Below are 288,358 nucleotides of genomic sequence, written 5' to 3'. Positions count from 1 at the left end.
TGCAACAAACTGAACAGCTGCACGTTGAGCACCATGTTTACCTATTCAGGCCCGGGAAGGTTAGTGATTTGGGGGGGGGGGGCCTCCTCCCACTGCAAATGTCTAGCCACGGCATGCATGCGGGTTTCGCGGCGTTGAAGGGTCAAATCATGGCGGCACGCGCCCCCCTACGCCCCACCTCCTCGCTAACCGCTACCCGGCTGCAGAGGTCTGGACCTGCACCTGGAGGCCCGGGCGCCAAAGCTACTTAATTGTTGTTTATTGCATATTTATATAGCGCGAATTCGCCCGAGGATATTAGAGCGCCTTAAATAGCACCGTCTGTACATTTCCGATTCAGGCACGGGAGGATAATTGATTTGCCCAGAATCACAGGAGTGGACGCGACCACGAGGCTCGAAACCTGCAAATAAAGTCCTCGCGCCTACTGTGGGGATCGAACCCACGACGTTGAAATCGAACCCACGACGTTGAAATTAAGGGTTTCCCGTTCTACCAACTGAGCTAGCTGCAGAACTTTTCCCGCACCAAAGGCGGTAGCGCAGCCGACGGACCACACCACAGTCAAGGAGATTACGTGATTTTAAATTTTTTGCAAATTTTATGGAGAGTGCAGGCATCGATCCCGCTACTCGGCTGCCGAGAACCAGACCTGCGCCCGGAGGCACGGGGCCCCAAGACTATCTCAATTGATTTTGTTGCATATTATATATATAGCGCGAGTTCGCCCGAGGGTATTGGAGCGCCTTACATAGCACCGTATTTACCTTGACCATTCGGCTCGCAGTCCGCTGACCGCACCTATGGCGGCAGCGCAGCGGTCGGACCACACCCTTGTCGCGGCGAGTATGTAATATAAAGTTTAAAATTTTTTTTTTTTTAATTAAATGGAGAGTGTGGGCATCGATCCCACCACCTCCCGCGTGCCGAGCAAGTGCTCCGCCATAACGGAACTGCCTCCCCAGCGAAACCATGCACCTCTTCGAGTCTTATGTCTTTTAAAAGCCACTCAAAACTTTTTTGGGTGATTTGGCATAACTGACAGGGTTCCATTCCCCGTGATACCCATGCATGGGCCATTAAGTGTGGCCACAATAGACACATCGTACACTGTCTGGTACCTATACCGCATTACCTTCGTGGTATTGGTGGGTGTCTTGCCGTAGTACTGACCAATACTAAATCAGGACCATGCACTAAGACAGCAGCAGCAGAGCATGCAGCCCGTTCAAACCGGGAATATAACATGTATATATCACATGCAAATGCGGGAGAGCGCGCCCAGGGTTCCCACCTAGCTCCAAAGACATAGTTCAACTCCTGCCATTTTCTGTGACAAGATAAAGAGAAGGGTACTTATTTGCATATTTATATAGCGCGAGCTCGACCCGAGGTATTGGGGCACTTTACCTAGCACCGTATTTACATTACCAATTCAGGCACGGATAAAAAGAAGTGTTCTTGAGATTAAGTAATTTGCTCTGAATCACACACTGTGGACGCGACCCCGAGACTCGAACCCTGGTTTCCTGCACCAGAGGTGGCAGCGCAGCCGACGGACCACAACCTCTTCCCTTATTGCGAACAGGTGCCAGTCCGACCCGCCCCAAGAAGCACATTGGGCCGGCTACAAAACAACGTAAGCATTGTCGCTGTGAAGAGGGGTGCTCTAATAACATACATGAGAGGAACTGACCCGCTGCGCTACGGTTCAAAGTGACACAACCGGTAGCTCGGTACATGCAACGTTGGCGCAGCAGACGGCCCACCTCCTCGAGGCCCCACCCGGACAAGTAACGCAGCAGACGGCCCACCTACCGCCTCGAGGCCCCACCCGGACAAGTATCACACAGGGGGGGACCCAATTACAGGACGGCCCCGCCACCGCGTGGCCCGCAGCCTTCCCCCTATCCCTCGGCGGCAGCGCACCATTTGCCCCGGAACACGAGGCCTGCTGCCCACCCCCCCCCCCCCCGCACACACGGCGGCAGAGCAGCCAACGGGAAGGGGGGCCAGATGACTTCCCATAAACCAATAATGCACCACATGGGAATCAAACCTGTTAACCTACAAGCTTAAGTATGTGGGGGCGACCACGAGGCTCGGAATTCGCACTTGGCAACCCCAGGACGGCCGTGCAGCAACCGGCCCCCACCCGACAACCACTCAAGCATCGCTCCTTATCGAGGAAAGCAGGGACCATTGTAAGATGGATCCACCTGAACACAGTCACAGGAATTGAACCCGCAGGCTTGATAACCCGTGCTGCCACGAACCCCCCCCTCATGTCTAGTTCGAGGCGCGGGGAGGGTGCAAGAATCGAACCCCCCCTCGGACCCTAGCTCGATGCGCAAGGTGGGGATGATTAGCCCGGGATTGCCAGCTCGACGCACGGGGATAAGGAACAGACTCCTGGAGATGCCAGGGATTGAACCCGGGGCCTCATACATGCTTAGCATGCGTTCTATCACTGAACTACATCCCCACTTTTGAAAATCTGGGGGCGGTGCGGGCATTGATCCCGCTATGATTATAATTACGGGGATAAGGAACAGACTCCTGGAGATGCCAGGGATTGAACCCGGGGCCTCATACATGCTTAGCATGCATTCTACCACTGAGCTACATCCCCACTTTTGAAATTTGGGGGAGGTGCGGTCATTGATCCCACTACGATTATAATTAAAATCGGGGTCTTGCGGGCATTGATCCCGCTACACTTCCATCCTGCACTGCTCATAGCTGCCCACTCAAGACGCCAATCATGCCTGAATCTTGCGCCCCCTCCGCCCGTGGCCATCCAAACCACCGGGCCCCGTCAACCTGGTACTGCCCAGGGACAGGGCCGGGGCAGAGTGGGAGCAGCAAGACTCACCGTAGACCTAAACGAGACGACGACAGAAGCGGCGTGGATCCGGGGACACGGCGACGAGACACGACCGATGATGTGGCGTGGTGGGCGACAAAGAGGCCACCAGGAGGGTGGTGGAAGGCTAAATAGCCTCCCCTTCCCTACAGGGGCCGGGAAGTGACGCGCTTGCGCATCACTTCCGGCCAGCACGAGGAGGGAGACACTGGCCGGCATCCCCGCCCCCTCCCCTTGGGAGGGGGTGGGGAGGGGTGACCGGTGCCCCGGTGGCACTAGGGCGCCGACCGCTGTAGTGGCCCCCTGCGGGGGCCGTGGTCGGCGGCATGAACACTGGTGGACGGGAGGAACAACAGTCCTGGAAGACTGTGTCCATATCCAGCTCTGGGAGCATATCTGGCAGGACTGTTGAGGGGCTGTGGGCATGTTCCTAAGCTGACAAGAGAGACGGCTGCTAGATATAGCCCTGCCGCCCTGGCATCTTTTTCCAGAGCGCAGTGGGCATCGTCCGTCAGTCAATGAGAAATCTCTGGATCACTCATGGAGTGAATCTGGTCAATGTCTGAACCTGGCTGAGACTAGAATGTGTACAACAGAGCTCTGATCTAGTCTCAGGGGATGACATCCCTTCTCAGGGGCTCTGCTCTAGTCTCAGGGGATGGCATCCCTTCTCAGCAGAACTCTGCTCTAGTCCCAGGGGATGACATCCCTTCTCACCAGAGCTCTGCTCTAGTCTCAGGGGATAGCATCCCTTCTAAGCAGAGCTCAGCTCCAGTCTCAGGTGATGGCATCCCTTCTCAGGGGCTCTGCTCTAGTTTCAGGAGATGGCATCCCCTCTCAGCAGAGCTCTGATCCAGTCTCAGGGGATGGCATCCCTTCTTAGGGGTTCTGCTCTAGTCTCAGGGGATGGCATCCCTTCTCAGCAGAGCAGTGCTCTAGTCTAAGGGAATGACATCCCTTCTCAGCAGAGCTCTGCTCTAGTCTCAGGGGATGGCATCCCCTCTCAGCAGAGCTCTGATCCAGTCTCAGGGGATGGCATCCCTTCTCAGGGGCTCTGCTCTAGTTTCAGGAGATGGCATCCCCTCTCAGCAGAGCTCTGATCCAGTCTCAGGGGATGGCATCCCTTCTTAGGGGTTCTGCTCTAGTCTCAGGGGATGGCATCTCTTCTCAGCAGAGCTCTGCTCTAGTCTAAGGGAATGACATCCCTTCTCAGCAGAGCTCTGCTCTAGTCTCAGGGGATGGCGTCTCTTCTCAGCAGAACTCTGCTCTAGTATCAGGGGATGACATCCCTTCTCAGCAGAGCTCTGCTCTAGTCTCAGGGGATGGCATCCCTTCTCAGGGGATCTGCTCTAGTCTCAAGGGAAGACATCTCTTCTCAGCAGATCTCTGCTCTAGTCTCAGGGGATGGAATCCCTTCTCAGCAGAGCTCTGATCTAGTCTCAGGGGATGGCATTCCTTCTCAGCAGATGTCTGCTCTAGTCTACAGAGATGGCACCCCTTCTCAGCAGAGCTCTGCTCTAGTCTCAGGGGATGACATCCCTTCTCAGGGGCTCTGCTCTAGTCTCAGGGGATGGCATCCCTTTTCAGCAGAACTCTGCTCTAGTCCAAGGGGATGACATCCCTTCTCACCAGAGCTCTGCTCTAGTCTCAGGGGATGGCATCCCTTCTCAGCAGAGCTCAGCTCCAGTCTTAGGGGATGGCATCCCTTCTCAGCAGAGCAGTGCTCTAGTCTCAGGGGATGTCATCTCTTCTCAGCAGAGCTCTGCTATAGTCTCAGGGGATGTCATCCCTTCTCAGCAGAGCTCTGCTCTAGTCTCAGGAGATGGCATTCCTTCTCAGCAGAACTCTGCTCTAGTCTCAGGGGATGACATCCCTTCTCAGCAGAGCTCTGCTCTAGTCTCAGGGGATGGCATCCCCTCTCAGCAGATCTCTGATCCAGTCTCAGGGGATGGCATCCCTTCTCAGGGGTTCTGCACTAGTGTCAGGGGATGGCATCCCTTCTCAGCAGAGCAGTGCTCTAGTCTCAGGGGATGGAATCTCTACTCAGCAGAGCTCTGCGCTAGTCCCAGGGAATGACATCCCTTTTTAGCAGAGCTCTGCTCTAGTCTCAGGGGATGGCATCCCTTCTCAGCAGAACTCTGCTCTAGTCTCAGGGGATGACATCTCTTCTCAGCAGAGCTCAGCTCTAGTCTCAGGGGATGGCATCCCTTCTCAGGGGCTCTGCTCTAGTCTCAGGTGATGCCATCTCTTCTCAGCAGAGCTCTGCTCTAGTCTCAGGGGATGGCATCCCTTCTCAGCAGAGCTCTGCTCTAGTCTCACAGGATGACATCCATTCTCAGCAGAGCTCTGCTCTAGTCTCGGAGGATGGCATCCCTTCTCAGCAGAACTCTGTTCTAGTCTCAGGGGATGACATCCATTCTCAACAGAGCTCTGATCTAGTCTCAGGGGACGGCATCTCTTCTCAGCAGAGCTCAGCTCCAGTCTCAGGGGAAGACATCCCTTCTCAGCAGATCTCTGCTCTAGTCTCAGGGGATGGAATCCCTTCTCAGCAGAGCCCTGCTCCAGTCTCAGGGGATGGCATCCCTTCTCAGGGGCTCTGCTCTAGTCTCAGGGGATGGCATCTCTTCTCAGCAAGACTCTGCTCTAGTCTCAGGGGATGACATCTCTTCTCAGCAGAGCACTGCTCTAGTTTCAGGGGATGGCATCCCTTCTCAGCAGAGCTCAGCTCCAGTTTCAGCGGATGGCATGACTTTTCAGGGCTCTGCTGTAGTTTCAGGGGATGGCATCCCTTCTCAGCAGAGCTTTGCTCTAGTCTCAGGGGATGGCATCCCTTCTCAGCAGAGCACCGCTTAAGTCTCAGCGGATAGCATCCCTTCTCAGCATGGCTCTGCTCTAGTCTCAGGGGATGGCATCCCTTCTCAGCAGAGAGGTGTTCTAGTCTCAGGGGATGGCATCTCTTCTCAGCAGAGCCCTGCTCTAGTCTCACAGGATGACATCCCTTCTCAGCAGAACTCTGTTCTAGTCTCAGGGGATGACATCCATTCTCAACAGAGCTCTGCTCCAGTCTTAGGGGATGGCTACCCTTCTCAGCAGAAATCTGTTCTAGTCACAGGGGATGGCATCCCTTCTCAGGAGCTCTGCTCTTGTCTCAGGGGATGGCATCCCTTCTCAGCAGAGCAGTGCTCTAGTCTCAGGGCATGGCACCTTTTCTCAACAGAGCTCTGCTCTAGTCTCAGGGGATGGCATCCCTTCTCAGCAGAGCTCTGTTCAAGTGTCAGGGGATGGCATCTCTTCTCAGGTGCTCTGCTCTTGTCTCAGGGGATGTCATCCCTTCTCAGCAGAGCAGTGCTCTAGTCTCAGGGGATGGTATCTCTTCTCAGCAGAGCTCTGCTCTAGTCTCAGGTGATGCCATCTCTTCTCAGCAGAGCTCTGCTCTAGTCTCAGGGGATGTCACCCCTTCTCAGCAGAGCTCTGCTCTAGCCTCAGAAGATGGCATTCCTTCTCAGCAGAACTCTGCTCTAGTCTCAGGGGATGGCATTCCTCTTTCGGGGTTCTGTTCTCGTCTCAGGGGATGGCATCCCTTCTCAGCAGAGCAGTGCTCTAGTCTCAGGGGATGGCATCCCTTCTCAGCAGATCAGTGTTCTAGTCTCAGGGGATGACATCTCTTCTCAGCAGAGCTCTGCTCTAGTCTCAGGGGATGGCATCCCTTCTCAGGGGCTCTGCTCTAGTCTCAGGGGATGGCATCCCTTCTCAGCAGATCAGTGTTCTAGTCTCAGGGGATGACATCTCTTCTCAGCAGAGCTCTGCTCTAGTCTCAGGGAATGGCATCCCTTCTCAGCAGAGCTCAGCTCCAGTCTCAGGGGACGGCATCCCTTCTCAGGGGCTCTGCTCTAGTCTCAGGGGATGGCATCCCATCTCAGCAGAGCTCAGCTCTAGTCTCAGGGGATGACATCCATTCTTAATCAGAGCTCTGCTTTAATCTCAGGGGATGGCATCCCTTCTCAGCAGAGCTCTGCTCCAGTCTCCGGGGATGGCATCCCTTCTCAGGGGCTCTGCTCTAGTCTCAGGGGATGGCATCCCTTCTCAGCAGAGCAGTGCTCTAGTCTCAGGGGATGGCATTGCATCTCAGCAGAGCTCTGCTCTAGTCTCACAGGATGACATCCCTTCTCAGCAGAGCTATGCTCTAGTCTCGGGGGATGGCATCCCTTCTCAGCAGAACTCTGTTCTAGTCTCAGGGGATGACATCCATTCTCAACAGAGCTCTGATCTAGTCTCAGGGGATGACATCCCTTCTCAGCAGAGCTCAGCTCCAGTCTCAGGGGAAGACATCCCTTCTCAGCAGATCTCTGCTCCAGTCTCAGGGGATGGCATCCCTTCTCAGGGGCTCTGCTCTAGTCTCAGGGGATGGCATCTCTTCTCAGCAGAGCTCTGCTCTAGTCTCAGGGGATGACATCTCTTCTCAGCAGAGTTCTGCTCTAGTCTCAGGGGATGGCATCCCTTCTCAGCAGAGCTCAGCTCCAGTCTCAGCGGATGGCATCCCTTCTCAGCAGAGCTCTGCTCTAGTCTCAGGGGATGGCATCCCTTCTCAGCAGAGCTCAGCTCCAGTTTCAGCGGATGGCATGACTTTTCAGGGCTCTGCTGTAGTTTCAGGGGATGGCATCCCTTCTCAGCAGAGCTTTGCTCTAGTCTCAGGGGATGGCATCCCTTCTCAGAAGAGCGCCGCTTAAGTCTCAGGGGATAGCATCCCTTCTCAGCAGGGCTCTGCTCTAGTCTCAGGGGATGGCATCCCTTCTCAACAGAGCAGTGCTCTAGTCTCAGGGGATGGCATCTCTTCTCAGCAGAGCTCTGCTCTAGTCTCACAGGATGACATCCCTTCTCAGCAGAGCTCTGCTCTAGTCTCGGGGAATGGCATCCCTTCTCAGCAGAACTCTGTTCTAGTCTCAGGGGATGACATCCATTCTCAACAGAACTCTGCTCCAGTCTTATGGGATGGCTACCCTTCTCAGCAGAAATCTGCTCCAGTCACAGGGGGGGCATCCCTTCTCAGGAGTTCTGCTCTTGTCTCAGGAGATGGCATCCCTTCTCAGCAGAGCAGTGCTCTAGTCTCAGGGCATGGCACCTTTTCTCAACAGAGCTCTGCTCTAGTCTCAGGGGATGGCATCCCTTCTCAGCAGAGCTCTGTTCAAGTGTCAGGGGATGGCATCTCTTCTCAGGTGCTCTGCTCTTGTCTCAGGGGATGTCATCCCTTCTCAGCAGAGCAGTGCTCTAGTCTCAGGGGATGGTATCTCTTCTCAGCATTGCTCTGCTCTAGTCTCAGAGGATGACATCCCTTCTCAGCAGAGCTCTGCCCTAGTCTCAGGGGATGGCATCCCTTCTCAGCAGAACTCTGCTTCAGTCTCAGGGGATGACATCCCTTATCAGCAGAGCTCTGCTCTAGTCTCAGGGGATGGAATCCCTTCTCAGCAGATCTCTGCTCTAGTCTCAGGGGATGAAATCCCTTCTCAGCAGGACCCCTGCTCCAGTCTCAGGGGATGGCTTCCCTTCTCAGGGGCTCTGCTCTACTCTCAGGGGATGGCATCTCTTCTCAGCACAGCTCTGCTCTAGTCTCAGGGGATGGCATCCCTTCTCAGCAGAGCTCAGCTCCTGTCTCAGTGGATGGCATCCCTTCTCAGCAGAGCTCAGCTCCAGTCTCAGCAGTTGGCATGACTTTTCAGGGCTCTGCTCTAGTCTCAGGGGATGGCATCCCTTCTCAGCAGAGCTTTGCTCTAGTCTCACGGGATGGCATCCCTTCTCAGCAGAGCGCTGCTCAAGTCTCAGGGGATAGCATCCCTTCTCAGCAGGGCTCTGCTCTAGTCTCAGGGGATGGCATCCCTTCTCAGCAGATCAGTGCTCTAGTCTCAGGGGATGGCATCTCTTCTCAGCAGAGCTCTGCTCTAGTCTCACAGGATGACATCCCTTCTCAGCAGAGCTCTGCTCTAGTCTCGGGGGATGGCATCCCTTCTCAGGGGCTCAGCTCTCATCTCAGCGGATGGCATCCCTTCTCAGCAGAACTCTGCTCTAGACTCAGGGGATGATATCCATTCTCAACAGAGCTCAAAGAAATCCTGTTCTGATCTCCTGAACATTCACCAAATACCTCATGCTCAGTCCCCACCCAATGACCCTCCAGGGGAGAAAAATGTCCAAGGAATCCTGTCCTGATCTCCTGAACCTCCACCAAATACCTCACGCTCAGTCTCCACCCAATGACCCTCCAGGGGAGACCGATGTCCAAGGAATGCGGTCCTGATCTCCTGAACCTCCACCACACCTCACACTCAGGCTCCAACCAATGACCCTCCAGTGAAGACTGATGTCAAAGGAATGCTGCCCTGATCTCCTGTACCTCCATCAAATACCTCACACTCAGTACGACACCCAATGACCCTCCAGGGGAGACCGATGTCCAAGGAGTCCTGTCTTGATCTCTTGAATTTCCACTAAATACGTCACGCTCAGTCCCCACCCAATGGCCCTGCAGGGAAGACCGATGTCCTAGCAATCATGTCCTGATCTCCAGAACCTTCAGCAAATACCTCACGGTCAGTCCCCACTCAATGACCTTCTAGTGGAGAACAATGTCCACAGAATCCTGTCCTGAACTCCTGATCCTCCACCAAATACCTTACGCTCAGTCTCCACCCAATGACCCTCCAGGGGAGACCGATGTCCAAGGAATCCTGTCCTTATCTCCTGAACCTACACCAAATACCTCATGCTCAGTCTCCACCCAATGACCCTCCAGGGGAGACTGATGTCAAAGGAGTAATGCCCTGGTCTCCTGAACCTCCACCAAATACCTCCAGCTCAGTCCCCACCCAATGACCCTCCAGGGGAGACCAATTTCCAAGGAATCCTGTCCTGATCTCCTGAACCTCTGCCACACCTCACGCTCAGTCTCCACCCAATGATCCTCCAGGGACAGACCAATGTCCAAGGAATCCTGTCCTGATCTCCTGAACCTCCACCAAATACCTCATGCTCAGTCCCACCAATGACCCTCCAGGGGAGACTGATGTCCAAGGAATCCTGTCCTGATCTCCTGAACCTCCACCCAATACCTCAAGCTTAGTCCCCACCCACTGACAATTCAGGGACAGACCAATGTCCAAGGAATCTTGCCCTGATTTCCTGAAACTCTACCAAATATCAGTCTCCACCCAATGACCCTCCAGGGGAGACCAATATCCAAGGAATCCTGCCCTGATCTCTTGAACCTCCTCCAAATACCTCACGCCCAGTCTCCACCCACTGCCCCCCCAGGGGAGACCAATGTCAAAGGAATCCTGTTTTGATCTTCTGAACCTCCACCACACCTAACACTCAGTCCCCACCCGATGACCCTCCAGGGACAGACCGATGTCCAAGGAATCCTGTCCTGATCTCCTGAACCTCTACCACACTTCACACTTAGTCCCCTCACTTAGTCCCCACCCAATGACCCTCCAGGGACAGACTGTGGGTACCACGCGCGGTATCCAGCAATGATCAGCGCTGCGAAATAGGGCTGGGAACGTAGCGCCACCTCAGAAAACTAATAGCGCTTCACGGCAGGGCTTGCAATCATATCGTTACTCTGGGCATTACTAGTGCTTCGGAGCAGAACCTGCGAACACAGCGCTACTAACAGTCATAAGGCATTCCACACTTCGGAGCAGAACTGGAGAACACTGCGCTACTCGTAACCATAAAGCATTAATCACTTCTGAGCAGAACTTGAGACCACAGCGCTACTCGTAATCATAAATCATAAAGCATTAAGCACTGAGTTGGTGACTAGCTCCCTCCTAGTCAAGCTTGGCAGATGGCCCCTGGATTCTCCTATCGCTGGGCTAGATCAGGGGGCTGTACAGGATCCCTCACTCACTTAAAAGGCAGTACCTAAGTCATGTCACTTTCAGAGGCATAAGTCCCTGGCTAGGCCCTCCCGCCTACAACTCCGGCATGGATCCTCCAGGTCTGCTTTACTCCAACTGGCCAACTAACTAGAAAAAGTTCCCTCCCTCTGTTAAGTAGCCCTAGGTCAGGTGACCACTATCCAAGGCGGCAAAAAGTAAACCACACCTCCCTTCTAGAAGGTTCCAGCGCATTCCAGGAGCTTCCCCATTCTACCTCTGGGACAAAAAAGGCGGGCTGGTGTCGCAACATTGTTGTGGGGTTCCAGCCAGCTCCTGGCAGCTAGGGTGCTACTAGAAAGGCCGCTTTGCAGTAGCAGGGGCCTGTGGCAGCCATCTTGGGAGAAGGGAGCACCTGCACCTTAACATTGATTGGCAATGAAAAGGCGCCCGGAGACCTCAGTCCAACATAAAAATGAGGGTGGAAAAAATGAGGCACGATCAAAAATAGAGGGGGAGACCACCCTAGGGCTGACAGGTCTAACACGCGTCCCCCCAGCCGAAAGAGGGGAGAGCTACCCAACCTCTAGGGAGTTCTCATCGCTAAGGCGGAAAAACCTGGAGAGACCGTCAGCATTGGCGTGGTCAACTCCGGGCCGATGTTCCACCCGAAAGTCCATCCCCTGTAGGGAAATGGACCACCTCAACAACTTGGGGTTTTCGCCTCTCATCTGCATGAGCCAGCGAAGGGGGCGGTGGTCGGTCTGAATTAGGAAGTGAGTTCCAAAGAGGTATGGCCTCAACTTCTTCAGCGCCCAGACCACCGCGAAGGCTTCTCGCTCGATGGTGCTCCATCGCTGTTCCCGAGGGAGGAGTCTCCTGGAGATGAAGACCACAGGTTGATCTTGGCCCTCCGTCTTGAGTTGCGAGAGCACCGCACCTATGCCGTGCTCTGAGGCGTCCGTCTGTACAATTAATTCCTTACTGAAATCTGGTGTTGCGAGTACTGGAGGGGTATGTTTCAGTGTTTCAAATGCCTCCTGGCAAGCAGCTGTCCATATGACCTTGCGAGGTTGCTTCTTAGATGTCAATTCTGTCAAGGGGGTTATGATGGTACCATATCCCTTGACAAACCGGCGGTAATACCCAGTGAGGCCGAGGAAAGCTCGGACCTCTGTTTCGGTCTTGGGGGGCTCCCAAGCCAAGATGGTCTCTATTTTGGCCTGGAGGGGTTGCACCTTACCTCCGCCCACCAGGTGTCCCAGGTACACGACAGATCCCTGTCCAATCTGGCACTTGCTGGCTTTAATGGTTAGGCCAGCACGTTGCAGCACCTGCAATACCTCCTGGAGGTGCTGCAGATGGTCCTCCCAGGTGCTGCTGAAGACAGCTATGTCATCCAGGTAAACCACTGAGAAGGATTCCAGGCCAGATAGTACCTGCTTCACTAACCGCTGGAATGTGGCCGGAGCATTCTTGAGCCCAAAGGACATCACTCAGAACTGGAAGTGGCCCTCGGGGGTGGAGAATGCTGTCTTCTCCTTTGCTCCATCAGCCATGGCAATTTGCCAATATCCGGATGTTAGATCAATGGTGCTGAGGTACCGGGCTGCTCCCAGCCGGTCCACCAGCTCGTCTGCTCGTGGGATGGGGTGACCATCTGTCTTCGTGACAGAGTTCAACCCTCGGTAGTCCACACAGAACCGAAGTTCTGGTGTGGTGCCCAGTGGGGCCGCTTTCGGCACCAACACCACCGGACTAGCCCACGGGCTGCTGGAAGGTTCTATCACCCCCAGCTCCAACATCTTGGCTACCTCACGCTGGATGCTATCCTTCACTCGGTGAGAGAGCCGGTAAGACTTGTTCTTCCCCGGTGGGCTGTCCCCTGTGTCCACATCATGGGTACACAGATGAGTGATTCCAGGCGTGAGGGAGAACAACGAGGCGTACTGTCCCAGGACATGGCGGCAGTCCCTCAGTTGCTCTGGGGTCTATGATGGGGAAAGGACTACACCTTCCACTGACCCATCCTTCTCCTGTACCGCTAAAAGGTCAGGAAGAGCTTCACTCTCTTCCTCTTCGCTCCCATCTGTCACCATAAGGAGAGCAAGCTCTGATCGCTCATGGTGTTGCTTCAGGCGGTTGACGTGGAACACCCTGTGGGGCTGTTGGGGGGTCTTCAGATCAACAACGTATGTGGTCTGGCCTCGTCGCTCCACAATCTCGTACGGACCAGTCCACCAGTCCTGGAGGGCACAAAGCTCCCCAGGTTCCATGGTCCACACCTTCTGTCCAACGTCCAACTCTACCGTCCGAGCGTTGTGGTCATACAACTCCTTCATAACGGTCTGGCTAGCCTCTAGGTTCTCTGAGGCCGCCTTCCACAGCTTGGCCATCTGGCTGCGGAATGCTGGCATGTAGCTGACAATGTCACGGGGAAGCTTCTGCGAAGTCTTCTCCCATCCCTCCTTCACTAAGCTGAGGGGCCCCCTAACGGGATGGCCATAGAGCAACTCAAACGGGCTGAACCCGACTCCCTTCTGCGGTACCTCCCGGTAGGAGAACAACAAGCACGGGAGGAGGACGTCCCATTTACGCCTCAAGCCCTCTGGCAGGCTCCGGATCATTCCCTTCAAGGTTTTGTTGAAGCGCTCTACGAGCCCGTTAGTCTGGGGGTGGTAAGGAGTGGAGAACCGGTAGGTCACTCCACACTCCTTCCACATGGCCTGCATATAGGCCGACATGAAATTCGTGCCCCTGTCCGACACCACGACCTTGGGGAATCCCACTCGGGTAAAAATCCCCAACAGTGCCCATGCCACCACCGGTGCAGTGATGGTCCTTAGAGGAATAGCCTCTGGGTACCGAGTGGCATGGTCCACCAATACTAGAATGAACCGGTGTCCCGCAGAGGTCAGAGGGACCAATGGCCCAACAATGTCTATGCCGACCCTCTCAAAAGGGGTCCCGACCACTGGGAGCGGTTCCAACGGGACCTTCAATTTGGTCCCAGTCTTGCCACTTGCCTGGCAAGACTTACAGGTCTTACAAAAGGTGTCTGAGGCAATTCTCATCCTGGGCCAATAAAAATGTGGGACCAACCGCGCAAAGGTTTTGTCCTGACCCAGATGTCCGGCTAAGGGTATCTCGTGCACTAACTCCAGCAGGAAGGCCCGGTAGCATTGGGGGACCACTATGGCCCTCGAAGATCCATGCACCGGCACCTTAGGCTCACTGTACAGGAGGCCATCCTCCCAATACACATAATACCCGCCCGTCTCCTGACTGGCCACTTGGGCTTCGGCCTGTCGCCGCATGCCTTCAAGCGTGGGGCACGCCCTTTGTGCCTGACAAAATTCCTCCCGGGTAGGCCCTCCTTCCACATGCCAGTCAGCAAGAGTCAGCAAGTCCCCCACGGGAACAACATCCACCTCCGCAGACTCCGGGGGCACCTCTGCGGCCTCCCCATCCACCTCACAGGGCGTGTCCTCTACCACCTTGGCGTTGGGTTGGGCCATGATTCCAGGCTCCAACCCGGTTTGAGTTCCATGCCGGGCAGCCATGGACCGCGTGACTACGCAAGTCCACCCTGGTAACCCCAGCATCTCGGTATGAGCTCGAAACTCGACATCTTTCCACTTGGTGTGCTCCAGGTCGTTCCCTAGCAAGCACCCCACAGGCAAGGCAGGGCTCACCGCAACTCTCAGTAGGCCTTTGACTCCTCCCCACTCAAATGGAACACGAGCCACTGGATAGTGACTCACACTGCCGTCAGCCAATACGGCCGGATGGAACTCCTCTGGGACTACTTGGTCTGGGGACACCAGCCGCCTCACTACGGTGGTCATGCTGGCACCTGTGTCCCTCAGAGCCTCCACCTCCTCCCCGTTAACTCTCACCCTCTGCTGATATTTAGCAGTGTTCGGGGGCAGGGACACTACGGGGACCATCTCTCTATCCCCGAGTGAAACCAGGGTCAGGCCTGTCCACTCCCCTTCCCTATCTAAGGGCAGCTCCACCCCAAGCGCTACACTACTTACCCCGGGGCTCTTCCTGCCCGATGGGGCTGGGGGTCTCTTGCGACACTTGGGATCTCCTTTGTAGTGTCCAATTTCCCCACATTCATAGCACCTCACAATACTTGGCTGCTGACTCCTGTCAGGGTAAGTGGGCTTTGTGGAATTGGACGGGGGTGGGGTTCCTACTCCCTTCCAAAACTTATTTTGGGGGCCTTTCGAGAACTCCACCTTTTTATCTCCCCCTTCTTTCTTCTGGGGGAAACCCTGTCCGCCTTTTGAGCCATCTCCCCCGGGGCCCTTGTGAAACACCCGGGAGCTCACCCTAATATCCGCCTCCTCAGCAAGCTCACGGGGATCCGTTAACTTGCGGTCCACCAGATGTTGGCGCAGCTCCGGAAAGCACTTATCCAAGAGGTGCTCCTTTAAAAAAAGATTGTACAACCCTTGGTAGTCCTGCACCTCGCTGCCACACACCCAACCCTCTAGTGCCTTACGGGCATAGTCAAAAAAATCCACCCAATTCTGTGTGGACAGCTTATGGCTGCCACAAAACGTCTGCCTATACCTCTCGGGGTTGAGACCAAATTTCTTTAGTAAGGCCTCTTTCATGGGGGCATACCTGACCTAATCCGCCTTGGCTAAGTATAACAGGGTGTCCCTGACATTGGGAGGTATATAGCGATACAGGCCACCTCCCCAATTGCTCTCGGGTACCCCATGGGCTGTCAAGGCCACCTCGTATGCCTCCAACCACTTGGCAATATCATCCCCCACTGTGTAATTGGCAATGACTTCTTTGGGCAAATAAAATTTTGACTCTGGGGGATCTCTTGGTACGCTGTCACCATTGTCCTTATTGGACGCATTTAACTGGAGGGCGCGCAGCTCCAACTCCTTCAGCTGAAGCTCGTGTGCCAGCTTCTTTTCCTCCATTGCCCATCTCTTGTTTTCTCTCTCTTGTTCCAATTTGGCCAATTCCCTTTCTCTCTCTTGTTCCAACTTGGCCAGCTCCCACTTTAACTGACTCTCCTCCCTCCTGTCCTCATACTCCTCTGGAGACGCGCTCCTCCTAGACTCTGTCCTACTGCTGGCCCCAGAACGTCTCCCTGGGGGCACATTTTCAGACACATCTACATTTAGTATGTCTAGTACTTCCTGGGCGCTATCCTCCTGAGGTGCATCTGGCGCCTCCTGTCCCTCATCCTCTCTCCCCTCTGAGTGGGCCTCTACCCATGCCCTTAAGGCGGTACGGAGTTCCGGTCCTTTGGCCCTCCGCACCCCAGGCACCCCCATCCCCTGCCCGAATTCTCTCAGCTGCCTTACAGTGTACCCCTCGAGGTCGGCTAACCGGAACTCCATGGTGACAGGTGGGACCTAGATACCAAGAAAAAAAATTCTGGGATACGGGTGACAGTTGCAAGCTAACCAGGATTTTTACACCCTCAGTCTGGACAGTGGAATGTAATAAATGCAGCAATAAACAGTTGCAGAGTTTAAATACAATAGGCGTTTAATTGTGGCGCCCTCCGCTTCACGGAAGGGTGCTGTATGGTCACAGGTCCTAATCCCACCACTCGCCAACAATGTGGGACCTGGGGTTACCGGGCCCTAAGGGGGTAACGTGATTCGAGCGGCTGGGCACCCGAAGGCTTATGTGTGAAGCGACCATACAACACACACATCCTCTGAAGCAGGAAACACACACAATAAGGGACGCCACACAGTAGGATCAATGCAAATCAATCAAGTTTTATCTAATCAAATGATAGGCAAGCACAGTTCCTTAGATGGCAATGGGCATCACTTGAACACATTAGCAGTGGATTCACCAGCATTTCATTATGGTCACATAGGCAGTACCTGAATACCTTAGCGTCAGATTCACCAGTACTTCATTACTACGCAGTAGGCCACTCCTGTATACCTTAGCGTTAGATTCAAAAGCTCTTCACCACAGCTCCAGTGGCAATACCTGGCGAATCTGGGGGAGTGGTAAACACAGCGGTTAACCAGAGCGCTGCGCCCCTCCCACCACTAGCATTTCCCTCTGCCGTGGGTACCACGCGCGGTATACAGCAATGATCAGCGCTGCGAAATAGGGCTGGGAACGTAGCACCACCTCAGAAAACTAATAGGGCTTCAAGGCAGGGCTTGCAATCATATCGTTACCCTGAGCATTACTAGCACTTCGGAGCAGAACCTGCGAACACAGCGCTACTCGCAGTCATAAGGCATTCCACGCTTCGGAGCAGAACTGGAGAACACAGCGCTACTCGTAACCATAAAGTATTAATCACTTCTGAGCAGAACTTGAGAACACAGCGCTACTCGTAATCATAAAGCATTAAGCACTTCTGAGCAGAACTTGAGAACATAGCGATACTCGTAATCATAAAGCATTAATCACTTCTGAGCAGAACTTGAGAACACAGCGCTACTCGTAATCATAAAGCATTAATCACTTCTGAGCAGAACTTGAGAACACAGCGCTACTCGTAATCATAAAGCATTAACCACTTCTCAGCAGAACTTGAGAACACAGCGCTACTCGTAATCAACAGGCCCTCAGCAAGCGGTCCCCTTATACGCGGCAGTCTCAAGGCAAGGGGGCAATCCCACGGAGGGGAATCAGAGTCTCCGATGCAAGGGGGGAATCCCACGGAGGGGAACCAGAGTCTCGGAGTGCGGTGCTGCTCCCAATCGACAGGGGGTGCACCGGGTCCTCCACCAGCCTCCCGGGGAGCAGGGGGGTGAGTCCCAGGCCTCCGCAGCCCCCGGGGGTTACCTTGATCTCGGCGTCCTTGGGGTCGGGCAGTCGCTCGGCTGTTGTGGGGTTCCAGCCAGCTCCTGGCAGCTAGGGTGCTACTAGAAAGGCCGCTCTGCAGTAGCAGGGGCCTGTGGCAGCCATCTTGGGAGAAGGAAGCACCTGCACCTTAACATTGATTGGCAATGAAAAGGCGCGCGGAGACCTAAGTCCAACATAACAAGCATTTACAATGCAATGGTCTCGGCATTGGTAAAGTTAGAGCTATTGGCATTGCTCATGACATTATTTTTGTTAATGTTTTTGTTTTTAAAACATTTAAAGAAACGGCATTGTTATTTACAATGTCAATAGCTTAATCACTCTCAAATGCGAGACCTATTGCATTTGCACCCACACACAGATTAAGCTATTGACATTGTAAATAACAATGCCGTTTCTTTAAATGTTTTAAAAACAAAAACATAAACAAAAATAATGTCATGAGCAATGCCAATAGCCCTAACTTTACCAATGCCGAGACCATTGCATTGTAAATGCTTGTTTTAAAGGTATCTGCTACAACCCCAGCTATCTGCTCATGGCTTGCTTTCAACCCTTCCTTTGGCATCTGCTTCACGCTGTGCGCGTTGATAATCAGGAGAGATGAGCAGCATTACTTCTTAATTTGGGTTGGAATATAGAAGCAAGGTACAAGTGCGGAGGCATTGACTGCATGGCCGCTGCAAGCACAAGTGCATCATACACTGGCTCAGCTTTAGGGGAAGGGATCAACTACACACACAAACCTGTCTCAAACATCGGCTCGCACATTTGTACATTTATGTTTGGTGAGCTGAAGTCTGCAATTTTGTATAGCTCAAAGGTGAGATGATTGTTACTACATACAATATATCCGCCCTCTAAGATCCCCTTTTCTCCCCAGTTTATTTCTCTTGTCAGCAGCCATTAACCGTGCTGCCCTCTGACCCCTTTAACATATTGGCAGGAAGCGTTATGTATGAGAAAAATAGGCAAATTGTGTTCGCATTGCCTCAGAATAAAAACCAGAGGAAGTTTTACAAGTGCGTTTCTCTGCCTGTTTTCTAGTAGATTCCCAGCGTAAAAACGCAAATACAATAAACCCCTTTTCCAGTAGATTCCCACCAAACAAAACGCAAATACAATAAACCCATTTTTGAAGGTTGATATAATAAAACCTCCATAGAATGTCGTGTTTCCCTCCCCTCCCAGCACACACCTGATTACCCCATAAATGCACTAACTGGTTTCCTCTCAAATGGTTCACTTAGGTAAAAGCTTGCAGGAAACTGTCAGCTGCAGAGCACCAGCTCAAATTCTTTCAAGACCAGCTCAACCCTTACATTTTTATTAAGACGGTAAAACAGAAGTTTTTTTCAAGTGTTTACTGCAACAGCTCTCGACTATTTTGGGAATGTACAAACCATGACACCCAGTATAATTATTTTTTTCACGTAGTCAGAGTGTGGAAAGCAAGGTCGAAGGAAGGTAAAAATCACAAGGGAGTACAGCTGTGAGAAAAAGTCAGACGTTTGCAAACTTTGAAAGAATAGTATATTTCTGCTTAATTAAATCGCATGCCGTGACCCACTAGAAAATAGACTTTTAAAAAAAATTGTATCTACGTGACAGCTGCATGCAGAACACTATTCCGTGGCGTCACATAGGCATTGCTATTTATAAGCTGAAAGGTAATCATTTTAACTGGCCTCGGAATGAGGCAGAGCAAACTCAGCCAGACTGGAAGCAAACCTGTGACCCCCAGACTGCACAAGCGTCTAAAACATGTGCATTAACCAACTATTCTATCTTGCACATTAGCGCTATATTCAAACAGGTGAGCATGGGCTGAAGCAGGCAACGGAAGTGCAGATGCTTGGCAGTACTGAGCGGCTGTTGTTTCTTGCGAGGTGACCTTGCAGTGCCCGAAAAGAGGCGCAGCCAGTCCTGGGCGGGCTGGTGTCCCGAGATGGGTCCTACGCAAGCTCAGCCACGTTCCACCCCTTAAACTCGATGAACGTGTGGGCACACAGTCAGCATGTTCGCACCCTCATTTAATGCTCCAGGGTACTCTATGAGGAGGGCTCGAATAGGACAAAAGTGGTGAGTGTGCATTTCCATTCCAAGCATGTTTTCCTGCAGAATTATTATCTCTTGGCTATTATAGCGCTTGTATAGTGCCTTGTACCTTCTAAGGAGATAGAGCACTCCCAGTCAGTGGGGACGCGGCGCAGCACGTTGAGCTGAGTCAGAAAATGGTGGCGTCTCTTTAAATCGGAAGATGGCGGCAGGTTCTTTAAATCAGGGGCAGTCAGAATGTCCTTACCAGCCACAATAGTGCAGGATCAAAGTGCCTAACCAGGCTTGCACGGCACAGCTGATCCAGTGCCCTGTGGGACGGGACGGTGTCCTAGCCAGGGGAACAGGGGCTGGTGAAAGCCGTGGTCAACACCAGAACAAATCACTGGTTACGGTGCAGCGTAGCAGTGCAGGTTACAAAGGTGGACCGCAGCAAGCAATGAACGTCGGGCCGGAAGATGCAATGCGTGCCATATAGCGCTCTTACAGAGAAGTCACGTTCGGGCTGGAGATTTTTTCTGCCTCGAGATCTGTTTGTAGAGAAGGAGAGCACTCTTAAAGGAATAAACAAGTAAACAGGAACAAGCCGAGGGCACCGGAAGACACCACCGCCTTTCTCCGAGGCAGAGCAGAAATGCCTCGGAGAAAGGCAGCGTCCTTTTCGGATTCGGGGGCGTGTTTTGCTGTTGTCTCCACCCTGAGACTTTTCGCAAAAAACACGCCCCCCGATCCGAAAAGGACGGGGCCTAATCAGAGTGACTGACCTCTTCTCCAGTGGCTGGCCAGCATTTACGAGGCCAGCCAATGGAGAACAGGGGAGAAGAGAGGCGGGTTCAAGCCCCTCTTCTCCAAGTCATTAAATCTCGGAGCAAGACTGCGCAAGCGCAGCCTTCGCAGCCGGGACCTAAAAATGAGGGTGGAAAAAATTAGGCACGATCAAAAATAGAGGGGGAGACCACCCTAGGGCTGACAGATCTAACACTATGGGCCTAGAGGACCATAGGAATGAATGGGAAGCCATTGACTATTACCGATTCGGTAAATACCTGTAGTTGGTGGTAAATAACGAATCCTTGAAACAAAAAAGCACTCACTTGAGTGCTCCCTACATAGGATTTGAGGATTTGGTAATTTATCGAATCGGTATTTTACAGATTTCTTCAAATACCGATTCGGTAAATTACCGAATCCTTAAAACCTGCCTCTTACATAAGAAAGGGCTAAATACCGGTCAGTAACAGGAAAATTACCGATTTTCGGCCGTTACGACCGGTATTAGCCCACCTACATATGGCCCTCAGTCTCCACCCAATGACCTTCCAGGGAGACCGATGTCCAAGGAATCCTGTCCTGATCTCCTGAACCTCCACCAAATACCTCAGGCCCAGTCTCCACCCTATGACCCTCCAGGGACAGACCAATGTCCAAGGAATCCTGTCCTGATCTCCTGAACCTCCACCACACCACATGCTCAGTCCCCACCCAATGACCCTCGAGGAACAGACCAATGTCAAAGGAATCCTGTCCTGATCTCCTGAACCTCCACCAAATACCTCACGCTCAGTCTCCACCCAATGACCCTCCAGGGGAGATCGATGTCCAAGGAATCCTGTCCTGATCGTCTGAACCTCCACAAAATACCTCACGCTCAGTCCCCACCCAATGACCCTCCAGGGGAGACCTATGTCCAAGGAATCCTTTCCTGAACTCCTGAACCTCCACCAAATACCTCACGCTCAGTCTCCACCCATTGGCCCTCCAGGGAAGACCGATATCCAAGGAATCCTGTCCTGATCTCCTGGACCTCCACCAAATACCTCATGCTCAGTCTCCACCCAATGACCCTCCAGGGGAGATGGATGTCAAAGGAATCCTGCCCTGATCTCCTGATCCTCCACCAAATACCTCACGTTCAGTCCCCACCCAATGACCCTCCAGCGGAGACCGATGTCCAAGGAATCCTGTTCTGAACTCCTGAACCTCCATCAAATACCTCATGCTCAGTCTCCACCCAATGATCCTCCAGGGCAGACCAATGTCCAAGGAATCCTGTACTGATCTCCTGAACCTACGCCAAGTACCTAATGTACAGTCTCCACCCAATGACCCACCAGGGGAGACCGATGCCCAAGGAATCCTTCTTGATCTCCTGAACATCCACCAAATACCTCACTTCTCAGTCCCCACCCACTTACCCTCCAGGGACAGACCAATGTCCAAGGAATCCTGCCCTGATTTCCTGAACCTCTACCAAATACCTCACACTCAGTCTTCACCCAATTACCCTCCAGGGGAGACCAATGTCCAAGGAATCGTGCCCTGATCTCCTGAACCTCCTCCAAATACCTCACACCCAGTCTCCACCCACTGACCCTCCAGGAGAGACCAATGTAAAAGGAATCCTGTCCTGATCTCCTTAACCTCCACCACACATCATGCTCAGTCCCCACCCAATGACCCTCCAGGAGCAGACCAATGTCCAAGGAATCCTGTCCTGATCTGCTGAACCTCCACCAAATACCTCATGCTCAGTACCTACCAATGACCCTCCAGGGGAGACTGATGTCCAAGGAATCCTGTCCTGATCTCCTGAACCTCCACCAAATACCTCACGCTCAGTCCCCACTCAATGACCCTCCAGGGGAGACCTATGTCCAAGGAATCCTGTCCTGATCTCCTGAACCTCCACTAAATACATCATGCTCAGTCTCCACCCAATGACCCTCCAGGGGAGACCGCTGTCCAAGGAATCCTGTCATGATCTCCTGAACCTCCACCAAATACCTCACGCTCAGTCTCCACCCAATGACCCTCCAAGAGAGACTGATGTTAAACGAATCCTGCCCTGATCTCCTGTACCTCCATCAAATACCTCATAGCCAATCCCCACCCAATGACCCTCCAGGGGAGACCGATGTCCAAGGAATCCTGCCATGATCTCTTGAATTACCACGAAATACCTCACGCTCAGTCCCCACCCAATGACCCTCCAGGGGAGACCGATGTCCTAGGAATGCTGTCCTGATCTCCTGAACCTCCACCAAATACCTCACATTCAGTCCCCACCCAATGACCCTCCAGGGGAGACCAATGTCCAAGGAATCCTGTCCTGATCTCCTGAACCTCCACAAAATACCTCATGCTCAGTCCCCACCCAATGACCCTCCAGGGGAGACCAATGTCCAATGAATCCTGTCCTGATCTCCTGAACCTCCACCAAATACCTCGTGCTCAGTCTCCCACCAATGACCCTCCAGGGGAGACTGTTGTCCAAGGAATCCTGTCCTGATCTCCTGAACCTCCTCGACACCTCATGGTCAGTCCCTACCCAATGACCCTCCAGGAATAGACCAATGTCCAAGGAATCCCGTCTTGATCTCCTGAACCTCCACCAAATACCTCATGCTCAGTCCCCACCAATGACCTTCCAGGGGAGACTAGTGTCCAAGGAATCCTGTCCTGATCTCCTGAACCTCCACTAAATAACTCTCACTCAGTCCCCACTCAATGACCCTCCAGGGGAGACCAATGTCCAATGAATCCTCTCCTGATCTCCTGAACCTCCACCAAATACCTCATGCTCAGTCTCCACCCAATGACCCTCCAGGGGAGACTGTTGTCCAACGAATCCTGTCCTGATCTCCTGAATCTCCACCAAATACCTCATGCTCAGTCCCCACCAATGACCTTCCAGGGGAGACTAGTGTCCAAGGAATCCTGTCCTGATCTCTTGAACCTCCACTAAATACCTCACATTCAGTCCCCACCCAATGACCCTCCAGGGGAGACCGATGTCCAAGGTATCCTGTGCTCATCTCCTGAACCAACACCAAATACCTCATGCTCAGTCTCCACCCAATGACCCTCCAGGGGAGACCGATGCCCAAAGAATCCTGCCCTGATCTCCTGACCCTCCAGCAAATACCACACGCTCAGTCCCCACCCAATGACCCTACAGGGGACACCAATGTCCAATGAATCCTGTCCTGATCTCCTGAACCTCCACCACATACCTCATGCTCAGTCTCCATCCAATGACCCTCCAGGGGAGACTGTTGTCCAAGGAATCCTGTCCTGATCTCCTGAACCTCCTCCACACTTCATGGTCAGTCCCTACCCAATGACCATCCAGGGACAGACCAATGTCCAATGAATCCTGTCCTGATCTCCTGAACCTCCACCAAAATACCTCATGCTCAGTCCCCACCAATGACCCTCCAGGGGAGACTAGTGTCCAAGGAATTCTGTCCTGATCTCCTGAACCTCCACTAAATACCTCACGCTCAGTCTCCACCCAATGACCCACCAGGGGAGAGACCAATGTGCAAGAAACACGTCAGTGTAAGCCTCTGGCATCTTCAGTCCTTTTGGATATGATGCCCACCTCCCCTGCCTTCTCTACTGATGCCTGTGCCGTGTAACTCCTCCAGACACTTTACCAGGGACAAAGCTGTGGGCATAACTGCTAATTCTGATCATTGCTTCTATAGCACCGCCAAATCCTGCTTCATGTTGCATATTAATGATGCTCCCTAATAGGCAAACGATTGATCAAGATGAGATTCAGGGCTGCCACACGGACAGGTCAACCATCACCTGTATGGTACAGAATGCTGAGATTGTTCTGTCCCTCTACCTAGTGTAATGCTGTACTGGAATGTATGGGAACAGTGGATTAGAACATTAGCCTCAGTTGGTGAGGATCCTCTGGGCCCGTTAGACCTGTGTACTTATTACTGAAATAAAGACTCCTGTTTAACCTCTCCTGTGTTGGACATTGTTTTTACAATTGGGGCCTGACATGAGATCTGGACTTCCTCCGCCTGGAAAGTGGTTTCTGATCAAGTGCTACTTGTTCTACTCCATTAAGGTACTGTTTGTTTTTATTCCTCCAACGGGTCATTGAATTGTTTTTTTTCCCCTCCTCTACACTGTTCCTTTCACCGCATTTGAGGACTCCGTGCTACTTATTCTACCAATCTCATCATTTTTGGGACTTTCCTTTGTTTTTTTCTCTCGCCACTGCTTTCATTTAATTTAGCAAAGAGTCTTGCGAGCGCTTCAACACGTGCCAGTGTTATCTTTTACATTTCGCTGCATGCTACATCTCGAGCACTTACTCACGCGCTCTGCTTATTTGCTCCGACGGCACATATCCTGTTTGCCCGGATACCCAGCCTGACGCCATAAACACTGGTTTCATAGGATACTCTCTTACAGTATCTGTGTGCTCGCATTGATTCTTTCCCGTACGTCTAGACTGCTCCGGCTTTGACGCATCTTTGAACTGTGTGCCGACTCCTTCATCGTACGTCTAGCTGTGGGAGACCGCTCCGGCTCAGACGCACCTTTAAACTGTGTACCGCTTTCTTCATCGCTCCTGGTGCTCCCCGTTTTCTCCAGACTCACCTCAGAACAGCATGCCGCATTCTTCATCATTTCTGGCTTCTCTGACCGTGGGACATCGCTCCGGTCTCTTCCTTGACGTTGCTTCGTCACTTCCTGTGTATAGGGAAGTGCACTCAAAACTAGCATGCCTACCTCCATAACTCGTGGTTTCAGTGATCCACACACTTCCTGGTGTATGCATACACTGCTGGCTAACTGTGTACAGCTACACGTTCATTTTTATAATAACACCTGTAATTGCTACATTGTTTTCATCATGTGGATTCAGTGATCCACACGCTTTCTGTTGTATACGTGCACCTATGCTTACGTTCCACAGAATATTTTTCTCATAGCACTTGTTTTTACTACATTGTCTTCGCCTGTGTCTCCAGTGTGTGTGAATTCAGTAATTCACTCACTTACTTCTCTGCATGTTATTGCCTACTTTCTCATAATATCGCCATGATGCATATTTTGTGAACTCAGTGCTTCTCTAATTCTTTTTCTTTCTTTTTTCTCTTTCTTTTCTTTCTATTTTCATTCTTTTATATTTTTTCTTTCCTGTCCTTTGTCTCCCTGCGTTTTCCTTTTCTTTCTTCTCTTCCATTTTGTTTCCGCACCATGCAATCTTTTACTCCTCTGAGCTACTTTTTGCAGGATCCAGGTGAACCACCATTAAAGTAGCGGTTGTGGTTCAGATCATTTATTGCTTACTTGGGAGCCATTGATGGCTTGAAATTCAAACCTGATAGGAAACGCAGTCTTCTATACTATTACTTGGGTATAGAGGGGCAAAATGTTTTGTATCATTTACCTACTTCACTGGCCATGATAGTGGTGACATGGACGAATACCAATTAGCTCTTTAACAACTTAGTACCTACTTTGAGGGCAAAGTCAATTCGGTTGTGCACAGGCACAAATTTTTTACTCGTGTCCAAGCACCAAGTGAATCTATTGACACTTATGTCACAGCTTAAAAAGGTTTTAGCCAGTTATTGTGACTTTGATGATTTTACTTCTCAGTTGATAAGAGACCAAATTGTTTGCATGTGCTATTCTAAGAAGATCCAACAGAAATGACTTTCCTGCAAAAATCCTTCTTTGGATGAATCCATTGACATCGCTAAGAGCATCGAACGCTCAGAGTTGGATTCTAAACAGTTGGAGTCCAATACTTATTCCACGGTTGCTACCATTAGTACTTCTCCTAACATTCAACAGTCTCTCAGCGATGCCAAGCTAAACAAGCATTGGCATAGCCAATAGGTCTCGCTTTTGGGACCTTATCAGTATTTAGTTATAATGCACAATATCCTTGGTGCAACTGCTGGAGCAGGGTTTTCTGTTGAAAATTTATCGAGTTTTAAGCTCCGGTTTTGTGTATATGTCATAACTAAAATCATTAATCTGTAATCGATAATTATTGGTTTTGTGAGAAACTTTGGCTAACCAATATAACTAACAAGAGAAACTACACGTGGGAATACATATATGTTGCTTAATAACATGGACAGTTATTTAATACAAGTGTGCTATTTGTTTTGTGTTGATGTTGTTAAATAATAACGTGTGCTAATGCTTATTTATGTCGCAGATGGCTAGTTAATTACATACACATAAGGGTATTAGTGGGAATTAACATTGTTTAATCATTGCGTTGATGTAGTAACGTTGTTTGTGTTTCATTCAATTAAGATGGTCCGTTTTGGCCTAAATAAAGATGGCTGCCGTTTACAGCCTGCACTCGAGTGAATAGAATATGACGAGAGGCCTTGTTGAACATGTCACCTGACCATGGCTTCTGCTGGAGTTTTGAAAGTTTCCGTGATGACAGCGACTCCAGGCAAGCTTCCAATTGTCCTTGGAGGGGAAGAAAGCTACAATGAACTTTGTGATTTCAGCGGTGGCTTCGCTATGGTTCCGAGGAAATGTATTCATGAAAGTATCTTTTGCAAAACTCGAGTTTCCTTCTTCCGTCTTTTTATTTTTGTGTTTTTCCTGAGCGGGGGTTCTTACAAATGTTGTCAAAGTAGATGTGCCTTCTTGAAAAGATGGTGTAGAATGTGCTGCTGCTGTACTGGATTATTAATGCTATTATGGGGTGTATTAGCTTTATTAGTTACTTTTAGAGTTACAATAGGTACATTTGGAATACACACTGAGAATGTGACTAATGTAGAGAAGAGTTCGCAGAAAGTAGTTCCGACTAGAATTAGTAACATTTACATACATAAAGATAGGTCAATTAATGATTTTTCTAGCAATGTTTTTTCAAAGCTGTTATACGAATACGTAAAGACAATGGAAGTTAGGGATTGCTACGTATGTATGCAATTACCTGCATCCGTTTCAGAGGGTGTTACTTATCATCATTTACCAGCCACGTATGGAATTTCATGTAGTGTGTTGAGTAGTGTTTTTTATTTGCTAGGGAAAATAGATTATGTTATGTCTAACAAAGATAATATTTTTGGGCAATTGCCTATGAACAAAAAGCTGAATCCAGCTAAAGAAGCTAACATTTTTGGTGAAATTTTTATTGAGAAAGAAGAATTAACATTAGATTACATTTTTAAGAACAATTTAACTTGCAGTTTGAAAGAAGAGGAGAAGGCTTTCCTAAACATGGTAGAGGAAAGGAGAATGAACATGCATGAAAAGGCAGGGAAATATAAAGTGAGTGAGACAATTTGGGACATTGAGATGGGGAAGGAGTTGAGGAATGGGGCTAGTCCAACTTTAGCTTTAGATGCACCACAGAAGGGTAAACTATGTATTACTAGAAAGAAATCCCAATATGATACATATTTTGTTGGGACTGGTGAGTGTCATGATACATACTTCATTGCAACAGGATGGGGTTTCAAGGGAGGAGAAGATCCAGTTTTCCCAGGAGTGTATTATGTTTGTGGGAACAAGGCTTATTACCGGTTGCCTGACCATTGGTATGGCACGTGTTATGTGGGCCTGGTCTTTCCAAATTTTTTTCATATAGATAGAATAGAAGATGTAGAACATATTAATTTACTAACACGTTTTAAGAGAGAAACTTGGTCAGAAATAGTTGGTGATATATTTGGAGCTTTAATTCTGGCAGTGGGAATTTCTTTAAATGCATATGGGATTCGGAAACTGTCAACAGTGGTGGATCGCTTATCGACAAGTACCGCTGGAGGGTTTCTTTTGGTTAATACGGAGATGATTGCCGTACGTGCCATGTCTATGCAAAATCGACTTGCCCTTGATATTCGATTGGCATCACTCCGGAAGGTCTGTACCAATACAAACGCATGCCGTTTGGACTTGCTTCTGCATCTGCAGTCTTTCAAAGGATTGTAGAAAGCATGTTCAAGGACATACCCGGGGTGATGGTGTTCGAAGATGATGTGTTAGTCTACAGCTCTTGTCAAGATCAACACAATGAAAGGTTGCACAATGTCTTTTCCATTTTACAAGAAAAGGGTGTCACACTGAGCCTTGGGAAGTGTAAGTTAAATGTAACTTCTGTAGATTATTTGGGGTACAGAATATCTGCGAAAGGTGTTGAGCCCAAAGCCACTCTAGTTAAAGCTATCGAGGATTTCTGTGCACCTGGTGATAAAGATCAGTTGAGGTCTTTTATGGAACTCATCGAGTTCTATGCAAGGTTGGTACCCAATTGTTCAACTAAGACCTTTCATATGCGAAACCTCCTTATAAAGAATGTTGTTTTCAAATGGAGCACTGAATGTGCTGAGGAGTTCCAACTAATCAAAAAAGAAATTGCTCATGCCATTCCGCTCAAGCCCTTCGACATCAATGACCATACCATAATCATGACTGACGCCAGTTAGAAGGGTCTTGGCACTGTGCTAATGCAACATAGGAATCGTAGAGATGAAGTAGTAGCCTTTGCTTCTAGAGGTCTCAAGGGTGCTGAGGCTATGTACTCAGTAATAGAATGTGAAGCGTTAGCCTGTTGGTCGGGCATTGTACACTTTAAGCAATATTTATGGGGCTCCAAGTTCACAGTAAGAGTGGATTACAAACCCCTGGTCTGGCTTTTTACTACCAAAGGAGGAGACAAAGCCACGCCTCGGATTGCCAAATGGCAAAACAGGCTTTTAGAACACAATTTCGATGTTGAGTATATTCCAGGCATAAAAAACGTTTTGGCAGACTGTCTGTCCAGGTTGCCCAGTAATACGCATGAAGTGAGTGATGATGATGATAAGAATTTTGATTCTGGCATCTTCTGCTACGCTGTGTCTTACCTTAATAGGGCCATTTTAGAGAGCGAGTGGAGAAATGTGCATGATTCTGATTTAGACATTAAGAAACTTATGGATGTGGTCTACACAGGTTGGACAAGAGAATGTACCCACAATGATCTCAGTAAATTCAAGCAAATTTTTGATGAAATTGTAAATGGTCTTTTATATCGTTCTTCCATACTGGTAGTTCCTGTGAGCATGAGAGACAAAGTTCTTACCCTAGTTCATGAAGGCCACATTGGCATGTGTGCCATGAAGAGAAGAATTAGAGAGCACTTTTGTTGGCCTGGTTTAGACAAACAAGTTAAGCATTTTGTGAGAGACTGTGTGTCCTGCGCTGTAAGTGATTAGTCTCAAGTGGCAGTCCCAGTCCTGTTCAAGCTGTGAGCATCCCTTCCAAGTCTTGGTCCAAACTTGCAGTTGACATCATTGGCCCTTTGTCTCTGTCCGATAATAGTGATCCCGAATATGGTATAGTTCTAAGGGATTACCACAGTTGTTGGCCAGAGTTGAAATTTGTTAAAGCTCCCACCACTGTTTGTGTGGTAGAATTCCTTGAATTTCTATTAGCTAGGGAAGGGGTTTCGGATGAAATAGTCTCCAACAATGGCTGTCAATTTACTTCCACAGAATTTGAGAAGTTTTTAGACTTCTCAAATTAGACTCGTTGAGAGGTTCAACAGGGTGATCAAAGACAACATACAATTATCGAAAGTCAGTAGTTTAAATTGCAAAAATGAACTTTAAAAATTGCTGTGGCCCGTAGGCACCACCCCCAACTCTGACACTGAGGTTTCCCCGTTTATTTTACTAAGGGGCCGTCTTCCTTCTCCAAAGTTGTTAAGGAAGTTGATGGGTGCGTTTGAATTACTAGCTGCTAAGATAAAAGAAGTAAGCAAGAATAGGGCAAAAGCCCAAAACAAGTATGTCCAACATAGTTCTAGAGAGTTGAATGTGAAAGTGGGTGATCGAGTCAGTGTCAAATGTTCTCGGATTTTGCCCATGGGCGAATCCAAGTTCTCTGATCTCATGTCTGTTGTAAGAGTTAACAAGAGTGCTGTATAATTGAAGATGGTGGAACAAAAACGAGATATCTGTTCCCAAGTCATCCCATGTTTTGACACCTAATCGTTTTGGGTTTTGCTCTGATCAAGGTAGGATGTGTCATGATTTCAATAACCGTGTTCCTTCTTCCAGAACAACAAGATTACCCAACAAATTCCATGACTATGTTATGTACTAGCATGTTATGTACTATCATGTTTCGTGCTATATTTATCCTTGCCATTTTGTTATTCTGTTATGAATTCTTGTATTGTGTATTTTTTTTGTTCTTCCATTTTATTCATATAGGGAGAAGATGTGTTGGGTTGTACATGTTGTTTTTCTTGTGACCTCAAGGAACTCTCACCTCGTGAGGTTCCAAGAACTGGAGGCTCGGGGGAGAGGTCAGTTACTGCTGTGCTGCTGTGCCGTATGGTCCAGCGGTCCTTTGCTCTGTCTTGGTGGCAATAAAGAAACTTGGGCACTTACCTGAAGACTTCCAGTCGACTTTTTTTCACCGTGACAATGGCCAGTGGTGGAATATTTATCGCCTAGCCAAGGTCACACAGCGTGGTAATGTTTCTGGTTTGCAGCCTACGATTTCTTCTGATACTAATTTACGGAGAAGTTGTAGGGTAAGAAGAGTTCCAAGCAAACTTTGTGATTAGTCACTGTTTCCATTTTTGCATATTTAAAAAAAAAAATCTTTTTTTTTTCTTTTTGTTGCTTTCATTGTTGCTGGATTTTTTTAGGGGGAGATATGTGGTGTTCTATATTTGCATATAGCTGTCTATTGTATTTCCATGTTCTCTTTTATTATATTATTTATGGTATTCTACCTAGAGTAATGTTGTTCTGGAATGTATGGGAACAGTGTATTAGAACATTAGCCTCAGTTGGTGCTGATCCTCTGGGCCTGTTAGACCTGTGTACTTATTACTGAAATTCTGCTTAACTTCTCTTGTGGTGGACAACATTTTTACACCGTTCTATGCCCCGCCTGCAAGGAAAGTGGAGCTGGATGGAACTTGAAACCAAGGACATCTTGTTCTCTGCCGCACCTGTGATGTGAAAGTGTCATGACTTTACCCTGTGTGTTTCCGGATCAGCTGCAGCACCTGTTGCTAACCTCCAAAATGCATTAAAGCTGTTTGATGGGGGCATGGACACCAGGTAACCAGGTCTCATGGGACACATGAGATGGATGTGCGTTATTGATAAAGACGAGTGCGGAAGAGCAGTGGCGTAATGAACCTTGAGAGGGCCCCCCTGCAAGGCACGTGGAGGGGCTCCTCCGGACTCAATCATGAGCTCTCTGGCCAGAGTAATGTGCTGAGGGGGTCCACTGGAGTTTGCTGGTCCCCTGCACGGCAGGGGCTGCGGGGCCTGTGTTATGCCACTGGCTTCATGTTCCTCTCTAGCCTGTGTGCCTTTAATGCTTCCCCTCCATGTTATAGAAATACAAACCCTTCCCTCTTCTTTCCCTCCACTATCCTTTTTTAATCCAAATACCAAACTTACATGTCCACCGCTCAAATTCATTTCATATTTCCATATACTAATTCACCACTAATCCTCTTTGGGTTCCGGAATAGAGTGCTACTTGCCGAAAAGCGCTTTGACACCTCGTCAGGGGTAGTAAGCGCTATATAAATACAATACAATTTGTCCTCCCCCTTTCGCTGCCCTGCCAGCGCCTAACCTTCTCTTTAAAGGTTCCCTCTTTATGTTTTTCACACTTTGGGCATGGGAGTAGGGTGACCGAACCTTTTTCAGTCCTGACCTTTTAACCTACATATGACTATCATTGTTGGGCAAATTCGCGCAGTAGGATCAAACCAACACAATCGAAACACACGCTCACCCAGAGCGCCAGCGCTTCACAAGGTGAATGACAAGGGATTTATCCAATTCAGGTTTTGTTTCCTTTTCTCCTAGAGCTTGCAGGTGTGTGTGTACGTAGCGTAAATTCAGCGCTACAAGTAGCAGACCACAGCAAAGAACCTGTGGTTAAGTTTATTCTACGCATTTTAGGACCTGTAGAACTGTTGATGAAATTCAATTCAGGATTACAATTATGGAACACAGAAAAATAGAAGGAAAAATAACTCAACAGCACGAGGTGCTTGTGAATGGAATCTTGAAACTCTCTTCGTCACCAACATGTGCTTGTAGGCAGAGGCCTCAAGTCTTCAACTTCCACGAGTGAGCAGCTCATCAAGTCCAGGACTTTCCATTGAATTGTGGGACTTGTAGTCCAGGTTGTTTAACGGTTTGAACAGGACAGCAAATCCCAGTATGCATTGAAAGAATTTTGGCATGGATGACCTAATCACGGCCGGGCCGGAGTAACTTGAGAGCTCTGCTGTAACCATGTCCACTATCATTATTTAATTCTGTGTCTGCCGCATATTTTTCATAATTATGGATTTGCCGCTTTTGACACATAATTCACCACATGCATAATTTGCAGATTGTAACGAAAAAAATAGTTTTTAGCTCAAATGGCTCACTAGTATTAAAATGAGGCCACACGTGTTGCCGCCCAGGAGCAGGCCCTTCATAAAGGTTGAGTGGTCAACTTTCTTTTGGCTGTGGCTGTATTTGGGTATTAAGCCCGGTGGTAGAAGTGGGTGGCATCTGAGGGGCAGGACGTGCCCATGTTGCACACATGGTCCAGTATTCTCACTTGCCAAGTTTTCCAGATCCATGGGTGAGGACCTGCTCCAGTCCAGGTTTTTCCTCTGAATTTTGAAACTTGTAGCCCCGGTTTTAAAGTGGAATAGAGACTAAAGGAAGAAACCTGGACCGGAGCGGCTCATCCCACATGGAACTGGGAAACTAGGCAGGTGCGACTGCCCCAGAGTCACTAGAAGGAGGTCCATACATTGCCAAATGTATTCCAATCGCTCCTGGTCCGAATGCTTTTCCACTTACGGCTCATTCCAGAAAACAGTATAAATAAGTGTAGCCCATCACTGTCTCTAAAACCAATTTTAAGTGACTTGTGACTCAGGGTTAAGAAGCTGAACTCATACCCTGTGTGTAATGGATTCATAGCTGCAAGGTTTCAGATTGCTATGTGTGACATTTTCATCTTGTCAGCGTAATTATGAGTGACATTTCAATAATTATGAGTGACACTTTCTAGTGAGCAAAATCAAGCAATGAAGATGAGGGAAACAGATGAATATCAGAAATTACACCCATTGGAGCATTAAGAAACTGTAAGATCTAAAAACTTCAACAAATTACCAGAAATTAAAGGAAGTCCACTAACCGGAGATAGACTGTGTGACTGCAGTTCTCAGTGACAGAGACATTTTATCCCTTGAAATAAAACCAAGGGCTTAAGTCGATGGAAAAAGCAACATTTCCAAAACTATGCCATTTAAAACAATAATTAGTTTTGGAAAGACTTTCAAGATGCAGAAAAACCCCTGAATTGCAAAGTTACTAACCACTTGCCCTTTATACGGTGATTGTTACAGGAAGGGGATCTGAGAGGAACCATTTCATATTTCAGGCTAGCAACAGGCTTGTCTTTTAAAACTCCATTGAGGTAGAAATTGCAGAGAGATAACCAATCCTGGTAATTGAGAAATACATTTTAGAACCATTAACTGTGAACTGTAACTTAGTCCAAGTGTGATATTTTTTTTTTCAAGGGACCATTTCTCCCTTTTCCGTGTTCACACTGCTTTTCAAGAAGCGTTCGTGTCTTACAAGCAATGCTGTTTAGGCCGCACGTGGAGAGCAGGACACCACGGCGGATGGCAGCACTCTGACTCAGGGTCGGCTTTAGTGCTGGTGCGACAGTGTTTGTTGGCGCCCCCCCAATGACCACCTCCACCACGGATTCTCTCACTAGCACCCTTTAACAGTGACCAAGTCTCCATAACCACTCTCTCTCAGATGCATTGAATTAGTTATATAGCGCCACTCATACCAGTGTAGGGTGTCCGAGCACTTTGCATCACACACACATTACACAGAGACAGTCAATCATACGTGTGTAAATCAGTGTATAGGAAATGTTACATAAGCCAAAGGACTAAAAGTGTAGGAGTCACATGTCATCCATACTGGTAGGCAGTATAGTTCAAGAGTGCTTGGTGTGGAGAAGCACAAACTCGGAGTCGAAAAAGAAACAGCAAAGTTGGCAGTTCTCTTTAATAATAAGAATCGATTTCTAGCCAAATTAACCCTTTTTGCAACATTAATCAATGTTCTAATAATGTATACTTTGCAGTGTGTGCAGTCTAGGATGAAAGTTAATAGCTCGCTATCCTATATTAGGACTTTAAGTTATAAATTGCAAGTAACAAAAGGATGTCTCTTTTGAAAGCAGTAACCTGCTGATCTGTACATCATACGCACTCTGTAATCACTTGGTACACGTTCTTTGCAGCAGGCATATTAACCCTCTGCACTAACTTCACCTAAGTCAAAACTTCAACTTTACAAAATGCTGATCTCTCTCCAGGAAGATAATTAATCACACGTGTTTTCTTGACATTTATGTGAGGCCTGGTAATTGCTGGGGGAAAGAAACGCTGCAGCAGGTGCTTCAAAAGCACAATAAACTTTCAAACACGACGCCCCCAGGAAGCCAGCACCCGGTGCGGTGGCACCGGTCGCACCGCCCTAAAGCCGGCCCTGCTCTGACTCCAGAACTCCCAGCGCTTTTAGATGACCTCAAGGCGCCATAATGCACTAAAGAAACAGTCCGATGAAAATAAAATGTAATAGTTTAGACAAAAACGCAGGCATGGAGATCGGAAGCAGTCAGGGCATGAACATAACGAGAGGGGTTCGGATTTAAATATAGTCGTGTCACTGTGCTAAACAATACCAACGCAGGCCTCTGTATTACACTAACTTGCATAACATAATGTAATGTGAATGCAGAGCCGCACACTGCCCAGATGAACAGAGGATGGGGAGAGGATGTGGTCCGTGGGCTAAAACTGCCGATTTTGGTGCAAGAAACCAGGGTTTCGAGCCTCGAGGTCGCGTCCACATCCTGTGATTCTGGGTAAATCACTTAATCTCCCCGTGCCTGAATGTGTAATGTAAATACGGTGCTCATGTAAAGTGCTCCAATACCTTCGGGTCGAGTTCGCGCTGTATAAATATGCAACAACAAAAAACAGAGGGGCTCCTGCACACATTTGTTTTCAGATATGGGCTGTCACAGAACAGCTACAATGACACTCACTGGAAGCTGTGCTCTGAATTAAGGTCGCTGAAAGTATTATAGAATTGGCAGCACTGGTGATGAGCAAGCAGGTGCTTTTAAAGCTATTATTTAATTTGCAAATAACCAGCACCCTCCACCCCAATCTCAGCTTTAGGTGCGGCTGAACCACATGTAATAAAAGGATCTCTGCGACAAAAGCAGCAACCCACTGAGCTATCTGCATACAATACAGTTCAATACAATACAATATGGTGGTAGAGTTTCTTTGCAGTAGGCATATGAACCCTCTGCGCTACTTAATGGTGAGAGTGAAAACTGTCACTAGACAAAACTCTGACCGCTCTCCAGCGGGAACATTAATCACCCCACTTATCTATGACTTAGCAAGTCTCACTGTGTGCCGTTTAGCTACGTTCCTCAGCTTCACTTTTTCCTGTTGTGTGCACGTGATCTGCTGTCCGCTGCAGATTCAGTATCTCTACTGATTGGAGTCCGTGTACAAACACATAAAATCTTGTTTAATCATCGATCATTCTACGAGCTGTTAACTCTCTTGCAGCTCGTTAGCCTGTGCGACGGGGTGAAAGTGAAAGCCGTAGTTCATTACAACACAGACTCCTTGAGCTTGGGAGATCGCACAATAACTCACGTCCCACAATTCTTTTGCATAGCAGAAAAGGCCACTTTATTAAGACAGGTGCCAATCAATTTCTTTTCAACATTTTCAATAAATCGTTAATAAATTCTTCACTTTTATTTCAAACTATGTACAAAACAGCAAATCCCCATTGTAAATCCCAATCAGAGCCCGAATGACTGACCCCTGTAGATAGCATCCCCTCATTCTCATTTCCTGTCCCCTTGACTTAGTCCCCCCCCACCTCCCCCCGTAGGAGGATAGACAATCCCGCTCAAGGCTGCCCACCCCCCCAGCAAAATATCCGCCTACCAAAACAAACTAAAAAACTACATGACGACCTGTCTTAACGTGGCGAGAAAATAAAAAACGCACCCAGCTAACGAAAATGAAAAGAACATCCCAAGAGATGCAAAAACACCAAATGAAAACAAAGGGAAGGGTGGGTGGGACAAAATGCTCAGGGCCAAAACCCCTCCTCCCCGCTCCCTTGGGCACAGTGATTTTCCCGCCCCGCCTACCCCTATTTAACACCTCCCATCACACGCCTCCCGCCTCCCTGATCCCTCATCTGCCCCACCTGTGTGCCGCAACCATTGTGCGAACAACCCAGGGGGCGACCGGCTCACGCCACGCACCCCCTGGGTCCCCCCTTGTGACGCTGTCCGTTACCGACTTGACACAGGAGGGGAAAGCAACATCCTCTGCACCGTGCAGGGCTGCGGGAAAGTGCTGTCTGACCCGCCGGCTCCCAATAAGATTCACGGTGTTCAGGTGTGCTGTCTCTGTCTGATTGCTCCCTCATTATGGCTCGGAAGTGCACACTTGCGCCAGTCTTGCATTACCAAACTGCTGGCCCTCTTTTCTCTAGTGACCCTGTGTGAGCGATCTTCTTCAACTGTTTTATAGCCATTAACGATCTATTTACATTCATTAATGTGACTCTTCGTCTATGGAATTTTTAAGTTTTATGTAGCTGAAACTTGGACCAAAGGCATAAGATTCCACGGGGCATATCAACAAGGGCTTTATCTCTGCTTTTTTGGCTTTGAAAGCCAAAAAAGCAGAGATAAAACTAGCACCCTATCAACAACAGGGTGCTAACACGCAAATTTGCAAGTTAGCACCCTTTTACTCTACGCTTCCCTTTGCATCTCTAATGAGATGCAAAGGGGGCGTTCCAGAGTTAAATAATAGGAGAAATGTCGCTAAGCGACATTTCTCCTATTATCAAGAATGTCGCTAACCCTGTTAGAGACAAAAAAAGCAGCGCTAACCGCGGTTAACACTGCTTTTTTACGTCTGGTATTTTTCTGACTTAGCCATGATATCCTATGGAAGGAGGATATCATGGCTAAGTTTGCCTGTCCCTATCAACAAGGTAACGTGTGATTATCGCTGGGTTTCCAGCGATAATCTCACGTTAGCCTGTTAGCGTGAGAATTTTTATCGCTATTGAGATAAGCGTTGCTAATAGCACGCTATCTCAGCGATAAAAATTCACGCTAGCCGGCGATAATTATCCTCACGCTAAGAGCGCTGAGCGATAATTATCGCCGGTTGTTGTTGATATGCCCCCACATTCTTTAAACACGGGGAGATTTAGTGATTTGCCCAAGATCACAGGATGCTAAACCAAGGACTGGACTCGAACGCGATTAGTTCTAAAATCGTCAGCTCTGGCTGTTTGGCCAGATCGTTTCCCTCCTTCACGTCCAGGTCCACTTCCTTCTGTTTCGTGAACCCATGTCTAGATTCTTAACACTTCTTCCTGTCTACGTTTCCTTTTCTTCTGTCTTAACCACACTAACCGAATGATCACTCCGCTTTGTTACCACTGTTTTGCTAATTTTGTGACCTTGACGCCTTCCGTCTCCCTTCAGTAATAGCGTTACCTACACACTCTTATTTTCTATTTTGTATCTATGGTGTGGCCTGTCTGTAATTTGAAGAGAATAGGATGTTTCCACTTTCTGAGGATATTGACAATGCATATTTAAGACAAAAGTTCTACATTTCTAAAACTGCTTGAAAACGTACGTTTCTCTTTGTCATAGCTGCACTTTGAATAAGAGTTACCGAGTGGAGTGTGGCGGAATCTCCTTTGCTCCTGGATGTATACAAAGAGCCCCCTAGGAGGGTCACGCAAATTGCGCTCAGACCCTGGTTTAAGCAGGCACTATTACCTCCATGGACCAAATTGCAGTGGCAGAAGAGTGCAGTAAGAGCAAAACTGTGGGTATCAAAATACAGTTTTTGTTGTATATTCGTTACTGCACAGGGCAAATCTTGCAATCCGGCACAAAACCCAAACCTATGCTGAACACTAGCAGTATTTTCCCAGATGTTTTTGCATATGATTTAAGCAGACACTTGCAACGGGGACCGGCCATCAGGCCCCTTAACCCACCCTCTTGCTTTGCATTCATTGTTTTAATGCTCACCTGCTCAGACGCATGTTTGTGCGCAGTAGTAGTTTCATGAGACGAAAATCTACAATTTACGGCTGCAGTGTTTGTACATCAGGTTACCCAGGAGACATGCGGCGAATGAAATGAAGCATAACAGTTGTTCCCAACAATTACGTTTTTTTTTTTTTAGGTGTGTGTCGGGTACCCATAACAATTCTCGAGGTTGTTTAAGGCATAAGGGAAGGATTAAGGGACTACTCAAAATTCCCATTCCAGTGTTCCTTTGTGGAACTGAATCACGTCTGTTTATCAAGATAAATCATTTTTGCAGCCGCAGCACTTGTTAAATCCCCTAGTCGCTGTAAGGGCAGAGCACCTGCTTCAATGTTAGTCGTGTGTGTACAAGTGACAGGAAAAGCATTCCAGTTTTACCAGTGGGGACGATGTGAGGAGTAAACAGAAGAGAATCTCGCGCTGCCTGGTGTCTGAGACAAATTGACCTGAACTCTCCATGTGAAAATCTGCCCAAGATTGACATTTTCTTAAAATAAAGCACCACCCCTCCGACTGTACCTACTTAAACCCTTTTAACTGGCGAAGGCGTAATTCCAAACATATAGCGAGTGTCATTCTTGCAGTTACTAAAGCCCTGCCTTCTCCTGAAGTCGGAAGAAAGCACTCAAAACAGTATTCATCTTAACAGGCATAAACTCTAAAACACTTTACTTGACATGGTTCCCTAATATTCTTTGAAGTGTATATGTTTGCCCTAAGCCCTTTACAGACTTAACATTTAGGATATGTTGATTCTGTCAGATGCATTTGTACAACAAGTTATGACTTAATCAAAGGCAAATTATTAGTCATCATTATGCCCAATAAATTGAGGGGGGGGGTCAAAAATTGTGTACACTAAAGTTGCAAGAAAACAAACAATCCCAGAATCTGAGGATTATTGGGTATATTTATACCTTTACAGGTGTCCCTGTACTTTCATAGTACTGTCCTGCTAATATTAACACAGAATTGCACCAAACATGTAAATAAAATATCGCTGCACTGTTGGATTAGTAAGTGGTGATGGTGGTAGGGAAGTGACTTCAGCAGGAGAGACAGTTGGCCTAATGTTTTGTGGGAGATGCAGTGGTGAGGTGGACAATAGTAGAAAAAGTAGGCAATAGGTTGGCCTGACAGCCGGAGTTAGTGCTTAACAAGAAGGGGTATTTGATAGCAATGGGCTTTAACTAAAAAGTGAGTGCAGGTGGTCCCATGGATAATATGGTGCATAGCTAAATACTTATAAGGTCCCAAAGGCGAGACCATTGCATTGCAAATGCTTGTTTTCCTTGCTCTAACTGCTGCTACTAAAATGCTAGCAATACTGAAAGTTTCCCAAGGATTGCTCAGCAATTGCAGGTATAAAAGAGCTGGTCTCGCCTGCAAAAAACCTTTATTTTTTAAAACCGGAAGGATATAATGCCTGCGAATAGGTAAATAAAAGTCGCAGAATAAGACAAAATGCATAGTACCCTGCCTCGAAAAACAAACGCATGAGCAAGGACCCAGATCTTCTATCTTGGCGAAGCCTAAAGGATCAGCCAGAAAAAAATGTAAATAATTAAACCTAAATCTCGTCAAAAGAAAACGATGTTGGGACTAGGCAACAGTATCCAAGTAAGGCTCCATAAAATAGGACGTTTTTTGGAGCTGGTGAGCACGGACAGTGGGTTTCAATAATTCAAAGGCCTCTCTTTCTGATGATGCTATGCGCTGAAATGAGGTCTTGGCCCACACAAGATCTTTGTTACATATAATTTCTGGGCTGTCAAACAAGTTTGGTAGACCTAACCACTCCGCCGTGCTTTTCAAATGTCTCAACCATGGTATACTACGTGCCCTATCTAGAGCCATGCAATCTCGCATGATCTCTTTATTTAATACCAAATCAGGATTAGACCAGATCGAGAGCCATTTGAGAATGGGAGACATTCTAATCAGATCAGAAACATCGAACCCACCTCTTGATGAATTGCATACGAGAATGTGGATTGGGGGATGGAGAGCAGGCTTCTTAGAAACGTATTTTCAACAGTTTGGAGCTCTGTGCAGTTATTATAGCCCGAATTTCAGGGCCATACTTCACTATAGCAATGCTCTTGGCCTTATAAATATTCAACAAGGCCTGCATGGGCTTGGCACCCACCCTCTGGGTAAAGTCAAGAACCACCCCTGTTGATCTAGCCATAGCAATTCTCTTCTCCCTCCTTTGCGCAACCCATGAACACCTATCATCAAATAGGACGCCCAGGTACGGGAATGTGTGGACTCTAGTTAGTTCGGTCCCGCCACAGCAAAATGTTTTTGCTGCCTTTGACTTCCCTCCCAGGCTCATGATATGTGACTTTGACAGGTCAACATTTAAGTCTAATGAGCCCATAAAATTTGTGAAGGCGGACAATAAGTGCTGCAGCCCCATGGCTGTGCGTGCTAATAATGTCGCATCATCTGAATATCCTTAGCAGCTCCGGCTAAGGCTGGTTCAAGATGGTTAATATAAAGGGTAAATAACAAGGGCGCCAGGATGCAGCCTTGTCTAACTCCTCTAGTGATAGCTAAGTGCTGCGTAAGATTACCCCTTTGGTCAAACCTTACTGCTGCCGTGTGGTGCCTGTGCAGATCCGCCAAAAAATATAAAATATTCCTATCCATCCCCATTTCTAATAATAGATCCCAGAACTTGGACCTGTTCACCCGGTCAAACGCAGAGGAAAGGTACATTAAGGCGAGATGTAAGGTCCCTTTCTTGGCCACTGTATATTTCCCTATGAAAATGTGGAGGTTAAGACACTGATCCATGGTGCCTTTGCCTTTTCTAAAACCATATTGGAGGTCTGACAGGACACCCCGCTCGTCAATCCATCCTCTCAGTCTGCTGAGGACCACTCTCCCCAACGGATCACTGACATAATATCGACTACAAAAATATAGACTTACAAAAATATCGATGCCAAAATATAGAATGCCAAAATATCGAAGTCCTATCTCCAAACAGGAAAGTACAAAAATATCGAATCCAAAATATCGTTGTAAATAATATAGTTAGTCAAAATATCGAATTTTTTAAATGTTTTAAAAGTAATGTTAAATAAATGAAATAATACATATAATTAACTGACACATACTTATAAATACTTAAATAACAGTAAACTTAATGAATAATTAAAGTAAGTAAAAAAAAAAAATTAATACATATATCTTAACGTGATATTAATTAAAAATATTCAATATTTTCTGTGTAGGATAGCGGGCGCGTAAAATTTACTATTACCACTCCAGTGAGTGCAACAGTAGGGAAAGCGTTGGATAGCGTAGGGGTAAAAATGACTATTCCCACTCCAGAGAGTGCAACAGTAGGGAAAGCGTTGGATAGCGGGAGGGTAAAAATTACTATTCCCACTCCAGAGAGTGCAATAATAGGGAAAACATTGGATAGCGTAGGGGTAAAAATTACTATTCCCACTCCAGAGAGTGCAACAGTAGGGAAAGCGTTGGATAGCGGGAGGGTAACATTTACTATTCCCACTCCAGTGAGTGCAACAGTAGGGAAAGCGTTGGATAGCGTAGGGGTAAAAATTACTATTCCCACTCCAGAGAGTGCAACAGTAGGGAAAACGTTGGATAGCGGGAAGGTAACATTTACTATTCCCACTCCAGTGAGTGCAACAGTAGGGAAAGCGTTGGATAGCGTAGGGGTAAAAATTACTATTCCCACTCCAGAGAGTGCAACAGTAGGGAAAGCGTTGGATAGCGGGAGGGTAAAAATTACTATTCCCACTCCAGAGAGTGCAACAGTAGGGAAAACGTTGGATAGCGGGAGGGTAACATTTACTATTCCCACTCCAGTGAGTGCAACAGTAGGGAAAGCGTTGGATAGCGTAGGGGTAAAAATTACTATTCCCACTCCAGAGAGTGCAACAGTAGGGAAAGCGTTGGATAGCGGGAGGGTAAAAATTACTATTCCCACTCCAGTGAGTGCAACAGTAGGGAAAGCGTTGGATAGCGGGAGGGTAAAAATTACTATTCACACTCCAGAGAGTGCAATAATAGGGAAAGCATTGGATAGCGTAGGGGTAAAAATTACTATTCCCACTCAAGTAAGTGCAATAGTAGAGAAAATATTAAATGTATTTTTATTTTTAAATTAATTAATTATTAATACAAAAACAAGTATTACAATTAATTACCAATCACAAAAGAATTGATTATTTATAAATACCAATACATTTTTGTTTAATTAATTAACAATTAATAATTAATTAACAAACAATTGTTTTTCAATAACAAACATTAATAAATGCAAAGAATACCAATTAATAATTAATTTATAATATATTAATTAAGGATATACACAAATTATTTAAATAATTATTTTTTTCCAATTATATTACTTCCCACCATATTCCCGTATAAACACAATACCCGCTACAAATATTAATTGAATACAATTAACATAATTATCAATTTACCTATTAATACTAATTAATTACCAATTAATACTAATTATTTACAAATTAATAATTAATCAACACCCAATTAATTTGCAATACCAATTAATAATTAACTAATAACAATTAAATTACTTCCCACCCTATTCCCCTATAAACCCACAACCCGCTACAGAAGTAAAATGAAAAATTAAATTAAAGATATATTAATTAACAATATACACAAATAAATTAAATAATTATTTATTTACAATTATATTACTTGCCACCATATTCCCCTATAAACACACTGCCCGCTACAAATATTAAATGAATACAATTAACATAATTATCAATTAAACAATTAATACAAATTAATTACCAATTAATACTAATTATTTACCAATTAATAATTAATCAACAACCAATTAATTTGCAATACCAATTAATAATTAACTAATAACAATTAAATTACTTCCCACCCTATTCCCCTATAAACCCACAACCCGTTACAGAAGTAAAACGCAAAATTAAATTAAAAATAATTAATAATGCCTATAAATTATTATTTAATAATCTATAATTAAATTACTTCCCACCCTATTCCCCTATAAACCCACAACCCGCTACAGAAGTAAAACGCAAAATTAAATTAAAAATAATTAATAATTCCTATAAATTATTATTTAATCTACTATAATTAAATTACTTCCCACCCTACTCCCCTATAAACCCACAACCCGCTACGGAATTAAATTACAAAAAAATAAAAAAACATAAAATTCAATAATTTAAAAATATTCTAACATACATTCCAATATTAATACATACTTTTAACACATATACTAACACTTAAAACACTATAAAAAATTCGATATTTTTAACAACTATATTATGACTGTCGATATTACTTACTTCTATATTATTGCAATCGATATTTCTTACCTGTTTTTCGATATTCTTCACCACTATATTTTTGCAAGTCGATATTCTGTCCATTCGATATTAAAAACTCGATATTCTTGCTACTCGATATTTTTTTTTCGATATTATGTCTAGTTACCCTCCCCAACACCTTGATGGTGGAATCGATCATCGATATTGGCCTGTAGCACCTTGGATCCCCCCATCACCTTTTTTAAATACAGGGACAATAATAGATGTTGACCATGATTTTGGCAACCCGTTTACACATGCTATACTAAAAACATTTGCCAGTAATTTTGACCATAAATTAATATCTAACCTAAAAAGATCAGCTGGGACCCCAGCTGAACCCGGTGCCTTATTACAAGACATTTGGGCTATAGCCACAGGCATCTCTTGTGCAGAGAAAGTTATGCTATAAGCACCAATAGGGCAAGTAGGGCCTATATTTGCCTGATCAAGTTGGTCCCCGTAGATATGTTTAAAATGGGAGAACCAGAGCTCTTCAGGAATGTTTCACTCCACTAGGTTAGTCCCCAAGTCAGAAAAGAAGGGTCTGTTAATGATCTCCCAATATTTTGCACTATTCTTGAGTACATCCACAGACAATAGATCATCCCAAGCCTCTTGTTTAATTTCAGATTTGCGATTACGTAGTGCCCGCTTATACTCAGCCCTTAGCATAGCTATTCTATTTCTGTCCTGGGGTATTTGTTTCAGGGCGAGTAATAAGTTCTGGTGAGCAGTCGAGCAGTTACATTCAAACCACCTCTCTGCCTTTTGAACACCTATTTTTATAGGAAGGGGGAGGGCACTATTTACCTGTTTACAAATCTTCTCAAAAGCTACAACAGTTGCCTCTCCTCCTTGGGTGCTATCTAAACAGATAGCTATCTCGGTGCCTATAACATTTAACATGTCGGTCAAAAAGAGGTTGGGCACCACCTTGGCCCATTTCAATCTCCACCCTTGATCCCTGGTTCTCAATATGGGATCAGGGGCCCTAATCCCCCCCCCTCTGTGGTATTTACACAACCCCTTAGACTAATATAAATAGTGTTGTGATCACTAAAATGCGACCATTGTACCACATATTCCTTTACGTAGGGAGCAAGAATTGTGCTAGAAAATATATAATCAATAGTGGAGAACAGGCCCCTATTTAGTTATGCAGCAAAATATCTTTGGTGCAACAACATTAACTGTTGCATGGCTAAACACTTATAAGGTCCCTAGGCGAGACATATTGGCAATGCCAATGCTTGTTTATTAAAATGTCATACCGAGCGTGGCGCACGCTTCAGGGACACTGTGCTTTGCTCTTATTAAATGGGTGTGGCTTAGCAAGAGGCCTGTGCGGTAGTCTTGCTGAAGATGACTAGTCTGTTAATACTTTTAAGTATGGCTCCCTGCATGCGTTACCTTCTGCATGTCTTTACATATAATGGCAGGCAGCCCCACCTGGATTTTTTCTCACCGGACATACTCGGCACCCGAGGGGCTGCTGCCACGTCTCTCCATGACCCGCTCTTCCGGAGTGCGCCTGGTCTACCGGGCGATATGACGCTGCTTACTTCGGGGTGCTCCATCTAATCGCAAGCAAGTTCCGCTTAGGTAAATGGCTCACCCTCCAGTGGCGGCTGGTGACATTTGAAAGTGGTGAGGGCGTACAATGATTGTCATACTGCACCATCGCGAACAACCTAAGGGGGTTTCGGGAGGGTTCTCCCCCCGAGAAAAATGTGAAAAAAGAGTGGACAAATGGTGCATTTTCAAGCAAATTTGAGAAAGCAAGAAGGTTAATAAAGCAATTGTGAAAGTGCAGTTATTAGAGTAGAGATGTCATATAACATAGGTAGCTGCTCATTCAGTATAACTAGGAATGTTAATCTGAAAATGTGCGAGTAGAAAAAACGCATACAAATATGAAATACTTGAGATGAACTGCTTCTAAAACTGAACTATCCTGTTCCTCGGAACAGGAGTGTGACATGTTAATTACCGACGATGCAATTTAAGTCAGATGAACATTCTGCTTTGAAGAAATGAACATGCTTCCCGATGGTTTTCTGTTAGAATGCATCTACTGTAGTCACGCCGAGCTGGTTATCATATTTACAGCTTAAACTTTACATTTACAAGAATCACCATCCTCAAGCATTAGACTGAGAAATCAGTGCTGGGAATAAAAATGAAGTCCCCTTCTAAACATAATGCAAATATAATATAAAAATGTATCTCAATAATTATAAAAGCAAATGTACTGCGAGTGCGTTTACCTTTTTAACATGTGTGTCTGTGTGCATTAGCTGCCTCTAACTTAAATCCTTCCGGTACACTGCCATTTCCTCTATTTAACATAGCAGTACCCCCAAAAAATCTGGGTTCTTTTAAGGGACCATGCTGTTCTCTATACTCGGTGCCATCTCTGCTAAATGTAAAAGTAGACTGCGTGGTGGAAGGGAGGGGGATGTACGTCTGACCTCTCATAACCTTCAGAACCTACCCTTGATCTCAGCAAACAGAGCAGAGCAGAATGTTAATTATGGATTCATTTATCTTTTCATCAAGGGTGGCTTATGTGGTCTTTACTGACTTAACGCACCCGTTCTGGCCCAAGTCCTGATGAATAAAAATGAAGATCTTGCCAAATAATGAAGTGACAGGTTAATTCATTTGCAGCCTGGAATGGTGTGAACCGTGAAAGCACTCCTTTTCCAATCGGTGCCACGGCATGCGCCGGGCGAGGCCGGGGCTCAGGCGGGACACGAGGGGCCTCTGTCTGACACGGCTCCGTTTGAGTGATGGGCACTATGGCCGAGCCTACGCGCACCATGACATCCACTAGCCAAATCACTTCTGGTCGCGGCAGCGCCTTGAACTTCCCTGTCCACCCCCACTTCAAATGTGTGCCAGCATGTAGCAACTTGCACCGTCCCAGATTCGCTTCCCCTGCTGCCCCTATTGATCAAGCAAAACTACCGTGCGGAGGCAGCTCTCTGCAGATCAGCAGAAGGCCTCGGATACACCAATTCCTAAACCGGAGGAACACGGTGGGATGCTGCTCAGTTGTGTTAATATCGGAGGAATGGATTTGATGATAAAGGCAAAATGTGGGATTAAGGTTGTCCCAGGCCAGGCTGCTAACAGGCCCTGGTGCAGGCCGTGGCGGCTGCTTGCGCACTCTGGGTCAGGAAAGCGCTGAGAAAATCAACAGCAAACCTACAAGGTTTAAGCTTAACCGTTACATTAATGAAACACATCATATCATAGGCCAAACGTGCAATGACGCATTTACGGACGCATTTACGGATTTTTACTTTTTCAATATCTATCTGATAATCTGACTGATTCTCAACGATGATCAGGGGATCTTTCTTGAACCAACCAAGGCTGAGAGCGAGGTGTGATCCGGTCTGAAGTACACCACGAGCGGACTAGCCACGAGCAGCAGGCACTAACACGAGGTGCCATGTGGCGTGGTGATGGTCTGCTGCGACGACATCATGGCGTCACGTCACCACGAACAAAATGGCCAATTACTGCCTGCATGGCTTCACATAAGCCACAGTGATTGGCTATACGCTTCACCAAGTGAGGCAGTGCCGTGCCACCCACGCGTGGTACCCAATGATATTTGTGCCAGCCTCAGAAGACTAGCCTCACACTGCGCAGTGTCTCTCTTTCAGCCAATCCAGACTCTGCATTAGCAGCACCAGGATTGGCTAGAGCAGGGATACTCCCCTTCCAGTAGGAGACGAGGGGCTGCTGCATGAAGCAACACTCGCTCTCCTAAGGGGAAGGCTAGTGCGCATGTTTGGGCTGGTCGTAAAAATGACCAGCCCAAAACCGAACATGCGCACTATTGCTGCTGCAATGCACTCACAACAACAGTAGTCTGTCAGTCACCAAGTGGGCGTGGCACAGTGCCAGAATTAGCGCCAGTGAGCCGCAAGTTATTATTTATTATAGAACTAGAAGTAGAACGATGAATGGGCCCTGGGGCCATGTGGCATTAGTGGGGCAACGCCCCAGCACCCCAATGGACACACCGCCACTGCCACCCTTGCCACACAGGGGCTCATGTGAGATTTATGCATTGTTTTGTTCTTTTGTCTGTAAGAACTTTATTCACAGCTGGTTTCAAAAACTGCTACTCTTCGACCCTGATATGAAAGCTGTCCCACTCTTTGGTGCTTCCGTTTCAGCTTGCTTCTCTTTTCCACTCTTTTGACCAGAAGTAATATATCTGCAGACGCCGGTTCCAAAATGAATGTGCTTGTATGCTTTAATATGTTTCAAAGTATGCTGCACGTTTTTTTTTATTAGGGCATAGATGAAAAGAAATTGCATCTGTTGTGTTGTATGCCTTCAAAACAATATTATTTTAAAAGACTTTAGAATTTCACTTAATAGAGAGGGCCTGAAAATGGATCATTACTCGTAGCAAGAAGTGGGTTTGGAGGCCATCTACTTACAGCAGGAGCATCGTTCCCTTACAGGGAGCTTTGTACCAATATACTTGAGGTTGCGGAAATTACACAATCTACAGATAAACAGACATTCGCTGCTGCTATTTCCAAAAAGATCTTCTTGTTTGGGTGCAAGTATGGATTACAACAAATTAAAAGGAAGTGGTAGACATGTATACAAATTAACCAGGAGGTCACAGTGTCCATATTGAGACATGATTATAAATAGGACTTTTAATAACCCATTTAAAAATAATTTAGAAGGCATAAAGAAGACCATTTTGCTGCCTCATTTGCACAATTATGGAGTAGCTGATTATTTCTCTTTTGTGTCCTCCCAGGAGTAAGGCATACACTCTTGATTACTAGGAGTGAGCAAAATATCTGTCCTCCTAGATCACGGAGTAGCGTGCTCCTCACCGGAAATGCGCTTCGATGCCTTGTCAGGAGTAGTAAGCGCTATATAAATGCAATTACAATACAATAGGATACAACGCCGCTTCTGTCAATATTAAGATACTGCATCTAATGATCTGTATCATCTTTTTCTCCTTGGTTCCGACTGCATTGCTCCTAGGAAGTGATATTTAAATTAGTTTTGGACCACTGTAGTTGCATATTTATTTTTCTTTGCCCCAGGACCAACTTTAATTTATTTCAGTGTTCTACTCTTTCACCTTCCAGGCCTGCTTTGAGACGCTTCAGCCATCGTAACATTGTTGAAGTTGACTTGTGTACCATTCGTTGGATAGTTCTCTTTATCCACCACATCCTTAGTCCTTTGTTCATTGATTTGCTTTGGCAAAATGTACTTATTGTTCTGTCTGAACTACACAGAAGCCAAACGTTGTGTTTCTGCGCTGAGCCCATTACTGAGGGAACAAAAATGAAGTGCTCTGAGCCTCACTGAGCCTACGCAGTGAGGCAGTGTCTCAATAAGCTTTGACATGTGGTACTGTAAAAATCGGAACCGTGTAGGTGGCATGGTCCCACCATGCCAAGTTTGGTATCAGCGAACCGCAAATGAGCAACGCGGTATGTATGAGTGTTTTCATCATGTTCCACTGATGAATTCACCGTGTATACGATACTACATATTGTATCCATGGGTTCCATTTTACAGTAGTAGCCATTTTGTGGTTGCCCTCACATAGGCTGCGCACTAAGGCCATGCCTAGGCTTAAAGGACACGTACACCTTCTGTGACTTCTCTCTGACCTGTGCAAGCCGACTCCGCTGCCCGAGGTCGATCCTGTCCGGCCGGTTCCTTTCTCGCGGACTAGCGTGATTAGCATCAGGGCTCGACCCATCATAAAGCCCCTGTTTGCACACGATCCCTGACTAAGCTGCTTTCACACCTGACTCTGTTTCCTACTTTATGGCTTGTTTTACGAGCAGGACGTGCCCGTTTTATTGGGGTCTACTGTTATCTGATGATGGTTCTGAGCCTTGCTGGGTACAATAACTGCATGATTAATGAACTGAAATGTGGGATTGTCATTATGACTCTGCTGTTCCTTTGAAACTAAAATATGTGAATGACCACTTGTAAAACAGGGGTGGTGTTACCCCCAAAGCGTAATTTTGTGTATATAAGTAAAGACTGGTTTTTGGTTCGGGAGCAGTCTCCTGAGAACATACATCGTGTTGTACTTCTCGGATATCTGTGATTGGTCTGCAGCCAATAAAGACGTTCTTTGAATTCACCTAGAAGACTCTGTGTTTCTGTGGGTCTGAAACAGGAAGAATCCGAAGTCTTAGGGTGTGTTCCCCTGCACCGCTGGGTTCTAAAAACCCGGTACTTCAGACAGATGTTTAGGTCTACCAACACGCATGTGCAGATTGTCAGTTTCGGCGTCTCGCTTTCCTAGTTTTCACGCATGCTCTTGAAATTCTGAGCTTTATATACAGAGGCAGCTCACTGTCAATGTCCCAGTGCTAGTAAACAATCCTGAATATTAAGGAAGAGCTGTTTGAGTCTTTCCAGGCTCCTAGGGAGAGCTTTGTGTTGTAGTGGCATCTAAATGAAATGTACGAGCTGGACTCAGGGGAGGTAAGTAGTACTCTGTGGTGTTGCAAGCCCACTTGCTGCCCGTGTATAGAATATGATTGTAACGAAAACAAACGCACGCGCCTCGCGCTGAAGGGGAAAAAAAAAGACAAGGAGAGGAGGAGGCAGCAGGGAGAGAGGAGAGAGGAGGGGGCCTGCGCCTGTTTTCCTTGCAGGAGTGAGCAGGAACCATATGTTTGTAATTATCACATGGTTTGAAAGCTCACTCCCGCAAGGGAATTGCCAAATGTGCACGCGTTGCCATTCAAAGCAATACAATGCGTGCACGTTTTTGGCCGAAAAAGGGAATCAATTGCTAAAGGTCTTTGTCCTATGCAGCGCATGTGCACTGCGTAGGCGAGACCTAAAAAGCCAGTTTGGCACAAGTGTCAAGAGATTTTTGGCATAAGAAAGAAAGGCTTCAATGCAATAAATAACAGACCTGGTAATTATTGCATTTGGTAAATAGGTGCCTCTGCAGAGTGGAGCTGCAGCGTCTCCTCGATCCCTTGTCTGTGTTCAACCTTCCTGTAGGGAGAGAGAGGCTGTCACACCTGCCTTCGCCGGGAAGTTCAAAAAGTGTGTGAATGTGCCGCCCTTGCCGCCATTCTTATTATAAAAACCAATATGCTGCACTTTGCAGGAAGTGCTGCGCTTTAGAAATCAAACAAGCGCATTTACTATAGGCTTTCCTGAGGAGCAATTTTAACCCTGTCACTTTATTCTAACTGTAGACCCCCCAACAAGTTGTGCCGCAGCGTAATGAAAGTAATGTCATTAATCATGCTGCGCCTGCGATGCGTGTCGGGTGAATATTAAGAGGCCGGGCATGCGCACCATTTAATTCTTGATGAAGAGGCTTGCTGAGTGAGGGGGACCCTGGAGCATGGGGATGCGGGGGCCTGTGTTACTATGCCCCTGCGGAAGAGGAGCAGTAGGAAAACATCTCTTGCGGTGCACAGATAAAGAGAAAGGGCCCAGGTGTGCGACGGAGGAAGGGATAAGTGGGGGCGGAGGGTTGACACAAGGAACAGAGGGTGGGAGAGGGAGGAATGATTGTTAGAGGGAGAAGGATGATTAAGGAAGAGAGAGATGAAAAGGAGGAAAAAAAAAAAAGACTGGCGAAGTGGGCAGAAATTAAAACTAAAGATGAAGTAGATATAGATTTGCCGAAACCCAGGATCGAACCAGGAACCTTTAGTTCTTCATTCTAACGCTCTCCCAACTAAGTTATTTCAGCTACATTTCATAAGTGTGAGTGCACTACCACATTAGGTGCACCACCACATCAGGTGTATAGTGAATATGGTGGCAAAGGCCGGGGATAATAACTTAAAAGATATAATATCTATCCCTCTCTTCTACTTCCCCACCCGTAGATGCCACTCACCCACTCTCGGCCCACCCATTCTTACCATTTTAGAATCCCCTGGACGCCCTGCAAAAGTTGTTTATTGCCCCTCGTCAGGGGAGACAGAAGGGAGGCCGAAGCGCTCAAGGAGCTGGGAGCATGCAGGACGACACTCCCCAGTGTGCCCCGTGGCTTCCAGCACCGTCACGCAGCCGCCAATGTTCACCCAGCGCCTGGAGGCGCTTTTAAATCCCGCTGAGCCTCCCGCTGCGCGGAACGCCCTGCAAAAGTTGTTTGTTGCCCCTCGTTGGGGGAGACAGAAGGGAGGCAGAAGTGCTTGAGGAGCTGGGGGAGTGCAGGACCATACTCCCCAGCGTGCCCAGCACCTTCCAGCGCTGTCGAACAGCCACCAACGTTCGCCCAGCGCCCGAAGGTGCTTTTATATCCTGCTGAGCCTCCCGCTGTGCGGGAGGCCTGTGAAAGTTGTTTGTTACCCCTCGTCGGGGGAGACAGAAGGGAGCCAGAAGTGCTCGAGGAGCTGGGGAGTGCAGGACCAAAGTCCACAGAGTGCCCCACGGCTTCCGGCGCCGTCGCGCAGCCACCAACGTTCACCCAGCGCCAGGAGGCGCTTTTAGTTCCCGCTGAGCCTCCTGCTGCGCGGGCCGTGCCCGGGCCGTGTCCGGGCCATGGGCGGGCTCGTCTGCGCCTGTCAGCACCAGTAAGAGGCAGGGCAGGGCCACCCCATTTTGTTTGACCTTTCTGCTACTCCTGCATCGGGTAAGCCTCCTGATCCATTGGCTCTGCATTTGTGTAACACTCTAAACTGACACAAACGTAGTCATTTGGAAGGCCTGAGCACAGTTATCTGGACATAACGATACAGCCATAGACTTTACAGAAGAGCGGGCAAACTACTTTGAGTGGGATTAGTAGAGGGACTGATTGCAATTTGTTTTCTTTTCTAATCTATTTGTCTCCATCGCTCTTTCCATATTTTACTCTCCCCTATGTGCTCCTTGTGTGTAGAAGCTAAATTAACTGGGATGCGCTTTTTAAGAAGTAAAAAAAAAAAAATACAATAAAAAAACTATTTCTGATCTAGGGTCTGTTTGGGTGAATTAAGAAGCCTATGGCCATCAAAGTTTGAACAATTTGTAAGTGGACTACAACATACAGAGAACTGTAAAAATGTCTATGTGCACTGAGACCCTAATACAAGGGTGTTGATCTCTTGGTCGCCTCTAAACTCAGAGTTGTTGCGAACGCCTTATTTTTGATTTGAGTGTGGGTGTTGTAGTGGGACGGTTGGGCCCCTAGTTGAAACTTGTACTATGAGGAGGACGCGCAAGTGTTTTCAACAATCAAAAGCTACTAGCGCACCCCCATTTCCACCAACCTCGATTGACAAGATGCTGCAGAGGGCTATAGGGGTGGTTAGTACAGAAATTGAGCTTACAGAGAGACGTCTATCCATTATCCCAGAACTATGTATCTTAGCATCCGAATCACCAATCCAGCAAACAGTCCCTCATGTCCCTCTAGATCCAATAACGACACCACCATCCCTAGGAACACCACTAGTAAAAGTTCCACTTAGACCTAGAAATATTACCACCACTACAAAAATACGGGAAACGAAAACAAACAACAGAGGCATGCCCTAAAAGGAAGAAACAGTGTGAAGAATTAACATCCAGTACCGGGGAGAGTGAGAAGCAGGATCAAACACCCGATGACCAACCATCCACTAGTGCAGATATGAAACATCCTCCCTGGGCACTTAATCTCCTGACTGATCTAAGATCCCAACTTAGAGCCATTGTAAGAGAAGAACTGACCCCCCTCCTTAACCGCTTAGACAAATTGATATTACTTGGGGAAAGAAGACAATCAAATCCTGGCATAATCCTAACCCAGACAGAAGCAAGGAGGATCGTCTCTGGCTGCCAGTTGGATATTCTAAAACCAATATCTCCGGACGGGCTGGGTGTAGTGACCATTGACGGTCCCACCACAACTCAAGAGATAAGGGAATTGAATATTGAGAACCAGGCATACACGAATATAAATCAAGCACCTCCCTCTCTAAGGGGTAGGGACAGGAAAAGCTTTCCTCCACCTGAGTCTAGTAGGAATGTGAGTGAGCAGACAAGGCCAGTTCACACTGTGGAGGGCTCAGAACCAGTAACCTTTCTCCCCATATGGAATCATTCTGGCTGGAGTCCCTGGACTCAGAACAAATCAAAGGGAATCACAACTTGATCTTAGAAATAAATTCCTGTTTTGACTAGCAAGGCACAGGCAGTTTTACTGCGGTAGGGCAGGCGAAATTCTGATGGTTCGTAGAGTGGGCAGGGTGGGAAAACGTGAAAAGACAGTGCAATGGGATTGTATAATTATACATTATAAAAACCAGGCAACTGTGAGATATTTACTTGAACAGAATGTATCCCACCAAGACTCATCAACTGGAATAAGGCTCTACCCGTTGGACTTTTTCTATACCCATCATCAAATGCTGACCAGGGACCATACTATCCTTAACACTCCCAGATGGCTAGGAAATCCCCCACTTAATGGTAGATGGGATGCCCCCTTTAGGCCCCTATTGCCCAATATACCAGCAAACAACAGACCTGAAGATAGATGGGATGCCCCACCTAGGCCTTTACTGTATAACATACGAGTAAATAACAGATTTGCAACCCTGGAGGATATAGACTGACAAGAGGGGATTCCTAAGCCTGATGGGAAAATTGAAGGGCACAGGATGGAGAACAAGCAGGGCGAGTGCAGGGGGCATGGGGTAACGGGCAAAGACCACATACCAGAGGCACCGCATAATAAAAGTCTGGAAATCGCTGGGCCGAAAAAAGGGGACTCCCTGATTCCACACTATCGGCCCCTTTGAGCATAGCTTGCAGTACAGGGGTGGATGCGAGGGTACCAGACAGCAATCCCACGTTGCCATCGAGGGACACACAAGCCCCAGGGGTGAAGATAGCACAAGGCCATCCGCTCAGGGTGTTGTCCTGGAATCTTGCTCTGCTCAAAAGAAAACTCGCCAGCCCAGATTGGGGACTCTTCATGGATGGGCAGGATATCTGTATATTCCACGAAACCTGGGCTAGGGAAGACCATCAGAGGGTAGGCATTGTAACATTCAGCATTCCAGCTAGCTCAGGCGGGAGGGGTAGACCGTCTGGGGGTCTGTCTATCTGGTTAGCCATGCACCTGTACTGTAGAGCTGAACTGCTACCCACTGCTACGACCGATATCCAGTGTGTTGTACTTACGTTTCTCCTAAATAGGAAAATCAACTTTGTCAATGTTTACTCTCGACCTGTAGCTAACAGCCAAGAATCTGCCACTGTAGATCAATTGGCTCACTTTATTCCTACAATTGATCCAGCTACATGGTTGATTATAGGGGGCGACTTCAACTGTCAGTTCGAACCCCTTATTGACCCAAGTAATACCACTCCCTCTGAAGAAGACATGCAATGGCTAATCCAGACACACATATTCAACCAATTAGAGCCTGGACCCCACTGGCACTTCAGATAAACTCAATTACACTAGCCTACTCATTAAGAGCGTGCAACGGCCGAACAAAATCAGATACCCCGGGCCAACTGACATTCAATAGACCAGGCCAGGAATCTCTGCTGGATTACATTCTAGTGGAAACTAGACTCTGGCAAAGGGTGAACGACTTTTCTGTGGTAGTGAGGCAGGATAGCAACCATAATGCCCTGATCTTAGAATTGAGCCTGCCGAATTAGAGCACTGTTAATTCCAAATATACCACCACAACCCAGAATAGTGGCCTAATTCTCGCAAATAACAGAAGGAAAATTAAATGGGGTCAATTCCAACAGTCACTGAAAAAATTGGCTACAGTCTATCAGATTGTAATCCCAATACAATAAGGAGTCGCATCTGTTGAGGATTTCCCTCTTGATTTTAAAAAGGTAGCAGAAATACATTCAGAGCTAACCCTAAAACCTACAGATTTATTCTATCCAGTTATGATTTGCAGGGCAAAGGCAGAGGCCAAAAGTACATGGTTCAACACAGAATGCCGAAAGGCGAAGCAGGCCCTTCTGGATGCCGTTAAAATTAAGGACAAATAACAGAGTAGACAAAATAGGGTAGAGTGCAAGCAGACCATCCAAGCCGCCAAAAAAGACTGGAAACTGGCTAGATGGGAAACCCTCAAAACTGCATTAGCTAATAAAGATCTGAAGACGTTCTGGGCAATAGTGGCCTCTGGTGATAAGGGTGGGAAATCAGCCATTGAGGCAAATATAGCATCTGAAGTCTGGGAGAATCATTTCCAGTCTTTATACTCGGACAAGGAAGTTACAATTCCAAATGCCAAAACCTTAATAATAGACCCCGACCTTCCCCAAGAATTGGCTACAGGGCTCTAGGGCTCACCTTGCCCGAGGTGCTAAATGCCATTGAGAAGCTCACCTCTAACAAAGCGCCGGGCCTAGATAAATTACCAGGGCATCTCTTTCGGGAGGTGCCAAAAATTTGGGGACCATACTTGTGGGCCGTATTCAATGCCATTTTAAGTGGTATGGACCTCCCTGACACCTGGCTCTGGGCAGAAATTGTCCTAGGGGCATATATATCAACATCTCCATTTGCGATTCTCAAATAGCGATTTTTAAAGAATCGCTATTTGAGAATTGCAAAACGGGATGTATTTAAAAAATCGCAAAACTTTAGCGATTTCTTAAAATTCCTTAATTGCGATTAGCAAATTGCGAAATCGCAATTAAGGAATACCTTCCCATTCATTTCTATGGGCCAGGAGACCCATAGGAATGAATGGGAAGTAATTCTCAAATTGCGATTCGCAATTTGCGAATTGCAATATGAGAATAATTTCAAAGGTGCAAGGGTGTCATGATGACACCCTGATGCACCCCTGAAATGAGCATGTGTGTGCATATGGCGCACATACATGCCCTAAGGGCATGTATGTGCGCCACGTGGCACTTTGTAAAATTACAAAAAGTGCATTTTTAACAGAAATCGCAAATTACCACCAACTAGAAGTTGGTAGTAATTTGCGATTTCTTAAGGATAATTCGCAATGCTTTGGTGCGTGGTACATATCATTTAAGAAATCGCAATTTGCGATTTCTTAAATGCTTATGCAAACTTAAGAAATCGCTAAATTAGCGATTCCTTAAATTTGCGATGAGAATTTGCCTCATACATCCCGTTTTGCGAATTTTTAATCGCAAACGCTGTTTTTTGCGAATCGCAGCATTTGCGATTAAAAATTCGGTTGATACATTTGCCCCCTAGTCTTCAAAAAAGGCTGTCCCCTCCTGCCTACGAACTATAGGCTGATTAGTTTGATCGATGTCAGCCAGAAACTTTTTGCTCGGGAACTTCTTGATCGCCTCCAAAAATGGATCGATGAGGAAGAGATCCTGAGTCCCTACCAGGCCGGCTTCAGAAAAAACACCTCTACCATTGACCAGATTTTTAGACTCCAACTTCTTTTCTGGAAAACGGTTACAATAGAGGGTGGCAGCCTCTATTTAATATTTGTATATCTAAAGTCGGCCTTCGATCTTGTACGAAGGGACAAACTTTGGGAGGTACTTAGAGACCTGGGAATTCCACCTTACCTCCTTAATATCCTAGAGAGGCTACATGTAGATAATTTTGCCCAAGTGAGGTATGGGAAATATGGTTAACTAACCCCCGATTCCCTGTCAAGAAAGGGGTATGGCAGGGTTGCGCCCTTGCACCCACTTTATTCTGCTTATTCATACATGGACTCATAGAACAACTCAGAAAGGTAAAGGACAGTGATGCCCCTAGGCTCGCCTCTGGCAGGGTTCCCGAGATGATGTTCACCGATGATACCCTTTTACTCTCAAAGACGCCAATGGGAATTCAATGCATTCTTAACAGCTTTGAACCTTTTTGTAAGAACAGGGGCTTGGAGATCAACACAATGAAGACCAAATATATGGTCTTCAATCCCGCAACCAAGTCCCGCTCAAATCCATCCCTGAATGGCATCCCTCTTAAAAGAGTATCGGTCTTTGATTACTTGGGTGTCACCCTGTCAGAACATCTCGAATGGGGCCCGCAGATCACCAAGGCAAGTGTTAAGCTAGCTCAGTCAGTAGGAGGCCTCACAAAACTATATAGATTGTCCACATTTAAGCCAGCCGGCCCAAAACCTGAAATCTACAAAATCCAAGCTGGGGGGCTACATTGTATGGGGCAGAATTGTGGGGCACTGCCTGACCACTAGTTTGAGCAAAATTGAGAACAACTTTATGAGGTTCCCTGCCCCCCCAGCACCCACCTTACCCCATTAAATCTGAATCTGGGCATTAGGCCAATTAGTGAGGAGATCGCCCTCAGACCTGTAACTTTCTGGCAGTGGATGTGGGCAACCTCAGAGTTGATCACTGATTGAACAGAACTCAGATCTCCTGGATCTACCGGGCATTGTGAACATACCCTGGCTTAAGCATATCAGGGACCGCTGTATTGAGCTGGGCAAAACTGAAATGTGGACCTCCCCTGAGGTCGCATGTCCCCTGACTTTGCGGGTGGAATTGGTGAGATCCTACTGATCATACAAACTTTCTGTCACCCAGGAAAGTTCGTCCTGTGGCCGTTTGACAGCTGTGTTTTTTGCAGATTAAAGACAAGTATAGCCTGGAATCTTTCCTGGATGACATTCAACCAAACCTGGCCAGAAAACTGTATGTGCAGTTCAGACTGGGGACTCTACCACTGCATGTGTTTACAAACAACTGGTCTAATACCTGCTCTTATGGATGCTTGTAACTGCAAGGAAGAAACATGCATGTTCTTTTCTTTTGCCCCACATATAAAATATCCCGGCACCGCTGGCATATCCAGCTATGCAGGAATTTTGGCTTTGTCCACTGTGCGGAGGCATTAAGAACATTAAAGTATGATACCCATCCTCCCATTGTTTTCGCCGTATCCCGTTTTTTAAATTCAATGTGGCATGTACGCCGAACCTATTTAAGATAACGCTCATGTTTGCACTGTTTTTAATCTTGTTTTATCCTTTTCTACTGGTTTTATAATTTATTATGTGTACTGCTCTGTAAAGTGGATCCTGCCCTTTCACACACGAACATATTGTATTATATTTCCGGACTAGGACCAGGCCAGAGCTGACCAAGCAATACATTCTATTTTGGTCCGATGCTTTTTATACAGTTTTGTGTCAACATTCACAGCTGAATTGTTGTAAGATTATGTCCCAGTCTGTATTTAATTGTACATACTCTATGTGTTTTTATGACAATGCACTTGTATGGTCCTCGTGACCGAAATTAAGTTGTTTTTTTAATGGAATGGAATCCCCTAGGTGAGCTACTCACAGCTGCATGGCCCCAACCTTGTTCTCAGCGACAATACCATGCCAACTGTCCCCTCGCTCCAAGCTGACGATGCAGTGTGTGGTAGAGAAGGAGGTCCCTTCCCCATATATTGTACACAAGTCTGGCGGTAGCTGTCACTTGGTGTTGCTCCGGCCCATTTTAGTATCTCGCAATTACCCACTAGAACCCACTCTGGTCGGATGGAACTTTTTACTTGCCCAATAGCGTAGAGGGAATAAACACAATTATCAAAATTACTGTCCACCATTTGCCATAATCAAAGACGCGAGACTTAATCTCTTGGCTCTCTGGCTTTTATTATCAGCATAAAGATTTGAAGATACAGAGTCCTCAATACGAGGCACAACAAGTACATAGGCACTAACACAAATGCTACTCTACGAAGAATCCGCATACGGCTAAAAATAACTAAAAGCATAATTTCTAAAAGCATGAGGTAGAAAACTACCAAGCCAATGTCGATATTAGGGACACTGGACCATACCATCTCTGTCCCTACTCTGTACTAGATGACATCCCTACTTAGCAATCCCCAAGACCCTCAATCGAGTAAAAGGTGTCAAAGTGAAACTTCCTAAGAAGTCTTCACTAGAGAGCTTGATCTAAGTTGCCCCCTCTATCTCTTCGCCTAGCCTTCCTCTGCTCAGGGCCGCTCTGGTCTGCCTCCACCCTCGGGGCGCTGTCCCTAATACAGAACCCCAAATCTCAGAACACGCCCTTTGCGCCTCCTCTTCTGCGGGGTCGACTTTCAGTAATTTTCCACAGAGCGCTGTCCAGTTCCATGGTCCATCGCTTGGCCTTGAGTCCCAGACGCCATCCGCACTAGGAGTTACGATTGGCACATTCCAATGCACTCCCATGTCTGGCTTTTTCTACATAAGTCAATTTGTGAACAAAGAGCTTCTCTACTAACGAGCAACTGTCCTTGCACCTGGGGTGAGATCATGCAAGGCAGACATACTTCACATCTTTTAACTTGCAATTTACTACAGCCTAAAACCTCTACTGGAATAAATCCTTTTTGGCCTATTGCCCTTGGCTAACATAAGAAAATACCAGGCCTTTCGCCTCAACGATATATGCGAATTCTGGCCACTACTTCGGTTACACAAGCAGGTTTAAATCACAGTATTGACATTTACGTCTTTCTTTCATGTGTGGTCAAACTAAACAGTCTACAGACACGAATTCTAATCTACACGTTTTAACATCACATTGTCCAAAAGGACTAAGCTCTATGCATTGCTTCAATATATACATAAGATGCTTGTACATAGCTAACACTTCTATTGAAATCGACATAGGTTATACAATTCTTTAATACATTGCACACAAAATACCTGAGTACACATTTGATTATATGCGGGTGTCGACTAACAGTGAATATAACGCACCCCTACGATTTTCAACCTTCTAAGCGCTACATCAGTTCCCCCCTTTGATGACATCCGTCATCACACCACTACAATCCCCTCTTTCTGAACTGATTTAAACCGTACTAGTCATGGCTCCGCCATGTCGAATTCCCTCCATCCTTTTAAGACTCTCATATTGCTGCTCCTGGAGCTTCGCCATCCTCTTCTCGTTTGCCCTAAGAGCTCTCTCAAACTTGCCTCCTTGATACCACTTCCAAGCTTTCACGCATCCCCACAAACAAATCACGCAAACTACAGCAATGATAATTGGCTTCAGCACTGATCCAAGAAATCCTCTTCCCAAATTCGCAAACCACGTTCCCACTCTTCCAAATCCTTTTCCAATCTTCTCCCATACATTCTCCTCCGTCAAGTCCATAATCTCCTTGTGAATAGTTGTGATGTTATCTATGTACTTCCCTATCTCTTTCGTGTTGTCTGGAATATATGTGCAGCATTCTTGAACTTTCAATAATTTGCAGACTCCGCCTTCTTTGGCTAATAACACGTCTAACGCAAGGCGATTCTGCATAACCATATTTCGTATCGACAACATCTCTCCAGCCACCAACAACAAGGACCTCGCCGTGTTCATAGACAACTCATCAACTACAGTCGCCAACCTCCTGATCTTCACGTCATTCAACACCACACCCATACTAGGTATCATTGCTCCGTATATGTCCCCAATCACTGCACCTGCGTTTGCAGCCCTCCGTCTTCTAGAATGTCGCTTCGTCTCTAACAACTCCAAGTCCTCTGTGTGATAAATCTTCGGGAATATGATAGCCAAATAGCATATGCCATACCAATTCGCGGGTAGCCTGACATAAGCATTCTTCCCACAGACATAATACACTGTCGGAATCACTTCTACTGGACCTTGCATAAAACCCTTAACAGAAGCGTCCAGAGTGAAAGTCTGAGAACAGGTGCCATGTCCTACCGCAACCTTCTCTGTGGCCGATTGAGGCCGCCCAATGCACAAATTCCCTCTCTGCACTTCATCTAACGCTATTGGTCCATAACTTCCCTTTGACCTGTGAGCCCTCTCCTCCTCTGTCCAATCTACTGGACTATCTCCGGTGTCTCGTGTCTGGGTCAACTTTCTATACCTGTCTTCTACCTGATCAATGAATTTTTTCTCCGTCTCAGATAACGCACATGTCAGGTTATTCCTGTGAGCATGCGCCGTATCCAACTTCACAGTCGGTCTAAAATACTTCAGGAGTCTGTCCTCTTTCTTATAGTAATCGTATTTGTTCAAATGCTTTATTGCTGGTACTTCAGGAAGTACTGTGTCAAAATTTGAAAAGAAATACTCGAACTGCCTCCTGTCATAAAATAGACTGAGCAATAAACTACAAGAAATCCCATAGGTCAATGGGAGATGATGATACTTGATACCTTCATCCACTGAAGCAGGCAACTGCATACACACATAGCAATCCTTCACATCCATCGCATCAACATACTCATACAGCAGCTTTGCATACGCGTTAAGCTTAAAATCACCCCTCGACAAATCCATGTGGAGTCTGCGATCATCCCTCAACTTCGATATTCCCTGCTCTCTGATACTGACACCTCTCTGTTCTGGGGTAGTAGGTGTGGGTGCTCCCTGAACCTTTCCCTCTTGCCTGTGAGCCACCATGTACGAACGTATCACTACTGCAAATATGGTGACTATCACAACTCCTATCAATGTGCCTATTATCAATTTAGCCCTACGATGTGGGTTTGCAGGATCTGCCATCTTCGGAATATACTCAGTGTCCAATACAGTCTCTGGAAAGGTAAGTCTCTTTCTCATTAATGTCTCTTTCGTGAACTTTAGGCAAACCTCCCTAACCTCTCTTCGTTCTATAACGGAAAAAATCCCTAAATTTGTTCTTCTTCCGCTCGGGTCTAGGTTATCTTCTTCTCTGCTTGCAACCCTCTCAAATCAATCCAACATAACCGCTGGTCCCAACAGCTCCAGGACTCCCTGCAATATTTCGAGCTTAAGAATGATCAGTTCTTGTGGGTCTGGCACAGTAGTGAACGTCGGGAACTCCAAATTGTCCAAGATCATACCTCGAATGACACTCAGGAAAGGCGGACTCGGAATATGAATTGTCAGAATTCCTTCGATCTCCAATCCCGGAACTTTCAACAACACTTCCACTCTCTGGAGCGGGACACTGTTGACCAATGTCATCGACCTCAATCTTCCCGTGCTCGGTAACCCTGGCATCAGTCACTTGATATGCCCACTCTGGTGAAGCGTACTTCCGACTTGGCACTCTTGTTCTCTTTGATCTTCTCACACCTTGAGGATTCTCCTCGTCGCCTGATTCTTCTTCTGGCTCCTCCGAAACTGGTGCAAGATCTGTGTCCGGTACCAACCTCAGGTTTACCCGGTTCTGTCTTGCGGGCCAAACCCTTTCTGCTTCGGTGGCACCTCCGGTCTTCCCTTCAATACCCTGTGCACTGATCTCCTCCTCTTCGGCAGAACTCGATTCCGTACTACCCACTGCACCTCTTGCTCCTTCGCCTGTTTCTGGGTCAGTACTTCTTTCACGTCCTTCCCCCACTCGATTCAGTGCACCATCAGCCGCTTCAGCAACCCTTACAGCTTGACTGGCCCTCTCAGGTGATTCTATCGGCTCAGCTGGACTTTCGATCTCGAGAGGGGCTGTATCTTCTAAGGGTGCTGGGACTCGGCGGGTATGGGAAGCATGCACCCAGTTCGGTAAACCTCCACACTTAACTGCTGTGTTCGTGATGAGGATCACTTGAAATGGGCCGCGCCACCTTGCATCCAAGCAACTCTTCCTCACGTGCTTGCGAACTAGGACCCAGTCGCCTGGACACAGGTCGTGGCACAAGTCACTCGCAGCTGGAACCGTTGCTGTCTGCACCTGCTGAGACACAGAACGGACCACGTCAGCAAGGCCTTTACAATAGTCCAGGATCATATCATCAGGGATATTTATCAGAGCAGTGGCAGGTATTGCAGGCAAACGCATCACTCTTCCCATGAGGATTTCATGGGGAGACAACCCAGTTCTTCTATCAGGCACACTTCGGAGGCTCATAAGGACCAAGGGTAATGCATCAGGCCACTTCAGAGACGTAGACGAACATACTTTCGCCATCCGAGCCTTCAGAGTTCCATTCACCTGCTCCACAATCCCTGAAGCTTCTGGTCTATAGCTACAATGTAGTCTCTGATCTATATTCAGGGCAGCACAAAGCAACTTCATAACTTCGCTATGGAAATGAGTTCCTCTGTCCGATTCAAAGGACGTCGGGAACCCGTACCTTGGAATGAGTTCTCTCAATAGTAGTTTTGCTACCGTGAGCGTGTCACATCTACGTGTAGGGTATGCCTCCACCCACCTGGAAAAGACACATACTATGACTAATATGTACCTCAACCCATTACACTTTGGCATCTCAACAAAATCCAGCTGCATCCTATTGAAAGGTCCTCCTGACCTCCCTATGTGGCTCAACGTCACAGCTGTCCTCTTTCCTACATTCATTTGCTGACAGGCACACAGTTTCAGCCACTGCCCGAAACTTTGGGTTGTACCAGGTCTGACGAAACACTCTCATCATTGCGTCTCTCCCAAGATGCACAGCACCATGTATTAGCCTCGCCATGGGGTTCAACAAACTTTCCGGCAACACTGCTCGTCCATCATTCGAAACCCATATATCCACATCTCCTTTCTCACATCCAGCTCGTATCCAACTGTCTCGCTCCTGATCAGAAACCCCTTCCTGAAGCTGTTTCAGTTCCTCCCAAGAGTCTGCCATTGCTAACATTTGATCATACACCAACTCCTTCTCAGTTTCTTCAATGTGAGTCCCCGTAAAATTGCATCCCTGCTCTGCACAAAACCGAGCTACTTCATCAGCATAGTTGTTACCCAACGAAACAAAATCATTCCCCTTCGTATGTGCAGCACATTTAACAACGGCAATTTCATCAGGGCCTTGCAATGCCTCAAGCAATTTTCGTACATGGTCACCATTTCTTATGGGTGAACCTGACGACGTCATAAACCCTCTCTGGGACCATAGCTGTCCGAAGTCATGAACCACACCAAACCCATATTGGCTGTCCGTGTAAATCGTTACACGGATCTTCTCAGCTGCCAAACAGGCACGAGTCAAAGCAATGAGCTCGGCCACCTGCGCGGAGTGTACTCCTTCTAGACAAGCGGCTTCAACCACACCTGTGATGGTGCATACAGCAAACGCTGCTCTCAGTCGACCGACACTGTCTCTTAAACATGAACCGTCCACAAAGAAAATCTCATCTGAAACTGGGAGTGGTTCATCGACAATGTCAGGTCTCGGTTTGGTGCATAGTTCCGTAACGTCGAGACAATCATGGTCCTCACAATCTTCATTATCATCTACTTTGGGAACAGGTAACAATGTAGCAGGATTTAAAACAGCACACCTCTTCAATACCACATTATCGGCTGCAAGGATCACTTGCTCATACCGAGTCAGCCTATTATTCGTGAGGTGCTGTGTTTTAGTCCTAGTCATCAACAATTCAACAGAATGTGGCACATGTACAGTAAGAGGATGACCCATCACAATGCTCTCACATCTCTCGATGCTGACACCTGTTGCCGCAACGGATCTGAGACATCCGGGCAACGCAGAAGCTACTGGATCTAAAGTAGCTGAGAAATAGGCAACTGGTCTACGGACACCTCCATGATTCTGAGTTAACACTGCTAATGCGCAACCTTCTCTTTCGCAGCAGAACAATGCAAATGCCTTGTTGTAATCCGGCATTCCCAACGCAGGAGCGCTACATAAGGCTTCTCTCAGCCTCAGAAATGATTTCAAACAGTCGTCTTCCCATGGTACCGGATCACTTACATCCTTTTGCGTCAGCCGCTGTAAAGGCTTCGCTTCAAAGGAAAAGTTTGGGATCCACTGGCGGCAATAGCCCACCATTCCCAAAAACATTCTAACTTCCCTCTGGGTCGAGGGAACTGGCATTCTTAGAATCGCATCAATGCGATCTGGAGACACCTTTCTTTTACCCTTTTCGATTCTGTGCCCCAAATACTGTACCTCAGGTAAACAGTATTGCAACTTGCTTGGAGACACCTTGTGACCATTTTCTCCCAAGAAGTTCAGCAACGCAATTGTATCAGTCCTGCAAGCGTCTTCTGTTTCTGACGCAACAAGCAGGTCGTCAATGTATTGCACCAAAACAGAATTTCGCGGCAACACAAGACTTTCGAGATTCTTCTTTAGGAGCTGATTAAAAATCGATGGGCTCTCCGTATACCCCTGTGGGATACGACACCACGTTAATATCCGATTTTCTAGTCTAAATGCAAAAAGAAATCTGCTCTCTTCGTGTAGGGGAATCGAAAAAAATGCTTGACACAAGTCAATCACCGTGAACCATCCAGCTTCACATGGGATCTGAAACAGTATCACAGATGGATTCGGTACCACTGGACAACATGGAACGACTATGTCGTTTATTTTCCGCAGGTCTTGCACTATCCTGAACTTCCCACTTGGTTTCTGCAATCCCATAATGGGCGAATTACATGGACTACCCATAATCTCCACCAGTATTCCCTGCCTAATCATAGACTCGATCACAGGTTTGATCCCAGCAATCGTTTCAGGGGATAATTTATACTGAGGTGTCCTCGGGAATTCCGCGTTTGGCTTAACCTGAATCTTCACTGGTTCCACTCCCCTGACTAAGCCAATCTCCTCTCCACTTAGGTCCCACACATCAGCCGATACTGATTCCCTCAAATCCTGTGGAAGCTCTTCCACTGTCAAAGCTGGGTACACCTCCACGCACACCCGCTGATTTGCAACCTTGAAGGTCGCATCCTCATCTCTTGTCTGCACCTCTACTCCTTTCGGGGTACAGTAAATTGTGCAATTGAGCTTGCACAATAAGTCTCTCCCCAACAAACAAACAGGACTAGAATCGCACACCACGAACTGATGTCGATCCCTAAAGTTTCCTATCCTAACTGGAATCGGTTCTGTCAAGGGGCTAACTAGCCTTTTGTTCGCTACTCCAACCACTTGTATGCTTTCTCCAGAAAGGGCTACACCCGGAACTACTGCTGATCTTATAGTTGACCTGGTAGCCCCCGTATCAACCAAAAAGGTAGTAGGGTGTCCGTCGAGTTCTGCTTCCACGAAGGGTCCTCTCTGATCCACCTCTAGAATGGCCCTAAGTATGCAATCATCGTCCTGGCCTAAACTCAACTGGGCCAGCAAATCCACATCTTTCTCTTCGTTTACTTCAAACATGGGCATCTGTAAATAAGTTCGAGCTCCCTGCTGTATGTTCTGTATTCTGGGTGGCTGGGGAACCTGCACTTGCGAGATGCCGGTCCCCCCTTGCATCATTCTCGGTACAGTCACCGTCTGTACCTGTTCCGCCCCAGGGACCTGACCCATTCCTCCCTCTATCTGTGGCTGATTATAGGGGTTCAAGGGACACTCGCGCCTCCAGTGTCCCACCTGGTGACACTGGTGACAAGCTGTCGTCTTTTTCAGTATTGCTACATCTATGCCTGTCCTAGGGTCCACGGGCCTCGGCCTTCCCTGACCCTGCACGTTCTGATTCCCTGTCTGGTAGTTTCCCTGTCTCCTTACCACTGGACCCCCATTCGGCGGTCCCTGAGCAGCTTGCATCTGAATGAGCAATAGGTTATCCTTCATCTTCTTGTGTTTCGACTCAATCTCATCCGTGCAGTACCTGGCCTACCGCAAGATTTCATCTACGGGCTTATTCTGCCAACAAATTAAATGCTGCTGTATCATAAGACTAACCTCGGGCTTCAAACCCAGCACGAACTTAGACACAAACTGTCCCATATCCTTCGTTTCCAGCTCATCTAGGCCACTGTATTGCTTAAAAGCCTTCAAGAGTCTCTCATAAAACTCATGTACTGTCTCCTTAGGCTCCTGCACCGTCCTGTCTATTTTCACCCAATCAATGTCTTGGGGTGAAACCTTCGATTTCAACCAGGTAATTACTTTCTCATACAGCCTCATCACCGCAGGCGACGGACCATTTGTAATCATATTCCTCTCAGGCTCATAGTACGGCCAATCAACAGCAATTTTACATGCGTTCCACAGATCTCCTGGAACTACAATATCAAATAAGGTGTTCAGGTCTATCCACAATACCTTCGAAATCTTAACAAAACGCTCAACTTGCTTGTACCATTCTGCAGGCTTCTCCCTGAGCCTGGGAAAATCATTCGTAAATGATGCCAAATCCCCCCTGCTCCATGGTACATGCACATATCCTCCATTCGCCACTTCCCTCAGGGGAAAGGTCTTTGCTAGTAACAACCCTTGACCCGGGGTCCCTCCTTCCGCTCCCCTAGAGGTCTTTTTCTTTGACCATTTCTCTTCCCATTTATCCAGCGTCAGCCATGGCCGCATGGCTAGGACCAGTTCTCTGGCATGGGACCTCAACCCAACAACCCTCTTCTCCTCCAACTCTCGCTCAGTATAATGCATCCTATGGCTTCCTTGCAACACCCTAGTCCTGGATAAATCCACATCATATTCCTTCGCCAATCCCCTCAATTTCTCGTGTGCCATTCGTGCTTTCCGCGTCACGTCTTTCGCCACGAAAAACAGCTCATCTGGATTGTAAGATACTATCCTCTCAAGAGGTAGACTTCCATATATAATTTCATCTACCTCTGCCTTGAGCCTTACTATGTCTATCATCCCTGCCTTCAAGGCTCCTTTCAACACCTGACAACTTGCTCCACGTCCCTCATCATATTCGCATTCCGGTTCCTTCCCTCTCCTCTCTTCTGGTGTTTCTATGGGAGCAGAATAACTCTTAAAGTCATCTCGAGTTTTCTCTGCTTGACCCACATTTCTGTTCAGGTGCCTCTCCGACGGTACCCATGACCTTAAATCTGATCTCGACTCCATCAGAGTCCTCGGCCTCGCCAATCTCTGGTCCTCTTCGCCCCTAGATGTATCTGACACCGCTGCTAATGGTGTACTCCATTGGACAGGGCTTGGAGGTCGAGCCGTTGCCCCTTCCAACCCACTTTCCCCGCTTTCTCTCCTCGTTCTTTCTGCCACTCGTTCTGACCTCTCACTTTCTTCTGATTCCGGACTGTATATTGATACAATCGGTCCAATGGTGACCGGTACCCTCAATGCATCCGGTAACCTCATCTCTCTTTCGATCCTCCCACTAGCCTCTGACTGACTCCGTGAACTCTCTGTTCCAAACGAAACCAACCCTTCTACTCGGGTCTCGGGTTGGATCGTTACCCTTCTAGTTTCTCCCCTCTCACCCCACCTATCATCCTCTTCGTCCGGATTATAAGGAGGTGGTCTCTCGTCTAACAGTCTTTGCAATACCCCACCATCGGAGTCACTCTCCTCTTCCTGTGCTTTCACATGCCTTATCCCCGTCGAGTCTATCAGCACGGGATACAATTTCTCTTCCTCAATTGTCTGCACTCTCCATCTTTTTTCCGCTGCGTCCCACTTGGCATCCTGAAATGCCCAATCGACTTCCTCATCCTCTCCTGACTTCTTCCCTTTTTCTTATCATGCGCTGCTCTAATCCACGCATGTAATGCTTCGAACTGTGCTGGTCTTGGCAAGGGTCTTAAGGACCCCATCACCGTCTTCAGTTGGTACAGCACTGCTAGTCTAAATGAGCCATACCTCGGGAAAGCTAATTCCCCTTCACCTTGTGTAATCTTGTGCCAATTCTCAATCCAAACTATAGTATGTAACCCCACATTCTTCGCCATGTAATGTGCTGGGGTGTCCTCGGGAGGGGCTTCTTCTCCCTCTCGCACAACCACATGTTTATCGCCTCTACACAATTCTCGCAAAACCCTGAGACACTTCATGATACGCGAATTCGATCTCACGCTCTGTTTACTTCTTGTTCTTAAATCCTCCAATAACAGCGCGACTCACACCAACCGGCCTATCACAGCGCGACACCCTCTGACGTCACCTTCCTCCGTTCGCAGCAGTTCCCTTCTCCAAACACGTTTCACGCTTGCTCTCGTCCCATTCATACACTGAAATACCCAATTAAGTTACTTCTCTGGCTGTCCGTCCACAGCCTCTGACTGTTCGTCCACAGTCTCTCGACCTTGTTGACCTCATTTGGCGCCCGTCTGCCCCCGTCCGGCCAGACAGATCACCACTGATAGGTTACTAACACTCCGATCCACACACAACAACCCACGACCAGCGTTAAGTTGCCATACATACACACGTTCGCTCCCCCTATCTCGGTCCAGGTGATCGATGGTACCTCACGATCTCCTTTGGGTGGTCAACAAAATCTATCTCAGGTGTCTTCTACACCACAATTCCCGGGCTGCGCGCGCTCACAGCCTGATCTCACAATCACACGACATACACATCAACTCCGCAAGACATCACACAACAAATCAACACCGCAATCTACAACATCTCATTTTCATACTCACTCCTGGAACTGCTGCTTTCGGCCGCGCTGCTACTCGCCGTCGATGCTCATCTGCTGCTGTCTGCTGCTTGCCATCTGATGATTCAGCATCACTTATCGTCTCTTGGGCCTCGAGGATCACTTATCCTTATCTAATCTAATCGTCCCTCGCTATCGGAAGTAACCATCCGTTTCTGCTACCAACTGCTCCGGCCCATTTTAGTATCTCGCAATTACCTACTAGAACCCACTCTGGTCGGATGGAACTTTTTACTTGCCCAATAGCGTAGAGGGAATAAACACAATTATCAAAATTACTGTCCACCATTTGCCATAATCAAAGACGCGAGACTTAATCTCTTGGCTCTCTGGCTTTTATTATCAGCATAAAGATTTGAAGATACAGAGTCCTCAATACGAGGCACAACAAGTACATAGGCACTAACACAAATGCTACTCTACGAAGAATCCGCATACGGCTAAAAATAACTAAAAGCACAATTTCTAAAAGCATGAGGTAGAAAACTACCAAGCCAATGTCGATATTAGGGACACTGGACCATACCATCTCTGTCCCTACTCTGTACTAGATGACATCCCTACTTAGCAATCCCCAAGACCCTCTATCGAGTAAAAGGTGTCAAAGTGAAACTTCCTAAGAAGTCTTCACTAGAGAGCTTGATCTAAGTTGCCCCCTCTATCTCTTCGCCTAGCCTTCCTCTGCTCAGGGCCGCTCTGGTCTGCCTCCACCCTCGGGGCGCTGTCCCTAATACAGAACCCCAAATCTCAGAACACGCCCTTTGCGCCTCCTCTTCTGCGGGGTCGACTTTCAGTAATTTTCCACAGAGCGCTGTCCAGTTCCATCGTCCATCGCTTGGCCTTGAGTCCCAGACGCCATCCGCACTAGGAGTTACGATTGGCACATTCCAATGCACTCCCATGTCTGGCTTTTTCTACATAAGTCAATTTGTGAACAAAGAGCTTCTCTACTAACGAGCAACTGTCCTTGCACCTGGGGTGAGATCATGCAAGGCAGACATACTTCACATCTGTTAACTTGCAATTTACTACAGCCTAAAACCTCTACTGGAATAAATCCTTTTTGGCCTATTGCCCTTGGCTAACATAAGAAAATACCAGGCCTTTCGCCTCAACGATATATGCGAATTCTGGCCACTACTTCGGTTACACAAGCAGGTTTAAATCACAGTATTGACATTTACGTCTTTCTTTCATGTGTGGTCAAACTAAACAGTCTACAGACACGAATTCTAATCTACACGTTTTAACATCACATTGTCCAAAAGGACTAAGCTCTATGCATTGCTTCAATATATACATAAGATGCTTGTACATAGCTAACACTTCTATTGAAATCGACATAGGTTATACAATTATTTAATACATTGCACACAAAATACCTGAGTACACATTTGATTATATGCGGGTGTCGACTAACAGTGAATATAACGCACCCCTACGATTTTCAACCTTCTAAGCGCTACATCAGTGTCATCATGCACCCATGAGACACCGTGGGCAGGTGGCGGAGAGAACCTTCTCACCTGCAGGTTGGATATTTGTGGCCCCTGCGTTGGGTCCTGTCTGTGATCATGCTGTGGGGCCCGCGTGTTGGGCAGTCTTCACATGGGGTGGCACCTGGAGGTAGAGTAGGAGGGTCCCGGGAGGCCCCTGCCAGGATGTTGTTTCCCTCACAAATAAAACATCCGGCAGGGGACGGCCAGGGTGGTCTACGGCAGTTTTGCATCTTTTATTGGTGGCGGAAGTGTGTCCTGGCAGCAGCCACCACGGTGGACCCTTGGATAGGACACCCCACAGCCGACCACTGAGCATCCGGCAGCTGCCGTGGGGCCAGCCTGTGAGCGCCCCCTCCCTGAAGGACATGTGGTGAGAGAAGTCCCTTCATGGCAGCCTTCTCTCAGAAGCCCCAGTCTTTTTATCTACAAAGAAGGCCAATAAATAGAGCAGGTTTAAGTACCCTTTTGATGAATCGAGTCCAGAGTTTATTCATCGAGTCAACAGAAAGGTAGACTTTTTTTTGTACACTCTCTCCACGCTCAGGGCGTTGGTTTAGGAATAGCCATGTCTTAGTCAGAGGGGAGGTTTAGTGACAAAGCTCCCTACTGTGGGGTCCTATGGACCAGACTGGTTTAAAAATACATGTTTTGATGCTCAGACATTCAGACCAGGATTAAAATGTTGGATTTAATGGCAGCTATTGCACAAAGCGCCAGACCCCGTTTAGGACATACAATTTCATTTCTTTGGAAATAGTCTTCCGGTGGGAGCTGAAATGTAAGTGGGTGCAATACCTGATGGACACCCCAAGAGACAAAGTTTCCTCATACTTCTCATAGCTAGGATTGCATGTAAAAGGACTGCCCAAGATTGTTAGTTTGTGTGGAAAATGGTCCGGTACATATTGTGGTCTCAGATAAAAATGTTAATTGACAGAATCGTTTATTTACATATGTGTATAATTAGGTACACTGTCTGACAGAAAATCTGAGTTGTGAACGCGACTCAAGCACACTGCTGTTTAGGGCGCCACGTGGATCTGCAGGCAGTATGACTATTTAAGTGAAGATGAGGAGGGCAGATATCTGAAATGTTGAGAATTCTTTACAGTTTTTGATGGAGACCAATCATTCGCGAGATAAGAGCGTGATGTTGCAGCAGATTAAGTGCACACAAACCTTTTGAGTGAATGGGAACGAACAACATCGCTGTGACTAAGAGCTCTAGACATCTTCTCTGATCTGATTAAAAACATAGGGGCAGATTTACAAGCCCCTTGCGCCACTTAACATGGGAAAAGTGACGCAAAAGTGGCGCACGGGGCTTGTAAATAAGCCCCATAACCTTTATCTGAGACACAGAAATAAAGGGGCGCCACTTTTGCGTCACTTTTCCCATGTTAAAAGTGACGCAAAAGTGGCGCAAGGGGCCCATAAATCTGCCCCAAAGCACTTTGCGGCGGATTTACAAGACCCTTGCGCCAATTTTGCGTCACTTTTAACAGAGGAAAAGTGACGCAAAGTGTCGCAAGGGGCTTATAAATTTGCATCTTTACGTTTACGGCATGTTAGATACATTTAAACTGCAAAATAATGTACAAAAATACAGAAGCAAGCAGTCATCACACAAATACACAAATAATTAAATATTTAATTTAATTCACAAACACATATTAAAAAAAATCTACGTTTTGATTTTAATTGGAACGGTGAAGTTTTTCTAAATTCAATTAAGGTCACCCACCATCCATATATTCTTGCACTGACTGCTCTTGGGACTCAATATGATGACACCATCTTAAATGTCAGCCTTCAATTTCAAATACCTTCTCATTTATAGAACATTTTTACATTTTCAGTTTTACATTTTCTTCTTGTAATATACATCATATTAATCTATTCATTTTAATTACTTTTCTAAGCAGTGGTGGAAGCCCTGTGTAGCCGGGGCGATGAGACCCACTGACAGAGGCGGATAAACCTTACAGCGTTCACCTACCACTATTTTATATTCCTCTTAATATTATAATTGGTGTTTTAGGTACTGATGAATATTCATGGTTGTGTGTAGACAGAGGCGATTTTAAAGCATAATAAAGTAAAAATCCAGATTCGTTTTTTTTCCTTATTTTAAATAAGACCTGCTTTGTGAACACATACTTTTCCACGGTTTTGGCGTGCACAAGACTTGGTTTCAGCAGAAATTGCAAACAGGAACCTGCAAGTGGATCTGTGTGAAAAGACATATCTTGCACACAACTTCCACACAATCGGCCACCTCTTACCTCCCACAATCAGACGCACTTTATGTAAAAGACACATTTAACTGTGATTTGAACAGATTTTGACTGGTAAAAATCCAATTTAGCTAAGCTCTACTTTTGTAATTTATTTTCTTTTGATTTTGTTGTGTTTCTGAACATGTGATTGGATCTTTTGAGGTAACATATGTCTTTTATAATCCCTTTTTAGGTCTCGCCTGACCCAGCGCATGCGCTGGTCTGGCGAGACTTATTGAGAGGGCTCCAAAAAAGTGCTACCAGGCCAGCCTAGAGCTACAGTGCATGTGCGCGGGCGCGCGCACCGCGTTTTACCGCAATTACTTTCACTTTCGGCCGCACGGCCGCTTTGATGTTTGATCGTGATCGGATCCCTATCACTTTCACTTTAGCGGCCGCATGGCCGCTTTGCATAGCCAATAGGTCTTGCTTTTGGGACCTTATAAGTATTTAGTTACGCAGATGTTGCATGGCTAAACACTTATAAGGTCTCAAAGGCGAGACCTATTGGCTATGCCAATGCTTGTTTCCATTACTATCTTTTCACAGTTGTAAAAGCCTGTAGGGTTTGAACTCTGTCATGGTTGTGTTGAATCTTTAGAACCATTGAGTCATTCATTAGAACATTAAGAAAGGTTAATGTGAAGCAACTTATTGTAGTAGAGCTGCCAAATTGTTCTATTTTTTGTGGGACAGGACCATATACTCTATGGGGCATATTCACAAGGAGTTATCACCGAATTAACGGCATTTTAGCGCAGCCAAAGTCGTGATAAATTTACCTCCCATTCACAAGCCGGTGCAAACAATCCACACCACTACATTTCCTGCGTTAGCATCCGCAAAAAACATCGCCACAGAGGACCCTTCAACTATCGCTAATGAGATGCAGAGTAGGCGTTCCCGTGCCAAAAGCCGTGACAACATCACACCTGAACATTCTCAACGACCAGCCAGATCGGCGATAAGAACACAAAACAGGCGACAAGGCACGTTAGCAGCAGGAAATCTGACCTGGTGTAAAGTCGGACGGCAGCCTACACCACAAAAGGGATCACAGCCCAGGGCTATATTGGAAGGGCAACAGATGCCATGGAGCCACTCATCATGCAGCCCGGACACCCAAGAGGGCCACAACACCCACCCCAGGACCCCAGTCCACACCCGGAACACCCCCTGACCACCACAGAGGCAGCGCAGACAAAGACAGTGGACCCCCAGGAAACGCATCAGCCTCACAGACCCAACATCTGACAATGTCACCGTCCACTACAGGCTGAAAGGGACAACCATCCTACGCATCCTGACCATCATCGCCTAACAGGCCTATGGCACCAACACAGCGGACACCCAACATCCCACCAAACACCAAGCTGCTGGCTTGGCTGCACCTGTTGGCCCCTGGCACCCCCAACCAACACCCGCCAGAGTCGGAGGAGTCTCACAGCCAGCCACATCCAAGGGCCCCACACCTGTCCTGGACATCACCATCACCCTGGTACCCCAGTCCCCATACGTCCAACACAATGCGCAGGATCTGCTGGAGACCAAGCAAGGACCATACACCATAGCAGGATGCACACACGTGTTGGGGGCGATCCACAGCACACATGTCCTACCAGTGCCCCCTGGTGACACAGCACACAATCACCACAACAGGAAGCACATGTCTCACATCAATGTGCAGGCAACATCAGAACACCGTGGAACCTCCAACAATGTTGCATCCAAATACACAGCCAGTGTGCATGATTCCTTCACCCTCCGACAGTCCATCATCAGCCAGCATTCCCAGGATGGCAACAAGGGAAATGCACAGCCCCTTGGTAAGTTTAAAATGAACACCCCACTCACCTCCACTCCACAACCATGCAACTCCCAACTCTGGCAATGTACACGTCAGAAAATCACAACCAACATGCACAACAACATGCCTACCCACCAGACATGACAGAACAACTTACAATGGTAACCTGGGCAAGCCCTGAACATGAGCCATCAACGGCATGGCACCTCAGCCACACAACAGCCAAATGTGGGGAGAGGTGGCAACCAGGCATGTGTGAAGGATGCAGTAGAACCATGATTGGGAAAGTACACAATGCCAAGAGTGGCAGAGATGTGCTGGACAGACCGCAGTATGCAGAACACACCCATATCCATGGCGACATACACCTCTGGTGTATGGAGTGCAGTGGACAGTGGACGCAACCATGTCACCCCAGCCAGTGGGGGACCTCGCGGATATGTTGCCTGTTACGCCCCCCCTAAGCGTGACTGGAGTGGGATGGCCCAGCGTATGCCACGCCAGCGTAGGGGTGTGAATAAAAAGCATGTAGCCCTGGGCATGGTCCTCTTCCGGAAAGCACAATGTCTCTGCCAGGGCGGCGCCTCTCACCCTGCTACAAGGCCGACGCCATCCTCGTGAGAAGAGTTGCCTGCGATGCTGTGTGCCTGCCGGACGTCGGCATGCTGGACCACAAACCCGTCAGGCCCGCCCCTGCGCAGCCAGGCCACACTGATCACCTGACGACTCTGGCGTGTGTCAAGGAGGGCCCACCACGTGCCAGCGCAAGCTCGAAGCCCGAGGGCCGCAACCTTGGCAGCCTCCTCAGGCCATCACGGCCTCCACAACACAGGCCCGCTTTATTCCTTTTTCATTGATGTACTCTACTGACGCCTTCGGCCTACTCTTCAGCTCAGCAGGTCCCATATGTGAAACTGTGTCCTGAATCATGAATGGCAGTGACCCCAAATCCGTGCCAGCGGCCACAGCACCAGACCCCCCTGATCAGTGAGGCATAGTTCTATATGGGCATCTTCCGACACGTGGTGCCACTAACCCTGTTCAACGCCAGCCGACGACAAGTGGTGCCACTAACCCTGTTCAACGCCAGCCGGCAACACGTGGTGCCACTAACCCTGTTCAACACCAGCCGGCGACATGTGGTGCCACTAACCCTGTCCAACGCCAGCCGGCGACATGTGGTGCCACTGAACCTGAACTACGGAGGCCGGTGGGACCTCCAACCTATGCCGGTGACACTCAGTGAATGGCCGGTGCTGACCGCTGCCTCAGGCCTACACCACGGTCAAGTAGGTCACAGACTTGGAACTGAACACCGATTATTCAAAGGCAGAATACATTTCATCGCATGCACGGAGAGGCGTAAGAGGATGACGCGTTGCAGTCCGGAGGGAACAGGATCATCGTTACGGAAGTGATCAAACACTACCAACAACTGGCCTTGTGTCACTAACTCTGTGCCTCGCGAGCCAACGACAAGTGGCTGTGGAACACTGCTGACCGCTGCTTCCGGCCTACACTGCAGTCCAGTAGGTCATAGAGTCTTGATTTAGCAATGGTGGAGCTCATATCACTGTACCAACATCATCAGAGACTTCATCCCCTCACAGCACCTGTGCCACTAAGACTGTTCCCTGACATTTATGGACACTCACTGGTCGTACATTGGTGGCGTTTGAGTCTATGGACTAGGGGCTAGTTTTCAACCTCATGTAGCTGATACCGATTTGTTGGTGAAAACAAGGCTTGTGATTTCCAGTCCTCCATTTGCTGGTTCCTGATAACATCAGACCTTCCGCATCATGCCCTGGAGAACACCTTCCACTGTCCCCCGCAACCCTCCGCAACATACACCTCGGACATTGATGTGGACCCGCTCAGGTCTCATGGCCCATCTGACTGCACCGTAAGTCACCGTCCCGTGGCTGGGTGCCTGTGCTGGCCGCAGTGCGTCCGGGGCCACTAACTCTGTGCTGGTGTGGTCCGGGACCCCTCCTCCTGAGATATTGGATGGCCACTGAAGCAGTGGCCCTGCGCTGTACACAGCGTCCGGCCCCAAATGCGTCCCACCAGAGCTCATACATCAAATCGAGTCCTGACCGGCCCGGACGTTGCATCACCGCAGGAGGCACACGCCACCACCGCAAGGACCACCTCCAACCACCATCTGCCAGAGTTGAAACGGTTGTCCTGACAGACTTATGGAGTTGCTCAGACCTGTTGTGGATGCCATCATGGGCCTGATACCCTGCTCAGCACTCCAGGTGCCAGTGACTCAGTTCACTGCAAGCCATTGTCCGTTACTGATTGTGTTTTGTGCTGTGGAGAGGTTGTGCAGCAATGTCACCTCAAACAGTGTGGGAGCCCTGGGATGTTTATGGGGAAGATGATGCAGGTCTGACACACACCACTGCATATGCATCAGGAGTAAATATCGAAGGGACACAATCCGAGACTTTTTCTTCACATGAGCGCGCTCATCTCTAGTGCCCCAACACTAGTGCACTGCAACTCACGCACACATCTGATTGCATGTTGGCTGTCCTCTGGGCTTTCTCCGGCTCCCTCCATGTTGCTCAGCAGTTGACTCTGTTATCCATGTGTTTTCGGTTTCCGTTGCCCTGGTGTCCAATGTTCAAGTGGTTGCCAGCACCAAACATTCAGTGCAGACTGGCTTACTCTCACCCCACACACATCCAGCACAGGTGTCACTGTACATGTGGCCCTGCCAATAAAGAGGCCTGGGGCACGTGCCAGTAGCCAGTTCAACATGATATATGCGTGTGTCCCGTTGGTCTTGTTGTATGCATGAGGGCCCTGGGCCCTAGGACATTACATTGTGCGGTGTACATCGGATGCAGACATGTCACTGCCGGCAGCGGGTTGGAGCTTGGACATTTAGCTTTGTCATCACCCACTCGATTCGTAAGGGGAGTGTTCAGGGCCATCGTACGTCGAGCCAATATGGGTGTGTGATTGCTATGTGCACGCCCCTGGGCATGGTTCTGTACTGTGAATGTGCATCTGCATGTGTCTCTATGGCAGTGTGGGTCTCCTTTGTGGGGTGTGGGTGGTCCCTGAAGGGTGATAGACACCTACGTATGTGTTCTAGTTTGCATTCCATGTTTTCGGCCCCCACCCACATCTGTTGTGCCACCTCCTTTTAGCGTGCTGACACATGGCATTGGGGTGTCATGTGTGGGTGAAGTGTCGTGAGCCAGCTGTGCTTGTGGGTGCCTCCTTCTGTGTGGTCTGTTGCAGGCTCTGTGTTCTCCTCTGCGTAGCTTGGCTGCCAGGTCCTGGTGGTGTGTTTTGTGGGATATCCATTGGCTGTTGTTGGGCGTCGGTGTCGAGGGTGTGGTCGTCCTCTCAGGCATCACAGATATGTTGTCTTCTGTGCTCTGCTGGAGGTGTTGTGTGCCCCTCTGCAATGTGAATGGGAGATGCATGGTGACATTTTGTTGACATGTATGTTGTCGCATTGTTCTGGTTTACATGCAGACTGTATGGCAATGTACATTGACTGTTTGGGAGGTGCTTTATGCTTCTGTGGGACAGTGTACATTTGGACTACATGGCGGATGTGAGGTTGTACGCGTACATTTCCATTTCACAGTTTCTAGCTCTGTCAGATGTAGTAGACATATTTCTGTGCATGTACGGAGCCAGTTCTGCCCTCTGTTCTCCAGTGTTGGCTATGCGCATTGTACCAAGTTGTCGCAATGTGGGTGTGATGTTCTTGCTATGTGTGTGTGCTGCAGTGTGTCAAGGGGATCTGGGACATGATCCTGGGTAATTGTGGGTGTGCAGTGTGCTAAGCCTCGTTGTGCATGTGTGCCATTGTGCCCATCTCCCCCATGCCCCCAGTCCCTGTTTGTTACACTCCCCGTTGATGTTGTGTAAGGTCCTCTTGAGCTGTGTCCGTACTCCCTACTCCTTGCACCGTCTCCACAATGATGACTGTGACCTGAGTTTCCTCCGGCTCCTCCTGTGGCACTGGACTGCCACCTTCTGTCGCCGTTGCTGCCTTCCTGTTGGTAGCGGGTTTGTGCCTCGTTTAGGTTGTCACGTCCTGCCGGCACCTCTTGGCCTCCTCGATTGGCCTCCTCGGCACTCCGACTGCATTCCAGGTGGTCTGCTTGTAGGTCATTTGCTGGTAGTGTTCTGTCACCTCCGTGATGCTGGTCTTGATTTCCTGCGGTCTGCACCCAGTCTTCCTCTCGCTTTTCTCCTTGCCCTTCCTCGTTGTTCCTTGCTGGTGGTCTGTGGGGGTTGTGGGGTTCGCAGGGTGCATCCATATTCCTACGTGCTTTGACTTGTTTCTGGTGTGTTGTTTCTGTGTTTTTTATAGTGCTTTTTCCCGCCAGACGCGTGCGATTTGCAGGCCTGTGACTGGTTTTCGCTACTTTTTGTACCACAATTGGCCTCATCGCATGTTTTTTCACGTTCGTGGTTCGCATTTTTGCGGCATGGCGTTGATTTTCACGCTGACATTTGACGCGTTATCTGGTGACTATTGCATGCTACTGCCTTGTTGTGAATCCCACGTTGACACAGAGTTATTTTCTAGCGATAGGCTGCGATATTGAAAGTTGCATTACGCTACTCTTGCGGTAGTTATCACATGTTCTTGTGAATATACCCCTGAGTTGTATAGCCAACAGTCTTCTCTATTTTTGTAATATGAGTTCTCATTATAGCTTTGGCTCTATAGTACCTTAAAAATAAGTGCAATTAGCTAATAAAAAGGCAGGGCTGGTTGCACATACCAGAAGCCTGTCTGCGCTAGGATTGAAAAGCTGGGAAAAGGTGGCCAGTGATGGGCTGGGGTGAGATCAGAATAGGATATATGTTACATCTAGTTTCACTTGTGCTGCTTGACCTCTCTGTTGCATTCGATACGGTGAACCATCTAAAGTTACTGGAAGTTTTGAAGGGGATTGGGATTAAAGAGAAAGCGTTGGCTTTACATGCATCTTTTTTATCTGATCGGGAACAATTTGTGGCTCTTGGCGAGTTTAAGTCACCAAATTTTACATTCCAATGAGGAGTGCCTCAGGGGTCGTCGTTAAGCCCAACCCTCTTTAATATATACGTCGCACCACTGGCAAGGATAATTAGGTCGCAGGGTTTCTCGGCTATTTCTTATGCCGATGACACCCAGATTGTAGTGTCTGTGACTGGCTCCCCTGATGACACTGCTGTACAGTTTAACACCTGTCTTCGTCAGGTTGGGGATTGGATGGCCGCCAATTGCTTGAAACTGAACTCCAGTAAGACAGAAGTCCTACTTTTTGGCTGCCATACTAATTTCTGGTGCCTACTCTGTGGCCATCAGAATTGGGCCCATTACCAACGCCCACAAATAAGGTGAGAAACTTGGGAGTCATATTTGACTCTATGCTTTCGCTTGAAAACCATGTCAATCAGGTCACAACCCTTTCTTTTTGCACACTAAAATTACTGAGAAGGATTCTTCCATTCATCACGGTTGAGCTGCGAAAGTTAGTGGTTGCGGCTCTGGTGCTATCCAGAGCTGATTATTGTAATGGTTTATTTATCAACCTCCGGAAGAAATGCCTGTCCAAATTACAGATTTTGCAAAACGCCGCTGCACGTCTTCTGCTGAATATTCCAAGACATAAATCTGTCTTACCAGTGCTTAAGGAACTACACTGGTTGGCAGTGAGGAAGAGGATTGAGTTTAAGGCTCTCTGCATCGCGTTTAAGGCCATGCATGATACTCGGCCAGGCTTTTTTAAACATAATCTTCAGCCTTATATACCTGTTCGCAATCTTCGTTCTTCCCATTCCCACAACCTGATAACTCCCAGGTTTAAAAAATCCTCCTGGGGTAGAAGAAGTTTTCTGGTCGGTACGACCAGACTTTGGAACGCTCCTCCACTAAGGTTAAAACAAGAAACACACAGAAGGCCTTGAAGGCCTGGCTATTTAACCTCTAATGGGGCCATGAATCGTCCAGTTAATTTCAGTTGATAAGCTAGTGCCTTGACACCTTTGGGTTGAATGTTTGCGCTTTATAGGTTGGCTTTTCATTTCATTTCATTTCGTTTCATAAATGGACTATTTATTAGGATAGTACTTTTTTTTGGATATGTTTATTTATAGTAGTTGAGCAGGTAGAATTGAAATACATTTTAACGGTTTGTAGTGAGTGCATGCATAGTATGATATATTTTCGCTGTTATACTGTGCAAGTCTGGTTTTTTCCTACAATCTATGGGATTGTTTTTTCCCCTCTCTTCAACGATGAAACTTCATACAGGACATTGTTTAAAGTGTAACGTTATGAAACCCGAGAATGTCAAAGAAATAAAAATGAAATATTTAAGAGACATATTTATTACTTAGGGCCCGATTCTCAGAACAAACTTAAGAAAAAATCCTAAACTTACTACCATTTTTATATTCACAGAAGGCACTTACTCATTTTGGTATTCACAGAAGACACTTGCTCATTTCGGTATTCACAGAAGTTAGGAGTCCTATCTTTAGGACTCCTAACTTCTGTGTATACCGAAATGAGTAAGTGCCTTCTGTGAATACAAAAATGAGTAAGTGCCTTCTGTGAATACAAAAATAGTAGTAAGTTTAGAATTTTGTCTTAAGTTAGTTCTGTGAATCGGGCCCTAAGAGATTTTCTGCTCTGTAATGGTTCTTTATTAACAAAGCTATTTATATTGCAGAAAGTTCAAGTTTATTGTGTAACTCCATACTATGTAACATTAACTTATGTTTTCTCTCTTTTTCACAGATCCAAGAAATGATTTACTAAAGATATGTAGGTACCTAGGTATATGTTTATAGTAAGAAATAATAACAAAAAATAACAAAAGAGACTATTCTGCTTCTTCAACAAGAAATACATTTTTTCATATTTTCAAATGACATCTTGTGACAAGCATTATTTCAATGCTGGTTGATGAAATTAACATTTTCACAGATTGTTCACTGATGGCACATCTCCCTCCTTTTACACCACTAGATGACATTCCAGTGCTTTAAACAACAATAACGTAAGCACATATGCTTGTGCTTTTACAACAAACAAAAGAAACAAAAAGGAATTAAGAACTGGGGGCCACATGCATGAAGCTTTTTTCCCGTTGCATACGGGCCGATTCGCAGATTGGAAAAAGGCCTTTTCCAATGCCTCAAAGGCATTGAATTCGCACATTGCGAATGCAAATGCGATGCAAGTAGCATTTCAAAAATTAAACTGTGCATTTAGGAATCGCAAATTACTATCAATTTCGAGTTGATGGTAATTTGCAAATCCTTTGAACATGTGGCACACAAGGGCATGTGTGTGCGCCACATCTGCACATGTACCTTTTTGGGGGGTGCATCAGGGGGGCCTTAGGCCCCCTAGCACCCTTGGAATTGCATTTGCAATTTGCGTTTGCCAATTTGGTAATCTCAAATTGCTAATGCATTCCCATTCAGGCCTATAGGAATGAATGGGAATGTTTAGGAATCACAATTTATTTTGTGATTCCTATATGTATAAGGAATTACGATTCCTAAATAGCGATTCCTTAAAAATCTGAGGGGGTGTACCTTGGTGTGTTGCTGTCTTATTGACAGCTGGGAAAGGAGGTGATTCCGTTCCGTAGACACAGGGCTGTGGGGGGGGGGGCACAGGTAGGGGTAGGGGGGTGGGGTAGGGGTAGGGGGGGGTAAAAGTTGAAAAAAGCCAAAAGAGTGTTAAAAAGAGTGTTACAAGCTACAATGGATCTTTCGTTTTAGGACAAGATTGTGGATTGGAGGGGCTGTGTTTAAGTGTAATATTTGGAAGAAAATGTCTAGAGTTCGTATAATGTGTTGGAATGTGGCTGGTCTGAACTCTTCTATTAAACGACGATTAGTTTTGGAGGAACTAACAGCATATCAACCACAGATTATTGGTCTAACAGAGACTCATCTGGCTTTCAAGGATCGTAATTTTTTTAAGCAAATGGGATTTGAGCTGATAACATGCACCTCCCAGACTGTTTCAATACGTGGCGTTGCTCTTTTGCAAGCACGAACTACTAAATTTACGTTACTACGTTCACTTAGCGATAACAGGGGTAGATGGGTCATCGCTCAACTTTTGGTCTATGGGCATAGACTTACAATCTGTGTGGTTTATGGTCCGAATAGCGACTGTTCTAAGGACATTTCTGTTTTAAACTCAGAGCTGTTGGGCTGGGATGGTGAACTTATACTCATGGGAGACTTTAATTGCGTTTTAGATCAGAAATTAGATTCCTCAAATGTCTTGGGTCGGGTTAGAATGGTATCTACTAGGGCGGCTATTAAAGATCTATTGCGAATACACCAGTTGGTCGACCTATGGCGGGAGGTTTATCCATTAGTTAATGGTTTTACATATTTCTCGCAACCACATCGCCAATATTCTAGGATAGATATGGTGTTTGTCAACCAAGCTCGCTTAGCAGACTCTAATATCAAGGTTTGTCAAAAAATCACGTCGGACCACAACCCTTTATTGGTTTTAAAATTTCTTGGATTAACAATACTGCGGGCGGCGAGGGGTTTTACATTTCCCAAAACTCTGCTCAAAAATCACGACTATATTCAGCGTATGCAAGGACAATTAGTGGATTTTATTGACACTAATGCCCATACTGCTTCATGGTCTATGGTTTGGGGTATTCCCAGACGTGGGACCCATGCTCACTACGCCACTGGAGTCAAGCTATCCTGGCTGATGACGGCTGATAGCCAGAAACCGGTCCTAGGATGCTTGATTCCGGTCCAGGGAAGACATGGCTTGGCAGTTCGGGCTGGACTGTTCCCATGAGGCACAGGGTCAAGACTGATTTGCATATGGCCATGTCTGAACTGGGGTGGTGTAGTGGGCAAAAGAACGATGGATTTAACCCAGATCTCTTGACTGGGGGAGAATGTATGCATTGTCAGCATTCCGTCCATCATTTGTTTGTTGTAACGCTTTTCGCCCTAAGTGGGATGGGTATTCCCAGACGTGGGACCCGTGCTCACTACGCCACTGGAGTCAAGCTATCCTGGCTGATGACGGCTGATAGCCAGACACCGGTCCTAGGATGCTTGATTCCGGTCCAGGGAAGACATGGCTTGGCAGTTCAGGCTGGACTGTTCCCATGAGGCACAGGGTCAAGACTGATTTGCATATGGCCATGTCTGAACTGGGGTGGTGTAGTGGGCAAAAGAACGATGGATTTAACCCAGATCTCTTGACTGGGGGAGAATGTATGCAATGTCAGCATTCCGTCCATCATTTGTTTGTTGTAACGCTTTTCGCCCTAAGTGGGATGGGTATTCCCAGACGTGGGACCCGTGCTCACTACGTCACTGGAGTCAAGCTATCCTGGCTGATGACGGCTGATAGCCAGAAACCGGTCCTAGGATGCTTGATTCCGGTCCAGGGAAGACATGGCTTGGCAGTTCGGGCTGGACTGTTCCCATGAGGCACAGGGTCAAGACTGATTTGCATATGGCCATGTCTGAACTGGGGTGGTGTAGTGGGCAAAAGAACGATGGATTTAACCCAGATCTCTTGACTGGGGGAGAATGTATGCATTGTCAGCATTCCGTCCATCATTTGTTTGTTGTAACGCTTTTCGCCCTAAGTGGGATGGGTATTCCCAGACGTGGGACCCGTGCTCACTACGCCACTGGAGTCAAGCTATCCTGGCTGATGACGGCTGATAGCCAGAAACCGGTCCTGGGATGCTTGATTCCGGTCCAGGGAAGACATGGCTTGGCAGTTCGGGCTGGACTGTTCCCATGAGGCACAGGGTCAAGACTGATTTGCATATGGCCATGTCTGAACTGGGGTGGTGTAGTGGGCAAAAGAACGATGGATTTAACCCAGATCTCTTGACTGGGGGAGAATGTATGCATTAGGCCTGGGCGGTAAATTTCGTTCCGTTCGCGGAATTTGCGGAATTTGGGTAATTTTGCGTTCCGCGGAGAACGCGAAATTGCCAAAAAATCTGCGTTCCGCGACTTTGCGTAATTTTTTGCTTGTTCGCGTTCTCAATATGCGTGTTCGCGAGATATTTCACCCCGAGCACGCAAACAGCAATCGCGAACAGGCAAAAAGTATCGCGAACAAGCAATTCTGCGTGTTCGCGGAATTTCTGCGTGTTCGCGGAGATTTTTTACCGTTTCGCGGAGATTTGCGTAACGCGATTACGCAAATTCCGCCCACCCCTAGTATGCATTGTCAGCATTCCGTTCATCATTTGTTTGTTGTAACGCTTTTCGCCCTAAGTGGGATGGGTATTCCCAGACGTGGGACCCGTGCTCACTACGCCACTGGAGTCAAGCTATCCTGGCTGATGACGGCTGATAGCCAGAAACCGGTCCTAGGATGCTTGATTCCGGTCCAGGGAAGACATGGCTTGGCAGTTCGGGCTGGACTGTTCCCATGAGGCACAGGGTCAAGACTGATTTGCATATGGCCATGTCTGAACTGGGGTGGTGTAGTGGGCAAAAGAACGATGGATTTAACCCAGATCTCTTGACTGGGGGAGAATGTATGCATTGTCAGCATTCCGTCCATCATTTGTTTGTTGTAACGCTTTTCGCCCTAAGTGGGATGGGTATTCCCAGACGTGGGACCCGTGCTCACTACGCCACTGGAGTCAAGCTATCCTGGCTGATGACGGCTGATAGCCAGAAACCGGTCCTAGTATGCTTAATTCCGGTCCAGGGAAGACATGGCTTGGCAGTTCGGGCTGGACTGTTCCCATGAGGCACAGGGTCAAGACTGATTTGCATATGGCCATGTCTGAACTGGGGTGGTGTAGTGGGCAAAAGAACGATGGATTTAACCCAGATCTCTTGACTGGGGGAGAATGTATGCATTGTCAGCATTCCGTCCATCATTTGTTTGTTGTAACGCTTTTCGCCCTAAGTGGGATGGGTATTCCCAGACGTGGGACCCGTGCTCACTACGCCACTGGAGTCAAGCTATCCTGGCTGATGACGGCTGATAGCCAGACACCGGTCCTAGGATGCTTGATTCCGGTCCAGGGAAGACATGGCTTGGCAGTTCAGGCTGGACTGTTCCAATGAGGCACAGGGTCAAGACTGATTTGCATATGGCCATGTCTGAACTGGGGTGGTGTAGTGGGCAAAAGAACGATGGATTTAACCCAGATCTCTTGACTGGGGGAGAATGTATGCATTGTCAGCATACCGTCCATCATTTGTTTGTTGTAACGCTTTTCGCCCTAAGTGGGATGGGTATTCCCAGACGTGGGACCCGTGCTCACTACGTCACTGGAGTCAAGCTATCCTGGCTGATGACGGCTGATAGCCAGAAACCGGTCCTAGGATGCTTGATTCCGGTCCAGGGAAGACATGGCTTGGCAGTTCGGGCTGGACTGTTCCCATGAGGCACAGGGTCAAGACTGATTTGCATATGGCCATGTCTGAACTGGGGTGGTGTAGTGGGCAAAAGAACGATGGATTTAACCCAGATCTCTTGACTGGGGGAGAATGTATGCATTGTCAGCATTCCGTCCATCATTTGTTTGTTGTAACGCTTTTCGCCCTAAGTGGGATGGGTATTCCCAGACGTGGGACCCGTGCTCACTACGCCACTGGAGTCAAGCTATCCTGGCTGATGACGGCTGATAGCCAGAAACCGGTCCTAGGATGCTTGATTCCGGTCCAGGGAAGACATGGCTTGGCAGTTCGGGCTGGACTGTTCCCATGAGGCACAGGGTCAAGACTGATTTGCATATGGCCATGTCTGAACTGGGGTGGTGTAGTGGGCAAAAGAACGATGGATTTAACCCAGATCTCTTGACTGGGGGAGAATGTATGCATTGTCAGCATTCCGTCCATCATTTGTTTGTTGTAACGCTTTTCGCCCTAAGTGGGATGGGTATTCCCAGACGTGGGACCCGTGCTCACTACGCCACTGGAGTCAAGCTATCCTGGCTGATGACGGCTGATAGCCAGAAACCGGTCCTAGGATGCTTGATTCCGGTCCAGGGAAGACATGGCTTGGCAGTTTGGGCTGGACTGTTCCCATGAGGCACAGGGTCAAGACTGATTTGCATATGGCCATGTCTGAACTGGGGTGGTGTAGTGGGCAAAAGAACGATGGATTTAACCCAGATCTCTTGACTGGGGGAGAATGTATGCATTGTCAGCATTCCGTCCATCATTTGTTTGTTGTAACGCTTTTCGCCCTAAGTGGGATGGGTATTCCCAGACGTGGGACCCATGCTCACTACGCCACTGGAGTCAAGCTATCCTGGCTGATGACGGCTGATAGCCAGAAACCGGTCATAGGATGCTTGATTCCGGTCCAGGGAAGACATGGCTTGGCATTTCGGGCTGGACTGTTCCCATGAGGCACATGGTCAAGACTGATTTGCATATGGCCATGTCTGAACTGGGGTGGTGTAGTGGGCAAAAGAACGATGGATTTAACCCAGATCTCTTGACTGGGGGAGAATGTATGCATTGTCAGCATTCCGTCCATCATTTGTTTGTTGTAACGCTTTTGGGATAGTCTTAAGGCATACATCAGGGGCATTACCCAACAGTATTTATTTTGTCAAAACCAGGTTAGAGTACTGCTTGCAGCAGCCGGGCAAAGGGAGCGCTTGGAATTAGAACAGCGACACATTAAAGCAATATTAAATAGAGATCCTCGAGAAGTTGACATCCACAAGCAACTTGTAATAGCGAGAGCTAAGAGCATTCGTGAGCTAAGGGAGAAGGTGGCCAGTCAATATCATGAATCTAGATTAAGACAATATGAATATGGAGAGAGGATTGGACGGGTGTTAGCCTATCAGCTTGCAGATTCTAGGGCCCATACGCAAATTAAGAGTATCACCGGGGAGGATGGCCGAATATATCACCAAACTATAGAGATTTTGGAGCAATTTAGGCAATTTTATATAGATTTATTAAGGGACGATATGACATGCGATCATTTTGGGCTAGCAGCTTACTTACAGGAGAGCGGTTTGAATGCATTAAACTCTCTTACTACTCTATCAATGGACAGGGATGTGGACGGAGCTGAAATCTTGGAAGCAATTAAGGCTTTACCCTTAGGGAAAGCTGTTGGGGGGGATGCTTTACCGTTGGAGTTTTACAGAACTTTCTTAAGTATTCTGGGTCCGGTTTTTTTAAAGATGGTGAACGATATTCTGAACGGCAGAGATGCTCCCCCGTCTTGGAAACAGACTAATATAATTGTGTTTCTTAAAAAAGGGAAGCCTCAAGATGAGAGAGGCTCTTATCGTCCAATCTCACTCATTAATCACGACGTAAAAATCTTTTCCAAGATCTTGTCCTCCCGACTCGCCCCATTTATAAAGCTAGTAGTGTCGGATCAACAGCACGGTTTCGTCCCAGGGCGGGATACTACAATCCACATTAATACTGCCATAGCTGTGTTTGATGCTGCCCAATGCTTGGGTGGCAAAGTAGCGATGCTAATGTTGGATGCCGAGAAGGCTTTCGACCGAGTTACTTGGGGGGCAATTTGGGCCATAATGTTGGAAGTAGGGATCGGTCGCAAGTTTGTTTCGGCTATCCAGAAAATTTATGCAAACTCGCAGGCTGTTATTAGGCTTAACGGTCTGACCTCGGATCCATTTTCTATTCAGAGGGGCACCCGACAGGGGTGTCCCCTTTCTCCTTTACTTTTTGATTATATATCGAACCTTTCATCTGTCATTTGCTACGGAATCAGCGGATTAGCCCGGTCTCCTATAACCAAGTTCATATTAAAATAACCGCTTACGCGGACGATATAGCTGTTTTTACAACGGACCCGCTCCAAGCGATGGGGGAGATTGTTTCGGAAGCACAGTGTTTTGGATCAATCTCCGGGTATAAGCTCAATACTAGTAAAACTCAAACAATTACTAATATTGAACTTATCCCTTGTCCACCTATTCTGGGCGTTACCCAAAAGGCTACTTATCTAGGAGTTACCCTTAATAGTCATACGGAAGAGATAGTGAAGATTAATTACGAACCACTATTTAAGAAAGTGGCTACGGACCTGCGCAGGTGGCACCAACTGCCTCTAACTATTTGGGGGCGTTGTAATGTTATTAAGATGAATGTTCTTCCAAAGTTTTTGTATTTGTTTAGGAGTATTCCCCTGCGGGTTCCATTTTCATTTTTTAAAAGACTGGATGGCATTATAGGCAGCTTTATTTGGGGCTATAAAAGGGCCAGGCGGACTATTACATTTCTTAAACTCCCATACGAGAGGGGTGGTTTTGGATTACCGGATTTTAAACTATATTTTTGGGCTGCTTTTGCTACATGTTTGCAGAGCCTGATGGAAGGTTTTGGTACATCTCAAAAGTGGATTTCATATCAGTTAACATGCGGGTCGGAGTATAGGTTTGTACTTGCTCAGATGACAGACCCGAATTACTTCAAACGCGTTCGTTTCAAGATTTTGAGACACGCTGCTTGGATATGGCGGGACATCTCAAAGCAGTATAACATCCCCGATTTGCATGCTAGTACTTATTTAACCGGGAATCCTAGGTTGGGGGTCTTATTTGGTGATTCTGCTTGGAAGATCTGGCAACACTGCGGTGTACTACAGTTAGGGCAACTGTACGACCAGGATGGATTTAGGTCATTCTCTTCCCTTAGAGACGAATTTGGGGTTCCCAACCACTCTTTCTTTAAATTTTTGCAAATTAGAGATTTTTTTATTAATGGGGAAGGTTTAGTGAGTGTTAATACGTTGGGGGAATCTGTAAGCTCACTCTTATAATTCCGGGGCAGGGGCTGTATAGGAAACATTTATAAATATTTGACTATAGGTGCAGTAGACGACACTGTCCAGGCTGTAGAGAAATTAAATCGCTATTTTGGAATTAGCATTACTATAACTGATCTGTTTAGGTCATTATCGATCATTAACACCTCTGTTACGTCTATTAACTTAAAACTTCAGCAACATCGGATGTTATTCTTTTTGTAATATACGCCTGAAATCATTTCTAAATGGGCTACGCTCAATATGACACCTAAAACCTTCTGCCCTAAATGTTCATTGTATGCTGCTGATATTAGACATAAGTTCATTACCTGTCCATCACTCTCTGCCTTTTGGTCACGGATTGCTAAGTAGCTATGTAACCTTTCAGGAACTAATATTGTTATTTCGGAGAAAGAGATACTTTTGGGGCTTATAGATGAGCCAGGTTTAATATCAGCAGCTTTATTCTCTATTATTATGGCTTGTTGTCGATTATGCATTGCCAGGGTTTGGATCGAGCCTAAACCCCCAACGCTTGCGGAGTTTTGGCAGTTGGTAAGAGGGGTATATGAATTGGAGATTGCCTTAGCTAAGGCTAGGGGCCTCCCCTCTCAGATCAGAACAGAACGAATTTGGTACTGCCTTCAATGGGACTAAAGAGTTATCGATGATTTTGTTTTTATATTTTATATTTGCTTATCCAGTCTTGATTTTCTGATATGTACAGTAATTTGTTTTACTGTTTTTCTCTTTTAGCTAAAAAAAAAAAATTAAAAAAAAAAAAAATCGCTATTTAGTAATTGCAATTACTCAGGTTGATGCATGTGGCCCAGTGTCCCTTCATGTTCGACAATATTATGATAAGGTAATCATTTTCTTTTTTAAAAAGTTGCTAGCATTTAGAACAGTGAACAACCATTCCTTCAAACTCTGTACAAGTTGCTTTAATAGTGGTATTTCCAGAAGGTTGGTTGGGCATAGTTGACACTCCTCTTGTGTCAGTAGAAGATGTCACATTCTGCTTCAGGATTCTTAAATATTCGTGTTCATGGTTGCTGTTGATTTGATACCACATTGAGGATTCCTCTGGAAAGCTGTTCCCTAGCGAGGTTACATTCAATATATCTGGCAGTGGGTTTTTTGGCTCCTGAAGGTACAATTGAAGAGTTCCACAGGATGAAAGTGTCTGTTTTGGGTCTGTTTTTTCACAAAATTATGTGTGGTTAAAGAGAAAGCACTGAAAGTGAAGTTTTTAGTTTTATTATTGAGTTACATTTAAAAGGTTTGCAATATGTTATAATAGTTAGAGTTATAATAGTCGTAATATGTCTGTATATAGTTAAATATAATTCTAATAGTTGTATGTAAATTATAAATGTTGTTTAATTGTTTGGTTGAAATCTATTTATAATTATTGTTTATATTTTGTTATCATTGTTAGTTGTTTGTCATTTATTTTTCAATTTTATCTACTGGATTGCTTCATGGGTTTTCTATAATTGTTTCTAGTTTGACGTCATGTTTTTTGCACTATTTACAGCTTTATGAAATGTATTTTTCCAAAAATAAAACATTTTCTCATTTCTAGGCACACACTTACTTCTTCACAGAGACAAACAGTTAAACACTGATGCATACACTAACACACCCAAGTACTCATTGAAGCATACACTAACACACCCAGGCACACACTGATGCATTCACTCACATTATCAGCCACTCACTCATACACACACTGAGATACTCTGAGACTAACTGACATGTACAGTAGAACACCTAAAACACACCAAACCATTCAGTCACCTATTCACACACTCATTTATTCACACCCTGACACATCCTATCAGAACAATGGCTCACAAAAATGGAGGTTCTTCAGAATTCCTCGTATGAAACACAAGTTAAACGCTGTTCCACCCCAATGGCGGCATCAAACAGAATTTACCGCCCCCATACGCAACTCAACTATTTGACAGACAGTGAGATATTATCCATTTTGCCTACATATGACCCTACTCCCACTTCTCAAACTAAGATAGGTGAGAGCTATATCCAAACAATCCCAACAAATGCTGGTAGAACTTCTAAGTCTAACAATAGAAGGCTAAATGCTAGCAACCTAAAGAATGTGCCATTACTGCCTGGAAAGATTGTTTCGCCAATGATCAGTTCTCAAAAACACATTTGGTGCATACTACTCAACTGTCGTTCAGCGAATAAACACGATGCTGACATAGCCGACCTCATACTAAACCATGAAATTGACGTAACCATTTTAACAGACACATGGCTTTCTGACTCGTCCTCACCATGCTTAGACCTATTAGTCCCCCTGAACTACCGGATTATGAGACAGGACAGAAGACACAGAATGGGAGGAGGCATTGCCTGTATACACAGATCAGACATTACCATCACAAAAATACATTCTGACCCCTTAGAGTCTTGTGAATATCTGGGCATGTCACTAAGATCAGCAGATAACCAAAACTGTAAACTCCACGCACTCTACCACCCCTCTGGTACAAAGAACATGTTCATAGACCAGATGATAGAAATCATAACCACCAACTCTAATCTGCAATCTAACGATATTTTCTTAGGAGACTTCAATATTCACTGGGAGGACCATTCTGACAGTCAGATCACACTGTTTAAAGCATTCCTGGAAGAGCAATCATTAGTTCAAGGATGTCATCTCCCTACCCAGTCCAAAGGCTCCTCCTTAGATAGGATATTAGAAAAAGAGAAAGCGATCGAGAAAATCGTAATCACCCCCTGTGATTGGTCTGACCATCACATAATTTCTTTCGAAATTCCCTTCAGAAAAACCAAATCGACCGCACAATCTATTAAACCCAAAAAATGGACCCGGGACACTAGAGGAATCAACTTGGAAAACGTAGCAGCGCGCTGTGAAATAGATTTGCAGCCACCTAAGAGCATGGTTGACGTCAATAACCTCACGCTGCACTATAACTAGATAATGTCAAGCATTATCGAGGACATAGCCCCACTAAAGCTAAAAAGAATCTCTGACAAAGACAAAAACCCGTGGTTCAATGGCGCCCTTAACGAAGAAAGACCACTAAACCTAACAATCACTACAACGATCCCCTATCGGCAAAGTGCTGGTCTTCTATAAACCACCTGCTAATCCCATCATGGACAAAGGTCATAAATGCCTCATTGTCACAAGGCCAAATACCGGCCTGCCTTAAAACTGCTCAAGTCATTCCTCTCTTAAAAAAACCTACAGAGAACACCTCTGATCCTAACAACTTCAGACCAGTAACAAATATTCCCATGCTAGCCAAAGTACTGGAAAAATGTGTCCAACAACAACTGAGTCTTCATATTTCGGAATTCAATCTTTTAAATGATTTCCAATCTGGTTTCAGACCAAACCATAGTACAGAAACAGCAATTCTGCACATAGTAGATGATGCTTTACTGGCACTCGACCATAACAAAACATGTCTCCTAATCCTGTTGGACCTGTCGTCGGCTTTCGACACGGTAAACCATGCCAAAATAGTAGATCGGTTGAAAAACAGAATGGGGCTAGAGGGAACAGTCCTAAAATGGTTTAGTTCATTTCTTGAGAATAGATCGCAAAAATTCATAGTCAACCAAACCCTCTCAGGCCCAACCTAAAACACTATCTCCGCCGCTATTTAACCTATACCTAGAACCACTCATGGATATACTACAAAAAGCGAACATTTCTTTCCACATGTACGCAGATGACACTCAGCTGTACATCAAGGTCACATCAACAGAAGAGATGAAGACCATGAACCAGGCACTAACGAGAACCATCCAATGGTTAACCGTGAACCACCTGAAGCTAAACCCTCAGAAAACCGAATTCCTATTGATTACACCCCAGAAAAGCAAATCAAATATAGTAGAATGGACCAACATTATCACTGCTCTAAAGTGTACTCCGAAGATTGTCGACTCTACTAAATCTCTGGGAATTACTCTGGACAAAAACCTGAACATGTTAGCATATATTAACACAATGGCAAAAAACGCCCGTTTCCATTTAAGTTACCTGCGAAAACTAAAACCATTCCTAAATAAAACAGATCTCAAAACAGCAGTTCAGGCACTGGTCTTATCAAGGATTGAGTATGGTTGCACAACTCTGGCCGGGCTCCCCAAGATCTCAACAGCCCCACTGAAAGCTTGTCTGAATGCAGCCACAAGACTTATATCTGGATCCAAAAAATTCGACCATATCACCCCTCTCTTGAAAGTACTTAACTGGCTGCCCTTCGAAGCAAGAATTCAATTCAAGTTGGCATGCATCACGCACAAAGCATTACACCACAAAACTCCAGTTTACCTAGCACATAAACTCACGCTATCAGGTGGGTGCAGATTCTCCAGGAGCCACGCAGACCTACTATTGAAACCGGCTCATTTTTGTAAGAAAAGAACTTATGACTGAGCATTCTCCGGGGCAGCACCGAGAATCTGGAACGCTATCCCCCCTAACATTAGAAGAATTCCATCCATCACGGCATTCAAAAAGGAAGCAAAATCATTTCATATGAGGAAATTTCTCCCATAAGTCCATAGAGCAGAACCTCTGTCACTGTCTACAAACCTCTCATGACTGTTCCATGCTCCCGCTAGCCACTCACTAACCTTATATGTATATATGTTCAAAATGTAGCCAATTGCTTTAAACTACTCATGGTAATTCAACTGTTGACGAATATATATGTGTATATATTATCCTTGAAGACTAATGTTTTGTTATAATCTTGGTAAATATCGAATGACTTGTAACGTATAAGGTTTTGTTTCGCTGAAATGCTTCTGTAAAGCGCTCTGATACCCTACGCAGGGTCATGTTCGCGCTATAGAAAACACTAAATAAATAAAAAAATAAAAATCCTAGGACTGACTGATACATATACTGACTCACTCATGCACACACTCATGCATTCACTAGCTCATGTTAGTGGTTTCTCTTGATGTGCTTCCACATTGATGATGTGCCTTTACTGTACATTTTTATAGTACCTCTAGAAGCTTGTTTCCCACACAGCTGACACTCAACATATTTATGAGTGCTAATTTCTCTGCAGAAGGCAGAGAAAAACACTTCTGCAGATCACTCCATACACTTATGATTTATGATAGATATATATATATATATCTTCCCCCCCCAAAAAATCACCTTGCTTCGAGAACGCCAACACAGTTTGAGGTAAATCCCTTCTTTATTGTAGGTATGTCAAACAGCGCGTTACTCCTCCATGACAAAAAAGTGCCATATGCATTTCGGGCATCGGCCCTTGATCACTGGCATGCACACAGATCCCCACAGCGGCTCATACTTATACCATAGTCCCCGCCCTTAGTAGCCAGTGCATTGGGGGTTAGGGAGTTCATTACCATACTGGAATTTTCCGCCGAAGTGGACCTCAAACTCTACGAAACTCCAATGACGGGTCCGCGGCCAGCATGATGTGCGGGGGGTATTCTCGCGACGAGGAGCACCACATTTTAATTACCCCAAAAAAATCACCTTGCTTTGAGAACGGCAACACAGTTTCTGATAAATCCCTTCTTAATGAACTCCCTAACCCACAATGCACTGGCTAATAAGGGCGGATACTATGGTATAAGTATGAGCAGCTGTGGAGATCTGTGTGCATACCAGTGATCAAGGGCCGATGCCCGAAATGCGTATGGCGCTTTTTTGTCATGGAGGAGTAACGCGCCGTTTGGCATACCTGCAATAAAGAAGGGATTTAACTCAAACTGTGTTGGCGTTCTCAGAGCAAGGTGAATTTTTTTTTGGGGTATATATATGTATATATGTGTATATATATATATATATATATATATATATATATGCACCAAAGCCCCTTCAGTCAGGAAAAGGAGGAGGCCACACGAGGAGAAGATTCAGGAGCGTTTATTCCACACAGCTTAAAGGCATGATGCATTTCGGCTAATGAAGCCTTCTTCGGATGCCACTGTAGTGATCAGGATGCTGCCACACCCGCATTTTGAAATAGTCCTGCGCTCGCTGATTGGTGAGAGTACCAGCCAGCCCCTGTCACATGATCGCACATCTGAAGCAGTGTGAATACACTGCGACTCCCAGAAACCACCTTACCGGGAAGGATGCTGCGCAGGGATGGACATGATGGATTCTGTCCAAAGGAGGTAAGTTGCTGGGCAGGACTGGCGCAGGGTGTCCGAAATGAAATCCTGAGTGAAAGAATGTCCCAAAACGCTTCCTTGTCTCTCCTCACACGTCCAAGCCTTATAAAATGGGAATCCAGCAGGCCGTGAGCAGGAAAACAATGTGACCTGCTCTACGTGAAATCACGAACTGTAGTGCACAGCAGCCTTGTAAAATCTCACTTTGAAGGTGGGCTGAAGTAATCCGAATCCTCGGAAAAGTGAACAAACTGCAACAGCAGACTCCAGCAGTACTTCAGCCACTTCGTAGGACGGAGCCTCCCAAAACGCCACTGGACGGCGTGAAACATGCACCAAAGCCCCTTCAGTCAGGAAAAGGAGGAGGCCACACGAGGAGAAGATTCAGGAGCGTTTATTCCACACAGCTTAAAGGCATGATGCATTTCGGCTAATGAAGCCTTCTTCGGATGCCACTGTAGTGATCAGGATGCTGCCACACCCGCATTTTGAAATAGTCCTGCGCTCTCTGATTGGTGAGAGTACCAGCCAGCCCCTGTCACATGATCGCACATCTGAAGCAGTGTGAATACACTGCGACTCCCAGAAACCACCTTACCGGGAAGGATGCTGCGCAAGGATGGACATGATGGATTCTGTCCAAAGGAGGTAAGTTGCTGGGCAGGACTGGCGCAGGGTGTCCGAAATGAAATCCTGAGTGAAAGAATGTCCCAAAACGCTTCCTTGTCTCTCCTCACACGTCCAAGCCTTATAAAATGGGAATCCAGCAGGCCGTGAGCAGGAAAACAATGTGACCTGCTCTACGTGAAATCACGAACTGTAGTGCACAGCAGCCTTGTAAAATCTCACTTTGAAGGTGGGCTGAAGTAATCCGAATCCTCGGAAAAGTGAACAAACTGCAACAGCAGACTCCAGCAGTACTTCAGCCACTTCGTAGGACGGAGCCTCCCAAAACGCCACTGGACGGCGTGAAACATGCACCAAAGCCCCTTCAGTCAGGAAAAGGAGGAGGCCACACGAGGAGAAGATTCAGGAGCGTTTATTCCACACAGCTTAAAGGCATGATGCATTTCGGCTAATGAAGCCTTCTTCGGATGCCACTGTAGTGATCAGGATGCTGCCACACCCGCATTTTGAAATAGTCCTGCGCTCTCTGATTGGTGAGAGTACCAGCCAGCCCCTGTCACATGATCGCACATCTGAAGCAGTGTGAATACACTGCGACTCCCAGAAACCACCTTACCGGGAAGGATGCTGCGCAGGGATGGACATGATGGATTCTGTCCAAAGGAGGTAAGTTGCTGGGCAGGACTGGCGCAGGGTGTCCGAAATGAAATCCTGAGTGAAAGAATGTCCCAAAACGCTTCCTTGTCTCTCCTCACACGTCCAAGCCTTATAAAATGGGAATCCAGCAGGCCGTGAGCAGGAAAACAATGTGACCTGCTCTACGTGAAATCACGAACTGTAGTGCACAGCAGCCTTGTAAAATCTCACTTTGAAGGTGGGCTGAAGTAATCCGAATCCTCGGAAAAGTGAACAAACTGCAACAGAAGACTCCAGCAGTACTTCAGCCACTTCGTAGGACGGAGCCTCCCAAAACGCCACTGGACGGCGTGAAACATGCACCAAAGCCCCTTCAGTCAGGAAAAGGAGGAGGCCACACGAGGAGAAGATTCAGGAGCGTTTATTCCACACAGCTTAAAGGCATGATGCATTTCGGCTAATGAAGCCTTCTTCGGATGCCACTGTAGTGATCAGGATGCTGCCACACCCGCATTTTGAAATAGTCCTGCGCTCTCTGATTGGTGAGAGTACCAGCCAGCCCCTGTCACATGATCGCACATCTGAAGCAGTGTGAATACACTGCGACTCCCAGAAACCACCTTACCGGGAAGGATGCTGCGCAGGGATGGACATGATGGATTCTGTCCAAAGGAGGTAAGTTGCTGGGCAGGACTGGCGCAGGGTGTCCGAAATGAAATCCTGAGTGAAAGAATGTCCCAAAACGCTTCCTTGTCTCTCCTCACACGTCCAAGCCTTATAAAATGGGAATCCAGCAGGCCGTGAGCAGGAAAACAATGTGACCTGCTCTACGTGAAATCACGAACTGTAGTGCACAGCAGCCTTGTAAAATCTCACTTTGAAGGTGGGCTGAAGTAATCCGAATCCTCGGAAAAGTGAACAAACTGCAACAGCAGACTCCAGCAGTACTTCAGCCACTTCGTAGGACGGAGCCTCCCAAAACGCCACTGGACGGCGTGAAACATGCACCAAAGCCCCTTCAGTCAGGAAAAGGAGGAGGCCACACGAGGAGAAGATTCAGGAGCGTTTATTCCACACAGCTTAAAGGCATGATGCATTTCGGCTAATGAAGCCTTCTTCGGATGCCACTGTAGTGATCAGGATGCTGCCACACCCGCATTTTGAAATAGTCCTGCGCTCTCTGATTGGTGAGAGTACCAGCCAGCCCCTGTCACATGATCGCACATCTGAAGCAGTGTGAATACACTGCGACTCCCAGAAACCACCTTACCGGGAAGGATGCTGCGCAGGGATGGACATGATGGATTCTGTCCAAAGGAGGTAAGTTGCTGGGCAGGACTGGCGCAGGGTGTCCGAAATGAAATCCTGAGTGAAAGAATGTCCCAAAACGCTTCCTTGTCTCTCCTCACACGTCCAAGCCTTATAAAATGGGAATCCAGCAGGCCGTGAGCAGGAAAACAATGTGACCTGCTCTACGTGAAATCACGAACTGTAGTGCACAGCAGCCTTGTAAAATCTCACTTTGAAGGTGGGCTGAAGTAATCCGAATCCTCGGAAAAGTGAACAAACTGCAACAGAAGACTCCAGCAGTACTTCAGCCACTTCGTAGGACGGAGCCTCCCAAAACGCCACTGGACGGCGTGAAACATGCACCAAAGCCCCTTCAGTCAGGAAAAGGAGGAGGCCACACGAGGAGAAGATTCAGGAGCGTTTATTCCACACAGCTTAAAGGCATGATGCATTTCGGCTAATGAAGCCTTCTTCGGATGCCACTGTAGTGATCAGGATGCTGCCACACCCGCATTTTGAAATAGTCCTGCGCTCTCTGATTGGTGAGAGTACCAGCCAGCCCCTGTCACATGATCGCACATCTGAAGCAGTGTGAATACACTGCGACTCCCAGAAACCACCTTACCGGGAAGGATGCTGCGCAGGGATGGACATGATGGATTCTGTCCAAAGGAGGTAAGTTGCTGGGCAGGACTGGCGCAGGGTGTCCGAAATGAAATCCTGAGTGAAAGAATGTCCCAAAACGCTTCCTTGTCTCTCCTCACACGTCCAAGCCTTATAAAATGGGAATCCAGCAGGCCGTGAGCAGGAAAACAATGTGACCTGCTCTATGTGAAATCACGAACTGTAGTGCACAGCAGCCTTGTAAAATCTCACTTTGAAGGTGGGCTGAAGTAATCCGAATCCTCGGAAAAGTGAACAAACTGCAACAGCAGACTCCAGCAGTACTTCAGCCACTTCGTAGGACGGAGCCTCCCAAAACGCCACTGGACGGCGTGAAACATGCACCAAAGCCCCTTCAGTCAGGAAAAGGAGGAGGCCACACGAGGAGAAGATTCAGGAGCGTTTATTCCACACAGCTTAAAGGCATGATGCATTTCGGCTAATGAAGCCTTCTTCGGATGCCACTGTAGTGATCAGGATGCTGCCACACCCGCATTTTGAAATAGTCCTGCGCTCTCTGATTGGTGAGAGTACCAGCCAGCCCCTGTCACATGATCGCACATCTGAAGCAGTGTATATATATTCACTGATAAACCAAAGGTTTCAGGGGCGTTAAAGTTAGGAATTGGCATTTAAAAAACCTTAGAAATTCACTGAAAAAAACATAGGTTTCAGGGGCGTTATAGTTAGCTGGACATTTCCCTCATACAAAACCCTAGAAATTCCCTCGTTATAGTTAGTTCAGCTAACTGCCCCCTGCAATGCACTGCTGATGATGTCACATATTACATCACTCATGACATGGTCAGTGACATCACTGATGACATCACTGATGACATCTCAAATGACATCACTGATGACATCACTGATGACATCATCCATGTGATAAATTAGTGCATCTTCTCACACCCTAATATAACCTTTGATACACCGACTCAAAATTTCAGACGGCCATTTTGAAAACTATAGATACTCCAATACCAGGGTGCGCAGATCCCATGTGACCTGCAAAAAAAGAGATTTGATTGGTTCATTACACTTCCTGTTCTAACTATTGAAAGACCCCACCCAATTCAATCATTCTTCTTTGACCTTCTGTGGAGGAGCATCTCTTTGCAGAGAACAAGATTTTTTAGACTAAGTTTACACTTAGCTCTAACTTTTTTCAACTAAAAATGGCTTCAGGGCAGCAGGCATCACCTGCATCTCCTCATACATCTGAGGATGAGTTTTTGGAGGAGGCACCACGCAAAGAACTTTTTTTTTCAGTGGTGTGGAAATGTTTTACTTTTCCCGAGGGGCAGAAGAAGACCACTGCCACCTTGGTCACGTGCAATATTTGCAAAAGAGTGCTGTCGCGAGGGGATCCTAACAAGAAATACTCGTGCGGCACGGCTAGTATGATGAAGCACCTGAGGACCCTTCATCCGAACAATCTTGCACGACAAGAGTGCAAACAGATGAGAAACACTCCTGCTCCTGCGCCTTCCACCTCATCGCAGCCGAGCACTTCAAGAGTGCACCCATCAGCCAGAAATTTGGATATCCGTCCTCAATTTCAATATTTAAAAGTGCTCTGCACTAAGTGCAATGCGACTTTGTGCTATGGTGAGCAGTCGATCGATCTGATCTGCCGCCGGCAAAAAAGTCCCATTTGCTAGTTTATTTTATTTTATTTTTTTTATTGTTCCCTGAAGTTCATTGTTTGATTCTTGTAAGAACTAACTTTCCTGGAGCTAAATTTCTTTGTTAGTGTGTGAAAGTCCAGATGAATTTATGTGTAGTACGTAATTGAGTGAATGAATGCATTAGTAGCGTATGGTGAATGTATAAGTGCAGAACTATGAGGAAGTGCTGCAGCATCACACAGTAACCTCTTTAACTACAGTGTGCTGTAGTACTTCCGAAGCACAGGGATGCAACATATGTACATAAATATGTTGCAAATCTATGCTTCTCTCTGCACGGCTGCTTAAACTGCAGCCATGTGGTGACACAGGCACCCTTGCACCATAGTGCAAGGATATCTGTGTCATGTGCTGTTTGTCTTTGTGCAGGAAGACACACCTTCCTGCACAAAAACAATGAGAAAATGCATTTTTCTCCTTCAATGTATGCTGAACATTTCAGCATGCATTGAAGATATAAAAATGTGGAGAAATGAAAACAATTCTCCTTGTTGTGCTTTCCTACACCAATTTTAGAATGGTGCAGCATTCACACACATATCGAGATTCATGATTTCTGATAAATCTAGACATGTGTCTTGTTCTATAAGTATTCAGTGCAATCATGCACAACAACACTTATAGAACACCCTTTCAACGCAAAGTGGTGTGCATAATGAGGTTGTATTTACATGGAGTATAGAAAGTACACAGAGTGCCTTTTCCTCTCTTTGTAAATATGAAAGAGTGTTTTGCACAATAACTATGTTACAAAAAGTGACATATTTCCGGTTTTAAAATTCCTTGCGAATGATAGAAGGTAAGCACAGAGTCGTTGTCTGCAAAGATGTTCAAAGAAGAATGATTGAAATGATTGCGGTCCTTCAATAGCTACATTGGGAAATATTATGTACCCCTCAAATCTCTTTTTTTGCAGGTCACATGATATCTGATTTTGGTCAGATTTCAAAACTACATAGTTATAAACAGAGTGTTTTTAGAAACGTGTTTCAACTTTGTAGCTTCTTGCAGACCTCCTCATTCTGCATAATGAGACTTAGTTAAACTTACCTTCACAGTAATAGGAATAAAAAATTGTATACATTTTTTTCAGATTTTCATTGCAATCTAAATTCATTTAAATTGCATATTTTAAAAATTGGATCTGTGAAAGAAAAGGAAAAAAAAATTAATAATACATTTTTTACACAGCATAATTTCCACAAAGTACCTTTTTTGCTGTTCTCAGAATATATTAAATTTCACTAAAAATAGTGATTTCAATCGTACTCATCACTTAACAGAGGGCAAAAAAAACAATCAAAAATATTGTTAAAAAAACAACAACATGCTATTCTCAACAAAATACCACAAGATACAAATCACAGATATATAAAATGCTTACAGCTAACAAACTTTTATAAGTTTAACTTACAAAAACTGTAAATGTTGTCGCTTTAAAATATTCACCAAATCTAAGGATGAATTTTTGGAGGACGCACCACGCCCACAACGTTTTTCTTCAGTGGTGTGGAAATTTTTACTTTTCCCGATGGGCAAACAAAGATCAATGCCACCTTGGTCACGTGCAAAATTTGCAAAAGAGTTCTGTTGCAAGGGGATCCTAACAAGAAATACTCGTACGGCACGGCAAGTATGATGAAACACCGAAGGACCCTTCATCCAAACAATCTTGCACGAGAAGAGTGCAAACAGATGAGAAACACTCCTGTTCTGTATCTGTAAAAAAGAATCACAAATAAATGTATATTAATAACTTTCAAATGTATACTATTCCATTACTGTACAAACACATTTTATATAAAAACTGACTAAGAAACTATAGCCCTGAACCACAAGTGTGACGATCGTTAAAACACTACAGGCATAGTGCATACTACTTTGAAGCAGTTCATGCCCTAAAGCCTACCTCACTAAAAGACTACATGCTTACTGACTGAATGATTACAGTACTATAAGGAGACACACTGGGTGAGAAACAGGGTGTTTGCTAGAAGTGTATGAATACTGACTGGGGATTTGAAGGTGTGAAAGACAACTGTGTAGGTGGTTAGAGGCCTGCATGCATAGTGAATAGGCTTTTGAAGCAGTCTATGTTATAAGGCCTGGCTCACTGCATGAATACTTGGGTACTTTTCTGAATGATTAGAGTACAGCAAGGAGAGTGCCTGGGTGAATTTATAAGTGGTAGGCTTTTGGCGCAGGGAATGGATTAGTACTTGGTACTGAATGGGTCACTAGAGGAGTGCAAAGGGAGTGACAGGATGTTTGCTGGACTGTATGGATACTGACTAGGGAATTGAAGGTGTAAAAGACAAGTGTCTAGGTGATAAGACTGCATGCATAGTGGATAGGGGTTTGAAGAAGTCCATGTGCTAAGGCCTGGCTCACTGCATGAATACTTAGGCACTGACTAAATGATTAGAGTACTGCAAAGAGAGTGTCTTGGTGAATTTATAAGTGTTTGGGTTTTGGCATGGTGAATGGATTAGTACATGGTGCTGAATGGGTCACTAGAGGAGTACAAAAGGAGTGACAGGATGTTTGCTGGACTGTATGGATACTGACTAGGGAATTGAAGGTGTGAAAGACAAGTGTCTAGGTGGTTAGAAGACTGCATGTGTAGTGTGGGTTAACCACGCCCTATGTACAACGCTAAGTTAGCATAACCTCGATGGCTGTTAGAAAGCCAGCTTGCTGCTTCTGCTGCTTTTGCACGCGACACTGTTGTTACATGTTATTCATTTGAGAACTGCTGACTCGACTTTGCTTCACATGAGAACCGTCTGTTGTTTAACATCCTTAACAGCGAGCTATGACCTTGGTCTGTACACCGTGTAAGGAACGAGTCTGGGTCACTAGACGGGGCAGGTTGTTGTGTTCAGGTTGATCGTACCACTTCTTAGCCATAACATACATACAGCTGCCAATACCTGAAAGACGAGCCCTTTAATATTACAGAGCAGCATGTTTTCTGTGGCATTCGAAACGAAGAGCTGTTGCAGGAGAGAGCCTAGCTGATCCTGTGATGTGATTCCACTAAGCTGATCTATAAGGTATGGGGTCCCCCATGCAAGCCTAAGAGACCTTCTATTAGTCTAATAATACCTTATTAGTTGTTAGAGAAAGGAGGGTGGTTGCTTTCCACTGTCATTATTATTATGATTGCTCCTTTCATTTTCTATGGTATTGTAACAATGCTGATGGTGCTGATCCTAACCATTTGTCTGCTTGTGTTAGCCAAAGTACTGCATCTTAGGACGCGAGGTTTATAAAATAAACTCTTTAAACTTTTACCGTGTCTTTGTTATTCTGTTGTGGACTGATATATAGCTACCAACGAGTACTTCGGATTCCCACCACTCCTGAGAGTATCTAAGTCGCTTGTTCTGGGTTGTCTATACATTGGGACCGCCGAGCTAAATCTCGGATAACGAATGTGACACTAAGCTAGTCCGAGAGGGGTTCTTAGTTCTGAGGGTAGTTTCTGGTACACCACAATTCTCTGAGGTCCTGGTTTCCTGCGCATAGTTCTGTGCATAAGCAGAATCTCTGCAACACATGCATAGTGGATAGGGGTTTGAAGCAGTCTATCTGATAAGGCCTGGCTTACTGCATGACTACTTGGGCACTGACTGAATGATTAGAGTACTGCAAAGAGAGTGTCTTGGTGAATTTATAAGTGTTTGTGTTTTGGCACAGTGAATCGATTAGTACATGGTGCTGAATGGGTCACTAGAGGAGTGCAAAGGGAGTGACAGGGTGTTTGCTGGACTGTATGGATACTGACTAGGGAATTGAAGATGTGAAAGACAAGTGTATAGTATGTTAGAAGACTGCATGCATACTGCATAGACATTTGAAGCAGTCTATGTGGTAATGTATGGTTCACAACATGAGTACTTGGAAACTGACTAAATCATCAGACTACTGCTAGGATAGTGAGTGGCTGGGTTCAGTTCTGGCACAGTGAAGAGAATAGTACATGGTACTGCACTTTAGTGTCAAACCCTGACTCATTTTATCAATGCATAAGCAAAGAATAGCTTCTAAAGCTACTAAAACTTGACACCATGACTGATTTTAAAACAGTTATCTGTCACCAAATACACCATGTTACCAAATGCTTCTATCACAATCCTTACCCAAATGTACACAGACTCACAGTGTGATTTTAGACAAGCAACACTATCCCTAGCAGTTTACCAAAACTAATTCACAAGTCTAGAAGAGGTAAGGGTCCTGCACACAATCTACATATTTAAGTACAGCACATTAGTGTCAAAGCATGACTCATTTAATCAAAGCATAAGCAAGAACTTGCTTCTAATGCTACTAAAACTTGACAACATGACAGGTTTTAAAACAATTATCTGTCAGCAAATACACGATGTTACCAAATGCTTCTCTCACAGGGGTTCCCAAAAGAACACAGACTCACACTGTGATTCTAGACAAGCAACACTATCCCTATCAGCTTACCAAAACTCATTCACTACTGTGCAAGGGATAAGGAGACTACACACAATCTACATATTAAAGTACAGCACATTAGTGTCAAAGCATGAATCATTTTATCAATGCATAACCAAAGACTGGCTTCTAATGCTACTAAAACATGACAACATGACAGGTTTTAAAAGAGTTATCTGTCACCAAATACACAATGTTACCAAATGCTTCTCTCACAGTGGTTCCCAAATGCACACAGACTCACAGTGTGATTCTAGACAACAACCACTATACCTAGGAGTTTACCAAAAATCATTCACTACTGTGGAAGTGGTAAGGGAACTGCACACAATCTACATATTTCGGGACTGCACTTGTGTGTCAAAGCCTAACTCATTTAATCAACGCATAAGCAAAGACTGGCTTCTAATGCTACTAAAACTTGACAACATGACAGGTTTTTAAAAAGTTATCTGTCAGAAAATACACGATGTTACCAAATGCTTCTCTCACGGTGGTTCCCAAATACACACTAACTCACAGTGTGATTCTAGACAAGCACCACTATCCCTAGGAGTTTACCAAAACTCATTCACTAGAGTGGAAGTGGTAAGGGAACTGCACACAATCTACATATTTCAGGACTGCACTTTTGTGTCAAAGCCTGACTAATTTAATCAAAGCATAAGCAAAAACTGCCTTCTAATGCTACTAAAACTTGACAACAAGACAGGTTTTAAAACAGTTATCTGTCAGCAAATACACGATATGATTCTAGACAAACAACACTATCCCTTGCACTATACCAAAACACATTTCTTCATTTAGAAGGAGTACTACATTTTAATATAGAAACATAACTAATTTCACAAATTCATAAACAATGACTGGTTTCTAATTCTACCAAAATATAAAAACAGCACAGTTATCTGTCTGCAAACACATGAAAAACACAAATGCTTATCACAGAATGGTTTCAACATGCACACACACTGTCAATAAGATTGTAGAGAAAAAAAATACTCCCTACACTACAAAATAGTCTACATACATCCCCTCACAATTAAATAACTCACCTTTTTGTAGATTAAGAAGTATATCAGTCACACACCAGATTTTCTTCCACAGAATCTCTGCACTGTGCACCTCTCAGCAAAAACAAAGAATGGAAAAGTTTCCCTTTAATTTTCCACACATATACACGTAAACATCAAATCACAATTCTTCACACATAAATTCAAAAGCAAACACACATTTGTATTGGTTAAGCATTTCAACCCTTCCCAAATGAAATACATTTCAACCCTTCCCCCAATCTGCCTTCTACCTGTTACCATAGAAACAGGTCATGGAACACTGCACTGAGCACACAGGTCACAAGTTCTGCACACAATGTTGTTAAACAAGACAGCAAGTGTGCTTGACTTTTCAACATATCAGCTTATCATATATAATGTTCCTTACAATCTGTTTTTGTTAACCAATAAGAATCATGCCTTTAACCAACAGAAATATACACCCTACCTTTCAGTGTAGAAAGTTGTATTACAACCAAGGATTTTCTGTCTTTTTTCCCAAAACATTTCCTTGGATCCACGCACCCAACGCGAGAAAATCCGTGCACCCGAAGCGATAGGATGCGCGCACCGTGCGTGCATTTCGCCGTTTTTTTTTTTTAAAAAGGGGGCCCCAGGGGGTCCTTCTGTGACCCCCTAAGCACCTCTAGAGGGTCAGAGTATTTCCACTCTGCCCCCTTTGTATATTTTACACACTTATTCCCCTTGCTTCTTCAGCCTCGCTTCTACCGAGGCAGAAAATGGCTGCCAACAGTTCCTGGTTTCGAATGTAGACAGACACTCGATAGGCAATTAGCATTCAGGCACGATCGGGAGGGTGCGCGCTCAGTTCGGGGAGGGTGCGCTTACGGTGCGGGTAGGGTCCGCGGATCCTCCTCGGCCATAGATATATATGTATTTTTAACTCTAATTTTATCAGGAACTACTAAACGGATTCACACCATATATGCAAAAGGCACGAGTCTGAGCTGAGGACTACCTCTTTGCCAAATTTGGTGCCATTCCGTTCAGCGGTTCGGGCTGTAGCTGCGACAACAGATCCTATGGGAAATTGCATGGGGAAAACACGTTTTGGGACCCCCCTTTTTTCTCAGCCCCCGCTTTACGAATTACCACGAAACTTTCAGCGTAGGAGCGGAGCGGAGCTGGACAACTGTTTGGAAAATTTTGCGAGGATTCATCAACCGGCACCAGACTTATTGGGAATAGAATGTTTCAGATTTCCTATGGAAAGTAGGTCCTAACTATAACTACCTACTTGCGACCGCCAGTAGGTAATGTAATACATATATATATATATATATATATATATATATATATATATATATATATATATATATATATATATATATATATATATATATATCCCTTCTCGTCAACAGCTCCTTCCGGATTTGAAAAGACCTATGGAGAGTGGCATGCATGCCGGCGGAGAAACCGGCTCTTTAATCCACAAATTGCTTTCACATTCCGCGTGCTCTCAGAAATCAGGGACCCCAAGCTGATGAGTTAAACTGCTGTTTATTCACACACAACGCGTTTCGCCGAAGGGCTTGATCACGTGTATATGCCGTCACACTGATGCGCAGCGTTTTAAGTGGAAACTGTTATAAACATAGAAAGAGGATCGTAATAGAGCAGAATCACAAAATTGTGAATGTGTAACATAGATCAAATACATCAACTCAATAAAATGTATTATCTGAAAGACTGCAGAAAATTACATTACAAATTGTTCACATACAAAATATATATGCAAAATATGAACATGTATGTATAGCGTTTACCAGTGAATGTTAAATAACAAACAAACTGCAGACATGCTGAAATAAATCCTAGGGTCAAACAAAATATTAGATATACCCCAAAATGTGCCACACAATATTGCACTAAAGCAATGTCCAAACTCAATAAAAACTTTAAGCTAGTTAGCTAGCTGTTCTCCTCATTGTTACATCACGAAGATCTTTCACATGTGTCAGATGTCAAATGATCACAGTCCAAAATTTGCTAAAGTTCTGAATGCATCACAAATAACTCCATGAAGAGTAGAAGAACATATCATAAGTATAGCTCAACCGTATTCAATATGTTTCATAAGGCTTACAAAAATGACAAATAGAGTTGTACCTTTGAAAAAAAGTTCATATTCAAAATGAGGGGTGCATATGGTAAACAAGATCAAATGAAAGACATAAATAATCAAGATTATGATTTTGTTCTGGGAGACATTGATATACTCAATACTATTACTGAGTTAAGTTCAGTTGGAGGTGAGGAAGGAGTTAACAGTGGCGCTACACAATTACTTATTGAGTTAGATGTTACAACAGATGCTTCCGCAGATACAGAATTCAAACCAAAATCAAGTTTTTTACCGATGTTACCACATGATAGCCTAGACACATTTCATGAATGTGTTGGGAAGGCCTTAAATGCAGCCAGGCATAATAAGAACAAAAATGAATACAAATGTGGAGGGAACTCTAATCTTACTATTGAACAAAGGAAAGCTCTCAAGTCACTGATGGACAATGATAGTATTATCATCCGACCTTCAGATAAAGGGGGCAATATTGTCATTTTAGATCGTGAACAATATATACTGGAGGCAGATAGACAACTCACTGACACCACTTTTTACCAGAAAGTTGATTTTCAACAATATAATGCGAGCATTATCAACATCCGGGAATTATTGACTGATTGGAAAGATAGGGGGATCCTCACATGGGAGGAATTTTGTTATCTCAAGTGTGATTTCCCCGTTCTCCCTGTCAGGTATTTACTACCTAAGATCCACAAAGATCCCATTAGACCACCTGGGAGGCCCATAGTTTCATCTAAGGGCAGTGTTGCAGAACACGTTTCTAAATACATAGATCATTTCCTGAGGGACTATGTGATGTCACTTGATAGTTACATCAAAGATACCAAAGATTTTCTTAAAAAAATTGAAAATCTAGTATGGGACACAGACAGCATTTTTATTACCTTGGATGTACATAGTCTGTACACCATTATCAATCATAAACAAGGCTTAGAAGCTTGCAAACATTACCTCATGAACAGAGCAATAAGATTTCGAGAACATACACACATGCTCCTCACTATGTTGGAATACTGCTTAACAAACAATATTTTCTTGTTTAATGGTGTTCTCTATAAACAGGTAAACGGGACTGCGATGGGATCATGCTTCGCTCCCAGCTTTGCCAATCTCTTTATGGGGAGCTGGGAGGAAGGCATTCGATCCCATCCTTCCCTCCAACAAGATTGGAAACGGGTGTCGATGTGGCTACGCTACATCGACAACCTATTCATTGTGTGGAAAGGGTCATCAGAAGAGGCACATGAGTTTATAAAGAAATTGAATGACAATGACCTCAACATCATCCTTAGTGGTACCATCAGTAGGACTGAAGTAGTATACCTGGATGTTAAACTAGAAATAAAGGAGAATAAGGTACATACATTATTATACCGGAAGAGCACAGCAGGTAACAGTGTTTTGCATGCCCTCAGCAGCCATCCAGATACCCTGAAATGGAGTATCCCCTATGGGGAGCTGCTGAGGGCAAAAAGGAACTGCAACACGGAAGAGTCATATCAGTTGGAAAGTTACTGTATCATTGACAGGTTCAGGGAGAGGGGGTACCCGGATTGGGTACTCAGAAAAGCATAGCTGAGAGCAGCAGGTGTAGAAAGGTCTACTACCATCTCTGATTCCTCATTAGATTGCACCAAGGAAGATAACACCACTAGAGTTATTATGACATACGGATCAGACTCGAAAGCCATCAAGAGAATCATTTCCAAGAATTGGGACATTCTTTTTTTTTTTTTTTTTTGAAAAACCTTTATTGACGTTTCAATCATTTACACGTATGGGCCTACAACCCCCCGGGGCCGGCCGCTAAGCAATCAGAACAATAAAAGCACATGTAAACACAGGCGGCACCTCGGAGAGCAAAGTCTACAATACAGTATAGTCCGGCCAATAAGCCGCTCAGGTAGGACACCAGGAGAGAAAGGGTTTTTCATTTTATAATAAAACAAAACAGTAGGATCAGGTGCCAAACAGTTTCCCAACAGCGATAAGGGGCAAGGATAAGAGACGCAAGCAGCAAGCAGCAATACATTGAATCAATGGCGCAGACACGGGAAAGTACGGATGGGGAGAAATATCAAAGATAGTTGCGCCTACAGGTCCCCGTACCTAAAGCCCAGCGAACCCCCCGGAAACTGTGGCACACATTAAGAGCAAGCGATTCACAATAAGAGAGGTGCACCGCGCTGATCCCAGAAAAACAAGCAAAAAGAAACAGAGAAGAAAAAAGGAGGCCATGGAAAAAGAGATAAAGACTAGAGAGTCCCCTCCCCCATCCCCCCACCCTGCACCTCTGCGAATGAGTATGGCCCCACCCCCCAGCAGTGTGCCTGTCGCCCTGGAACTAGACCCGAAATATAGAAGAGACAGGGAAAAAAGGAGTAAGAAAGAGCCCCCCCAGACGGGGGGGCGGAAGGAATGTAATAAACTGGAGGAGGGCCTTCAAAACATACCCCCGGCTTCTCCCTCCCGCACAGTGAAGTCTCCCCACAGCAAACAATTAGCAGCACCAAGTTGATCATATCAAAAAAGGGAGGGGGGGAGTGGGGAGCATTATGCACCAACTATGCGAATAACCATGAGAGCACGCAACCATGAGTCCGCCTGTCTACTAGGTGACCACTCCCGAAGGATCAGCCTCAGCCTTGACCGCTCTTTGCGATTCTGCCCATGCCCGCCCCTCGACCCAGCACCATGTCCGATGTCCCAAGGTACAGGAGTGTCCAAAAACAGTCGGGAAGCGACGCACACAGGTGGGGTGGAAGTCTCTGAGCATCAGCACGGACCGCTTCATGGGGGGGCGTCTTTTCCAGTGCTACCCCAGGATCTACACTGCACACAAGGTCCAGACAGGCTGAAGCAGTCAAATGAGACACACGTTGCTGGAATCGTCCCTGGGCCGCCGGAGGCCGCGCACGGGACAAGGCCACCATCTTCCGCTCAGGTCCAATACCTCCGGAGCAGATCAAGCCCACAGTTAGCCGACCACACGGTAGCATACTGTCCGGAGTGTCCGGCTGTACACTAATCGCGGGGGGGGCCGCAACATCTTCCTCCTGTGTGCAGTGTGGAAAGCCACTGTGTACTTGTGGACCAGCATGCCGCCACTGTCCCAACGCTGATACCACACCATCTAGCTTCCTCCCCAGGACCCCGGCGCCATGAGCCAAGGAGTAATGAAGGGCACCAAGGGCCTCCCGGAGGTCGCCGTACCTCAGAGCAGCTCTCTCCGATCGCTCTGCCACACTCCCGACCGTCACACACCCCCAGTCCCGCTGCGTCCCAGCGGACAGGATGGTAGGCTGCATAGTGACAAAATGGCCGCTGGGAAGGCCCGACTCGTATTGGGGCCAGGACCCCGGGACCAACGCCTCAAGGTCCACGTCGCTGAAGACAGGGATCCCGGGGGAGGAACAGATTCAACCGTTGCGCGGTCACGGGCAATAGTCGTCTCCGCCACGGACCAGCTCCCGTTAAAATCCGGGAGCAGCCCGCAAGGATCAGGGCGAACCAGGGACGGCGTCCGGGCAGCTCACCGTCAAAGGCAGGGGCAAACACCACATAATCCGAGAATTGCACACCCGGGCATGTCCTCGGTCCGCAGCGCTCAGCAGGGGGGGAGCGACCACAGCAAAATGCAGGCCGAGGGGAGCACCACTCCGGCGGACCGACTCCACCCAGTCACCACAGGCCGCTGTTGTTAAACTGCCGCCCGGCCAAGGCGTCCACTCGAGGTCCCGGCTTCGGGACCGCACGGGCCGCAAAGTTCAATCGCTGATTTCTCCGGCGGTACTGCAGTCAGAAACCTCAGGGTCACACGATCGGTTGCCACTTTCGTTTACGAACACGATCTCGTAGCGCAGAATAAGGATCTCATGCAGGATATCCGTGCGGGATGCGGAGGTTCACGGAGCCGGGAATCTACGCTGCCGTCCCGGTCGCCATCTTGGCTCCTCCCCGGACATTCTTAAAAACGATAGTGTAATAGGTGCTAGTATTCCTGATAGACCTAGTATCACATATCAAAGAAATAGGAACATCAGAGATATGCTAGTGCATAGTGATGTAACCATGTACCCCCCCAATAACATCCAGGGACTTGAAGGCTTCTACCCATGTGGCCACTGCAAGGCCTGTCATAATAGCATATCTCAAAAGAAAGTGTCATACAATGGTATCAGTAAAAACATCACCCAGTTTTTGACGTGCAGCTCTGTATGTGTAATTTATATCATAGAGTGTACTTGCAAATTATGGTATATTGGGAGCACTACCTGTATGGCGAAAAAACGCATTTTAGAACATTGCAGGGCCATTACGAATCTTGACCAAAAATACCCTGTGGCACGTCATTTCAGTGATAAACACTTTTCCAATACCAAAGATTTGCGCTACATTCTATTAGAACAAATAGAGAGAAACCCCAGGGGTGGGAACAGAACCCTTAAACTAAGACAACGTGAATCTAAATACATCATAGATTTCCAGACTAAGACCCCTGGTGGGTTAAATCAGGAGGAAGAATTATCTGTACATTTAAGAGAATAAGATATAGCTATTTGTTGCTGATGTACTGTACAGTTTCACGTATTTGTTCATGGCTGTGCTTGATATTGTGTTGAAGAAATACCACTAATTGTTGGTTAATTCATGTATTTAATTTTTCAATGTATTTTAATACAAATCATTGTTCTATTTTATCACACAGGAAGAAAGTTATTGGGCTGATTTACCAGAATATTATCTACACGGGCAGCATACGAGTGCTATTTTCTTCCCTTTATTTCTATACTTGTGTTCACTTCACGTTTATTTTTCTGTTTTTTCTTACACTATTTTCATTCACACTTAATGAGAGAATATGCCTCTTACATGCAATATGCTGGGGTGGAAACGTTATATAAAAAAAGCTTTTTGCTATTTGGTTCTGCGTTCACAGTATGGCACTTGCTATTAGCTGTGAGTCCGTTGACACATCGGGTAACTTTATTAACAAATCCTAGGAACAGATTTACTTATGATAATGTGTCGGACAGATCGTAAATATTTTTGGTGCTCCATTTGGGGACTACACAAAGACAAAAATAGTGCTTTATATTCAATGTTGGGCTTCGCATTTTGCGTTCAATTTTTTCTTTTGAATATGAACTTTTTTTCAAAGGTACAACTTTATTTGTCATTTTTGTAAGCCTTATGAAACATATTGAATACGGTTGAGCTATACTTATGATGTGTTCTTCTACTCTTCATGGAGTTATTTGTGATGCATTCAGAACTTTAGCAAATTTTGGATTGTGATCATTTGACATCTGACACATGTGAAAGATCTTCGTGATGTAACAATGAGGAGAACGGCTAGCTAACTAGCTTACAGTTTTTATTGAGTTTGGACATTGCTTTAGTGCTGTATTGTGTGGCACATTTTGGGGTATATCTAATATTTTGTTTGACCCTAAGATTTATTTCAGCATGTCCGCAGTTTGTTTGTTATTTAACATTCACTGGTAAACGCTATACATACATGTTCATATTTTGCATATATATTTTGTATGTGAACAATTTGTAATGTAATTTTCTGCAGTCTTTCAGATAATACATTTTATTGAGTTGATGTATTTGATCTATGTTACACATTCACAATTTTGTGATTCTGCTCTATTACGATCCTCTTTCTATGTTTATAACAGTTTCCACTTAAAACGCTGCGCATCAGTGTGACGGCATATACACGTGATCAAGCCCTTCGGCGAAACGCGTTGTGTGTGAATAAACAGCAGTTTAACTCATCAGCTTGGGGTCCCTGATTTCTGAGAGCACGCGGAATGTGAAAGCAATTTGTGGATATATAAATATAACGGGGGAATTTCATTGGTTTTTTACGTGTGAAATGTCCAGCTAACTATAACATGTGTGAAACCTTTGGTTTTTTCATTGAATTTCTAAGGTTTTTTAAATGCTAATTCCTAACTATAACGTGTGTGAAACCCATGGTTTTTTCAGTGAATTTCAAAGGTTTTTTAAATGCTAATTCCTAACTATAACGTGTGTGAAACCCATGGTTTTTTCAGTGAATTTGCAAGGTTTTTTAAATGCTAATTTTTTTTTTTTTCTTCTTTTTTTTATTTACATATTTTTATTTTAATTTTCTATCCTTTTTTAAAGACTATGGTTAAATTTTTAAAATTCTACAATATGTTTTTATTTTACATTTTTTATAAAATAAACAGGTAAAATTTATTAGCAATACATTTTTTCCTTTTTTTTAAATTTTTTTTTAGTGCGCGTACGGTAAGCTTACGGTAAGCGTACGGTTTACGCAATGTCCATAATTTATCTACGCTGTTTGCGTATACTTACGCAATTTGCGTAGCCGCGCGTACTCCGCGTGGGTCGCGTACGCGTGTACGCTACACGCGCACGTTACGCGGAAGTGTCGGGGAGTGACTGTTATGCGCATGCGCGCGAGCGCGTGTCTTTTTTACGTGCATGCGTACTTTTGCCGTAAGCGCACCGTAAGCGTACGGTGGGTCATGTGATCATGAAACACAACTTTTGATTGGTTGAAACTACTTTCAGTTCTAGAACTCTCCTACACCACACCCATTCCCCTCATTTCTGCTTGTGATCCCTTAGGAGAAGGAGCTGGGTTGTCTTTGTGATATGATGGCAGAACAGCAGAGCTCTTCTGAGAGTGAGGCTAGCAGCACTACCTTGAGGCAGAGAGCGAGGAAACAAAAGACCTCTTATGTATGGATGTATTTTACTTTTCCAGAAGGCCAGCAAAAGGTAAATGCACCCTTAGTGACTTGCAAGCTGTGTAAGCGTGTACTTTCAAGAGGGAATCCTGACAGGAAGTATTCCTTTGGGAATCACACCATGATGAGACACCTTAAGGATGTACACAGAAGGACACATGCTCGACTTACTGAAGGTAACCCTTCAGTAAATCAACCAAGCACATCCACAGCAGCTCAGCCTGGACCATCATCTGCAGGGCCGAGTCCTTCTTCTGCAGGTCAGGTGAGCCCTTCATCTGTGGGGGGAGCATCTCCTTTTTCTGGTCCTCTGGAAATTAACCCTCGGTTTGCGAGGGTTGAAGTACGGTGCGCCACTTGTCACGATCTAATTACTTATAGGGAGACCAGTATTTCCCTAGTGAACTGTAAAATAGATCAGCACACTTGTCGTACCGTCTAATATTCCCAATCTTTCTTTCCTCTGTCCCTGCATGAACACAACGGCTCTTTTAAGAGCCAACCTTACCTTTCATCTATTTTTTATATATTTTTTAAAAAACTTTTTTAATATTTTTTTTACCGTACGCGTACGGTACGCGTAATTTTTTTTTTTTTTTTTAAAAACACTAAAAATCAATTATCACATTACAAGGTCCTTGAGAGACTACAATTAAAAACTGAAAATGTGATTGTAGAGAAGTGGAAAAAGGGACCATGACATTATTGACTTACCATACCCACTCAAAATTCCTATTTGCACACAGAGTCATGTTTTCACATTAGGCCCTTAAACGAAATTTCTTTGCCAATTTAAAAGCACACTTACTGCTCTTTTTTTTGGCAAGTGATAAACACTTTTACAGACTGACACATTATGAATCCACTTTTCAGATTTTTTAAAAAGCACATGTCCAAACTGCTTTTTCAGACCAGCACCATTTGTAACCTGGGTGACTGCCTACACTCCAGCAAGGGCAAACAGCCTTAGTGATGCTGAATGTGTTTGCATTACTGACTGAAACCTCAAACCCCACTCGCTTGTGAATACTGTGCATGATTCCACATGGTAAGCAGCTGGGTGTGTGCTAAGAGTCTGCTTCTGCACCAAAGAATTGCTCCCCCTTTCCATCTAATGCAACTGTGAAATCACCAAAGCAATACACAATAAATCTCTGCCTGTAATTCCTATTTGCACACAGAGTCATGTTTTCACATTAGTCACAAAACGAAATTTCTTTGCCAATTTGAAAGCACACTTACTGCTCTTTTTTTTGGCAAGTGATAAACACTTTTACAGACTGACACATTATGAATCCACTTTTCAGATTTTTTAAAAAGCACATGTCCAAACTGCTTTTTCAGACCAGCACCATTTGTAACCTGGGTGACTGCCTACACTCCAGCAAGGGCAACCAGCCTTAGTGATGCTGAATGTATTTGCATTACTGACTGAAACCTCAAACCCCACTCGCTTGTGAATACTGTGCATGATTCCACATGGTAAGCAGCTGGGTGTGTGCTAAGAGTCTGCTTCTGCACCAAAAAATGGCTCCCCCTTTCCTTCTAATGCAACTGTGAAATCACCAGAGCAATACGCAATAAATCTCTGCCTGTAATTCCTATTTGCACACAGAGTCATGTTTTCACATTAGTCACAAAACGAAATTTCTTTGCCAATTTGAAAGCACACTTACTGCTCTTTTTTTTTGCAAGTGATAAACATTTTTACAGACTGACACATTATGAATCCACTTTTCAGATTTTTAAAAAAGCACATGTCTAAACTGCTTTTTCAGACCAGCACCATTTGTAACCTGGGTGACTGCCTACACTCCAGCAAGGGCAACCAGCCTTAGTGATGCTGAATGTATTTGCATTACTGACTGAAACCTCAAACCCCACTCGCTTGTGAATACTGTGCATGATTCCACATGGTAAGCAGCTGGGTGTGTGCTAAGAGTCTGCTTCTGCACCAAAAAATGGCTCCCCCTTTCCATCTAATGCAACTGTGAAATCACCAGAGCAATACGCAATAAATCTCTGCCTGTAATTCCTATTTGCACACAGAGTCATGTTTTCACATTAGTCACAAAACGAAATTTCTTTGCCAATTTGAAAGCACACTTACTGCTCTTTTTTTTGGCAAGTGATAAACACTTTTACAGACTGACACATTATGAATCCACTTTTCAGATTTTTTAAAAAGCACATGTCCAAACTGCTTTTTCAGACCAGCACCATTTGTAACCTGGGTGACTGCCTACACTCCAGCAAGGGCAACCAGCCTTAGTGATGCTGAATGTATTTGCATTACTGACTGAAACCTCAAACCCCACTCGCTTGTGAATACTGTGCATGATTCCACATGGTAAGCAGCTGGGTGTGTGCTAAGAGTCTGCTTCTGCACCAAAAAATGGCTCCCCCTTTCCATCTAATGCAACTGTGAAATCACCAGAGCAATACGCAATAAATCTCTGCCTGTAATTCCTATTTGCACACAGAGTCATGTTTTCACATTAGTCACAAAACGAAATTTCTTTGCCAATTTGAAAGCACACTTACTGCTCTTTTTTTTTGCAAGTGATAAACATTTTTACAGACTGACACATTATGAATCTACTTTTCAGATTTTTTAAAAAGCACATGTCTAAACTGCTTTTTCAGACCAGCACCATTTGTAACCTGGGTGACTGCCTACACTCCAGCAAGGGCAACCAGCCTTAGTGATGCTGAATGTATTTGCATTACTGACTGAAACCTCAAACCCCACTCGCTTGTGAATACTGTGCATGATTTCACATGGTAAGCAGCTGGGTGTGTGCTAAGATTCTGCTTCTGCACCAAAAAATGGCTCCCCCTTTCCATCTAATGCAACTGTGAAATCACCAGAGCAATACGCAATAAATCTCTGCCTGTCATTCCTATTTGCACACAGAGTCATGTTTTCACATTAGTCACAAAACGAAATTTCTTTGCCAATTTGAAAGCACACTTACTGCTCTTTTTTTTGGCAAGTGATAAACACTTTTACAGACTGACACATTATGAATCCACTTTTCAGATTTTTTAAAAAGCACATGTCCAAACTGCTTTTTCAGACCAGCACCATTTGTAACCTGGGTGACTGCCTACACTCCAGCAAGGGCAACCAGCCTTAGTGATGCTGAATGTATTTGCATTACTGACTGAAACCTCAAACCCCACTCGCTTGTGAATACTGTGCATGATTCCACATGGTAAGCAGCTGGGTGTGTGCTAAGAGTCTGCTTCTGCACCAAAAAATGGCTCCCCCTTTCCATCTAATGCAACTGTGAAATCACCAGAGCAATACGCAATAAATCTCTGCCTGTAATTCCTCTTTGCACACAGAGTCATGTTTTCACCTTAGTCACAAAACGAAATTTCTTTGCCAATTTGAAAGCACACTTACTGCTCTTTTTTTTGGCAAGTGATAAACACTTTTACAGACTGACACATTATGAATCCACTTTTCAGATTTTTTAAAAAGCACATGTCCAAACTGCTTTTTCAGACCAGCACCATTTGTAACCTGGGTGACTGCCTACACTCCAGCAAGGGCAACCAGCCTTAGTGATGCTGAATGTATTTGCATTACTGAGTCCAACCTCAAACCCTTAAACTATTCTTTTTTTATACCAGTACACCTTAATTTATTGTGAAAACATAGTCCATATTATTTTACTTGTTCCTCACATTTAAATTTCTCCCAAAACAGAAAATAATAAACACAACTTCAACAAAAAGTATTGCATTTCTATTATTCATTTCTTAATTTACCATATACATCCCCTCTCAAACTCTAAACTCACCTTTAAAATTAGTTAGTTGTGAAAGAAATGTGGCACTCAAACAGCAGATTATCAGAGCCAGGATCTCTGTTCTTTACACCTCTCTCCTCTCAGCAGAACCAGATAATGGCAAACTTTCCCTCTCTTTTTCCACACATATACATGTTAGTTTCAAATCTCAGTGCTTGCCCCTTTTTTTCAAATGTAATCACACATTTCTATTGGTTGAAAACCAACCCTTTTCCAAAAGTACCCTTCCCCCAACTTGACTTCTGCCTAGTACCCTTCCCCCAACTTGACTTCTGCCTGCTACCATAGCAACAGCTCATGGAACACTGCTGTGTGGAGTTAGGTCAGAAGTTCACCAAACAATGTTTCAATTCCACAGAGCAAGAGTGCTTGACTTTTCAAACCTAACAGCAAATCCATAGTACTGTTCTTTGGTAACACATTTTTCTGTACCAATACAAAACATGCTTCTATTAATTTACACATACAGCCTAGTTTTTATTCTAGAATGGTATGAAACAGCCAATCAGTTCTTTTTTTTTTGAAAAAAATATGTATGCCTCCATTTCCAAACTGTCTTTCTTTTCATATTGCCATTCTACTGAAAGACACCTCCTGAGTGCATCCAGTTCTCCTTTGAAGATGTTCACAGTGTGGATTGTAGGGCACAGCTATGTCTTCTGGAGTGAAAAGTATGCAGAGAAAACAGATATGGTGAGAGACCTTGCTTTGCCAAATGTAGACATTAAATGGATTGGTCAGAGAGGGTTAAAGTGGCACTAATTGATGCCATTGGTGAAATCCTTCATGCACATCCAACACCCTGACCTCATAATAGTGCACTGTGGTGGCAATGACCTAGGCACTTTGACTGGGGTAGGTCTGGAAATGCTTATGAAGGACACCTTTGCACAACTGTTTTCACTTTTCACTAAAACTGCCTTTGTGTTTTCTAACATATGCCAAAGGCAAAAATTGAGCTGGTCCAATCATTTCTGTCCGCAGATTGACAAAGCAAGAAAGCACGTCAACAAATCTGTTTCTGCTTTCCTCCGTGACTATGGTATGGGTTCCATTTACCACAACAACTTGCGTTACGACATGCAAGACATTTATAGAGGAGATGGTGTGCACTTCAATGATGAAGGGAACAGAGTCTTCCTCTTGAACCTTAGACTCTGCATCGGTACTTACTTGTAGGTACCACTAAAAAATCACTTCATAAACACAACGGCTCTTTTTAGAGCCCCCTAATATCTAAACACTTAAATCTGATTTTCATTTCTTTTTTTTTTTTTTTTTTTTTACCGTACGCTTGCCGTACGCGTACCCCGCGATTTTTTTTTAAATCAATAAATGTTTTCTTTGTACTTTTCTGTCCTTCTTTGACCCCCTTACAAATGTTAGGGGGTCTGTAACTCTCCTCCTTGCCCCCTTTTCTTGTTATCACTCTTTTTTTCTGAGTGAAACACACAAAATGGCGGCCGCGCTTCCTGGTTTCGACCGATTCGAATGTTTACTAAGATCTAAGAGCCAATCAGAATCGCGCTCGCGCACGCCACCGTACGCGTACGGTAAGCGTACCGTAAGCGCACCGTAAGCTGGCTCAGATATATATATTGATTTAAAGGCTATTTTCTCAGAATCTACTGAACAGATTTACACCAAACCTACAAAAGGCACTTCCTTGACCTGAGGACTACCTCTCTGCCAAATTTCTAGTAATTCTGTTCAGCCGTTCGGGCTGTAGCCCTGTCTAAAGGTCCTATGGAAAAATGCATGGGAAAAACACGTTTTGGGACCCCCCTTTTATCTCAGCCCCCGCTTGATGAATCCCCCCGAGACTTTCAGGGAAGGAGCGGAGCGTAGCGCCCCACCTATTTTGAAAAATTCGCGAGGATTCGTCGACCGGCGCCAAAGTTATTCAAAATAGAATGTTTCGGATTTCCTATGGAAACGTGGTCCTAACTATAACTACCTACTGGCGACCGCCAGTAGGTAACATATATATATATATATATATATATATATATATATATATATATATATATATATATATATATATATATATATGTATATATGTATATATATATATCCTACTGGCAGTCGCCAGTAGGTAGTTTATTTAGGACCAAGTTTCCACAGGAAGAGCATTTTTTGTTTTGTTATAACTTTGGCGTCATTTGATGAATCTTCATGAAACTTTCCAAACTAATTCATTGTTCATATCAGCTCCTATGTTGAAAGTTTGGGAGTGATTCATCAAGGGGGGCCGAGAAAAAAGGGGGTCCCAAAACGTGTTTTCTCCATGTAATTTCCATAGGAAACTTTACACAAGGCTAAAGGTCGAACGGGTGAACAGTATTACCCCAAATTTGGCAGGGAGAAGGGTCTTGGTCTAGAAGGCACGCTTTTGTTTATTCGGTGTAAATCCGTTCAGTAGTTTTGGAGAAATATCAACATTTGCAGATATTGATATTTGGGAATTCTGCCATCTGATTGGCTGAGGTGTTACAAGCACGAGCTTGCTGCTTATTGGCTGCGAGCTGTTGCAACTAGGAAGTGTTGGCAGCGATTTTGTGATTCCGTTGAAATGAGTAAGGGGAAAAAAAGGGCGAAAAGACTCGACAATAGGAGGATAGGAGCACTGTAACCTCTGTGGAGGAGTGTGAAGCGAAGTAGACACTCCTACCGGTCTGAAAGTGCGGTGTTGCTCAGAATGACATGGTGCTGAGATGAGATGCTGCAACACTCGGGTATGAAACTGAGAGCCTAAACCGTGAACGTATTGCTGTAAAGTGATGTGCTCTGATCTCTGTAACATACCTGTGCAAGTAGTGTTAGTAGGCGTTTATACCATACAGGGAGTGGGAAGCGAACTACTGACCTCTAACGTGCGTTTATACTATACCGGAAGTGGGAAGCGAAGTACTCACGCCTACCGGTGTGAAGACTCGGGGATCAAACTGAGCTGATTGCTGTAAAGTAATGGGCTCTGGGCGCTGTAGCATACTGGCCACTGTAGTATAACTGTGTAAGTAGTGTTAGTATGCGTTTATACAATACAGGAAGTCGGACGCGAACTACTCACCCCTACCGGTCTCAAGACTCATGGATGAAACCATGGCTCATTGCTGTAAAGTCATGTGCTCTGTGTAGTATTCCAATGTAAGTCATAGTAGAATGTTAGTATGTAATGCTACTAGGATGTAAGTATGTAATGTTAGAATGTAGGGCTGTCATGAGGGGAATCTTGGGGAGTTTGTACACAGTGTTGGAGAAGACGGTTACGTTGCTGTCTGCTCCTGTTGGTGGCTGTTTAAGCTGTCTTCTTTTCCTGCAATAAATCTACTTATCGGATCCACTGCTGTCTTCCTCTTCACTACATAAATTTGGCGATGAGCGGGAAAAGATAAAAAGAAGGCAGCACTCACCAATATTTTGAGCTTCCTTGCGTTCTGCTGAAGACCCGTTTTCCTGGTGAAGCAGTTTCTACTCATCCCAGGGTCGTCGGCTCATGGGACTATTTCAATCCTACCTGGTAGGATGTAAATTTTGGGATTTTGGGCTTCCTCTGCCTCTTCACTGCACTCTGGTCGCTGTACAACACGTGTGCAAGTAGTAGTAATTCTTTTTAACCTGCCATTTTGCACTGAATTTTACCTTCAATACTTCATGATTCCTCATTCTTGGAGAGCCACGCTTTGAATACCAGACGTGGAAAGCCCGTTTCCCTGCTTGGTGACGACCGCCATCTTGGGTGAGTCAAGCAGGTAGCGGGCTAGCTGTCGGGCTTTCTCCACCATAAATGACCCAGCTTGAGTGCACGCGCGCAGTGGACGCGCGCAGCGGGCACGCCGCGGGCGCGCTGAAGGCACGCCCAAGGCAAGCCCGTCTGCGCCCGTCCGCGCCCTTACAAGCCCTAAGCCAGGAACGGCCACCCAAGTCATGACTACTTCCCGCAGCATGACTCAGATAACTTATTCCACCACAGATTTAATAGACATTAAGAATAGGAGAGTCTCCCAGCCAATGCCCATGCTTAGTTGCCCAAACACTTTTCCTTGCAACCTGGAAGGACCAGTAGCATGTAAAATCTGCTCTTTCTGCTGCAAGTTAGACGTATCGTCAAGGACCGGCCATGCCGAGTCAGTCCAGCATACTCCAAAATTCATTTTATGTAATGTTAGATCACTGGCAAAACACCCAATTGAAATCTGGGACATGATCGGCTCCCACACTTCAGATTTATGCTTTCTGACCGAAACCTGGTTAAATCCCACTAACCACCCTCAGATTAATCTTGCTATACCGGATGGGTACAATTTCATCCATCTGGATAGGCAGGGAAAACAGGGGTGGGATCGCTATTGCTTTCAAGAATTATCTAAATGTCCAATGGACTGTCACACATAGCACGGATGGCCTGGAATTAGGATTTTTTAAAGTCACCAGACCGCACTTGGATTGCTGGAATGGGGCCCTGATCTATCGCCCACCAGGACCCAGGACTCATTTTGCAAATTAATTAGTTGAACTGATTGCCATGCAGGCTCTAGCACCTAGCAACTTTATGCTGCTCGGAGATTTTAATTTCCATGGCGAAGATTCTATGAACCCTGAGGTGAATCACCTCCTAAGTAGTCTAACTCAAATCGGGCTCTCCCTACTGACAATGGCCCCTACCCATAAGGCAGGTCATGCCCTAGACCTGATCTTTACCAACATGGGGCATTTATTTGACCTTCCCCCCCTCCCCCTAACATGGTCGGACCACTTTATGGTCCCTTTTTCCACTCGACAGCAGTAGGCAATGGTACAACCACGAACTGGACCGTACCCTAAGCAACTCCGTAGACCTTGGAATAACTTATCTCTAGAGGCTTTTGAGGCCGCCTATCAGGTACACTCTCAGGCAGATACCCCGGCAGATCCACCGGCCCTGAGACTGCTGGAGAATTTCAACTCCAGACTAACTCAGGCTTTTGACTCGGTGATACCTGGGAAAAATCTTTCCCCTTTCAAACAACGACCATCAGCCCCATGGTACACAGGCGAACTCGGTTCGGAAAAAACAAGATGTAAGGTCCTGGAGAGACGCTGGAGATCCAGCAAGATACCTCATGATAGACATATTTTTAAAATGTCTCTATCAAAATACCATCAAAATATAAAAAAAGCAAGGAAACTGTTTATTCTAAATCAAATTGATCAGGCCACTAATTCCTCAAAAACACTATTCAATATAGTTAAAGACTTCGTCTCACCCCAAGCATGCAGACCACCTCAATTGGAATCACAGGATCTCTGCAACTCCCTAGCGACTCATTTCCAAGAGAAAATCTCCCTGATCTACGCTAATTTCCCTCCCTCAATAACCCAGTCCGAAACCCCCTGTAGGAGCCCCACAGAAATTAACCAGCAGTCTTCTGATAATCTTACACAATTTCAACCTCTTTCCATAACGGAAGTCTCTCAACTAATATCCTCGGCTAAATCAGGTTCTCCTAGCGACTTGTGTCCCCCCAGAATTATGGCCCTACTAGCCCTATGCTGCGCCTCGGAAATTCAAGAAATTTTCAACTGTTCTATCAGTTCGGGTATTATTCCTCCAGCATGGAAGGAAGCTTTTGTTCGACCCATCTTGAAGAAACCGGCCGCAGACCCTCTCATACTGGATAACTATCGACCTATATCTTTGCTACCATTGCTAGGCAAACTTCTTGAATCGGCTATTAATAAACAGTTAAGCTTCTACCTAGAATCTAACAACCACCTAGATCCTTCACAATCAGGGTTCCGGACAGGATTTAGTACCGAAACCGCGATCCTGGCAGTGACGGAATCATTGAGATTAGAAATGGATGCCGGAGGATCAGCTATTCTGGTCCTCCTGGATTTGTCCGCAGCATTTGACACTATCTCACATGCCAAGTTATTGGAGAGATTGCTATCGTGCGGTATTCAAGATCAGGCTTTAAAATGGATACAGAACTTCTTGACGGATAGAAGCCAGACGATTATGCTGGGACCTTACCGCTCAGACAAGTACTGCGTGGACAAAGGGGTTCCTCAGGGATCCTGCCTTAGTCCCACTTTGTTTAATCTATATATGGCCCCGTTAGCAAAGATAGCAGAATCAGCTGGATTTGAGATAATCTCCTACGCAGATGATACCCAGCTCATTTTTAAAATCAACCCAGAAGCAAAATTCGAACACCTTCGCTTTGCAGCCGGAATCCGCAACATTGCCGACTGGATGACTAAGAATTATCTTCAATTAAATCCCAGCAAAACAGAAATTATGCTAATTGGGAAAGCCTCTCTGTGCTGGGTCCAGGGCTGCTGGCCCGACGATCTGGGTACTCCCCCCACCGCTAAACACATGGTAAAGAACTTGGGTTTCAAACTTGATCAAGCTCTATCCATGAAGGACCATGTAGCAGCAACCTCCAGCTCCTGCTATTACAGCCTACGACTCCTACGGAAAATACTTCCCAATTTACCTACCAAGCATCATAAAACGCTGGTCCAGGCCATGGTGATCTCTCGCCTTGATTACGGTAACGCGTTATTGGCAGAATTAGGCCCGACACTGCTTAGAGAACTGCAGGTCATACAAAATACTGCCGCGCGAATGATTTTAAACCGCCCTCCGGGATCACCGTCAGCCCCTTTACTGCTAGATCTTCACTGGCTTCCAATAGGGAAACGAGAATATTTCAAGACCTGCTGTCTCACTTATAAGGCCTTAAATGGAAAAGGCCCTCAATATCTAGCGCGCAGACTCACCAAACAAATTTCAGTTCGTGACCTTAGGTCAAATACACTAGGGTTCCTGAAGACCCCACAAATTCACCTTACTCGCTCAGGTGGGAGATCCTTTTCATATCTCGCACCCCGCTATTGGAATAATCTTCCCATTTCCATGCGCTCCTGCCCTTCCCTCATCACTTTCAGGAAGAAATTGAAAGCCTTTCTGTTTTGATCACTTGCGAGCTACTTCTGTTTTTTATCCCGCTGGTCTTTTCTTTCTCCTTCACTTTCGCTTTAATTCTCTACCAGGTATAGCGCCAAGATGCCCCAGGGTGAGTCGCGCGCTCTAGAAATAACCATAACATAACATAACATAACATAACATAACAGTGTTATTATGCGTTTATACTAATTCTGTAATTATGCAGTAACCAATTCATCATGGCCCTATGGAGCGCCACCTCCCAGGCGCAGTTCATAATATGTCCCGGGGTGTGCATCCGCGGAACATTTATGTTTGCTATTACAGGACGGGAGCATGGCTTCCACCCTGTGATAGCAAATCCTTGTTTGCATCGTTGAAGCAAGAGGAAGAAAACCTTGTATCGCTTCAATAAAGCGGATGGTAAAAATGGAGAAAAAAAGGAAGCAGGGTCTCACCCGTTCATTTAAATGAGCCCCCTGGTGGGTAATGTTCCGGGGCCAATCCTATTATTATATTGCGGTGTCTCTGCAGCATTGGGGACCTTAATCTCACATGCATATTAGGCGCGGGAGGGCACAGACACATTTAGCAGCCTAGGGGATCGCCACCTCCCCAGGTATAGTTTAGTAATTGTTCAGGGGACTTCGAGGCAAACTCAAGTCCGGGGATCGCCACCATCCGGGACTTTATTTAAATATGCAGGGTGGGCATCACTAGTCCCTGAAGCCTCGGTGGCACTAGGCAGTGCCTTATTGGTTCTATAATCACGCGGGCAGTACTCATGGTCTTATAAAGTGATACACACATAGAAGCCTTGCAGTTGTAGAATTACCTAGGCTTCATTTATGTAATAGTCATTCACATACAAAGGAACAGAGCGCATGCTAGAAGCATAATGTGCGTGTGCAATGCAGTGGCGCAAGCCTGTGATGTCATGAGTGATGTCACTGACCATGCCATCAGTGATGTAATATGTGACATCATCACCAGTGCATTGTGGGTACGCGAGTTATAGTTAGCTCAACTAACTATAACGTGCAAATTTCTCTGGTTTTATATGAGTCAAATGTCCAACTAACTATAACGTCCCTGAAACCTATGGTTTTTTCAGTGAATTTCTAAGGTTTTTTAAATGCTAATTCCTAACTATAACGTGTGTAAAACCTATGTTTTTTTTCAGTGAATATATATATGTCTATATATATATATATATATATTCACCGAAAAAACCATAGGTTTCAGGCACGTTATAGTTGGAAATTCGCATTTAAAAAACCTCAGAAATTCACTGAAAAAACCATAGTTAGCTGGACTTTTCACTTGTACAAAACCATTGAAATTCCCCCGTTATAGTTAGTTCAGCTAACTATAACTCGCGCGCCCGCAATGCACTGCTGATGACGTCACATATTACATCACTCATGACATGGTCAGTGACATCACTCATGACATCACTGATGACATCTCAAATGACATCACTGATGACATCACTGATGACATCATCCAGTGAATGTCTGTTTTTCTGAAAATTAAATATGTTTTATATATGTATATCTCAAGGTCGATGGAAGAATAAATGGGTATATAAGTGTCTAAATGGATGATTTGTTTTTGAAAAATTGATTGTGTAACTGACTGATTAAGTCTATCATAGTGAATACATGGCTTATTGAGTAATGTTTAAATATGTAAATATCTGTATCAGTCTCTCACTTTGTGTATAAGTGGCTGCATGGGTTTGTGAGTAGCTACATGGGTGTCTATATAGGTTATTAGTTGGTTTTTTGAGTATCAGTCTGAGTGTCTGCATGGTTCGGTGGGGGGTATTACGTAGTGCATAGGTGCATGAATGAGTGACTCACTGTTTGTATGTGTTGAAGACAGCATGTGTGCAGGACTGTATGGGTGGATGAGTGTGTGTATGGGTGTGTTAGTGAGTGAATGACTGTCTCAATAGTGTCTTTATGAGTAACTACATATGTTTTAAACTAGTATATGTGACTATTGGTGTATATAAGTGAGTATATGTGAGAGTGAGAGATTGAAAGAGTTCCTGTGTTTCTATAAGTGATTGTTTAAAAGACTAAGTATGTGTAAGTTTCCGTAGAAGTAAGTGTGGTGGTGTGTGTATAACTGTATATGCAAGTAAATGTATGTTTGATTCTTTATTAGCATGAGTGACTATGTGTGTGAATAACTCTATGGATGAGTGGCATTGTGTAACAGGATGTATAGGTGTATGAGCACATATGATGAGTGAGTACATGTATGAGTGACTGTATAGGACTGTTGGTGAATTGTATGTGAATTGAGTGGATGTGTATGTGGATCTTAGAATTACTGAAGAGGTTGTTGTAACTGGTATTGGTATGTCCATTGTTTTGAAAATGTTAGTCTCTATTTTTGAATGTGTGTATCAAAGGTTATATTAGGGTGAGAGGAGGTCTGCCACTCTATCACAAGGATGATGTCATCAGTGATGCCATCAGTGATGTCATTTGAGATGTCATCAGTGATGTCATGAGTGATGTCACTGACCATGTCATGAGTGATGTAATATGTGACGTCATCAGCAGTGCATTGCGGGCGCGCGAGTTATAGTTAGCTGAACTAACTATAACGGGGGAATTTCAATGGTTTTGTACAAGTGAAAAGTCCAGCTAACTATGGTTTTTTCAGTGAATTTCTGAGGTTTTTTAAATATAATTCCTAACTATAACGTGCCTGAAACCTATGGTTTTTTCTGTGAATTTCAAAGGTTTTTTAAATGCTAATTTCTAACTATGCCTACAGAGATAGGATATGTGAAGAAAGAAGAAAAAATGCACAGAAAGAAAAAAAAGAAGTGCAGAAAGAAGCAACAGAAGTCCTCAAAGATGAAGAAAAGTGCAGGAAGAAGGATAACGTGCAGAAAGAACAAAAAGAAGAGCAGAAAGAAGCCTTGTTGCAAAATCATCCTGTACCCTCAACTTTTTCAGACGGATACTGGTGGTAACTGAGTCTGACTAACCAGTCCTAGAGCCAGTGCTATGTTAAAAGACACTTAGAATACAGTGAAAACACCTACATACACTAGGGAGCATGACCTCCTCTGTAAGCCCGTAGTATATAATAGGGCAGGGGGATTAAAACTACCTCTTAAAACAGGCCACAGGGCGTTTTTTGCACACGTTAACTCAGGCCCCATCCCCTCCCTTCACCACTTTTTAAACACACCCTGTGTCCGTTTTTAGTTGGGAGATTAAGTTCATTTGAATCCTGAGGGTCCCTACGGTCCAACTAGCCCACTAGGTACCTCCAGTAAGTGCCACAGAGCTGCGTTGCAGAGAGGTGTAAAAAGTGGCACGGCCTGGACCACTTCTCTGCAATGCAGCTCAGTGGCGCTTACTGGAAGCACTTGGTGGGCTAGTTAGCCCCCAGGGGCCCTCAGTATTGAAGGTAAATTATATCCCCAATTTAAAACGTGCCATAGTGCGTGTTTGCACACGTCACCTCAGGCCCCGTCCCCTCCTTTCACCACTGTGTAAACGCGCCCTGTGGCTGTTCTAAGTTGAGAGATTAAGTCCCCTTGAATCCTAAGGGTCCCTAGGGGCAAACTAGACCACTAGGTACCTCCAGTAAGCGCCACAGAGCTGCGTTGCAGAGAGGTGTAAAAAGGGGCATGGCCTCAGAACACCTGTCTGCAGCGCAGCTCCCTGGAGCATACTTTAGATGCCTGTTGGGCTAGTTGGCCATCAAGGACCCTCAGTATTGAAGAGGAATTAATTCCCCAACTTACAACTCACCAGGGGGCGCGTTTGCAGAGTGCTGCAAGGAGGGGGCGTGGCCTCCGGCACGATGCCAGTCTTTTATTTATTTTAATTTTTTAAGAAGGGGGGCTGTGTGGTTCCCCTTCTTATTTTAATTTGTTGACCCTGATGACCCCATCCCCCCGGTCCTGTCTCCTAATTATATTTTTTTGACCCCAATCCCCAGGGCCGGCCACTGATTTTTATTATTTTTAAAAAATATATATTTATAGACACACCTAGGACATGCTGGACAAACCGTACGTACCTATCACCATGACGATTTGCGTGATATTCATTAAAAGGCGACTATGCATAAAATGAATCCACGTGGAATGTATTTACACCACTAGTGAAGCTCTGACATGTCTGATGCCCTACCGTGCCTAATCCCGGTAGACACCCTTGTCGTTTATTGAGACAAACATGGGTAGCTATTGACGGTCACATTTAATAGACATGCACACCAAGCCATTCAAAGGGGATTCGACAAAAATTCGACCAAAACTATGCAAGAAACCTCCCTCACGGTTAATAAAACACACATCCACTGCCGGATGTGTAATACTTTTTATTTTACTCTCTGGAATGGGGACGAACATCACTTGAGAGTCACAGCGCGCTCCTGGCAGAGCCCAATGCTGTGTTACACCCACCATTGCCTGCTGAGTGCCACACACCTCTGTGTTGTATTCCACTAGCTAGTGCATATGCTATGACACTCTCTAGCCCATGTGCACTGTAACACCACCGGGTGAATATGTCATGCCACACTTGTCTTCGCACAGTTTATATTGCCCCATCTAACGTGCCTTCCTCGATGCCTATGTTATAACGCACAGTGCTATGCCATACATATTACAATCTGGGATCCATATCTTTGTCACAGTGCATATACAACGTTACACTCCCCAGCACATATTTTATATTACAACTTTAGAGACTAGTTAGGTTACACAACACTGCCCTGTGCATATTACACTGCAAGGCGCATATCGCATAGCACGCGCTAGTGCCATCTCGCGCTCTCCAATGAATCTGTCATTGCGCACAATGTTTTGCATATTATATTTCACACCCGGTTCATCTTATATCACACTTTTTGGTGCATAGTTTATACCATACACTATATCTAGTTTTCATTTTCAATCGTGCTCTCAGCACTATGTTCTATATAACACTGTGTTCACCTACCCTTTTCACGGGCATTACATTTTGCGATAGGGGGTGGAGGGTCAGGGGGTGTTTCTGCCAAGTGAGCCCGGAGTCACAGTCACAAACGTCCTCTTCTTCCTGAATAAAAGTGAGATTATGCTGCATACTTGTTCATATTTTAAGTAGTTCGCACAGACACACGTTTTAAAAACAATAAAGTTCCTAATACCCGCCTTCTCTGAACAGTTAGCTTGCTGCCCCATCCCCCTCCTCCCTATCCTCTGTTGTGTGAATCCATGGACTAGCCTCCTCCCTCCTGCCATGCATGGTCTGATGTGCTGCCACTGCCCTCAATTTAATATGATGTACCAGTCCACTCCTCCTGCCCTCCATTGCCCAATTCTATGTCCCATCATTGACCTCCTGCTTAAATTCTGTGCTTAGCTTGCTGCCCCTATTCTCCTTCCCCCTGCCATCCGATGTCTTTGTGCATGCCCCTGCTCCATCCTTTTTGCCCACCATGTTCCATGGACCTGCCCCTCCTATCTACTCTGAGTGTTCTGTTGAGCTGCCACTCCCCTCCCGCCTGCCTAGCATTGTCAGTTGACTGTAACCTGTCCCTGCCACCTCCACCCTGCCTGTCCACATGCCATGCCCCTATCCTCTTCCTCCTTTCCTACATGGTCCATTGTACTGCCACACCCTTCTGCCCTCCCTGGTCTGTTGTGCGGCAACTGCTCCTCCTGCCTGCCCCGTGCGGTCTGTTGTGAGGCCCCTTACCCTGAACTTTCTTGTCTGTGCACAGGTCCTGACCCTCCCTTCTATCCTCCATCCTCCTTTGTGCATGCCCCTGCACCCTCCTTCTTGCCCATCATAGCCATTGTGCTGCCACTAACCCTCCCGCTTGCCATGCATGGTCTTCTGTGCTGCCATGGCCCCTCCCACCTTCCCTGTGTGGTCCGCTAGCTGCCCCTGACCCCCTCCCACCTTCCCTCCATGGTCTGTGTGTATGCCATCACAGTCTCACTGTTGCTCTTCATGGTGTGTCTTGTTTCTAGTGCCCATCCTGCCTGACCTCCATGGCTATCTTGCTGCTCCTGCCCTGCCCCCTTGCCCCCAGCCCTCTGTTTACATGTGCAGAGCCCTACTCCCTCCCTCCCGGCTTGTCTGTTCCATTGTAATGCCCCTGATCCGTCCCTCCTGCCCTTTATGGTCTGTTATGCTGCAGCTTTCTCTCCTGTCTGTCCATTATGGTCAGTTAGCTACCATTGCCTCTTGCCCCTCTGTTCTCTGTTGTCCATGTGCATGGTCCTGTCCCCTCCCTCTTGCTTTCTATGGATTGTTGTGCTGCACTCCCGTCCCGCATGCGCTGTGTGGTGTATTGTGCTGCTGCAAACCCTGATGCCTGCCCTGCAGGGTCAGTTTGGTGCACCTCTCCATGTCCCTCCTGTCTTCTGTTATCCAGGTCCATGTCCCTACCCCAATTCCTCCTGCCTACCATGATCCAATGTACCATACATGTGAACATTTTGAACTTGGTAAGAGGGAGATTTTGAAAAAAACTGGGGTATTGATTTTCCCCTTTGAGTTACATTGAAAAAGAGGAGATTGTAGACAGGAGACAGATCAAATCAATCAATCAATCAATCATAGGCATTTGTATAGCACACTGCTCACCCGGAGGGTCTCAAGGAGCTGGGGGGGGGGGGAACGCTACTGCTCGAACAGCCAGGTCTTGAGTTGCTTCCTGAAGGCGAGATGGTCTTGTGTTGTCCGGAGGTGGATGGGGAGGGAGTTCCATGTCTTGGCTGCCAGGTAGGAGAAGGATCTTCCTCCGGCGGTGGCTCTGCGGATGCGGGGGACGGTGGCGAGAGTGAGGCTGGCAGAGCGGAGCTGGCGGGTGGGCTTGTGGAAGGTCAGGCGGCTGTTGAGGAACTTGGGGCCCAGGTCGTGGAGGGCCTTGTGTGCGTGGGTGAGGAGTCGGAACGTGATTCTTTTGTTGACGGGGAGCCAGTGCAGGTCTCTCAGGTGTCCGGAGATGTGGCTGTGTCGGGGGATGTCCAGGATGAGTCGTGCTGAGGCGTTCTGGATCCGTTGGAGTTTCTTCTGGAGTTTGGCGGCGGTGCCGGCGTAGAGGGTGTTCCCGTAGTCCAGCCGACTGGTGACGAGGGCCTGGGTGACTGGCTTCCTGGTCTCGGTGGGGATCCACCGGAAGATCTTTCGAAGCATGCGCAGGGTGTCGAAGCATGAAGACGAGACGGCGTTGACTTGTCTGGTCATCGAGAGGGAGGAGTCCAGGATGAAGCCTAGGTTGCGTGCGTTGTCCGTTGGCTTGGGGGTGGCTCCCAGGGCGGGGGGCCACCAGGAGTCGTCCCAGGCGGAGGGTGATGATCCCAGGATGAGGACCTCCGTCTTGTCTGAGTTCAGTTTCAGGTGGCTGTTCTTCATCCATTCGGCGACGTCTTTCATACCTTCGTGTAGGCTGGCTCTGGCGGCGTCCGGGTCACTGGTGAGGGAGAGGATCAGCTGGGTGTCGTCGGCGTAGGTGATGATCTTGAGGTTGTGTTGACATGCGATGGTTGCGAGGGGGCTCATGTAGACGTTGAAGAGGGTGGGGCTGAGCGATGACCCTTGTGGAACGCCGCAGATGACTTCGGTGGCCGCTGACCGGAACGGGGTGAGGCGGACTCTCTGGGTTCTTCCGGCGAGGAATGAGGTGATCCACTCCAGGGCCTTCTCCTGGATGCCGGTGTTGTTCAGGCACTGTACCAGGGTGCGGTGGCAGACAGTGTCCAATGCTGCGGAGAGGTCCAGGAGGATGAGGGCCGCAGTTTCCCCGTTGTCCATAAGGGATCTGATGTAATCTGTGGCTGCGATGAGGGCGGTCTCCGTGCTGTGGTTGGCTCGGAAGCCGGATTGCGAGTGGTCGAGGGATCCGTTGGTCTCGAGGAAGGCGGCTAGCTGTCTGTTGACGGTCTTCTCGATGACTTTGGCAGGAAATGGGAGGAGCGAGATGGGGCGGTAGTTCTTGAGGTCGGAGGGGTCTGTAGTTGGTTTCTTCAGCAGGGCACTGATCTCGGCGTGTTTCCAGCACTCCGGGAAGGTGGCGGTGTTGAAGGAGGCGTTGATGATGTCGTGGTCGGCCGTGTTGAAGATGTGGTGTGGGCAGGGGTCCGTAGGGGATCCGGAGTGGATGGTGTTCATTGTGCATGTTGTGTCTTCGGTGCTGACTGGGGTCCAGGTGCGGAGGGTGGCGGTGGGGGGCATCGGTTCAGTGGTGGGGTTTGTGGTTGGTGGGCCGAAGCTGTTGTGAATGTTGGCGATCTTGTCGTGGAAGAAGGCTGCGAGGGAGTCGCAGAGGTCTTGCGAGGGAGTGATGTCATTGTTTCCGGCGTCGGGGTTGGAGAGCTCTTTGACGATGCTGAAGAATTCCTTGCTGTTGTGGGTGTTGTTGTCCAGTCGTTCCTTGAAGGCTGTCTTCTTTGTGGCGCGGATCAGTTGGTGGTGTTTGCGGGTGGCGTGTTTGAGGGCCGTCATGTTGTCTGTGGTCTGGTTGGTGCACCAGGTGTACACCAGGGAGCGGCAGTTCTTCTTGGAGGTGATGAGCTCGTCGGTGAACCAGGAGGCTTTCTTGCTGCCGCGTCTGCTGGGGGGGTTCTTCTTCAGTGGTGCGAGGGCATCTGCGCAGTTGGTGATCCACTGTGTGAGGTTGTTGGCGGCTTCGTTGGGGTCCGTTGAGCTGGTGGGGGGGTTCTGGCTGAGGAAGGTGGTGAGCTGGTCGCCGGTGATCTTGTTCCAGCTCCTGCAGGGGGCTTGTTGAGGGTGGTGGTGGGTCGTCGTTTTACTGAAGCTGAAGTGGACGCAGCTGTGGTCAGTCCACTGGAGATTGGTGGAGTGGCTGAAGGTGACGTATTTGCTGGATGAGAAGACTGGGTCAAGCGTGTGGCCTGCGTGGTGGGTGGGGGTGGTTACCAGTTGCTTGAGTCCGAGGTTGTCCAGGTTGTCCAGCAGAGCAGTGGTGTTGCGGTCCTTGTTGTCCTCCAGGTGGAAGTTGAGGTCCCCCAGGAGGATGTAGTCGGTGGAATTGATGGCGTGCGGGCTGTCGAAGTCTGTGATGTCTTCGCTGAACTGTGTGCATGGTCCCGGTGGTCTGTAGACGAGGGTGCCTCTGAGCGTGGTCTTGGGGTCGGTGTGTATCTGGAAGTGGAGGTGTTCGGCGGAGGTGAAGGTGTCATCGGAGTTGGTCGTGATGCGGATGGTATTCTTGTGGATGATGGCGATGCCTCCTCCTGTCTGGTTGACACGGTCCTTCCTGGTGATTTTGTAGCCTTCTGGGACGGCGATGGCCACGTCGGGCCCTGAGGAGGCGTTCATCCAGGTTTCCGTGAGGAAGGCGATGTCTGGTGCTGTCGAGTCGGGGAGGTTCCAGAGTTCGACGGCATGCCTGTGAACGGAGCGGGTGTTGAGCAGGATGCACATCAGGTGTTTGTTGCTGGGGCTCGGTTTAGCAGGTGCGGTGTTGGGTCGGAGGCCGGTGAAGCGGCAGGTCAGGCAGGGGAAGGGTCTGTGGGTGCGTCTTGGGGTGGCTCGGTAGCAGGCGGTGTTTCGGCCGGCGTTGAGTGCGTGGAGGGTTTTGGCATCATAGATGTGCAGGGTGTGCTGGTGAGGGCGAAGACCAGGGGGTCTGGTGCTGGGCGTGGTCCAGTCGCGGACAGGCGCAGACGAGCTTACCTTTGGCGCACCTTCGGCGCTCAATCAGTGCTCCCGCTGCGCGCGTCTGCTGCGAGGTCGCTCTGGGGGCGTCATAAGTAAGGAGCCGGGAGGGAGGAGCAGCTGGGTGGCGGGAGCGGGGCGGCGAATGGAATCACAGGGGGGCGGGGCCGCAGGGAGGCAGCGGCGGGAAATTCCAAGAAGCAGCGGGCAGCGGGAAATTCCCAGGAGCAGCGGGAAATTCCCAGGAGCAGCGGGCAGCGAGCGAAGGAATCTGCAGGCAGGAGGCGGCAAAGGCAGGCAGGAGCGGCAGCAGTGAGTGGGGCGACCAAGCCCTGTGGAGGGCTAAGCGGTCAAATAAAGCCCATTTGAGCTTAAAAACATTGGACTTTTCCTGGCTGAAACAGGTCTGTTGGCATGTATGGTTGTACTACCACTGCCTCTTCCTTCTGCCCACAATGGTCTATTATATTGCCACACCTCTCTTGCCAGTCCTGTATTGTTGGTTTGTTGCCCCTGCCCCCCTTTCCACTGCCCTCCATAGTCTGTTGTGCTGCCACTGCCCTTCCTGCCTGCCCAGTGTGGTAACATTTTTGCCTCTGCACTCTCCTACCTGCCTTCAATTTTCAGAGTCCGTGCCCTTGCCCTTTCAGATTTTTTACTTTGATTCCATCAAGAAGGTATTCAAATATGTCACACATTTGCCATAAATTCTGAATGTTAGCACTCTAGTTGCTCATTAGATCACTGTAGTAAAGCTACTGCTCACCACGGAAGTCTGCTGCTGGTATTAAAAGTGCATGTTTCAGTCTGCATATCAGAATTTTTTCAGGAAATAGAAGAGGATTTGAGAAGTCAAAATGTGCCCTAATTTTTCTTTCTGCAGCACTAATCATAATTTCTATGGCAAAATGAACCCCTTCATTTTGTTCCTTTGTAAATTAAATGTTTTAAGTGTTACCACTTTATTCCAATCAAGATGGCTTTAGGTGTGCCATACTTTTGTCATAAGTAAGACTGTTAGCGCTCTAGTTGTTCGTTAGAACACTCTGGGACATTCTGTCATTGGGCTATACTTGGGCTACATCTGGGTGATATTTGGGCTACATTTGGGCTCTTTTGTCTCTGGTGGCCATTTTGGGAGACTTATTTGTTATGATGTTTCCTAATTTCCTCATTTACTACAGTCTCCTCAGTAGGAAATACTTTCAGTTTTTTACTTTGATTCCATCAAGAATGCATTCAGATGTGTCACACATTTGCCATAAATTCAGAATGTTAGCACTCTACTTGCTTATTAGATCACTGTAGTAAAGCTACTGCTCACCAGGGAAGTCTGCTGTTGGTATTGAAAGTGCATGTTTCAGTCTGCATGTCAGAATTTTTTAATGAAATAGAAGTGCCCTAATTTTTCTTTCTGCAGAACTAATCATACTTTCTATGGCAAAATGAACCCCTCATTTTGTTCCTTTTTAAATTAAATGTTTTAAGAGTTACCACTTTATTCCAACCAAGATGGCTTCAGGTGTGCCATACGTTTGTCATCAGTAGGACTGTTAGCGCTCTAGTTGTCCTTTAGAACACTCTGGGAAGCTGCAGTAGAACACAAAGTAATCAACTGACAGTCTCTGCCCTTGTTGCATGTGCATGTTTTACTGAGTATGTCAGACTTCATTCTCACATGACTGAGAAAGATAATGTGAATTTACAGAAAAAATGCTCTCAGTTTAGCTTATAGATCACCTTCCAATCCTCTGTGGGAAAAGCATGAGAAAATAGTTTTCTCTCAAACATGATTTATGATATCACAGCCAAAGGCTTTTTCACATGGTAAAATCACCTTAGAACACACCACAATTCCTAAAATGAGTATGGTACCATCAACAAATGATTTATAATGTAACTAAAGTCTTAAAACCTTCTATTAACTGCAATGCTTTTTAATGATGTTCTATCATGTATATCGGTGCCCAGATGGCTGCCAACACTTCTTGGATGAAGTGCTGACAGCCAATCAGATCTCACGATGAGATGTGTGGTTAGGCTCCGCCCAGATATATATGTGATTTTACTTTTGATTTTCTCAGGAACTACTGAACGGATTTACAACATTTAAGCAAAAGGCACGAGTCTGTACTGAGGACTACTTCTTTGCCAAATTTGGTGTAATTCCGTTCAGCACTTCGGGCTGTAGCTGCGTCAACAGATCCTAAGGTAAAATGCATGGGGAAAACGTGTTTTGGGACTCCCTTTTTTCTCGGCCCCCGCTTGACGAATCACCATGAAATTTTCAGGATAGGAGCGGACCAGAGCTGGCCAAAGGTTTGGAAACATTCGCGAAAATTCAACAATCGACTCCAACGTTATTCCAAATAGAATGTTGCGGATTTCCTATGGAAAATAGGTCCTAACTATAACTACCTACTGGCGACTGCCAGTAGGTAATATATATAACTATGGTTATTGAAGGACTACTTACCCCAGAAGGCTATTGGCTGAAAGAAGTCCCATTTGGGCGGGGACAGTGAGATAACAGTCCTCATAGCTGCCGGGACAGTGTTTGATTTCAGCCAGTGAACAAGGGCTTGGAGCCCGAAACATGTTTGGCATTTCACTTGTGGTGGGGATTACGTGCTGTGTCTGCTACCCACATTAAAGGAGGTTTTCATGCTCAACTGTGTTGGCGTTTCCATGCAGAGCGCAACAGGGTGAAACCTGGATTTTGGAATTTAATTGTGGCGTGCTCCGCCGCGGAGACGCCCCGCCGCAAATAAAAGCGGACCTGCGTGCCTTCAGTAATCGGCACGCACAGGAGTTGGACATGCCTAATTTTGTGGGGGTAAAGAAGTCAGCAGAGTATGTGACGTTTTTCCTGCCACAGGACCCACTTGGTTGTTAAATTTGTATGACAAAGTCTCGGCTGGCTTCCACTATGGTTATTGAAGGACTACTTACCCCAGAAGGCTATTGGCTGAAATAAGTCCCATTTGGGCGGGGACAGTGAGATAACAGTCCTCATAGCTGCCGGGACAGTGTTTGATTGCAGCCAGTGAACAAGGGCTTTGAGCCCGAAACATGTTTGGCATTTCACTTGTGGTGGGGATTACGTGCTGTGTCTGCTGCCCGCATTAAAGGAGGTTTTCATGCTCAACTGTGTTGGCGTTTCCATGCAGAGCGCAACAGGGTGAAACCTGGATTTTGGAATTTAATTGTGGTGTGCTCCGCCGCGGAGATGCCCCACCGCTAATAAAAGCGGACCTGCGTGCCTTCAGTCATCGGCACGCACAGGAGTTGGACATGCCTAATTTTGTGGGGGTAAAGAAGTCAGCAGAGTATGTGACGTTTTTCCTGCCACAGGACCCACTTGGTTTTTAAATTTGTATGACAAAGTCTCGGCTGGCTTCCACTATGGTTATTGAAGGACTACTTACCCCAGAAGGCTATTGGCTGAAAGAAGTCCCATTTGGGCGGGGACAGTGAGATAACAGTCCTCATAGCTGCCGGGACAGTGTTTGATTGCAGCCAGTGAACAAGGGCTTGGAGCCCGAAACATGTTTGGCATTTCACTTGTGGTGGGGATTACGTGCTGTGTCTGCTGCCCGCATTAAAGGAGGTTTTCATGCTCAACTGTGTTGGCGTTTCCATGCAGAGCGCAACAGGGTGAAACCTGGATTTTGGAATTTAATTGTGGCGTGCTCCGCCGCTGAGATGCCCCACCGCTAATAAAAGCGGACCTGCGTGCCTTCAGTCATCGGCACGCACAGGAGTTGGACATGCCTAATTTTGTGGGGGTAAAGAAGTCAGCAGAGTATGTGACGTTTTTCCTGCCACAGGACCCACTTGGTTTTTAAATTTGTATGACAAAGTCTCGGCTGGCTTCCACTATGGTTATTGAAGGACTACTTACCCCAGAAGGCTATTGGCTGAAAGAAGTCCCATTTGGGCGGGGACAGTGAGATAACAGTCCTCATAGCTGCCGGGACAGTGTTTGATTGCAGCCAGTGAACAAGGGCTTGGAGCCCGAAACATGTTTGGCATTTCACTTGTGGTGGGGATTACGTGCTGTGTCTGCTGCCCACATTAAAGGAGGTTTTCATGCTCAACTGTATTGGCGTTTCCATGCAGATCGCAACAGGGTGAAACCTGGATTTTGGAATTTAATTGCGGCGTGCTCCGCCGCGGAGACGCCCCGCCGCAAATAAAAGCGGACCTGCGTGCCTTCAGTCATCGGCACGCACAGGAGTTGGACATGCCTAATTTTATGGGGGTAAGGAAGTCAGCAGAGTATGTGACGTTTTTCCTGCCACAGGACCCACTTGGTTTTTAAATTTGTATGACAAAGTCTCGGCTGGCTTCCACTATGGTTATTGAAGGACTACTTACCCCAGAAGGCTATTGGCTGAAAGAAGTCCCATTTGGGTGGGGACAGTGAGATAACAGTCCTCATAGCTGCCGGGACAGTGTTTGATTGCAGCCAGTGAACAAGGGCTTGGAGCCCGAATCATGTTTGTCATTTCACTTGTGGTGGGGATTACGCGCCTTGTCTGCTGCCCACATTAAAGGAGGTTTTCATGCTCAACTGTGTTGGCGTTTCCATGCAGAACGCAACAGGGTGAAACCTGGATTTTGGAATTTAATTCCGGCGTGCTCCGCAGCGGAGACGCCCCGCCGCAAATAAAAGCGGATCTGCGTGCCTTCAGTCATCGGCACGCACAGGAGTTGGACATGCCTAATTTTGTGGGGGTAAAGAAGTCAGCAGAGTATGTGACGTTTTTCCTGCCACAGGACCCACTTGGTTTTTAAATTTGCATGACAAAGTCTCGGCTGGCTTCCACTATGGTTATTGAAGGACTACTTACCCCAGAAGGCTATTGGCTGAAAGAAGTCCCATTTGGGCAGGGACAGTGAGATAACAGTCCTCATAGCTGCCGGGACAGTGTTTGATTGCAGCCAGTGAACAAGGGCTTGGAGCCCGAAACATGTTTGGCATTTCACTTGTGGTGGGGATTACGTGCTGTGGCTGCTGCCCACATTAAAGGAGGTTTTCATGCTCAACTGTGTAGGCGTTTCCATGCAGAGAGCGCAACAGGGTGAAACCTGGATTTTGGAATTTAATTGCGGCGTGCTCCGCCACGGAGACGCCCCACCGCAAATAAAAGCGGACCTGCGTGCCTTCAGTCATCAGCATGCACAGGAGTTGGACATGCCTAATTTTGTGGGGGTAAAGAAGTCAGTAGAGTATGTGACGTTTTTCCTGCCACAGGACCCACTTGGTTTTTAAATTTGTATGACAAAGCCTCGGCTGGCTTCCACTATGGTTATTGAAGGACTACTTACCCCAGAAGGCTATTGGCTGTAAGAAGTCCCATTTGGGCGGGGACAGTGAGATAACAGTCCTCATAGCTGCCGGGACAGTGTTTGATTGCAGCCAGTGAACAAGGGCTTGGAGCCCGAAACATGTTTGGCATTTCACTTGTGGTGGGGATTACGTGCTGTGTCTGCTGCCCACATTAAAGGAGGTTTTCATGCTCATCTGTGTTGGCATTTCCATGGTGAAACCTGGATTTTGGAATATATATATATATATATATATATATATATATATATATATATATATATATATATATATATATATATATATATATATATATACATATACATATATATAGATGTAGATATTACCTACTGGCGGTCGCCAGTAGGTAGTTATAGTTAGGACCCTGTTTCCATAGGAAATCCGCAACATTCTATTTTGAATAACTTTGGCGCCGGTCGACGAATCCTCGCGAATTTTTTCAAAATAGGTGGGGCGCTACGCTCCGCTCCTACCCTGAAAGTCTCGGGGGGATTCGTCAAGCGGGGGCTGAGATAAAAGGGGGATCCCAAAACGCGTTTTTCCCATGCATTTTTCCATAGGACCTTTAGACACAGCTACAGCCCGAACGGCTGAACAGAATTACTTGAAATTTGGCAGAGAGGTAGTCCTCAGGTCAAGGAAGTGCCTTTTGTAGGTTTGGTGTAAATCTGTTCAGTAGATTCTGAGAAAAAAGCCTTTAAATCAATATATATATCTGTGACAGCTTACGGTGCGCTTACGGTGCGCTTACCGTAAGCTTACCGTATGCGTACGGTGGCGTGCGCGAGCGCGATTTTGATTGGCTCTTAGATCTTAGTAAACATTCGAATCGGTCTAAACCAGGAAGCGGCGGCCGCCATTTTCTCTCTCGCTCTCTGAGTAGGGCAACAAAAACGAAGCCAAAAAATGTCTAAAGAGGCAGTTTCTTGACATCCTAATCACCCAGCATTGATATAGGGGTCCCCAAACAACCCCCAAGCCCAAAAAAATATATATTTTTTTTTTTCGGAAAATCGCCGATTACGCTTACCATACGCGTACGGTAAAAATTAAAAAAAAAAAAAATTATCCACATTCTCCCCACCCCGAAGGGCACCATTTGTGCATAGCATATCACAGCTATGAAATTAACAAAGAATACATTTCACAAAGATGCGCATAATATGTCCCCCATGTGCGCACGGTGCGCGAAGCGCATCGTGCGTACATGGCCCATCCCGCATAACGTGGGCATGCGGTGCGCGCAGCGCACCGCGTGACCACCGTGCGTGCACGGCACTAACTGCGTAAAGTGGGCGCGTGGTGCGCGAAGCGCACCGCGTGCTCACTGTGCGCGCACGGTGCGCGAAGCGCACTGTGCACGCACAGAACGAACTGCGTTAACTGGGCGCGCACGCCACCAATGGCGTAAAGTAACTTAGCATTTAAAAAACCGTACAAATTCACTGAAAAAACCATAGGTTTCACACACGTTATAGTTAGGAATTAGCATTTAAAAAACCTTGCAAATTCACTGAAAAAACCATAGGTTTCACACATGTTATAGTTAGCTGTACATTTCACTCGTAAAAAACCAATGAAATTCCCCCGTTATAGTTAGTGCAGGCAACTATAACTCACGCGACCGCAATCTTCTGCTGATGACATATGTGTCTTTATGAAAAAAAAATATTTGTAATATATGTATAGCTAAAATTTAATGGAAGAAGACATGGGCAAATAAGTGTCTAAATACAGTATTAGCATCAGCAGAGGATTGCGGTCGCGTGAGTTATAGTTGCCTGCACTAACTATAACGGGGGAATTTCATTGGTTTTTTACGAGTGAAATGTACAGCTAACTATAACATGTGTGAAACCTATGGTTTTTTTCAGTGAATATATATGTAAATATATATATATTATATATATTCACATATTCGTTCCAGAACACTGTTGATGGACACCTCAATAGTATGCAAACCATCCGATAAAGGCGGCAATATTGTTCTACAAACAACAGAACAAGACAGTATAGAAGCTTCAAGACAGCTGTCAGACAATAGATGCTATGGAAAAACAACGAGGGAGAATTATAATGAAAGTGTCAACCAATACCATTCCTTGATTAAAAAATGGTATGAGCAATCAATGTTGCGAACAGATGAGTACATATTTCTTCGCAACTTAAATCCTACAACACCAACCTTCTACCATATTCCGAAAATCCATAAAAACAGTGAACATCCGCTGGGTAGGAATATTGTCTCATCACAGGGAATTCTGACATAACACCTTTCAATATTTATTGATCATTTTTTGTTTCAATCGGCCTTGCAATTAACCTCTTACTTAAAAGACACCAAGGACTTTTTAAACCACATGGAACAACTGACCTGGGATTCATCACATCAATTGGTTGTATTGGACATAACCAGTCTATATACGTGCATAGAGCACGAAGATGGACTTAATACGGTGAAAGTTTATTTAAACAAACAACCACTGAAATTCACAGACCACAATTCTATGCTTTTAGAATTCACCAAATTCTGTCTAACTAACAATATCTTTCTATTTCAGGAAGACTACTATATACAGATCTCTGGGGAGGCCATGGGCACCTGCTTCGCTCCCAGCTACGCAAATGTATTCATGGGCTTGTGGGAGGAGCAGGTGGCAAGGTCATCCAAAAACAAAATATGGGTGTATAGAGTTTTGTCTTGGTATAGATACATAGATGATCTATTTTTGGTCTGGAGGGGGCACTAAAATCTGCTCGGGATTTCATAGAGCATTTAAACAACAACAGTTTAAATTTACAATTCTCAGGTGAAGTAAGTTCTATGGCAGTGAGCTTCCTTGACCTGAGAGTTTTCATAGCTGAAGGGAAGCTAAATATATCACTATACAGAAAATCTTCGGTGGGCAGCTCTACACTCCATGCCACAAGTAGTCATCCACCAAAGTTAATTCAAAGTATGCCTTATGGCGAATTTCTCAGGCTCAAAAGAAACAGCTCAATGGATTGTGATTTTAAGGTTACAGCCAATGAATGTACAGCCAGATTCACTACAAGGGGATACAGTACACAATTGTTAGAAAGAACATTGTAAAAGGCCAAGAGTATGCCTAGTGAACAGTTACTACAAGGAAAAAATCAGATGGAAAAGAATACAAAAGAGGAGGGCAAATTCAGAATGATCACAGCCTATTCAGAGGATGCCAATGCTTTGAAAAAAATACTTCGTAGGAATCGGAATATCCTGAAAACAGACCTGATCATTGCAAATGATATACCAGCTTTTCCCCTAGTGACCTTTACAAAGACAAGATCTTTAAAGGATATGCTAGTCCACAGTCACCTAGACAAAGAGAAACAGAAAAGAGGTACCCTTAAAGAAATTAAGGGTTTTTGACATTGTGGAAAATGTAAAGCCTGTGCCAACAGCAGAAAGGTCTCAACATATGAGATACCTGACATAAAAAACATAGATTTATAACTAAATTCATAACCTGCCATACTGCTTATTCAGTGAACTGTTTGGTATGTCCGTGCGGACTAAAATATATAGATAGCACTATTCATCCGATAAAAATCTGCATACTAGAATATATGCAAGCTTTTACAAACAAGGATACATCCTATCCAGTGGCGAGGCATTTTGCCAGCAAACATCAGAGTAACAGGGATCTGTTACAATATTTTGGCATTGATCATGTACCCAGTAACATCAGGGGAGGAGACAGAATTTTAAAATTACGCAGACTCGGGTCTCGCTATATTATAGATCTACAAACAAAATCCCCCAAAGGGTTAATTAGCGTGGAAAAACTAGCAGTACATTTGGGTGTGTAATTGGTGTATGAGAATTAGAATGATATTATGAAAGGTATAAAAGATTAAGCCGATACATGGCATGATGAATGGAATGTAATTTCTGAGATGTGTTTCTTATTGTTTAATGTCTTGAAACAAAAAAAAAAAATGTTGACAGTGATAGAGGGTCAAGTCGATATACAGCGAGATAAACTTAATCATAATATGCTGATCTATCAGTATGAGTATGTGCCGATACATGGCATGATAAGAGCAATTCCAGTATTAAGCAAATTAATTCAAATGAAATATCGATGCTGTTATCATGGTTATGATATGAATTTAGCATTTAAGCTCGTTTTAAAAGGTATAAACTTATTGTGTGTGTGTAGATATATATATGCACATTATTATTGCACATACATGCACTATTTGCACTTTAAATTAATAGGATTAAAATATTTATATATATAACAAAAAAATATATAAAAAAAACAATAAAACGATAATATCGATCAAAAAAATAAAAAAATAATACATAGTTCAAATATTACAATACGCACCGATCTAATGTCACGCCATATACATTTACTGATTGGACATATTTAGAATTGCATCTATGATATGAGGTACTTGCAAACCGGATTTTATCCAGAAGACAATTTGTTTGTTTATTGTTTGAGGTATTGAATTGCAATGTGTTATTTAACACAATATGCTTTTTCAACTTGGTTCGTTTTGTCTTGGAGGAAATATGTAAATTGAGTATTCTCTCCACACGATCTAACTTAGGATCCATTTTCGTGTCATGTGTTTGAATTTTCAATCATGCACAGTATTTAGACTGGGGATTTAGCATATGACTCGAATTAGTTAGTTTGTCAACAATGTATTTACTATATTTATTTATTTTATTTTAAGTACATTTACGAACGCAATCATGTATTTACTGAACAAATTCGTTATGTTGTTGTTTTGCGCAAAGTACTGATTTTTGATGTGATAGTATTTCTTTCATTTCTGTCCATCATGTGATGTGGGTGTCAGCATTTTTAAACGCCGTCATACGCAAAGTTTGTTCATGTGATCAAGGCCGTTCGTCGGCCGAAACGCGTCATGACATAAGGGAGATTTGAAAACTGTAAAATAAAACAACAGTATCTACCGACGAAGAGGAGTTCGTGCATTCTTTCTTTTCCTGGAGAAAACCGATGAATGCTTTGAGTCCATATTCGTATCACCAGGAAGTGGGTCTGCTTCCGTTTACGAACCCCCTCCATGCAAGCAGGCAGCCGTTATCAGCCAACGAGTTCGAGTAACGGTCCGGGAGGACATTTTACAACGGCAGCCCCCTGTGACAAGATTTCCTCATCCGAATCGGCGAACACGGCAGCAGACGGGTCGGAGGACGTGCCGCAGCAGAGTTCGTCGGATGTAAGCGGTGAGCGGGATTAAGCATACTCACAGGTGGGGAGGTGTCGGTGCATACATATTTTCCCAGTGCCACCGGATTGTTTCTGCGCTGGGCTCCCACCAATAGTTTGAATATGTCAATGGACGCTTTGCGAGATCGTGAGGAAGCAGCTGACGCTCTCTTTAGCAACACACCCGGTACAGCGATACAAAATTCCAGCACAGTTACTACTGTAAATAATTCTGATGTTACATCTTTACTTAAACGTCTGGAGAAATGCATGAAAAATGAGATTACAAAGTGGTGGGAACATAAGTCATTACAAAAGTACGAGGAGGCGGGAAGAGTGCCCCGCGGCTTAAGAATCTTTGTAGCACCATCTTACGAGAATCCCAACCCTGAGATGTTAAAGGAATGGGCTGCGAACAATCTGGCAGCATCAATGAATATGGTCATCATTCTTATTAAATACGCCAAGATTGATCGAGAAAGTTTATTAAAAGAAATCGAAAGCATCAACGAGCAACTTAATAAACTGGAACAAACTGATTACATCATCAAAACAAAGCTAGAAATTGGCGAAAGAATGAAAAAGCACGAGGACAGAATCAAGACACGAAAGGCATTTAAATATGCTAGAGATAAAACCGACTACGAGTTGGGTCAGATATTCACGTTCTCGCGCAAATATGACCATGTCAAGAAAAACATATCAGGACGTACAGCGCACAAAAATGTGGTATCCAACACAGCAGCAGCAACAACCAGTAATGACAGAGGGGAATTGAGTTCTGAAACAGGCTCACTCACGAGCGTATACGAATCTGATGATGGCATGAATAGAGGGCAAATGGTGGGCGAACAGGTGAATATTCTCAGTCCAGCTGAAGAGCTTAATTTTTTAGCAGAGGACCGCCTGCAGACGCTGCGACCACGGAATCGGAACCAGCCTCCAGCAGCAGGCAACGAAAAAATCAACGTCGCCGGGAGAGGCGCAAATGCAGGAAAAGGCAGGCCAAGAAGACAGTGGCGCAGGAGATGATGACTAATAACAACACAGTTGTCAACCTATCACAACTTGTACTTACTAAAGCTGAGACACAGATTCTAGCACTCGGCTTTTCTTTTTGTCCGGAAAGCAGCTTCAACTACGGAAAAACACGTATTGATATTTTCAAATACATTAGGAAGCTGAAACTTCAAAAGTTCTTTACCATCAAAGAGGGTAACACAACATCTACCGCACCGGTCAATTCAAGTACTTCTAATCCCACCAATCAATCAAATCTTGCAGCATCTGATGCATCAATCATGCTCACCATTAGTGAACTCAATGATGAAAATTGCCTCACCAATGCTCCTAACATCAGCCAATTTTCTACTCAGGAAAGACTCGGCCTACATAATCTCACGGAGTCCAGTGCTGGGCTCAGTCCATTTAAGGTCAAATCTAAGTTTTACCCTATGATGCCCAAGGACGCCATAGACATTTTTCATGAACGTATAATTGATGATATCAAAAAATTATACTACAAGACTAACCACAACAAAGCTAGACTCAAACATCAGAACATACAATATGAGAATCTCATGCGTAAATTGAGAGACAGAAAAGACATTGTCATCAACATGTCAGATAAGGGTGGCAATGTGGTAATATGGCCTAAAGCAGAATACATTAAGGAGGCTCAGACACAATTGTCCAATACAGAATGCTACTCAAAAACCACAGTAACTGAATATCACAAAGCTAAGGATAACATTAAGAAAGAGCTTATGAGCTGGAAAAGACAGGGGCTGATTTCCAGCCAAGAATTGAACTTCATGCTCAATGATTATCCTATTATCCCAACCCTGTATCTCATTCCAAAAATACATAAAGGAATCAATCCTCCACCAGGCAGGCCTATAATTTCGGCAATTGGGGGAATGAGTGAGCACATCACCGAATACGTGGACCATTTCCTACAACCATTTGTACAAGGACTGCCATCCTATATTAGAGATACAGGGGATTTCTTAAATAGAATTCAAAATGTTAAATGGGAGAATGATTCTTTATTAGTGGTGATGGACATTGAGTCTCTTTATACCAGCATCGACCATCATGCTGGTCTAACAGCTGTTAAACATTACTTGGATAACAGACCCTTAGGCCTTTACAACCACAATATCATGCTTTTAGAGATGGTGAAATGGTGTCTTTTTAACAATTTTTTCATGTTTGAAAATTCAGTATATCGTCAATTGCGGGGTGTTGCCATGGGGGCTTGCTTCTCTCCCAGCTACGCGTGTTTGCATGTGGGCTGGTGGGAGGAGCAGACCCTCCATGGCACTCTGGCTAGGGTGGTTGACAAACACGTTTTACATTGGCATCGATATATAGACGATGTATTTTTTATTTGGAAGGGTGACCATGAGAGTGTTTTACTATTTATCGATGAACTTAATGATAATACCTGTAACCTTAAGTTTACTGCATCGATTAGCTCCTCTGAGGTCCCATTTCTGGATACTAAGATTTACATTCATGAGGGTCGTCTAGAATCAACCCTTTTCAGAAAGCCAACAGCAGGAAACGCCACCCTTCATGCGACCAGTGCTCACCCCCGCCACTTGATACGTAGTATCCCCTATGGGGAACTACTCCGGCTGAAACGAATCTGCAGTACAGAAGGGGAATTTATCAAATGTTCTGAACAGGCATTGTCCCGTTTCAAAGAAAGAGGATATAAAAATGATATCCTCCGACAAGCCAAGGCGAAGGTGGCTCTCAAATCCAGAGAGGACCTTTTATCCCCTAACAATGACACCACAATACCACTAATAAACAGTCATGATAATATCAATGCCCCCCGTCTTATTATCACATTTAATAAACAACATCATCAGCTCAGGAGGATAGTTAATCACAACTGGCCAATACTAAGAACAGATGCAGTATTGGCACCTAGATTGCCATCTACATCCACTATCACTTTTAGACGGGCAATTTCGATGAGAAATCAGCTAGTGTCTAAACACATAGAAACCTCTACTAAAACCAATTGGCTGCAGCCCATTAAAGGTTTCTTTAAATGCGCTTCTTGCAGGGCATGTAAATTTGGAGTGAATACTACACAGTATAATACACCCTTTAGTTCCACTCCAGTACAAATCAGGGGTCATTACACATGCCGTACTGAGTTCGCAGTATACGTTTTAACGTGCACTTGCGGTCTCAAGTATGTAGGAAGCACCAAACTGCAGGTGCATGCGCGCATTTTACAACATCTTAGGGCTATTGTAAATAATGACACAACTTATCCTGTGGCCCGTCACTTTAGAGCTGTTCATGATAATGATTTGACCTGCCTCTCATATTATGTAATAGATGCAATCCCCAAACTCAAATATGGGGGTAACAGAGAACGCTTGCTCAGGCAACTGGAGACTTGGTTAATTATTGAACTAGACAGTAAGACACCTCTTGGGCTCAATACAACCGAAGATATGCACAACTTTTTATAAAGTTTCATGATCATTCAATAGACAAGAATAGTCAAACATCATGCTTTGTTTGTGCACTTACTGCGTTCTATGCACTTATGTATGCTTGAAATAGGAATAACATGCTCATTTCTGTAAACCCGGTGTGTTTCATTGAGAGAATTCGGCAGCCTCACTATCTTGGCTAGTACTTGGAATAGATAATAACATGCTTTTTACGACTACCCACATATTGAGATTACTGGAGTATATTATTTACAGTGACATTAGGATTCAATCGGTTTGCATTATTTTAACATCTGCATTTTATCAATGTTTTATATTTAGTATATTCATTGCGTATTTGCACATAGGATTGATTTGCACCTTTGCACTATTTGCACATTATTATTGCACATACATGCACTATTTGCACTTTAAATTAATAGGATTAAAATATTTATATATATAACAAAAAAATATATAAAAAAAACAATAAAACGATAATATCGTTCAAAAAAATAAAAACATAATACATAGTTCAAATATTACAATACACACCGATCTAATGTCACGCCATATACATTTACTGATTGGACATATTTAGAATTGCATCTATGATATGAGGTACTTGCAAACCGGATTTTATCCAGAAGACAATTTGTTTGTTTATTGTTTGAGGTATTGAATTGCAATGTGTTATTTAACACAATATGCTTTTTCAACTTGGTTCGTTTTGTCTTGGAGGAAATATGTAAATTGAGTATTCTCTCCACACGATCTAACTTAGGATCCATTTTCATGTCATGTGTTTGAATTAGTTAGTTTGTCAACAATGTATTTACTATATTTATTTATTTTATTTTAAGTACATTTACGAACGCAATCATGTATTTACTGAACAAATTCGTTATGTTGTTGTTTTGCGCAAAGTACTGATTTTTGATGTTTTAGTATTTCTTTCATTTCTGTCCATCATGTGATGTGGGTGTCAGCATTTTTAAACGCCGTCATACGCAAAGTTTTTTCATGTGATCAAGGCCGTTCGTCGGCCGAAACGCGTCATGACATAAGGGAGATTTGAAAACTGTAAAATAAAACAACAGTATCTACCGACGAAGAGGAGTTCGTGCATTCTTTCTTTTCCTGGAGAAAACCGATGAATGCTTTGAGTCCATATCTATATATATATATATATATATATTTATTTATTTATTTTTTATTTATTTTTTAACGAGGACTATCAGAAGGAAGGCATGAGACAATTGAAAGATATAGAATGCTATGTTCCAATACAGAGAAAGGACTATGTCCAATGTATCAGTGAATATCACCAAAAATTGAAAGACTGGCGCGATGAGGGCATGTTGGGACAAAATTAATACTTGTTTTTATATTGTGAAACCCCCATTCTACCCACATTTTATCATTTGCCGAAAGTGCATAAAGACTCTAAACAGCCACCTGGAAGACCTATAGTGGCTTCAATTGGGAGTCTTTTAGAACATACGGCGATATACATTGACTCTTTTCTGGCACCTTTAGTCAAAGACCTGGCTTCCTATGTCCGGGACACACAGGACTTCTTGAGATTAATTGAAGGCATCACGTGGGACATAACTTTGGATATAACAAGCTAGTACACGTGTATCAGACATGATGATGGAGTCAAAGCTGTGGAGTGGTTTCTCAGAAAAAGAGAACTGAAATTTCGAAAACACAATGAGATGCTCCTCAATATGATTACTTTTTGCCTGAATAATAATATTTTTACTTTTGCAGGCCAATTGTATTGTCAACAACGCGGAACAGCTATGGGCACGTGCTTCGCTCCCAGCTTCGCAAATTTATTTGTGGGCTGGTGGGAGAAGCACGTGGCCTGGGGAGAGACCAGTGAATTGTGGATGGACAAGATAACGTTATGGGCAAGGTATATTGACGATCTTTTTGTTGTTTGGCGGGGCAGCCACTCCTCGGCTGAGGAGTACATGAGCCAAAAAAAATATATACCCTTCGGAGAGTTACTGCGGTTGAAACAGAACTGCACCACTCAGGCTAGTTATGAAATAGCCAAAGAAGAAGCTTTGCAGAGATTTAAAAGAAGGGGTTACACCAGGGGAGACCTGGTACAGGCTGAGACCAAGGTGGAGAAAATCAACGGATTAGATCTATTAGTAGCGAAAACTTCTAAAAAAACAACTCATAATGGACCAATAAGAATGATAACCAGCTACAATGAAAGGTCTAGCAACATCGTACAGATTTTCAGAAAAAAATGGCATATCCTGCAAACAGATAATATTTTAAGGACTAAACTTCCAGAATACCCATTAAAAACATATAAGAGGTGCCCCTTAGTGGGGGACCATCTCATCCACAGTCACTTCACAAATACCTCAAAAATCCAAAATCAAATGAATATTGCGGGATTTTTTCCATGTAAACGCTGCAAAGCCTGCAAATTCAGCAGTAAAATCAATACTTACCAGGGCAGACCAGGGAATACTAGGCCTGTCCGCAAAATACAGAGTTTCCTGAATTTAAATTCGGAATATACTGTGTATTGCTTGATATGCTCATGCCAAAAACGCTATATTGCTAGCACCATAAATGCAACAAAGAAACGCATCTTAGAGCACATGCGTGCAATTACAAACAAGGATGCGACCTAGCCTGTTGCACGCCACTTTGAGAAATACCACCAAAGCAACAGGGACCTCCTACAATTTTATTGTATAGATCAGATGGATAAACAAGAAAGATGAGGAGACAGGGTGCGCCAATTACGGGCCTTGGAATCAAAATATATTATAGATCTACAGACCAAGGCACCAACAGGCTTGCATAATGATGAAGAGCTATGGGTACATCTAGAGTAAAACAAGAATATAGAAATGGATAGCAGTTGTTGCTCAAGCTTTGCTCTAGAGGATGCTATATATCTCCCATACTGAATAGACTCGACATGCTAAGTAAGCCCATTCAGGGCTCAATAGCGCTAGCAAAACAAAGACACAGACACATTTGTGTGTACTTATCAGTTTACTTCATTGGCTTCCATTGGGATATCTTTCTTAAATTACGAAATACATTTAAGTTTTTCAGGAATTGAAAATAATTTATCCTATCATTGTTATATCTAATTGTGATTAGAAAAATACTGATTACATTGCCAATTTTGCACAGGGATTTAACCAAAAACGAGAGGAGTTTTGATATGGATTCATAAATATAAATATAAATGTTCATAACATAACATAACATGTCTAACCCAGATCCGTTAGTGTAAACAGTAAACTGTATGTCTATTTTTGCTACACAAAAAAATGGTAATAAGTTTAGCACTGAGCACTTTAATTTAAAGCACCTTATGAATATAATCTGTTTAAAGATGGCTCCAATGCATTTTAAAAGAATGAAATGTAAGTCCTATTTTTATTTGCATGAAATAATCACGTGATGTATGACGATTTTAAATACATGCACGAGAATGGACTAAACTGACAATGAGAAAGCCAATAGGTGAAACTCGTTTGTCAGAGGAGGGGGGAAGTTTGCACAATAAACACCAGCGAGTGAATTATCCGAGTGTGCTCTCTGTTTTTTACAGCCACGGAAAGGTGGCTGAGTTGTAGAATATATATATATATATCGTCAGTAGGTAGTTATAGTTAGGATCTATTATCCATAGGAAATCCGCAAAATTCTATTTGGAAGAACTTTGGCACCAGTTGACGAATCTTTGCGAAAGTTTCAAAATTTGCAGCCTGCTCCGGTCCGCTCCTATCCTGAAAGTCTCAGGGTGATTCGTCAAGTGGGGGACGAGAAAAAAGGGGGGTCCCAAAACGTGTTTTCCCCATGCAATTTTCCATGGGGACCTTTAGTCGCAGCTACAGCCCGAACTGCTGAACGGAATTACACCAAATTTTGCAGAGAGGTAGACCTTGGTTCAGAGTCATGCCTTTTGCTTAAATGGTATAAATTCGTTCAGTAGTTCCTGAGAAAATCAAAAGTAAAATCACATATATATCTGGGTGGAGCCTAACCAGACATCTCATTGTGAGATCTGATTGGCTGTCAGCACTTCATGCAAGAAGTGTTGGCAGCCATCTTGGGACCAAAATACATGATAGCACCTCATTAAAAAGCATTGCAGTTAATAGAAGGTTTTAAGACTTTAGTTACATTATAAATCATTTGTTCATGGTACCATACTCATTTTATGAATTGTGGTATGTTTTAAGGTGATTTTACCATGTGAAAAAGCCTTCTGCTGGGATTTCAAGAATCATGTTTGAGAGAAAACTATTTTCTCATGCTTTTCCCACAGAGGTTTGGAAGGTGATCTATAAGCTAAACTGAGAGCATATTTTCTGTAAATTTACATTATCTTTTTCAGTAATGCGAGAATGAAGTCTGACATTCTCAGTAAAACATGTACATCTAACAAGGGCAGAGACTGTCAGTTGATTCATTTGTTTTCTACTGCAGCTTCCCAGAGTGTTCCAAAGAACAACTAGAGCGCTAACAGTCCTACGTATGACAAACGTATGGCACACCTGAAGCCATCTTGAATGGAATAAAGTAGTAACTCTTAAAACATTTAATTTAAAAAGGAACACAATGAGGGGGCTCATTTTGCCATAGAAAGTATGATAAGTGCTGCAGAAAGAAAAATAAGGGCACATTTTGAGTGACTTCTCAAATCCTCTTCTATTTCATTAAAAAATTCTGAAATGCAGACTGAAACATGCACTTTGAATACCAGCAGCAGACTTCCCTGGTGAGCAGTAGCTTTACTACAGTGATCTAATGAGCAACTAGAGTGCTACCATTCAGAATTCATGGCAAATGTGTGACACATCTGAATGCCTTCTTGATGGAACCAAAGTAAACAAGCATTAAAAATGCAATAGGTCTTGCCCTCGTTTAAGTTAAAACAATTCTGTTTATAATTAGGTGGCTTTTTAGCTTTGCTTTTATTAGTGTTTTTCAAACTTTCATGTACATAACATGCGTATGTGTGCATATATGTATATGTATATGTATGCATGCATTTATATTTTTATTTATATAGATATGCAGATTATATATATGTTTATATATGTATGTATATATAGATACACATACATATATATAAATGCATATACATATATATGCATATATATATGTCCATATGTGTGCGTGTAGAGAGAGGTAGAGAGGTAGAGGTGTAGAGGTGGAGGTAGAGAGGTAGAGGTAGAGAGGTAGAGAGAGAAGTAGAGAGAGGTAGAGCGGTAGAGAGTAGAGGATGAGTAATAGAGAGTAGAGAGTGAGTAGTAGAGAGTAGTAGAGAGTAGTAGAGAGAGTAGTAGAGAGCAGTAGAGAGAGTAGCAGAGAGTGAGTAGTAGAGAGTAGTAGAGTGAGTAGTAGAGAGTGAGTAGAGAGTAGTAGAGAGAGAGTATCAGAGAGTAGTAGGGAGTAGTAGAGTAGTAGAGCGTGAGTAGTAGAGAGTTAGTAGTAGAGTGTAGTGGAGTAGTAGAGAGCAAGTAGTAGAGAGTGAGCAGTAGAGAGTGAGTAGTAGAGAGAGAAGTAGAATAGTAGAGAGTGAGTAGTACAGTGAGTAGTAGAGAGTGAGTATTGGAGAGTGAGTAGTAGAGAGTAGTAGAGAGTGAGTAGTAGAGTGTGAGTAGTAGAGAGTAGTAGAGAGTGAGTAGTAGAGAGAGAGTAGTAGAGAGTGAGTAGTAGAGAGTAGTAGAGTGAGTAGTAGAGAGTGAGTAGTAGAGACAGAGCAGTAGAGAGTGAGTAGTAGAGTGGTAGAGAGTAGTAAAGAGTAGTAGAGTGAGTAGTAAAGAGTAGTAGAGAGTGAGTTGTAGAGAGAGTAGTAGAGAGTAGTAGAGTAGTAGAGAGTGAGTAGTAGAGAATGAGTAGTAGAGAGAGTTGCTGAGAGTAGTAGAGTAGTAGAGAGTGAGTAGTAGAGAGTGAGTAGTAGAGTAGAAGAGAGCGAGTAGTAGAGAGTGAGTAGTGGAGAGTGAGTAGTAGAGTAGTAGAGAGCGAGTAGTAAAGAGTGAGTAGTAGAGAGTGAGTAGTAGAGAGTGAGTAGTAGAGAGGGAGTATTAGAGAGAGAGTAGTAGAGAGTAGTAGAGAGTGAGTAGTAGAGTAGAAGAGAGTGAGTGGTGGAGAGTAGTAGAGAGTAGTAGAGTGAGTAGTAGAGAGTAGTAGAGTGAGTAGTAGATAGTGAGTAGTAGAGTGTAGTAGAGAATGAGTAGTAGAGAGTGAGTAGTAGAGAGTAGTAGCGAGTGAGTAGTAGAGAGCGAGTAGTTTAATTTAAAAGGAACACAATGAGGGGGTTCATTTGCCTGAGAAATTATGATTAGTGCTGAAAAAAGAAAAATTAGGGCACATTTTGAGTGACTTCTCAAATACTCTTCTATTTCATTAAAAAAATCTGACATGCAGACTGAAACATGCACTTTCAAAACCAGCAGCAGACTTCCCTGGTGAGCAGTAGCTTTACTACAGTGATCTAATAAGCAACTAGAGTGCTAACATTCCTAATTTATGGCAAATGTGTGACACATCTGAATGCCTTCTTGATGGAATCAAGTTAAAAAACTGAAAGTATTTCCTACTGAAGAGACTGTAGTAAATGAGGAAATTAGGAAACTTCATAACAAATAAGTCTCCCAAGATGGCCACCAGAGACAAAAGAGCCCAAATGTAGCACAAATATCACCCAGATGTAGCCCAAGTATAGCCCAATGACAGAATGTCCCAGAGTGTTCTAATGAACAACTAGAGCGCTAACAAATCTTACTCATGACAAAAGTATGGCACACCTGAAGCCATCTTGGTTGGAATAGTGGTAACACTTAACACATTTAATTTGCAAAGGAACAAAATGAGGGGGTTCATTTTGCCATAGAAATTATGATTAGTGCTGCAGAAAGAAAAATTAGGGCACATTTTGACTTCTCAAATCCTCCCCTATGTCATTAAAAAATTCTGACATGCAGACTGAAACATGCACTTTGAATACCAGCAGCAGACATCCCTGGTGAGCAGTAGCTTTACTACAGTGATCTAATGAGCAACTAGAGTGCTACCATTCAGAATGTATGGCAAATGTGTGACACATCTGAATGCCTTCTTGATGGAACCAAAGTAAACAAGCATTGAAAATGTAATAGGTCTTGCCCTCGTTTAAGTTAAAGCAATTCTGTTTGTAATTAGGTGGCTTTTTAGCTTTGCTTGTATTAGTGTTTTCCAAACTTTTATTTGGACATAACATGTATATATATGCATATATGTTTATGTATACATATGCATGCATTTATATTTGTATTTATACAGATATACAGATTATATATATGTTTATATATGTATGTATATATATATATATTCACTAAAAAAAACCTTAGGTTTCACAGACGTTATAGTTAGAAACTAGCATTTAAAAAAGCATTGAAATGCACTGAAAAAACCATAGGTTTCCGAGACGTTATAGTTATAAATTAGCATTTAAAAAACCTTAGAAATTCACAGAAAAAAACATAGGTTTCAGGGGTGTTATATTTAGCTGCACATTTCACTCGTACAAAACCATAGAAATTCCTCCGTTATAGTTAGTTCTGCTATCTATCAATCAATCAATCAATCACATAATTTGTAAAGCGCACTACATACCCGGGAGGGTTTCAAGGTGCTGGGGGGGGGTTGCTGTTACTGGTCGAAGAGCCAGGTCTTGAGTTGTCTCCTGAAGGTCAGCAGGTCTTCGGTTTGTTGCAGGTAGAGGGGGAGGGTGTTCCAGGTCTTGGTGGCGCGATGGGAGAAGGATCTGCCACCGGAAGAAGTTCTCCGGATGCGTGGGACCGTGGCCAGGGCGTGGTCAGCGGAGCGGAGTTTCCTGTTGGGTACATAGAAGGAGAGTCGACTGTTGAGGTAGGCTGGGCCGGTTTTGTGGAGTGCCTTGTGTGCATGGATCAGGAGCTTGAAGGAGATTATTTGTCGACAGGGAGCCAGTGCAGGTTCCTCAGGTGGGGGGTGATGTGGTCGCGGCGCAGGACATCGAGGATCAGGTGTGCAGAGGCATTCTGGATTCTCTGTAGTCTGCTGATGAGCTCGGACGAGGCTCCGGCATAGAGGGCGTTTCCGTAGTCGAGTCTGCTGCTGACTAGGGCCTGGGTGACTGTTTTCCTCGTGTTTGTCGGGATCCATCTGTAGATCTTGCGCAGCATGCGGAGGGTGTTGAAACAGGTGGAGGAGACTTTGATGACTTGTTGGGTCATGGAAAGTTTCAAGTCGAGGATGACTCCCAGGTTGCGTGCGTGGTCGGTGGGGGCCGGGGGGGACCCCAGTGATGTGGGCCACCAAGAGTCATCCCATGCGGAGGGGTTGGACCCGAGGATGAGGATTTCCGTCTTGTCTGTATTCAGTTTGAGGCAGCTGTCCTCCATCCAGTCGGCGACGGCCTTCATTACCTGGTGGAGGTTGGATTTGGCAGTGAGGGGGTCCTTGGTGAGGGAGAGGATCAGCTGAGTGTCGTCGGCGTCGGAGATTATGTTGAGGTCGTGCTGTCGGGTGATGCGTGCTAGTGGTGCCATGTAGACGTTGAACAGCGTCAGCTGAGGGAAGATCCTTGAGGGACGCCACAGATGATCTCGGAGGCCTCGGATCGGAATGGGGGAGGCGGACTCTCTGAGTTCCCGCAGAGAGGAAGGAGGTTGTCCAGTCCAGGGACTTGTTTCGGATCCCTGCGTCGTGGAGGCGCGTGCGTAGTGTGCAGTGGCAGATGGTGTCGAAAGCGGCGGAGAGGTCCAGGAGGATGAGGGCTGCCATCTCTGTGTTGTCTAGCAGGATCCTGATGTCATCTGTGGCAGCGATGAGGGCGGTCTCGTTGCTGTGGTTGCTGCAGAATCCTGATTGGGATGGGTCTAGGATGTTGTTGTCTTCAAGGTGCCGGGTGAGCTGGGTGTTTACTATCTTCTCGATGACCTTTATGGGGAACGGAAGCAAGGAGATGGGCCGGAAATTCTTGATGTCGCTCGGGTCCGCCTTGGGTTTCTTCAGTAGGGCGTTGATCTCTACGTGCTTCCAGTTCTCAGGGAAGGTGGCAGTCTCGAAGGAGAGGTTGATGATTTTGTGCAGGTGGGGTGCGATGGACTTGCTGGCTTTGTTGAAGATGTGGTGCGGGAGAGGGTCGGATGGGGAACCGGAGTGGATTGTGCCCATGGTCTCGATTGTGTCCTTGATGCTCATGTTGGCCCAGGTTATCAGGGTGTCGTGGGTGGTGGGGTGCGATGGGTTTGGTGCGGTGTGGTTGGCAGGGGTCGTCCAGGGTCTGAAGCTGTCATGGATGTCGGTGATTTTCCAGTGAAAGATGGTGGCGAGGGAGTCTGTGGGATGTCGTTGGCATTGGAGCTGGGGTTGGAGAGTTCCTTCATGATGGTGAAGAGCTCCTTCCTGTTGTGCACATTGTTGTCAAGGCAGTCTGTGAAGGAGGTTCTTTTGGCGGTCCTGATTAGGTGGTGGTGGTTGCGGATGGTGTCTTTGTGGGCAGTGCGGCTGTCTGGCGTCTTGTTGCTGTGCCATATGTTTTCCAGTTTCCGGCAGGTGCGTTTGGAGTCGAGGAGTTCCGGGGTGAACCAGCTGACTCTTCTGCTGGCGTCTCTGTTGGTGGGGTTTTTCAGCGGAGTGACGGTGTTGGCGCAGTCGTTCATCCAGCGTTCGAGGGCGAGTGCACCTTCATCCGGGTTGGTGGGGTTCGCCGGAGGGTTGAGTGCGAGGCTTGTCTGGAGTTGTTCTTCAGTGATGTTTCCCCAGTGGCTGTGGGGGGTCTGTAGGGTGTGTTGGTGTGTGAGGGGTTTTCGGAAGGAGAAGTGGATGGAGTGGTGGTCTGTCCAGGTGAGTTCGGAGGCGTGGCTGAAGGTGACGTGGGGTCTTGAGGAGAAGATGGCATCAAGCGTGTGGCCGGCAATGTGGGTCGGCGTTGTGACGAGCTGTTTCAGTCCGAGGTTGGCGAGATTGTCGATCAGGGTGGAAGAGTTGCTGTTGTTGTTGTTCTCCAGATGATAGTTCAGGTCTCCGAGAAGGATGTAGTCGGTGGAGGTCAGCGTGTCCGTGCTGATGAGGTCGGCAATGGAGTCGCAGAATTGAGGCCGGGGTCCTGGCGGTCTGTAGATGAGGGTGCCTCTTAGGGTGGTCTTTGGGTCCGTGTGAATCTGGAAGTGCATGTGTTCGGCGGTGCTAAGGGTGTCATTGGTGTTTGTTGAGATCCTGATGGTGTTTTTGTGGACGATGGTAATTCCTCCTCTGGCCCTGTTCGAGCGGTCTCTGCGGGTGATCTTGTACCTGTCTGGGATGGCTATGGCGATGTCTGGTGAGGAGGCTTCGTTCATCCAGGTCTCGGTCAGGAAGGCGACATCCAGTGATGTGGTGCCGAGTAGGTCCCAGAGTTCGACGGTGTGTTTGTGTGCGGAGCGGGTGTTGATCAGGATGCATCTGAGCTGGTTGGGTTCCGTTGTGGTGGGTGTCTTGGCGCTTTTGTGGCAGGAGAAGTTGCGGTTCCGGCAGGTGAAGGGGCTGTGGGTGCGCTTCGGGGTGGCCTTGCAGCAGGTGTGGGTCCTTCCTGGGTTGAGAGCGACGAGGGTGCTGGCGTCGTAGCGGAGGCGGTCTTCGTGGCAGCTGCGGGGGCCAGGGGTTCTGGCGCTGGGCTCAGTCCAGGCGCGGACGGGCGCGGACGGGTGCAGACGGGCTTGCCTTAGGCACGCCTTTGGCGCGCCAGCGGCGCGGCTGCCATATATGGGGAGGTGGGGAGGGAGGAGCAGCTGGGAGGCGAGGGATGGGTGTGATAAATGGGCTTGGAGGGGGCGGGGCCACAGCAGATGCAGCGGTGGGGACAGGGGACAGGAGACCGGCGCGGGGCACAAAATCAGGGTCACAGGCACAAAGTAATCACAGGGGTACAGTGGGCGGAGAGGAGTACATAAATAAAAAGGGGGCACAGAAGCAGAGCGGAGAGCGGAGGGCAGGGGGCACAGACAGTCACAGGCACAGAATCAAGGGGCACAGAGGCACAAAGGCAGCAAGTGAGATGTACCTAAGGCCACCACTGGCCACCAGGGATGAGGCGCAGGTGGAAGCCTGCGGGTGGTGGAGGGCCTCGAATTCCACCAGTGGCAGCAGACAGCAGGGGTGCAGGTGGCGCTGCAGCGGGGGGAGAGTGACCTTTTCAGAAGGTCAAGGGTCGCTCTCCTCACCGTGCAGCGGCTGCCATATATGGGGAGGTGGGGAGGGAGGAGCAGCTGGGAGGCGGGAGGCGAGGGACGGGTGTGGTGACTGGGCGCGGAGGGGGCGGGCCGCAGGGGAGGCAGCAGCGGGGACGGGGGTCAGGAGACCGGCGCGGGGCACAGAAGAGAAAAGGGGTACAAAATGAGGGTCACAGGCACAAAATAAACACAGGGGTACAGTGGGCGGCGAGGGGTACAGAAATAAAAAAGGGGCACAGAAGCAGAGCGGCGAGCGGGGGCAGGGGGCACGGACAGTCACAGGCACAGAATCAAGGGGCACGGAGGCACAAAGGCAGCAAGTGAGACGTACCTAAGGCCACCACTGGCCGCCAGGAATGAGGCGCAGGTGGAAGCCTGCGGTGGTGGAGGGCCTCGAATTCCACCGGCGGCAGCAGACAGCGCGTCATTTGAGATGTCATCAGTGAAGTCATCAGTGATGTCACTGACCATGTCATGAATGATGTAATATGAGGTATCATCAGCAGTGCATTGTGGGCGCGCGAGTTATAGTTAGTAGAACTAACTATAACGGAGGAATTTCTATGGTTTTGTACAAGTGAAATGTCCAGCTAACTATAACACCCCTGAAACCTATGTTTTTTCTGTGAATATATATATATATATATATATATTTATATATATATATATATATAAAAGTTAAAAATAAATGTTCTCTTTGGAAATGCTCTACATAATATCACTTATTCACCACAAGCATTCACTATCGCACTATGTCCAGTTAATTCTCCACTCAGGATGCTAAAGCACTTATAAAGATATTTAATTAACAATACCACAATGATACATTAAAAATCAGTGCAAATGAACAGTTTTTCTTAAAAAACATACAAAACATGTTAAAACCCATATGTCACAATTGTACAAATTCATTACACTACCCACTCCTGGAAAGGAATATATTGAGACAGTTATATTTGTCTTGTCAATAAGGCTGCCTGCCTGTTGGACTTGGCCCTTTTTTTTTGGCAGGGTCACACCTAAACTTTTTGCCTGTCTCCTAGCCTTTTCCCTGTGTAGTGTTGGTGGTTTTAGGCCTCCAGGCACTTTAGCACTGCTGTCCAGTGTAAAGTGTGTGCGCTATGAGTTACATTTAGTGAGATTGGCCTGCCCTCCCATAGGAATGCATGGGGGATTCCCTGATGAATGTGTGTCAGTGGTAATTCCTGTTATGAGAGGAGCAGTGTGGTCAAGTCTGGTATGTATGAACTCGTGAGAATAATTGCTGTGCAATGGTGTGCGCAGATGTATGATGACTGGTGGAGAAATGCCACTTTTAGAAGTTGGCATTTCTGTGTGCTGTGTGTCTGCCTGCCTGATGTGAATTGCATGTCTGGCTTGTGAGTGACAGGGGCTGAGAGGTGTTGGTGGCTCCAGGAGGGGCAGGGTGAGTCAGCGCTAGGCTGAATGCGACACCTGGAGTAAGAGTAGTGGGAGGGGTAATCCCCTGACTCTGAATTGGAGGTGCCTACCCTAGTGAATGCTGGCTCCGCCCCCCCTGTGGTGTGTCTGAGCACCTAGCCCCCACCTAACAAAGGGTAAGAGGAGCTTGAAAAACAAAGTGCTCCAAATCTCCCCTGAACCAGTTGCATCTGGTTCTCCCATGCCGCAACCAGCTCGACCCGGAAGCCAGGCAGGGCTGCCTGTCTGTGGGCGGGGCGCTCCACGATGGAAGGAAGCAGACGGGAGCCTACCCCGCACCCCCGTGAACGCCGAGAAGCCAGGCGGGAGCCTACCCCGCTCTGACAACCGCCCAGAACCCGCGCAGTCAAAGAGGAAGTCTGGGCAAAGGATGGCTGGGCCCTCGTGTACCAGAGGGAGCCCCCCATGTGGTCCGACCCCGCGTCTGTTAGGGAGATCGGAGGAGCGTCCCAAGCAGTCTGGTGAGTAGGGGCTTCCCCACATGCATCATTGGTGCTGCCAGATCTCCAGAGAGCTCCCAGCAGGAAGGGGGCTATCGGGGCACATTGCCGGTGCCCGGAGATTGCCACAAGGAGTCCAGAGAGCCGGTGAGTGGGGCTCAGTCTTCCAGTGTTTGGGGAGGTGTCGGGGCACATTGCCAGGGCCCGCCCCTGGTGCCCGTGCTTATTTTGTTTTCTTACAGCTTCCCCACCTGAAAGCGGGCAGCTGCACCTATTGGGCAATTGTTTAACTCCTGAGTCCCCGAGGGGGACTCCAATGTGCACCTTGTTGGTGCTTACTTCTTTCCTAGCTGCCCTGCAAGAGTGCAGGTACCTGCAACGTTTGGGGGCATGTGGTTTTAATAAGGAGAGCTACACTCCTGCCCTGCCCCAGCACTTTGCACACTTTGCTTTTGCTGCTTTGCAGCCAGCCCTGACTCTGTGGGACATAGGGCATGTGAGCCCCTGTGAGAGGCCAGTTTCAGTGTGTTGCACCCCCCATTGGGGCACACTGTGGGTATGATAAGTATGACCCTATTGTGATTCATATGGTGTACAGGAAATGTGATCTATGCACCCTGACTTATGACTCTACTCTGGTTTATGAGTAGGAGGTCTATGGTAATGTGATTCATGCCTGATATGATTTAGGTGTCATATGTTTTATGTTACAGGATAATGCTGAGTACAGTCATTTGCCAGTACTTACTGGTTGTACGTTATATATGATTTACTTGTGCATTTCTGAAGGTTCTGATCGTGGCCCAATTAGCCCGGCCAGGTGTAAATAATCCCCTGTAAATACTACCTAGTGCCGGGTGGCACGGTGTACATTGTGTGATTATGATCTAAAGTATTTTTGATAATACAAAGGCTATTTTTTATATAACCTTGTGTGGAGTTCCTTTAGTGGTGTGCCTAGTGGGTTGCTACTGTGTGTGTGTTGTGCAAACTCTTGACACATTGCCTCCGGGATAAGCCTCACTGCTCATGCCAAGCTACCAAGGGGGTGAGCAGGGGTTATCGTTGGCATGTAACTCCCTTGCCCTGACTAGAGCGGTGGTCTCTGCCTGGCTTTGGCGCAAGTCTTAGCCAACCAGATATCCCATTTCTAACACTGCCACTGACAAATGCAGCTCACATCTAGGCCTGATGGAGCAAGGATTCAAGAAACGAAACTTGCTCTGAAGCAATCCTCGTTAACTGTTACTAACTGTTAAAATTGTGAGTGGAATGAAATTAACATGCACCAAACAGCAATATGGGGAGGAAAGCTTTATGTGTGCTCGAATTAATATGAAATGAAAACGCAACGTGACTAAAAATCGCTTTATGTGTGGAAAACGCTCTGCGCATGTGTAAACCAGCATTATGTAGTAAACAAGTGACTAACTCACTTTGAGAGGGAAAACCTCTCATGCATGTGCAAGAAACCCTAATCCGTGGTCTTGAGGAACCACATGCCCAGCACCTGCTTGCTTGAATTTAAAAGAAGGCTGCTATTATTACTGCTTCTAATAATACGGGACAGAGTAGAAGTGGGTGGTGAACAGTGAGGATCATGTGTTTAAGATACCAAATGTTTTTGATTCTTTTATCAATAGTGTACATTTGGGCCTATGCAATATGACAATAAGAAAGATGGTGTCTGGATGTCGATTGAGTCGCGCATGCCTAGTCTACTATGAATGTGACCTGATGATCGAAGAGTTGAATGGTGGCCAGAAGCCAAGGACAGGCAACGTGGGAACACAATGCCATGTATCCCTCATCTAAGTTGACTGTATTATGAAATTATAAGATTTTGCAACAATACGTGTATGGGAAAGGATGTTTTTAAATGAGCTAAATGATGCGGGTTGGTAGGATAATAAAATTATTAATAAAGGTGAAAACGTAAGCATGTATTGATGAAACTTCTTGTGTCCCGACCAATCATATGCAGTGATTCACTAGGATTTACAACTTTAGAGGGTGGGACATGTAGAATTAAGACTATAACTAGAGTAGCTTAAAGAAAGAGGGTGTCGACATGATTTGAAGAGATTGAAGAATCGAAGTGCTGAAGGGGTTCTCCTTAGCGCCAGCATTGATTGATGAGAGAGATGCAGAGAAACGATAGCTGCTAGAGGAAGAAGAGAGAGAACAGAGTGGGAAGATTCAGACCCAAGTAGTAGCCTGATCAGATTTGAAGATTCCGAAAGAATATCGAGGCGGGAGAGAGTGTGAGAGAGGGAAGCGTCCCGGTGCGTCGGGTTCTAAAAAGAGAATTGGTAAGTATCTGTTCTGTCCTGATCCTGTCCCTATAGTCTTTGACTCCTGATTCTATTCAGGAGACCTCCATCAATCCTTTGGCCAGGGGATTGATTTTCCAGATATCCGTATTAAGTAAATATAAGCCTGTCTTGAATTTGCATAAATCTTTGCAAATGTAATTTATCTTGAACCTGCTGTCTGTAAAACTCTTATGCAATATTATTGTCAAATGTGTTGGCGTTGATAACTGTATGCTAAATGAAACTTTCTCTCCTATGAATTGAATAAGGTTATTCACACTGAGAATCTGTATCTGTGAGCGTTTAATTTAGGACTGAGAATTTTAGATAAAACTTATGAATTTTACCCAGAGTCCGTGGTTATTTCACTGAGATCTATGAATTAGTTAGATAAAAGTTAATATCACCATCAACTACTCAACTAATGGTCCATCGACCATCGGAAAGAGTGTTGATCAGTGAAAGATTAGTTAGTTAAGAAATGTTGCTATACTTTGTTTATGTCTATGGAAAAGCTAACTAATCAGAACTGAGTGAATTATAAAACTTGACCCCCCAGCGGATTTGGCCAAGGAATGTGAATGAATGATCTAGTAAAAATGCATATGGGCCCGTTGAATGATTGACTGTAAGGTATTCACCCTTGGCTTTTCACACTGGATCAGGCCGACCTGCCCTTTGTTACCCTAAACAGTTTGGAGCTAGTCCCATGAAATGGGGAAGGTTAGACAAAAAGGTCATCCCCACCCACAGGCTGGCACTGGGTTTGAGAATGGCACTTTCAGAGCCTCTCATCAGACCACCCCTGGACCTGTGGAAGACTGAGAAGGATTGCCATCCGGTCTGAAAGAGGAAGACTGGACCTGCTTGCGTTGAACCCAGGATCACCAGAAGTGACTCCAAATGTCATTGACCGATCACGTGTTTGAGTTACAGTACACAGCAAGTTTCTAATGGCCTCACACACATATACCCAGTTGACCAGCACCAACTGGACATGACTGAGCCACGCTGGAGTCCCCAACACGGAACACCAGCAAAGACTGCTCCTCTTGCTAAACTAACAACGATCTACTCTCGTCCCCCCACAATGTGAATCTCAGAAGAGGCTCCTCAACTGGACTTGGACTCAGAGAAGGTAACTCTTCACTGAGAAAAACCTGGTCCTTGTAATTAACCCACATTCTATCGCAACCGGCCTTAACTTGTGACTTTGACCTAGAGCAGCATGATCAGATTCCCGCAAGTGACACTTTTTATTAGGCTTGGTATTAGCCAAGACCTTTTGGTTTAACTAAAATTATATGTGTATTATACCTACTTGAAGGGGCTTTCAGCCACCACTCTTTATACTTTCATCTGGTGTAGGGTCATTCACATTTTGCGTCTGCCCACTACAGCATACAGTATGGGGAAGTGGGTCAGCCTACTTAAGCCACTGATTAATTTCACTCTGAGTGACTGCATTTTGCATTTTCACAATGAGCACATTCTCAAGCAAGGTAGTTATCTTCAGGGCCAGTGTTTTTGTATTTACTTTATATTTACTTTAGTACTGCTCTTGTGTTTAGAGCCTGGTGTGATTGCGATACGTTCTGCCAGTTTATTTCCTGTCTCTTGCAAATGCTGTTCTAAATTCCTTTTGGAATGTCCTTATTTTTTCTGATTAATGGTATTTCACATAATAACAGATTGCCTGGCTTTCAAACTGTTGTGTATTAATTTGTCCTGTTTTTACTATGCATGCATTATACTATACAAAAGCTTCAATATCATAGATGTGAATTCTTCAGAACAAGTTAATTCTGGACTGATTTGCCAATTATTTCTTTCTTTCTTTCTTCCTTTTTTTTCTTCCTTTCTCTCCCTCTGTCTTGCATTATTTCTTGTCTTCTCTATCTGTTTCCTTATTTCCTTCCTCATTCCGTCTTTCTTTCCTTCCTTCTTTCCTTGTTTTTTTCTTCTATCCTACCTACCTTCTTTCTTTTTTGTTTGTTTCTTTGTTTCTTTCTCCTGTCTTTCTTTCTTGTGTTCTCTCTTTCTTGTCTTACTTTTCTTCTCTATATTTTTCCTTCCTCATTCATTCTTTCCTGCCTTTTTCCTTCTTTCCTTCCTTCCCTCCTTCTTTCCTACCTTCTTTCTTTTTTCTTTGTTTCTTTCTCAAAAGCAAAAGGCTGTCAGATCAATTGACTTTTTTAGGGTTGGGTTAACCAAGACAGATTGACTTTACTAAAATGATGTGTATAACATAGTTACTTATAGGGGGTATCAGCCACATGTTATCCATTTGTCTATCGTTGTGTCATACACCTTTTTCTTCCACCCCCTCAATCATGCATCAAGGGGCAATGTGCCAGCTCACTACAGCCATTGGATGACTTCACTTTGAATTAGAGCATGCTGCCATTTCACAAGGTGTACATTACCACACAAAGCAGTTTCATTCAGTGCCAGGAGTACTATGCAAACTTGTGCTTTTTGGAGACCCAAATTTTTTTTTGACTTTAGCCAATTGATTTTTTTTGTATTTGATGAACACCCGACAGCTCTTGAACAATAATTTTTTGAAAAATCACTACAAAACAAAGTATGAATTGCCAAAAGGCTGGTGGCCAACAATAGACTATTGGCATTGCCAATGCTTGTTGCTTTTTGGTTCTGTTTTCAGCTGAAATGTTAAATATCCATAACTCCAGTTGTATTTATTGGAAGGTTGTTCTTTTATTTATTAAAATATACTCTATTTATCTAAATTTGTTTGAGAATTTTCTTGTGCTGTTTTCACTTTATTACTGTTTGAAGTGCTGCATACACACATTACACATTGCCTCAGTTAAGCCTGACTGTTTTTGTGTGGGTTAAGCACAGGTTTATTTAATGATTTTTGTGGTTCACCCTGACAATGATTGCATTTATTTCTTGAGTGGGGCATGCACCCCTCTCAATTAATAACCCAATTTATATTGTTTAATTTTTGGAGGTTATAGGCACATCTGGCAGCGGCATTTGGGGTTATTTGTAGAGGACGAATACTTGTTACTTCCAAGATAGGCAGAGTTGCAACAGTCTAATCTAGAGTGAATAAAAGCAGTATCCCATGCTTCTGTGAGCAAATGACAGAAAAGGCAGAGCTTCTTGCTGAGAAAAGTTCTGACAAAAGTCCGGTCCCATTTTTTGAGGAGGAATGTAGGAACACTGAGCGGCAGGACTTTCATGGAACAACTCAGATACCAGAACAATCTCTCGCAGAAATGACAGGAACATCGTTTTCTAGTGAAAGTGTGATGTTTTCAAGGCATTCTGGGTATGAAATGTGGGGGGAGGCATTATCCATACCACTCTGGATTCCACTGCATTTTCTAGCTTTCAAAGATGTCAGCATTCACTCAGTATCCCTGGAGGCCAGCTGATACTGGGCCCTAATAACACATCTACCACATCCTGAGAAAGTTTGACATTCAAAGGAAAAATCTTAATGTATCCTTGTTGCATTTTGGAGTCTTTCCTGTCACTGGTGATAAACCCACCCACACAAGTAGGTTACCGTTTTTTGGAAGACTGAGGAAACACAGAATTGCAGCACATTTGCTATTATCCATTGATTTTCAATCAATTTTTGACTTCCAAATGCAAGAAAGAACACAGTTTGAAAAACACCCCCTGGGTAATCCCTAATTCAGAGTAATTTGGATAATCACTCTTCCTATACTCAGAATTGCAGGCACCCTTCATAAGTGCAAAGCTTACCTTCATTTGATACATTTTCCCTTGTAAATTGATGCACGGTCGGTAAACAGCGAAACATCATTGTATGCTGCAGCTTAATGTATGTTTCTGAGTATTTTGTCTTTCTCGACAACCTTCACACATAATATGTCCTTCAGCCAGAAGTAACGGTATTTTAACCATCAGGGCTAAAAATTACAGATAGAAACCTTTTTATCTATTTCAATATTTTTTATCCTACCTGATTCCATTAGTTTTTTACATTAATAACTACTTTCTTTGAGAAAACCATGAGTGATTTACACAAATGATACCTTGCTAAAATCTGAATTTTGTCTTCTTTTCGAACTGTACAGCTGTTATGTTTTGGGTATAGACCTCCCCCATGTTGAGATGCCACAGAGGGGTGCTTGTAACAAGTACCCCACAAACGTGAGTCCCGAAGGTAAAGGCTAAGACCCCATGGTCCGAGGTAATAAATGCGGCCAAGAGGTGACCGTGAGATCTTCCGAGTGGCCTGTAACACACTTCTACTGTGTCATGCCCATTCTTCCTTTCTGCCACGAGGCCTAGGCCACATGAGCCTCGCGACAACACAGCAACTGGCGATGAGTGGGAACTTGGCCCCACTCAATGCTTACCGTCCTGTGTGGAGTTCTCACCACACTCCTGCTAGCGGTCGTGGAGCGTCTCCTGCTGCAGCCTGCATTGTGTCGTGGAGCATCTCAGGCTGCCCCACCCATGTCTGCTGCAATCCCTCCTGCTGGCATGTCCGTTCCTGCACGCCATTACCTGGAGGTGCATGCGATCGTCCAAGATTCTGCAGGGACAAGGGAGGTAGGCTCGTCCTTGCTGTAATGTTTGCCGGGGGGGGGGTAGAGCTTCAGTCTACCCGCGGCCGGGACTTGCACACAAGCGCTGGCACGTGATGCCAGGCGCAACTATATAATAAAGAGGCGTGGCCCTGTATAAGGAGTCGGGACCGCGCCATAGACACCAACACACGTGTGGCGTGTTTAATTAACAGCCGCAGCGCGCCTCGCATCTAGCGCTTATCGGCACCATTACACTGGCGACGAGGAGGTCTCCTGAACTCACGCTGCTGAATTGCTCATCTCCACAGTACTGTGCATGAGTGATCAGCCTGCTGCCACCAGAGAGGGCCCTGAGACCCCGGTAAGAGCTCGACTGCTGCCACATGTGAGGTCCTTGCAGCCCCAGCCAGTGCCAGAGCCCACAATAACTAATACCCCTTGCCACCCTGGGCTGGAATTTCCCCAAAGCAGACTTTCCAGTGCTCCCTGGTGGGAGTTATCAGTTGAGGCAACCTGACACACTCTGTGCAAAGGATCCAAGCGTGACCTCGGCCAGGCGGCTGCCCTCAGGCCTAACAGAGAGACAGTGCACGTGCCACGAGGTACACCCACGTCCACGCCCAAATGGTGGCAATTCTGGCCATTGAGCCACTCATAGTAGATGGTGCCCCCACTGGACAGAATGTCTCCAATTCTACTTTGAAGGGGCGGGAATAGCCCGTGAGAGACGCTGTCGTACTTTAATATTCGGGACCGCGTAGGAAACAGGGCCCTACCTCTGTCTATCTTGGTATTAGCGAACCGCAAATGGTAAATGCGGCACGTACGAGTGCTTTATATATCGTTCTAGCTATGAATGCACTGCGTACACGTTATTTTGCTTCGCTACGCGGGTTCCATTTTGGAAGCAGTGGCCATCTTGTCATTGCCCTCACATAGGCTATAATGGAGCAAATACGGGCCTCACAGTACATGGGCTTCCTCTCTGACTTCTCTGTGACCTGGGCAGCTGGCTCTGCTGCCCCGGGTCAAACTGGTCTCACGAGCTCCCCTTCCTCTCTCCACCTGTGATTCGTATCAGGGCTTGGCCCGTCATAAAACCCTTTTCATCCTACACAAGCCCCTGGCTAATCTCTTTCGCACCTGGCTGTTCCTGCTTTATGACTTGCTTCCCAAAACAGGAGATGCTCATGTTTATTGGGGGGATCTGTAAATCTAATGTGGGATCTGAACCTTGTTGTGTAAATCATTGTGGGCTGGCCGAACTGGAATGTGGGATGGTCATCATGACTCTGCCTTTTCTTTGTAACATATCCTTGTATATTGCCGTTTCATAAAACTCAGGAATGTATGCTTGGGGCCAGAAAAGGCCTATTTAAGATGTAGCCTGTTCCTATGATTTTCAGCAGTCTCCTGAGAACATACACGCTGGTGTACTTCTAGGATACCTGTAATTGGTCTGCAGCCAATAAACGATTCTTTGACTTCACCCAGAAGACTCTGTGTTTCTGTAGGTCCGGAACAGGGTGAAACCCAGAAGTCATAGGGTGTGTGCCCCTGCACCGCTGGGACTAAAATACCCAGTACTTCAGTTTGGCGCCCAACTCGGGACGATTTCAGCGGTACCAGTCCAAGCCAGAGGTTCGTGAGGAGCTTCGTGTGGAAATTCCGGAGGAAGGCCGCCACTTCATCGACCCCTGCATGTCGACGTGGTCCGAAAGTCTTTTCTGCGAGGTTCTCCGCGTCCCGACGGCTACGAAGGACTGCTGCCCTGATTAATCGACCTGTTTTGGACCCTTGACGAGTTTGAGAGAGCGAAACAATCGAGAGAGTCTTCTGGTGACGTCATCGATCAGCAATATTCAGTTAAGTATAAGTGGAGCGTCTCCCATTTGTTTTGGTATCCTTCGGGATCGTTTGGTTTGATTTGGTAATTTGGTGATTTGGTGTTTGCAAACCCCAAAGCCAGAGGACTCGTGTATTCACGAGAATATCGTAATCGATAATCCTCTGACGTTTGGATCTAGACTAGTGAGCGAAGATGCCTGGTTCTGGACTATTTGGTAGATTATTCTGTTTGGGTTGTAGAAAAGGTTTCCAGCTGGAAGAATCATGTCCGGTTCCTCCGGTTGGAACTCCAACTTATGAGCTCTATGTAAAACATGGCGTAGGCCCAATTGCATATAATGAAGTGTGGATCCACTACACCAGGAAAGACGGTGTTTTAAAATGGCCCCAAAATGGTAGTTTTGATACCGATATTTTAGATAATTTGGAAATTAAATTGTTTAAGAAGAAAGCCCGGCCGGCGATGTTTGACTCTTTCCGCTTATGGCGAAAGGAAGCCAAACAGAAGGAAATTAAGCTAGCGAAGAAGAATAAAAGAGAGAGAGGTATGTCAGTAATGCAAGCAGCTGTACAATTTAAAGACAATGAGGAGGAGCAGATGAGCGAGCAAATGCACAGGCAGCGTAAGTTAGGGATTGACAAATGTTACCCAGCTTTACCACATTCTAAGCAGAATGAGTTAGAAGAAAAGGAAAAAGATCCCCTGATGTCACATTTGTTGAGTTCACCACCTCCGTATGCTCAAAATGCCACAGCACCTCCCCAGCTTGTGAATATGCCACCTCCAGTTGATATAATACAAGCCTTGCCGTTACCGCCAGCTGCTGTGCAGCCGGCTCCTATCCATGTAACGCAACCCTCTCAAGGGCTGCCAGTTGTGCTTCCAACTGCCCCCGCACTTCCTGCGACTTTGCCTAATCCAGCAGCTGCCTCCCCTAACACTCTTCCTTGCACCACTCCAGTACCCGTTTCTACATCCTCTTTTCTTCCCTCTGTTTTTCCCCCTGTTTCCGCTTCAGCTTCTCCTTCAGCGCGACAGCGTTTAGCTAATGTGGTTACTACGTTAATGTCGCCTCTCTTTGAGTCATCTGGTGCGACTCCTGGTTTACGGCGTAAGCAATTGCGTAGTCAGTTGCCTAACCCTGATGAGAAAAGGGTAATAGATAGCATGGCGCGTAGATGGATTGTTTTCCCTTCATTGTATGATGTGGAATCAGTTGTCAATGTCTTCCATCAGTGGGATGCCCCAAAACAGAGATATGTGTTTGAGAAAATGTGCGAATTTCTCTGTGAGGAATTGGAGGATAGTGGTAAAAATCCGAGCCCGCAGGAATTGTGTAGAGTGAGGTTTGATTTCGGAACTGGTGTAATTGTGGACCGCGATATAGATAAAGCAGTTGCGGTCGTATTTTCCTTTAGGAATGATGATTGTCATCAGTCATTGTTTGAGCAAGATGTCCTTGCGGGGAAAAAGGTAAAAGCGCGACAATATCCCATGAGAGAAGTTCCCCCGGTATGGAAGGAAGCAGTTGCAGCTGTCGGCAATAACCCCGCTGTGCCAGCGCATTTCCAACGTGTTTGGGTGCATGTTCCATGGAAGCGCTCTGAGGTGTTAGCACTTAAACAGACATTGCCTGATCCCCGTAAAAACCCAGCAGGTTATTATAAAGAGTTGTCACAGACGGCAGGGTCATGCGTTATGAACCTGGCCGATATAGACATGTTGTTTGGTAATGTTGTTCCACAGCCTCTATGGGGGTCAATTCGTAATGCAGATCACGATGCAGAACTAGGGGATACATGGGCTAACATTATTGCTGCTGATGCAAGACAAACTGGTGGCGCGAAACCTGAGCCTTTAGTAGCTGAATTGCCTGGTAGAATAATCACGTATATGAAGACACTAATGCCTGCGATGCGCGTAAATTGGGACAAGTTATCTGCATGTAAGCAGAAGAAAGATGAGACAGTGTCAGACTTCTTTACTAGGTTTGAGGAAACGTTTATTGACCACAGTGGGCAGGATATGAGTACTGAGGGTGGCCAACGGCTGTTTGTGGATAAGTTTGTGCAGAATTTACTTCCTGACCTGTGTAAAAAGTTGAAAGACTCAGAGAGTTCTTGGGCTGTTTCTTCTTCAGCGCAAATACTGGCTACTGCACAGTATTATGAAAACAGAGATAAAGACGAGAAAGATAGGACAGAAAAGAAAACGAAGGAATTAAAGACAAAGGTCCTTTTACAGCAGGCCTATCCACCACGTGGAGGTCAGAATAATTATAGGCAACCCCAAGGTGTTTATCACCAACCCCAACAGTTTCAGACTAATCAGCAAATGAATGGGTATTATCAACCACGTGTCCCTGTAGGTCCCAACCAATGTTCATACTGCAAAGAGGAAGGTCATTTTAAATATAGTTGCCCTAAATTAATGCAACGGAACGGTAATGCGTATGGCGCCAGAGGTAGAGGTGGTCAGCAAGCTCCTAGAGGCAGAGGGCGTGGAAGTGTTCCCCAAAACGCGCGTCCTCTTCCGCCCCAAAGCGCCATTAATAGTTTTGATCAGCAAGCTAACGCGACTAGTAATACGGCCCAGTATTACAATAATGATTATTATGTGGAGGATGGCGATGCAGAAAATAATGATTACTAGGACAGCCATAGACAGAGAGAGGGAGTTGTTTCAGTGCCAGTGGATCAGAGTGGACCGTATGTTGATGTGACTACAGCAAATGTAACGGAGCCTTTCCTGCTAGACACTGGTGCTGCAAAGAGTTCAATAATGCATTCCAAACTCCCTGGCGCACCTTTGTCTGGCGATATAAATGTTTCAGTAGGTTTTTCTGGCGCCCCAGTTAGGAACCCGATTTCTAGTCCCATGTCACTTTCTGTTGGACCTTGCGAACTGAAAGCACCCCTGATCCTAACAACAGGTTGTGGTGAGAATTTGCTGGGATTAGATTTGTTGAAAAGATTGCACGCTACACTGTATTGTTCTCCTTCAGGAGTACAACTTACATTAGGCAAAAAAGTGATTTCCCCTATGTACTTGTCTAAAAATACAATGCCACCTGAATTGTCATCCCTTCCGGATGCCCTTTGGGCTACTGGTCCCAATGATGTGGGCCTCTTGGAGATACCGCCATACGTGGTGACTTTAAAGGCTAATGTCAGACTGCCACGTATCCCCAGTACAAAATCTCTAATGAAGGCCAAAAAGCATTGTTAGACATTGTCAGCGACTTGATTAATAAGGGTGTGATTGAAGAGACAAGAGGCAACATTTGCAATAGTCCGATTTTACCTGTCTTAAAACGAACGGACCCTTCGCAGCCACCTGTTTACAGATTTGTGATTGATCTTAGAGAGGTTAATAAGATTGTTGTGCCACAGTTTCCGGTTGTCCCTGATATAACTGCCTTGTTAACGATGATTCCAGCTTCTGCTGCATGGTTCTCAGTGATAGATTTAAAGAATGCTTTCTTTAGCATCCCAATTGCAGAAGAGAGCAGAGACATTTTTGGTTTTAGTCTGGGAGGCCGAAGCTTCCGCTTCAAACGCGCTCCCCAGGGCTACTGCGAGAGTCCATCCATATACAGTCAAGCTTTGAAAGCGCAGCTTGATGCACTTGTTTTACCTAGTGGAGCTATCCTGATTCAGTACGTGGATGATTTACTAATCGCCGCGGATACTGAGAAGATCTGTAAGGAAGCCACATTGTCATTGTTGCGCCATTTATCCGCTTACCATCACAAAGTGTCTCTCTCTAAGCTGCAATATTGTCGACAAGAAGTGACCTACTTAGGTCATCTCTTATCGAAGGAGGGAAGGAGACTGACCCCAGAAAGAATTCAAGCCATCGCACAGTTGAGTGTGCCAAGAACACAGAGAGAAGTGCGTGCTTTCTTGGGCATTACTTCATACTGTAGGCATTGGATCCCAAGTTTTTCTTTGTTGGCAAAACCTTTATTAGCATTAACATGCAAAGACACACCGAATCTTATCCCATGGTCTGAAGAGTGCCAGAAAAGTTTTGTGGAATTGCGCAATGCGTTGTGTTCAGCACCTGTGTTGGGCACTCCTGACTATAGCAAGCCTTTTACATTGTATGTTCACGAGAAAGATGGATGTGCGTTGTCAGTGTTAACACAGCCTTTTGGCGACAGACCGCGCCCATGCGCATATTTTTCATCCACCTTGGACCCTGTAGCGAGGGCATTGCCAAGCTGTCTGAGAGCGACAGCTGCTGCAGCAATGTCTATCCGACAATCTGCTGGTCTGGTAATGGACAACACATTGATCGTTATGGTTCCACATGCTGTAGACACATTATTAAATAGGACCAAGACACAACACTTGACTAGTGCGCGATTATCAGGGTATGAACTCACACTGTTAGCGAATCATATACACATAAAAAGATGCAATACGCTGAATCCAGCCACGTTATTGCCGATTCCAGCAGACTCAGATGAGATTGAGCAGCATGACTGCCTGTTCAGAACGGAAGAAGAAACGAAAGGGAGAGTGGATCTGAAAGATACTCCCCTGACTGAGTGTGATGGTACTTTATGGGTGGATGGTTTATGCTTCAAACTCCCTAATGGTGACACGACTGCTGCATATGCTATCACGACTTTACACACGGTCGTGGAAACTGCACGAGTGCCACATAATTCGGCCCAAGCAGCAGAATTAATTGCCCTCACGAGAGCATGCGTGTTGTCTGAAGGAATGAGAGTGAATATATACACAGATAGCCAGTACGCCTTTGGCGTGGCTCATAATTTCGGGCGACTGTGGAAAGAGCGTGGGTTCCTGACGTCACATGGAGCTAAAATCCAGAATGGCAAGTTGGTGAATGATCTCCTTGAGTCACTGACCCTACCGTTGCAAGTTGCGATCATGAAATGCAGTGCGCACAGGAAAGTCACAGATGATGTTGGACGTGGGAATGCGTTTGCTGATGAGACCGCGAAAGAGACAGCACAGAATGTGAAGACTAGAATGTATGTTGCAGGCCCCGCAAGATGGGTTAATGATGTGGGAATGTGCGAGAACACAATAGAGAGTGTGAAGTCGCTTCAGGCTGAAGCTACAGAAGAAGAGTTAAGCAAGTGGAGAGAGAGTATGGGTAAGTTGGATGAGAATGGTTGTTGGATTGATCTGACAGAACATAAGCGATGGTTGTTGCCTGATGCATATGTGCTTCCAGTGGTTACTATGGCACATGGAATGGCACATATCAGTACGAAAGGTATCTGTAAGTTGTTGGCTCCAGTATGGCAGAATGCTGGGATTCCCAAGTGTGCAGAGAATGTGGTCAAGAATTGTATGGTATGCTTGAAGTACAACCCTGGTAGGGGAACCCCAACTCCAGCCGGTCACTTTGCACCCCCATCATGTCCATTCGAAGTTTTGCAGCTGGACTTTATTCACATGGACAGATGCAACAACCTAAAATATGTACTGGTGGTTGTTTGTGCTTTCTCCAAATGGGTAGAGGCTTATCCTCTGAAAGATAACACTGCCCTATCCACAGCCAAAGCCCTTGTGAAGGAATTTTTCCCCAGGTTTGGAATGCCGAGAATGGTATGGTGTGATAATGGAAGTGAGTTTGTGGGTAAAGTGATGAAGAATGTATGTGAAGGTTTAGGCATAAGGCAGAAATTCCACGCTGCAAATCACCCCCAATCAGCTGGACTAGTTGAACGCTACAATGGAGCCTTAAAGCTCAAGCTGGCCAAAATCCAGGCGAGCACCGGTCTTAAATGGCCTGACGCTCTGCCTTTAGCACTCCTGTCCACCAGAATGACGATACACTCACGAGTGGGACTTAGTCCTTATGAAGTAGTCTTTGGCCGCCCGGCCAACGTATGGGGTGTGCCAAGGCCTACGAAGTTCAGTGAAATAGAGCATCCAGTACTGCTCGATTACCTGTATGATTTGACTGTTAAACTGCGTGTTTTGCACCAACAGGTACATGATACTCTTCCCCAAGCTTCTGAACCTCCTGGACACCCTATCAACCCTGGCTCGTGGGTCCTGGTCCGGAATTTCCAGCGTAAGGGCAACGACGAACCTCGCTGGATCGGCCCTCATCTTGTGCTTCTGTCAACGAGATCAGCGGTGCGAGTAAAAGGGAGGAAGCACTGGATTCATGGTGCCCACTGCAAAATAGTCCCTTTGCCTCTGCCATATGACCAGTGGGTCAAAGAGGGTATCGCCGACACTGAGACAGACACTGTGCTTCGTTTTGTACCATTCAGTGACGCACGCCTAAAAGACACAGCTTCAGTCCAAGAGAGTGACAATATTCTGCAGGAAGCTGTGCCGCCATCGAATCGACTGGACACCACTGAGCCTGAACTTTTGTTTCAAGACCAAACGGCACCTGGCCGTCTCCGTTATAATTTGAGACCAAGGCCCATGGACAAATAAAGATTTTTTCCTTACTCTTTCCTTTTTGACATTTTTTGCTCTCCCATCTGAAGGACTTTCTTGATTTTTGTTTTTCGAACCACCATCCGGGTTCTGCCGCAGGGTCGCGGTGCCAAGACTTTGGGGTACAGGCCGAAGACGTTAGGTCAACGGTTCTGGTTGGTCTAGGGCGTTTCCCCGGACTGACAGGCGTACTCCTTAGCAGAAGAAACTCATCCGCCGCGAGCGGCCCGAGTAGAGGATGGAGTTGTTTAAGATGGAGAGACCGATTGAGGAAATGAACTTTCAAACAAGGATGTGTAGAATTGTGAAAAGTAAATGTTTTGTCTTTTTGTGCCTTTTTGCACTGTGTAGTATAATGATGTTTATTGTAGGATGTGTGTTTTTCTCTGCTCAAAAGCCCATTGCACCCACTGAACAGCCTATACCCCTTTCTACTGCCTCCTCTCACTCTTTTCACCCTTTGCCTGAACACGAACAGACCAGACGATCAGAGTTCGTAAATAACTCGTTCATCCAGCTCTTGCACCAGCACCAACTAGTAGTGAACACGACCAATTGCTGGGTGTGTGGGTTAATGCCACATACCATTAACAAGGGTATTCCCTACCTGGTGCTGCCATATAGTTACAATGGATCGTCATGGGCATTCCAGACCATGTTTCTCTATGCCCTAGATACGTACTCCCCTCGCCAACCGCGTTCCATCAGACCTGGTACAAATAATAAAGCCTTAGTGAGAGGAATTGCCGATATGAGTAGGGATATTGATGCATACTCATCCATTCCCAAAGAAGAGCTGAGACCTTATGTAGGATGGAACGCGACGGGGTATAGTATTAGTCTGGGTGAAAGACAGCGAAAAATCTCATCTCCAATCTGGGTCGTACCCCACATGGGTCGGTTCTGCTTACAGGGTAATGGTCAGAATCCTAGAGCTCAACTGGGAAGAAGTGACTGTACTGAAACGTACACTTTTCCGTCACAGTTTTCCCCTGCGTTTTTGACTGCCAAGGGTACATATTTCATCTGTAATGATCGAGCATATACATGGTTGCCCCCTGATTTCTCGGGCACATGTTATATTGCGAATCTGCTACCGCCTACATTTACTGCTGCCTCCGACTATCACAAGACCAGAGTTGTGAGAGGCGTGATTAGTAAGGAGGACACTGCCGGTCAGGAAGCAGGAGATTTCTTCTTGGGTTTCCTGCCGTTTTGGGGACCTATGGTCAATAGTAGGAACCTGAGACAGCTGACTCGTGTGGTTGAATCCACCGTCAATGTAACGGCTGGTGCCCTTGGTAATCTGACAGCTGAGCTCCAAGCGGATCGCCTTATGACTTTGCAGAACCGCATGGTCCTAGACGTTATTCTTGCAGACCGCGGTGGGGTATGCAGGGTTATCCAATCCAGTTGCTGCATTTTCATACCAGATAATGCTCCAACAGTGTATCAAGCCATCTCCAAACTCCATAAAATATCTGAATCCATACACGTGGATAAGGGAGATTGGTCACTGGTGGGGTGGTTCTGGGAATTGATATCTGCCTGGGGTTGGAAAGTTCTAATGGTCATTGGAATGATCTTAGCCATTCTTTTCCTGTTCTGTCTATGCATACAGTGTGCTCCTGCGATATGTGGCCTCTGTGCTACCTTATGTGTAAGGAAACCTGTATCGAGGGACGAGCTAAGTAATAGGATGATGCTACAGCAACATCTCCATGACTTTGTGAACATTGACCTAGACTCGGATTAAGATGAGTATAGTGATTGCCTATGTAAGGGCAAAAGGAGGGTCTGTCGTACTTTAATATTCGGGACCGCGTAGGAAACAGGGCCCTACCTCTGTCTATCTTGGTATTAGCGAACCGCAAATGGTAAATGCGGCACGTACGAGTGCTTTATATATCGTTCTAGCTATGAATGCACTGCGTACACGTTATTTTGCTTCGCTACGCGGGTTCCATTTTGGAAGCAGTGGCCATCTTGTCATTGCCCTCACATAGGCTATAATGGAGCAAATACGGGCCTCACAGTACATGGGCTTCCTCTCTGACTTCTCTGTGACCTGGGCAGCTGGCTCTGCTGCCCCGGGTCAAACTGGTCTCACGAGCTCCCCTTCCTCTCTCCACCTGTGATTCGTATCAGGGCTTGGCCCGTCATAAAACCCTTTTCATCCTACACAAGCCCCTGGCTAATCTCTTTCGCACCTGGCTGTTCCTGCTTTATGACTTGCTTCCCAAAACAGGAGATGCTCATGTTTATTGGGGGGATCTGTAAATCTAATGTGGGATCTGAACCTTGTTGTGTAAATCATTGTGGGCTGGCCGAACTGGAATGTGGGATGGTCATCATGACTCTGCCTTTTCTTTGTAACATATCCTTGTATATTGCCGTTTCATAAAACTCAGGAATGTATGCTTGGGGCCAGAAAAGGCCTATTTAAGATGTAGCCTGTTCCTATGATTTTCAGCAGTCTCCTGAGAACATACACGCTGGTGTACTTCTAGGATACCTGTAATTGGTCTGCAGCCAATAAACGATTCTTTGACTTCACCCAGAAGACTCTGTGTTTCTGTAGGTCCGGAACAGGGTGAAACCCAGAAGTCATAGGGTGTGTGCCCCTGCACCGCTGGGACTAAAATACCCAGTACTTCAACGCAGAGCACTACTACTTACTACTCCACCTACGGGGCAAGGACATTCACCGCATCTACAAAACGCTGGTAGAGGCTACCTCCAAAACGTACGTGACATTGCTCAATGCTCTCAATGTGCATTTTGAGCCGATCACGAACAAAGACTATGAGAGATTCATATTTCGCCAGGCCAAGCAGGAAGCAGAAGAGTCGTTAGACACCTTCCATGGACGTTTGAAAGAGATCGCCAGTACATGCGTCTTCCAGGATAAACAAGAGGAGATCAGAGCCCAGATAATACAAGGCTGTTACTCGTCAAAGAGAACATTCTCCAGGAATCCGGCAAACCCTTAGTGGATATACTCACCTTGGGACGGTCCGAAGACCAGAGCATCCCACATGGAGGCTGCCCTCCACCGCCCCATCAAGACGAAACAAGCGAACGTGCCATAGCAGGTGAACATGGTGAAAGCCTAGCCGTGCCAAAGCCCAGGAAAGCGTCCGCAAGACAGAAAGAAAGAATGTGGCTACTGTGGAGGCACACCCCACCGCATGCAAGACTGTCCGGCGAAAGGGAAGAGGTGAACAGCCTGTGGGTGGATAAACCATTTCGCGGTGGTATGCAGGTCATCGAAGCCCCGGAAAGAAACAACACAGACCTTAGCAGAAACGCAAGACAGAGAAGATATGGACGACGACACGGGAGACTACCCCGTCCATTATGTATTCGTAGTGGATCAACCACCACGGAAAAGACGGCGGCTTCCAAGGTGCAGACTAAAGATTCACCACCAAGACATACGGGGCACCATAGACACAGGGGCCTCGAACTGATGGCCGCCAATGTATACAACCAATTGAGTCTACACCCACCCTTGCGTGAAGCAAAAATTCAATTTTTTGCCTATGGACAAAAGCCACCCATCCCACTCCTGGGATGTTTCAAAACAGAACTTAAACATCAAGACCTCGAGATCCCCACCACAGTGTACGTGACCAAAGAAGGAAGCGGAATGCTGGTAAGCACACAGACAGCGGAAGAGCTGAAGCTGATCTCATTTGCTCTCGCAGTCTAAGAGGAACTAGCAACCAACATAGAGGAATTTGTTGACATCTTCAAGGGAATTTGATGCCTAAAAGGTAAAGAGGTCTCTCTCCACATTGACCCATCAGTCCAACTGGTAGCACTGAGGCATAGGCGCATAGCCTTCCATCCATGACAAAAGGTCGAAGACGAGCTGGAAGCACTGGAGAGGCAAGGGATAATAGAGAAGGTCAGCTGACCCACTCCGTAGGTGTCCCCGATCGTGGTGGCGAGAAAACCAAACAACCAGGACAGGTCCGCATCTGTGTCGACATACGCCTCCCAAACGCAGCTGTAAAAAGGGAACGCCACCTAACCCCCACCATTGATGACATTCTGTGGGAACTGAACGGTGCAGTGTGGTTCTTGAAGATGGACCTACGTTCAGGATATCACCAATTGCCCCTACATCCGGACTGTCGATACATCACTACATTCTCTACCACGTCGGCCTCAGACGGTACAAGTGTCTCAACTTTGGGATATCGAGTGCCGCTGAGGTGTTTCAGAACACTATCAGAGAAGTCCTCATCGGACTCCCAGGGGTTTTGAATGTAAGTGACGACCTATTGGTATACGCCTCGTCAGTGGAAGACCACCACCAAAGACTCTGCAGCGTTCTCCAGCTAATCAAAGAGTCCGGACTCACCCTGCACAAAGAAAAGGGCCAGCTCTTGAAGAACAAAATCAGTTGCTTCGGCTACACGTTTTCGTACAAAGGAGTAGCCCCAGATCTGGACAAGGTGCAAGACATTCAGGAAGCCCCGGCACCCTCCAACATCTTGGAAGTATGGAGTTTCCTAGGGAGGGTAAACTTCTACGGTCGTTTCATCCCGGATTTAACCAAAATCACGAATGCCCCTCAGGGAGCTGACGAAGTCCACCACCACGTGGCAGTGGGGCCCCGTCCAAGAACAAGCCTCCAAAGACACCAAAGCAGCCCTTTCGGCTGACACCACACTGTCATACTTTAACCCATCCTGGGCCACCAATGTCGCCGTCGATGCCAGTTCCTAGGGGCAGTACTCATGCAGCTACAACGTAATGACAAATGGGCTCTGATCGCCTACGCGAGCCGCTCCTCACAGACACGGAGCAACGCTACTCCCAGATAGACAGAGAGGAATTTGCCATCCACTGGGCCTGTCGGCATTACCACGTCTACGTGTATGGACACCCATTCACAGTCTCCACCGACCACAAGCCCCTTATATCCTCATTTCAAGGATACGCATCAAAGCAACCCCTCTTATAGAACAATGGATCCTTCAACTGCAGGGGTATGATTGCTGGGTAGAGTACAAACCAGGCTCCTCCAATCCAGCCGACTACTCTCGAGACATCCGAGGGCCGCAACCAAAGCAGAGGAAGAGGATGCCGAGGATACCGTGGAATACGTCCGCTTCATCGCGGAAAGGTCCCGACCACTCCCGATAACCCTTGAAGTTATAGTGGAAGCCACCCAGAATGAAGAGTGGCTGCAACTAGCCATCACCGCAGTTCAGGCGAATGACTGGCGTCCCATTCAAACCACAATGGCCCGACGAACATCCCAAGCGAAGGCCACGCTTGAATCGATCATGCAAATCAGGGACGAACTCTCTGTCGACAGCAGCGGGTGTCTACTCAGAGGGCCGCGGCTAGTGATTCCATCAAGCCTGACTCAACGGGCGGTGGATTTTGCACATCGAGGACACCAGGGCGTGGTGAAAACGAAAGGCAGGCTGAGAGCAAAAGTGTGGTTCCCGGGGATGGACCCAATGGTTGAGCAGACTGTCAGGACATGCCAATGGTGCCAGGTGTCAGGCCAAGCAGATCGCCCGCACCCCGTCATCACGGAAGACAACCCACAAAGACCTTGGGAGTGCATCAGTATCGACTTTGGTCACCTTCTGGATGGGCGCTATGCCCTAGTAGTCATTGACGACTACACGAAATACCCTGAGATAGAAGTTGTCGGGAGCCAAACAGCCACTGAAGTAATTACTAAGGTAGAGAAGATCATTGCAACTCACGGGATCTTTGAGGTGGTGACAAGATTTTGCTGACTATCTCAAATCTTGGGGCATACAACATCGGAAGATAACACCACGCTGGCCCCAAGCAAACGGGGAAGTAGAGAGGTTCATGTGCACCCTCAACAAAGTCATTCGCATCGTGCATGCCGAGGGAGCACCCCTGGAAAGAGCCATCTACAGCTTCCTGAGGGAATACAGATTAACGCCCCATCTCATGACTGAGAGAGCACCGGGACCAGCAAGCATGGGTCGAGTGGTGCGAGACACCATTCCTCATCACCCGAACTGGGCCCCTTACCAGATTGACACTACAAGGTCCTAGCCAAAAGGACCAGTACCAACGACCATGCCAGCGTCAACCGAGGAGCGAAAGCGTCGACAATCCGAGAAAGCGACCTGGTCTATGTCAGAGACAGGCACCCAGGGAGCAAGTTCCGGCTCCCGTTCGAACAGTGTCCATGGACAGTGACTCGCCGAACTGTCACGATGATCACAGCCAGGAGGGGAACAGAAGAACTTACACGGAATGTGTCATTCTTCAAAAAAGTCAATGCAGGGACTCCCAACGTTCCATTATGAAGTAGTATGGAGGCGGGCCCAAGTCAGCAGGGAGTGGATGAGGAAGGAGAAGATGGCCATGGGACTATCCTTATGAATGATCCGGACAGATCTGCCCGAGAGGCATCGTCATCGCCCGGAAGTCTGGACAGCCGCCTATCCAACGCCCTAGTGAGAGTTCCGGAGGGCGGAGCCTCGCAGGAAGTGACTCCATCCCTACCGTCATCACGTGGAGAACATTCCAGATAAGGCCTGAGGAACAATCCGGCTCCCTCCTCCCGCCTCACGGGATTCCTGGTGTGACTAACCTGAGACTCGCAGCAGGAGGTGACTGGTGGCTGGTCACAAGCGGAGAGCAGACTGCCTGACTAGAACTGGTAACAGATCGACATGTTGATGTTTTGTTAATGTTTTATAAAGATTGGAAGGAATGTAATGTTTGCCGGCGGGGTAGCGCTTCAGTCTACCCGTGGCTGGAACTTGCGCTCAAGCGCTGGCGTGTAACGCCAGGCGCAACTATATAATAAAGAGGTGTGGCCCTGTATAAGGAGTCAGGACTGTGCCACAGACACCAACACACGTGTGGCGTGTTTAATTGACGGCCGCAGCGTGCCTCACATCTAGCGCTTAGCGGCACCATTACCCATGCTTCCCTGCCCTCCTGAGTGCAGTGGTAACTGCGAGGCAGCTTTATTCTTTCCCTTGCATCACAGAATGATGCCTGATTTTCTTCAGCACAGTTATCTCACCTACAAGTGGCGTCAGTGCCACCGTGTCTGCCTGCTATACTTGATGGCTGCTTTCAGCAGTGATGTAATATTCATGGCCCGCATCTGAACTTAACTGCATGGCTGCCTGGTGAGTCCCATGAGGCATTTTCCACTACAACCTGCCTGCCAATACACTACTCTTCCCACACAGTTGCAGAAGCATGCCTGTCCAGCGCCCAGGACCCGGGACCCTGTCCCTCCACACAGCTAATCTACAGTCCATGCTCCAGCACTCCTGGAACAGGCGTGCCCAGCCACAAGGATATTCACACTGCGTGTGTGGTGACATTTCAGGCTGTCATGCATCAGCCTCTCCTCCACTGCTACATCAGAGTTCTATTTTGCTACCTCTTCTACCAAGGTCTGTACTTTAACCCCAGCTCCACCTATACTAATCTGTTCTGCCCTTGTCATGACCTCCATCCCTTCTTTCAAAACATTTGTGGTGGGCGGGCCCCCACCTACTCATGCTGCAAGATGGAAGGACTGGGTCAATCGACTGGAGACCTATTTTGAGGCGGCGGGCCTGGACGATGGTCTATGGTGCCCCATGCTATTACATTTGAGAGGGGTGGCCATCCATAAACTGGGGAAGACTGTTGTTGAGGCTTGCCCTCCGTTCACCTACACCACATTAAAACAAGTTCTGACGGCCCATTTTGAATCCTTCACTATGAGCGGTTCTTGCTGCGCCAAGCTTGTCAGCTAGCTGAAGAATCCGTGGACACTTTTTACGCATGTCTCAAAGACTTAGCCAGCGCTTGTATTTTGCCCGACACCATTGATTAAATTAGTGACCAATTCATATAGGGTTGTCTTCCATCAAGCTCAGGGAGAACATTCTCCAAGTTCTAAAGATGTCAATGGCTGACATGCTGATGATGGGTCATTCCAAGGAACTCTCCAAGGTGTGCGCTGCCCATATGGAGGCAGCCCTGGAACTTCAGGTGAAGACTGTACAAGTAAATGTGGTGAACACAGACAAGAAGAAACTCCGTCCCAAGTCCAACACGTTTACCAAGACCTGTTACGGGTGTGGGTGGTCATATTCACACCAAGGGCTGTCCCTTGCCCAGGGAAAAAGGTGTTCAACATGCAACAAACCCAACCATTTTGCCAAAGTCTGCCATTCTTTGGTGCCAAAGAAGGGGGGGGCGGAGCCACGCAGCAAAATGGCCGCAGCCTGATCGAGCTCCGCCGGCCGAGCCAAGATCCGGCATTAATCCAGCCTTCAGCCGCACCTGTGGTGTCACTCTTGCCAATATTTGACCACCCATTGTGACGTGGAGCAGATCGGTAGTGCTCCTGGGGCGAAACGAGCTCTGCCTGTCCCTGAGACTTCAAGCCTCGCTCGGCCCGACTCTGCATAAAACAGCCAGTATGATGTGTGTTTCGTGCGCTAGCACAAGTATGTGCCAACATCCGCGGATATCCGGCGGAGGCTATGGCAAGCTGTGGGGTCATGATTGCCCTGTCTGTGGTGCGGCTCGTGCTTGAGGGCGGTGAGCTGATCGGGACGTGGGGACTCCAACCGCTGAAGAAGCTGCTGCCGCCATCTTGTAGAGCCCAGCCGGGACGCTACGCCGATCCGACTTCGCAACTGGATGTATCCCTGGAATGGGGGTTGTGAATGAGCTGCCCGCCGATTGAATATCAGCGCTAGTAAGTGGTAACGGGGAGGGGAGCCAAGGGACGGGTGGACTGTTCCGTTCTGCCCAACGTCCTAGGGTTGGCATGGGCCTCCCTAGCTGGCGAACCCCTGCAGCAACCACGAGGCAAGCAACAGCTTCCCATAGGCCCTCAGTGGAAAACGGTGACCTGTGCCTGGATGTAGAAGCGGGGCCCACGGGGATCATGGAGCTGACCCTCTATATTCTTATGTAACTCGGCACTTACTTTCTAAGCGGAGCTCACGGAGCCTGACTCTTTATTGGCGCCCACCATTGTATTTTCACCGGTATGTGAAGATGTCTCATCTGACAAGAGGGTCCCGATGTTCCACTAGAACAATGGGCTTAGCTAAGGAAACAATTCTAAGATCTAGAGACAATACCACCTACAGAGTCTTGGAGATCAACAGACTCGATTTGCCTGACCTTAAGATGGTAGCCAAGCTACACTCCCCTTCTTAACCTGCCACCCTTGCCAGCTCCACCAGCCCGTCTCTAGACTTTTGGGCCCGTCCTGATCCTCTTTTTATCTGGCGGAGTCCGATATGTATGTCCGATTTCTGGTGGAGCTGCTCCGACAGCTATAGGGGAGACAGGCACTGGCACCCCGCTATGGCCGTCACCTACCCAGCTGGACCTCGGACTTATGTCTCGTCTCTTTCTCCGCTGCTGACTACACCCCATACCCCCCCCCCCCCGTGGACTCCCTGCTCTCCCTGGCCTTTTTCTTCTTTTCTTTTTTTGTGGATCTTGTTTTTCACGGTCGCCAATAACTCCTGTATTGAATTTGTAACCTTTCTTTAATTAATGTGATTCTTTTTGTAACTTGTAAAATGCTGTTTCCTTATGTAAAGTGCTCTGATACCTCCGGGTCTAGCCAGCGCTATATAAAACTCAAATAAAAAACTCAAATAAATAAGGGGTGACAACCCAGAGGCGTCGCCTTCCATGCCAGAGGATGAGGAAGACATAGATGATGATGACAACACTGAAGGAACTGTCCACGTAATCTGTGCACTACAATCAAGTGGGTATTGAGGAGGTACAATTGCCTCAGTTTTGGGGAGTTGAGTGCAGCAGAAGTATTCCAAGACATCATCAGGGGGGTTTTGGTTGGCCTCAGAGGCGTTATAAATGTCAGTTATGATATTCTGGTCCATGTCCCGACACTGGACAAGGGCCTTATGCTACACAAATAGGTTTTTCTCTAGAAGGAGAAAGCATTCTTTGGATAAAGTTTCTCAGAGGAAAGGGTCATGCCAGACCCTGCAAAGTTTCTTGACATTCAATCAGCACCTGCACCCATCTCTGTCACCAGAGTGCGCAGTTTTTTAGGGATGGTCACTTATTGCAGGCATTTTATCCAGAGCCTAATGACACACACTGCCCCACTTTGAGAACTGACTAAGTCCAATGCCGCTTGGGACTGGGGACCCCCACAGGAAGCTCTGCCCACGGACACTATTTTGGGTTACTTCAATCCCAGTGGAGAGTCAGAACTATCAGCAGATGCGTGCCCCACTGGTTTTGGTGCTGTTTGTCACAAAGACAACCCAAAGACAAGTGGGCCCCACTGACATAGGCTAGTTGCGCCCTTACTGAAACTGAGCAGTGCTCTTCACATATTCAAAAGGAGGCCATTGCAGTGCTTTGGGCTGCAGCCATTTTCATATCCACCTATATGGCCAACCTTCCACAGTTCATAGGGACCACAAGCCATTCATCCCTCTTTTCACAGGGTCCTCTTCGAAACCGCCTCCAAGAATAGAGAAATGTATTCTTCAACTTCATGCATACCAATTCTCTGTGGCATATCTCACCGGCTCACAAAATCCTGCTGATTACTTATCCAGGCATGCATGGCCTGTCACCCCAGAAGAGGATTCAGATGCTGAAGAACCAGAAGAATCTGTTTGACTGGTGGTGGAGCATTCCAGGCCACTCCCCATCTCCATTGAAGATATCGCCAAGGCCACCAGCACTGATGAATGCCTCCAACTGGCCATCTCTGCAGTGATATCTGGAAGCTGGCACTCTCAAACTCAAAAAGCTTCTTATCATACAAATGAAGCACGCTATCTCTGGCCTCTCACCACAATGTGCAGTTGGAGTTAGCTGTGTCCTCGGAAAGATGTTTAATGAGAGGCTCCCGATTGGTAATCCTGAGAACTATGCAACATCAGGTAGTTGACCTTGCTCACACAGCTCACCAGGAGATTGTCAGAACCAAAGCCAGACTACCATGCAAAGTTCCGAATCTAGACGATCTAGTGGAACGTACCATTCGGCAATGCCCCCTATGTCAAGCTGCTGGACCTGGAGAATCATCAGCACCAATCACCTCTGAGACCATACCTCACAGAGGCACAGAGCCAGCATGGATTTCGGTAGTCTAACCGATGCCAGACACATGCTGGTCGTCATATGCGATTTTTCGAAATATCCCGAGGTGGAAGTCATCGAATCCATGACAGCCAGCCAAAGAATTCCCCGTTTGGAAAAAGTTATGGCTACCCATGGTCTGTTTAGTGAGCGCATAACAGACAATGGTCCCCCATTTTCCAGTCAAGAGTTTGCTGAGTGTTTGGAATCCCATGGCATCAATCACCAGAAGATTTTCCCACGCTGGCCTCAAACCAAGGGAGAGGCAGAAAGATTTATGCATACCTTAACAAGCCTCAAATTGCCTTGGCAAATGGACAGGACTTGGAATGTACTCTCCATGGTTTTCTAAGAGAATACCGGCTCAAGCCACATACCACCACCAAAGTAAACCCCAGTGCTCTTTTCATGAATCGAGCTGTAAGTGACACCATCCCCCATGTGGAAGTACCCTCAGCCTTGAAAACTCAAGTGGATGAAGCGCTGCTTCAGCGCCAAGCTCAAAATGACAACATCTCTTGAACAGGACGCGCTGAAAAGGGAATCATTCATGTTGGTGACATGGTGCTAGTCAAGAACCAGCATCCCAAGAGCAACTTACTGCTGTGGTTTGAGTTTGATTCATGGACAGTGACCTCAGTAAAATAAATCATGATAACTGCTCTGAAACAAGACAAGACTGTCACAAGAAAGGTCAATCAATCAATCACGTGTTTGTTAAGCACGACTACTCACCCGTAGGTGTCTCAAGGGGATGTATGACGTTACAACGCACACTTTTACAACGCATGCACTTACAACGCATTTTTTACAACGCATAATCCATTACAACGCATGACATTACAACGCATGACACTACAACGCATTTTTAAAAAATACCTTTACAACGCATTTCCATTACAACGCATACTACCTTTACAACGCATACCATTACAACGCATAATATTAAATTACATTTAAGGTAAGTATTAGATAGTATAGGGGTAAAAATTACTATTCTAACTCCAGGGGGTGCAACAGTGGGGTAAGTGTTGGATAGTATAGGGTTAAAAATTACTATTCTAACTCCAGGGGGTGCAACAGTATGGTAAGTGTTGGATAGTATAGGGGTAAAAATTACTATTCTAACTCCAGGGGGTGCAACAGTAGGGTAAGTGTTGGATAGTATAGGGGTAAAAATTACTATTCTAACTCCAGGGGGGTGCAACAGTAGGGTAAGTGTTGGATAGTATAGGGGTAAAAATTACTATTCTAACTCCAGGGGGTGCAACAGTAGGGTAAGTGTTGGATAGTATAGGGGTAAAAATTACTATTCTAACTCCAGGGGGTGCAACAGTAGGGTAAGTGTTGGATAGTATAGGGGTAAAAATTACTATTCTAACTCCAGGGGGTGCAACAGTAGGGTAAGTGTTGGATAGTATAGGGGTAAAAATTACTATTCTAACTCCAGGGGGTGCAACAGTAGGGTAAGTGTTGGATAGTATAGGGGTAAAAATTACTATTCTAACTCCAGGGGGTGCATCAGTAGGGTAAGTGTTGGATAGTGTAGTGTAATATTATGCGTTGTAATGGTATGCGTTGTAATGGTAGTATGCGTTGTAATGGAATGCGTTGTAAAGGTAGTTTTTAAAAATGCGTTGTAGTGTCATGCGTTGTAATGTCATGCGTTGTAATGGATTATGCGTTGTAAAAAATGCGTTGTAAAGGTAGTGCGTTGTAAAAGTTGCGTTGTAAAGGTTGTTCCCCGTCTCAAGGTGCTGGTGAAGAGGGGAGGTGCAGGTTCCAGTCCATCAAGGAGGGTTCTGTTGAAAAGGCAAGTTTTGAGGTTACTCGTGAAGATGGGGAGTGATGTTGTTTGTCTGAGGTGGTGTGGTAGGGAGTTCGAGGCTCTGGCCGCGAGGAAGGAGAAGGAGCGGCTTCCCGATCTGGTCTTTCTGGTGCGGGGAACCACAGCGTACGAGAGCTGGGCTGATCATAGGGATCTCTGCGGTGCATGGAAATTGATTTGGCTGTTATGGTATGCTGGTCCGGTGTTGTGGAGGGCTTTGTGTGCATCGGTGAGAATCTTGAAGGTGATTCTATTCTCGATGGGGAGCCAGTGGAGTGTGCATAGGTGATGGAAAATGTGGCAGTGTCTTGGCAGGTTAAGGACCAGTCTTGCTGCGGTGTTCTGGATGTTTTGTAGCTTGCGGGTGAGGTTTTTGTTTATTCCAGCGTAGAGTGCGTTGCCGTAGTCGATTCTGCTTGTGACGAGGGCGTGAGTGACGTTTTTTCTGTGCTCGAGGGGGATCCATTTGAAGGTCTTATGTAGGACGCAGAGGGTGTGGAAGCAGGAGGATGCGACCGAGTTGATCTGGCAGTCCATTTTGAGCTCAGAGTCCAGGATGATACCAAGGTTGCATGCGTGGTCCTTGGGGGTGGGTGGGCTTCCGAGGGCGGGGGCCACCAGGTGTCGTTCCAGGCGTCCGGGTGTGGGCCCATGATGAGTACTTCTGTTTTGTGGGTGTTGAGTTGTAGGCAGCTGATTTTCATCCATTTGGCGACAGCTTCCAAGCCTTCTTGAAAGTTGTGTTTGGCTGCATTGGGTTCGTTGGATAGGGAGAGAATGAGTTGGGTGTTGTCTGCATATGAAACAATGTTGAATCCGTAGGTTCTGATGATGAGAGCGAGCGGCGCCATGTAGACATTGAAGAGCGTTGGGCTGAGGGAGGACCCTGGGGGGACTCCGCAAGTGGTTGGTGTAGGGTCCGAGAGGAAAGGAGGGAGTCTGACACGTTGCCTTTTGCCGGAGAGGGAAGAGTGGATCCAGTCGAGGGCCTTGTAGGAGACTGCGTTGAAAGCCGCTGAGCGGTCGAGTAGGATGAGGGCTACTGTTTCTCCTTTGTCCACTAGGGGGCGGATGTCGTATGTTGCGGCGAGGAGTGCGGTTTCTGCGCAGTGGTTTTTTCTGAAGCCGGAATGTGCCTTTCTTCATGCTCTTCATGCTCTACCATCACCCAGCAGCCAGTTCAGCTACCCAACCATGGCCTCCTTGTTGGGGTGTGTATGCACCTGACAATGACTACTCGCTGGCCAGAGGCTCAAGCAGCCAAGTCTCACTTCCCCTGCTGTCACCCTCTCGAGCGACCAATGGACATCCAGTCCCGAGGGCCTTACCAGACGCCAACGAAGTTGCGAGGGGAGATTGTTTGCATTTGCCTTCTGTTCCTGAGATCTATCAGCCACAAGAAAGGCCCAGTGGAGGGATTGAGACTCCCCGGCGACAAGGGGCTGAGAGGTATCACCTCATGCCACGTCCTATTAAGTCCGCCCATTTACAAGACTTTGTGGTTAACTGAATCATCGTATTGACACTGGGTTTTCAGTAGAAAATATAATCTTTTTTCTTTCTTTCTGCTGTCTCTTTCCCTTCACCTCTATTTTCTCATTCACCCTACTGAGTGTAAGATGTAATAAATGTATGAAGGGATAAGTGCAATGTTCCCATAAAAAAAAGGGCTGAGCCCTGGGGCTGGAAAAGCCTCAGCAGCTAATGGGATAATGCCAGGTTTCGTGTTAAGTAATACCTGTATGTTTTCCAGTTATTTGCAAGTTACCTCTTGTTCCAAAGCTGCAAGAGATACTATCAAGAGACTGGTATGAGGAGAAACTGTCTCCTGCAAGACATTTTCTTCAGCAATCACTAGCCCTGTGCAAGAATAATGCAAATGTAATTCTTAGGAAATATAGTAAATTTGAGCAAATGTGAAAATGTTATTAGCTTTTGAAAGTGCAAACATTTTTGCCAGGGAATATTTAAAACACACTTTAGAAAAATGAGCTTTTAGAACCAAATTCTGCCTCACCTGACTGAATTATAAGCGTTTCTGTTTTTGAATCATAGACTTTGCAACCTTAAATAACATTATGAATGTAGTTTTAAAATCCTTCTCGGAAAACCTTCATTATTATAGTGTAGTGCAATGCAGATACATCTGCTCTACTTCTATTACCTCTAAGATCAGGGACAAATAGTGAAGTGAGATCAGTCTGTTATTAAGTCGTTGGTTATGTTATTAGATTTTCAAAGTCTAGAAATATGTTTTTAATTGCCAATCTGGTCATGCACTGTATTTTCTACATTAGTGGAGTACTTGATGAATAAATAACAGGTGTTCAAGTATTTTCTTTTTGTTACATAATTTGGACACAATCAGATGAGTAAATAAAAAAGAAAACTATGGCCATTAGCTAAACCTTCCTAGTCCTAACAACAACAACAAGCTGTCCATTTTGTCCCCCAGCATTTTTCACTTTGATCACCCATTTTTTCGACCTTTACCGTTTCGAATCTCACTAGCTGAGTCTCACTCGCAGTAAATTCAGGGTAATTAGACTGACTAGGTTTAACACTAGTATCACCTTTCAAGATGAAGCTATGGCATTACAGTTAGGTTAAGGGGCACTGGGCTGGTTACACTTTAACAGTACATGTGAGACTACTGTTGGGCACAGCCCAATAATTGCCGATAGGTAGCTTGGTACAAAAGGGTCTGTGCAACGTTTGGTGCTGACATTGGGTAGGCCTTATAATATTAGTAGACATTCAGAGATAGGTCAGCAGAGTTTCCTGGAAAATCGGTAGTGCTTTCACTGTAATATACCTATAGGTGAAATCTGCAGTTTCTCTCAACTTAGGTCATGACAGTCCAGTGATGTGTCAAACTGGGGTAAAACGAGCATGCTGAATTTGATTTTACAGGTTCCAAGAACATACATATACATCTAATGGGATGTCAAGCATTGTCATAAATCACTGGCTCAGCTCATAATCAGATAACAGACCTTCGTCCCACCTGATGGACAAAGTTGATTGCTCTGTTCCACATCAGAGGGAACAAAGGCCTCCCACATAAAAGGAGTAATTATCAGTGGCTGATCCATTTCCTGGAAGAGGCAAGGGGTGTGGGGAAAATCTTCATCTGATAATTGTCACACTGCACCTGGGCTGTGTCAGCCCAGGCCCACTGAACCAAGGAGGAAGCCGAGACATCTGGAGCCAACACAGGAGGACCTCCCCTTTGGCGTTTGGTTGGGAAGGGATCTGTTAGTTATGTCAGCTAGAAGTGGAGCTGAGGCCCTTAAAGGACTATTTGCTTTTCCAATGCTTGTTGTAAAGATCTCTAACCTTTCATAAGAGATATTGTCTACGCTTAATGAATGAGTTAACCATGGATTCTTGGATAAAAGCATTTATGGACACTTTATTTCTGATGTACTTTACGAAACCAGCATGTTTATCATGATGCAAAAACTCTCTCACAGTGAGAACATTTCTCTATGTGTATGACAGCTACCCTAGATTAACAATTTACCCATAAAAGGATCATTTTTCCAGAGATTAAGCCTGTAAAGTTTCTGTATTGACCACTTTATTAATTATGACGTAAAGGAATAGTGCTATTCTTTCTAAGAAGTTTAGGGAAAACACCTGTTGTTGATGACCTTTCTCATTTTTAAACATTATGCAAAAAATCAGGGCAAAGGCAAACAAAAGCCATGATAGAAAGATGTAATCCAGAACTGCCAATTTAGTGCAAGAGAAATGTGCATGAAGTCTACTTTCCATTAACGACCTTCACATCAAACCTTTGTAATGAGTTAGAAACCTTTCTCTGGATGAATCCATCATTTGGTTTGGGGTGCAACTCTAACTTGGTGTCAGTATCTATGCTTCCGACATCTGCAGGGACCAAAATGCTGTTATCTTGTAATCTTGCATCCCGAGAGTTGCTGATTATGTCTATTCCAGCACAAGGAGATGATAAACAAAGAGGTGAAACTTTTCAAAAACTCAACCCAAGTCACAGATCTGGGTTGAATCCCTCATCGTTCTTTAGCTCACTTTGCTACCCCACTTCAGACCCAGTCATATTCAAAGCAGTCTTCAGACTGTTCCTCATGGGAACATTCCAGCCCAAACTGCCAAGGCAGGTCTTCCTGGGACCGGAAACAAGTATCCTCAGACCAGTTTCCTGGTAACATTCCTCATCAGCCAAGCTAGCTTGAATCCACTGGCAAAGTGAGCAAGGGACCCATGTCTGGGCATACCCTCCCAACTTAGGGCAAACGAAGCAAACAAAAGGAGATGATGGACGGAGCGCTGAAACTTTTCAGACACTCACCCCCAGTCACAGATCTGTGTTGAATCCATCATTGTTCTTTACTTCCCTTCGCCACCCAGTCCATTAAAGACTAATTGTTTTCTGTGAATCGAGTTCCTTCAGCTTAGGAGATGCAATATGCAATTCGCAGTTGAGGCTACGGTTGGTCAGAAGAGGAATTGAATGAATGCGTGCGTGCGTGTGAATGAATTGAGTATTTGTATAGCACTGTGAACTTAATTGTTTTGAGGCACTTCTTGCCTGTTGGCCATAGATACAAGCATTTGCAATGCAATAAGTCTCGCATTTGCGAGACTTTGAGCTATTGGCATTGTTAAATGAGAATGCCTTTTATTTATGTGTTAATTTTTAAAACATAAATAAAAGGCATTGTCATTTACAATGAAAATAGCTTAAACTCTTGCAAATGCCAGACCTATTGCATTGCATATGCTTGTTATGAGCTTAGTGTGGGCTGGGTGAAGCCAATCACGCCCAGCCCATCCAGGCAGAAACCAGGAAAGGGGGGTTTGTGGTGAGAGCGAGTAAGCGCTTTTTGGAGCAAAAGAAGGGCTGCAGCTGTTTTTTCCAGCTCCCCCTCTTCATCCCAACCGTGTGTGCCAGAGCATGGAGAGGGAAAGTGCCTGCTCTGCCTGGCCCACTGTTGTAAGGCCAGAAGCAGGTGTGGGAAGGGAGCTCGGTTGGACTTATTCTCTCTGGATGCTGAGCTGGGAGGAGGGGACAAGAGGGACGGGTGACTGCTGCTGGCTGCGACGCTCCTTCCCATGAATGCGGGGAAGGGAAAACAGGAACGAAATGCTACATTTCCAGGTTGAGAAGCAGCGCAGACTTTGTAAAGAGACAGCCTGGAGTCTTTGGACCGATAATAGAAACAGTGTCAAGAATAAATAAATAATAAGCGCTGTATAACAATGTATGTCAAGCTGGCACCATTGTAATTAAATGAAAAAAAACATCAAAAGTGTTCAGGCTGCTTGGAAAGTGAAAGCGCGCATGGTCCACTGAATGCTGCAGGAAAGCTTGTCGTGCCTGCAGTAGGAGAAACTTATGAAATAAAGTAGTGCTTACAGGCCAAATAAGACGCACCATGTAACAACCTAATTGAAAGGGCCAGTCCTCATGGGAGATTACAATGAAGACAAGACAGTACTAAGGAGGGACTAACAAGCCTATAAACGAATCAGAAGCCAGAATTTATGAAGGACAATGACACAAGCCAATGACAAATAGGGGCGGAGAGTGGGTGGGGCTTCAAATCCATACTCCAATACAGCATGCCTCGCAGAGCAGCACATGTGCTGCCCAGGCTCCACCAAAAGAAGGACTGGCCGTGTCCATGCACTCCTACCAGGCAAAAGAGAATGCATCCCAAGGCTGATACAGGAGGAGAAACACCCATTCGTCCTCCTCCTGAAAGCTGCTCTCCTGATGGAGGCTTTCCACCCTTCAAGCCCAGCAATAAAGGTGAGCCAAGCACTATTGCAGCTGAAGTTCCAGTTCAGCGGGGACCTCCTTGTACCCATTACAGTCACAGGAAACAAAACACAGAAGGAGCCAGGAGTTCCAGACCCCTTTACGGCACCCAAGTTGGGTGAGTTTGGCTGCCTTCAAGTATCCTCCTGTTCTTTGTTCCTGACATGAGGTGACATCACCTCATTTTGTAATGATTAGGAAGAGCATGAGGGATATAGGAGTAATAAAGTGAGGTAGTGCAAATGACCAGCCTTTCAAGAGTCACTGTTGAATTTCGTCAAGCACATACAGAGCATACAGTGCCCTTGCTGCTCAGTAACTGTTTCAAATTCTGCTTTATTTTGTGAAATGGATGTGGTCTTGTCTTCCCCATCCTCGTGGGTTTACCATGATATTACCACATGTGACAATTGTATGTATTCTTACCTCTGATAACAACAGGGCTATATAATACAGTGTACCTACTCAGAGGTATGAAACTTGTCACAAATACTGACATACTTTTGCACATGTTTTCCAGGATGGCTGAGTGGTTGAGGCTTTGGACTTGTATTCCACTGGGCATGTGTCCACATGGGGTTGAACCTCACTTCTCATAGAAATGTTATTCTAGTTCAAATATAGATGTTCTTTCATTGTTAGGGGTGGGCGAAATATTCGTTTCCACTTCCAAAACTGGTGGAATTTTGGCGACTCCACGTTACTCGTGTTACACTGAGTTCCGGACAAATTCCGGCAATCACCATGTGGCGGTATTTTTTCTTGCACTAAGCTCCAGACTTCCATTCGAGAGGAGGACATTGGGCGATATTTTCCCAATGCAGGCGGCGTTCGCGACCGTTTGCAGTAAGAAGGCTACTGCTCGAGTAAAGTCTACTCCAGTGGCAAATGCGCGCTGACTCAGCGAGACCTAAAAAGTGTTCTTAACATATGCCATCCAGGGAATGTCAGTCATGTTACTTGATCTCAGACAATCCTCTACTACCTTTCGGTTGAATCTGGTCTCAGGAGTAACCCATAGTTTACAGCACAATAACAGAGGGGCCAGTCCTACTTGATCCTCCAGATAACCTAAGTCAAGCTCATGGTGTGAAAATAAGCTGGCGTGGTGTAGGGGATGGCCAGGAGTCTGCACAGAAGTGTATTTTCAGCTGCCTGCAGATTGCCCGGACCTGCGTATCCCCATCCACCCGCTCCCTATGTTCCATCTGAGGGGCATTTATTCTAATAGAACAAGGACATCTCTCTAAGTTGTTTGTGACCTAATGTTTTAGCAAAGCTACAGATCGAATCACAAGATGCCACCCTCTTCTGGGTTATCTGACTAATCAGCCTGTCCCAGGTCGGATTTGCGTCAAACAAAAGGCCCAGGTAGTTACATTTAGGTACCTTAGCAATAGGGGTCTCCCTGATTTAAAAAAAGCAGCTTTTGGAGGTAGTATTTGTTGGACCACAAGTCAATATAAAAGATTCTTTAAGATTGACCTTCAGATTTAATTTCGCCATAAATTCATTAAAGATATCTAAATGGGCCTGTAATCCATACGCTGTGCGTACTATTAGGGCCGCATCATCTGCATGTAAAAGTACATCAACCAGACAGGGGCCTATCTTAGGGATATCCTTTATACAAGAGCCTAAAACTGACTGTAGGGCATTAATATAAAAAAAGAATAAAAAAGGTGCCAAAATACAGCGCGGCCTTATCCCTCTTGTAACCTTTTTGGAGTGAGTACACTCACCATTTTTTGTATAACGTACTTTGCGTCCCTGTGAAAGCGCTAAGAATATCCAATAAGAGGAAGTCAATACCAGCTTGATCCAACAACTCCCATGATTTGCCCCTGGGTACTAAGGAGGTCATTAAGATGGCGGATGGACTTCAGTCTGTCCGCCATCGTCCCGGGGATGGGGACAGCCCGCCTATAAGGCAGTGGTCATACAAATGAAATTAGGATACGACTGCCACCACAGCGGCCGCAAATGGCATGTTTAACATTGCGGTGGGTGCTGCTGGCTGCAGCACTCACCGCAATGTTAAAAAAGAACTGTTTACATTTCCCTGCACTACGTGGCAGGCACCATGTGGTACATGGTGCAGGGAAATGTTGGGGGGCACCACAGGTGTCCCCAAGTGCACACGCCAACTGCCCCTGCACAAGGGGGGCCTGCAATGGCCCCCCAAAGTACATCCCCGTCAGCCTTTCCATGGCGGTTGAACCACCATGGAAAGGCTGGCGGGGATCCAACATCCTGATCTGGCTGAGGGTGCCTGCTAGGCACCACCACCATTCTGTGGATGCCACGTGGTCCGACAGGCAATCGTAACGATTGCCTCCGTCAAACCCGTGGCAGACGGGCTTTCTGCCCGCCAGGCACGCCACTCGCCATCCTAATCTGGCAGGCGGTAATTGGCCTTACGATGGCGTTGAACCCACCATCATAATCATCCCCTAAGTACTCATAAATCAGCATTTAACACAGCAGCGTCCAACGTTAGTTGACAATCTGCAACTGATTTCAGACAATAATATCTCACAAATGTGTGCTCTGAAGCCCAAGTAGCTGCTCTGCGAATCTCCTGGATAGATACTCGCTGTAATTCCACCCAGGAAGCAGTCATCACCCTGCTGGATCTGCCCTGGTAGGTAGGCTTGTGTCCAGCTCCTGCAGAGCTAAAATAATAGTAGCTTTTAGCCACTTGCTGAGAGGGATAGCAAAAGCTTTCTTTCCCCTTCCAGTTTGCCCAAAAATCACAAATAAGTTATCAGTCTTTCTGTATTGTTGAGACCTGTCAATATAAATCAAAAGAGCACATTTAACATCAAGAGTACTCAACAATTGTTCTTCTGGGTTAAATGGGGAAAGAAAACAAGATGATGAGATCCTCACAGGTGAGTAACCTCACTTTACAAACTCCTGAATGATTGATTGATTCTGTGATCTTGAAAAACAGAGTCAACTTTGGGCATAAAGGTGGGATAGGGGTTCAACATAACCCCATTGTGAGAAGTTGGCCTGGCATATGCTGGTCACTAGTTATAGTGGCCACCTTGCACCAGTCCAATTCGACTCTTATGGTAGATAGATTTAAGACAACCTTTTAAAGAAAGCTATCATAGTGGTAGCTGTGGAGAGCAGCCTTCAGGCTAAGTCTCAGAGGAATGTAAAGCAGCTTGTTTTACCTTATAATGTATTTATTACTAGACACACTCTACTAATCTCTTTATGAGATTAGAAGTCAGAAACATATGCAAATATCAACGTTTCACAATAAGTTAAGAACAAATATGGCTGGGGCCCTATGGGCGTACCAGACCATTTACTTAAAAAGAGATTTAGGAATGTCGACTTGCAAGGGGACAAGGCCTAGGGCCTCTAGAATCGCAGGGGCCTCACTATTCCACCCAAGGCAGGTAAGTAAAGGACCCAAGGGAGACGCGTGCAGTGTGAGAACACAGCCGCGGGTTCCCTATTGATTTCAATGGAGCAAGTCGCAGTTGGATTTTTAAAGTTTAAGGGTACTTCTAGAGAGTCTACAAGCAAGCCACTTACAAGGTAAGTAGTTCGAGGGCCAACACCCACAGGCGCACTGGAGTGCATGAGTTACCTCACCCAGGGAAGCCGGGTGCATAGGTGTCTTTTGGTGTCGGGTCGCGTCGTCGTTTTCAATGGAAGCCGAAGAAGTTTTGCTGCTTGTGAAGACTGGAGAAGTGTCCGATGGAATCAAAGGCTGGATTTAGGATGAAGAAGACCTGAAAGCAGAAGGGACAGTGTTCACAGTCACTTGCCAGTGACCCGGGGCCAGGAAGATGGATGCCCACGGAAGTCGGGTGATTTCAGATGATCAGGGGTGTTTTGACTCTTCAGCCACGAGGTCCAGGAGGCGTCGACGATGACCAGGAGCTGGATTTGGAGTGTCCCACAAAGTCTGCAGCTTACTGATGTGTCAGCAACCAGATTGGAGCCAGCAAGCCTTGGCAACAGCAAGTCTCATGGAAAGTGAAGAAAGTCAGCAGTGCAGACCAGCAAGCCCTGAAGAACTCACCCAGTGAAGGTAAGTCAGTGAAGGCCTGTAGCAATCAGAGGAGCCCTTTGGTTTGATGAGAAAGTCTTCAGGGAACCCACAAGCCAGCTGGAAAGGGATCGCAAAGACGTCTCATGAGGATTCGCTTCACAGGAGCCCACGGTCTCTTGGGATGAGGTAGGCCTCTGATTTTCAAGGAAAATACTTCTGGAGGCTTGGACCACAAGTGGTCCAATGCACAAGTTTGTAGAACGTCGTGAAGGGGTTGCACTTGACAATAGTGCACGGTACCGGGTATTGCTGTTCCTCATCGCTCGTGGGGTCCACTTGCCTCAGCTTTGCTGGGGACTCACAATAGCCGTCGAGAAGTCAGGAAATCCACTTCCAGGGCTGCAGGGACTTCGGACTCCAGCGGGAGCAGGAAAGTTTGCGACCGTTGATTCAATTTTTGTTGCCTGCCAAGCAGGAGAGTCACTACTTGACTCCAAGGGAGATTCTTCTGTCTTCCAAAGGTAGTGGAACGTCGAAGGGCCAGGATTCTTCTTGTAGAGCGTCGTCCAGGGATATCTGCTTTGCAATGGCAATGCTTGCTATCTTATAGTGAAGATAGGGGAGGGACTAGCTCTATGACCACTTCTCTAGGAGGGTCAGGGTAGGGGGTGGTTACACCCACTTCCCTTTGTCCAGTTTCATGCCAGAGCAGGGACAGGTAGCCCCTGAACTGGTTTGAGCTGGCATATGCACAGAGGAGCCTACTGCTCCCCCAGTGCAGGACTTCTAAGCACTCTAAGAGTGCACCCACCCAGCTCCAATACAATAAATCCTGTCTGGAAGGTGGTGACACCTCCCTGTGACAGGATGCCTTTTGTTGGGCTTCCTCCACTGTGAGTTTCAGTCAGCAGCAGGAAGGCAGCCCAGTGTCTGTGCTGGTGGCATCCATTTTGTGATGCCAGGGCTCTTTCAGATTTCTGTCGTTTAAGTACAGTGGGTACATATCATCCCCTCTAGAAGGGTGGGATCATACTACCACAACAGTTACTGGTGTGGGGGTATGATTCCAAGTTGTTTGACACCAAACACGACATGTTTTGATGCAGTCATTCTAAAGTTAGCATTTACCGCAAGGTTGTAATGCACTTAAGAGTATATGGTTTAACCGCATCCACAAACAGCCACAGAGAATAGACTCTGCCAGCTGCAGAGGGGCCCTGCTCAGGCAGAGGCACCCCCTCACATTGTAAACCAAGTACCCTGCCCTCAGGATTGATAGGGCCTGCCTTAGGGGTGACTGATAGGTTTATATGTGTGTGTATGTTATGCTATGTTATTGATACTTTTAAAGCGCGACAAATACCCGGAGGTGTCCTGGCGCTGTCTAGAAATCCTGAAGGTCAAGCCTGTGAGTTACGAGCGGCAAATGAAAGGAGGTTAATCGTACAGAAAAAGCCAGGTCTTAAGTTCCTTTCTAAAGGACAGCAGATCTGGCACGGTTCTAAGATATAGTGGTAGAGCATTCCAGGCCTTAACGGCTCCGTGAACAAAACTTCTACCTCCCCATCAGGCCTTCCTGATACGAGGGACTTGCGCCTGTTTTGTGCTTTTTGAACGAAGGCTTCTACCCGGAACATACCATTGTATACGCTGCTTTAAAAATTCTGGGCCAAGTCCGTGCAAGGCCTTAAAAGCCATGGACAGCGCCTTAAAGCGTATACGGCTTTTTATGGGGAGCCAATGTAGAGTTCTTCTTTCCAAAGCAACTGAGGAGAATCTGGAAGAGCCTGTGAGTAAACGGACTGCCGCATTTTGCAAGATCTGTAATCTGTTCAGTATGCTTTGCTGGGCATTCAGATACAGCCCGTTACAGTAATCCAGTCTCGTTGTTACTAGGGCCCTTACCACCGTATGTCTACTATCTTGAGGGAGCAAAGGTAGCACTTTTCTCATCATTCTGATGGTATACCAGGTTTTAGATGATAATACTTTTATTTGTTGCTCCATGGTGAGTTTATCGTCCAGTATCATGCCGAGGTTTTTCACCTTTCTGACTGGAATAGGGAGGGTGCCCATGGAGTTGGGCCAACAGGCAGGGGTCCAGAAATTGGAGGAATTACCGAACAGAATGACCTCCATTTTGTCCGAGTTTAACTTCAGACAATTTTCGGACATCCAGCTGCTCACGGCCACCATGCACTCCTGCAGCCGCAATTCCACATCCACCTCCCCCCCTGGTGTCAGTGGTACAACAATTTGCGTATCATCTGCGTAGGAGGTGATACCGAACCCATAGGACCCTATGACGGGTGCCAGAGCGCTAACGTAAATGTTAAAAAGAGTGGGGCTGAGTGAGGACCCCTGAGGGACCCCACAAGGAGTTGAAAAAGGTTTCGAGTGAAAGTCCCCCAGGGTCACCACTTGTTTTCTATCGGCTAGAAAGGATTTGATAAGGTCCCCTGCTTTACCATCAATCCCACACGTTTTTAAACGATTCAGGAGTATTGAGTCGTGGACCGTATCAACGGCCGCAGACAAATCAAGCAATATCAGGGCTGCCTTGCCACCCTGATCCACTGCCTCCCTAATCTCTTCTGTAGCTTTAATTAGGGCGGATTCTGTGCTGTGACCTGGCATGAAACCATATTGAGTGGGATCAAGTACTTGGGAGTCTTCCAGGAAGAGACTAAGTTGTCTGTTCATGAACTTTTCAACAAGTTTAGATGGAAGCGGAAGTCTGGCTATTGGGCGAAAACTGTTGGGGTCATTAATCGGGAGATGAGGTTTTTTTAGTAATGGAAGAATAGATGCTAAATTCCATTGACTGGGAAAAAACCCCGTTTCAAACATCAGATTAAATAGACTGGAAAGCTGGTCAGCAATCGGTCCAGCGGCTAGTTTGGCCATCTTGATGGGGCAAGGGTCAAAAGGTGATCCCGAATTAGCTTCCATCAAAATCTTTTGCGTGTCCAAGGAGGACACTGGCCAAAATTTGACCAAGGTCGGAGAGGAGCCTCGAGCCCTCCCAGCTGTATGGTGAGATATAGGGAACCTATACCTCAGTGAGGAGTGATAACACTACCTCACCCAGGCTGCAGTAGCAGGCCTGTGGTGTCAGATTTAATCTGCTTCCCAGGGGTGGCATAATACATGCTTCAGCCCCTGGTAGGCCTGTGAAGTACCGATGCCCTTGGTACCTAAGGTACCATATACTAGGGGCTCATAAGGTACCACAGTATGCAATCACTAGTGCATCTAATATGCACACCAGTCATTTAAGGGAGTAAGCAGTTAGTCCGGGGTCCTGGATAGCAGGATCCCAGCCAGACTAGTCTAAAACCATTCAAACACCAGGAACAAAGTGGGGGCAACCATGTAGTCAGATTCCACCTTCCTACACCCATCCTCCAAAAATCTGAGGTAAGGAGGAGAATACTCTGAGCCCCAATACCCCAAACCCTCTGAGCAGATGTAATGGCCACAAAAAAAAGACCTTGAAAGATAGGAACTTCAGATCAACACTGTCCAAATGCTCTAAAGGGAGAAACTGTAAGGTCCTTAAAACTGAAGGAAGATTCCATGAAGGAGAGATGGGAATCTTACCAGGATTTGCTACTGAAAAGCTCTTAACAGCCTTGCAATTAAGGATTCAATTGTGGCCAAAGTTCAGTAAACTCCCTAAAAGCCTTGAAAGCAAACCACTGAGCTCTAAGGGTAGAGACTAACAGATTCAAATGAAAACTATCAAGAAGAAATTGTAAGAAAGAGGAAAACCCACAAAGGGGATCCAATAGATTATGGAAGGAGCACCACGTGTCAAAAGATTTCCAGTGCCAAGAGTAAGCCTTAAGAGTGGGGGGCTGTCTAGAACCCTGAATTACCTCCACCAAGGAAGAAGAGAGGCCCTTTGCTAAGAGATTGGATTTCTCAACTTCCAAACCGACAGTGGGAGCTGAAAAAGGAACAGAGAGATTCTGAGAGGAAATGGGAAACACAGAAGAACCCAAGGGGGAAACAGTGTCAGGGATTTCAGAAGTGGAAACTAGGATCTTCTGGGCCAAAAGAGAACTACCAGGATTAGTACTCTCCCCTCCAGCAGGAACATCTGGAGAATCCTCTGGATTAATGAAAAGTGGCGAAAGCGCAAAGAAGATGCCTCAGCCACTTGATCACCAATACATCTACTCTCCAAGCTTCCTCTTCCAGAAACCTGGAGCAGTATCTGCAAAGTTTTGTGTTAGTTTTAGATGCAAACAGATCCACATAGGGGGTTCTGAAGTGCCTGAAAACTCTCCAAAAGGTTAGCCTGCTCAGGGTTAATTCCTTGGATGAAGGAGATTCCCTGCTAATAGTATCTGCTGACAGATTGTCCACCCCTCTGACATGGACCCTTATGTCCACAAGTTCTTCTCTGCCCACAGGCCTCGTTGGGTAGTGATCTGGTTGAGGTTCTTGGACTGAGTGCTCTCCTGATGGTTGATAAAGGAGATTTCCACGGTATTGTCAGTCCTTATCGGCACATTCTTAAGCATCAAGCTGGAAATGGAAGAACTTCACTACCGTGAAGATTGCCATGAGCTCCATCCAATTCGAAGACCTGTGCCTCTCAAGAAGGGGCCGTCTGAACTGACACGATTTCTGTTGAAGAGTGGCACCCCAACCTATGACACTTGATGCATGTCCATGCCCTTGGAGAGATTCCCGGTGTCCAACCACCAACTCAGATTGGCTCTCAGGTCTTGAGTCACAGGGATGAGCTTGGGTAAGGATCTGAAGCCAGGCCCCAATGACAGTTGTGAAGACATTTTACAGGCACTCAACCCCCTCGCGGACTGCCACTGAAAGGAAGACGCATGCTTACGCTCCTAAAAAACATGATGGCGCTTGTCCTCCAGTTTCACTCCAAAGAGTCTAAAACCTTCAAACGACATTTGGATAGCTGCCGATCTCTGAGCTGCAACTCTCGTCCAATCTTTCATATATTAGTTTTGCCTAAATGCCATTGAGGCCACACTAGTCAAAGCTGCCACTCTGACAACATCAAATAAATTATCAAAGAGGAACTGAATCTGATGTTCAATGTCCTCCATTAGTGGAAGACAATCTGATTGATCTTGAATAGCCACAAATAAGCTCTTAAAGTCAGAAATCAGAGATTGAGCGTTTTAGGCTCCATAAATCCCAGCTCTTAAGGATAATGTGAGATCCAGCAAACACTTTATTTAGAGCAGAATCCACCTTCCTATCTGAAGGATCCTTCGTAATATTTTCCTCTGCAATAGAGGCGTACCCCAACAGGTTTTCCACCATTTAATCCACTTGGACATTATCGGGTAACAAGGAGTTCATATTTTTCAAAGGTTGCAGCTATGACATGAAGTGTGGTAAAATTATTTTATTGGGGTCCTTCCATTCCTGCTTCACCACATCAAACACAAATTGATGAATTGGTCAACACAAATTAGAAGTCCTCTAAAATTGTCTCAGCAATGAATCATCCACTGCTCCTGGTATCTCCACTGGTAGAAAGTTCATATTACCCATGATATGGGCCAAGAAATCCCCCATCATTCTCTTGGAAAAATATTTGCCCTTAACGTCTGAAGAAGTAGTAGGGGCATCATCTCCTGACATGGAATCATCAGAACTCTGAGCCGCTTCTGTAGCTTTCTTCCCTGGAGATATGAGGAACACCCTTTTCTAAAGCCTCCAAAGTCTGGACGACAATCCAAACTAAGCCTTGCAGCACCAACATACATGCCAGCCCTCCCAATTCAGGTGGAGACTATCAGTTTCAAGGCTAGTCTCCTGCCTCAAAATTCCTCAATGCAAAATCCCGATTCCTCTGCAGGCTTCAGCCGACAAGGACTGGTCTTGTGTGATTCGGAGTATGCAGTGCCATTAACCTGCTCCCACTGGTCCGTGCACCACATGTTTGTCACGCTCTCTTTGCCTGATCTAGCGATTTCTCTGTGCTCCTGACAGATAGGGAAAAAAGTATGTTTGCATTTTAGTTAGCCGATCCTACAGCAGCACACTTGCAAGTCCTGTACATGCCAATAGACCCGATTCAGGCCTCAATAGAAGTCAATGGGAGAAATACATTCTCCAAACTGTTTTTTTTTTATCTCCACTTCCTTTTTCTAAATTGTTGGCATGTATGCGCCAATATACATTAAAACAGGAAAAACGCCAAAGAAATGAAATCAGCGCTTATCTGCTGGTTTATCAACATGTAGAAATCATGCTCTCAATCCCCCAGGGACAAAATTAAAGCCTGCACATGTAAGGATTTCACTCCACACCAGTGGTGGACGCTCCATTAGGGCGTTGGTATTGGGTATTTTAAATACCATCTTATTTTCTGCTTCTCGCCCTGGGAGAAAGCAGAATGCAGGGGTATGCCTGGTTGGGGGCGGGTGGGAGGGTATGCCTGGTTGGGGGTGGGAGGGTCAGAAGGAGTGGCTTGCACCATTCTCAGTGCCCTGACTGTTTGGTGGGCCCTGGGGCACTCTACATTTTGCATGCAGCCTACATAGAGAAAATGGCGTTTCTACTGGTTCCCTGGCTGGGCGCCGTCTGGGACTCCCCACCAATCACAATGCTGCCAATGCAGCGTTGTTATTGGCTTACAGGAGGGGAGGGACTAGAGAGCATGCCTGACTGTTCCTGTTCAGTAGAGGCGGCGCGGACCCGGCCCAGGAGCAGAGGCAGCGCGGACCCGGTCTGGTAAGTTTTAATTTTATTTTAACGTTCCCTCCCCACCTCCCCCCTCCCCCCCCCCCCCCCACGGTAAAAGGTTGAGTGCATGTGAGGGATGTGTGTTATGTTGTTTTGATAGCTCTGAGACCTGCATTGATTTTTGACGTTCATTGATTTCTGAGGAGCTGTGGTACTGTACTGCATTGCGAACTGTACCAACCTCAGCTCGATCTTACTTTTAGAATGGAAAAAGTAATTTTGTTATGCCGCCTGAATAAATCTGCTTCTCCACTTAACCAATATTCATGAGAAGCATGTAAAGAAAAAGGCTATTTCTGAAGCATGGTTAAGTTCACCAAGATGTTTTGAGACGGGACGGGTCAAAAAAGGGCAAACGCATATTTTGGTATGGGCATGGATTCATTGCGCCTTTATAAAAATAGTGAATAAGGGGAAAACATGCAGAATTAGATCCTATAGATATAAATTCGGTATGTTATGCCTAATTTCGAAATGAAAAACTCATTGGGCGGGCTTCTTAGATCCGAAAGCTGCATGACAGGCCGTGAGTCTTTCCTTTCAAAGTCATTTTTTTGGTGACGGACGTGTCTCTACTCTGTGCCTGCTTCCTGGTGTTCCTGGTGAGGCTCCTTACACTGCGGGTTTGGGCGATGCCGGGTGTTTCTCCTCTATGTCTGTTTCTTGTATTCTGTGTCGCTCCTCCTATGGCTAGTTTTAGTTTTGCGTGGTGTCTCTCATATGTAGCTACTTCTTGTTGTCTCTCATCCTATGAGGTAGCATTTCTCTCCATGATTACTTCTGGTGGTTCGTCGTATCTTTCAGCCCAAGGGTGGTTTTTGTCACACCTGGTGACATCCCCAAGTGGCTGCTTGTTTTGAATTTTTAGGGCGAGGAAGCAAAAGACACACAATTGATGGACAGAATGCAGAACAATTCAAAACATTCACCCCCAGTCAAGAGATCTGGGTTAAATCCATCATGTTTTGAATTCTTTAGTCTCTCACCCTGTTGGTGATGTTCTATAACGTGAGGTCCCTCCTCTATGGATGCTTTTTGGGGGCTAGGTCCATCTCTTGTCTTGGATAGATTTGATGTGCCTGATGCGAGCCTCCCCCACAAGTCCGCTTCTGACATTCTGGATTAAATGTCATTTTGAAATCCCGCCACGACGCTGTGTGCATAATGGCATTGGCATTATACCTTGTCAATGCTTGTTTCTCCCGTTGTTTCTGGTGCCTTTTCTCTTCTGGGACCTCTTGCTTAGCTCGCCATAGAAAACACTCATTTAATCTTTCAGGCCGGACTGTGATATTTTTCCTTACAACGAAAGGCATTTCAAAATGTGTTTCTGTTTTCATTGAGTCCGAATTCGTAACAAGGAAACGGATATAAGAATTTGAACGGACACCTCTCGGTAAGTGCCGTACCAGGTGGTTTAATGTGCACATGTTTAGTATCTTAAATTAAAACATCGCAACCGTGGTCGGGAGGGGGAAGAAGGGGGTGATGGCTTAAAACACGTACAGCAAGCGACTGTGTTTGACACCATCATGGGATCAAATCCTAGCTCATCAACTCAGGCCTCCACCCTCGCAAGGTCGCTAACAATAAACATCAGCGATTTCAGCGCCACGAAGCCCTTAGGGTTAATCAAGTCTCTTAACAAATACACCAAAAGCGCCACCTCCCTGCAGGCCTCACAGTTGGCGCTATGCAGACTTTGCCAGCTACCTTTCCAGGACGCACGGACATCCGGGGCGTTGCTGCTGATAGTGTAACCTCTCCTCGAGGAGCGGGGGAGGCACTCTCCCCGGATGTGAAGGTAAACACCATGTGAACAGAGGCAGCCAATGTGCGTTCTGCTCTGAGTTAATGCTAACACGAGCGTATGCAGTTTGCATCCAGTTTAAAACTACACATCCTTTCGAATGGTCCAATTACGTTTTCCTTTGTGCCAGTAAAATAAACTGCAGCCTATTAGACAGCTAAGGCCAGCGATGTCAGAATCAAGCACTGTTAAGAATGTGAAACCATTTTTTATCTGAAATAGCATATATTTGACATTCATCATGCACGGCCGGTTTGGCTTCACAGTAGGCAACGCTTTAAAAGACTTTGATCTGCAGTGGGCATGATGGGGAGCACCTGCGACGCATGCCAGCAAGAGTTTAGGAGTGTGAGACCTCGGCACCTAGCTGCCATTACTAAATGTTTTCTGCTGTCAATGAAAATGGAGGACTTTGAATTATGCAGCGTGTGCTGTCAATCTGCAGTTCTTTTTCATATCAAGAAGGCGATTTCAAGGCCGTTTTTGCTCTTGGCATTTTTTCTCTAAATGTATGTCCTAATGTCCTAATGTATGTCCTAATGTATGTTAGCAGCTGCCTCGCGGCAGCTGATTACACGCATCTTCGGATTTCAAAGAAATAGTTCAAAGCAGAGGCTTTCAGGAGTCCCCTTTCTATCAACAACCGTTTCCACATCGTATTACATGAGCCCTTAACGTCATCCGTTGGCAGGTCTGTTCACAGCATCATTCTAGTCAATTGCCTCACATTTCGGCCCACTTTCTAGAAACACCATCACATTCAAAAACATAGACAGAATAAGCCGTAGGATGTTAAAGGCCGTAGCGGGCACCAGGCGTTTTCCCGGGTGGGCCGCTAGGGCGGGGCCGGTTTTGGGCCCCTGGGGGTGCGTTTTTGTTTGCCGGGGCCTGCAATATTGGCCCCCGGTAACAAAATCGGTTGAACCCGGCCATCACCCCCCAGGGGGGGGCCGGCCAAGCAGTTTGCCAGGGCCGGTTTAGGTTTGGGTTCCCAGTCCGGCCCTGAATCCGGACTTGCAGAGACATTCTGATGCAGGCATGATCTAACTCTAGTTGCAATTGATATGTGCATAGAAGCAGACTTAGTGTAGATCTGTGGGATGTGGCGCAAGCAGCTAATGGTGCAGGCAGCTGTGGTGTAGCATGCAGTGTGTGCCGGCACAGGCAGTAATGATGCAACAGTTTGCGGCACAGCCATGCAGTGGGTGCAGGGAGATTTGAAACAAGCTGTCATGGTTCAGAAAGTCATGGATGGGGCAGATATTCTTAGTGCTCGTACTGCTTTATTAACCTTCCTGCTGCCTCAAATTTGCTTGAAAATGCACCATTAATCCACTCTTTTTTTCAAAGTTTTCTTAGGGGACAACCCCCCCGAACACCCAGTAGGTTGGTCGGGCTCGCTCGCTACACTCGCTCGCCACGATGCAGTATGGAAATAATTTTACGCCCCACCACTTTCAAATGTCATCAGCCGCCACTGCTCCACGCACCTTACATGCAGTTGCAACCACTCCCTTCGTTTTGCCTGCCGCGTGGGGGAATCTGCTCATGGTTGCATCCCCATGTGGCCTGAAGGTAGAAGACTCCCAGCCCATCTAAACAGATGGACGCTCGTTCCTCCGGCCTCCATCTAGGTAAAGTGCTCGCTGGGTGTGGCCAGAGCTGCCAACTTTAGAGCTGGGGAACCAGGTTTGAGCCTCACTTAGGCTTAGCTTCCTCTGATTCTGGGCAAATCTCTTAATCTCCCAGTGCCTACCAAAAAATGAAAGTGTACTTGTGTAAGGCAACTGGTGCTCGTGTAAAGCCTCCAATATCTTCAGGTTGATTTCGCTCTATAGAAATCTGCACACAAAAAAAAGTCAGGGCAAGAATCCCCCAACGCCCTGCCAATGAGTATTTTGGAGCCCCAAGGAACATCCCTCATCCTCCTTCATGGCAGGTCCGTAGGGTGGGTGGGGCTTCGGGATCCTCCTGGTATGAGGTGACCTCACTTGTAATTGGACAAGGACAGTTACATAGGGGTAATCAATGTATAATAATCAGTTATTGGTAGAGATAATGACGCATTTGCGTCCTAGAAGTGACGCAGTAAAATCTCATAGATTTCACTGCGTCACTTCTACGAGGCATTCTTGCGTCAGAACACCCAACTTGCATACATTATCCCTGGCACAGATATAATGTGGCGCAGGCGTTTACAAAGTGACGCATCTACCTAGTAGATGACTTGTAAATATGACGCAACATGGTGCATTTTTTACGCCGCTGGTGCGTCACAAAAAGTGATGCACTGGCGGCGCAAAAATTACTCAAGGGCTCATAAATAAGCCCCGAAATCTTTAAATTCAGAGACATAATCATTCCCTAAACTCGATGTACATCAACTTCAGAGCAGGGTTTACGGGGTTCTTATTATCAGTTTGTGTTGTCAATGTGCGTACTAAAGCGTAAAATGTCCCAAAACAAAGATTCAGGTGGCCCTCCCTTTTTTAGGTCTCGCATAGGGCAGCGCATGCGCTGCCTCTCCGAGGCATTAAGTAATTTGTAAATGTGTTGAATCTCCGCCTACTGCAGCTCTTTGTCAGTAATTGGTTCCTGAGCTTGTCTGTTTTAGTGTGTTGGTTTCTGACAGGCTAATGCCCTTTGTCGATCAGCCTTTACTTTTTTAAGAACGCCCACGCAGCACCGCCTAACTACAGTAAACATGCTTTATGTGGCATGAAGTGTTTCAGTTGGAACTCTTTTGTTTCTTTTCGTGGCTATTGCTGAAAGAGTTTAGCTGTGTTTAGTTTGAGGCATTGGAATGAAGTGAATTGGGTCAGTAGCGTGTTTTATTATTATAGCTGTGTTTACTTTGAATTGGGTCCATAGCGTGTTTTATTAGCTGTGTTTTCTTTGAGGCATTGGAATGGAGTGAATTGGTTCCGTACTTTTAGTGTACGATGGTCCGTTTCTGCTATTTATTTTGTTTTCATTTTTTTTTTCAGAACAGTTGCACTGTTATTTAGCGCGTTTTACTTATGTAACTAGAAGGGTTTAGCTGTGTTATTTTGCTGCATTGGAATGGAGTGATTTGGCTCGTAATTTTAGTGTACGATTTTCCTTTTTCTGCTTTTTTGCTTATTTATTTTCCCGGGAGAGTTGCATTGCTATTTAGCGCGTTTTGATTTATTTTCCCGGGAGTTTGGCTGTCTTTACTTTGTGGCATTGGAATGGAAAAGACCTTTCGCATCACTCTGTGTCTTCATTTGCATCTCTTTGAGGCTGGGAACGAAGAGATTACAATCTATACTGCCCATTTTAATGTACTTCATTATCTTGGCCTGGTTTCGGTTCTCAGCTGTCACAAACAAGTTGACGCTTGACACCATACCAGACTTTCTGTCTTCCGATTTTTTTACCCTTTTCACACATTATTCCCAATTGAAGGGCACTGCGAAGTGGCTGTGTGCGCGTAGCGTGGATGCGGGTAGGAAACCCTTGAATAATAGTGTACATGGGCGCAATGCTTCAGGCTCTTTTATAGTTGTCCCTTGTGCCTTTATGAATATATAACAAATGGCACACCATGTACTGACTTCGTAAGGATAGCAGGATGATTTGATGTGTGAATGAAGTCCCGTAAATATACGATCATACTTGATATCAGCAGCGAGCGTGAAGCGTGTTGATGTGTAAAATGGTATACATTTGCTCAAAACAAACGTTTCTTATTTACAACTGTGCTCGTGTTATAAGGAACATCAGTTTAGCCTTTGGTGCTGTTTTGTTGTTGTAACCACATGGGCTCACTGTTTTCGGGTGCAAGCTCTAACTTTATTAATCCCTCTCGAATCTCATCCCATGTTCTAAGTATGTAAAGACGGCAGGATGATTTCATGTTACAATTTCGTTCTGTAACTATACTATCGCAGCTGATGTTAGCAGCGAGCGTGAAAATTCATCATTTTGTAGACAAGCACGCCGTCATGCATAAAACTAAACATTTGTATTTGAAACTATGCTTGTTTTATAGTGTATATGGGCTCAGTGCTGCAGGCATTTTTTTTAGTTGTAACTTCTGCCCTTATTAATTCACAATAAATGTCACATTATATTCCAAGTGTGTAAGGATAGCAGGATGAGCTGAGATAACAATTACGTGCTGACATTATACTATCACACCTGCTGTAATCTGCGAGTTTTGCGAGCATTGGAATGGAGTGATTTGGGTAGTAATTACTATCGCAGCTGATGTTAGCAGCGAGCGTGAAAATTCCTGTTTTTGTAGACAAGCACGCCGTCGTGCTTAAAACTCAGCATTTGTATTTGAAAATATGTTTGTCTTATAGTGTATATGGGCTCAGTGCTGCAGGCAGCTTTTTTAGTTGTAAGTTCTGCCCTTATTAATTCTCAATAAATGTCACATTATATTCCAAGTGTGTAAGGATAGCAGGATGAGCTGAGATAACAATTACGTGCTGACATTATACTATCACACCTGATGTAATCTGCGAGTTTTGCGAGCATTGGAATAGAGTTATTTGGGTCGTAATTACTATCGCAGCTGATGTTAGCAGCGAGCGTGAAAATTCCTGATTTTGTAGACAAGCACGCCGGCGTGCTCAAAACTCAGCATTTGTATTTGAAAATATGCTCGTCTTATAGTGTATATGTGCTCAGTGCTGCAGGCAGTTTTTTTAGTTGTAACTTCTGCCCTTATTAATTCTCAATAAATGTCACATTATATTCCAAGTGTGTAAGGATAGCAGGATGAGCTGAGATAACAATTACGTGCTGACATTATACTATCACACCTGATGTAATCTGCGAGATTTGCGAGCATTGGAATGGAGTGATTTGGCTCGTAATTACTGTCGCAGCTGATGTTAGCAGCGAGCGTGAAAATTCCTGATTTTGTAGACAAGCACGGCGTCGTGCTTAAAACTCAGCATTTGTATCTGCAAATATGCTCGTCTTATAGTGTATATGGGCTCAGTGCTGCAGGCAGTTTTTTTAGTTGTAACTTCTGCTCTTATTAATTCTCAATAAATGTCACATTATATTCCAAGTGTGTAAGGATAGCAGGATGAGCTGAGATAACAATTACGTGCTGACATTACACTATCACACCTGATGTAATCTCCGAGTTTTGCGAGCATTGGAATGGAGTGATTTGGGTCAGAATTACTATCGCAGCTGATGTTAGCAGCGAGCGTGAAAATTCCTGATTTTGCAGACAAGCACGCCGTCGTGCTTAAAACTCAGCATTTGTATTTGGAAATATGCTCGTCTTATAGTGTATATGGGCTCAGTGCTGCAGGCAGTTTTTTTAGTTGTAACTTCTGCCCGTATTAATTGTGAATAAATGTCACATTATATTCCAAGTGTGTAAGTATAGCAGGATGAGCTAAGATAACAAGTACGTGCTGACATTACACTATCACACCTGATGTAATCTTGGAGTTTTGCGAGCATTGGAATGGAGTGATTTGGGTCCGTAGTTTTAGTGTACGATGGTCCATTTCTGCTATTTATTTTGTTTTAATTTATTTTTCGGGAAGAGTTGTACTGCTATTTAGGTCGTTGTATTTATTTTACTAGAAGGGTTTAGCTGTCTTCATTTTGCGGCATTGGAATGGAGTGATTTGGCTCGTAATTACTATCGCAGCTGATGTTAGCAGCGAGCGTGAAATTTCCTGATTTTGTAGACAAGCACGCCGTCGTGCTTAAAACTCAGCATTTGTATTTGAAAATATGCTCGTCTTATAGTGTATATGGGCTCAGTGCTGCAGGCAGTTTTTTTAGTTGTAACTTCTGCCCTTATTAAATGTCACATTATATTCCAAGTGTGTAAGGATAGCAGGATGAGCTGAGATAACAATTACGTGCTGACATTATACTATCACACCTGAAGTAATCTGCGAGTTTTGCGAGCATTGGAATGGAGTGATTTGGGTCGTAATTACTATCGCAGCTGATGTTAGCAGCGAGCGTGAAAGTTCCTGATTTTGTGGACAAGCACGCCGTCGTGCTTAAAACTCAGCATTTGTATTTGAAAATATGCTCGTCTTATAGTGTATATGTGCTCAGTGCTGCAGGCAGTTTTTTTAGTTGTAACTTCTGCCCTTATTAATTCTGAATAAATGTCACATTATATTCCAAGTGTGTAAGGATAGCAGGATGAGCTAAGATAACAAATACGTGCTGACATTACATTATCACACCTGATGTAATCTTGGAGTCTTGCGAGCATTGGAATGGAGTGATTTGGGTCCGTAGTTTTAGTGTACGATGGTCCATTTCTGCTATTTATTTTGTTTTAATTTATTTTTCCGGAAGAATTGTACTGCTATTTAGGTCGTTGTATTTATTTTACTAGAAGGGTTTAGCTGTCTTTATTTTGCGGCATTGGATTGGAGTGATTTGGCTCGTAATTACTATCGCAGCTGATGTTAGCAGCGAGCGTGAAAATTCCTGATTTTGTAGACAAGCACGCCGTCGTACTTAAAACTCAGCATTTGTATTTGAAAATATGCTCGTCTTATAGTGTATATGGGCTCAGTGCTGCAGGCAGTTTTTTTAGTTGTAACTTCTGCCCTTACTAATTCTGAATAAATGTCACACTATATTCCAAGTGTGTAAGGATAGCAGGATGAGCTAAGATAACAAATACGTGCTGACATTACATTATCACACCTGATGTAACCTTGGAGTCTTGCGAGCATTGGAATGGAGTGATTTGGGTCCGTAGTTTTAGTGTACGATGGTCCATTTCTGCTATTTATTTTGTTTTAATTTATTTTTCCGGAAGAGTTGTTCTGCTATTTAGGTCGTTGTATTTATTTTACTAGAAGGGTTTAGCTGTCTTTATTTTGCGGCATTGGATTGGAGTGATTTGGCTCGTAATTACTATCGCAGCTGATGTTAGCAGCGAGCGTGAAAATTCCTGATTTTGTAGACAAGCACGCCGTCGTACTTAAAACTCAGCATTTGTATTTGAAAATATGCTCGTCTTATAGTGTATATGGGCTCAGTGCTGCAGGCAGTTTTTTCAGTTGTAACTTCTGCTCTTATTAATTCTCAATAAATGTCACATTATATTCCAAGTGTGTAAGGATAGCAGGATGAGCTGAGATAACAATTACGTGCTGACATTATACTATCACATCTGATGTAATCTGCGAGTTTTGCGAGCATTGGAATGGAGTGATTTGGGTAGTAATTACTATCGCAGCTGATGTTAGCAGCGAGCGTGAAAATTCCTGATTTTGTAGACAAGCACGCCGTCGTGCTTAAAACTCAGCATTTGTATTTGAAAATATGCTCGTCTTATAGTGTATATGGGCTCAATGCTGCAGGCAGTTTTTTTAGTTGTAACTTGTGCTCTTATTAATTTGAAATAAATGTCACATTATATTCCAAGTGTGTAAGGATAGCAGGATGAGCTGAGATCACAATTACGTGCTGACATTACACTATCACACCTGCTGTAATCTGCGAGTCTTGCGAGCATTGGAATGGAGTGATTTGGGTCCGTAGTTTTAGTGTGCGATGGTCCGTTTCTGCTATTTATTTTGTTTTAATTTATTTTTCCGGAAGAGTTGTACTGCTATTCAGGTCGTCGTATTTATTTTACTGGAAGGGTTTAGCTGTCTTTATTTTGCGGCATTGGAATGGAGTGATTTGGGTCGTAATTTTAGTGTACGATGGTCCGTTTCTGCTTTTGGGCTTATTTTTATTTATTTTCCCGGGAGTTTGGCTGTTTTTACTTTGCGGCATTGGAATGGAAAAGACCTTTCGCATCACTCTGTGTCTTCATTTGCATGTCTTTGAAGCTGGGAACGAAGAGATTACAATCTATACTGCCCATCTCAATGTACTTAATTATCTTGGCCTGGTTTCGTTTTTTAGCTGCCACAAACAAGCTGACACTTCACACCATACCAGACTTTCTGTCTTCCGATTTTTTTACCCTTTTCACACATTATTCCCAATTGAAGGGCACTGCGAAGTGGCTGTGTGCGCGTAGCGTGGATGCGGGTAGGAAACCCTTGAATAATAGTGTACATGGGCACAATGCTTCAGGCTCTTTTATAGTTGTGCCTTGTGCCTTTATGAATATATAACAAATGGCACACCATGTACTGACTTCGTAAGGATAGCAGGATGATTTGATGTGTGAATGAAGTCCCGTAAATATACGATCATACTTGATATCAGCAGCGAGCGTGAAGCGTGTTGATGTGTAAAATGGTATACATTTGCCCAAAACAAACGTTTCTTATTTACAACTGTGCTCGTGTTATAAGGAACATCAGTTTAGCCTTTGGTGCTGTTTTGTTGTTGTAACCACATGGGCTCACTGTTTTCGGGTGTTTTATACTTGCAAGCTCTAACTTTATTAATCCCTCTCGAATCTCATCCCATGTTCTAAGTATGTAAAGACGGCAGGATGATTTCATGTTACAATTTCGTGCTGTAACTATACTATCGCAGCTGATGTTAGCAGTGAGCGTGAAAATGCATCATTTTGTAGACAAGCACGCCGTCGTGCATAAAACTAAACATTTGTATTTGAAACTATGCTTGTCTTATAGTGTATATGGGCTCAGTGCTGCAGGCATTTTTTTTAGTTGTAACTTCTGCCCTTATTAATTCTCAATAAATGTCACATTATATTCCAAGTGTGTAAGGATAGCAGGATGAGCTGAGATAACAATTACGTGCTGACATTATACTATCACACCTGATGTAATCTGCGAGTTTTGCGAGCATTGGAATGGAGTGATTTGGGTCCGTAGTTTTAGTGTACGATGGTCCATTTCTGCTATTTATTTTGTTTTAATTTATTTTTCGGGAAGAGTTGTACTGCTATTTAGGTCGTTGTATTTATTTTACTAGAAGGGTTTAGCTGTCTTTATTTTGCGGCATTGGAATGGAGTGATTTGGCTCGTAATTACTATCGCAGCTGATGTTAGCAGCGAGCGTGAAAATTTCTGATTTTGTAGACAAGCACGCCGTCGTGCTTAAAACTCAGCATTTGTATTTGAAAATATGTTTGTCTTATAGTGTATATGGGCTCAGTGCTGCAGGCAGTTTTTTTAGTTGTAACTTGTGCCCTTATTAATTCTCAATAAATGTCACATTATATTCCAAGTGTGTAAGGATAGCAGGATGAGCTGAGATAACAATTACGTGCTGACATTATACTATCACACCTGATGTAATCTGAGAGTTTTGCGAGCATTGGAATGGAGTGATTTGGGTCGTAATTACTATTGCAGCTGATGTTAGCAGCGAGCGTGAAAATTCCTGATTTTGTAGACAAGCACGCCGTCGTGCTTAAAACTCAGCATTTGTATTTGAAAATATGCTCGTCTTATAGTGTATATGGGCTCAGTGCTGCAGGCAGTTTTTTTAGTTGTAACTTCTGCCCTTATTAATTCTGAATAAATGTCACATTATATTCCAAGTGTGTAAGGATAGCAGGATGAGCTAAGATAACAAATACGTGCTGACATTACATTATCACACCTGATGTAATCTTGGAGTCTTGCGAGCATTGGAATGGAGTGATTTGGGTCCGTAGTTTTAGTGTACGATAGCTCTAAAATTTACAAATGCGAGACCTGTTGCATTGTAAATGCTTGTTCTTATTCTTGTTAAAAAATAACAGATGAATACACAAATCAAACGAAAATTAAAAATCTGCTTCAAAGCGACAATGGAATAAAAGCAAGTGCGCCAGCAGGGAATCGAACCCGGGTCACAAGAATGGGAATTTTGCTCGATACCACCACACTCTTGGCCCGGCTGATAACATCTGGTGTGCTGCTCTATGCGACACCTACAGAAAGGACATGCACCTGCTAGAGACACTCCTGCTCTTTCATGGAGACTTTTTAATTTGCAACATTCTTGAATTGAATTGCTTAATCTTACTTTTTCCAAAGAAAAGAGAGGGCTGTGTGCCCTGGAGGCAGCTTGTTCCTTGCTGACGTACTTTGGAAACACTCAAGTAGGTGCATAGGGTGAAGGGCCCACCCAGAGCTCACCCTAATATGTCCAGCTCTGCACTGGACCCTGTGCCAATCAGCACTTGGGCCCTCATTACGAATGACTCAGATAATTGGATGTTAACTATCACACCTGACAAATTGTGACTTGGAAGACTCGGAGATTATCGGGTGCAATAAATACCCCAACATTTAAGGGCCCTTCTCACTGAGGTCTACAGGCCTGAATGCAAGCGGCCGGTTAAACTGCCGAAGCCCTGCTCACCTGTGCAGGGATTGGGATTATAAATGGGTGGTGATTATCCCGAATGGTACCATCTGGGTGCATTAAGGTTTGCACATCAGCTTACATTTTTTCAGGTCAAACCAGAGCATGTGGAATTTGGTGTAAAAAGCATCAAAATCCACGTTATTCCACACTGAAGGAGAAATACTTCCTTTTTTTATTTTATTGCTCAATCCAGAACAAAAGAGCAATCCATATACATTGCATACATAACTTTAACACACATGGTACTGGTGCCTTTAGTAAATAAAAGCAAAACCAAAACCCAAAAGGCCTTGTCCAAGCAAACAATACATTTTACGATTGGCCCCCCCCTCCAGAATAACGCTAATTTCCTACCAATACCTTTATTTCATATGCTCTACCATAGGCCCCCATATCTGAACTCCTAGTTTCTGTCACCTTACAGATTTCACTGCATAGAGACTATACTCCAGGCTAAAGATGTTATAGAACTTAGCCCGCCACATCTCAAATGAGGGAGCTAGTTGCTGTAGCCACACTGATGCCACACATAATCGTGCTACCGCCGCTGCCATAAATATCAAATATCTATATGGATGTCCAGGCTGTCCCTCCTGCAGAATATCCCCAGCTCCAGTTAACATGACATCCATAGTTATATGTATATCCACCCCTGTGATCTCAGACAGAAATCTTTCAATCTGCCCTATCAATTGCTGTTAATAACTAAAAGCATAGAATATATGTGTGATATCCGCCTCCTCCATTGCACATCTAAAACCTTTTCCATCATTTCCTCCCCCCCATTTCATCATCCTAGCTGGAGTATGATACAAATTGAATAATGAGTTAAAATGCTGGGCTGTCAAATTCGCTGATAGCTAAATCTTGCCCGCAACAGAAATTGATTGTTGGACATACAACCCCTCTTGACCTAACCTTGCCCTCCATTTGCTATCTTGTAATTCAAGATCATCCGGCTGCATTTCCATAATTAAATCATACAAAACTCCTATTTTTACTCCCTTTTTTACAGCTTCAACCAGTGAGTTGATCTTCATACATTTCTGCTTCTGAAAATTTCCATAAATAATCCCTTATTTGAAGGTATTTAAAAAATATTTTTTATGCAAATTATATCTATCCATTAGGTATGCAAACTGCATTATCTCCTCGTTTTCAAATACATCTCCAACTCGCCTAATCCCCTCAGCCCTCCACTGCTCCATTTTACGATCCCCAAAGATAGCGGGTAACATCGCCACAGAATTCATAGGGATATGAAAACAAAGCCCCGATATTCACAGCATTTTACGCATCGTCTTCCACACTTTATTTGCTGCCCACACTATCTTAAATCGTGTTCGCTTATAATAATAGATTGCCTCCCAGTAGTTAAACATACAGTTCCTCGCTACCGAGTTGAGCAAAAGCTGATATATAGAGGGGGCCTCAGCTGCTGTAACCACCTACTCCCCAGTGAGCAGTATCCTCATATTTTGCAGAGGACAAGCATAATAATTAAAAGTAAAGTTTGGTACAGCCCTCCCTCCCTGTTTATGTGGTAACATCATATACTTAAATGCCCTCCGTGATTTCCTTTTTCCCCAAAGAAACCTATCACACATATTTTGTACTCTCTGTAGTTGTGTAGTTGTCAATTCAAGTGGCACCGCCCTAAAAACAAACAGTGCTCGCGGGAGTACATTCAGCTGCAATACATTGCATATATTAGGTCTTGCAAATTCATCCTAATCTTTATACCTAGATACATGGCTTCCTACGTTACCCGACTCCCCCATTGCAGGCATTTTTAGTACACACTATTTGGGTTTTTGTTGAATTTAACTTGCAGCCAGACACCGCCCCAAACCTCAAGGCCAACCACTCTATTTCTAGAATAGCAGATTTTGGATCGGACGTTGCCACTGCAATATCGTCTGCATAAGCCAGAACCTGTGTCTGATATTGCCCACATATCATAGGGCAAATCATATTACTCTTTTCCAACATTGTCAAAAATGGATTAATATACAGGGCAAACAAAAGCGGTGAGCAGGGACAACCCTGCCTTGTACCCCGAGTTATGTAGACTAAGTCTGATTCTTTGCCATTAGTACAAATCCGAGCTGTAGGATTTTGATACATAACCTGAAGGGCCCTAATAAAATCTGGTCCAAACCCCATTCTGCATAAAACAGCCAATAAAAAAGGCCAGGAAACGCAGTCAAACGCCTTTTCGGCATCCAAAAATATCAGCCCTAGACTACTTTGCTGTATTTTTGCAGCATCTATTAGAGCAATGGCCCTATTTATGTGTTTGACCGTGCTCCTGCCTGGTATAAATCCATGCTGCTGTTTAGATACTTGTTGGAAACGGCCCTTTTTGCAGGGTTATCCCCAAACTTTTTGCTTCTTCCTCCTTTATTTTTTCTGACCCGTGGTTGTTGGCAATAGGACTCTGGGCACTTTACCACTGCTGATCAGTGCTAAAGTGCATATGCTCTCCGTATAAATTGTTATATTGATTGGTTATCCATGATTGGCATATTTGTTTCACCTGTTAGCCCCTAGTAAAGTGCACTGCGTGTGCCAGGGCTGGTGATTCAAATGCTACTAGTGGGCTGCAGCACTGATTGTGCCACCCACAGAAGTAGCGCTAAAATGATGTCTTAGGCCTACTTGCAGTGCCTATGTGCAGTCCAGGACTGCCATGTCGACCTGGCCAGTGCACCCACTGACCAGGCCTTATCCTTCCCTTTCTGTACATGTCAGGCATCCCTATGGTGGCCCTAGGTACCCCCCTGGGCTGGGTGCAGTGTATCTGAAAGGTAGGGCATGTACCGAGGTGTGTAACATGCCCTGGTAGTGAATTACAGCCATTTTCGTTTTTCACTGCTGAGAGGCTATCTTGCCCATAGGATAGAATGGGGAAGGCTGTTTACATGCCTATCTTCCCATAAGGGCAAGATAGAAAATCCAAGTTTGGTATCTCTGTGTTCAGAATTTAATTATACATCTTTTTAGCAAGATGGTTTTTAAATTCACTGTGTGAGAATAGTACTTTTTAGAAAGTAGCTATTCTCCTGTTTAACCTTCCTGTGTGCCTGTGTGCTGGTTGGCTGAAGGGTGTCATGTGATGGGCCAGGTGGCTCCAGGAGCCTGGATGAGTCAGCAGCAGGGTGAATAGGGAGATCTGCTTTAGATGGGTGGGAGGAGTAGGCCCTGGGTTTGAATAGGGCTGTCCCTGCCAAACACAAAGCTGGCTCCACCCCCTGCTGGCCAGGCTGAGGACTCTGCCTCTGCTGGCACAAAGAAGGCTCCACCTCCTGCTGAGCGTCTAACGACCCTGCCCCTCACTCTGAAAGGAACCAGGTGCTCCAGAGCAGAGCACACCCAGGAACCGGTTTGAGCAGGGGAATCCCCCCACTGGAACAAAGAGAGACAAAGGCTTGGAGGGGTATAAGAAGAGGACCCTAGACACCTAAAACTTTAGATCACTTTGGAACTAAGAAGAAACCTCTGCCAAGGAGAAAGCTGGAAGAAACTGAAGAGGAGAAGACTGCCTGCTTGCTGTTTTGCTTTGCTGCCAAGGAGAGGGGAAGGACTTTGCTGTGTCCCCTTCTTTTGATTCTGATCTCCAAGGGCCTGAGAAGAGCTGGCTCCCTGTTAAGAAGTCCCAGGAACAAAAGGACTTCACCACCAGCTCCCCTGGAACTCTGCTGAAAGAGTTCTGACCTGCCTTGGAGTGCTTGCCCAGTCTTGGGGCCTCAGGAGGTCGTTTTGCTGTGTTTGGGAGCTGGGACGCAGAAGCGTGAACAAAAGTGACTGGTACCCGACGCATCATCCGATTGCGTGTCGCAAGACGAGAGTGCGAGGAAAATTTCATCGCGGCACCATCGCAACACGCAGGGTCTCCGCATCGCCGAGGGCGTCGAGCATCGTCCCGAAGCGTGAAGCTTCCTGCCATTGCGAGGGTTGTCGCAGAACCAGTTTGCGGGCCGCACCACTGCCGGTGCGTGAAAAGTCTCCAATCGCTGCGTGCGTCGACGCAGAGTCCCGTTCCGTGGCGCATCGAGAGTTGCGGCGCCGGAAGGCAACGCTGCGCCACGCATCGCACCACATCGAAGAGTGTCGCATCGAACCTGTGCGTGAAGCTTCCCCCTAAGAAACCTACGCAACGAAGGCCAAAGTCATCGCATCCTCCCCTTACAGATCGGAGCCGGCGCATCCACCTCTGCTGCGTGAAGCAGGGCTGCTGCAAAGCCTCCCCAGGATCTCAGGAGCATCGCATCGCCTTTGCAAGCTTCCTTGTTATAGCTTTTGGGAACCTTATCGCAACTACAGGTACTGTTGGGCACGAAAGTGTCGCATTTTGTGCATTGAGAGTCGCATTGTGCAGGACACTGACTTTTACATCCTGGAGTACTTTCTGCAAACTCTGAACTATCTTTAAAGTAACCTTTTTGAATTATATGTTGGTTTGTCTTTAGTATTTGGTCTTGTGAAGTTTTTAGTAAAGATACCTTATTTTTCTAAAACTGGTGTGGAGTAAATCTGTGGTGTTTTCACTGTGTTACTGTGAGTGTTGGTACAAATACTTTACACATTGCCTTTGATAGCCTAGACTGCTCAGGCCAAGCTACCTAGAGGGTGAGCAGGGGTTATCTTAACAGTGTATCCCCCTTTCCCTGACTAGAAGCAAGGGTCCCTACTTGGACAGTGGTACCTACCCTGCCAACTAGAGACCCCCAGATCTAACATTGGTGGTCAGCGGTGAGGATTGAACTTGTATTTGTACTTGACCCACAGTAATTGGTGTACATCACTAGTTTAAGTGCAGACCAATAGACAACCACATACTATATTTTTGATTCTATTATTGAGTAACTCTTCAAGAGCATCATGTCTCAGGTGGCAACAAGTGAGAAGGCAGAAGTGGAGTTTTCCATTGCGGATTTGTATTCGTACGGAGTGGTAGCACTCAAGCAATTCTGCAAAGACCGTGGTTGCCCCTTTAAAAGCGGAGCTAGAAAAGATGAGCTCCAAAAAATCTTGAAGGCCTGGTGGGAGGGCCAGGAGGAGGATGATGCAGATGAAGAGGATGGTTTTGTTTCCCAAGCTCTGCCCGTGGTCGGACCAGTCTCAAGGGCTGGCAGCTCCCATTCCAGTAGGAGTCTCACTCCAGAGGAGTTGGAGGAGAATCAAAGGGCTAGAGATCATGAGTTAGAAGTCATGAGGCTTGAGTTGAAGCTGATGGAAATGGAAACCCAAAACAAAATAGAAGAGAGCAAGAAGATGTATGCCTTGGAAGAATTGAAATTGACCTTGGCACATTAATTAAGAATGAGGGAGCTTGATTTGGAGCTCGAGAGGCTTGAGGCCATGAGTGTCTCAGCTGAAGAAGAATGGTTAGCTCAAGAAGTGAGCTTTGCTGAGTTGGAGGTGGATTCCAGCTCAGATGGTGGCAGCAAGATGGTAGTTTCTAGTGCTGAGGGAGAGGTACAAACACCCAGAGATGTGGCGGCTTACTTGAGGGAGGGGGTTGACATACACCAGGGGGTTCAGGTTTATGATGTAGTTCCAGTGGAGTGCAGTGTCCCTGAAGTGGATTGGGGAACTGGCACAGGGGACCATATTCCTAGTGGTGGGAGGGACACTCTACTGACCCTAGATGAGAGGTACAGGGAGAGGGGTTCCCCCATGGTAGAAACATTGGTGTGTGAGTGTGAAGACCGCCCAGAAGAGTGTGAGTTGTGTGACATAGACAGTCAGGTACTGTCTTGCCAATCTCAGGAGAGTGGTGTGGGGTACTTGTGTGAGGCACTGGAGGGTGAGGCAAACGGTAGCTTGGTTAAGAACTGTGGGGGGCTGTGTGATTCATTTGTTGGAGAGCATATTTTAAGTCCCTGTTTTCCAGAGCTATGCCAACACCCGGTGGAGTGTGAGTTCTCTGGTTCCAGAGAGCTTGCGTTGGAGGCAGACCTTTGGTTGGATGTCAAAAGGTCTGGAGAGGCATTGGGGAGTGATCCCAAAAGGAGTGGCCCGGATATCTTCCAGACCTGTGAGGTGGAAGAGGTTCAGTGTAGCCCGGTTAGGTCCCAGTGTAGTGGGAGGGTTGTAGGGGCTCACGTCCTGTCTCAGTGGAGAAGCGGTGAGTGTGGGACTGTGGGTCCCAAGGTGCCCGAAACCCCGTCTCAGGGCCTGGAGGGTTCCTTAAGAGAACGCCAGGTTGGGGGCCTAGACAGTGCTAGTAGGCCATTTGAGGAGGATCTCCTAGTGTCAGGAGAACCTGGAGCCTCTGTAAACAGAGCTCCAGTGGTTCTGGTGTCTGGCGGTACCGCTCCAGTTGGGAGGGTGCAGAAGTCCAGACTGAGGGGTGAGAGGGGGATGTGTTCCCCAGTGGGAGAACCAGTGGGTCAGGGACCAGCCAGAAGGGCTGAGTCCCCTAGGAGTGACCATGGTGACACCACTTCTGTCCTGGGGGATCTTCGCGCACTGTCAGGTGGACAGGGGCCGGGAGATCTGCGCCAGGCAGACTGTCACGAGACACATGAGTCATGTGTCACCCTCGGGGAGATACTGTGTGAGTCCCCAGAAGTCCTGGCATGCCAGACAGGTGTGCAACCGCAGGGTTTAGTCCCTGGGATGGGAGGCCAGGTTCAGGATCTGCCTGACCTGGGGGGAAGGACATCTGTAAGCTGTGTCCTGACCGGTTTGGCTTCCAGGGGTACCCCTCCAGTGGGGAGGGTGCAGCTCTCTGGAAGGGGGTGCAGAGGGAGAGAGTCCTCGCCTCTGACCCCGGTGCAACCTGAGGGTTTAGACCCTAGGTTGGGAGACCAGTTGCTGGAGAGAGGTCCTGAACTGGAGGGAGGGACATCTGTAAGCAGTGTCTCTACCAGTTGGTCTTTGAGGTGTACCGCTCCGAGTAGGAGGGTGCAGAATTCTGGAAGAGGGTGCAGAGGGAGGGAGTCCTCGCCTCTGACCCCTGTTTACCTGGAGGGTTTAGACCCTAGGTGAGAGGGCCAGGTCCGGGGTGTCCCCCCTGACCTGGAATCCCAGTTGCAGGATAGAACCCCTGAACTGGTGGGTGAATGGTGCAGGACACCTGCCACAGGTGCCCTGACTATTCTAGAAGGGGGTACCGCTCCAGGTGGGAGGGTACAAAGCCCCAAGGAAGAGGAGGACTGGGTATGGAAAAGCCTACCCCAGCCTCCTGTCCAGCCACCGGATACAGGCCCGGAGCTGGTCGGTCAGTGCCAGGTTGTCAGACCCGACCTGACAGGGAAGGGAGTGGACAAAGGGTGCCAAGCACCTGGGGCTACCGCCCCCCACCCTCTGACACCACAGGGGTTTGAGGGCACTGCGAGGAATAAGTCCTGGGTCTCATCCCTGACCACTGTCAGTGGTCACTGTGGCTTGCTGTCTGTCTGTTGGGACACATCTGTGAGCAAGTTAAGGCTAGGTGCTGCACAGGTGGTGTCCACAGGTGAGGAGAAGGGTTCCACATGGGTTGGCGTGGTGGACCCTGAGAGTATGGATGGAGAGATCCAACCGGGTTCAGGAAGGCATAGAACAGGAATAGTGCCCTGCTGTTTGGCCAGTTTCCGTGTTCTATCGCCCTAAGCAGGGAATCCCATCGAGGTATCGTTTGGTCTACCCTGGCTTTAGGCTGGAAGGGGGTTATGTTGGAAACGGCCCTTTTTGCAGGGTTATCCCCAAACTTTTTGCTTCTTCCTCCTTTATTTTTTCTGACCCGTGGTTGTTGGCAATAGGACTCTGGGCACTTTACCACTGCTGATCAGTGCTAAAGTGCATATGCTCTCCGTATAAATTGTTATATTGATTGGTTATCCATGATTGGCATATTTGTTTCACCTGTTAGCCCCTAGTAAAGTGCACTGCGTGTGCCAGGGCTGGTGATTCAAATGCTACTAGTGGGCTGCAGCACTGATTGTGCCACCCACAGGAGTAGCGCTAAAATGATGTCTTAGGCCTACTTGCAGTGCCTATGTGCAGTCCAGGACTGCCATGTCGACCTGGCCAGTGCACCCACTGACCAGGCCTTATCCTTCCCTTTCTGTACATGTCAGGCATCCCTATGGTGGCCCTAGGTACCCCCCTGGGCTGGGTGCAGTGTATCTGAAAGGTAGGGCATGTACTGAGGTGTGTAACATGCCCTGGTAGTGAATTACAGCCATTTTCGTTTTTCACTGCTGAGAGGCTATCTTGCCCATAGGATAGAATGGGGAAGGCTGTTTACATGCCTATCTTCCCATAAGGGCAAGATAGAAAATCCAAGTTTGGTATCTCTGTGTTCAGAATTTAATTATACATCTTTTTAGCAAGATGGTTTTTAAATTCACTGTGTGAGAATAGCACTTTTTAGAAAGTAGCTATTCTCCTGTTTAACCTTCCTGTGTGCCTGTGTGCTGGTTGGCTGAAGGGTGTCATGTGATGGGCCAGGTGGCTCCAGGAGCCTGGATGAGTAAGCAGCAGGGTGAATAGGGAGATCTGCTTTAGATGGGTGGGAGGAGTAGGCCCTGGGTTTGAATAGGGCTGTCCCTGCCAAACACAAAGCTGGCTCCACCCCCTGCTGGCCAGGCTGAGGACTCTGCCTCTGCTGGCACAAAGAAGGCTCCACCTCCTGCTGAGCGTCTAACGACCCTGCCCCTCACTCTGAAAGGAACCAGGTGCTCCAGAGCAGAGCACACCCAGGAACCGGTTTGAGCAGGGGAATCCCCCCACTGGAACAAAGAGAGACAAAGGCTTGGAGGGGTATAAGAAGAGGACCCCAGACACCTAAAACTTTAGATCACTTTGGAACTAAGAAGAAACCTCTGCCAAGGAGAAAGCTGGAAGAAACTGAAGAGGAGAAGACTGCCTGCTTGCTGTTTTGCTTTGCTGCCAAGGAGAGGGGAAGGACTTTGCTGTGTCCCCTTCTTTTGATTCTGATCTCCAAGGGCCTGAGAAGAGCTGGCTCCCTGTTAAGAAGTCCCAGGAACAAAAGGACTTCACCACCAGCTCCCCTGGAACTCTGCTGAAAGAGTTCTGACCTGCCTTGGAGTGCTTGCCCAGTCTTGGGGCCTCAGGAGGTCGTTTTGCTGTGTTTGGGAGCTGGGAAGCAGAAGCGTGAACAAAAGTGACTGGTACCCGACGCATCATCCGATTGCGTGTCGCAAGACGAGAGTGCGAGGAAAATTTCATCGCGGCACCATCGCAACACGCAGGGTCTCCGCATCGCCGAGGGCGTCGAGCATCGTCCCGAAGCGTGAAGCTTCCTGCCATTGCGAGGGTTGTCGCAGAACCAGTTTGCGGGCCGCACCACTGCCGGTGCGTGAAAAGTCTCCAATCGCTGCGTGCGTCGACGCAGAGTCCTGTTCCGTGGCGCATCGAGAGTTGCGGCGCCGGAAGGCAACGCTGCACCACGCATCGCACCACATCGAAGAGTGTCGCATCGAACCTGTGCGTGAAGCTTCCCCCTAAGAAACCTACGCAACGAAGGCCAAAGTCATCGCATCCTCCCCTTACAGATCGGAGCCGGCGCATCCACCTCTGCTGCGTGAAGCAGGGCTGCTGCAAAGCCTCCCCAGGATCTCAGGAGCATCGCCTTTGCAAGCTTCCTTGTTATAGCTTTTGGGAACCTTATCGCAACTACAGGTACTGTTGGGCACGAAAGTGTCGCATTTTGTGCATTGAGAGTCGCATTGTGCAGGACACTGACTTTTACATCCTGGAGTACTTTCTGCAAACTCTGAACTATCTTTAAAGTAACCTTTTTGAATTATATGTTGGTTTGTCTGTAGTATTTGGTCTTGTGAAGTTTTTAGTAAAGATACCTTATTTTTCTAAAACTGGTGTGGAGTAAAATCTGTGGTGTTTTCACTGGGTTACTGTGAGTGTTGGTACAAATACTTTACACATTGCCTTTGATAGCCTAGACTGCTCAGGCCAAGCTACCTAGAGGGTGAGCAGGGGTTATCTTAACAGTGTATCCCCCTTTCCCTGACTAGAAGCAAGGGTCCCTACTTGGACAGTGGTACCTACCCTGCCAACTAGAGACCCCCAGATCTAACAATACTAAAGTAGTGATTACTTGTGCAAGCCTAGTAGCCAATATTTTGGCATATACCTTGCCATCCACATTCAAAAGCAAAATTGGCCGGTAAGACCCTGGCATCTCCGCAGTCTTATCCTTTTTTTTAAAATATGACTATATTAGCCTCTGGCCACGATACTGGAGGATTTCCCAATTGGGCCTCCCAGCATATCCCTTCTTGAAACCGGAAAGAATGTTCGATACACCTCGAGCGGTAGTTTATCAGGACCTACCGCTTTCCCCCTTGCTAATGACACTGTTGCCACCTCAACCTTTTCCATTGTAATCGGGTCTTCAAGTATTGCAAGGTCTTCCTGTCTTCCACTAACTATTTCTACTTGCTGAACAAATTGTCTAATGGCCTGTTCACTCCATTCACCTTGTGTATACAATTACTTGCAAAAATCGTGAAATACTTTCAGTATACCCTCCAAGGTTTCAACCTTTCTCCCCTCATTATTAGTCATTGAGGTGATCCTTTGTGCTGATTTTTTAGCCCATATTCTCTGTGCTAAACAGCGCCCTGTAGATTCCCCATATTCATACCTTTCCTCTTTAAAAGATTTAATACCGGATAGCGATCCCCTTGCTCCATATCCTATTGATTTTAGCTTTACAGCAGGCTATCCTTGTTTGTATCCCCTTTAAATCTCCTCCCCTCCTTATTCCCACCATCAATTCCAGCTTCCCAGCTCTTAATTCATCCAGCAGGGCTTTCATGGTATTTTGCTGTATCTTCTGCCTCCTCCATCCATAGCTAATTATCTCACCCCTCAACACGGCTTTTAAGGCATCCCATACCATCTTACTACTGGTAGACCCTCTGTTCAGATCAAGAAATTGCTGAATCCAGTTTTCAATAGGATTTACAAAAGAACTATCCATTAAAAGCTTCCTATCAAAGGAAAAGGATCTCCCTACTCTCTCCCGAGCTATTGAAAAAACATCCAGTAATTGTGGTCCATGATCCACCGTGATCCTAGGTCACACCTGTATTCGGGCCCCCACCATAAATAGCCTAGATGCAAAAACATAATCTAGCCTAACTAATTTCTGATGGGGATGCAAATAGTACATATATATCGGATCTGGATGCTTCAGGGTCTGCCAGCCATCAACTAGCCCATGGTCCTTGATAAGTTGCTTTAAAAACCTTGGGTTTTGGCCCTCTATATTTATTAGACCCTAACTCCCTTACCTGGCAGTCCAAATGTACCCGCTTCCTTTTAATCGCATTGTTCAGGCCACATACATTAAATGAAAAAATCTGTATCCTGGAAACTATCTTCCTACTAGCCATAGCCTAAGGCCCAACCTGGTACCTTCCATATCAATCTTTGCATACCTGTACTTATGTCTTCTTTGTTCTGGATTGATTTTTTATTTACACCCCACTTACTACCCTTCCCATCCTTCACCCTCAGCCCCCAGTGCCCCTCTCCCGTCCTACCACCCACCCCAGCTACTTTTTCCCCTCCCCCTCCCAAAGAGAAGGAGAAATACTTCCATTGGGTGCGTTTTATGGCACCCGATACATTTTGAACCCTGGGGCATCAGATTTACTCGCTGTAGTCAATGCTGACCCTCTCCCTGGCCACTCATTACCAAACCCCACAACTCTTGGTTCTTGTTAGACCTGGCACTATTGGCATGGTTCTCCCTTTCATTTTTTTGCTGTTGCCTCATATGTTTTTGCGGGTAATAGATGCTTTGGGCACTGTGACACTGCTATTCAGTGCCACAGTGCAATTGCTCCCTGTGGTAAATTGATGTATGGGTTAGTGACTCCATGATTGGCTGGTTTGGTTTACCTGTCAAACCCTAGTACCATGCACTGAGTGTGCCCAGGGCTGGTAAATCAAATGCTGCTGATGGGCTTGCAGCACTGGTTGTGCCACCCACAGAAGCAGCCTGTAAAGTGTGTCTCAGGCCTGCCATTGCAGAGCCTATGTGCAGTCTAGTACTGCCATGTTGACTGGCCAACTGCACCCACTTGCCATTCCCTATACATTCCCTTTTCTGCATATCAGACACCCCTAAGGTAGGCCCAAGGGCAGGGTGCATTGTAATTAAAGGTAAGACATGCCCTGATGTGTGTGGCATGTCCTAAGAGTGAATTTTTTTCATTTTCGTTTTTCAATATTGCAAGGTTACCTGTTCCCCATGAATGTGCAGTTTGATTATCACAGCTTATAATCCTAACTAACCCAGGGAACATGGTAAAAATTTGAGTTTAGTATGCCTGACCTCCGAATGATAAAATACATATTTTAGTGAAATTGGTTTTAACATTCTGTGTTTGAAAATACCACTTTTAGAAAGTAGGTATTTTCTTGCCTAACTATCCAAGACTGCCTCTGCTAGGTTGTGTATTCCTTGTCTGGAGTTTGAGTGACTGGGGCTGGGGGATTCCAGGAGACAGGGTGAGTCAGCACAGGGCTGAATAGAGAGATCTACAAGTAGAACGGTGAGAGGAGCTGCACCTGGGTCTGAATATGGCTGTGCCTTCCCTCCACAATGCTGGCTCCACCTCCTGTGGTGCATCTGATATCCCTGGCCTACACTGTCAAAGGAAAGAAGGAGTCATGTAAACAAAGTGCTCCAGGACTGACCAGAACTGGTTTGGACTAGGCAAAGGTCTCTCTGCCTTCAGAAAACAAAGAGAATATGATTATAAGAGGGGGACCCAGACCCCAGAACTTTAGATTACTTTTGGGAAACAAGAACCTTTGATGAGGAGAAGAACCAGAGAAACTGAGGAAGAGACTATCTCTAAGCTGAGTGCTGTTAGGGGAATTGACCTGCAGTGGTTGCCTGACTGCCAAAGAAAGGAGAAAGGAACTTTGTGGTACTTTCATCAACTTGTAAAGGATCTCCAAGGGGTTGAAGATTGAGCTTGCCTCCTGCTGAAGTCTCAGGAACAACAGACTTCACCAACCAGCTCCCCTGCATTCCCTTGTTGGGAACTAAAGTGCCTACTGTTGAGCTGGGCCTTCTGAGAGACTGTGTGTTGCTGGGAACTGGAAGCGCGACTCAAGATGAAGAAGTGTGTCACCGCCTCAGCAGTTGTCGCATCGCCGAGAAAGCGTGCTGCCGCTGTCGCCATCGCCGAAGCGTCTCACATCACCGGAGAAGAGTGTCGCCATCGCAGCAGATGCCGTCGCATCACCGGAGAAGCGTGTCGCTGCCGCAGCAGCTGTCGTTACATCGCTGGGAAAGCGTGCCACTGCTGCGGCTGTCGCACTGCATCACCGAAGTGCCCCGCATCACCAGAGAAGAGTGTCGCCGTTGCAGCAGATCCCATCGCATCACCGGAGAAAGGTGTCGCAGGGCCTGTCGCGGCTCAGAAGATTTGTTGAGTCGCCGCACGGCCGTCGGGCATGCACGCATCATTGTTGCATCAAGAAGAAAACGCCATTTTGTTGCATTGCATCGGATCTTCATCGCATCACAACATTGCCTGACTCATCGCCATGGAAGCGCAGTAAGAAACCGATGCATCACCTCCCCCACCGAGAAGAACCGATGCATCATCGTCCCCTACGCAGCAGTAGTGAACCGACGCATCACCGTTCTTGCGTGTAAGGAACCGACCCAGCACCTTTCCTGCAACACTTTCGTTGGATAACATTACGCGTCCGAAGGTACATTGAATTTAAAGTGTTACATTTACCATCTAAAGAGAACTAAGCTGTTTCTACCATTTTTAAATACAGTATTGTGGATTTTTGTTGGTCTTGTAATAGGTCTATATTAAGAATACTTATTTTTTACATAAAACCTGTGTGGTGTCCATCTGTAGTGTTGTCACTGGATTACTGTATGTGTTCACAAATGCTTTATATACTGCCTCTGAGATAAGCCTGCCTGCTTGTGCCAAGCTACCAAGGGGGTGAGCAGGGGTTATTTTAGGAGTGTACCCCCTTACCCTGACTAGAAGCAAAGGTCCCTATTTGGTCAAAGGTACCTACCTCTGCCAACTAGAGACCCCCATTTCTAACAGCTCTGCTCAGGAGGGGGAGCATGGAGGTGGGGGTGGATGGAAAGGGTCTGCTGGAGAATCACTGGGGTCAAAGAAGAAAAACCCTACTGAAGAATGGCCCTACTGCTGTCCTGACAATTGATTGTGCTTGTTTTCCTTTCCTTGCCCTTGGATCTATTGAAGTGGGGAGGGCTGGAGGGTGGTGAGTCTACAGCCTTCAGAGATGTCATAGGTGCCTCAGCCCCTAGTAGAAGCATCAGCTGCTTGGGTGAGCTATGGTGATCAGGTGAGATATGGCCCTACTGCTGTCCTGGTAGTTGCTTGTGCTTGTTTTAGGTTCCTTGCCCTTGGATCTATTGAAGTGGGGGAGGGCTGGAGGCGGTGAGTGTACAGGCTGCAGAGATGTCATCCTCAGCCCCTAGTAGAAGCATCAGCTGCTTGGGTGAGCTATGGTGATCAGGTGAGATATGGCCCTACTGCTGTCCTGGTAGTTGCTTGTGCTTGTTTTCCTTTCCTTGCCCTCTGATCTATTGAAGTGGGAAGGGCTGGAGGATGGTGAGTCTATGGCATGCAAAGATGTCATAGGTGCCTCAGCCCCTAGTTTAAGCATCAGCTGCTTTGGTGTGCTATTGCGACCAGGTGAGATTTGGCCCTAAACGGCAGTGACAGGATTACAGTGATGGCAGACATCTCTCCTCAAGGGATCTCACTCTTAGGCTGGAGAAGGCACTTGAGCGCGGTCCCCGCTTATGAAATTGACAGTGTACCGAGCACCCTAAGAAGGTGAGAGCAGGAGGCGGCATGTGAATGTTTGTACCTAGGGGGATCCCTGAATAGGAGATGGTCTTGGACTCAGGACTCATTTCTGTCACAGATGAGAGAGGCTGCCGGACATGACCCCCAACATTCTTCCTTTCCCCCCAGGATCTTTTCACTGGAGTCCACTCACAGTATACCCACCCCCTGATGAACCTTCCCCCCACCTACCTGTGCAAGCCAGTGATGGCAGGGATGGTTGTACCACTATAACCTTTGTCTCACCACATCAAGTCAGCTGTTTCCCCACATCAGGCACCTGGGGTTTTGGGGCCTTGTCTGGTCCAGTGAAATGAAGAGATGGAGAGATGCTCACTGTTGCATGAAAGAGAGAGGACCAATGGGGCACGAGTTTAGTAATTGATACCATGACGTGAATGGTTTCAAGTCAAGTCAAATAATCTTTATTAGTTTTATGTTATTCAACAATACATTATAACATAAAATATTAAACATATTAAGCATATTGAAAAGCTGTAAAAGTCATTAGATCGAATACAGTCTGCATGCTCATCGGGTAAAGTTTTCCTGATCCTCACAACACTATTTACAAAACTTTTTAAAAAACAGCACAGATGAGTAAAGTTTGCAATGACTGTAAATTTAAAAGAGCAGTTCTAAACTGTTTAAAATGTAATAAAACTTGCTTTAAGAAAACGAGGTCTCTGAGATGTATAACATTTACAAACAAGCATTAAAAATGCAATAGGTCTCACCTTTCATTAAGTTAAAGCCATTTGCTTTGCTACAAAATACCATTAGCAAAGCAAATGACTTGAACTTAATCAATGGCGAGACCTATTGCATTTTCAATGCTTGTTTCTATTTTTTAATAGGGTTGCATGGGGCAAACGTCGACCATGCATCACAACCACAATCCAGCACCGGAAACTTCCATTCCTAAACGTAGCCGGCTCTTTTGGCAGACATGATAAAATGCGGAGCTCACTGTCACGAACCCTGGTGCCAAGACCAAGAACCAAAGGGAAGATATTGAAAGCAGAGTGTCACCCATTCCCCGAGATTTCATGAAAAAACCAATTACACACAGGTACACTGACAAAAGGCAAGTATCAGCTCATTGGGGGCGCTAGGTGGCGCTGAACCAAGATGGCCGCACTATACTGAGGCTCCTGCCCGACCGGGCACTTTCATCATCCTGCTGGCTATCCTGACCACAACATTCTGGATAAAAACCTCATCGCTTTGCCTGCCAGAGCTTGCTGATTGCAGCGGTGTAATTATCGGCGCGCTCGCACACTGGCGAGCCGTGCTACCGGCTGCGGTTCTACGTGGCGGAGGGCGCTGTCTGTGGGGGACCTGAGGCCCATCGGTTGTCCGTGCTACGAGACCCCGCGGCTTTGGGGCCTGCTCTGACCTGTGGATGCGGTGGTCTGCGGGGAGCTCCGTGTCTCGGGGGTGAGTGCCTCTGCCCCACAGTCGGGATATCGCCTGCTCGCTACGGGGGTAGGTGGAACGAGGAGAGAGTTTGCCCCGAAGACCCTGGTCGACTGCTGCCTGCTGCCCGGGGCTGGGACTGCCCGATACTGCCGCTCCGGGCTGGGGGCGCTGTGGGAGCCGGGGAGCGACGTCGCATACCTCGCCGGGACCCTGGCGGTCGCCGCGACTCCTCTATGCCTCGGACTGCCCTGTGCTCTAGGGGAGATGGCCACCGGCCTGCTGTGGCCTGATACCGGCTGTGAAGACTAGCGGCCCTGCGGGGCTCTGGAGCTGGGAGGCGCCTGAGGCCTTGACTGGACACCGTGCTGGAGCTGCCCTCGGGGGGTCCCGCTGCACGTTTAGAGCCCTCCGCCACCCTCCACACTGGGGGGCTGTTGGCGCCACCCTTACGATCGACTGACATTCTGTAGCCTCCATCGCGACGAATTGCGTGGGCTCCCGAGCCTGATCTCGCTCCTGCGGTGGGGGGCCTGCAGCGCCGAACCACTACGGGTCCCCCCCGACGCCTGGCGATTGCGCTGCCCTTCAATGGGGCCCTGCTGCGGCCTGTGGGTCTCGACCCTCCTCCCCCGCCGCCATTACTACACGCGCCGCTTGCGGCCTTGCTCTCGCCTCGCGGGCTGGGGTTGCTGAGGGGCCCGCTGCACAGTCCTTGGCCGCACGGCTGAAGCACCGGAGGGACGACTCCGCCATTGATCCTGCCGGCTGGCTGGTGGGTGCCCTGCTTGCCCCGCATGCTCTCCGCGACCCCGCACTTCCTGACACCTTCCTGGTCGCTCTCACCTGCTGTGGCTGATACTGACCTAGGCTTGGACCTACCTGGTCCCGTGGAGCTCATCCTCCTGCCGACCTCCGGTGGATTGAGGGCCGGGACTCGACTCCAGTTGGACTGCTGCAGTGTGGTGTCGGAGACGGAATCCCTTCATATCCCGACAGGTCTTGCCCCTCTGGTTGGATTACGGGTGGTACGGTGAGGTGCCCCTTGGCTGCGCCATGGGCCGCAGCAACACTCGCCAGTCCAGGCTGCCATTCGAGACAAGAAACCCCCCCCCGCCGACGCCCGGCGCGGGGAGCGGACCTCCGGTCGCCGACGCCCCGGATGAGGACTGGAAGTCCCTATTACTGGGCATGATGCACAGCCTCTCGACCATCGACTCCAAGATTGATACCATGAATGCCCGACTGGACGGGGTCGTGGCTAAACTGGATCAACACGACATCCGGATTCAGGAGACTGAGGAGCGGATTTCTTCCCTGGAAGATGGCGCCACTTCTGCAGGCAAACAGATGACTCAAATGGACAGGCTCCTTAAAATAATTGCGGACAAGAATGAGGACCTAGAAGCCAGGTCCCGCCGCAATAACGTTCGCATTTTAGGCCTTGCGGAGTCCACCAATACAGGGAAAATGGAGGCCTTCATTGAGAACCTTGTGATTGAGCTATTTGGGAAAGACTCCTTCTCCCCACACCTAATCATAGAAAGAGCGCACAGATCCTTAGCTGCCCGCCCCCCTCCTGGGTCCCTTCCAAGGCCCATCATTGCACGATTCCTGAACTACAGGGATAGAGATGCTGTCCTGCGCCGTGCACGGGAGATAGGTACAATGCGATACGGCAATGCGACGCTATCCTTCTTCCCTGACTTCACTGCATCTGTACAAGAGTCTCGACGCAAATTCACTGTGGTGAAAAAGAAATTACAAGCCCAGGAGATTCCTTATGCCATGCTCTACCCTGCGAAATTGAAAATATCTCACCAAGGCAAACAACTCTTTTTTCAGCAGCCGCAGCAGGTGGAGGACTTCCTCAAGCAGCATAGGAAAGACATGGCTCGAGAGAAGGCGGCGCCACATCGCTCTAGGTCGCCCTCGCCGATGGGACAGCAGGACTGACCGCCCTTGCGGTGGTGACACGGCCACTTGCACATGCCGCTGCAGAACTTACCTGATCACGCTACTGCATTTCCCGGTGAGGTAACCCTCTACTATTATCAATGCCCGAAATGGTCACTGTTTACTTCTGTGCTCGGTCACCCACCTCCGTCCCACACAGAGAGGCCGGACATGACGTCTGGGTTCTTGTGGGTGTAAGTAGGGAGTTGGGTGGCAGGTTGTGCGCCCCTAGACATTATCCCCCCGATGGGTGAGCCCCTCTGCACCCCTCCCCCCAGCGGGGTAGGGGTTGACGTTCTACAGTTTTCACTTGTTGGGTTGGTATTTATGGGGATGGGGAGGGACAGGTGGGATCAATATTCCCGGCCAGTTGGGGTAGCCGGTGTGGGTGGGCATAAGTTCCGATGTTGTTCTCAAACCACTGAATCACGCGTAACGAATGAGCGGAAAGGGGAAAATGGGATGGCTTCTTGGGGGGTCCTTGTTGGTTGCTACACTGACTGCTATGTGTTGTTTCATGCTGTAATTACTTGCCAAGCTTTACTGGGTCTGGATCAATGGGGGACGTAAGGGACACGGGACCTGTGCAGCAGTTTCAGCTGGTCTCCTGGAATGTACGTGGGTTAAATGACCCGAGAAAGAGGCGACAGGTCTTGGGTTACCTAGATAGGCAGGGAGCGTCTGTCGCCATGCTTCAGGAGACACACTTATGGCCCGGGGGGACCCCTCCTTCGCATCACGCTGGGCTGCATGCAGGGTGTTTTCATCTTACTCAACGTATGCTAGGGGTGTGACCATATTGGTGCGACGTGGGATGGGGTTTATACCGGCGGAAACTGAGGTGGGGCCCTGTGGCAGGTATTGCATGATCTGGGGGAAACTGCACTCTCACACAATACTGTTTGCTTGCTATTACGGCCCCAATGTAGATGACCCGGCTACGCTTCTGACCATGTGGGGAAAGATACAGACACTAGGCATTTCTCATGTCATCCTGGGAGGTGATTTTAATACTGCGCTTCGGCCCGTTGTGGACCGATCACACCCTCAGCCGTCTCATTACTCTCATACCCAACGCACTTTGGTTAACATAACGGACGAGCATCAGCTGGTTGATGCATGGCGGCGTCTCCACCCCTCACTCGGACAGGACACACATCACTCCGCTGTACACTCCACTTGGGCCCGCATCGACTATATATTTCTGTCAGCTGGCCTTGCCCCATGGCTGGTCAAGGTGTGTCACCTGGCACGAACATTCTCTGATCACTCCCCTGTATTACTGTTGCTGCGCGCTCCCCTTGATGTGTCCCCATACCTGAACTGGCGCCTCAACCCTGCGCACCTCACAGACTCAGTATTTCTGGCAGAATTGGAGGACGACATAACAGACTTCTTTAACCGTAATACTAAATCAGTCTCCAAGTTTACTACCGTATGGGAAGCTTTCAAGGTTACTGTGAGGGGGTTGTGCATTGCGAAGGGCGGGGGGGTCCTCAAGTGCCTGCGCGGAGACGTGCGCAGGCGGGAGGCAGAACTGTTGCTTCTAGAGCGCGAGCTGTCACGGAATACGCATGATCGGGGGGTCACAGCACATCTTAGAGAGAAATTGAATGAATATACCGACGCTGCTGCTAAAGAGTGCAAGTTCCTGGGGAAGCCTTATGTTGCGCGGATATATGGCGAAGGTGACAGACCCGGTAGAGCATTGGCTTTGGCGGTGTGGCCGTCTCGGTACCAAAATTACATGTCCTCCCTGCTGGACGGACACGGTGTCCCGCAGAGGGACACTGCGGCTCAGCTCCGAGTCCTTACTGATCATTACATCAGTTTGTACACTTCCCGTAGGACGACTCCGATTGCATTGCATGAGTATCTTGATGACACCGCAATAGCCTGGTTGGGCCCATCCCAGCAGAAATTTCTGCATCACGAACTGGAACTGGATGAGATCAAGGACGCGATTATGTCCATGAAGTCGGGCAAGGCACCGGGCTCGGACGGCTTACCGATAGACTTCTACAAAGCCTTCATCCATGTCCTTGCCCCTATACTGAAGCAAGTGTATTATTCTGCCCTTGAGGAAGGTATCCTACCGGGGACGATGCGCGAAGCCCTCATCACATCTCTGTTGAAGCCGGGTAAATCCCCGGAGCACTGTGACTCGTACAGGCCCCTCTCTTTGCTGAACACGGATAGCAAGATATTGGCGAAGGTACTAGCTACGCGCCTTAATCTTCTGATGGAACGTCTCGTCCTTCCCGATCAGGCCGGGTTCGTCCCGAACCGGGCGACTTCCCACAATCTGCGCACCCTGCAGGCGGTGATCCAGGACATTGATCCCCGATGCGAGGCTGCGGCGGTTTTCCTGGACGCCACCAAGGCGTTCGACTCACTTGAGTGGGATTACCTTCTGGCCTTGTTGGAACAGATGGGAATACCCTTCAGCTTCCTGGACTGGATCCGGTTGTTGTACCGCCAACCTCAAGCTGCGGTCCTGCTCAATGGGTCCCGCTCTGCCCCCTTCGTTATCCACAAAGGCACCCGTCAGGGATGTCCTCTCTCTTCAGTTCTGTCTGCTATCGCTGTAGAGCCGCTGGCGGGCAAACTTCGGCAACATCACAAGCACCGATCTCTTATTTATCCGGAGCGCCAACTACTCATTGCGTTATATGCGGACGACATGACGCTGTACGTCCATAAGCCGCAAGAGAACCTTAACCCCTTATTGCGGGAGGTGACTAAATTCGGCGCTATAGCCGGCGTACAAATAAACTGGGCGAAATCTGCTTTGTTCCCCTTGACTGACAATACTGCGCAGTTCCCGTTGGATTACCCCTTGGTGTGGGAGGCGGACGAGATAACATACCTGGGAGTTAGGGTGACCAGGAACCGGGAAGCCCTTATTAGAGCGAACTATGGGACTGTCATAGACAAACTCTCTGATAAAATCACGCAATGGATCCATCTCCCGCTGTCTATGGCGGGACGCACCTCCCTGATTAAGATGGTAGTGCTTCCCAAATTGTTATACCTCTTTACCAATATACCATATAGCCCAGGGGCATACTTCTTCCGGACCCTCAATTCCCAGCTGTCCCGACTTATCTGGGGCGGGAAGCAGGCCAGGATTGGTCTGCGGACACTTATGTTGCCCTATCATCAGGGTGGGCTTGATGTTCCAAATTTTCGGAGGTACTATGATTGCGCCCAGGGCCACTTTGCGGTTTACTGGTTCCACCCCCCCCTTTATGGCTCACTTGGCAGTGGAAGATGGGTATATGAGGCCTGAGAAACCCTCCGGATATCTGTACACGGAGGCTCGAATGGGGACTCGTGACCCCACTACGGTTGATTGCACTGTTCAGGCCTGGAAACGCATGGCCGATTATAAGTTACATTTCTGTATTCTCCCTGTATGATTCTGGCACATGACCCCAGACTAAGTGTTACTCGCGAGGAGCTTGGACGCAGGCTGCTCGCGCGGCTGGCGATTCACACATGGGGCGACCTATATCACCAGGGGAGCTTTCGCGCTGCGGCTCACTTCTTTGGGAACACCGCCCCTTCTGTAATGGAAACATTTCTTTACACCCGACTTCGGCAAAATATCAGGGCCGTCACGCCTAACTTCCCTGATGAACCGGAAACCATGGCGCCGTTACATGCCCTGCAGACGACCACCCCGACACATGTGGTCTCGATGTTATATAAACATATACAGGCGGCTCCTTCCCCCCCCTCTCTCAAAGCGCGGACTGACTGGGACAGCGATCTGGGTGCCCCAATGTCAGATGACCAGTGGGAAGAAAGCTGCTGTCACACTGCTGCAGTGACGGGCAATGCCCGCCTCCGCTTGGTACACTTTAAGTTCTTACATCGCCTTTACTTCACCCCGGCTAAATTGTTTCGCTTCGGGCTCCGGGACGATAATCGCTGTCTGCGATGCCGGAAGTCAGGAGCGGACTTCATGCACCTGGCATGGTCATGCCGGGCGGTGGCTGAGTACTGGATTGCGGTGTTCGCGGCCCTTTCTGTAGTGGTCGGGGTGGATATGCCGCCCTGCCCTATGATTGCCCTTCTGAGCCGCGTATGCCCCGCGTTAAAGGCGCATCGGAAATTTTTTGCGCTGGGACTTTTGCTGGCTTAGCGCCATGTGGTATGCAGATGGGGGCGAGGGCGAGCGCCCAAGTTCAAGACCTGGCTAGCTACGATGTCAACCTGGCAGGAACAACTTCACAGTTATGCGGAACTCTTGCCTCACAGATCCCGTCCCAAAGACTTATGGGGACCCCTCACTGCATATCTCCTGCGATCTCGAGCTCGGTTGAAGAAGGGAGGGAGCTGCACGGTGACTTGGAGGGAGACGGTCCGCCTACTACACGCTGTCCTGCGCCTGCCCCCTCTGGCGTCCACGGCTGATGCATCTCCACACCTCGCTTGCACCTTTTCCTTTCAATGCATGCCGCGCAAAGCGTTTCTGACTTGCCCTGACCTGCCTCACGCTTTCTGAGGCACTTACACACCTCGCGCCGGATACTCGGGAAGGGTGGACGGCGGTTCTATGACTCCCCTGGATCCTGGATAGGGAGGCCCTAGCTCTCTGATGGTGCGTACAGCATGGCATCCTAGATAGTAGCACCAAGTTTTTGTTCCCTGATTAGCTCATCGTACACCCTCCCAGCGCAATGGACCGGCTAGCCGGGGCGGAGCTGCGCCGCTCCTTGCTCTTAATTCATTCTGCAGTGAGATCCGGCGTACCGCGGCTCCGCGCCGATCACTCCTTTATGCCACATACTGTGTATGGTGGACACATCCTGGGAGGGAATCGATGTTTGATGCTTTGTGGTTCTTAAGTTGGTTCATACAGATAAACGAAACCTCAACTACTTGCTGTTGATTTTGCATTGCTTTGTCACTACGCATCATTGCATACGTGAGCAGCTTTTGTTCCTATTCCGCTGCCGGCCCTTAAGGGTTGTAGGCGTTTGAGCTGTGTTAAATGGTCGAACCTAGTTAGATGCTGTTTATTGCTCATGATACTGCATTGCCGCTACCGGCCTGTTCATTCAGGTTGTAGGTAAGAAGCTGTGTAATATTTGACTGTGACCAATAAAGGTTTTTCAAAAAAAGTATCAGCTCATTATAGCACACAACGGATAAACACCGGAGAACATGTCTTTCAGAGAGCTACACAAGTATAACAAACCAACAATAAATCGGGCATTGGGAGTGCACACAGGGGTGTTTCACGCTTGTAGGGCCTCAAAGTAGTGTACTAGAAGAGTTTCCCTTTATTGAAAGTAGTGTGTATTAACCTATGAATAATGTGTTAATAATTTCTCAGAATGTATCTATTTAGAAGTTTTTGGGGATATGCAACATGTTGCCCTATGGCAATGCCAGTGTGATGAAGGTGATAACAAAAACACAGCTTCAGGAGAGGAAACCTGAAGTTAGGGTGCACTGGAAAGAGGAGGGAAACCTTGTCTGACATTCTTCAATTCTGAACTCTGGTCTGTTTGGTGTTTAGCATAAAACAAGACGAAATGGGTTCGTTTTTAGAAGTAATATGCAACAAACAAAAGGATTATCATTTTCAGATGATTATAATTTTGTTTATTATAATTTCAAGATCTGTTTGTTCTATGCCGTCTCTTAATGTAAGATGCGTATCTGGAGTCCACTTTTTACCACTTGTCTGTAACACTTTATTTTCAAAGCTGGCACTTTAATAATTCTGTTTAAGGCAGTTTTCAACTGAGTTTACTCTGTAAAAAAGACATTGATGAGTTTTGCTAGGTACAAATCAGAAAGTGTTTTGGTATAGATGTGTCCAAAGAACAAACAACCACTGGGGATGCAGATAGATTAGTCAGTGATAAGTTTAGGCACTCAATAATTCATCACAGGGACACTGTTTCATCCTTCTAGAAATAAATACAAAATAAACAAGCTCTTGGCATTGTGCAAAGGCAGCCGCTTGTTTATAATTGCATCGCGCCTTCACTTTAAGTGAAAGCGCGATGCAAAAATAAACACGCGGCTGCCTTTTGTGGCCCATCATGGGATGTGAACTGCTCTTTACAGGGCGGACAGAAGATGTGCACGCGGGGACTGGCTTTACTGGCGGGGAAAAAAAGCCAGTAAAGCATCCAGTCTTCTGTCTCATTTGTTTCCCCGCGTGCACGCTGGAATCGTATCGATTCCAAAAGGCCTCTGCATGGCAGCGCAGCGCATGCGCTGCTTTCGCCAGGCCGAGACCTAAATATCTAGATATAATGTGTGGTGTGCAAGATATCTTACCATAAAATGGACTGTGCCTAAAATAAAACTAATTGCAATACAGCATTGATCTCTATTTAGAAGCATGCATAAGATAGAACTGCAAGCCCTGAGAGAAAGGACTGAATGTGTGGGCTGCCGCTGAGGTATTAGCACATTCTCTTTTTTCCTGGTCTCACTTGCCAATCCTTGCAATTTCAGCTTGAGTTCGATTTTTGTAATTGTGAAGAAATACTGATCTCTGTATTGCCCAAGCTTCATCCTAAACTTCCGCAGCTCAATCTAATAAATTCTAACCAAGGGATTTTGTGCGTGAAATCGAGAGACAGACAATCAACAATTAAAGCCCAATTTACAACAGGTTCAGGTTCTGGCCACATTGAGGCCACAGATGCATTGGCCTTGATTTAAAAAATATCTTCAAAGTCACTCCTTGTCTGTCCGCACCTGCCTCCTCCTGTTTATGGGAGGAGTTCACATGGCTGCACAGTGGGTGTTAAATTAACATACAAATGTACATTACCACTTTGTATTTTTACAGATTGGAACAGGCGCGGCAGCTGCGGAGGAAACACACACAGTCTAAAACCATCTCACCTTCCAGGTGTAAGAGAGAAAACTTACGTCTCGCTTGCACCACCACTCACTATTAATGTGCACCAGTGTGCAGGCGAGCTGTACAGACGTCTGTCCCATCTGAGCGTGGATTGATGTGTGCACATAAAAGCGGTTGTCGGTCTCCACAGAGTGGTTCCGTTTAAAGTCCTTTTATTCTTTTTTTTTATTTTAACGTGCCTATGTTTCTGTTTTCAAACCGTATCAGCCGCTTTCCTTGCCCTCCCATCTCCCTTTCACCCCCTCCTGCCACATGTCAACAACCTCACCAACATACAACATGGCAGCAGTGACAGACCTAAGGGGAGTGTGTGTGTGTGTGTGTGTGTGTGTGTGTGCGTGTGCGCGTCAGAGACATCTTAAGGATTTTGGGGGCCCTGGGCCAAACATATTTTGGGGGCCCCTGTGCAGAACAGCTTTGAATTTATGATACAAATTGAGCCCCTGTTTCCCACGCAGTTTCCGCTTCCTCAGCTGCGTTACCGATCTAGTTTGCATCATGGGCATTAGGCTATATTTTCCCCGATGTAAACAGATGCGCGCAGCTGACAGCGGTAGGATTTAGTGTTCCCTGCCCTGCTACTAGGTTTTTAATACTTTTTAACTTGTATATATGTGGCTGAATTACTCTGTGCTTTTTAACAATTTCTCCTACCTATGCGCACTTGCACTTTACTTGATTCTGCTTGCCTACACCTCCTTAGCTGCTCCGATTTGCATCTCGCTTTTCCTCCAGTCCTTGTCCGCCGCGGCTGATACACCGATTGAGCGGAGGGCTGGGGCTACTATTGGGCCCTTCACTTCCGCCGTCACAGTTTCCGCTTCCTCAGCTGCATTAGCGATCCAGTTTGCATCATAGGCATTAGCCTAAATTTTCCCGATGCACACAGACGCCCGTCAGCATCCTGGAGGCGTCCGGCGCCAGCCATGCTGCCCAGTTCCCCCCCAGTGAGTTTCTTCCACTATATTACATTAGGGAAAAACCGCTTAGCCTTAGGCGGCTACCATTATGTCAGTGTACAGCGGCTGATCCGAGCTTGGAGGTAGACTTTCAACGCAATAAGTGCAACTGGTCTCCTCCAGCCAAGGAAACGTGTACCCAAGATCCTCCCACGCAACAATAAGTGTAAAAACAATAAGAAAACAGAGGACTTAAAGGCCACACTTTTAAATTGTCGCTCCATGCAAATGCATGAACCACTCATTTATGACCTACTTTTAGATGAACAGCCTTATCTCTTATTTCTCACTGAGACCTGGCTGTCTGAAGCCACCAACCCTACTATCACCTCCGCCATCCCTACGGGTTATAAAATCCTTAGGAGGGAACGACCGAGTGGGAAGGGGGGCGGTGTCCCCATAATTTACAATAAAAAACTAGACTGCTCTCCCATCCCGATGGAAAACATTGAGGGTGCAGAGTCCTTAGGCTTCCGCTCAACCTTATCCCCCCATCATAGCATAGCTGGTTTTCTGATTTACAGACCTCCCAGTGCAATTGGAAATTTTATTACTACGCTTAATACATCCACCACCTCCCTGGCCTTAAAATACAACAACTGCCTTGTTGTGGGAGATCTCAATATACATATGGATAATAGAAAAGACCCTCAAACAATTTCCCTTATTGGAGACGCTGCAGGCCTGCAACATGTTTCCATGTATTTCTTCAGCCACCCATGAGAAGGTCCATACCCTCGACCACATTTTTCACAACTTTGACAGATCAGTAAGCTTACTTCTTCTCATTACCTGGTCTGACCACCACCTATTAAAATTCATCATTCCCAACTCTGCCACTGCCCCTCGGGCTAACGCAGGGCAGAGGGTCCCTAATTACAGGACATTCCATAAAATATCCATCCCAATGTTAGCAGACGCCCTCAGTTATTCCTCACCGGAGCTGTCTGGCTGCCCCGACTCGGACGCCCTCTCAATAGATTCATGGCTCCGAACCAACATAGGTGCAGCGGTATCGGTGGTTTCCCACTCCTCAAAGAGGTGGGCCCCACCAGCTCCATAGTTTTACGGTTCCCTTAGATGTAGCAAAAACAATTGTAGAAGAATGGAACGGAAATGGCGTAAATCCTATGCACCTTAGGACAGGAAGGTGTATAAAGACACCTTAAAAGCTCATTACATTCTCGTGAAGGCAGCCAAGAAAAACTTCTTTCAAACCAAGATAGAAAATGCCCAAAATAAGAGTAAGGAAATCTTTAGCATAGTTAAATCCTTTACCGCCCCAAAAGCCGGGACAAAGGAAGGGCCATGCACAGAAGAATGGTCTAAGCAAATAGCTCAATTCTTCCACAAAAAGCTCTCTCGTGATCAAATAAGCATTCACTAACATCTCAGAGGAAGAACTGACCTTCTACCTTAGTTCTAATAACAAATTTCACCTCTTGGATCCTCCATCTTTACTAGCTTTCCCTGAGTTTCAGCTTGAAGAATCACTGACCCTTCTCCAAAGCATTAAGTCTGGCTCTCCTATCGACCCATGTCCAGCGAATATCCTGAACCTATTAGCTCCCACCATGAACCCCATGGTAAACCAGCTTTTTAATGCTTTCCTCTCCTCAGGGAACATGCTGAAATTATGGAAGAATGCTAAGATTCTTATACTGATAAAAAAGGCTAACGCCAAACTGACGGACCCTGACAACTACAGGCCAATCTCCCTTCTTCCTGCTCTCTCCAAAGTATTAGAGCAGCATGTAAACAAGGCCCTCCAAAAACACATTGAAGATGGGAAGCTCCTTCCTGAGTCCCAATCCGGTTTTAGGGCTATTTACAGTACGGAGTCCGCTTTGCTGGAAGTGACTGAATTTCTCAAGGGTAAGCTGGACCAGGGAGGCAAGGCTGTTCTGATACTGCTCGATCTGTCGGCGGCCTTCAATACAGTCCCACATGAGAGGCTCCTGGAGAGACTTGCTAGCATCGGCCTGGGGGACCGCCTTAACATGGATGTCATCCTTCTTGGCAAATAGATCTCAGGACATCTGGCTCCCCCCTTTCTTATCCCCGGTTCCGGCCATGAATGTAGGTGTCTCTCAGGGCTCCATTCTCAGTCCTACCCTTTTTAATATATATCTATCCCCCCTTGAGTTTCTGGTAGAGGAAGAGGGCGTCAAAATAGTTTCCTGTGCTGATGACACTCAGCTGAGTTTTACATGTGAAAAAGGAACCAACTTTGACGGGCAATGATTAGGACTTTCCTCACAAAGGTTTTTAACTGGCTTAAGATCAATCAGCTGAAGTGCAATCCTGACAAAACTGAAGTTGTTTTCTTTGGTAATCCAGAAACGCTCTTGGTGACAAAAAGATCAGCCACCCCCGCCCGCAGAAAGGAGAAAGTCAAAAACTTGCGCTTGCTTTGGCATGCTCCGGATGCCAACAAAATTCCTGCCACTGTTACCGCATGAGAGTAGAAAGATTGTGGAGCAGGCTCTGATTACATCAAAGCTTGACTATGTCATCAGCTTGTACCTCGGTCTTCCCAAATCCATAATCCAGCGCCTACAAGTGGTACAAAATGCGGCAGCCAGAGCCATCCTGAGACCTAAACCCAGATCTAGTATGACCCCTATTCTTAAGTCTCTACACTGGCTCCGCATAAAGAACAGATCGACTTCATAGCGATGACCATCTTCTTTAAAGCTTTCCATGGCTTAAGAGCCAGCTAACTAAATAAGCGCGCTAATCGCTACACAACATCTAGACCCCTAAGATCTTCTAATGCCAACCTGGCCATCGTGCCTAAAATATGCCATGCCTGCACTGGAGGCAGATTCCTCGCCTTTCTAGGTGCAAAATTGTGGAAAAGACTCCCTGAGTTTCTGAGACTAACCACAGACCTACTCTCTTTCAGGAAGAACTTAAAAACCTGTCTTTTTAATAACTGATGGGTCTTTCATGAATGTTTTCCTCCTACTGTCACTTTTTGTGACGCACCGGCAGCGTAAAAAATGTGCATGTTGCACACTATTTACAAAGTAACGCATCTAGGCAGATGCGTCACTTTGTAAACCCCTGCACCGCATTATACCTGCGCCAGGTATAATGTATGCAGGGTGGGTGTTACCCCGCAAGAAGCCTTGCAGAAGTGGCGCATTGAAATCTATGAGAACTCAGTGCGCCGCTTCTTGGACCCCATTGCGTCAATATCTTACCCCTGCCTCACGGCAGGAGTAAGACTGATGCATTCTCTTTCACGTGGGGCTGTCCCCTGTGAAAAGACACATCGCTGGATTTGTATCTATTTTCAAACACACCCCAGCAATGCATCACTGTTGCGCTTACAGATACGTCAGAAATACTGACGTATCTGTAACTCCTTGCGACATGATGCGTCATACAGTAACTATGATGCATCCATCATGTCGCAAGGAGGGCGCACTAAGAATTGACGCATCCCTGTTTTCACACAGCGATACATCACTTCTCATAAATAAGGCCCTAAATGTGTTTACAGCCAATATTCAGGGATAGTTATGTGTGTTTTAAATATTGTACCACACCAGCAGCTCACCAATATTACTGCAAATAATCCCTGTGATGCCCTCCCATTTCTTATATGTTAGGCCTTGATTGATATAAAATAAACTTCTTTTTATGTATATTGCATGAAACATAAACACAACATTTCTCTGCAAAATGGCTGTACTAGACTCTCACACACCAGCTACATAAAAAATAAAGTAAAGGAAAACAGTATTTAAAACAATCTGTTTAAGAAATTTGCAAGGTCATGAGGGCAAAAGTCTGGAGAATGGAGATGACTGCCAGGGGGCCCCCTGAAAGGCTGGGGCCTGGGGCCAGAGCCCACTTGGCCCATGCATTAAAACGTCTCTGGTGCGCGTGTGTGTAGACGTGGGAGCTCAGAGCCAGTCACTGCTGTGGTGTAATCAGCCAGGGGCTGACCTGTGAACACAAAAGGGCCCCCTCTGCCTCCTGGTATTCACCACCACCAGCGAGGACAGTACATTTGTTTTCACTAAAAGGGCGCTGTCATGGCAAAGGCCGACTCTGTGATCAGTTGTGGGGCTTTAGTATAGGGTTCTCCAAAGTCAGTCCTGGAGAGCCGGATCCATGCCAGATTTTCAGCATATCCCCATTTAGATAAATGTATTTATCTTAAAAATCTGGCATGGATCAGGCCCTCTGGGCCGACTTTGGAGAGCCCTGTAACTCCAAGAGAACCTAGAAGAAAGTTCTGACAATACTTGGAAAAACAGCTGTAGAGGTGGGAGAAGTAGAACAAACATCATCATCAGGGGAAGGCTTCTCTTGGTGTCAGACACTACTTACTATGGTAATGTTTGGGGCTGTGGTCATATTGGGTGTAGGGATATCCCCCTATAGGCTGAGGACAAAGTGAGGCTACTGTTATTGCTGGATGCAAGGCTCATCAACTCTTCGTCCTGGCAAACACTACATTACATGAGGGTGAGTGATGCTCTTCCACTAGAGCAGCCAAGCTGACGGTCAACAAGAAAACAGAAGGGTGAGGAGAGACGAGAGTCCATAAAGACAAGAAGTTGAAGTATCAGGATGTGATGATAGAAGGGAGTAAGGAGACTCGAACAACTAGAGGGTAGAGTTGTGGAGAATGCGGCCTTTCAGGTAGGGAAGTGATGAATTAAGCAGAAGATGTAGTTTCTCTGTGGATGAAAGAGGCTGGGTGGGATTGAACCGCTATGTTATATTATGCATATTGGTATAGCACATTAATCAACGGGGAGGGTTTCCAGGCGCTTCGCATGTGCATAGGTAGTGGTCTCCCAGAAGATTTATTCAGAAAGACAGGTCTTAAGCTTCTTGTAGAACTCAAGAAATGATGAGGAGGCTCTGATGGGCTTAGGGAGGTCGTTCCATGATTTCAGGGAGACATATTAGAAGGTTTGCCCTGCTTAGGTTTTGTGTATGGAGGGTACATGTGTTAGTGAGAGTCCGACTGGGCGGAGGTGCCTGAAGGGTTGGTTGGAGTGTATGTGGCTGTTTAGACAGGCAGTGTCTACGTCGTGTGTTGCCTTGTAAGTGTGTGTATAAGGAGTTTGAAATTAGTGCGGTTGTGTATGTGGAGCCAGGGAATTTCCTTGCAGTATGGGTTGGTGCGGGTGGTAGGTCGAGGACAAGTGTTGCATATTAGGTGGCTTGGAGCCTGTTCAGGAACTGTTTGGTGAATCCAGCATTAAGTGCGTTGTCGTAGTCAAGTTTGCTAGTTCTGAAGGCCTGTGTGACTGTTTTCCTGATGTTCTCTCGCAGCCACTGGAAGATTTTTCACAGCATCCTCAGGATGTGGAAACAGGTGGAAGTCACTGCGTTGACTTGGGCTGTCATGTCAAGCTTGTCGTCTAGGCTGACGCCTAAGTTTCTGGCATGAGCAGTGGGGGTTGGTGTGGATCCTCCCAGTGTTTAGGCTGAGAGCACCGTTCGGTATGTGGAGGTCATAGGGAACCTCCAAATCCACCCGCACCACTCACACTGAAGTGCAGAGCATGCCGTGCATCTAGTCGCCCACCCTGGCCACCTCGGCCAATGAAATCACTGCTCTCATGCTGTTTATAATAGTAAACAGCATAAGAGCAGTGCGTCCATTGGCTGGGGCAGGTGAACATGGCACTCCAACAGAGACTTGGGGAGCTGTTTCTGCATCCCAGCCCCCCACCTCCTTATAGCAATGACCGGGGAAGCCTGAACTACGCATGTCAGGCTGGTAACAAGCACCATACCGGTCAGCCAGGCATGCGCAGTGGGTGCAATAAACCAAGCCCAGAAGGAGCTTCGCCTGGGAAGATAGATACGGTATTTGAGGAATATAATGCCTGGCAGATAGCGGGTCAACACCCCTGACCCTATATAGAGAAACCGCACACTGCCTCAGGGTGACGTTCATGCAATATTTTTATTGCAAGTGCGAACATAGAAGCACATTTATTTTCATATCCCCCATTGTTTGTACAAAACACAGCGGGCAAGTGGCGACTTCAGCAAAGTAAATAATAATATGGCCCACAGGAGCTGAGTGTGGTGGACCCCCTCGTATTTACGGACGTCATTGTGTCATCTCCTTACAATACCAAATGCTGCAGACCCTTTACCCAGTGCATATGGTACCGTCCTCCCCTTGGGGGATGCAGCAGGATGTTACTGATCCGCTGGCACACGACACATGTCACATCTTTCGCAACTCTGCTCTCCCTGAGATTTAAATATACCCCTGTGGGAAAAGCCCGGCCAATGTAACTACTTCCAGTTTTCCTGCCTCAGAACCGCACAACCCCACAGCCGCACTCGTTGATTCGGAAAAGCAATTGGTAAAGAGTTAAACTGAAGATCTAAAGAACTTTGCTTCGTCCCCGGTTTGGATGCTACAATTTTTTTAAATAAACTAAGTACCATTGGAATTATGCGGCAGGGGCGGACACATTTATGCGGCCATGGTGACTACATTATGCAGCAAGGAAAATCAAAGTATGCAGCATAACACAGAGCATTTTGTTATAATTTAACTACATTACTCTTTTTCATTTTCACAGATAGCACACGGTCTGGCAAAGATTTCCTCGTATTAGTACCAGTTTATCACCCAAGTACAGCGACCAGAAATGGAGAGGTACCTTTGGAAGGGCCTTCCACAGCGGATGAAATTGTGTCACTGCGTTTGCCGTAACTTTTGATCCATTTCAGGCAGAGTCAATTTAGTTTGGCTAATGTTGTATCCTTGCTATATTGTAGTTTATGTCACCCATCTCTCCACCAGTGGAACTCTGTAAGAATGATGTAATATGGAATGTTGGTGTCTGGAAACCACAGTTGGAGAAGGGCTGAGCAGCATGCTGGCTGCTCCTGGTGGGGCTAGTCTTGGACTGAACATCTTTACTTGTAACTACTTAATAAAAACTCCTGAAATACTACAACCTGCATGGAGATAATCACTACAATTTTATGGCGACGAGTTGACTCCTGAAATACTGCAACCTGCGTGGAGTTAATCACTACAGCAAACTCTGCGGATTAGGCAGCAGATGATGTGGCAGATGCGACAAAACCATAATTATGTGGCAAAAATATGTAGTTAGATAATTAAAGAGAGAGTTTTCTTATGCTATTAGTACTATTTTAAGCTCTTTGTTTGCTGTTCCTGTTTTGCACCTGGCTAGCTGTATAAAGCCTCCAGGCATGTTCTTGCTGGCTGGTCGGCAGCTTTTCATTAATATGTGGAATATATATATATAGAACACTAGCTGCTCTCCACAAAGTATATAAATATAATTTGGATATAGTCACGGACAGCAAAAACCCAGTGTAGAGCCCTGGAATGAGAAGTGGCGGGAAAGCTGTTATGTCCTGTTTGTAAAGGAGGCTGCGATCCGTCAATGAAAGATAGACTAAATTGGCAGCGGTGGGATTCGAACCCACGCCTCCGAAAAGACTGGAACCTTAATCCAGCGCCTTAGACCGCTCGGCCACGCTACCCTGATGATCCCCTTATCATACCTGTGTATCTGATGTAGACGGATGCACAGGCAGTGAGGCACACTGTTCGATTTATATATAACTCCCCTCTCTGAAGAGCTGCAGGAGTAGGGAGAACAAGAAAGATAACACGGGGGGCACTGGATGCCTTGTTTTGGGTGATGTTTAAAACCTCACAGGTTCTGAGGCAGAAAGAGTGACAGCGCGCGCACAGAAGAGGCGCGTGAAGCTGACAAACAGCAGACCATGAAGGGACAGGGTTATCGGAGTCTGGCCACAAATCAATATCATTGGCAAATCCAGTCCATCTCACTATTTCAAGAACACCGACCACATGTGGCAGTAAAGGACCATAGTGCACGTGCAACTCGCTGTGTATTTTTATATTACTTGATCCATTGATTGTTATTAATACTCATTAGAGGGGTGCAGAGCACCTGAGTGGGATCTGTTTACTATTCATTGCTTACACGAGTTGTGTGTTTTTGTTGGGGAGTACGTGCTAATATCTAAAGAGTGTTTTATGCAGCAAAGTGTATCATTATAAATCACGTTTTAAATGGCAAGCCTATTGTAAAGAAATTAAACAAGCATTTGCAATGCAATCGGTCTCGCCTTTGGGAACCTATATGTATTTAGCTATGCAGCACATTCGCCTGGGTGCTGAACATCTACTGTTCTTTGAAATGGAGGGAGAGCAAGCACCAAACTGCGTGACATGCCAGGTATGGGAACACATGGAGAGAAATATTGCCTTTCAGCGGGAAATGGTACAGTCCAAAGCTCTGTTTTTAATACAAAATCAGGGCCTTCGGTGGTAATATCACTGAAAATAAAAGATTTGAAACCAAAATTGTGTCTACAGGTGCTCGGGAAGGACAATTTCTATGGAATAGAATCTAGAGCATGGTAAAGTGATTCTGGTATTTTACTGACCTCTGCTGGTCGTTTTCTATCAAGACAAATAGAGGCAGTTGAACCGAACAAAAAAGTCCTTAAGCAGGAGCAGACAAGTCCTAGGGCTTATCTCCAGAGCCCACATAGTATATACACATATAAGTATATAATAAGTATATATTAAAGTATATACAAGAGGTCTCGAATGCTCGACCTAAACACACAAAGGGGAAAGAAGGAGAATGAGAAAGACTTAAGTACCGTCACAAAGGACGACAGCAGGAACAAGCAAAAGGAATAAATGAGCCAAGCGTGTCAGGTCCTGGATTAAAGAGGCCTGGGCTGGTTTCAATTCTAGAGAGCCCTGGTATTCGGCCTGCTGATATTTATTTAATAGGGCTTCCGAGCAGAGCTTTGGGCACCGGTACTCATTATTTGACAAATTAAGCACTGACGCATCTAAAAAATACTTTTCCTTCGACGAAGCACACAGCACTCATCCCACTGTGGTGCAGTGCTTTCCTATTCACATTCCACTCACAGGCTTCCACACCCCGCGTGTGGAAGTGCTTCGAGCTCGTGCTCTGACCAACTTGCTCCTTTAATGGACTGTATGGAAGTGAAGTTCCTTGTGTGCTGCAGGGCTCGGGGTTTACTGCTCCGGTGTCCCGGTGGGAGAAATACCGAGCAGCTGAAGCACAAGGTAGGAAACACGGAAGTTACCCAAGAGCATAGCTGCCAAGGTTTTAGATTGCTATGTGTGACATTTTCATAATTTCTGTGTAATTATGAGTGCCATTAGAACCACTATGAGTGACACTTTTCTTGCCAGCAAAATCAACCAATAAAAGATGAGGGAAACATAAATATCAGAAATTTGACCCATTTGAGCAACGAGAAACTCTAAGATCTTAAAACTGCTGCAAATTCATGAGGTGACTGAGTCATATTTACAACGAAATGATCAAAATATCATACATAGCAATCTGAAACCTCGGCAGATATTAAAGAGGGCGAGCATCACTTCACATGACATAGCATTGAAGACCATGCCCATACCTCTGTTCTTGACACTGAGTCTTGTTTACTTAAATATTTCATAAAAGTGATAGGAAGTCTGTGTTTTATTCTATTGCTATTTTATTGCTTCTCTTGTACAATGCTGATCATCTAATAAACTTGTGAATTTTGGTTGGCATAATGTATTGATTAATAAGAATAAAAAGGCAGAAGCAATGCCAATTAGACAAAAAGAAAAGAAAAGGAGCATGGTGAAACAAGGAGAATAAAACAAATCACTTTTACCAGGTGGTGGTCATGACAGCATGGTGCTGGGCAAGCCTCAGGAGAGGCTGGGAGATACACACAGCGGTCACAGCAGGCTGTATTATTTCAAAATGTAACACCAGTGAAGTGAGCAGTCCAGGAGTCTGGCGTACCACAGCTCACAATTCACTTACTTGAACTAGTCAATAAACTAAGAGAACTGCATGTACTCTGTAGCAAAGACAAACCTTTGAAGTCATTTTTAAAACATACTTACTGCATATTTGCTATGCCGTGGGTTTTAGAACAAGCTGCGCACGGTTCACCTTGCAGCAGAGCCTCTCTTCCTCCTGCAGAGTACATCTTCTTGCCCGCGCTGTGACCTGGGAAATGTCTGGGAGCCCCAAGAGATTGTCACATACAGGAGACTGGTCGGGCCAGGAGAGGTAGGGGACACGTTTGTACACAGCAAGGAATGTTCGAGTACTTAAATCTCAGATTTTTTTTTCCGGATGTTTATTTTCCAGTGTAAAACACACTTAAGCCGCTCTTTTTAACAAATGGATAAACCTTTCCTCTCGAAGCAACATCGTGATCGGAACAAGAGGACAATACTCCCTGGGGCACACAATTGAAAATGTCTGAAAGCAGTTCTTAAGTGTGTTGGATTGCTGAATTTTACTTAGCCCACATGTATGGAAATAGAGAATTTTCATATTCTGCAGTGTCCATTGAAATCATGGTTCTGAGATGGACAGTTTGATTGTCTTGAAAATAAATTGCTGCAAAGTCATTTTGTTTGGAGCTCTGCTGCCCTCTTGTGGGCTCTGTCGGCACTGACATTGGCACGGTGAATAAGGGAAAGCCGGGGAGCATACATTTTCTTTCGTCTAGTTACTGAACCGTGTGTATTGTTTCATCTACAGGGTAGGTTATATAATGTCGTGACCCTAAAGCACTGCGTGAAACAGATTAGAGTAATACCAACACGCATTGCCAATGCAATAGGACTCGCATTTACGCGAGATCTATTGCATTGCAAATAGCAATGCGTGCGGGTGACGAGGCACTAGGGGGGGTGCCGGTGAGAAGGCATTGGACTGCGGGAGAGGGGGCACAGGAAGAAAGTAGTCTGTGCTGTGAAGGGGCCAGTAGCCATGGAAAGACACAAATGACTGACATGGCTGTTATGGGGAGGGACTAACAAGCTTAAAACCAATCTGAAGGCAGCATTTAGTACCTAAGTCAATGAAGAAGATGGGCTGGAGAGTGGGCGGAGCTTCCACAAAGCTTCCACACTATAGTGTATACTGCATGCCTCACAAAGCGATATCAGTACATTCACGCTGCAACGCTAGGCGAGACCTAAGAAGAAGAAAGTAGTCTGTGCTGTAAAGGAGGCAGTAGCCCTGGAAGGACACAAATGACTGACATGGCTGTTATGGGGAGGGACTAACAAGCTTAAAACCAATCTGAAGGCAGCATTTAGTACCTAAGTCAATGAAGAAGATGGGCTGGAGGGCTTTAAGATCTCGTTTTTTATGCCCTATTTTACGTCACGTGAATTTTAACAGACACCAAGAAGGGTACGGTCCACACGCTGATGGAACCGTGACTCCTTGGGCATCGTGCCCCCCTCTTTGACCCCAAATGGCACAGAAACGAGTGTCGTGACAAAGCGACTGGTGCAGAGCAACGAAACTCAAGAGAAAACGAGGCCACCCTCCACACAGGTAAAAGAAAGAAAAGAAACAGACTGGATAATGGTTTGTTCAACAAAATGAATTACTTGTTTTATAAATAGAGTTAATAGAGTTCCAGACTACTCCCAGACTGATCTCTTGCCGCTTCAAGGCGCTGTAAACATGTCTGGCTGTTACCCAATGTAAGGGCCGTGAAATGGTGGGTGAAAGGCTGAGTTGGTTTCCCACGGATTTAAATGTGTGACCTGCAGCCCACGGTAGATGTTAGCGATGAGCTAGTTACTCACTGAGCTACCCAGCCGTTTCCAGTGCGCCTTTACATTGTACATATCCGAGCTCGTCCAGTGCCATTGTTAAACTAGGATGAATAAAAGGCTGAGCCAGTCCCACCCGACCTGGACTCTGAAACCACCACGTAAAGCTCCGATTTTTAAACTGAACAGTTTAAGACCCTTTCAGCTGCTTGTAAACTGTCAGGGAAAGTACAAGTTTGACAAATGCATATTTTGAGTTTTGCTGTGTCCTTCCCATGTAGCCCCTTCTCACGAGTCTTAAAACCAAGGCCTGTGGCAATTAGAAAGAAATTGAGAAAGCTGGGAGTAGGCCTACTAATAGAGCACATGTGTCACACCTTAGATATTGACCAAGCAGCTCAGGAGTACTCTGGCAAATCTATGGCTGAGCCTAGAAGGACGACTCAGTGAGCTAAACGTGTAGCCCCCAAAAGAGGCGCTTTGGTGGACGTGAGTTTGACTCTCAGCAAGACAGACTCAGTCATTCATCCTTCTTGCATCACTAAATCGAGTACCTTAAATTAGGTAATAATAACATCAGTTATGTATAGAGCTTAGAAACAGAAGAAGTGTGGTACTTAGCGCTATATAAAAACAAGTTACTGTTGTTTTCCCGAAGTACTTCAACAGTTTTCCTGCCTGTACAAATGTATGCGTATATAAGTGGGGCTCAAGTTGCTTCAGTTTTTCACTTTTTTCTTTGTTTATTCTCAATGAGTAATATCTTTTTTTGTCTTCCAAGCTCCTTCCCATCAAGAGTGAGCATTACACATCGATGTCATTCCCGTCGTATTGCTATGCTTACAATTCATGTGCCCTCTGTTGGGCAGGGATGAGTGAAATTGTGATTTTATTTTTTTTATATCACATACATTTCACAAAAGTTATGAAAATTTATTTGTAATACGTTTGCCCGAAATCTCACATGAAAATTGAATGGATGGCCGTAGCCCTCATGTAAAAGGCAGGCGAGACCATAACAGGAGACTGTTCGACTCTCAGTCGGGGTTTCAATGAGTGAGGAGCTATGTCTGCCCAAACCAGTCTCGCGCGATCAAAAGTTACCTGGGTAGCTGCATTATAACAGAAACATTTGCGAAATTTGCAAAAATCACATTATGTGAAATGCAGACATTTGTCAAGGCTGCCTGCGTCATATAATTGTTCACCTGCGTCTAATATTGAAGCTGCTTCCCCTGTTTTTACTTTTACCATGGGGAAACTCCTCTACTCCTCCCTGTCCCCTTCTTCCACCCGGACCCAGAATGCACTTCGAGCTTCATTCCACCTCCCCGCGAGCTGTTCAGTAAGCCTCTTTTCTGACCATTCTAAATCCGTCACCCCTTTTGATCTCTGCTGCCACCACTGTCCCCTTCCACCTGCTATCTATGTCACCTCCTCCACTCCACTGCTCTAAGGGCGCCTCCTTTCACTCTGCCCTCACTCCCAGCCGAACCTTGACTCTCCTCTGCTCCTGGGCAAATTTACCCAAGATAACTCAACGTCGTCTGCTGCCTCTGCCATTGCAAAGCAACTCAGAGTGGGGCACTGAGAGCAGAGCATAAGACTTCTACCACACCAGTGCTAAATTTGTGAATATGATAAGTGCCTGGGCTCTCATCAGGAGCCCACTGCAACTCGCAATACCCGCCAGAGCTGCCAATGACAGGACCAACACAACTACAATCATCACACTCCTGCAAAAGTGACAATTCAGCATTAGCCAATAGGTCTCGCCTTTGGGACCTTAAAAGTATTTAGTTATGCAGCACAATAGACTTGGTGCAACAACATCAACCGTTACATAGCTAAACACTCATAAGGTGCCCAAAGGCGAGATCAATTGGCTATGCCAATGCTTGTTTCGATGTGGGTTGAGGCCACAAGGAGGAGGGCTGTTTATGATGAGGTCATGATAGGGTGACAACAATTGTAAAGCCAACAAGCATATGCAATGCAATAGGTCTCGCATTCACACGATTTTGAGCTATTGGCTTTGTAAATGAGAATGCCTTCTATTTATGTTTTGGGTTTTAAAACATAAATACAAGGCATTGTTATTTCCAATACTAATATCTTAAAATCGTCTGGTTTTATAACTGCATTGAAGCCGGCGGACACCTGCACCTAGCGCTGGGACACCTCTAAAGAAGTATGTTTTGGGTTTAAAAACATAAATACAAGGCATTGTTATTTCCAAAACTAATAGCTTAAAATCGTCCGGTTTGATAACTGCATTGAGGCCGGTGGACACCTATACCTAGCGCTGGGACACCTCTAACGAGGTAGCTATGTGCTTTAGAAATCGCATAATAATTATTATTATAGATTATTTCTCAGCTCCTAGAGGTGTCATCCCACTCTGAGGTTCTGTAATTCTCGAGTCTGACTCCATTTTGTTCTGTGCCACCATTTTGTGTTGCCCTCACGTAGGCCTGTGAAGGTAGCCTGGCGAATAAAGTGGCCTGGCCTTCTTAGTTCATGTAGACATTAACTAGGTTTCTTTTTGACTCTGAAATGAACTGTAAGATAATGACCTCTGCACCTGAAACTGACCCCGCAAAGCCAATTTCCCTGATCGATCTTTGTCTGAGATTGCCAATCAATGTTCAGGACATCGTTAACTTTTAGTTTCCTTGCACATGCCTTATCTTGTTCAGCATCTGTTACCGTTCCTTTTTTCATTACATGGGTTATGGTTTCAATTATAGGTTTGTCGGGCTTGTGGAGATTGAATTTGGGACATTCCTAATAATTAACTTTTGGATTGGGATACTGTAAATTGATTTTTTGTTATGTGACACTTTGTTTGAAAATGTACCTTATTGGCTAGAATTTTGTGCAGTGGGTGTACATTTATTATGTGAATATTGGGTATAAAAGGAGAAACCTCGCCTTAATAAAATGGGCAGTCTCCTAAGAACATACCGAGTGTACTTCTGGGACAACTGTACGTAGCTGCAGCTAATAAACCTGATCTTCTACGCTCAACAGAGTGTCCTGTGTCTCTGTTCAACAAAGCAGGTGAACTCAGGAGATTAAGGCGTGCCCTGCGCCGCCAGGCCCATAAGGCCCTAGTTCTTCAATTGGTGCCCTCTGTGAGGCGGCTTCAGAGGTAGCAGTTTTTGCCTGAGGGTCGTGAGGAACCCCGCAAGAAAATTCTGGAGGAATCGGGAACCTCGTCAAGCGACCCCTGTATGTCGAAGTGGTCCGAAGGTCTTTTTCAGTGCGGTTTCTCCTTCCTGACGGCTGCTGATGACTGCTGCCCTGACTGCCGCCTTGCTTTGGCCCCCTTTTGGTGATGTATGGCAGTGGTTCCCAAACTTTTGACTTCTGGGGACCCCCACTTAATCATTACTGGAACCCGGGGACCCCAACTGAATCATTATTCGAATCTGGGGACCCCCCACGAGTCATTACTGGAAGTCAGGGACCCCGGCCTAAGCAATGTTCATGATTTGAACCACAAAACAATACACAAAAATACAAAAAAGCATTCATCAAACAAATAACACATTTTATTTAATTAGAAAACATATCATTAAAGTAGAAATCAAAATGTAATTTTAATAGAATTGTTGGAGATTTTCTAAATTCAATTGACGCCGCTCATCATCCATACTATATTCAGTTTGATGCACTTGCACTGCTCCCGCAAATCAATTTGAGGATACCAATTTAATTTTTAGCCTCCAGTTTCAAATTCCTTCACATTTACAGTATGTTTTAAAATGTTCAATTGTACATTTAGCCTCTTTATATATCTACACTTTATTGATCTGTTATTATTATTCGATTTTCAAAGTAGTCGCGGACCCCCTGAGGAGGCTTTGGGGACCCCCAGGGGTCCCCGGACCCCAGTTTGGGAACCACTGATGTATGGTATCGCGAGACGATAGACAGGCCTCTGTTGGCGTAAGAAGACACTTAGTTAAGTATTGGTGGGTAGCTCCTACTATTTTGTTTTGATTTGGGTCTTTGATTCAGCTATTGCAAAAGCCGAAGCCGAGGGGTGAGTACATTTGTGCTGTGTTATTTGATTTAACCCCTTGATGTTTGTGAACAGTCTAGTGAAATAACGATGCCTGGTCTGAGTAAGTTTAGAAAGTTTTGTTGTTTTGGTTGTGATAGGGATTCCCGGCTGGAGGACTCTTGTCTAATTCCTCCGGTTGGAACTCCCACTTATGAGCTTTATTCTAAACATGGTGTTGGCCCCATCGCCTTTAATGAGGCATGGATCCGATACACGAAGAACGATGGGGTTCTGCAGTGGCCACAGAATGGTAGCTTTGAGCCTGACATATTAGACAAATTGGAAGCAATTTTGTTTAAAAGAAAAGCCCGGCTGGCAATGTTTGACTCTTTCCGCCTTTGGCGCAAGGAAGCCAAACAGAAAGAAATAAGACAAGCAAAAAGAGATAGGAAGGGAAAGGGCATGACTGTTATACAGGCTGCCCAGCAGTTTAAAGATAATGAGAATGATTATACAATTGAGGTTTTAGATAGACAACATCGTATGGCAGGACATATAGCAGTCTGTTGGGCTGGTTTTTTTTTGCAGTCTTTTGGAACACTATTAAGAAGCGTTTCTTGTAAATATGACTTGCAACTAGTATTTAAAAATGGTTTGGTTTAAGTACAGTCTGTGGGCTGTCCTAAGTGTTGATCTGTGGGTTAAAATGTGTGTTTCTGTGGGTTAAATGTATGTGTCCTGAGTGTTTGACCCCCTTCTGTTTATGTCTGAAATGAGCTCAATGTGTGTTTGTGGTTTTTCTTGATGTTTTCAGTATGTTAAACAAAATGTCAGTTAATTAATATTAAGTAGAGATTAAATAAAAATCCAGAAATGAACCATGTGATATGCTAAATAGCTATATGTTGCTATATAATTTATAGAGTAAGCAATTATGCACATGTACAAACTGTTAAATGCTTAAAAAATAAAATTAAAATTCACATTCACTAGGAATACAATGGCCTCAAAAGCGAAATTGTGTGTTTTGTAGAAAAATACACTTATAGTATTTTTTTTACTTACATACATTGTATTAGATATTAACAGGCAAACACTTCAGCTGAAGTAAATTTTTGCTGAACTCAAACGCAACACGCATTGATATGTCTTAGCTTAAAAAACACTGCCACCGTGCTCATGTTACAACACTGAGAGACAAGCTTTTATTGTCGCTAAGCAAGCAGCTCTAATAGACAGGAATGTTTACTCAGCCAGGACTTCGCCCTCAGTTGAACACGGGTGAAACTTTGCATTTCAAAATGTTGTTTTAAAAAGGTTCCAAAACTAAGGTTCATTATTTTGTATTACAGGAAGACATTTCAATTAAGGGTTTCTTCTTCTTAAGCATTTTTATAAGAATATTCTTGGTTCTAATGTTAAAATAATTGTTCTGTTAAAAAAAAAAAAAAAAGTGGCGCAAAATGTTGTCATGTTTTAAATTAGGCTTCTGTGCTTAATGAATGCATCTAAAATGATAGGCAAGGGATGCAGCTTGCTTTTATATGTGAAATTATCAAAAATGATTGGGTTTATCAAAAATAATTATTAATTATGAAAAATAATTATTAAAAATAAGTGCTTCTAAATTATTTTTTTTACTATTTATAAAAGCTTAATACTCATACTGTGACCTCCTAGCATTATAATTTAATTTAAGTTGTGTTGTACTGCATAATGAGGACATTTGTATATGTAATTTCACTTGGTGCAGGCTTAAAAAAAAAACTAATTTTTCTAAAGGATTTGCAAGAGATATGTCTGATATCCAATATCTGCAATCTGTAAAGAACATTCTGAGGATGATTAATATGTAGCACAATTATAAGATATTTATTTTTAAGTGCCCCAAATATCAAAGTCGAAATTGGGTAAAATAGACTATTTAACAGCATTCTTGCCCTTTACAATAGCTTTAAAGTGCCTTAGGCTTCAGTAAATGCATATATTTAGGTATAATACAAATTTGCAGGTTGTTCCCATTTGGGGTTGCTTTTAATGTCTCAGTGAGCCAATGTGCCCAGTGCAGAGGTTTGGGTTTAATATCAAGATTGAAGGTTCTAACTCTAGCTAGACCTACTGAGACGTTCATCCTTTTAAGGTTGATGAACTAAGTACCATTGCATAGGGTAGTAACAAACATTTGTTCTAAAGCTAGTATGTTATGTTATTATGCTCTGTGAGTTATTCACAGTAAATGTTTTTAATAATTTAAGAATAGAAATAAATTGTAGCCCCTAAAAGAAGTAATATATATAACATGTGTTTTTAAAAAGGGTTAAATATTGCAGGTTAGGAAGAGTTAGGAAGGTTTTTTGTCTGTGACAAGCTTCAGGGTGAGGAGAGAGACAGGGCTAAAGAGCGCAGAATGCGATGCAGAAATTGAAGGCAGATTTTGACCTTGAAGCCTGTAAGGTGGGGGCTAGAAATAGGAGCGAGTAAACCAGGAGGTGAAATCACTGCTTAGAAAGCTTCTCTGACATGAAAATGTGTAATGCTTGCAGCAGGAGAGCCTTGGAAAGAGGTGGGGGTCAGGAGTGCTCGCAGAGGCTGGTTCCGCGCTGAGGTGCTATTTTTAGCTTTTCTGATAAGATAGGACAGCCGAGAATCGTTACGGAGCCCTGTCTGTTCCCATATTGTTCAAGACAAAATAAAAAAAAAGGGGTGCTGAGAAGAAAATGATACATTGGTATTTCTGCTCTTGAAAAATAATGTCCACGTAGTTGCCTTCATTTAACAAATGTGGCATTAGCCTCAGACAAAAAGTACGATGAAGCTCTTTCTTAGAATTTTGTGGGCTACATGCCTAGGTAAAAACGATCAGCAAATTAAAATTCATTTTTCACAGGAGGAATTGGTGCGCAAGGGAACACAGAGTGTCTGTGAAAATGTTTTCCTTTTAGACAGTTAAAATTAAGGTGGCTTAACATGCTTACATGTTTTAGTCATTGCAAAGTTGACAAGATGGTTACAGTTAAGTACCACTAGGTTTGTGTTTTTATAAAGGGTTAATTATTGCAGGTTAGGAAGAGTTAGGAAGGTTTTTTTTCTGTGACAAGCTTCAGGGTGAGGAGAGAGACAGGGCTAAAGAGCGCAGAATGCGATGCAGAAATTGAAGGCAGATTTTGACCTTGAAGCCTGTAAGGTGGGGGCTAGAAATAGGAGCGAGTAAACCAGGAGGTGAAATCACTGCTTAGAAAGCGTCTCTGACATGAAAATGTGTAATGCTTGCAGCAGGAGAGCCTTGGAAAGAGGTGGGGGCAGGAGTGCTCGCAGTGGCTGGTTCCGCGCTGAGGTGCTATTTTTAGCTTTTCTGATAAGATAGGACAGCCGAGAATCGTTACGGAGCCCTGTCTGTTCCCATATTGTTCAAGACAAAATAAAAAAAAAGGGGTGCTGAGAAGAAAATGATACATTGGTATTTCTGCTCTTGAAAAATAATGTCCACGTAGTTGCCTTCATTTAACAAATGTGGCATTAGCCTCAGACAAAAAGTAAGATGAAGCTCTTTCTTAGAATTTTGTGGGCTACATGCCTAGGTAAAAACAATCAGCAAATTAAAATTCATTATTCACAGGAGGAATTGGTGCGCAAGGGAACACAGAGTGTCTGTGAAAGTGTTTTCCTTTTAGACAGTTAAAATTAAGGTGGCTTAACATGCTTACATGTTTTAGTCATTGCAAAGTTGACAAGATGGTTACAGTTAAGTACCACTAGGTTTGTATTTTTTATTTTTTGTGTTTTGTTAATGCGTGTTATGTTTTGTCTCCTGATTAAAAGTTATAGTTGATATTTTTGTGTGTTATGTGAAGTGTTTTTCTTTTGTGTGTTGTGTATTTTTTTTTTTTGCTTCTGCCCACAGATCATTCATGGATTGTTCTGGGTGCTTCGAGGGCTTACAAGACTACAGTTGGACACGTGGGTTGGTTTGACGAAGATGTCCGTTGTGAAGGAATAATGGTGAAATGAGCACCCTGAATGGCTATAGGCAGGAAATCAGGGTGAGAGAAGACTAGAAAGGACTGAGAATGTTACAGTAGGTGAAAAGGAGTAGTGAAAAAGCAGGGGTTAACAGCCAACGAAACAGCGATGGTCCATATCATGAGGTGGTGGAACGAGTGTTCCATATGTCCCTGTGGGACCTAATCACTGTGCAAATTGCAAAAAGGAGGGTGCTGTCAGCTGTGTGTTGAAACAGATGTGTTTTTGCATAACTTCTTTGGAAAGAAATGTTTGTGTTTATTTTTGTGCATTTTGTCTTTCTATGAATTGTTCCTGCTGGTCCTTTGTGTCAGAAGCGACACAGTCAGTTGTTTTGACAGCCGGTCACCACTTTGGTTACCTGCTGTCAAAAGAGAGGAGTAAGGAAATGGAATATTATTTTTGAGCCTGACAAATTAAGCAGGCCAGAATATTAGTTGCTGAGTTGCAGTTTCCTTGTGCATAAAGTGCATGATATAGTGTTGTGCGTCACCGTTCATTTACATATGATATTGAAATTTGTCTATGCTTTCTGTGCTTGGTATACAGCAAGTATACCTGATGGCTTGGCATGTGTGATTTTATTTTATGCACGTTTTTTGTTTTTGCATTGTGTTTACGCTTTTGCTTTTAATACTGTTGCAAGCTCCCCTGTGTTGTGAGGATATGGTCATGGCGATGCGCATCGCTACACAACAGTTGGTTGGACTTGTTCTGGTTACTAAATTTCACAGATATGATATTTCATGCTGTGAATATGACAGACAACACTTCACCAGTGCACCTCTATTTGGTTATAATGGTATTGAAAACAAATAAACAAAAGAGATATACAGGATTAAAAGAGTGTCACCTGCAGTTAGTCATGTTACTGCTCCTTCCTTTAAGGGACGAGCAGCCTAGATTGATGTTCCCTGATTAGACTCTAAGGATGAACTATAAATCTGTGGCTCTTGCTAAAGGTGACCTAACTTTCCTTATGATATTGCACTTCTACATGTAGTCATAAGAGACACCAAGAGTTTCTTATTTGCTGTCCTGAGTAGCAGGATTGTGATTTTAAGTGGGTATAGTGCCCCCTCCGGACAGGTGACTAGGTAAATATGACAGACAACACTTCACCAGTGCACCTCTATTTGGTTATAATGGTATTGAAAACAAATAAACAAAAGAGATATACAGGATTAAAAGAGTGTCACCTGCAGTTAGTCATGTTACTGCTCCTTCCTTTAAGGGACGAGCAGCCTAGATTGATGTTCCCTGATTAGACTCTAAGGATGAACTATAAATCTGTGGCTCTTGCTAAAGGTGACCTAACTTTCCTTATGATATTGCACTTCTACATGTAGTCATAAGAGACACCAAGAGTTTCTTATTTGCTGTCCTGAGTAGCAGGATTGTGATTTTAAGTGGGTATAGTGCCCCCTCCGGACAGGTGACTAGGTAAAGGGAAAATTGTAGATCAGACACCAGAGACCTGAGAATTATTAGACTAGGGTGACAGGTATTCTCAGTGATCATGAGGAGATAGCCTGTGTATTGCATGGTGCACTTGCTGCACAATTATTAAAGGGAGGTATCTGCATGCCCCTCATAATTTGTATCATGCGTTTCCCCTTTTGAGGTTTTCTAGATAAGGAATGTAGGAACACACAGATGTAGTAATTTAAGAGATGTTTATCCCATTAGAAAATCATGAAATGAATATTTGTAAATCCATAAGGGACTGGCCTGTCTGTAAAACTGGTGCCACTATGAACTGTGTATTGCATGGTGAACTTGCTGCACAATTATTAAAGGGAGGTATCTGCATGCCCCTCATAATTTGTATCATGCGTTTCCCCTTTTGAGGTTTTCTAGATAAGGAATGTAGGAACACACAGATGTAGTAATTTAAGAGATGTTTATCCCATTAGAAAATCATGAAATGAATATTTGTAAATCCATAAGGGACTGGCCTGTCTGTAAAACTGGTGCCACTATGAACCAAGTCCAGTGTTACTAATGATATCAGATGTTTAATCGATTGGTTATTGAATTTGACTTTTGGATTCCCCTCCTTTATATATGTCCTACCTTATGAGCACTTTCTTTTTTCACACCCCCCTTGGAGCAACCTCTTTCTCTATTAGGAGCATTTAATATGGTGATCTGTTCTAAAAGTCTCTTAGTTTTCTCTGGTCTGTATCATACCCTGTTCTCCTCAGGTTTTGAGCTGATCATGCATCTAACTGACACATTTTCACTCTGACTCCTGCAGTGCCGCATTTTGGTGGGTCAGCACTGATTACAGCTCAGGCTACTGCTGCCATACCTTTTTGATGGTGCACTGTTCACATACATGTTGTGACTGATAAAGGAGAGACTGCAACATGGTCAATCTCCGTGTGGCTTAATTATATTGAGATTGGATACAGACTGTCATGTAGCAGATCCTATAGGCTGGCACACTGTGTGTTTGAGTGTTAGTATGAGTTACTGTGATACGTTTGGCTGGCTGTCACTCTTAGGGTCTTGAGATGATCAGTGCTGCCTTCTTTAATAGGCACCTACTCTGAAATTGATTCTGGGCTTAACTCCACCTCAGAGAGCTACTTTGAAGGTACTGGCGAGCTACCAGTGGCTCCCGAGCTACTCGTTGGAGACCCCTGGACTAGAAGTACTGCCTTTGCCTTTGCATCTTATGAGAGTGACAGTGCATTCTAAACCAGAGTTGTCCCATGGTTTCTGGCCACTCCCTTGAAGATTGCAGGCCACCTGCCTGCAGTCCTATTGTTAAATACAATGAACTGTTTTTATACTAAACTGAAAGAAACTAACAACTGTGTCACATTTCCTACGTCACTAGATTCTGCGGGAATTAAGTCATAATAACCTGCAGAACACTGATTTAAGCCTTATTCCCATCAGTGACAGCTACAGATGAAAGGCGGACGTCTTGGCCCTACAGTCCCAGCACCCAGAAAGTAGCAAGGCTGGACAGCGATTGCCAGCGCGCCATCAATGGCATCGTACTTGCTCCATCAGGCGGCGTTGGACATCACAAAACCAGAGTTTCAGTGTAAAAGAGCGAAAGAGAAGGATCCCTGTTGTTGATGGCAGGGCTGGGTTGAGGCTTCAGTTTTCTACCTGTCATGTGCTGGTAACCTCTGAGAGTGTGCAGTCCCTTGAGCCCCTTGGCCTGAGTTTTGGTCAACCCCCCTCTTTTCTTTGCTCCAACGGAAGGGCAGTGCACCGGAGGATCTAAGGCACTACATGATGAAAGGAAAATTAAATGAAAGAGCAGCCCGAACATCCTCTGACACTGAATAGCGACTGTTGGAGTCTGAAAGTGTTGCTGAGCGTGAAAGTCTGTTGCTCTTTCCGATTAATAGTACTTGGGTCTGCACAAGATGATCTGTGCCCATGACCAACGAAGAGCACAATATCTGTAGGGCCTGCCGCAGAGGAAATATGCACTGGCTTGAGACATTGAGACTTTCGAGTGAGCTGTGAGTGTTTGCCAGGAGGGCACTCCAACGGATACTGAGAAGCACTATTTTCATGGAAGGCCTGAATGAAGAGGCCCAATGCGGAAGAAAACAACAGAAGCAGATTTTATGGAAGATAGAAGCCTACCAGAGAGGCTTAGAACGGACTTTGGGCATATTTATGGTTGCACAAGCGGTTCCCGTGCAATTGCATAGAATGGGTGTTAGGAGACTGATTCTTATTATTTTGCTGGCATTGTTTTAGAGTAGTATTCTGTTTAGTAAAAGCAGAATGAAGTCTATCCTCTGTTGAAGAGTATCTCCATTTCACCTGAGAGCATTGATAAGGATCGCCACTGTTTCATCTGAGTATACAATAGTCACTGAAATGCATAAGAGCCCTGAAAAGGTTCGCTAAATAATTTTAGGATTTGTTTTTGCCTAGGGTTGTGAAAAAATGATAATCCTGTTTGTAATAACGGTCATTACTTTCTTCTGCTATCTGAATGTTAATTATGACTCGATGCTTTGTTCTCTTTGTATCCCTGTTGATAGCTTACATATACCTGCTTAAATGAAATGTGTAGAATGGAAAATGCTCACCTAGCAATGAATTAGGTTATTGCCTACGTAATGGCAAAAGGAGGGTCTGAGGTTCTGTAATTCTCGAGTCTGACTCCATTTTGTTCTGTGCCACCATTTTGTGTTGCCCTCACGTAGGCCTGTGAAGGTAGCCTGGCGAATAAAGTGTCCTGGCCTTCTTAGTTCATGTATACATTAACTAGGTTTCTTTTTGACTCTGAAATGAACTGTAAGAAACTGACCTCTGCACCTGAAACTGACCATGCAAAGCCAATTTCCTCAATCGATCTTTGGCGGAGATTGTCAATCAATGTTCAGGACATCGTTAACTTTTAGTTTCCTTGCACATGCCTTATCTTGTTCAGCATCTGTTACCATTTCTTTTTTATGTTTCTTCATTACATGGGTTATGCTTTCAATTATAGGTTTGTCCGGCTTGTGGAGATTGAATTTTAATAATTAACTTTTGGGTTGGGATACTGTAAATTGAGTTTTTGTTATGTGACACTTTATTTGAAAATGTACCTTATTGGCTAGAATTCTGTGCAGTGGGTGTACATTTATATTGTGAATATTGGGTATAAAAGGAGACACCTCACCTTAGTAAAATGGGCAGTCTCCTAAGAACATACTGAGTGTACTTCTAGGACAACTGTACTTAGCTGCAGCTAATAAACCTGATCTTCTACGCTCAACAGAGTGTCTTGTGTCTCTGTTCAACAAAGCAGGTGAACTCAGGAGATTAAGGCGTGCCCTGCGCCGCCAGGCCCATAAGGCCCTGGTTCTTCAACTCACTTGGTTAACGGGTTGGGGGAGGCCCTCGGTAGTAGGCGGTACACTGTAACCAGGACTACATCCCCCTCCAGACTCCTTTAAATTAAAATCTTTAGTTACCTGGAAACCTATAGAGCAACCAAGAAGTGGGCAAGGGGGAGGGGCTGCTGGCTGGCTGCCTCCGAAAATGAAATAAAAACCTTTGTGAGCGTGGGTTAGGGTAGTGGGGTCAGCAGGAAGGGGGCTCACAAGCAGTGAATGTGTAGAGGGCCTGCTGGGCAGGGTCAGCCTAGGACAGACCATAGGCCCAGGCACAAAATAAATGTGGCCCCCATCAGCGGGTCAGACAGCTAGAAAAGTGGCCCATGTTTGCAAACTGGGGTAGTTTTGAACTTCTAAAGACATGCTTTATAATTGTTTTGCAAAGTACAGAAGATTGCACAGATTTAAGCTTGTTGCAGCCAATGTTTGTTTTATAATCAGGGAACATCAACAGTGTAAACCGGCCTCGCACACCATAAAACAGGCCTAGAAACAGCCAAAATACCGACTCACCCGCTGACTTGGCAGACCAGCCCACCGGGCACTGCCTGTCTGCCATACAGACCAGTCCGACCCTTCTCCTGGGCAGCCAGACCAGCAGGCACTGAGCCAGGAAGAACCCCAAATATAGCCACTGGCCTCAGCACACCCCCAACCTCTTCCCACCCCTGGACTGCTGCTCACACGCAGTCACCTCCTGCTTGGCGTTCACAGGCGTGAAAATTACTGACACTGGATGCAGGAGACCTGTATTCTTGTCCATTACTGACACTGGATGCAGGAGACCTGTATCCTTGTCCATTACTGACACTGGATGCAGGAGACCTGTATCCTTGTCCATTACTGACACTGGATGCAGGAGACCTGTATCCTTGTCCATTACTGACACTGGATGCAGGAGACCTGTATCCTTGTCCATTACTGACACTGGATGCAGGAGACCTGTATCCTTGTCCATTACTGACACTGGATGCAGGAGACCTGTATTCTTGTCCATTACTGACACTGGATGCAGGAGACCTGTATCCTTGTCCATTACTGACACTGGATGCAGGAGACCTGTATCCTTGTCCATTACTGACACTGGATGCAGGAGACCTGTATCCTTGTCCATTACTGACACTGGATGCAGGAGACCTGTATTCTTGTCCATTACTGACACTGGATGCAGGAGACCTGTATCCTTGTCCATTACTGACACTGGATGCAGGAGACCTGTATCCTTGTCCATTACTGACACTGGATGCAGGAGACCTGTATCCTTGTCCATTACTGACACTGGATGCAGGAGACCTGTATATCTTGTCCATTACTGACACTGGATGCAGGAGACCTGTATCCTTGTCCATTACTGACACTGGATGCAGGAGACCTGTATTCTTGTCCATTACTGACACTGGATGCAGGAGACCTGTACCCTTGTCCATTACTGACACTGGATGCAGGAGACCTGTATCCTTGTCCATTACTGACACTGGATGCAGGAGACCTGTAGTCTTGTCCATTACTGACACTGGATGCAGGAGACCTGTATTCTTGTCCATTACTGACACTGGATGCAGGAGACCTGTATTCTTGTCCATTACTGACACTGGATGCAGGAGACCTGTATTCTTGTCCATTACTGACACTGGATGCAGGAGACCTGTAGTCTTGTCCATTACTGACACTGGATGCAGGAGACCTGTATTCTTGTCCATTACTGACACTGGATGCAGGAGACCTGTATTCTTGTCCATTACTGACACTGGATGCAGGAGACCTGTAGTCTTGTCCATTATTGACACTGGATGCAGGAGACCTGTATTCTTATCCATTACTGACACGGATGCAGGAGGCCTGTTTTCTTATCCATTACTGACACTGGATGCAGGAGACCTGTATTCTTGTCCATTACTGACACTGGATGCAGGAGACCTGTATTCTTGTCCATTACTGACACTGGATGCAGGAGGCCTGTATTCTTGTCCATTACTGACACTGGATGCAGGAGACCTGTATTCTTGTCCATTACTGACACTGGATGCAGGAGACCTGTATTCTTGTCCATTACTGACACTGGATGCAGGAGACCTGTAGTCTTGTCCATTACTGACACTGGATGCAGGAGACCTGTATTCTTATCCATTACTGACACGGATGCAGGAGGCCTGTTTTCTTATCCATTACTGACACTGGATGCAGGAGACCTGTATTCTTGTCCATTACTGACACTGGATGCAGGAGACCTGTATTCTTATCCATTACTGACACTGGATGCAGGAGGCCTGTATTCTTATCCGGGTTTGGTACCTGATTTGCTACACTGTGGGATTCTAGACATGAAACTAGACCAGATATGGTAATCTAATCAACAATTTGGGAGGTTCATTTCAGACAAACGTTTCATCAGTAGTGAGCCAGGAATTCGAAATATGTGTAATGTAAAAATATAAACGTGCAATATACTATCATTGTATTGTCTCACAACCATCACGTCCACTAGTGCCTTCTGCAACCATTTTGCCGCCTATGACCAGGGTCTAAATTGCATGTACAGCATTTCTGGGAGATAAATTGTTTAGCAAAATATTTTTTTCTACAATTGAATAAAAACTGAATACCAATTTAAAAAAAAGCCTCAAATTAGCCTGCAAAGTATCTAGGTTAGAGCCTCATTTAAAACAATCGCAGATGGTCGGGCCCTTTTGCATAAGGCGTCTTCTTCATAGAATAGGCAGACAGGCAACAACATTCAAACACTAAAAGAATAACTTTCAAAGCTGCATGAAAACAAAAATAAACCCCTGAACTAAACATAACCGGACCATAAATCAGAGCAGTGGTCATTTCTGTAACTCATGCTACCTGCGGAAGAAGCTCTTGGTTTTAGGGATATTATGTGGAACACACACTCCAATTTCTGAAGATATATCTGGCTTGTCCCCAATTCCTACAGGGCATGTTCCATCTCGCTGTCAGATGGGTGGCAATTTCCTGACAAGCAGTTCGTGTTTGGAAAACAGAAAACCAGAATGAAGGAACAGATGTGACCAAAACCAGGAGGATGGACGAGTGCTCACAGGAGGGTGGAGCTAAGGAGTGTCTGGAAGACTGCCCTGTCTCTAAGGGTAAAGGCACTGTGGGACATATCTGTGTCTTTGTAACTACAGCTAGGGCAAGTTCAGATGTCCTCCTCAAGTGTTTTGAGGACTAAGTGAACACATATGTATCTTTGTTCCCCAGCAACCATGTACTAGATTTTGTGCATAAAGATTGGTAAGACTATCTCTGTCTAACTCAAAGTATTTCGCTTATGGGTTTAGAGTGCATACCACAACTTCAATTTCGGACATAAGAACTGAGAAAGGGGTAGTATAAGTCTAGCTACCTCAACTGTGCAGGCAGGGAAAATGAGATTGGAAGCTAAACTATTTTCAAGAGAAGTGAGTTTAACGAGAGGCGATATTTGTACATACTTTGCTGCGCCACCCTTAAGTTTTGTAAGGGCAATGGCCAATTGATACCTCTACCTACTTGACATAAGTGTGTTTAATTCGCATATCACAAAGTTAACTGGGTTTATTTTTAACCCTTTACATTTAAGCATGTTTAACCAACCACAATTTTACTTCAGGGGTCGGACTTTATCACACCTGCTAATCACCCGCTCCAATAAAATCCCCCAAAATTACTTGTAATGCGACCCCCCCATGCAAACAGGTGTTTGAGCAGGATAAACTGACTGGGCCACTCACATAATGTTATGTTATGTTATGTTATGTTATGTTATGTTATGTTATTGGTGATTTACAACGTGCACGGCTACTCAGAAGAGTGTCCCGGCGCGACCCAGCAAAAGAGAACAGTGAAAAAGAAGGAAAACAGGCTGAATGGAATAGGAAAGTTTTAAGTTTTTCCTGAACTGAGAGGGGTTTTGAAGGCTACGGAGCTCCGGGGGGAGGGAGTTCCATGACTTAGCCGCCAGATAAGACAATGAGCTGCCCCCCTTTCTTTTCAGATGAATTTTGGGTACAGAGGCCAGGCACGAGTTCGAGGAACGCAAGTGTCTGCCCGGGACATAGAATGAAAAACATTTCCTCAGATACATTGGGCCATATTCGTATAGTGCCGCATTGGCCGTCACTAAAGACCCTAGCTTTTAACGGCAGCCAGTGCAAATTACGGAGATGTTGCCTTGCTGCAGATCAGGGCATACAAATTCTCCCTACTTCCACGGATAGAGTAATTTCACAGATACACGCACATGCACTCATCACACACTTGGGCCCATCTTACTCACATACGCTCGATTACTCTATCAGCACTAAACATGGAGAGAGAAAACTCCTAAACACCCTGTATCTACAGTAAGGTCAATGCGATCAGATTGTTACTGTCCTGAGTCATGATTTAAACAACAATAATCACATTAGAGTACTCAATAAACAACAAGAAATAACCACCAACACAGTAATTCATAAATGATATTTTATCTAAAATTAGTTCAAATGAAAGTCAATCAATAGCAAAATAATTATTCTCTTAGTTACCTATTCTAGCTAAATGTCATAAATGGGTCAGGACAGGTCTCTCAGTAAAGTCTCCCAAGTCGCCGTCCTCACAGCATCGATCCTCACCAACGCAGGTTTGGGAAGAAGTGGCCTTAGACCCTCCCTAGTCTAACAATATTTATAATATAACTTGCAAAATAAAGCAACATAAAAATTCTAAATGTTCATTGAATCACCAAGCGGAACGAGCAGGAAAGGATGTTGTATCGCAACATTTGTAAGAACCTCCGCTCAGAAAAATCACAAAAATAAAAAGACGGAAGAAGGAAACTCGAGTTTTGCAAAAGAATACATTTCCTCGGAACCATAGCGAAGCCACCACTGTAATCACAAAAGTTCATTGTGGCTTTCTTTTCCTCCAAGGACAGTTGGAAGCTTGCCTGGAGTCGCTGTCATCACGGAAACTTTCTAAACTCCAGCAGAAGCCATGGTCAGGTGACTGTCAACCATGTTCAGCAAGGCCTTTTCGTCATATTTTATTCACTCGAGTGCAGGCTGTAAACGGCAGCCATCTTGTTATAGGCCAAAACAGACCATCTTAATTAAAAGAGACACCAAACAACATTACCACAGCATAATGATAAAACAGTGTTAATCCCCACTAATACCCTTATGTGTATGTAATTATCTAGCCTTTTGCAACACAATAAAGCATTAGTACACGTTATTTCAAAAGCGTTTTGTGCTTTAAAACAAGGTAATACATTTTAGCGTTTACCAAAACTTTCTAATCCCTTCCGTATCACAACTGTGCGGTACAATTTTTCTTCCAATAACTGCGCGACTCACACCAACACACCAATCCTGGAGCGTCTACGTCACCCTGTACTCCTTCCAATCCATGCGCGGCTCACACCAACGCACCAATCCCAGCGCGAGCACTGTTCTGATCCACTACCCAATCAGAGCGCGGTCTCTATGATGTCACCAGTCGCTGACTGCAGCTTCTGCTCTGTCTCCTGTCACTCGTCTACCCCTCCTTTACAAAACCTTCTCAGTAGACTTCGTTTTAAATTTTCACAAAATCTATTAGTTACAACATTAAAACATCTCCATTGTCTGCTTCGCTAACCACAGAACAGTAAAGAAAATCTTTTTTACAAGAATCCCGTCTTTCCCTGAAACAGCACTCACTTCTGCTCCACTACGGAATTAATACTCTCGTTGACACAGTAGCACATCCCTCTACTCTGCCCTTCTAACATGCATCCATTAACTGTTTCCTCTAGGACTGCTCCAAAGAGTCTTACAATCAATTAAATGCTCATACATTCACGCACTTTCATACAAGAAAATGTAGTACATACACACAGAATTCTGCTTTTTCAGAGAACAGCATACAATCTGCCCCACTACAGAATTATAACACACGTTAACCAAGCAGTGTTTACCTCTGCCCAGTCCTTCAAACAAGCTCAGAGAATACCTATTACTTCTCCAGCGGTAAGCTTTAACGGCAAACCTTACGGATCCCTGGGACTTAAGACCAGAGTTTCACAGATAACCTTCGCTACCATACGCACTCCTTTTATACCGAAAAATATGTCCCTAATAGTAACACACGACGATGTCACTGATTCCGAACCCAGACAATGTGACGCGCAACTTCAATTGTCACACGTTTCTCCTGCATACGTACAGGACCAACAATCCCGTCTTTCCCGAGAGCAGCATACACTTCCCTCTGCTCTACTACGGAACTGCCACCAGCTCCCAAGTTCCAGAAGCACTACATAAAACTCAATACGACGACTTCAACATATAGTATTAGTACATATACCAACATCAATCAATAAATCAATAAATCAAAAGCCAATATACAAGCAATCTAATCAGATCAAGACAATAATCAAAACCATTACTCTGCTACAGGGAAATTGCTGCAGATCAGGGCATACAAATTCTCCCTACTTCCACGGATAGAGTAATTTCACAGATACACGCACATGCACTCATCACACACTTGGGCCCATCTTACTCACATACGCTCGATTACTCTATCAGCACTAAACATGGAGAGAGAAAACTCCTAAACACCCTGTATCTACAGTAAGGTCAATGCGATCAGATTGTTACTGTCCTGAGTCATGATTTAAACAACAATAATCACATTAGAGTACTCAATAAACAACAAGAAATAACCACCAACACAGTAATTCATAAATGATATTTTATCTAAAATTAGTTCAAATGAAAGTCAATCAATAGCAAAATCATTATTCTCATAGTTACCTATGCTAGCTAAATGTCATAAATGGGTCAGGACAGGTCTCTCAGTAAAGTCTCCCGAGTCGCCGTCCTCACAGCATCGATCCTCACCAACACAGGTTTGGGAAGAAGTGGCCTTAGACCCTCCCTAGTCTAACAATATTTATAATATAACTTGCAAAATAAAGCAACATAAAAATTCTAAATGTTCATTGAATCACCAAGCGGAACGAGCAGGAAAGGATGTTGCATCGCAACATTTGTAAGAACCTCCGCTCAGAAAAATCACAAAAATAAAAAGACGGAAGAAGGAAACTCGAGTTTTGCAAAAGAATACATTTCCTCGGACCCATAGCGAAGCCACCACTGTAATCACAAAAGTTCATTGTGGCTTTCTTTTCCTCCAAGGACAGTTGAAGCTTGCCTGGAGTCGCTGTCATCACGGAAACTTTCTAAACTCCAGCAGAAGCCATGGTCAGGTGACTGTCAACCATGTTCAGCAAGGCCTTTTCGTCATATTTTATTCACTCGAGTGCAGGCTGTAAACGGCAGCCATCTTGTTATAGGCCAAAACAGACCATCTTAATTAAAAGAGACACAAAACAACATTACCACAGCATAATGATAAAACAGTGTTAATCCCCACTAATACCCTTATGTGTATGTAATTATCTAGCCTTTTGCAACACAATAAAGCATTAGTACACGTTATTTCAAAAGCGTTTCGTGCTTTAAAACAAATAGCACTTAGCAACATTCATTTAATTAAACCTGCACATTATTATTAAGCAACATATATGCATTCCCACGTGTAGTTTCTCTTGTTAGTCATATTGGTTAGTCAAAATTTCTCACAAAACCAATAATTATCAATTATAGATTAATAATTTTAATTATGACATATAGACAAAACCGGAGCTTAAAACTCGATAAATTTTCAACAGAAAACCCTGCTCCAGCAGCCTCACGCTAGTATGTTTGGGTAGGTCCAGCAGCAACCGCAAAGCGGCATTCTGCACCACCTGCAATTTATCCATTAGGTAGTCAGAGAGACCTACATACAATGCAATGGCATAATCAAGACGGGAGGTGCCCAAGGCCCTAATTACTGTTTCTTTGGTGGAAAGAGGCAACAGGGGCAGACATTTTCTGAGCATCTTCCAAATGCCGAAACAGGTACCTGTCAATTTGCTAATTTGATTACTAAAACTAAGTTTTTCGTCAAACCAGATCCCCAGGTTCTTCACAGGAAGACCTGAAGGGGATGGTAGCGGGGCATCAGCGGGACAACAGTCATGAAAAAACAGAGAAGGGAAATCCCTAAAAAACAGTATCTCTTTTTTATCTTCATTGCATTTCAGCTGGGCCGAAGTAAACCAGTTGAACACCGCAGACGGGCAGGTTCTAACGTGGTCCGTACTGGACTCGTGCTTTTTCCAGGTGAACAAAAGCTGGGTATCATCAGCATATGCTACTACTTTAGCGCCAAAGTCCTCCGCTAGCTGGATAAGAGGGGTCATATAAAGATTAAATAACAGAGGACTCAGTATGGATCCCTGAGGGACCCCTGTTTGAACAGCTTGGGTGGTAGATGTGAAAGGAGGGATCCACACTTGCTGGGTTCTACCGTCAAGGAAGGACTTTAGCCATTCCCATGCGGCACCAATGATACCAAGCCTCTGCAATCGGGCCAGGAGGAGAGCGTGGGGGACAGTATCAAAGGCGGCAGATAGGTCCAAAAGGACCAAAACTGCCCTTCCACCAGCATCTAACGACTCCCGGATGGCCTCTGAGATGTCCACCAAGGCAGACTCAGTGCTGTAAGAAGCACGGAAACCCGATTGAGAAAGGTGCAACAAGCCATGTTGTTCAATACAGGCGGTAAGTTGTTTGTTCACAAGTTTCTCACAGACTTTGGCCACGCCCGGCAGCAGAGAGATAGGTCGATAGCTGGAGGTAATATGAGGATCTAGCGTCGGCTTTTTTATGAGGGGGACCAGCATGGCCTGCTTCCATGCGGGAGGGACCGAGGCCGACCCTAAAGATGTGTTAATCAGCTGGTTCACCAGAGGATTAATGACTTGAGCTGTGCAGGCCATAATTATTACGGGACACGGATCAAGAGGGGAACCAGACTTTAAAGAGGTCAAGGCAGCCAGAGACTGTAGGCCCCTGTGGAGAGAGGAAGTGATTGGTACATTTGTAGCTAATATACCCCAAACACAGTGAGAATAACAGACTTACAGGCCTTCTTCCTGGGATTCTTAGAAAATAACTTTCGCTCATCTACACAACTATTAACATAAAAGGGTCTGACGAAAACGTGATCATAGGAATTCTGGCAACGGGCAGAAAGTTATTCTTCAGTAAAATTAGCGACTCTGGATACAAGAAGAAGCCCTTTTCAGCACTGTGTTGCCTCTCCATGCCCTTGGGTATTAATTAACACCTATGTCAACAGGGATGGACAACTCCAAATATGAAGCAGTATCAGTAACTTACCTTCCCTGCTGCTCTACACCATTAGGAGTCGTTGAGGGAGCCTAGGGCAGGGAACAGAAAAAAGGAGGGTATTCGGGTGTATGCAGTCTGTCCTTCACGTTAAGAGTCAGGGTAGCAATGTGATATAACGACGAGACAAGAGAACGAGAATGCAAGTTGGTGCAGAGGTCTCAAAAAGATAAGAACACGAGAGAACAGTAAGCCCCAGTTGGGAATAACTCACAGCATGCGGAAACCATAATCCTCTCACGGGGTTCGGGCTTCAGCAAGAAGATCAAGCATAAGAGAGGACTCAAAGGCAGATAGGACAGCAACTGGAACCACGAGGGTAGCAGGTCTCGATAATGTAGCAGTTGCAGATCAATTGACATTCGGCATAAAATATTGGCTCAGAACTATTACTCTAGGTATGGGTATACTCTTTTACATGTGATAGCAAGGATCATGAGAGCTCAACAGGCCCTAAATATAGGTTACGGAATGGAATAGGGGACAGAAAGGCCTGTTCCCCGGTCTGTGGGAAGGTGGTCAGTCGGCCCCTGAGAAAGGAACCCCCTCACCTAGGTGCGACCCTATGTGGGGGGGTCAAAACGGGAGGGGGCGATATGCCCCAATAAAGGCACTAGGGAAGGGGGCATCTCTCAACCGCTAGAAGGAGGAGGATGCAAATGCTCACGTGCAAGATAATAGTTGCTTTTCAGAGGAGGGGCAGGCACCGGGAGTACTGCTATGGTGGGAACGTGGACCCTTCCTTTATGTGAAAGAGAGGCTATGCCAAGGGTGCGCTGACCCTTGGGTCTTTGCGGATGGATTTTATACAAATGGAGACCCTGGTCTAGGGAAGGAGTAAGTGATGCGGACAGACTGCTTCACCCGCTTTCCTTGGGCACCACTAGGGTGCGGCGCGAATTGCCAGGGGGGTGCTGCTGCCAGAAAATACTCCAAGAGTCTGTCCGGTTCTGTGTGAGTGTGTGAGGAGAACAGAGCAACCTCTCCAAGGCCCGGCCCACCTCCCAGCATTCCGGCCAGCCATTGGCTGCCACACTCACTGGACTGCACACGCTGCCCAATCAAAGGGCTCGGTGGAATCTTAAGCGTCAAAGAAACGCAAGGCCGCTGTGGCTCACCCGACGACACAGAGAGAGGTAGAGCGAAAGATAGCAAGAAAGGGCAACGGAGCAAGAAGATATACAATTTCAAAGTCGACAATGGCATGTGTTTTAACAAGAAGGAGACAAATGTTAGGCTACGGTTCGATTGAAGCTAAAGTCAAAGAATCGTTTACATTTACAATTTAAAAAATAAAACACGGCGCTAACATTTAACTTTGTGACTTAGATGTTAATTGTTGAAGAGATTCAAATACCTATGTGCTGAAAACCTACGAAGCATATTTGTTTAAATTGTATTAAAAACTATATATATAAATATATTATATTTTCTGTATTATCCGCATAGTGCACAGTTCCGGATGGCAGCCTCCTGTTACGATATTTTAAGGAGACAAGTTTAACTCTGTCTTTCTTACATTGTGTCACTTGGAGTTATTCGCCCCCCCACGCTAATTAGAAACAGATGGCCCCCTAAAGATAAGAATTTGCTTAATGACTGCCGTGAAGCCGACGACCCAGTCCGGATGGGCCGGACGAAAAGGAGAAAGGCCGGTAACGAGAAAGCATCCTTTTCAATGGGAAGCCGGCGTTTAGCATAAACGCTGCAGCGACCCAATGAAAATGATGATCAGGGCTTCAAGTCCCCTTCTGAAATCTCCTCATACACAATATGTCTCGCAGAGCGAGCAGCGCATGCGTGCTGCAACTCTAGGCGAGACCTAAAAACAGTGAAATGTCATGAAAATAGAAGAAGGACTACAGTCTTACTTCAAGCTAACGCACAGAATGACAGCGCTCCTCAGCAGAGAATTACAGAACAAGCAGTTAGAACATACATAAAAATGCAATTTATAAACCCAGAAGCTTGCCTGTTAATTAAAATGCTTTCTTAAAACAACTGCAAACTATCCCTTCTTTGTAAAACATAAAAAAGAACCTCTCACCGTTTTCAGTCGACCCTCTCTAAAAACCGGGAGAGGAGCTACATTTCCTGAAATCTGCCAGGGCAGCTGGTGAAAAACCGGAACCCTCTGGGCAAATCCGAGACGCCTGGTCACCCAAGGTCATGAAGGTCACTGGAGGAGTGGGATCTCTGACAATAGGTCTGCCTATGTGCCTCGAGTAGTTAATGCTGCGGGAGGAACTATACATTAGGGGGAATCTTAGACACCTGTGCTCATTCGGTGAGCATAAGGATGCCAACTGAACCAGGGGCATGATCTGAGGGGGGTCTGGGGCACAGAAGGGGGCGATTGTGGAAATGTAGGCAAATAGTGAACGAGATGATGTATCTGGAGCACAGAGGTCGGACTGCTCCAGGCATAACAGCCGGGGAGTAAAACGCTATAATAGGGGTGGCAGTAAAAGTGGTAGTAAATTCTCTGATTAGTTATGGAAATACTCTTCCTCTAGGCACTCAAGAAGCTCGTCAGCTCAGTTCAGAGCAGAGGGCACATAATATAGACATATGGCTGTTATTCATCCTCAGGGAGGCAGATCATGTTTTGAAAGTCATGGAAAGTCTGCTGGTGTGTTCCAAAACTAACCTTTTTTAAAACCATGTTTATTAACACAAAAGCCATACAGAAGAAACATCTCAAACAAGGAAGGCTTCTATCACAAGAACAAAGTAATCCCCAACTAAAACAGCAAAAAAAAATAAAAAAATCCATAAATACACTGTGCACTACCACCCCTCCCCTACCGAAAAAGAAACAAGACCAGGAGAGAACTGGGGCATGACAAGACAAGGAGAGAACTGGGGAATGACAACACAAGGAGAGAACTGGGGCATGACAACACATTGAGAGAACTCGGGAATGACAAGACAAAAAGAGGAATGGGGCATGACAACATAAGGAGAGAACTGGGGCATGACAAGACATGGAGAGAGCTGGGGCATGACAAGACAAGGAGAGAATTGGGGCATGACAAGACAAGGAGAGAACGGCAGAATGACAAGACATGGAGAGAACTGGGGCATGACAAGACCAGGAGAGAACTGGGGAATGACAAGACCAGGAGAGAACTGGGGAATGGCATCACAAGACCAGGAGAGAACTGGGACATGAGAAGACCAGGAGAGAACTGGGGCATGACAAGACAAAGAGAGAACTGGAGCATGACAAGACCAGGAGAGAACTGGGGCATGACAAGACAAGTAGAGAACTGCGGCATGACAAGAAAAAGCGAGAACTAGGGCATGACAAGACATGGAGATAACTGGGGCATGACAAGACCAGGAGAGAACTGGGGCATGACAAGACAAGGAGAGAACTGCGGCATGACAAGACTAAGAGAGAACTGGGGCATGACAAGAAATGGAGGGAACCGGGGCATGACAAGACAAGGAGAGAACTGGGGCACGACAACACAAGGAGAGAACTGGGGCATGAGAAGACAAGGAGAGAAATGGGGCATGACAAGACAAGCAGCGAACTGGGGCATGACAAGACAAGGAGAGAACTGGAGCATGGCAAGACAAGGAGAGAAGTGGGGCATGACAAGACCAGGAGCGAACTGGGGAATGACAAGACCAGGAGAGAACTGGGGCATGACAAGACAAGGAGAGAACTGGGGCATGACAAGACCAGGAGAGAACTGGGGTATGACAAGACCAGGAGAGAACTGGGGCATGACAAGACAAGGAGAGAACTGGGGCATGACATGACATGGGGAGAACTGGGGCATGACAAGACAAGGAGAGAACTGGGGCACAACAAGACAAGGAAAGAACTGGGGCACGACAAGTCAACGAGAGAACTGGGGCACGACAAGACAAGACAAAGAGAGAACTAGGGCACGGCAAGACAAGACAAAGAGAGAACTGGGGCACGACAAGACAAAGAGAGAACTAGGGCACGACAGGCCAAAAAGAGAACTGGGGCACAACAAGACAAGGAGAGAACTGAGGCATGACAAGACATAGAGAGAACTGGGGTATGACAAGACAAAGAGAGAACTGCAGCATGACAAGTCATGGAGAGAACTGGGACATGAGAAGGCCAGGAGAGAACTGGGGCATGACAAGACAAGGATAGAACAGGGGCATGAGAAGACAAGGAGAGAACTGGGGCATGACAAGACAAGCAGCGAACTGGGGCATGACAACACAAGGAGAGAACTGGGGCATGACAAGACAAGCAGCGAACTGGGGCATGACAACACAAGGAGAGAACTGGGGCATGACAAGACATGGAGAGAGCTGAGGCATGACAAGACAAGGAGAGAATTGGGGCATGGCAAGACAAGGAGAGAACTGGGGCACGACAAGACAAGGAGAGAACTGGGGCACGACAAGTCAATGAGAGAACTGGGGCACGACAAGACAAAGAGAGAACTGGGGCATGACAAGACAAAGAGAGAACTAAGGCACGACAGGCCAAAAAGAGAACTGGGGCACGACAAGACAAGGAGAGAACTGGGGCATGAAAAGCCATAGAGAGAACTGGGGCATGACAAGACAAAGAGTGAACTGCAGCATGCCAAGACATGGAGAGAGCTGGGGCATGACAAGACATGGAGAGAATTGGGGCATAACAAGACCAGGAGAGAACTGGGGAATGACAAGACCAGGACATAACTGGGGAATGGCATGACAAGACCAGGAGAGAACTGGGACATGAGAAGACCAGGAGAGAACTGGGGCATGACAAGACAAGGAGAGAACTGGGGCATGAGAAGAAAAGGAGAGAACTGGGGCATGACAAGACAAGCAGCGAACTGGGGCATGACAACATAAGGAGAGAACTGGGGCATGACAAGACATGGAGAGAGTTGGGGCATGACAAGAAAAGGAGAGAATTGGGACATGACAAGACAAGAAGAGAACTGGGGCATGAAAAGACAAGGAGAGAACGGCAGAATGGCAAGACAAGGAGAGAACTGGGGCATGACAAGTCCAGGAGAGAACTGGGTAATGGCATGACAAGACCAGGAGAGAACTGGGACATGAGAAGACCAGGAGAGAACTGGGGCATGACAAGACAAGGAGAGAACTGCGGCATGACAAGACAAAGAGAGAGCTGGAGCATGACAAGACCAGGAGAGAACTGGGGCATGACAAGACAAGGAGAGAATTGCGGCATGACAAGACAAAGAGAGAACTAGGTCATGACAAGACATGGAGAGAACTGGGCATTACAAGACCAAGAGAGAACTGGGGCATGACAAGACAAGGAGAGAACTGCGGCATGACAAGACTAAGAGAGAACTGGGGCATGACAAGACATGGAGGGAACCAGGGCATGACAAGACAAGGAGAGAACTGGGGAACGACAAGACAAGGAGAGAACTGGGGCATGAAAAGACAAGGAGAGAACTGGGGCATGACAAGACAAGCAGAGAACTAGGGTATCACAAGACAAGGAGAGACCTGGAGCATGGCAAGACAAGGAGAGAACTGGGGCATGACAAGACCAGGAGCGAACTGGGGAATGACAAGACCAGGAGAGAACTGGGGCATGACAAGACAAGGAGAGAACTGGGGTATGACAAGACCAGGAGAGAACTGGGGCATGACAAGACAAGGAGAGAACTGGGACATGACAAGACATGGAGAGAACTGGGGCATGACAAGACAAGGAGAGAACTGGGGCATGAGAAGACAAGGAGAGAACTGGGGCATGACAAGACAAGCAGCGTACTGGGGCATGACAACATAAGGAGAGAACTGGGGCATGACAAGACATGGAGAGAGTTGGGGCATGACAAGACAATGAGAGAATTGGGACATGACAAGACAAGAAGAGAACTGGGGCATGAAAAGACAAGGAGAGAATGGCTGAATGGCAAGACAAGGAGAGAACTGGGGCATGACAAGACCAGGAGAGAACTGGGGAATGACAAGACCAGGAGAGAACTGGGGAATGGCATGACAAAACCAGGAGAGAACTGGGACATGAGAAGACCAGGAGAGAACTGGGGCATGACAAGACAAGGAGAGAACTGCGGCATTACAAGACAAAGAGAGAACTGGAGCATGACAAGACCAGGAGGGAACTGGAGCATGACAAGACAAGAAGAGAATTGCGGCATGACAAGACAAAGAGAGAACTAGGTCATGACAAGACATGGAGAGAACTGGGGCATTCCAAGACCAAGAGAGAACTGGGGCATGAAAAGACAAGGAGAGAACTGCGGCATGACAAGACTAAGAGATAACTGGGGCATGACAAGACATGGAGGGAACCAGGGCATGACAAAACAAGGAGAGAACTGGGGCACGACAAGACAAGGAGAGAACTGGGGCATGAAAATACAAGGAGAGAACTGGGGAATGACAAGACAAGCAGCAAACTAGGGCATCACAAGACAAGGAGAGACCTGGAGCATGGCAAGACAAGGAGAGAACTGGGGCATGACAAGACCAGGAGCGAACTGGGGAATGACAAGACCAGGAGAGAACTGGGGAATGGCATCACAAGACCAGGAGAGAACTGGGACATGAGAAGACCAGGAGAGAACTGGGGCATGACAAGACAAAGAGAGAACTGGAGCATGACAAGACCAGGAGAGAACTGGGGCATGACAAGACAAGTAGAGAACTGCGGCATGACAAGAAAAAGCGAGAACTAGGGCATGACAAGACATGGAGATAACTGGGGCATGACAAGACCAGGAGAGAACTGGGGCATGACAAGACCAGGAGCGAACTGGGGAATGACAAGACCAGGAGAGAACTGGGGCATGACAAGACAAGGAGAGAACTGGGGTATGACAAGACCTGGAGAGAACTGGGGCATGACAAGACAAGGAGAGAACTGCGGCATGACAAGACAAGGAGAGAACTGGGACATGACAAGACATGGAGAGAACTGGGGCATGACAAGACAAGGAGAGAACTGGGGCACGACAAGACAAGGAGAGAACTGGGGCATGACAAAACAAAGAGAGTACTGGGGCACGACAAGACAAAGAGAGAACTGGGGCACGACAGGCCAAAAAGAGAACTGGAGCACGACAAGACAAGGAGAGAATTGGGGCATGACAAGACATAGAGAGAACTGGGGCATGACAAGACATGGAGAGAGCTAGGGCACGACAAGACAAGGAGAGAACTGCGGCATTACAAGACAAAGAGAGAACTGGAGCATGACAAGACCAGGAGAGAACTGGGGCATGACAAGACAAGGAGAGAATTGCGGCATGACAAGACAAAGAGAGAACTAGGTCATGACAAGACATGGAGAGAACTGGGGCATTACAAGACCAAGAGAGAACTGGGGCATGACAAGACAAGGGGAGAACTGCGGCATGACAAGGCTAAGAGAGAACTGGGACATGACAAGACATGGAGGGAACCAGGGCATGAAAAGACAAGGAGAGAACTGGGGCACGACAAGACAAGGAGAGAACTGGGGCATGAAAAGACAAGGAGCGAACTAGGGCATCACAAGACAAGGAGAGACCTGGAGCATGGCAAGACAAGGAGAGAACTGGGGCATGACAAGACCAGGAGTGAACTGGGGAATGACAAGACCAGGAGAGAACTGGGGCATGACAAGACAAGGAGAGAACTGGGGTATGACAAGACCAGGAGAGAACTGGGGCATGACAAGACAAGGAGAGAACTGCGGCATGACAAGACAAGGAGAAAACTGGGACATGACAAGACGTGGAGAGAACTGGGGCATGACAAGACAAGGAGAGAACTGGGGCAGGACAAGACAAGCAGCGAACTGGGGCCTGACAACATAAGGAGAAAACTGGGGCATGACAAGACATGGAGAGAGTTGGGGCATTACAAGACAAGGAGAGAATTGGGACATGACAAGACAAGAAGAGAACTGGGGCATGAAAAGACAAGGAGAGAACGGCAGAATGGCAAGAGAAGGAGAGAACTGGGGCATGACAAGACCAGGAGAGAACTGGGGAATGACAAGACCAGGAGACAAATGGGGAATGGCATGACAAGACCAGGAGAGAACTGGGACATGAGAAGA

General features: G+C 46.0%; 1 non-coding gene across 1 annotated transcript; it reads right to left on the bottom strand.

Moving 5' to 3' along the window:
• Positions 1-253,937: 253,937 nt before the first annotated feature.
• TRNAL-AAG (transfer RNA leucine (anticodon AAG)) lies at positions 253,938-254,019 on the bottom strand. The gene has a single exon. It is a non-coding gene; the product is annotated as a tRNA-Leu (tRNA).
• Between the last annotated feature and the right edge of the window lie 34,339 nt (positions 254,020-288,358).

Source organism: Triturus cristatus, chromosome 4_1 (assembly GCF_964204655.1).
Source record: "Triturus cristatus chromosome 4_1, aTriCri1.1, whole genome shotgun sequence".
NCBI lineage: Eukaryota > Metazoa > Chordata > Amphibia > Caudata > Salamandridae > Triturus > Triturus cristatus.
Note: the sequence above shows the minus strand (reverse complement) of the source record. Positions and strands in the feature narration are given on the sequence as shown.